Consider the following 287595-nt stretch of genomic DNA (forward strand, 5'->3'; position numbering starts at 1 on the left):
CCTTTAATTAATTCCAAGCCTTTGTCTCTGATTACTGAGTACATCTGCCTGATGTTTATTATTATAGATCATAAAGTGTTCGAAGTATTTTGCATCTGTTATCCCAATATTACTTGTAGCAAGTCTTGTAAAGTTGGGAAATACTTTGCAGCGGTCGTAAATTGCATGCAGCACAAGACAAAGGCAAGCCCAGGCTGGGCTGGTCTTGTCAGATCACAGAAGTTAAGCAGGGTCAGCCCTGACTGTTATTTAGATGGGAGACCATCAAGGGACACCAGAGGCAGGCAATGGCAAAGCACCTCTGAATGTCTCTTGCATTGAAAACCCTACAGGATCGCCACAAGTCAGCTGTGACTTGACAGCAAAATAAACTAACAGCAGGACACTTTGTGGAAACCCAGCACTGAAGTCACGTTCAGCCCAAAAGGAGTCAAAAGCAGCCCCAACTATGGCTGTAGGTGAATTTCTTCCTGTGTCACTATGTGTTTCTTTCTATAACCATATCCTCTTGTTGTCTTTGTTAAAATATGCAAGTTCTGTAGTACAGTGGTCCCCAACCTGCGGGCCGCGGCCCGGGACTGGGCCGCGAATGGCCATGGCGCCTGGCCGCGGCACCCTCTCCCCGCCCCCCCCCCGCAGTAAAAAAACTTCCCAGGCCGCAAGCTTGCGGCCAGGGAAGCTTCTTACTGCGGGAGGGCAAGGAGAGGGAATCAGGGCCGGGCCGCGCATCGCGCATGCGTGGCCCGTGTGGGTGCGGCCCGCGGGTGCAGCCTGATGTGAGGGCGCGGCCCGATGTGCGGGCATGGCCCGCGCAGGCGTGGCCTGATGCCCTGCCGGTCCCCAGCCTCAGAAAGGTTGGGGACCACTGCTGTAGTACATGCTTCAAAGGCATATGAAGAATATCCTACAGGGGGCATCAGAGGAGAAATATATTTAACATAGTTGGATGAGCTTTCTGCTGTTTTTCAAATACTCTCCTCCAGTGTCCTGATTGGCTCAGCAGGAGACTTCCTACTCCTTTGAACACACTTCCTCCCTGCTTGCCTCCAGAACAGACAGAATGGATGCAGAACAGAACAGTTAGACAGTCAGGACTCTCTCTCCTCTCTTTCTATACAAAGTTGTTTCTCTTTTAAATAAAGCTGTTTTATTCTTTTAAATCAGTGGTTCTCAACCTGGGAGTCAGGACCCCTTTGGGGGTCGAATGACAGGGGTCACGGCAGGGCAAGCAGCTTGGCTGGGGGGGGGGGTGCACCCTGCAGGGTAGATCAAGATAGAGCATTCATCTGTCTGGAGCAGTGGAAAACAGCGAGATCCTGAGAAACCCCAGGGAAAGAGCCAATTTATATATAATCATGAACAATGAATCTTCACGCCAATAGCTTCAATGTAATTTCTGTGAAAGAACACTTGCATCATTTTATGGTTGGGGGTCACCACAACATGAACTCTATTAAAGGGTTGCAGCATTTGGAAGGTTGAGAACCACTGTTTTAAACAGTTTGGTGCCCTGGTCCTCTTTTCATATTTAAACGCTTCCAATAGTCTTCAGGCAACGCTAGCCATGCCAACACAGGCTTTTTGCAGGGATCACAATGTCATGCCTTTTAGAGATATTAGTTAGGTTGAGACTTAGTATTCACGATGGCCCTGGAAAGGGATTCCTCTTGAGAGTGGGGCCAGGGAGCGGCTTTTGCTATTTTTGCAGTTATGCAACTGGCCATTAATGCTATCTAAAACCTTGCAGGACCTAAAGCTGTTTAAAGGGTGACTTTAGAGATGTTCTATTGCTTGAAATGAACTCTCATTTCCTAATTACTGGAGAGGCTCCAGCAACGCCTCCTGGACCCCTCCGCTCTGTGCCAACTAGTCTGCCCAGCAGGAAGGTGGAGTTGCCACTGATTAATTTTCTGAATAACAGAACACCCTTCAATCTACTCAAGCCCACCCAGTGTGCTAAAGAAGGTGTTCTAAACCTCACCCTCTACATCTGTCCTCTGGATCACACCCAATTTGCCTTGTGCTCCTTCCTAAACTGGAGTCAAGTCTCCTTTAGAAGGAGTTGAGTCATGAAGGTGAGAAGGGCAGAAAGCGTTCAAACCCTTTGGAACAGAATGTTCAAACCCCTAAACAAAACACTGCCATTATCCTCATTTGTGTTGCACTTCATTTTTCAAGGGGCTTTTAGGTTAGGGTGGTCTGCCTCCAGGTGGTAGCGTGGGGGCTCCAGGGATTATGACTGGTTTCCAGGCAACAGGAGAAAATGGCCGCTTTGGAAGGTGGACTGTAGGGCATTCTGCCCCACTGAAGTCTCTCCCCTCCCCAAACCCCACCCTCCTCAGAATCTACCACCAAAATCTCCAGGGATTTCCCAGTCTAGGGTCAGCATCCCTATTTATTGAGAGCCCACATAGTGTCATGGTTAAGAGTGGCAGACTCTAATCTGGAGATGTGGGTTTGATTCCCCGCTCCTCCTCTTGAAGCCATCTGGGTAACCTAGGGCCAGTCACAGTTCTCCTACTGCTATTCACACAGAGCAGTTCTCTTAGAGCTTTGTCAGTCCCACCTACCTCATGGGGTGTCTGTTGTGGAGGGAGCAAGGGAATGGTGTTTGTAAACCACTTTGGATCTCCTTCAGATATTGAAAAGCAGGGTATAAAAAACAGGTGCAGGCTCAGGAAGTTCAGTAATGTATAAATAGATCTCGTGCAAGCTAAAGTATAGTGACCAGAGCAAGGGAGAGAGGGCAGGGGCGCTGCCACGATGGTGGTGCCAGCGGCATGTCCCGCCTTCCCTCCCTCCAAATCTTGTCACTTTAAGCTAGACACCAAACTAACCGTGGATCTCTAGATGAATCTCCTCTATTTGCCCTCCAAGTTTGGTAAGGATTGGGTTTATGAGGTCTGAGTTACAGCCCCCCAAGGAAGGTGTTTCCAGGAAAATGTTTTCTGGAGAAATGTCTGGTGTGTCAATCAGAGATCCCCTGCAAGTCTGCTGTCTCTGGCTTGCACAGGATCCATTCCATGGAGACACAAACCTCATAAAATGATCTGGTTCATTTAGCCCCTAAAAGTTCATGACTGTGAGTGCGGTCTGTGAAATGGGCACATCACAAACCAAACTCATTTTCCTGGTTTGTGCCCAACCCCAGCTTCCTAGGAACAAAATTTGGGGGCTCAATAATCTGCAGTAGGAATGAGGAATCAGCAGAAAAAATGCCACCTCCTTTCAGTACAACTTTAAGTGCCCTTAAGTTTTCTGAACTGCATGACTGCATACAGCCAAGGTTTGAGGCAGGTGTTTGGGTCATTCTTTTTCATGTAATGGATGTTTTACTCCAGAACGGCTATGCCATCCTTTCCGCCTGTTCTATGCAGGCCAAATATTTTCTGCATAGAGAAAAAGGGAAAGCAGCTTTGGGCACTCTCTGCTTTGCCTGGACAAACTTCGTGCTCTTCTTAACTTCCTTGTTTTAATCTCCTGAAGGAGTGCTCTAGAATGGAGGTTGTTGCACAGGAAAAAGCAACTGCTGGCAAATGGTTTTTTAAAAACATGAAGCACACCTAAGACACACAGTGCATGCAGGGAAGGCGGCAGAAGTCTTGTTGCTTTTCGCTTCATAATGTTGCAGAAACAATCCAGTAGGGGCCAGCAATACTTGCATAATGCTTGCTTAGAGAGTGTGTCCTGCCATATGTGTATGATGTTCTCTGTGTATGGGGAGAGGGGGGATTACACTTTTCAAAAATGTGAACTCTGAGCTATTACCAACATGTGGCATCCTGAATAGATTTATAACCTCCAGCAGAGCTGTGGGGCTTCTGCACAGCAATTGTGCTCTTACTGGGCAAAAAGCCTGTCAATTACGTGGTTTGGGAACCTCTGGGAAGTCCTCAGAGACAACTGAAAACACATTTGAATTCCTTTCTGGATGCTAGCATAGAGTAACTTGTAGGGAAAGAGAGAGATGGTTCATTAATAGGTAGCAAATCTCAGCGAGTCCGCAAAGTACCTGTTTGTTAGAATGCCTTACAGCAGGGGTAGTCAACCTAAGGTAAAGGTAAAGGTATCCCCTGTGCAAGCACCGAGTCATGTCTGACCCTTGGGGTGATACCCTCTAGCGTTTTCATGGCAGACTCAATACAGGGTGGTTTGCCAGTGCCTTCCCCAGTCATGACCGTTTACCCCCCAGCAAGCTGGGTACTCATTTTACCGACCTCGGAAGGATGGAAGGCTGAGTCAACCTTGAGCCGGCTGCTGGGATTGAACTCCCAGCCTTATGGGCAAAGCTTTCAGACGGCTGCCTTACCACTCTGCGCCACAAGAGGCTCAACCTACCCCTCGGAATAACTCCACGGACAACACACCTGGAAGAGTATCATTGCAAGCAAGCACATGGCCAGAGCAACAAGCACTTTATCAGCCATCCAGAGACTAGTGATCAGTTCAATGGTTGGGACAAGGGAAACTAGGCAACTGAGAGCCAGTTTGGTGTAGCGGTTAGGAGTGAAGACTTCTAATCTGGAGAGCCGGGTTTGATTCCCCACTCCCCCACATGCAGCTAGCTGGCTTGCCACAGCACTGATAAAGCTGTTCTGACCGAGAAATAATATCAGGGCTCTCTCAGCCTCACCCACTTCACAGGGTGGCTGTTGTGGGGAGAGGAAAGGGAAGGTGATTGTAAGCCACTTTGAGACTCCTTCGGGTAGAGAAAAGCAGCATAAAAGAACCGCTCTTCTTCTTCTTCATTGTGACCTCCGCACAACCACATGGTTGGGATGGTATGTGAGCCAGCATCAAGGTGGAAGGTTTTGAAAGGCACTCACATTCCCTTCTCTTGGCTGATGCACTTCATTCCATTCAGAAAGAGTGCTTTGGTCTACTTTCCTAAGTGTTCTTTCTACTTGGTTCTTCTCTTTTGCACTGTAGCAGGCAATATGAGAGATCTTGCGATATCCCTTTTAAAGAGAGAGAAGCTGAGCTCCCATACCCTCAGGACCAGCTTTGCCTTTCTTATCTATCCACCAATTTTCCTTTTCCACCATCACTCCCCAGGGTTGTCAGGGACCATAGAAACTTGCTTTAGATGGGCTGGCAGAATGCAGCACTTGCTGATACTAACAAGGCTCTAGGGGAGTATATGAAGCTCTGCAGGCCTTGAGTTTAAAGATTACATGGTGCAGCAGAAAGCAAGGAGAGTTATTTCACGACAGACTGTGGATGTGAGTAGCATCTCAGGTAAGAGAATGCAATAAATGGACCAAGGGAATGCTTCTGTGAGTTCTTGTATCTATGATTTAGGACAGGACAGGGACTGTTGGCATTCTTTGTTTTTTGTAATCTCTTCTGACTTAGCGTTTCCTTTCATGGTGTTTACTATCTCTGTTAAAGATCCTGGTAGGCAAAAATAATAATGATGCCAGAGGCATTGCCCTTGTTCAGTAATATTTATTATAGGAGGGAAGGTAGCCTAGGTCTCACTCAGGCTGTTTTTCAATCCATGGATCATGTTGTCTGTGGTAAATTGGGTCATTCACTTTTTCAAGAGGCAAGGAAGTAACAAATGTGTAGCAATCTGTGAGAATGGATGGGGTGTTGGGATGGCACATTAATGTGTTTGCTTCTTCAGCACAGTCATTTAGCATGTTACCTGATGGCCCTCAGTGGAACCTGAAGGGCGGAAGGGTGAAGTGGGAGGGGACATGTGGAAAATTGCCTCCTCAACACATCTTCTTCCGGCAGAACTGCATCTCACAAATGGAAAAGGAGGCTAGGATCCAAGCCAATACAGTTGGCTGCAAGGCTCTGATGTGTCTAAGAGAGATTTGATTAGCTGGTCAAGTAAACACGTTCTTGTCAATGGCTCCAAAGGATCCTAATTATCTTAGAAGAGCCTGACCCCATGTTGGCGTTTCAGTCACCACAGAATAGTTTCCGTTGCACCATTTCTGGATACCAGCTTCAGCGTAGCACATCTCCTGAGGGAAGCAAATTCGACATTTATAGAACATCCAATGAGGGCTGTTTCTATCATTCAGCAGTTCCTTCCTACAAGGAAAGTACTTCTGTGTTTCAAAAGAGCATGTGGCTCACAAATCTTTCTCTGGTAACAAGTACATACATTCTGGAAGGCTTCCGTATTTTGCTTTTTACATGAGCTATACATGTAGGAAATGCATAATGTTTGAAGTGGCACTGAGAAATGCTTCTTGCTATACCTGCTCCATTAATACTTGAAATATAATGATATAATTCCTGGCAGGGTTTCCCAGCCTCAGTACCATGTTACTGAATGTGGTACCGCGAAGGATCCCCAATGGCACCTCAGTGCAGGGGTTTTCAAAGTGGCACCTGCCATTTCTGACTCTGAGTAAAGGGGGGAGGGGTTTTAATTTTTAAAAAACAATGTCAATCCTTATTTGGGCAGGTTGACCTGCCCCATCCCAAAGTGGCCAATGATGGGCCTAGAGGGGTGAGGAGGGGCTCATCCAAGGTGCTGCTAACTTTCGGGAGGCATGTCTAGCTGACCATTTCTTGATACCTCTGTGGTCAAAAGGTTGAAAACAGCTGCTATAGAGAGAGAGAGAGAAAATTCTCTGAAATATGAAGGGCATACTTTGAGGCTTTATAGGCAGTATATATAGGTTCATATTGTAGAAGTAATGACCGATTTTATTTTCCTGGGCTCCAAGATCACTGCAGATGTGGACTGCAACAAAGAAATTAAAAGACACTTGCTCCTGGGGAGGAAAGCTATGGCAAATCTAGACAGCATCCTAAAAAGCAGAGACATCACCCTGCCAACAAAAGTGCGTTTAGTCAGGGCTATGGTCTTCCCAGTTGCAAGTAATGGCTGTGAAAGCTGGACCATAAGGAAGGCCGAGCGTCAAAGAATTGAGGCTTTTGAACTTTGGTGCTGGAGAAGACTCTTGCGAGTCCCTTGGACTGCAAGGCGAACAAACTGTTCTGTCCTAGAGGAGATCAGCCCTGACTGCTCCTTAGAAGGCCAGATCCTGAAGATAAAACTCAAATACTTTGGTCACCACATGAGAAGGAAGGACTCCCTGGAGAAGAGCCTAATGCTGGGAGCGATCGAGGGCAAAAGAAGAAGGGGACGACAGAGAATGAGGTGGCTGGAGGGAACACTGAAGCAGTCGGTGCAAATGGTCAAGGACATGAAGGCCTGAAGGATCATTGTCCATGGGGTTGTGATCAGTCGGACACGACTTCGCACCTAACAATAACACTGTAGAAGTGGGTTCAAAGGGCAAAGAAAGTTAGATATTGGTATCATCTGCATATTGATATGATATTTAAAATCGCTACACACTCACATCCAGCTAGGGTTGCCAACCTTCAGATGGAGACTGGAGATCTCCTGGGGTTAGGACTGATTTCCAGACAATACAGATCAATTGTCTTGGAGAAAAGAACAACTTTGGAGGGTGGACTCCATGCTTCTGTATTCTGCTGATGTCTGTCCCCTCTCCAGACCCTGCGATCTCCAAGCTCTACCCCTAAATCTCCAAGTATTTTCCAAATTGGAATTGGCAACCCCGATTTATCCCCAATCTATCCACCTCATGTGCATGTTGACTAAGTGAGGGAAATGTCAGGGGAGAGATCTGAAGTGAGTATTTAATGATCACTACCTTATGAGATGCTTTACCAAAGCACAAAGGGACCCACTAGACAAATATCTGCTGGTTTTGCAGTTATCATCAGTAGATCTAACAAGATTTGTCCCTTCTCTCCAGCTACAGACTATCAATGAGGACTTCTGGTGCAATTTAATTGACGCACTCAGACTGAAAGCCAGATAATCAGCAATCCAAACAAACCACTATTACTGTTCTGATATATTATGTCTAAAATTGTTTATACAGGTGCCTCAAAGTGTCTCATTCTATACTTGAATTTACAATTTAAGCTACATTTCTTTATGTTTGCTTTAGGTTCTCATTAACCACTCACATTATCTATTGCTGTATGTGTTTTTTCTTGCTTTTTCTGTGTCTGATTTGGCTTCATTTGATTGGACCAGGCTTTCTCAACTAGGATTTCATGAAATTCTGGTGTTTCTTGATGGCCCTGGAAGGGTTTCCCAAATGAGTGGGAGTTAATTCTTTTAAAATATTTTTTAATTGTTAAACATTTATCGGGTGATACGAGCATATATGGTCATGTCAGCCCACCCTCCCCCTCTCACAATGACCAACGATGGTCCTGGAGGGGGTGGAAAGGAGAGGGGACCAAGGTGGGCATGTACACACCTATGCTTCCTAGCCATATTCTGCATGATTGTGCCAATTCTGGGGTTCTCAAAGCCTGTAGAATTTTTCAAGGGGTTCTCAATGGTAAAAAGTTGAGAAAGATTGGGTTGGACAGTCACTTGTTTTGTTGGACTTGTTGATAAAGTAAGTTCATGGCAATATAGGATGAACACAGATCACTAAAGTTCCCAGCATTGTGTTTAGCGATAATGCCTCATAGGAGATTGCATCTAGGTTTATATCTCCTTATTAGCTCAACATCTGTCATGAAGAGTATCTTGGATGTTTTCTATTTTAAATTGTTTGCTCTCATTTTATCTTGATCTCTTACCCACTCAAACTGGTCATAGGATTTTTTTAAAATTCCTAATTCAGCAAGAAAGATCCCTCTGTGCATCTGATGCAATTATGCATCTTCATCTGAATCACAAAGCATATCTGCATCCTGTTGAACTTGTGAGTTACAAATGGGAATGTGCACATTCAACCAAAGCAACCGACCGCATGTGGCTGTGTTCCAGTAGGACTGCAACTGTCAACCTATGTGTTAATTAGGAAATTGTAGAGAAAAGCAATATGGCAAATATGACCTTGGGGCAATTCCTCCCAGTCTCCTAGTAGGGTTGTCAAAGTGGGAATGTGCATCACTAAAAAAATGGAAATTGACCTAATCACAGGGACAGGGAAGAAGGTCCCTTCTCAGACATTAGAACAGCCATCTATTTGAAGCTGCCAGTTGAAGATTTCAAATGCATAGAATAGTAAAGAGTTCATTCCCACTCTGTGGATAGGTAGCCCTATATTCTGGCATAATGGTTTATACCCCTAAAAACAAATTTTGCTCTTCTGCTGCAAACTGATACAGCTATCCAAGAGAGACTCCCTCTACAAATGGAACACATACAGCTGGCAGGCTCAGGGGTTCCCAGTCTTGTTCATCTTGTAGGCACTTTTGGACTTTTGAGACCAGAGAATGGGCACCACCACAATATGGCTGACAGAGGATGCTGGGGCTAGTCACAAAATGTTGGGAGGCTGCCAGGCATCTTGCTTTCAGAAGCAGATTGCTCCTTAAATGGATGCTCCCTGCTGACCCAAAGGTGATGCCTCCTGGGTTCATCCAAAGCCTTTCCTGCTCCAGTAGTATAGAGAAAAGCCAGGGTTGGTTCTTCTTGTTCTGAGGAAGGGATGCTTTGTCTTAAAGGCCTATGGACATAGGAAAACCCTTTGATGGGCACTATAGTGCCCATGGATTTCTTAAGGATCACTGATCCAAGGAATGGTCAACTTTCTCAGCTCAACTCTGGCTGTGGCTGGAAGACTGGCATTGGAAAGGACAGGAAAGAGAAGAATTAGTAACATGTCCAAGAGAGTAGTAGTTTTGTGTTGGCTTGTCTGGCTATTGGGAAGAGGGCTTGGTGTACTGGTTAGGAGCCATAGCCTCTAATCTGGAGAACTGGGTGTGATTCCTGACTCCTCCTCCGTTAGCAGCCAAGCTGGATGAGCTTGGGCCAGTCATAGTTCTCCCAGAGCTTTCTAAGCCTCACCTAACTCACAGGGAATGTGTTTGTAAGCCATTTTTAGACTCTCTTGAGTAGTGAAAAGCAGGGTATAAAAACCAACTCTTCTACTTACACTGCTCAATTATGTTTGTCTTCCAGATCCCAGGCCATCATTGTAGGGCACCACAACATCACCAACAAAGTGGAGACATGTCCACCAAGGTAGGCAGTCAAGGGCTGTGAGACTTGAGGTGGAGATATTCTGATATTCTGAGGAAATATTGAAAACTGTTCTCACTGTCTCGAAGAAGAGCAGAAAGCAGGACCCTTGAAAAGTCTGTTGCTGGCAGGCTCCTTGTGACAGCCCCAGATAACTTCACTGGAAAATCCAAATGATTAACTAGGGAGAGGAGCAAATGGGGAAGGAAGTGGCAAGTACACTGTACAGGAAGGGGTATTGTGTGAGATAGAGCTGAGATAAGTTTGTCCCCAATTTACCCATCATCCAACAGAGCCCCTGATTTTGACATTTTTCTCAGGTGCTGAAGAAGAGGAATCTTGGAAGTACTAAGCATCCACGGAGGTTGTTCCTGTGTTCACTCAGAGCCCTGTCCATGCCTGGCCGCCAATATCAAGCTCTGCCTAGTGCCTTCCTTGGTGATTATGATACCAGCACCCGCTACACCAGTACTAGGACTGCCAAGATGCCTCTTTCAGTGAGTGAATGATATGACAGCCCAAGATTCTCCTGTGTCCCTCTATCATGCTACTGTGTTTAGCAAACATCATTACAGGTTAACCCCACTCCCCTTCATTAGAGGTTTCCCACAAAGGTTGATTCCTCTTCCCTGGCCAGATGTTTTTGGGAACCTGCTCTCACAGCCTGTTATTGAAATGTAGTCCTTCCTTAATCCTGAGCCAAGAGTTGGTGCCACAGTTGAGCTTGCAAAGCTCCATTAATCCCATGGTATCCTTGTGCCCTGGAGGATTTGCGTGCCACCTGTTGGCCCAACAGCCAGCCAACTGCACCAGCTGGGCCAGGCTGACTGTTGACATTCAGCTGTTCTTCCTCACACCTAGCAGCAAAAATCTGAGGCTCAATGGTCTACTGTAATTTCAAAGTGCCTGCTCACCTACCTTTCCTCTAATCCAATTTGTATCTTTGAAAGGTTTTCTGGTAACACCTCCTTTTGTTTCCACAACCTTGATGCCTTCCAACTACCAATGACATTTAAAGGTTGCTGGGGATAGTCCTTTCCAGCTTTAACTGCTGCACAATAAATACTTTCCCACCATATAAAAACTAGATGCTGTGTGCATCATGCAGTACATAGAGACCATATTCTTTATCCCTCCGGCATGAGATATGAGGTATGCAATAGTACCTACAAAAGGAATCCTAGTTATTTTCCCTAATCCTTTTTTCCCTAATGGGACATGGGCAGAAAGAAGATTATCAGAGCGGTTTCCTCATCTCTGAGATTAGGGGCTTATTAGAAAGATAGTAACCCTCGGAAGGAAGAATTTTACAGTTAATACTAAGAGCTCTTAATTGGGTCAGTTAATTTGCTCCCTCCTGGCTAGTCCAAGCCAACATCTTGTTGATGTTGTTATAATAGCATTTATTCGCATAGGAATCAGTAATGGCCAGGTCTTTTACACCTATGGGAAAGGTGGTAACTATATGCCAATGCAGAACAGGTAAGCATTGTATCCAAACTGCTGCCCAGCACTGAAGTTCATAACTGGCCAATTCAAATGAGAGGGGTAATATCAGGCATGAAGTGGAGCCTGATGCTGTCCTAGAAGTCTGGCCACTGCTGAATTAGGACAATGAAGTAGACTCTGTCAACAGCCTGGATGACACCAGATCCTAACAAGATTTCTAGTGGAAGGGAGGCAAGGAGGAAGCTTGAATTGCCTTGCAGCATAACACATGTGTATGCACACATACACAAATACATAGGTATAACATGTACACACACACGTTCACTAATGAAGTATGTGTTGGCTCTTTTGATACAATTATCCAGGATAATCTTTATGCAGATTATGGGGATCCAATGGACAGACCAGATTGGATGCCTGTGTTTATTAAAATATGGATTTTGATCCCCGTGTAGAGAATGAGGCTGTGCGGGGGAGGGGTGGCCTGGAGCTGCAGAAGGGGGTGCTTAGTGCGGCAGGTCTGTATAAATCACTAAGAGCAGCAGGCATCAGGGCTGTCACAGTGGGCACAGGGCAAGCCAAGTGCACAGTGCTGAGAGGTCCTACATAAGCAGCCCCGGGACCATTAACAGCTGTGTCTCTGGAGAAAGGAACCTCTTCCAGTGGTGCAACAGGAGACGACAGACGCGTCTCACAATGACAACAGTAGAAGCCAAAGCTGAAGAAGAGGAGAAAAAGGAAGCGGGTTCAGAGCCAGCATCAGAACCAGCACCAGATTCCAATTCATCCAGTGGGGTAAGGTTCACCCAGGGCATTTTGTGATGGAATATTGACTGAGGAGTCCAACCAAAGGGTCCAGTTTCCCCATGGCTGTGGGATTTGAAGTTGGGGCTGGTCTGTGCCAATCACTGAATTCTGGCCTCAGAAGAAAAAAGTGATGTATCTTTAGATAGGGTTTGGTGACAGAATTTTAAAAGGCAGAAGTAGCACGGAGACAAGACAGATGCAGAACATTTTATCTGAGAGATTTTTTATAAAATGACATCACCCACACTGTGGGACCCTGTCTTCTAGCAGTGGTGTCAGGCATCCTATGCTGTGTGTCTGAATACCTTACCAATATCTATTGCTGTATAACCTAGTGCTTTTGTTTCAATTATGTCCCTGCTTCCTTGGGCAATGGTTGTTTCATGTAGGTTTGTAGATCTCTCAGTGCCTCTCCACTCTGTGACATCATTTGATGACTTGCAGCAGAAGGTATGAATTGCCTCCACTGAAAAATGTTATGCTTGATGGGAGGGGATATGGTAATACTCTATCTCTGTGTTAAGCAACTGAGTCTTTAGCTGGTTTTGGAGCACAAGGCAGAAAGTTGTTTCGAAGTGGGACTTCTGCTTCCACTCACAGAGCAACGGAACAACCTTGCCTTTCAAAAGCAATTTTCTCCATTACTAAGCAAACAAAAGAGGGTTTTCTCTGTGTCTGCTTTGATTCTCCCGTGCTTGTGAAAAGAGCTTTATTATTCAGATACTAGGGGCAGATAGTTGGCAAGTTAGTCATTGTATAAACAAAATTAGACTAATTGGACTAATCCAATTTAACCTAAAAATATCAAATTGTTTGAGGATTCTTCTCTATGCAACAGAAGTACTGGAAGATATTTGTAATGATGACCAGTGCTAATTTGTGTTTATTTATATCCTATCTTTTGTTATCATGGAACTCAAAGAAAGGTATAAATAGAGTTCTTCTGCAGGCCTCCCCTCCAGACATTAACCAGGATGCAACTTAGTTTCTGCATGCTTGTGCTGTCATGCACCTACCAACTATACCTTGGAACCACTTCTTATGGACTCCCATTGCCTTATTCATATACCTATACCTGTTTTTCTGGACATATGCATTAATAAAAACTCCAAAAGATTAATACCTTCTTAATTCACCGGCTGGAAAAACATAAATTAGCTATTGTGTTGTAAGAATGTTTTCAACTTAGGGGTCCCAGTGTTTAATATTTCCCCCTATTCTCTTTAACAGGGTTCTAACTGAGCCCCGTCATTTGTTTGAAAACATCAAAGTTAGCTTTAGCCCCTCCCCTCAAAGGAGGACAGTGAACGCGCAACTCCACAAAACACCAACCTAGACTGCAGGAAAAGACACAGGGCAGGAAGTGGGGAGAATGTTTGTGTTTTGTTTTTGTTTTTTTAAAAATCTTGGGCAATGTAATAATCCTCACAGAGCATAGAAGCCCCCCCCCCCCGTATAGAATGACCAAGTCTAATTTAGAAGCAGACATTATATAAATACTAGGGGGATAAAAATAAAATGGGCGCTAGGCTCCCTCCCTGGCGAAGCCTTTGCCGGGTGAAGGCTTCCCGGGGCGTAGCAGTCCCGTGGCTGGAGGTCAGGCGCAGCCTCCATGACCACAGGCCGCAGTGCATGGGCAAGAAAGGAGTAGGACCGCCGCGTCTGCGATGCGGCGGCCCTGCTCCTCTCCCGTGGCCCCCCTCCCCGCCCAAGCTAGCTGCGTGGGCAGCGGGAAAGGAGCAGGGCTGCCGCGTCTTCGACGCAGCATCCCTGCTCCTTTCCCGAGGGCAAAGGGACCCCAGGCGGGAAAGGAACAGGGACTCTGCGTCTTTGATGTGGCATCCCTGCTCCTTTCCAGAGGGTGAGGCTAAGCCGGCCAGAGGACTTACCAGCGGGGAAGGCAGCTTCCTCGGTGCGGCAACTCCCCATCCGGCCCAGCCGAGGACGGGCCAACCAGCCAATGGGGAGCCGCATGAAGCGCGGCTCCGAACTGGCCGCTTGGCCCTCGAGTGACACTTGGAGGGGCCAATCGGGAGCCGCTTTGTGGCTCCTGATTGGCCCCTCCGAGTTTTTATCATGGACCCGGGCCGCCTTCTCTCCTCCCTTTTACCCCTTAGCGCTTTATTTATACCACTCCACAGGAACATTTTACAGATAATAAATTTTTTAAAAAATGGGGATTCAGACAAAATGACCACTTAGCACAACGCTCTGTCTCTTGTTTGGTGAGCTGATGGAAGTCCACAGCATCATCCATTCCCCACTATTTGTCTCAGTATATGAGATACTGTTGTGCCAGTTAGGAATTCACATGCCAACAGCCATGAGAGAAAGCAAAAGAGACCCTCTCCCTCCTTACTCATCTAGAATTTTTGATATGGTCACTTTTTAGGGAGTACTGAAGACAATTATGCTTTCAATCTCTCTTTGATTCAGAGAATACGGATCTCTTTCTGAAGCTACAAATTCAAGGGGCCACATTCAAGGAGCAGGACACAAGAGTGCATGGACCCTGAGTATATTTTGTGGGCATCCCGGCTGAGACACAAAACTGTGCTAAATTATGAGTAAAAATGAAAAGTAAAAGTTAAGAGTCAGTGTGGTATAGTGGCTAGATCAATGTGTCTTAACTTTTAATTCACTGCCATCCATCCAGATTTGCAGTTTTATCACTGAATGCCCCTCCAGCTGTAAGTAAAGCATAAAGATATAAAAACAGCGAGACAACTTTATTTATATAGGTATATGTATATATTATGCGGATCTCCAGTACATGTTAAATGAGACCCTGTGCCTGATAGCCATCAGCCAAATCCCTAACGTTAGGTTTGATTCCCTTTTGCTGTGTGCTGCTTTTTAAAAGTACCTGTGAGAGAAATCTGGGATTTTTACCTCAGGGTAAAGCAACCCTCCTCAGTTAGGTTTCAGAAGCCATCACAAGATGGGAGAAGAGGCTGCCTAAAATTGCAAAGGACCCCATTTGCTCCCCAGGTTCTGACGATGCTTTCTTCTGATTGTAAGGCTACCATCATCATCATCATCACTTATTATATTTTTTACCCACCACTCACAGCACGTTGGCTTGTGGTGGGTTACAACATAAAAACCTCACTACAATAAAACCCTATTAAACAAAACGGAATAATACAAAAACCCAACGGTGGAAAAACAACCATCCCCATAATGGAATGCCTGCCACTGGGTGGTAGAGGGCCATACCAAACAATCAACACCCAAGATGTTCAAAGGGTGGCATACTTCCTTGGGGGGGCAACCAGATCTTCCTCCTACACCAGCCTCAACCATAGACCTGGTGGAAGAGCTCCATCTTACAGGCCCTGCAAAAAGGCAACAGCTCCCACGGGACCTGCAACTCTCCCGGGAGCTCATTCCCCCAGGTAGGGCTAAGACCAAAAAGGCCCTGGCTCTGGTTGCGGCCAAGCAAACTTCCCTGGGGCCAGAAATGACCAACAAGTTGGTACCCACAGAGTGCAAAGCCCTGGAGGGGGGGCATAGGGTGACAAACAGCCCCTCAAATATGTGGGTCCCAGACCATGAAGGGCCTTAAAGGTCAAAAACAAAACCTTGAACTGGATCCGGGCCACAACAGGCAACCAATGCAGCTGCCTCTGCACAGCCTGGATATGGACTTTCCAAGATGTTCTTGTGAAGATCCTAGCAGCTGCAATTTCCAGGTCAGGGACAAGGGCAGGCCCGTGTAGAGCTAGTTACAGAAGTCTATTCTGGAGGTGACCGTTGTATGGGTAAAGACTGGGCTATGAATTTAGGCTCAAAAAGAGTGACTGGTTCAATCAACCCCAGTTTGATAAGAAATTAGAGTGAAAGAAAGGAGAATCCTGAGCTGAAGAAAGAGACAGATGAAATGTGACTGACAGGGACAGAGTGAACACACTGGACAGAAACACACACCAGATGTGTCTGTCTGGGATAAAAATTTGTATCACTAGGGTGTAGTCTGCATGGGGCTTTTTACCCTGTCCCAGTTCGAATGAATCCCTCCTGTCTACACTAAATTCTTTTTGCATTTTGACTTTGGGCACTTTAAATTTTCCCTCTGCAACAAGCATGATTAATTCGTGGTGACCCTACCTTTCCCCTGCAATATCCTGGAGTGGATATAAGCCTCAATATTTCAAAAACAACTATGAGTAAATGTACAGATCTTTGCTCTTTGCGAAATAACTCTGCCTCGTGCCTCCAATGCTGTAACAAAGAAGTCTTTCCTGAATGGCCAGGGAGTCATTTCAAAGTCTTCCTGATTCTCGGTTGCAAGGCTTCCCTTAAAGTGTGCTCCAGAAGCCCTAATTTCTCTCAGCAGAAATTTGCCTCTTGGTTTTTTCCCCCCTCCTCTGCTGTCTCTAATCCTCTCCACCTCCCAACCCAATCAAGAAAAGAAAGAAAGAGACTCATACTGTGCTTGGCACCACTCCCAGTTCTGAGCTTTCCCAATTGAGTGCAGAACACTTTCTGTTTCAGTTGGGGGAGGGGGGGAATAGGTGAAGACCTGAGTTCAAATCGATCTGAATTCAGCAGGATCCACAACGGAATAAACCAAGTAAGTGCAGAATCAGCCTCGGTCTCATTTCTTCTAAAATGGGAATGAGACCTGAAATTGGAAACAAGTTTTTGATGGATACCCAGGATATAGTAAACCTTCAATTTGAGCAAGTAGGGATGTGTTCAGATAAAATGTAGAGAGGTTGATTACTGGTCACCTGGAATCTTTCCATCCACATATGAGAAAATAGCAGTCAATTTGCAGTGGCATTTTTATTGTATCAAAAATTAATTTGAGAATTAGAAATTATCCAGTCCATGAGTTCTGGAGTATTCTTCAGAGCTTTGTTACAGCCTATCCACCCTCGAGTACATCAGATCCCTCTTAGTTGTCTCCAATCTGGGTCCTTTCTGACTACAATAAATCAAGGAATAAAAAACACAGCACCATACATGAGGCTGTCATATAGCAGGCAGGGTTTCTGCAAAGCATTCAAGAGCCACAGTAAGGTGACATTCCATTCTGCCTTTGAGTATCCTGGCAAACTTAGTGGCACAGATGTTTGTCTGAAGAAGTAGAACAAAGTTTGAGTCCAGTGGCACCTTTACAGCCAACAAAGTTTGATTCAAGGTACTAGCTTCAAAGCCCATTCCTAAGAATGGGCCTTGAAAGGGTCTCCCCCCTGGCCCCTGGCCAGGCAGCTTAAGGTGGCCTTGGGCAGCAGCTCACAGCCAAATTAAGTGGGGCGGGCGGGGGCTGGGCAGCTCATTAGCATGCCAAGAGGCCCTCGTTAGCAGGCCCTCCACCACAATCCTTTGCCCAGGGCCTCTCCTCTTACCTGCTGCTGGCTTCAGGCACTGAGGCGTCTGAGAGCAAAGAGGCTAGAGTTCAGGGACGGAGGGCGGGAGCTGCAGGGGCAAGGCCAATCAGAGCAAAACTCACTGCACCCTGATTGGCCCTATTACAATTTGGAAAGCCAGACACGTCCCACCCCCTAAACTGTTTCATAAATATATAGAAGAACAATGGATAAGGATAAGCTTTTGTCGCACGTATCTGACAAAGTGTGCATTCACACAAAACCTTGTACTTTGAATAAAACACACAAAGAAGTAAATAAGTTGCCCAGCAACTGTTCACACATTCCACACTTTGGCATCCCTTCTCACTGTTGTCCTCCTGAAGATGCCAGCCACAGTTACTGATGAAGTGTCAGGGACTAAAATTATTAGTCTGGAAAACTCAGAACAGCCAGTATCAAATCTTCTGTTGAAAAATCAGTTCAGTATTTGCTACTACTGAACAGGATGTGAATCAAAGAGGTGGGTGTTCATCAGGCATCCCTCGTAAGGAACAAGCAAAGCAAGTTTTTGTTAAGAATAGTTAAGCCATGGGACAGGCTCCCGAGATATGAGAAATCAGACAACCTTTAGTGGTCACTTTAATACTCAAAGTCTGTGGTTGTAAAAGTGTCACAGCAGAGCCAAATCTATTATCCTACTGCCAGACATAGTGCATACCCTTGTATACATGCAAGCTATCTAATCACGGTGCATTTCCTTTCTTTCTGCAGCAGGATGACCAGAGTACACTGTTAGAAAGGCCAACCCAGATGAGATTAATGCCTTAATTCCTAACACTTGCTGGCTTTGCTCCAGTGCTGGTATTCCCCCCTCCCCTTCCCCCTGTAGTCCTGCCACTTCCTCTGCAGTTTAGCCTCAATCCTTTCTGCATCAGCTTAAGCCTGCCAGTTCTTGATTGCTGATTTCCAGCAGGCTGCTTTGCTCTTTGCCCTTTCTGTCTTCTAATGGTACCCTCCGTTTCCTATGCAACCCAAACATGCCTTGAGGTTTCTATTATGTTTGCAGGAGGGAAGGCCTACTTGGAACATGCAATATCCAGGCATAGTGCTGTACATTCACGGTGATTATGTGTGCCATTTGCCACGTAGGCCTGAAAAATGATCATTGTTTTACTCCTTGTTTTCACCTTTCTCCATTTCCCATGATATCTATAATGGAGTTTGGTCTTATATATTTCCCAAGACCCAAATTTGCTTCAGGATCTCCTCATACTTTGAAACACCTCTGTTAGTAGCTCCTCCATATTTCACCCTTTACTCAGTCAGGGCAGGAAACATTTCAGAGGAAGCAGGTAACAGGGACTACAGAGATCCCATATTTCCTGAACTTTGGTGTTAGGCCTACTTCTTAAGCACCAATCTGCAGAGTTGGCTAGCATGGTTGTAGTGGTTAAAGAGCAGTGGCCTCTAATTTGGAGAACCAGGGCTGATGCTGCACTTACTTTGTTTATTCCGTTGTGTATCCTGCTGAATCCAAAACAATTTGAACTCGGGTCTTCCTCTATCCCCCCTCCCCCCCATGGAAACAGAAAAGTGTTCTGCACATGATTAGGGAAGCTCAGAAGGGGGATCCAAGCACAGGAGGAGCCTATTTCTTTCTTTTCTTGAAGGGGGGGGAGAGGATTGGAGACCGCAGAGGAGGGAGAAAAAAAACCAAGAGGCAAATCTCTACCAAGAGAAGTTAGGGCTTCTGGAGCTTCTGCCAAGAGAAGTTAGGGCTTCTGGAGCTTCTGCCAAGAGAAGTTAGGGCTTCTGGAGCTTCTGTCAAGAGAAGTTAGGGCTTCAGGAGCTTCTGCCAAGAGAAGTTAGGGCTTCCCCTTTAAAGCAAGTTTGCAGCCTGGGAATGAGGAAGCCTTTGAACTGAAGCCTTGGCCAATCAGGGCTTCTCCTCCAGCAAGTTCGGAACAAGAAGAGAGTTCTGCATGCTTTCTCATGCCGATTTTTCAAATATTGAGGGAAAAGGCAGGGTCATTCCAGACCAATGATGCTTGTTGCAGAGGGAAAATTTAAATTGGACAAAATCAAAATGGAAATCGCATTCAGTGGAGACAGCAGGGACTGAATTGATCTGGGATTGGAATAAAAGCTCCGTGCAGATTCAGCCCAGGTTTGATTCCCCACTCCTTCTCCACATGCAGCCAGCTGGGTGATCTTGGGCCAGTCACAGTTCTCTCGAGAGATCTTTCTGCCCCACCTACCTCATAGGGGACATCTGCTGTGAGGAGAGAAAGGGAAAGGTATTTGGATAGTAAGTTTCTTTAGGACTCGTTTTAATAATGAAAAGCAAGGTATAAAAACAACTTATTATTTTATTTATTGGATTTATTCCCCATCACTCCCATCGTGCCGGCTCATAGTGGGTTACAAAAAGATTTAAAAGCCCACAATAAGCTACTATTAAACCCAATAAAAATTAACATTAACAAGTACAACAAAAATGGTGGTAAAAACAAGCCCTCCCCCACTGCAAAATGGCTCCCCCCACCAGGGCAACAAGGCAACACCTGCTGGCCACCACTGATAGAACAAGCATGGTGGGGTGTCTTCCCAGGGGCCTCAGCCATAGACATTCTGCACACATAGGATAATGCACTTTCAATGTGCTTTGGCAGCTGGATTTTCCTGCGCAGAACAGGAAAATCTACTTCTAACGTGCATTGAAAGTGCATTATCTATCGTGTGCAGAATAGATCTTGGTGGAAGAGCTCTGTCTTGCAGGCCCTGTGAAACGCCAAAAGCTCCTGCAGGGCCCCGTAGCTCTTCCAGGAGCTCATTCCACCAGGTAGGGGCCAGGACCGAAAAGGCCCTGGCCTGCGTTGATGCCAGGCAAGCTTCTTTGGGGCCAGGAACAACCAATAAGTTGGGACCCTCAGAGCTATTGGAGTTTTTCATGCTTCTGACTTTGCTATTGATTACGAAATTACAGCCAGAGGTCCCAGTCATTCTGTAAAGTCATTCTGTAAAGAAAGTCAGGACAAGCCTCAACTGCTTTCCTTTTTCCACCTCTTTCCTCTGTGCATCAGAGGCCTTTATAGTGAGAGAAGTGAAGATAAGGGCTGCAGCCTCAAACTGCAAGTTAATTCTTTGTAAACACTGATGCTAAAATCAGGTGGACATAGTTGTCAAGTCTTTTGTCCATTCATTTTAGATACCCAAAGAACAATTGTAATATTGACCTGCCAATTCTTCTGTTTTGGCCTGGCACGCCATGTCTGGCATTCACACAGACAGCTTTATATTTGCCATATGGATTTTATTTCCTGGCACACTTAACTGTGAAGTACTACAGAGACCCCCTCAAATTGTTTCAGAGAATCAGGAAAGAATGGTGAATTCAATTGTCCCTTTTCTTTGGAGTGTGAAAAGTTAAGCTGAGTGTATTAAGATAAGAGAGGGTTGGTTTCTCAAATCAATTCTTCAGGGCTAAGAAGGTAGGCTTAAAGAGATTACACAGCTACTACAGTGTTTTGGGGAATGACAACAGAAGTTATCTTCCACAAACCTGTACATATAGCAGGGATCTCCCCACTACCTGTGTAGGCAATGCAGTGAAGACATTACAGTACATTATGAGAGAACAAGATAAAATTGAACCAGGTGGCAATAAACTTTCAAACATTAGACCTAAAAAAAATTCAAGACAAGGAAAGGTAAATGTATTGTAATCAATCCTAGATCTAAGGAGTCAGCCCCCAAACCCAGCACTTCAGACTTTCAAACATTACCAGATTGTGTAAAGCCATAGCAGCTCTCCAATAAGTAACACCAATTCTTGCACATATTGCCTTTCAAAATATCTTTAACACTTTGCTCTACTATATAATTTTGAAAAGCCCTCCTGGGCGGAGACTATCCTGGCCCTGTCTGGGTCCTGCAAGCATCTGGATTGGGCTGGCCCCACTGGCACCTGCCCCCCAACAGCCCAACCAGCCCAATTAGGCTGTGTCTCCCACCCCTAACTGTCACATCCAACAACTCTGTGCACTTTGCCTCAGATCACTGACAGAGCTGGCAGGTGCTTGATGAGTATTCTCCCTCCCCCTCCCCCCCTTCAGGCCTGCTGTGAAGGAAGCCTCTAACAGCCCCTGACTGAGGCCAGGAAGGCGTTTCCAAGAGCAACATAGGGGAATCTGTGGGCATGGGTGTGCTTTCCTTTTGAGAGGGGGGGAAGCTTTCCACTTCTGCCAAACAGTTGGCTGACAGGAAGGCCACAGAAAAGCCTTTTCTTACTTAAAATACTGCTCTGGCCAGCCTCACTGTTGGAGGGAAGAGGCAGCCAAGCAACTCCCTGTAGATTTTATGCCTACAGGGTTGTTGTGCAGGTGAAACTGGAAGCTGTTGCAGAGGTTCTTTTGCCTCCTGTTTCATCTGCACAACAACCCTGTGCAGTAGGCCTCAAGTGATTCAACTCCACAACAACCTGTGTGGGAGACCTTAAATGTTTCTTCTCCTCAACCATATCCAAACTCCGTAGGAGCCCTTTCTGTCTGGACAGCTGATCTTTATACTCTGCAGATGAGCTGTAATTCCAAGAGCTCTCCAGGCCCACCTCAAGGTTGGCTACCCTTGAGTTGGAAATATTCCTGGAGGTTTGGAGATGGGACTTCAAAATCATACAATGCCTCAGAGTCCAGCCTCCAAAGTAGCCATTTTTGCCTGCAGAACTGAACATTATAATTATAATCTAGAGATGACCAGGCATCTAGAGACAATGGTAGAGGCTTGCAGACTGAGGTGGAGTGGTGCAGGTGTGTCCCTCCAGCCCTTACCAGCAGCTGTTTGTATTTTGGGGCACAGATAGACAGACAGAGCAGCATCCATCCTGCAAGTCTGGAAAGTGCAGGAAGATCTAAATAAAGAATATTTACAGCCTGAAACTGTAAATAGTGAACAGGTAAATGGCTGGAGAAACATGGAAACTGAAGTGGCTTTTCTGAATCTTGACGTGGTAAATAAAAAACAATATTCGCCAGGAAGGTCCTATGCCATCAAAGGCATAAATGGCCCAGAATTTCAAGTGGAGTTATCTTTAAAGCTTTAAAGACAGTGATCCACTTTTATTAGGCAACAATTTGGCCTTGCAGACAACAACAGGGACTGCAGTTGCCAGCAGTAGGCTTCAGACTTCAGAAGGGCAGACATCACCAGCCAAGCAACAGACTGTGCTAGCCAAGGGGTGCTTGGGGTCATGTGCATTCCTTTTGAAGGGATGCATGTGAGGGGGGAGAGCTTTCCCATCAGCCAAACTGCCTGGAGATGAGCTGTACTTTCAGGGGATTCTCAGACCCCACCTGGAAGCTGGCATCCCTAAACCTCAGTGGGATACAATGCTACACAGTCACCCCTCCAAAGCAGCCACTTTTGCCTGAGGAGCTGACCTTTATAGTCTGGAGATAAGCAGCAATTCCAGGAGATCTCCAGGACCCACCTGGAGGTTGGCTGTCCCTGGTCTGAACATATTCCTTGAGGTCTGGAAGTGGGGCCTCAAAAGTGTCTAATGCCCCTGCAGCCACCTAGCACCCCCTGACCTATTTCAGGTCAAGAAAACATTGCAGAGAGGAGGTAAGGTTGCCAGATTGGTGTAGGTTTATGTTCTGAAATTCCACACTACCTAGGTATGCATAAACCTGACTAGGGTCAACACTGCTATGCACAGAAAGACCTCTTCTTAGGGTTGCCAGCTTCAAAGTGAGGCACTTAAGCTTCACCAAATGATGAGCTAGCACTCTCTTGGCCCTACCTCCCTCATGGGGAGTCTGTTATGGGGAGAGGAAGGGAAGGTAAACTGCTTTGAGACACCTGAGGCCTGATGGGTGACTGGGACACTCCCAGTTCTCTCAGACCTCTCACAGCCCCACATCCCTCACAGGCCGTCTATTGTGGGGAGAGGAAGGGAAAAGGTTTTTGTAAACCATTTTGAGACTCCTTTGGGTAGTAAACAGCAGGGTACAAAAATCCAGCTCTTCTTCTTCTAAGGAGCAACCGTGAAAGAGGGATGTGGGCGCATAACATTTTATCAACAGTAAAAAAATGGAGACAGAAGGAGCAGGGTGAACACCTGTGTACTGTGACTACCCCATGTGCATCAGGGCAGGGGGACATTTTGGTGTCTGTGGCCTAATTCACACAAGAAGGGAAATGAAGTTGAACGCAGAACTGGGAGGAATTGGTTGCTATGTAATCTCCCCCTAAGAAGAGTCTCCAGTCTGTTTTTCCCTTCACATATCTGAAGACATGGCTCTGGTAAGCTCATCTGTAACCACTATGCCACTATTCCCAAAGGTCAGTCCTCTCCCACACTCAATGAACATTCCAAACCACAAGTTCCTGACACCCCTCTCTCCACACCCATGCCCTCATTTGTCACCACACCTCCACCTCCACAACCATACCCACAACACAAACATTCAACCCCATGCCCTTACAGACTGGACAACTCCTCCCCTTCCTCTTCCTACCACCAAGCTCTGTCTATCTTAATCACTCTCTTCCTTTCTACCTCCCTCTCTCTTTGCTATTTCCCCCCTCCTCCCCTGCTAGTGCCTATTGTATCAGCTACAACAGGATTTAATTCTAGTTATAATTGGCTGAACTGGTGTTACAGTACAGAATGGTAGTAAAAACTTGCTCAGGGGACAAAGCTATCAGGATATTTCTCTAAAGGAAAAGCATTGTTTTTATTATGGAACCTTACCTGGGACCTAGGAACAGGAATCCCCTTCTGGGCAGACAAAGGAATAGGAAAAAGCTAAGTCCTAGAAGGGAGAGAAACTGGGGCAGCGTTTCCTGGGAGAAGACAGCATGGCCAATGTAGAAAAATAAAACTTGAAAAGAATAGATGATAAAATATTTGAAACCCTTTCACATGGTCACTCAGACTGCTCAGTTTTGAATTGTTCTTGATTGTTATTTGTTGTAATGCAGAATTTTTAAAAGGTGTGTGTCTAGTTGATACAAGAGTGTATATACACACATGCATGTGAATATGTTCACAAATGTGTTTAATGGTATGATGTAAGATCATTTTCTGGAGAATGACCTTTTGCATCTGGTTTGTATATATGTGTTTGCATGTATGAAAGACATTTTAATGCTATCCTTTTCCAAAAGTGTTCCTTAAACGTCTAGGGCAGGAAGGGCAAGATTATTCTACATATGACATCTCACCCTAGGCTGTATTTTTGACCCCTCATTTTTATTTTAGACTTTTAATTTCTAGGCTTCCCCTCCCTGTAAGCAGGCTTAGGGCAGCTCACAACATATAACATCACATTTAAAACATAATACAATTTAAAATTGACATCTCCGTTTCCTTCCATAACCCCCACTGTCTCATCCAATGCTCTTTTTAATCCTGGTGAAATTCACAGGTGTGGGGGGATATCAGTCTGTGGATGGAGCTAAGAAAGAGGACACATGCAATGGGCAAGGCAGGGGGAAGCCCATTTTGCACTTAACAGTAATAGTTCAAGCTCACAGAGCTTACTCATAAGGTAGTGTGGGATGCATTTAGGTAGGGAATACTCATTTTGAATAAATTTAAAAAAAATCTAAACCAGGTTTGATATACTTAAAGCTCAGGAGAATCCTTTCCTTCTGTGAGTCACAAAGCAGAGAACAAGTACATGGCCAGTTTTTAGGGGGAAACCAACAGCAGTAAATTAGCTGGTTAACCAGATTAAAGTCCACTGCTCTTAATCACCACACTGCCTTGAATGCAACTGGGGATAAGGATTTGGGAATCTTATGGCTTCAACCTTCATGAAAGCACTTGTTAAGAAAGAAGGTAGAGAAGTATACAAAACATCCTGGCCTAGGTTGGTCTTTCAAGACCAGAGGTGTATCCCTGGTATGGCAGTTATGGCACTTGCCCTGGGCACTGTATGATGGAGGCTCTGCTGAGTCACCTGCCTGGCCCATTGAGAGGCTCTTCCAGCACTGCCTGCCAGCCCTTTAGTCCTGTGTGTATACGTGAAGCTGTCTGTCTGCCTGGAGTGACATATGCTGACTTTCCTCATATCTGGGCAGGCTATGCTCCCTCCTTGCAACCTGCCTTGGCTTCCCCAGCCTGCCAGGTTCTAGAGAGGACAGCATAGGAATATCCAGTGATGTCCTGGCCTGGATTCCACCATACCCTCATCTCACCATACCCTCACCTCCCCTTCCTTGCTCATCACAAGCCATTGATTCATCCAGGCTTGCCTAAGTACCTACCACAATCAATTCAGTAAGCTATGCCATGCCACCACCACCCCACTCACCCTCCCTTTAGTGGCCCGCCGAGGCTTCAGCAGGCCGCTCCAGGCAGCCCCCCTTCCTACCCTCCCCCCTTGGCCACAAAGGCCTGGTACGGCATGCCCAAGTCTCAGGGGCTGCTTTTGCAGCCCACTGAGACTTGAGCAGGCTGCACCAGGCCTTTGCAGCCCGGGGAGGGGCAGGTGGGAACTCCCCCCCCCCAAGAGCCCCAAGAGGGAAAAATGTTTCCATACAACACATATTCAACAGTCTACAGCATTAAAATGAGATACAAGTTGTCACAGATTTTACTGGATTAAATTTTTTTATGTGTGAAACAACAAGTCTCAAGATGTACCAAAGGCTACTCAGATAAGAGCTGTCACACATATCTGTTTCCACAATGCCACCATTTTGTTATTTTTCTCTTTTCCCCTCCATCACGTAAACACAAGTCCAGCTTCTTTCTGCAAGCATGTTTGCCTGGTGCTGAGGTGGAATTGAGGGGGAGAATTCACCAGGTTATGTGACACCATAGAGTCACCCTCCAAAGTTGCCATTTTGTCATGTGGAACTGATCTCTATAGACTAAAGAGAACTACAAGCCTTACATGGAGGATGATAAACCTATCTGCTAGTCATATGTGGCCAAGGAACAGAAGTCAGACATTCTTAAGTCGGGTTTAGAACCAAACCAGTTGCTCCTTTAGGGCAGGAGCAGTTGGCACTAGAAGGAAGGTAGCCTCCTTAAACTCAGATTATCATAATCTGAATTTGGCCTTGGATTGGAAAATGGACTCTGTTCACACAGACACACACATATAGGAAAACATGTCCTCCTAAACACTCATGGCAACAAGTCTACAACCAAATTATACCCTAGTCAAAACGAAGGCAGGTAATGAACTCAAATGGAATTTCCCCAAGCCTTGTCACAGATTTCGAAAATGTCTGTTTGGCTCTAGGCAGAAACAATAAACCGTATTTTCTATATACACTTTTCTCATATTTAGAAAAATTAAGTTGAAGCTGTCATATCATGACCAAATGTACACGTTTGCTACTGGCACTAAATTTACCCAGCACTGTTACCTAGCTCCTTAATCAAGATGCGTTTTGGGGGGAAGGGAGCTGTGCTGAGCCACTTTAGCTTTGCACCAGGGCTGAGCCTTCCAAAGACTATGGGGGACAAGTCCAAAACAAGACCCTGTGCCATTGCTCCAGGAGCTTGTCTGGAACCTGGCCACCAGGTGTCTACAAGACAGTGCCCATTGTCTACTGTACAACCAGTGACTGGAATCAAGCCTTCAGTTAGTTGGTGTCCACTTACTGGCCTCACTAAGGTGGCTTGGCTAGAGAACAAACTCAGCCCTGCACAAACAAGGTACAAATATATGTGTGAGTAGAAACTATGCCAGCTGCTCTTGAGTTTCATTCCATTGGTCAGAATTTGAACACTGGGGTTTACAGCCTTACATCCAGATGCCACAAAATGGGTATACCTTGGATATACAACCTATACCCTTAAAAAAAAGAGTATAAATTACATTGTTGTAGTCACATATTAGCCCCAAGTATGGCTTCTAGTAATTTATTTTATGTATTTGTTCAATTTATTACCCACTGTTCTAGAAAAATCATCTTGTAGCGGGTTACAGCATAAAAGTAAACCTCAACAAGATAAACTCAAACTTTGGAGTCCAGTGGCACCTTTAAGACCAACAAAGTTTTATTCAAAGTATAAGCTTTTGTCACATGTATCTGACAAAGTGCGCATGCACACAAAGCCTTGTACTTTGATTTAAATACACCAAGAAGTAAATAAGATGCCCAGCAACTGTTCACACATTCCACACTTTGGCATGGAGAGATTCCCATCTTGCTGTTGTTCTCCTTCTGAAGATGCCAGCCACAGTTACTGATGAAGTGTCAGAGACTAAAATTATTAGATGCGGCCCCACAGCCTGGAAAACTCAGAACAGCCAGTATCAAACCTTCTGTTGAAAAGTCAGTTCAGTATTTGCTTCTACTGAACAGGATGTGAATCAAAGAGGTGGGTGTTCATCAGGCATCCCTCGTAAGGAACAAGCAAGTTCTTGTTAAGAATAGTTAAGCCATGGGACAGGCTCCCATGAGAAAATCAGACAACCTTTGTTGGTCTTAAACATGCCACTGGACTCAAATTTTGTTCTTCAAGTAAGTATGTGGAGACAGGGCTCATCCATGTGCTTGCTCTTATACTCACTTGCTTCATGCACTAAAACCATCTTATAGTTCCTTTAATATCTTGAAGCTGAATACCATCTTATCATTTTAATCCAAAATCCAAAGTGATCTGAGAACAGAGAGACAGGCTTTGCAGGATTGAAGGAGTTTTTCATTTGACTATATAGTCTTTAAAAAAAAGACCATTAAAATGATTGTGAATAAGAACTTGCAATAAGAGAAAATAGGGCTTTCAAATCTGATATGGGAAGACCTACACTAAGCAGGAGTATCTAAAATTCAGAGATGGGGATGAGTTGCTCTCTGTGTGTACTAACAAATTTTAGGGTCTCCTTTTTTCGTTTGAGCATTTTTGTTGCAGAGGCAGCTTCCCACATAAATTTCCTGTCCAGATATCATTTCTGCGTGGAATATTGGTGAACCCCACATTTGTGTCATAACATATGATGGAACACACACGCCTGTTTCCCCCTGCTGACATGCATCGGAAAGCCCCAATTAGATGTGGGTTTCCATTATAGGTACACATGATGAAAGATATCCATGTGCATTTAATGCTCAAGTCAGTAAACATGCAATGTTCTATACTGAAGATATAGCCATGCAAGAAATTTGCCTCAATATGGAAAGGATTCCTTGGATAGTAGTATGATAAGAATTGAGGGACACAGCCCTTTACAGAAGCCTTTTGAGGAGGCACTGTTGATCTAGTTATGATGTTAACATCTGAACCAAATTTTCAGTTCCAGTTATATATGTCCGCTTCCATTAGGCAAGCTGAGGTAGCCCACTTCCGAAGATTGATTTCGGCTCATTATTAAAGTATCAACAATATTGTTTTGTTTATTACTTTATTTTTCTTGTCAAAGGGGGCACTAATAGTATTTTCTGCCTCACAATCTGTGTGAGTCATGCCTGAGTACCAAATCAGCTATACTTTAGTGCTACAGAAATTATACTAATTCCAAAGGAATGCTGTGCATTTCCATAATAAAGACAGTCCACCCCCCCTGCTCCAGCTGTTTTTAGATTTTCTGTCCCATTAGCTCTCCAAAACCAGCTTCTACAATATGTCTCTTCATCCTTATTTCTCCGTAACTCATCACTTAAGAGAACGAGAGTCTGATTGGATTTTCTTCCCATTTGTTTCATTCTGGCATGCCCAGCAGTCAGCGAACAAAGCCAAAACATCCTCAGATCCATGGAAGCCTCTCAACCCCATCTACTGTAGCTCAAAATCACAGGTGTAGATGCCAGATATTTTCTTAGCATTTCCTTCTTTTCCTGAGAACATAAAATCAAAGCTCCAAAAGATAACTAGCAAAAAAGCTTTGAGTTTTTAAAAAACATTATTGAGTTATTGTTCTCTGCTAGAACTGGTCTAGTGATTTATGTGTGTGAACCATGGGCTAGGAAGTCCCTAGTTAAAATACTATATCAGGCACAAGGTCACTAGATAACTAGGCAAATCACTAGTCCTTTTCATACACCCGAAGTGTATAAATGGAATACAGATGGAGGTTCTGCTCCTGACCGATGCATGCTTGCTATATGGTCTGAATAGAGCCATTATCTATGATCAGGAAGCCCTGAGTTTCCATCCACCCTGACATTTGTTTGTTTGTTTTGGATTTTTATACCACCCTTCCATACAGCTCTGGGCGGTTTACATATAACATCATGGGGTAATTACATAGAACACTGCAACACATAACAATCGTAACATGTCAACCAGAATAATATTTAAACAGGAACATTGAGACAGCTTTGGGTTGGTCAGATTATTCGGTCATGGGAGGGGGTGTCTGGGGGGGGGTAGTAGGTGTTTTTGGGCTGGTCAGCCTCAAGTAGATGCCTGGTGGAAGAGCTCCATTTTGCAGGCCCTGCGAAATTGTGAGAGTTTGGACAGGGCCCTGATCTCTTCAGGGAGCTCGTTCCACCAGGTGGGGAACAGGATTGAGAAGGCTCTGGCCCTTGGGAGCCAGCTGAGTTGTTGGAGTATAGGCCGGATGTGGGATCTCCATGGTTTATTTATGAGAATCCTGGCCGTGGCGTTCTGCACCAGTTGTAGCTTCCGAATCAAGGATAAGGCCAGAAACCTGACTGGGATGGGTCAAGGACTAAAGTTTCATCCAGGAATGCTGATATTTGGCTCACAGCAGCCCTTTCAAGAAACTTCCCCAGAAACGCTAGATGTGAGACAGGGTGGTAGTTGTCAAACTCCTGTGGAGCCAAGGATGGTTTTTTGAGCAACAGGTATACCACTGCCTCTTTTAATCCCTCCGGGAATTCTCCCGTTGAGAGGGAGAATCGTTCTACATATGGTAAACAAATGTAGATAATTTTTAAAAATGGTAAGAAACTCAAGAGAATTTAAAGTGTGTTAAATAAGAATAAAAGATTTTAAAAACAAAAAAAAGACTACTTGTAACTAAAGTGTACAGTACGATAGCGAAAATAGATAAAACAACATGAATGAGTCCAAACCAGTTATCGAAATCTATTTTCTGGATGCAGGACAACCAAACTGAATATAGTACATTTAGGCATTTGCCTTTTAAGAGATAATTTAATTAAGAAATAAAAGTGTGGACCTGCTGTACTTGCCGGGGGAGGGGGGAATCCCACAGAACCTTTCTCACCAGGAGCATCACAAGTCCTGGGCTGCACCAGTGGAGGCAGTAGGCCCAGCATGGTTCTCAGACTGCACCACTGGTGACAGCATGTCCAGTGGGGCCCTTGGACAGTGCTGCCACCACTGTTGGACTCAGTGCACCTCCCTGTCCCCCAGCCTAGGCCCAGCACAGCGCCTGAGCTCTGGCAATCAATGACAGAGGTATTTTACATTGGGGGAAATTTAAACACACACACCCATGCACTTTTTAAAGATTTCAGATTTTTCTGCTAACTTGGGCAGGGTCACTCAAGTTTACAGAAAAATCTGCTTAGTAGGACTTCAGTCTGTGGATTGTATCCACAGATAGGGGGCACATTTGATAAATAGTATCTAGATGTTTCTTTTTCCCAGTTCTCTCCTGGTTATCTGGAGACATTAACGTTTTTCAGAATCTAGTATTAAAAATTCCAGTTATAATAATTATATGTAGTGTAATGTCCTGGAATTTTTTAATGGAAGTTCTTCAGAAGCGAGACGTGTGTACACCCCTATGTCGAATTGCCATTTTTCAACAATAATTCTCCAGAGTTTAACGTTTTGGCATAGCCATAAGAATGCTACTAGTGCCCTACCTGGCCCCAGAACACCTAGCCACTGTGATCCATGCAACAGTTACCTCCAGACTCGATTACTGCAAGTCACTCTACATGGGCCTACCCTCGTCCCTGCTGTTTGGTGTAGTGGTTAGGAATGCGGACTTCTAATCTGGCATGCCAGGTTCGATTCTGCGCTCCCCCACATGCAGCCAGCTGGGTGACCTTGAGCTCGCCACGGCACTGATAAAATTGTTCTGACCGGGCAGTGATATCAGGGCTCTCTCAGCCTCACCCACCCCACAGGGTGTCTGTTGTGGGGAGAGGAATAGGAAGGCCATTGTAAGCCACTTTGAGCCTCCTTCGGGTAGGGAAAAGTGGCATATAAGAACCAACTCTTCTTCTTCTTCTTCTCCAGAAATTACAGCTGGTCCAAAACGCAGCTGCCTGGGTTCTCACACGATCTTGTAACACCAACCAGTTGAGCATCCCTGTTTGGCCTTGACCTCCTGCCTGGTGAAATGAGCACCCCAGAGAGATCAGGGCCCTGATGGAACTAGCTACTGTTCACAGAGCCTGCAAGATGGAGCTCTTCTGCTGGGCCCATGGATGAGGCCAATTGGGACCTATATCTTCTCCCCTGTCCCTCTAACCCTTCGACCCCTCTTATTTCATTGTTGTATTGCAATGCTGTAAATACTGTGTATCACTGACTCTGATAGCTTTTTAAAGTGTAATTTTAAATTTTAAACTAATCTATTTTATATTGTGATGGAATGTAACGTGACTATGATGTTTGCTGCCCTGAAATGATGAATCCGAGAGAGGCCAGTATATAAATCAAATAAATAAATATATAGAAATGGAGGCTCTAGTCACATCTCACAACAGTTGTAGATCATGAATAGGGCTTTCCACCCAGTCTTACTCTCCTTTGTCCACATATTCATTTTACACACTTAAACTTGTCTCCAATTTTTATTTTTCCATTTCAGACTGGCTCCCCAGAACAGGAAGGATTCTTTGATCTGCTTACCCATGTACAGAGCGGGCGTATGGATGAGCAACGATGTGACATTCAGATCGTACACAGCAAGAACAGCCCAGACCCTGAGAATAGTGAGTGACCTTGAGAACAGTGAGTTCAACGGGGGGGGGGGGGGAGTTCAAGAACTGCTTGTTTGGAGACTGCATGGCCGGCAAGAGCTAGCAAAGCTTTTGACTCTGCCTACCTCCTCCCACCTTCCCCACTAGCAGAGGTCCACCTAGATTATTTGCCAGCTCTGAATATAATCTGTAGGATTCTCAGCTAAACATAGAATTTTGACATTGCTTGCTCGGTAAGAATCACAAGCTTGATTCTTAACAAAAACAACTTCCTGTGTCAGAATCCACAGAGCAATCTTATGCAAATAAAAGAATTACTTGAGATCATATACTAATGGAATATTATCCAATTTTGTGAAATTTTAATTATAGAAAGCTAATAGCTCATGAGAAAGGCGGGGTTAGAGGAGTCACAAATTGGGATCAAGATTGCAGGGAGAAATATCAACAACCTCAGATATGCAGATGATACCACTCTAATGGCAGAAAGCGAAGAGGAACTAAAGAGCCTCTTGATGCGGGTGAAGGAGGAGAGTGCAAAAGTTGGCTTGAAGCTCAACATCAAGAAAATTAAGATCATGGCATCCGACCCTCTCCATTCCTGGCGAATGGATGGGGAAGAAATGGAGATAGTGACAGAATTTATTTTCCTGGGCTCCAAGATCACTGCAGATGGGGACTGCAGCAAAGAAATTAAAAGACGCTTGCTCCTGGGGAGGAAAGCTATGGCAAATCTAGACAATATCCTAAAAAGTAGAGACATCACCCTGCCAACAAAAGTGCATTTAGTCAAGGCTATGGTATTCCCAGTTGCAATGTATGGCTGTGAAAGTTGGACCATAAGGAAGGCCGAGCGTCAAAGAATTGAGGCTTTTGAACTCTGGTGCTGGAGAAGACTCTTGCAAGTCCCTTGGACTGCAAGGCGAACAAACTGATCAGTCCTAGAGGAGGTCAGCCCTGCCTGCTCCTCAGAAGGCCAGATCCTGAAGATGAAACTCAAATACTTTGGCCACCTCATGAGAAGGAAGAACTCCCTGGAGAAGAGCCTAATGCTGGGAGCGATCGAGAGCAAAAGAAGAAGCGAACGACAGAGAATGAGGGGGCTGGATGGAGTCACTGAAGCAGTAGGTGCAAACTTAAATGGACTCCGGGGAATGGTAGAGGACAGGAAGGCCCGGAGGATCATTGTCACGATGGGTCGGACACGACTTCGCACCTAACAACAACAAATAGCGCTAAATGGGGCACAGGAACATTTGGAGCTACATAGGGATGCCAATCCTGAAGTGGGACCTAGGGATCCCCTGGAATTATAATTCCTTTCTAGACTACAGGGATCAGTTCCCCCAGACAAAAAGGCTGCTTTGGAGGGTGGAGTCCACAGCATTATACTTCACTTAGGTCCCTCCCCGCCCCAAATCCTGCCCACCCCCAGCTCCACCACCTAAGTCTCCAGGCATCTCCCAACTCAGAGACTGGGACATATACAAATTCTGATGCCAAGAAAAGGAATGGCAACATTATTGCTGAATTACCCCTGTGTATTTTCCTCTCCTGACCTATGTTCCTTGGACAGGTGACAGCCCCAGCACACCACCAGAGATGGACCATTTAATGGAAATGCTGGTAAACACACAGAGCCGGCGGATGGACGATCAACGTGCCACCTTTAACTACCTCCCAGGCTTCCAGAATGTTGAAAACAATGCCAGCAGCAAACCAACTTCTGGAGACATCAAGGTGAGAGCAATTGAGAGAATGTCTGGGTGAGGGAGACATTAGTTTACCTATGTAGTTCAATGAGATGTCTAGTGTACCACACATCAGGGTGTGATATAGACCCAGCCTGTTTCCATACATCCATGCCACCACAACTGAAAACAGAAGCTTAAGGGGTGAACACCCAGGCCTTGTAATTTACATACTAATGTCATTTTTCCTCATGGCATGCTTTTTAAAAGGTGGTTGAAGCATTACAAAAATATAAAAAGCCTCTCATTGGCAAGTTGCTCAAAGATCACTAAGGCTGGGCACATACATTTAAAACAAATTAAACAGACTGATTTACCAAGGACAATAGCAAGGTAAGTGTGCACAATCAAGGGCAATGATGCCTATGTATAATCTTCAGTGTTCTACAAACAACAACAAAACCTGTCTGCTTAAAAAAGCAGAATTATTTCATCTGGGCAGCCACCATTTTGTTGACACAGCATGCCAAAGAATCCTAAACTGTCTCCTGCAGCCCCAGCCTCTCAGCAGACCTTTGTGCCTACATGCTATGATTGCATACATACTATCATTTACTCTGGAACCACCATGATTTATTCATGCAAGCCAGACAACAGTGTAATCAGCTTATTGTATTGCAGTGTTTTCTGTGTTGCTTTCATGTCTCTTTCCACCGTCCCACCCCCCTCCTGGCCCAATTTTGGGGCAATTTCCCCCCACTGGCTATCTATACGTAACATGTCAAAGCTCCGTTGAGGCATTTCTTCTGTACATTCTTCTTGCCTGTGCCTGACATGACATTCTTTAACAGATCATTTTTTTCATTTTTGCAGCAAAAGTGGATTATTCAGTATTTGGTTTTCATAGTTGCACAAGCCCAAAACTGGAATAATACATAATAAAAACAGGTACACCTTGTAGGCAAAGGGAAATTAGAGAAAAAAACAGGTACACCTTGTAGGCAAAGTCTTTCTTGTCTTGTTTTAAATTTATTTTACATTATATTTATAATCTATCCTCCTGACATGGATTACAATTATGCTTACTTAACTATATCCTCTTCACTTGTGGTGCCCACAATACCCCATTTAGGAATGGATTTTTACCACATTCTATTTTGTGCATTTTATTTACATTGTAAGCTGCCTTGAGTTCTGTAAGGTCGACAGACAGCTAATTAATATCTTTAACAAATAATCAGTTCATTTATGCAGCAGAGAGAGATTTAATAACTGCATGTCTCTTTGGATACAAAGTGTATTATTTTTTTTCATCATCTAATTGTATGTTACTTAGTTAATTAACCACTTCTGCTGCAAAGTAGAAAGGAGTAATTAAAGTCCTCTTCATTTCTGGCAAAGGAACTGATAAAAGATCTATTCGTAAATATAAGGGCACTAAGACTGAAAGGAAGTAATTAGTTAGGCAATTAACATTGAGCTGTTGAAGCAGTAGAGGAGTTATTCTCTTAACAAGACTTAAACCCTGCCAGCACTGCAAGAGCTGCTAAGCTCATGAGCTTCAGCAGCAGCCAGGATGGGTGTCAGTTCACCAGTTTGCCTTCTTGCTGCTAGCTGGCAATTGTGCAGGGGGAGACAGTGGTGAACTGCTGCTGTATTATGTACTGCATAGCCAGGGGATCCTAGGATTATCTGGCAGCCAGGCAAGAGATGGTTGGAGGTGGTTTGCCACTGCCTGCCTCTGCATCATGACCCTCATATTCCTGGAGGTCTCCCATCCAAGTACTAACCAGGGTCGCCCCAGCTTAGTTTCCAGTTTCTGATGAAATCAGGTTTGCCTGGGCTATCCAGGTCAGGACTACCAATACTGGGCAAGATCTCCATTCCTGACTAGTAGCTGCTGCAAGGATACTACAGGTAGTAGAGGAGGGGAGCTTGGAAGAAGAGGAAGAGGGTGGTCACTAACTCCCTTTTCTCTGGAAGTGAAGGGTATTGGTCTGAGGATATGGGGGTCAAGCCTGGTGGATGGGCAGGACTCTAACTCCCCCCAACACCTATCAGCAGCAGTACTGGCCAGATCTAAATTAAGTCCCCTTGCAACATCACTGTACAGGTTGGGTTGCGGGGTTTTTTTTAATGTTTCCTGTGTGGAAAATCACTTTTCAGCAGCACAAAATCATAATGAGGAATCTCTTTTTGCTATTTCCTGAAGCACTAAGAAGGGCTTCAGCTGGTTCACAAGCATCTCCAAGTGGTTTCTCAGAGATTACAATTCCCTAAACGGTTATCATGTCATTAATTTATTAATTCTATGTGCAAAAAAAAATGGCTTCTTGTTCTCCTCGTTCATCCACATCACGAAAAAACAGGAGGTTCTGAATAAATATCCTAAAAGAAAAACAGAGAATTTGTCCCAGGCCATCAAAATCAGTTAATATATTTATACAATCTCTATTTTAATGATAAATGAAACAACCTAACGAACTCTTGATTTTGTTCCATTTTCAAAGTAGACCTTTAATCAGTGGTTGTTTCCTCCTATGATTTTGAAACTTATCCTAGAATTTTTCAATATTTCAACCAACTCAAAGTTGTAATCAAAATTCTATGCATATAATACTGGCCTTCAGCTTGCAGGTACAGGAGAGCTTTGTCCAGATGCTACTGCCCTCAGACCAGGAAATGAAGGCTGATGGCCAACTGGTTTGCCTACAACTGAACTGAATTTGAAACCTAAACTCTCAGATGCACCTAAACACTACATGTACATAGTTTCCTGAAAATTGCCACATAATTTATTTTAAAGGGAAACGTCTAACTTCCATGAAAACACCTTTAAAAGGAGAAGGCAGTGCCTACTACTAGGCATGGTTTGGGGATCCTGAGCTGATTTCTCATGTCTGTCACAAGCCCATTAATTCCCTCCTTTTCCTGTTTCTACACCTTTTCGCATGTGTCATGAGTACCACTGCCTTACTTCAAGGTAGTACAGTGATGCTGAAGTCTCGTTTCTAATATTCATGGGTCGGGATAAGCGTCAGAAACTACAGTTCATGATGAATTTTGGCCAGTTTGTGCTTTGCAAATTGAGTTTGTGGCCACACTAAATTTTCAAGCCATTTGGGGAGGTTCATGCCAGTTCCTGAACTGAGACATTTCCAGACAGGCTGTCTCTAGTGCTCAATCAAAATATTTATAGGACTTCAAACCAGCAACTTGGAGAGCATGTAGAAAAGGCATCCCCTGCAACTTTGCAATCTGTAGCTTGCACAGGATCCTTTCTATACATTCCTGAACCTACATTATTTTGACAGGTGCAGGTTCAGGAGATTCAAGGGGGCATAGAATGGATTCTGTGCAAACTAGAGACACCAAACTCACAGGGATTCTTCAGTTAACTGTCTTCTACCTGCCCTATGAGTTTGGTGAGGAATATCCAAGTTACCACCCACCAAAGGAGGTGCCCCGAGGAAAATGCTTTAGGGAAACTGACAGACAGACACCTTCTTTGGCAGACCAATCCACACCAAACACGGAGGGCAGGTAGAATAGGGCCAGCTGGAGATCCCTGGCACATTTGGTTTCTCTAGGAAACCTCGGGGTCATTCAACCATCTTACCTCACTTCAACCATTTAATGAGGTAGCTAAAAATCTATCGCAGTTCATGTCATGAAACGAACCATGTTTTCCCAAGTTTGTGCCCATTCCTACTCATGGGACATTTTCATATGCAAGACATGCTGCTTATCTACTTTCCCTCCCAGATTAATTGCTGCCTAGGTGGGGGGTGGTTTCAATCAGCAAAGTGGCACAGAGATTAAAAGCTGATGCACATGCACATACACATATGTCGATCACGTATCTCCATCATAATGTGTAGGTCAAGACCTCAAGTCAGCTTCTTTTTAAATTGACACCTAAAATCAATGTAGAATCTGCACTGGCAGTGATGGACATTTCATCTAAATGCAAATTCTCTCTTACCTCAAGGCCACTGTGTGAGGTACAATCAGTGCAAGAGAAACGTTCATGAGTTCCAGTTAGTGTGATCTCTAAAAAAGGCCTCACTCACATATTCATGCCTTCTTCGAACAGCTCCCATTCTATTTATATCCGTACAATTGTAAAATGAACCCACATTTCCACCTGCCTGTATCCTACATATAGATAACAGAAGAAAGCTGAGAATGGCCACTGGCAGCCACCAGGGGCAAGCGGCTGAGATGTGTTACATCTGTCTTGACTACGCTTTGTATGCTAACCAATCCCTCAGGACTTCTACTCATTAAATGCTTAGGGTACCCTCATCTATTCTCTGTGATATTGTTCAACTCTTTCTGAGCAAAGATCACACATTGCAACTTCCTTCCATGATAGAGGAAAGAACTGAGACTTTTGGCCAGACCAGGGGGCTTTTCGCACGCCTTCAAAATCGCACAATGGTTGCCAATTGAAAACGCTATTGATTTGCCGTTATGCACAATGTCGTTGACAATCTGCCACACACCTGAAACCGATCCGCAAAAAGCGCTTCCTTGTAGCGCTTTCAGGGAAATCCCCAAAAGTGGATTCACCCTCCGGAAAGCGATACATTCCTGCAACCAATCTGCAACACTAGCGAAAAAGACCTGTGCGTTAACATTGTTGCGGTTTCTACAAAGTCCCTCCCCCTGGCTCTCTCCTCTGATCTTCCGGCGAAGTGATCGCCATTTTTTTTCCCTCCGAGCGAGCGGGGATAAACGCACCAGCGAGCCTCTTTCTGTTTAGAGGCTTCCCCGGCTTCAGTCCCTCCCCAGAGTCACTAAGCACAAACAACAGAGAAGCCCGTTTGCTGATGTATTTTCCCTTTATTTTTTAAACTGTTTTCGGCTGAAAATCGGGCCCGTGAGAGGGGGGGGGGATTTTTTTTTTTCACTCGGAGGGAGCGTGGCAACGATCAAACGACAGCTCAAACACACCGGGCAGCTGGATGGGTCTCTCCGTTGCAACGAATCAACACAGATTCGTTGCAATGGGTGTGTTTTTTTTTTTTTTAACTTTCTTAAAGGGAAAGGGGCTGTTTGGGAGCATGCTAATGGCTGCCCATTGGCTGCTTGACGGCCAGGGGCGGGACGAGCTTGGCAATAGCGCTTCCTTTCTAGCGATTTTTGCCGAGACTGGAAGCCTGTGGGAAACGCTACAAAACGCAACTGGATTCCACTACAAAGGCAGGTATGCATAATGACAAATTCCACTATTTTAAATGGCGATTTTTCATTCAGCAACCAATTTGCTACAAAGATCCCGGTGCGGAAAGCCCCCAGGTCTCTTTGCACATATGCACTGTGTCTGTTTCCTGTGGCCTTGTTAACACCCCTGATGTAAATACTAACTTTGCCTGTTGGCTTGCTTTGGACAGACTGTCACTAACCTTGCTCTGTTATAGATGTTCTTGTAATACTGTCCTCTTTACTCAACTGACTAACTCTCTGTTTCTCTCTTTGTGTTTTCTGGCTGGATCTACGTGAGGCCATGTCTGTGCTGTGTCCTGTCATGTCCACAAGAGGCTGCTCCTGGCTGGCATTTTCTGCATGCCTTTAAAAGAAAACTTGAGACTAGTAGACTTTATGATAGGGTGCAAAGAGAAGGGAAAAACCATTCCCAGGTGCCATAAAGTTTTTGCAAACCTAGGGACATTTCCTGGAGTTAACAGAGCAGAACAGAAATATTAGCGCCTGTACCGAACAGGGGTTTGGAGTCAACTCTGGAGAACTGAGGCACAGAGCTAAAAGGCAAGCCCAGCCCTTCCCTTGCATCTCAACTAGTGTGGGACAGGCACCAGGCAGCAGGCCTGGAAATGCCCGTCCCCGGGTGGGACCTGGATATCCCCCAGTTTTACAGTTCACCTCAAGGTGACAGAGATATGTTTCCCTGGAGAAAATGGCTGCTTTAGAAGATGGACTCCATAGCATTCTACTCCACCAAGGTCCCTCCCTGCCCCAAATCCCGCCCCCTCCCAGCTCCACCCCAAAGTCTCCAGTAATTTCCCAATGCAGAGCTGGAGACCCAAGCAGCAGCAGCCTGGGTGGCAATGCTTTCAGTGCTGCAGATGAGCCCAGCCTCTAGAAAAGGAAATACTAGAAAAAGTAATAATTTAACTCTGCTAGGGAAAGCGATCCTATTTGCAAGTCTCAGGAAGCACCCAGCCAACTTCTTGTGCTCAGTGCAAACTGCAAGGTACAAAGTATAAGTCACTAGTCGACCCTGTCTCCTTAAGCCAGGGTTTCTCAATCAGGTTTTCGTGAAACCCGGTGGTTTCTTGATGGCCCTGGAAGGGTTTCTTGAATGGGTAGGAGTTAATTAATTTTTTATATATTTTTAAAATTTGCTAAACATTTATTAGGTGATATGATCATATAATGAGCCTCTTGTGGCGCAGAGTGGTAAGGCAGCGATATGCTGTCTGGAGCTGTCTGCCCATGAGGTTGGGAGTTCGATCCCAGCAGCCGGCTCAAGGTTGACTCAGCCTTCCATCCTTCCGAGGTCGGTAAAATGAGTACCCAGCTTGCTGGGGGGTAAACGGTAATGACTGGGGAAGGCACTGGCAAACCACCCCGTATTGAGTCTGCCATGAAAACGCTAGAGGGCGTCACCCCAAGGGTCAGACATGACTCGGTGCTTGCACAGGGGATACCTTTACCTTTACCTTTATGATCATATATGGTCATGTTGACCCATCCACCCCTTCCAAAATGGCCAATGATGGGCCTGGAGGGGGTGGGAGGGGAGAGGCCCCAAGTAGGCATTTACAGAGCTGGGCTTCCCAACCATATTGGGCACAATTGCACCATTTCTGGGGTTTCTCGATGGTAAAAAGGTTGAGAAAGGCTGCCTTAAGCAGAAAGCAGTCACATTCTGCTGTGCCTGCTTCTGCTACAGAGCTTTCTCTTCCCCCTTCCCCAGTAACACAGTTAAGGAAGAGAATGCATCACAATAACAGACAGAAGAAACCTATGTTTAGAAACCACATCAGCAGAATGTAGTGCTCTTCATACTCTCTCTGGCCCCCTGCAGAGGATGCAGGCAGCCCTGGTGTTTCGGTCAGGCTCAGGCGACAACATTCAGATTCTCAACTTTAACCATGGCAGGCAGTTTCAAGGGAGGCAGCATGCACTGAAGTTGGGCCTGTTGCTACCTTCTTTGCAGAACCATCTTGGTCCATTCCAAGGGCTTCAGTGGCAGTTCAGCATGTTGGACTGGGAACTACTTGCATGTAGAGTGCAGCAGATTTCCCTAAAACAGCAGTCTTCACTGGCTGCAGACTTGGAACCCAGCTGAATTGCCAGAACAGGAGAGGGAGACACATACATCAGAATCATGAGACAGGAAGGAGGAACACAGAATTATGACCCCACTGAGGTTTAGGCCATGGCCACAAGCAGCACACCAAGATTAGTGGGGACAGGAAACTGAAGCCAAGTGCCAGGAGGCATACCACAGTTAAGGAAAAGTCACAGAGCCATTAAGAAATCGCCTCTTCCTCTAGGTGTCCTTCCGTCATTCTGCTGGTCCTCTGAGGGTGTATGCAAAGGCTGGCAGAAAGTGTGGCACTCTTGATCTTTATGCATGTGCATTAGCCCCACATACCTTCCAAAATGCAACACAAAAAAGAACCTCTGTAGGAGTTGTGGTGGAGGCTCCATGATGTACCTACCTGAGGGTCCCAGCCCACGTGGTAGCTGGGGAGAGGGGGAAACAGCCTAACATAATTAACTACCAAGGATTATATTCTAGTCCAACATTGGCAGCCAGATTTTCAAACAGCAGGTGTGATACACACTGAGAGGTTCTAGATAGGTAAGTTAATCATTGGGAGGAACAGGGCAGTGACAGATGACTTTGACAAGGGCAGAGTTATGTTGGCAAATTCCCTCAATAAAATGCTTAGGACAGACAACCCATCACTGACATGGAACAAAAAAAGCAACATTACAGCAGACAAAAATAGCCAAGGAACAAACTGAACCCTCCCAACCTCTTAGAAGCTTTATTCAAACTGTGTTCAATCCATATGTGTCTGTACTTGTATCTTTGTGTTTATTCTGGAAACTCCAAGGAAAGCAGTGAGGGAAGTTCCCCACCTTCACTATGCTACCACTGTGGTATCTTCTTCTTTGCAGAAATGAGTACCTCCCCAACCCTGGTCAGGGAAAACAGGAGACAAACAGAAAGACACCAGCTGATGCCGCCACCACCAAGCATAACACACCTCCACTGGCTCCCAGGCACCCCTTCCTTCAGTACCTGCCCCACTCATTCTTTGTACACCTCCTGCCATCCAATAAAAGCAAAGTTGGTTTCTTCCTTGTCAGTTTCCTTAGCAAACGATCCTTAGTGCCAGTGGGGGAAAGGGGAGCTATGCCACAGGAGTTAGGAACCCAAAGGTTGAGCTGCAAAAATAATTTTTAAAAATTTGCAGATATTCATTACATAAAGTGCACTAGTTCAAAAATTTAAAAACATCTATGAATTACATAGTCATCAGAATTTAAAAGCATCAAATTTCTAACTACACATGGAATAGGCTGGCATAGAATGGACCAAATGCACTTCAACCCCAAGGGGTCTTCCTCAGTGGTCAAATTATTATGAGAAATTCACTCCTGCATAAAATCAAAGGGCTTGCTGAGTGGCAAAGAAAAGTCTGTTTGGTGCTGCTCCAACTAGTCTTTCTACGATAAAGGTATCTGATTTGGAACCCACTGTTTAAAATATGTACTTCCAGAGGCCGCCACACTCTGCTTCTGCCCAGCTCTCGGCCACCAGTGCATTCCCACGTGTGTGTCAGAAAAAGCTTAGGTCGTTCTATGTTGATCTATTCCACATATAGTTCGAAATGTGATGTTTTTAAATTATGTAATTCATAGATGTTTTTAAATTTTTGAACTAATGGACTTCATGCAATAAATATTTGCATATTTTTAAAAGTTATTTTTGCAGCTCAACCTTTGGGTTCCTAACTTTTCTGGTTAGGTTGGATTTTGGTTTCCCTTTTTGGTTTTGCATTGTGAGCTATGCCACAAGCACATGAAACCACTACAACTGCTAGTATAGTATGAGGTTGTACTAGGGAGGGATATACTGTGGGGTTTGCCATACACATGGAGCGGGGGGGGGGGGAGCTTGTTGATAAATCAAATTTTAAGAACGTGATAGAATGCTCTTAGAATCCCGGCTTCATCTTCAATACACTTAGTACTGACAAACTCATACTATGTTTCAGCACTTAAAAGATAATATGTTTCTGATGCAAGCATCCAATGGCCATCGTTAGTTCTGTTCACACATAACCTCCCCACTCCCAGCCCAGATTCATGTGCCAACTCCTTATACGCCATGTGTATTCTTAACGTAAGAAAGGCGTGGAGAAGTAAAAGGTGAAAGAACACACGTGTATTCTCTAGTTTTAGAAGTTTTATAATGTTCTTTACTTTTCTCAAGCTGTCCTTGAGAAAGGCATGGCACACGCTCTGGGCACATTATGTCTAGACTAGTATTCAAGCCCGCTGTATTCTGAATACAGCGGGCGCTAGGCAAGGGAGCCCCCGGCAGCCGGGTGCAGGGCGGCTGGCGTGGGCTCGTTGGGCTGCGGCCTGACGCGCCGAGCTACACGCGACTGGCAGATGCTCCCTTGCCGGTGGCCTGATGCGTCGGGAGGTGCTTCGCGCCTCCCGACGCGTCAGGCCGACGGCAAAGGAGCAACTGCGAGCCGCGCTGTGCGCGGCTTGCAGTTGCTCCGGGGCAGAAATCAGAGGGACCAATCTGCAGCTTTGCGCCTGCCGATTGGTCCCTCTGATGGTCTGTCCGTAGGAAGGGTCCAATCCGGACCCTTCCTCATCCCGGACACATCCCACCCCTAAAGGGCTTACTGCTTTATTTAGTCCGCGGCAGATGGCACACACTCTGGGCACATTATGTCTAGATGGCAGGATACAGAGGACCTAACAGAAAATATTATGGAGAAAGAGAGGTATCTATATTCTCAGGAAATTTCCCTACACTTGCAAGTGGAAGTCGGGCATACATAACAAAGGAACCATCCAAGTCCAGCGCTGGTCTGCGTCAGCCAAAAAGCAACATGAGGTGTAGTAATTCACACATCAAACTATGATGCCACAAATGCTGGAACAGTCTGCACCCAATGAGCAAACATGAAGAAACCCTCTAGTGATACAGACCATGAGCCTATCAATATCAGTGCATCCAACTCTTCAAGGTCTCAGGTGAAGATCTGGAACATCACTTACTTCCAGTTCTTTTTAGAAGGAGAGGGCAGGGATTGGACCTTGGACCTTCAGCTTACAAAGCAGATGCTCTGCCACTGAGCCATGGCCACCCTCTAAAATATACCTGAAATGTCAGCTGCTTGTAGAACTGAATTTCTCCGTATCTTTATTTGTATTTTTTTAAACTACTGCATGAGTTCCAACTTTTATTGCAACAGTAGTAATGGGTAAGAAAGTATCTAACTTTAATGGGTAAGAAAGTGTCTAACCTTTCCCCCTGCTGGCTTCCTAGTTTGTCAGTGTGATCGTGAACAGAGTTACACCCTTCTAAAGCCACTGAAAGCTTCGAAGGATGTAATTCTGCTTAGGTTGCAATATAAATCACACAACCACAAAGTTGCTCTTAGTTCTGATCAGAAAAATATATAGATTAACCATATCCACTGTGGCTGGTGGTGCTTCTACTGGATAGAAGCTTTTCACATCATCTGCTACCTGATACTTTAACAGAAGCCAAGATTGATCCTACAGCATGCCAAGCAAGTGCTCTGTTATTGACCTACAGCTACCGATCCATCTTAGTTCAGTCCTGAATATTTTGGCTAGCTGGACCTCTCCTGAGACTGTGTCTGACAGAAGAATTGTAGATGAAGATAGGAGGAATCAGGGCAGGAATTAGGAAGCTTGTTACTTTATCATATCACTGACTTTTTCAGGAAAAGATAATATCATAGTTGATGCATGCTGGAGTAAAATGGCAGGAATGTGGAATGAACTACACTGGAGGTAAACCATGTTAAACACAAATGCATAGTAATGGGTTTCTCTTCATATATCCGTGTAAGTCCTGTTCAGTATTAGGAGTGGGTACAGCCTCTTGTGGTGCAGAGTGGTAAGCGGCAGAAATGCTGTCTGAAGCTCTGCCCATGAGGTTGGGAGTTCGATCCCAGCAGCCGGCTCAAGGTTGACTCAGCCTTCCATCCTTCCGAGGTCGGTAAAATGAGTACCCAGCTTGCTGGGGGGTAAACGGTAATGACTGGGGAAGGCACTGGCAAACCACCCTGTGTTGAGTCTGCCAAGAAAACGCTAGAGGGCATCACCCCAAGGGTCAGACATGACTCGGTGCTTGCACAGGGGATACCCTTTACCTTTACAACCTATAAAGGGGGCCAAATTTCAAACTGAACAGGCTTGGCACAAACTGAACCAATCTTCAAAGTTCATTCCCTGCTTTCTCTTGGCTGGGTGGGGAAACACCCTTCCTTCTTTGTCCCTCCTTTGGCTTATCGCAGTTAGCAGTAAAGGGGAAAAATCACTTGGAAAAGGACTTCTTTTCCTCCTTTCTCCCAGCCACAGAAAGGGGTGCTTCCTTTAACCCTTTGTTTTTCCTCTCCCCACCTTTGAAAAGGAAGCAAAAACAAAGGGTTAAATGGTTGCCAGCTGTTTTAAACCTAATAGCTGAGTAGCAGATCCTGCACTGCTCAGCTGGTTAAGTTTAAATGGTTGGCCCTAAAGAGCCGAAGCAAACCAGCCCAGTCTGGTCAAGGTTCTGGACATATGCCTTCCCCAAACATCAGTTCCTGAGCTGTAAACTGGTCCAAGTTCAGCCCAAATTTTGGCTTGTGAGCCAGTTCATGCCTATTCAGTATCTCTCATTCTGGGACCAGCACCTGTACCACACACAGGAAAGCATAAGAAATCACACATTTTCTTCACACACTTCTTATTTGGCTATTCGCCTCCTACGCCTTTCCCCCAGCTCTCACTCTTTATCCACATGCAAGCAATGAAGATGTTTAAGGAATTGCCCAGCCTGTGTGTGGAGCAAAAGTTCTATTGGAAAGCAGCTTTAGAAGGGGAACAGTTATGGGATGTGTTCAGAATCCCTTTTGTTCTTAAGCAGCCCCCAAATCGCTTTCTTCCTGGATTGTATTGTGTACGATATACACATGTATGAAACATAGCAAATATAAAATTCTTTTGAAGGGCAGAACATGGGCTCAGATTCTCTACTGAAGTTTGAATGGAATGGAAGCTCCTAGAATAGGCAAACACCAGAACACCAAAGACACAAATAATACCCTGAAAAACTAACTAATTGTTCTAATCCAGCAAATTTCCATGTCCATAGAGACCCAAATTCATATATGAAGAACCATGGTGTTCCCCAAAAGGGTTGCATCACAAACATGTCCCCTGCAAAGAAGTCACTAGGGCAGTCAGTACATACTGGACTTCCTTGTGCCGACCTATCAGACCGTGCAAGGGTGTTGCGGACGTTTAGCAGTTTGTTCCACAAACTTCCCATTAATCAAATCTACCAAGTTTCCTGCATCGGTACAATTCTGGGAGACCTGAAGTCACCATCAAATGAGCACCTGGTAATTCCAATGTTTTTCAACCTTTTAAATTTAGATAGAGAATGCAAAATTAGCTTTTCAACCATGGCAACCATCAGTTTCTAAGACGCAGTTAGCTTTCCTCATCTGGCAAATGTCACAAGCACTGGCAAAACAGCGAAGAAGAACAACATCAAAAGGGTTAAATGCTGTTACAGACACTTCCCAGATTACAATAACTCTTCCTAGAAACAAAATATGACAACCTGTTACAAGAGAAGTAAAGCCTGCCAATACATTTCACATTGTGATCTAGGTGACCGGGTTAATCTTTCATATATGTCACTTCAACTGACTGGAAGAACTTTGGGCCTCCTCCAGTTCTACAAACAATAATTTGTGATCAGTTTTCTCCCTTCTTGGAAACTGGAATCTATTCCCTATGAGAAGGATTTGGCACATTCTTTGTAAAATAATTTCATAAACCAAATCTCCTGATTCCTACTCTAGAAAACAGTTCATCACACAAAAAATCTGGCAAAATACCTCCATATTACTTTCTTCACATTCACAATGAATTGCTTCCCTCCCGCATGTACAGAAACCACACCACAGAAGTAATTTCACAAAAGTAATTTCAATGGCAGACTAGTCGAAAAAGCCACCAGCTGAGAACGATGGAGCCACCATGCCTGGATCATACAGCTAGGCTGCTTGTTTGATTGGAGTGCAACACATTCACACTCAACACAGCTGAACCGGAAGCATGGTTGGAAAACGCTGATGCAAAATTCCTGCAAAAGCTAAGCAGGTTAAAGGCTCGGGGCCTGAATGAGAGATCTCTTTGGAACCTCCTGTCTGCTACTTTGTATTTTGGAAAGGGAGGTGGTGCCATCTCTACAGGCGGTATATATAATTGTAATACATATATGCATGCCCACCTTTCCCTGTTGCTCAAAGCAATTCACACATACAGAGCTTGTGAACCACCGTGAGACCTTTTGGCCAACGTCGGTATACAAATCCAACTATAAATAAATAAATCACACCAAATGCAGTCCCTGCTATAAATGCCAGCCCCCCCTTAAAAGACCAAGCAAAAAAAAAATGGCCTTGTGGCACCTCCTAGACACCTCCAAAGATGTCACCCCCTCCCTCTTCCAGCAATTCATCCTATAGTACAATGAAAAATGCGTGGGCTGAATTGACACCATTTTAGCAACTGTGAGGATAAACAGTATTTGCTGCCATACACACAGAATAGTCCTGGCCTGCATTATAGACAGACTTGCCAGAAGAGGAGGTAATTTCTGTAAAATAATTTTCTGTCAGTGTATTTGCTGGCATAGCTCATGATTGGCATCAGAATACTGTACCTGTGAACAAATATAAATGGAGGATTATTGAACATGTCCATGTAGCAACCACTCTGATATGCTTCTAGCTTGAGCTGTGAGGGGAAGCACATAGAAGGGAGGAAACTGAAAGACGACTGCATACCTGCACATGTAGAAGAATGCTCATATCTGGAGGTAAAGAAAAAAGGAACTGACCGATATATAATGTAGCAAAGATAATCCAATGACTGTACATGCACACATAAATCGTGTAGCAAGACAAGGAAACCATGTGCATTTGGATAAGTGAACTGCTTAGGAAGGGTTGTATGATACAGAAGAAAATGCAACGGGAGTACATGCAGGCAAACATATATGAAGCCAGTTAGGATAAGTATAGTCGTATATGGCAGCAAGGAATCATAAAGCTCACCATGTAGGGATTACACAAAAACAAGTCCTGATTTATCTCTTCACACTTAAGGTGGCTAGCAGTGGAACAGCCACAACATGAAGAAACAAACATATACAGTCAGATCTGCTAAAACAATTTCCCATCCACCAAACATTCTCAGAAATAAAACTATTTTACAAGCCTACCTACATGAAGGAAGCAAAGGTGCCCTCTGCACCCACCCTGAGAGTTCATTCTAAAGGGTCCACCACAGACAAAGCCCACAACTTAGCTGTAACCATATAAACTGTTCTGAAGGAGGTCATTTCAGAAGGATGTCTGGTGCATGGAAGAAATGATTTGATAAGAATGAGACCCTAGGCCATGAAGAGCTTTAAAAGTTATAACCAGCACTTTTAATCTGACCTGGAAGCAAATAGGTAGCCAGTACAGTTGTTACAGTGCTCAAGTCATTTGCTCCAAGTGACTGATCCCAGACAGGAGCCCTGCTGTCATGTGTTATAGCACCTGAAGTTTTCAAGACATCTTCAAAGGCAGCCCCACCATAGTTCAATATGGAGGTTGTGATAGTATGAATCAACATAGCTAGATCAGCAAAATTTAAATAAGGGAACAGTTTATGAGTTAGGTGTAACTGAAAGAAGGCACTTCTAGCAACATCACCAACCTGTTTATTTGTTGACATGGCTGGGTCCAGAAGCACCCTCAAGCTATTGAACTGATCTGCCAAGGAAAGCTTAACCCCACCAGTAACTTTACCTATATGTATGGGCTGGTAACTGCCATTTCACTGTCTCTGAGAGAGAGTGCGTGCACATGAAAGCTCATGAAACCTTGAATAAAATGTGGTCTTAAAGGTGCCCCTGGACTCAAACTTTGTTCTGCTGCTTCAGACCAACACAGCTACTCACTTAATGGTTTTTTGTAAAGGTTTTTTGCTTGCCTCCAGTGGGATCCTCTCACTGGCACACTGGCCCACTTGGAAGTCATGTAAGAAAGTGACCTTTATGCACTCTCTAATTCACCCATTCGTTGAGGTTTGGAATTCTTCTTAAGTAGCCCAACCACCTCTGGTTTTCATCACTTTAATTGTCCCAGGGCCTGGTACCACCAGTGGTACAGCACCCAAGGTTTAGAGTGACGTCTGACCAGCAGTCTAGGATGTAGGTGAGGAATCCAGACAATGCTTCTTAACTATGGTTTAGGATTTGAGGAAGGTAAAACAATACAAATTAAAATAAAGCTGCAAAATCACAGGAATAAAAATGATTAAACATTAAAGCAAGCAAGGGGGAAAAAAGGTAACACACCAATTTGAAAACACACTATACGCAGGAAGATTTTGCCCAGTCAAACTGCTCCCTAGAATAATTCTGTTTTGCAGTCTCACTGAAAAGGTAGCAGGATAGAAGCCTCTATGACCTTTCCTAGAAGGCTGTTCAATAAATATGGGGCACTGACAATGAGCAATGTGCTTTAGACCAGGGGGCACTGACAATAAGCTGCTCCAGGAAGACTGAAGTGGCTGCATGAAAATATGCAGAGAGTATGTGGGCTGCATGATATGAAGGGCTTTTAAAGGAAGCACAAGCACATTGGACAAAGAAATGAACAGATCGCTAGAGAAGAGACCTAAGAACATAAGGGAAGCCATGTTGGATCAGGCCAATGGCCCATTCAGCCCAACACTCTGTGTCACACAGTGGCCAAAATCCAGATGCTCTCAGGAGGTCCACCAACAGGACTTCAAAACAGGAGTAGCCTGGGGGGCTCTCTCTCGCACACACATCAGTGATAACACAAGGGCTGCATTTTGTAACTGCTTCTAGAAGTTTCTAGATTTTTTCAAGGACAATCCCATATGAAGTGACTGAAGTGCCGATCAGCAGGGTCAGACCAGCCTCTGTAAACAGGAAAACAGTTGTCAGTTAACGTTCCATAAACCACTAAGGGTAGGAAAAACAATCCCATTAAAACCAGCAGCCTTTCTAGCCACTGTCACCTTTGCCTTATCTGGATTCAGCTTCAGGTCTAATAGGATCCACCTTGGGGACTCTATTTGGGTGGAAAGCAGCATAGAAACCAGACAATAATGATCCAAACAGCAACTAGATGGTACTACAAATAACTCTATAACCTGGGTACAGATTAAATCAACATCGAAGTCAGAGCAGGTCTGAGAAATGTTATCAGCAAAGAACCATGTAGCAACATCACAGCTAAATTGCTAACATTTGTGGACTTCCTCCTGGAAGCTGTCAATTGCCAAATGAGTCTAAATAACAGTGCTGGGTACCATTCAAGCAATGCAATCATGTAGATTTCTTCTTTGCCATCACTCCCAACACATTAGGTACACATGAAGCTGCCTACTAAATCAGGCTGTTGGTGCATCAAAGTAACTATGGTCTACTCAGACTGGCAGTGACTGTCCAGGGTCTCAAGTGGAGATCTTTTATATCACGTACTGCCTGGTCCTTTTAACTGGAGATGCTGAGGACTGAATCTGTAATTTGCATGCTTCTGCATGCAAAGCAGATGCTTACTACAGTTCCTTCCCCATTTTCTTTCCAATTGGCTTCTGTTGATTTTTGGCCTATTTTTCTATCCCTGAGGCTCAGTCTAGATGTCGACCAGTTATTTTTAATACATTCAGCTCCCCTGCAAACCAGATGGCCAGAATTCCATACAGAGGCAGCAGAAGACCCCGGGGAAGAAGCTTGTCTATTATCTGGCAGAAGTTGTCACTCCAGGCTCTCATCACTTTTCACAGGTACTGGCTCATAACTGTACCAAGAAACAGAGTACAACTCCAGGTCACAGTACTGTATGGCTGTAATAAAGTTTATCACTTTCTTGCCTTGTGAGAGCACCTGATCCCTGCATCATCAGCCTCAGGATTTACAAATCATGAATCACTCTTTCAAACATAAATGTATAAATGATCCAAGTCTTCAATGTGTAATCCTGTATCCTTTATCTTTCTTCTTTCAAAATGCCATGAGTCATTGAAATACAAATGACTCTAGGGCTTGGAGTCTTGAAGGAGAAGGGAGAGGCTGAAGCTCACTGGCACTATTTGGCATGTAGAATCTCCCAGGTTAAATCCCCAGCATCTCCATTTAAAATGACCTGGCAGTATGCGATGTGAAAGGCTGATCCTACATTGAGCTGAGGGTTGGATAATTATATTTATCAGAATCACTGTGAACCTAACTATTGAGGCTAGAAAAGGACAGGACAAGAATTAGATAAAAACCTGACATTTGTGTTTGCTTCCACAGGAGAATACCGGCTTGGCATTACCAGAAGCTGCTACTCCAGATCTCCCTGTTGTCTCCATCTTACCCATGGATGACTACTTCACTTTCATCAACCGCATTCATAACATGCAGCTGGAAGTAGCTACAGGAAAAATAAAAACCCCAACTCCAAAATCTGACAGTGCCCAGGATCCTAGCACCTCCTCCTAAAACACCTCCAGCTTCCTCTCCATATCTGAAGTTTCATCAAGATATAACATGCTTCCTGTTCATCTAATTTTTCCATCTCTTCAGACCCAGGGACATAATCTCCAAACACTTCTGATAACCAACTTTTCTCCCCAGATATACTTAAATTTCTTGACTTCATCAAAGCCAAACCCTTCTCAAAATACCAGGGGTGGCCAGACTGTAGCTCTCCAGATGTCCATGGACTACAGTTCCCATGAGCACCCTGTCCCATGGGAATTGTAGTCCAAAGACATCTGGAGACCCATAGTCTGACCACCCCTGCATAAGGCGAACTACCCTTAAAAGTGTGCATATATCTTATTTACTCTGCTTCTCAGCAGAACCTAAACAGCCTGTCATGTACACCCCACAAACTCATGTTTCTTTCCCTTAGTGATGTTCCCTCTGCTTTTGCAAGATCCACTTCAGCATACAATCACAATAAAGGAAGGTTTTTTAGTACTTCCTGTATAATGGGTGGCTAATTATGGGCCCAGACTGTGCCTTGAGTCAGCAGAACTTCCTATGAATACTTCCTAAAGTGTAGATCGAAAAGTGTTGACTTTGGCTTTCAATGTGTTTGAATCCTGTAAAAGTAAAACAGACACTGGAAAACTGGGCAGCAAGACAGCTAGAGTCACAGTTCTGAAAATAAATGTTTTCAGAATTTTCAGGAATCATACAGGGTGAATGTAAAAAAAATGGAAAAGGATAAATCACAGGAAGTTATTCACCCACAATGTGAATTCTGCCTCTTTCTGGCTTCAAGACAAAAAAAGCCAGACGATCATGTTCTGTCCTGCCCCTCCTTTCTAAATTGCAAGTAGGAAGGCCCACCCTCACCCTCATTAAAAATATTTTCATATTGCCACATGTGGATTTATCCTTTAATCAGCATTATTTTTCTTTTAACAACTTGCAATATTTGAAAGAGTGTCAAAACTGTTCCAGGGAATTGTAGGGGAAAGTGGTTTCACAATCACACAAGAGCAGCCAAGAGCACTCCATGGGCAACTCCTCCCCATTCGATGTCAGAATCATTGTGCACACCTTGGGGAAGGAGAGCTTCAACAGAACAGGGATGAAGACACACATCCCCCCCCCCCCCCCGGGACAAGTTCTTTTCCCTCCTGTGCTCAATCATGACAACATGAACTCCAATTTTTCTCTGATTTGTTGGAAGCAAAAAGAACTGGTTGCTCCTGGAAGCACTTCAGTTTGAAAGTTTTTATATGTCTCCAAAAATGGAATATGCACAAATCTCTGCATTTTCACTGCTTTGTAGAAAACTGGCTGCCACCACTCTTAAATAGTACATTTATGAGCAACCCAATAAAAATGTTTGTCTTTCCTAGAGTCAAACCACAGCTATGTCCAGAGATACAGTCCTAGCCTATAGCTTTAATTGGAAGAAGAAATAATCTCAACAGCACTTACAGATACAGGCTTGGGTACTTTGCAAAACAGCCTGAAGTCCATCCCAATACAGGCAAGTCTAGAGACATCAGATGCTTCTACAGAATGCTAATTAAAGATCCCATATATAGGATCTTTGTGTGTACACTTTTAACCTTTCCTCCCTCCCCCCCTCCAAGCTCAGGGCCAGTATACACAGCTTTCCAGCGCCCCAATTTTATCCTCGCAACCCTAAAAGGTAGGTTAGGCTGAGAAAGATTGTCTAGTGCAAGGACACCCAGAGAGCTTTGTGGCTAAGACAGGATTTGAACACAAGTCTCTCTCTCCTGTGTAAGTCTGACACACTAGCCAGGACACCATGCTGGGATGTATATCAGATTGGCTTTATTAGAGGAGATTTAAATGTGCCAGTTTTCTTCAGCTGAATCAAGGACTTTAAACAGTTGCCAAAGGCAGAAGAGCAGCCATGAAAAGAACGAGCTTACAGCCCTTCCTTGCCTGAGAAAGGCTACAGGGCCCTGGCAGGCAAAATGGAACTGCATTGCAATCATTTTCACCTCACTTTCTACAGTCTTTTGGAGGAACATCTGGAAACTGTAAGGCAGAAGGAGGACAATGGGGCAACTTTGAGGGAGCGTATCCTCTGCCCCACAAGAGCACAGCAGAAAGAAGGGGATGTCACATTCTTAGTCCTGAGCCCCCTGTAGCAGCAGCCGCTCCTCCCGCTTCTTCCTTATTTGCTCTTTGAAGGCTTCCATCTCTATCCTCTGAAGAAGACAAAAGCAAATCAGCTCGCAGTATCACAAATGCATCTCCAAACCAGCACAAGGTTGATCATAGTGGAATCCTAAACAAATGTACATTGATTGCAACATTCTGCTTTGGATTGACATGTCAGATTGTATCTAGTAGCTAAGCTCTAAGGCAAGAATAGATGTACTTGTACTCATCCTCCCATAGACAGTAAAGTAAATACACAGGACAGACGTGCTTGGCAGCACTTACTATTTTATCCTAAGCCCAGGGAGTAACAATCACAACCAATGAGAGAAGGCCTAAGAATGAACATGAACATACAGCATTCTTGAGAACCTCTGCAGAAAGCAACAGCCAGTGACAAAAAGGTTACCAAAAATATAAGGGTTGCTCCCTTGATGCCCACCTCTCTCAACACTAAGCATCCATTATTTTATGTGCATGCATGTATTGGGAGAGTATATACTTTGGCTCCTTGTATCATGAGACTATAAAGATACAAACACAGAAAAAGAGGGGAAAGGAGCACACCTCCCCCCCCACAGCTGATAGCACCACTTTAAGAAGCCCACCTTATGAAATCTCTTTGAGTTTCAAGAGAGAGTGATCTCTCATGCTGCATTTTATAAACCAGAGGTACTGAAAGAATAGTATGACTTGAATGCACTACAAGAGTTTGCATCCCACCATCTGCTCCAGCAATATTCTCCTTCAGAGCTTATGTCGGAGAATTTAGCCACATGCAACCCATGACAGGCCTTATCCAATGTTTTGAATTCTGAGAGCAAAGCTTCTGCCTTCCTCTACCACCTTAAAAGATGCCCCCCTCCTAAGCAGCGAAAGTCAACCTTGTGTCATCCGAAGACAGTCATGAAAACCAAAGTACATGTAATGTGTAGTTTTGTGTCATTACATTCCACCTGGGCTTTAAGAACAAAATGCAGGTGCTGGAAGCCTGAATGTTAAAAACAGGCAAGTAAAAGAAAGGTGTTTAATGCTTTTCTTAGATCATTTTAATGCTCAAAATAGTTCCTACATGATTTTGGGACTGGGTTTTTTTCTCCCTTAAAAAAACCACTTCAAGCAAAGTTATACACAGCAATGCATCATCTATAATTTGTAATTTGGTTCTGAATATCTAACAAAAAAGCAACTGAAATGCTGTGTCAGTTTCATTGTTTGCAAAAAACGACACATGTTACTAGGACACATCTTCTCAACAACACTCTTAGAAAGACACTGTTATCTTAGGCAGAACTGCACCCTTCTAAGACCATTTATTGCTTAGGGAGGCAATAACCATGTTTATAACGGAAGCATATTACCTGGAATTCATTTTCAGGAAAGATCTCTCTCTGCAGGAAAAAGATCACAAAGCATCATATACTTGTAAGGATTAGTAGAATGTTAAAAAGTCATGCTATTTAGCCAAAGAGATTGGTCCTGATCTCAATTATATTGTAACATATAAGCAGACAGCAAGTCATCTGCCAAAAACACCAGCAAGGTAAGAAAAGTAAAACTAACAGACACAACCAAACAAACCATGCCACAAGCATGCTACAATAATTCTTTAAAAAAATCTAGCAAACCAGCCGATCTCACTTGAGATTTTTTCTTCTAATCTTTAATGCAGTAGAAAGAGTATACCAATCACAACATCCTGAGCAGAAAGTTTCTTAGCCTCTAGGATAACACTAGGTTTCCTAATTTCAACAAACTGCCAGTGGACCTCTATCCAGGCAAAGCATCACAGGACCAAAAATATAGAAAGAAAAGGGGGAGCATTAACTTGTCCCTGTGAGAGAACCCAAGAGTTCTGACTTCTATTACTATATTACAAAACCCTGCTTAATCTATCACAACAGAATTTTACCAAATGGCAAAATAGAGCCAATCAGGTCAAAGATTAATTGTAGGCAATGTAAGCTGTGGTAGCCTAATTGAGAGAACCAGGAAACAATACAAAGAAAAACTGCCAAGGGTTTTTCAATCCAATGTCAAAGCTGAAATCAACATCACAATATCACAATCATAATAAAGAAAAATACCCCCCCTGAAAAAAATGGGTTAGTCCGCATACACTCTCCAGTTACTGGGGTGGGGTGACTGACCTTTCGTTTGATTACATATTCTTTAAAAAACTCTGATTGATTTGAAACCCAGAATATGCCAACAGGAAAAGACAGATATAGCACCATCTGGAAGAGAAAAAGGAAAACATACGAAATGCTAATATAAATGCATTCGTTAAGTCCAATTGAGGCCACTATATAAATGATATTAGATTGAGACTTAACAAAATCAGAGTCTAGTGACACCTTTAAGACCAACAAATATTTGTTCAAGGTGTGAACTTTTGACACCTTGAATAAATCTCTATTGGACTTAAAGGTGCCACTGGACTCTGATTTTGTTGTGCTACTTCAGACCTAGATTGACACTTGTCAGACACACATATACACCACTGCTCTCAGATCACAGACTTGCCCCAGGGAGAAATGAAGCAGGAACCAGTCACTGATAATATCCCAGGTTGTGCTGCCCTAGGGGGAACCATGTCTTCTTTCCTGCAGGGAGGTGACCACAGATATCAGCCTAAGAATTATTGGGATGCTGGACTCGCCAGGGATGTGGATGGCATTTCTGAATACACACCCAATTAATTTATTATTATTATTTAAATTTATTAACCACCCTATGCCATGAGATTCAGGGCTTTTTACAGTAGAATAAAAATATAAAATTAGTATACATTTGAATATACACTAAATTATAACATTAAAACAAATATTAAACAGCTGTTTGCTCTCTTATCATGGGAGAGAAAGGGGGCTTACAAACATGGCCTGTTGCAGTTTGCCTGGTCGGTTCTGACAGGGAGGCCAATATATCAGATGGTTATGTTTTATAACATTTTAGAGATGAAGGCGGTACTTATTAGAAAAACGAGGTAACAACAGCCAACTCAGTCTACTGGTCAGCTCTTCCAAGACAAGCACTCCAGGCAAAGCACCGCAGGAGTCCTAGTCCTGGTGCGGGTTGTCCTTCGGCTGTCTGCCTCCACGGTGAGCGCAGCAAGTGCCTGAGGAGGGGAAGCTCCATTTCCGGGCACAGGGTTGGAAGGCCCGCGAGGGCAGCCACCGTGGCGAATCCAAGCGGGTCCGGGACTAGCCAGGAGCTGCCTTCGGATCCACCAAACAAAAACGGGACACGCGTGTGTGAAAGACATTCATTCCGCCACGGGGGAAGCCGCTCGAGAGCCCCACGCCCGAGCTACACTGGACCCCACACACTGGACGAGCGGCTGAAGCTTGCTGCGGGCAGGCATCGGTCTCCGCGGGGGAACTACTGGGGGGCTTCTCCAGGGGGCCTGAGCTCCGTCACGCGGAGATCCCACCTGGGGCCGGCCTCCCGACTCGGGTCTGCAAACATCTCGCTGCTCCCACCCCTCAAGGGCCCCGCGATGAAGACAAGACAGACCCGAGAGATTTCGAGCTTCACCCCCATCGCGGCGCTGCGACGGGCCTGAGCGACACCCCGCCCTGCTGTGCCCGCCCCCCAGTCGCCCCGCCCCGCGGCCTTGCCCCGGAACCAAGATGGCGTCGGGGAAGGGGCGGAGAGCGCTGGCTTCCCCCCCCCCGCCGCCGCCTTCGAGGATGACGCAGGCGGGGACGGCGAGCGGAATGGTCAGCCGGAGTGGCGTCATTGGCGAGCGCCAGTGCCTGGACGAGGCGGCGATGCCGGAGCTGGAAACGGTGCTGGGGAAGCGGGAGCTCCTCTTTGTGAGTAGGGCGCGCGGGGCGACGCTGTCAGTGGGGACCCCGCGCAGTTAAGCGAGGTGGAGTCGCTGGGGCTTTGGACAGGGGTGGAAAAGCAAAAGTGGCGGTGTCCTTAAGCATGTGCAGAGTACCTTTGCCTGAGCCCTGTATGGCCATAACTGTCTTCCACACGTGCCATAAGACAGGGCTGCCAGTTTAGGCAATATGACTCGATAGTTTCTTACACTTCTCATTCTAGCAAATCAGCAGCAATTTCTGCCAGCCAATGACACAGTCAGGGAGGCTGTGAGAATCATGATAGTGTGCCCACATTGTTTTCATCAGATGTTACCAGAAAGAAAGAATAATGTGACCTGGAGGTAGTTCTGTGTCTCTTTTAAAAATTAGCTTGGTTGTCATTAACTTTTACAACTCCCTTATGAAATGGGCCAGGATTATTCTCTTTTTGCAAATTTGAGGTTTGGGGGGAATGAAATATGACACTGAGTTGCTTGCTTAGGGGTCACCCTATGAGTTTGTGATCAGAGTATTTACTTCCCAGTTCATTCTTTGTAGCCTTGTTTTCTGAAATTCTAGATTACAACCAAAAACTGTTCAATATAAATAGGATAATACACATAACCAACATCAAAATACAGTTGTGTAGATAATAAAGCAGGATTACAAGGCAGGAGAACAACATAGTAAATCATTATATAAAATAAATAAAGCTGGATTATTCTGTTAAATAATAATGCAATAAAACCTGCCTTGTAAACACAATGAAAACTGTCTTAAATTCCACATACGTTAAATACAACTTTATTCACTTAATCAAAAATGCCCCCCTGAACAATTAGAATATACTGTCCATGAAGTTATGAAACCTTACCCTTTCAGTAGCCAGAAAGTTGATTATCCCATTCTCTTCGCAACACAGGAGGAGGAAGATCTGCAGTATGAGGAAGAGATCTTGCGGAATCCCTTCTCGGTCAAGTGCTGGATCCGTTACATTGAATTCAAGCAGAATTCTCCCAAACAAGTCCTAAATCTGATCTATGAGAGAGCTCTTAAAGAGTTGCCAGGCAGGTATGCATCTCTCTCTCTCTCTCTCTCTCTCTCTCTCTCTCTCTCTCTCTCTCTCTCTCTCTCTCTCTCTCTCTCTCTCTCTCTCTGATGTAGAGTGCTTCAGAAAACTCTGCATAGATAAAGATAGTAAGAGAAACTGAGGCTTTTTCAATGCAGTTTTAAAATATATTCCTATTAAATATTAAAGATCTGTTTGATGAACTTGCTGCAAACTCATTTCCCAGAATGAGACAAATGTGTGCTGGGCAGATGGAGTCCTTGTCAGCCTTTCCATAGAGTCTGTTTTAGCCAAAAGAGGGCAAGATTCCCTGACTCCTTCTGTGTGAGAAGAACAGAGTGTTTTTACTTTCTGTGTGTGCATCTAGTGCATCTTTATTCCACCTTTACTTCAACAAACTTAGAGCACCATAGATGGGTCTGGTCTTTTTCTTTGCCTTCACCTTGTGAAGTAGGATAGACTGAGAGAGAGGTCACCCGGTGACTTCATGGCAGAGTGGGGATTTGAATTCAGGTCTCCTAGATCCTTGTCCAACACTCTAGCCCAGCCTTTCTCAACTGTTGAGAAACCCCTGAAGCATTTTTCAGGCTTCGAGGAACCCTAGCAGTGGTGTGATTGTGCAGAATATGGTTGGGAAGGATAATTGTGTACACGCCCATCCGGGGCCCCTTCCCTTCGCAAACCCTCCAAGCCCATCATTCACTATTGGGGGTGTGTGAGTTAACATGATTATATCACCCAGTAAATATTTAATAAATTATAAAAAATAAATACAAAATTAACTCCCACGCACTTGGGAAACCCTCCCAGGGCCACTAAGAAGCCTCAGAGTTTCATGAAACCCTGGTTGAGAAATCCTGCTCTAGCCACTGTATAGCACTGGCTCTCAGTTACTATGATACTAACAGCTTCCTCCATTACGTTTTGCAGCTACAAGTTATGGTATAACTATCTTAAGCAGCGGCGGAAACAGGTGAAAAGCAGATGTGTGACGGACACCAGCTATGAAGAGGTGAACAACTGCCATGAGCGGGCTCTGGTCTTCATGCATAAGGTATAGTAGTAGTAACAGTATATTACAGTTATAGACCAGAAGTATAAAACTTCCAATAGCAAAAAATATTTACACATTACATTAAGCACTTACCACCAAAATAAAAACTCAAGAAGGTGCCAAAGAGCCAACTAAGAAAAATGCACAAGAATCAGGTTGTCGCAGATTATGTGGGAACAATCTGATTCCTGCCCCAGTGGTGCCTCTGCCAGCCATCTTCCACATCCAGGGTTGTCCCCAGCCCTGGTTCCTCCTTCCTGGCATGAAGCCAGGAGGAGACCAGGGCCCTTGGCTGTGGTAGCAGGAGGAATGGGCTTGGGGGTAGCTGGAGGGAGCTGGGACTGAGGGCTGGTCTCCATGCTGCCGCTGCTGTTGGCACCACTTCTGCCGCCGCCGCCACCACTCTTTGTGCTGGCATCGCCATCCCTGCCCCAACCTTGCCTCAGTTGTGCATGTGGCAGACAGGACTGCCATTGGCGCCACTTCTGCCTCTGGTGCTTCTGTTGCTAACACTTCTGCCACTACCACTGCTGTCGCTGCCACTGCTGCTGCTGCATCTACTGGTGCATTCCCTGGGACGGGACAACGGACATCACCTTCATGCCCATTTCCACCCCAGGGGGCAAACCAGTACATGTGTTCCCACATCAATAATCACAGGGGTGGTACAACTTGTTTACAAAGAAAGACTGAAGGAGTTATGGGTCTGTCTGTTTGTTTATTAATCCCAGGGAGATAACCATAAAGAAAGAACACAACAGAAGTTTATAAATGTATGATCCATTTGGAAAGAATTAGTGGAGATATTATTTTATTTATCATATATGTATGCGTAGCCAGGAGATCTGAGGATTGGCTGGCTGCTAGGCAAAGGATGTTTGGAGGTAGTTTGCCATTTCCTGCCTCCACGTTATGTTCCTTAGCTGTTGAGTTTTGATGGGATCAGGCTCACCTAGGGTATCCAGTCATGACTAGTAGATAAATGAATCTCTTTGAAAAACTAAAGAGGAGGTTATCCAATGAAATTGAATGGCCCCAGACTAACTCACAAAAGTACCTCATACTGTATGAAGGCATTAGCCTATTAAGGTCAGTGTTGTGTATTCCAATTTGTAGCTGCTGTGCAGGCTTCCAGGTGGAAATCTTTCAGGTAACCTACAGTCTGATCCTTTTATCCTGAGATAGGAGAAATTAAACTTGGGATCTCTGCGTGCAAACCACTGAACTACATCCCCTCCTCAAAAGCAAAAGGAAATATTTCATGTAATGCATGATAAGTAATTATTGCAAAATATGTTGATGGTAACTCAGCAAGCCAGCTTTTTAAATACAGATCTAGATTTATTGATGGAGGATTTGTTTTGGCAAAATAACTAAACATGGAATCTCTATGAACCAAGGTGATGAAGTGGTTAAAATCTTGGATTAGTGAGCAAATTTCAGGTCCCCACTGAACCTTGAAGCTTATGGGATGGTCTTGGGCCAGTTGTAATATCTTGGCCTAACCTATCAGAAAGTTTTTTGAGGATAAAATGGGGAAGGAAGAACCATTTGTACCAATCATTGAAGCCCAGGGCAACCCTATTCCATCTGATCTAAGCTAAACAGGGTTGACCCTGGCTAGTATTGGGATAGAAGACCTCCAAGGATTTGGATGCAGTTCTTCCAAGGAAACTAGGGGTCATATGGGAGGGCCAATGCTGAGTCAGCTGCATTGGTTGCCAGTTGTGTCCCTGATCAAGTTTAAGGTTTTGTAACCCTTAAGGCCATTTACGATCTGGGTCCGTCATATCTGTTGGACTGCCTATTGCCTTATGCCTTCTGCAGGGCTCTACACTCTGCGAGTGCAAATCTGTTGGTGGTCCCTGGCCCGTGGGTGAGGTAGAACTAGATAGATTGATATGTTGAAATGCCATCTCCAACTTGATTACATATCATATTCTGAGCAAAACAGCCATCTCTGTCACAGCCTGATTGTGAAACTGTTCACAGAGGAATCCAAAGTCCGAGCTTCTTCATATACTTATTATCCAAATTAGCTCATGATAAAGCTGCATTATTAATTAAGCAGCAGATACAGCTGGACCTGAGTAAAGCTCCAACTTTTTTGGCCCCAGTTAAAACAAGATATGTTCTGGCCCCTGACACTTATCTGTCTCAGCTGGTAATAAGTAAACAAAGAAACGGCATTTACCCTTACAAGATGCTCCGTCTTGCCTTCAGCTCTTGTAGAGGGTCGCTATAAGAACATTCCCCTTACACTGAGACAATGTTTTTGCGGGAGTGGCGAAATTGATACAAGAGAGCATATATTGTTCCACTGCCCTGCTTATGTAGACATTCATAGCAACTTGATTGAACCACTCCTTAAAAAGTTGTCAGAACATCATGATGTAGATCAAGCAAAGAGGCTGCTAAGTGATGTATCCCCCCAGGTGACAACTCAGCTGGCTAAGTTTTGTGCCGCTGCCATACAAATCCGATGCTCTAAAGTAGCATAATTTTAAGTTCTATTTTATGATCTGTTTTAAATTGTATTATATTAAATGACCATATTCTTTTGGTCTTTTATGTATTAACTTTATATAACTTGGTCTGAACGACTGTAATAAAGTTTGAACTGAACTGAACTGTCAGTGGCATCTGGATGATCCAGAGTACTGGATAGGTCCCACAAGATGATTATTAACATTCTTATTGTCCCATGTACTTTCAGATGCCTCGGATATGGCTAGATTATTGCCAGTTTCTCATGGACCAGTGTCGAATCACCCGCACACGCAGGACCTTTGACCGAGCACTCCGGGCTCTGCCCATTACACAACACCATCGCATCTGGCCACTGTACCTGAAGTTTGTGCGTCTGTACCCATTACCTGAGACAGCTGTACGGGTCTACCGCAGATACCTGAAGGTGAGTGGGTCACCTGGTTCCTAACTAATGTGTCTCTTGCTTAGGAACTGTGTAGGTGCCCACTTTAAAGCAGGTCTTGTACTCTAAGCAAATGGCCACATTCCTGTTCTGTTAAGCTTCATTAGTGGCATCAAGTGGGAGAGAGGAAACAGCTTACTTTTGTGTATAGAACTAGTTAAAGGGTTAGAAAAGAGCAAGAGTCCAGTTGGCTCTAATGGGCAAGAACTGAGGCTGTTGGCCCCTGCCCAACCAAGCTGCAGCAGGAGAACAAGGATTTTTCCTGCCCAGCTACCCAGCCACATAGCTGCAAAGTGGACACCAGTGACATCTAGTGATGTCAGCAGCCACCTGAACTTTCGGGACGCACTTCATCACTCCAGGGGAAACTCTCACAGCACCCCAAGGTGCTGTGGCATTTCAGTTGGGAATCTTTGAGTTAGACTGTTATGCAAATACTACATTTTGTGTGTTTTTTTGTTTTTTTGTTTTTTTGTTCTGAAACGTGTTCCAAAGCTGGAGAAAGTTAAAAGAGAAAAAATTAAGCTCAATCAGAAGACCATGGATCAATGATCAATGATGAACTGGGAATAATTGGGAGCCACAACTTTCCCTCATGGTCTTTGATCTGTTATGGGCTGTTGCCTAAGTACAATTTTTATGTCCTTCAGTTTTCCATCCCACAGAGCAGACAGCATCAGTTGAGCAGCTTGTGTATATAGAGGAATGGCCGTTGTATTTACCATTGGGTAGAGCTGAATTGCCATTTCTAGGAATGTGGGAATTACTATGTGGTCCTCCAGTTGCCATTGTTTTGGAATTCTCAAATATGTTAATGTTGCAGTTGAGCCCAGAGAATGCTGAGGAATATATTGAGTATCTACGCTCCATTGACCGGCTGGATGAGGCTGCCGTTCGCCTGGCTGCTGTGGTTAATGATGAACGCTTTGTGTCTAAGGAGGGGAAATCCAACTATCAGGTAAGGCTCCTAGAGAATCCACTCAGTTCTTCACCACAAAATAGCACAGAGGCTCCTTTTCATACTCTTCACGTAAACATGACTTCTAAAAGATCTATGTACTTGTCAGTTCTCTTACTTCCCAGAGGTTTCAAGATCTCCCTGATACTTTTCACTCTCTGTTGCAGCTGTGGCACGAACTATGTGACCTCATCTCACAGAATCCAGACAAGGTCAAGTCTCTTAATGTGGGGGCCATTATCCGGGGTGGCCTGACCCGTTTCACAGACCAGCTGGGCAAGCTGTGGTGTTCCCTGGCAGACTATTACATTCGCAGTGGGCATTTTGAGAAGGTAGGTACATGGGTCACATACAATTATATTCCAGGGCTCAGTTGAAGCTAGGTCCTAGTGACAAATTCACACAAGCCCAGGTGGTAACAGGGGCAGAGTTTAAGTCCTTGAATGGTCTCCTTTAACCAGAGTTGGTGTATTCTAGTAGCAAATCTAGCATGTGGTACGGGCCCCACAGTTACAGGGGCCCCATAGTGCTGTCCGGTTGGGGTGCCTTCACACTGTGATTTTTAGGGGATCTTCAGATTGTTTTTATTTATTTATTTGTATGCCACCCTCCCCTAGAAGTTTGGAACAGCTCACACAGTTTAAAACACAACACCATCATATTAAATCTAAAAATTTTAAATCATATTTATCACATCATCCGTCTATAAGACAATAAATAGTATCAAGCTGCTTGATCCATCTCATTACTCTGGGATAATAGCAATGGGGGGGGGGATTTAAAGTGCACTTCAGTGCATTTTTTTTCACTTGTGAACTACAAGAATGGACAAAAGAAGCTCTCAGTTGCTTCCAAAGTTCTAACTATCTCTGGGAAGGGTGCCCTGCTGATACAGCACAAGTAACAGGGTCAGCTGTGTTCTGCTAAGGCCCTGCAAATCCTTAAACTGAGGCTGCCTTTAACTCCTGAGATATCTGCTCTAATCAGAAGTTTATGAAGAGGAATTGCAGATAGGCAACTACCTTCAGCCCTCTGATAAAAAAATTGGAAACTGGATGTGTTGCTTATGATGTGTACATCCCATTTACTGGGCCATCCAGTAAGTAGGTTTTCAGGAGGTTGTACTAATACATCCAAATTAAAACCAGTTTGACTAAAGGTCTGTCTTTCTCTGCATGCGTGTGCATTACAGGAAGTGAAGCTTTGCTCAAACGACTTTGATTCCTCTTTGTTTCCATTCTTGATATTCTTCTGCTCACCTGCACTTTTAAAACGGCTTGATTGATTTTCATAGATATCAAGGAAGAAACAGGCAAAAGAGCTCCCAGAATCCACTCCAACCCATAAAATCAAAAGGAAATAAAGAAGTGAAGGAGGTTGCCAAAGAGAGGCACCCAGATATAAAGAGAATTAAAAGTTAGTGAGCTAAGAGGAGACAGAGGAAAGGCATTGTCAAGATTGGAACTCTCTATTGCATAGGAGATAACAGTATTTTGCTACTCAGAGATATCTATTGTGTCCATGTGGATGTCCGAGTCTCAGAGCATTTCTCTTGCTGTATGTCATCATTTCCCTTTAGCACAGAGATCAAACATGGAATACTGTAAATTAATCACTGGAGTACTTGCACTTTTCTGAGCCTGCATAATTTTTCAGATTAAAACCATCAGTTGAAAAAACTCTATTTAGCATCCTGCTATGCATACACAAGGGCTTCCCAATTATGGGCTCCTTAGCCAGGATACTGCCGCAGAGAAGCAAAACAGCATCTCTTTGTGCTGCATTCAGGCACCGCTCAAGGGGCAGAAGAGTCACTCTCCCGCTTTTTTGTGCTGCTTGGTCAGAGTTCATCTTCCCTGCTGATTTTTTATAAACATCTTAGTGCTTTCTTGGTATGATGGTGTGGGTAACGACGTCCACTATACTCTCTGGGCCAGCACACTTAAAAAAAATAATCCCAGTTCTGTTTTCTTGAATGGTGCTGAAGTCAGAAGGAGAGATAGGAAAGATGACATATGGACATACAGGACTCTACAGGCTATACTTTTTGTTTAGTCTTGATTTTAATTGCCCCTCATGTTGATACTCAATACTGTTTTAGCAAACATGCTTTGGATTTGGTCAGAGGCGTTAGTGGATGGCTTTTAAACGTATAGTCAGGCTCCCGGCCAGTTCAATGCAGTGATCACTTCAGGCTGAGTTATAGGCTGCTATTTAACAGCTGCTGTTTCTTAGTGCAGAAAATTCATTTCTTGTCCCAACTCTTTCTCTTATGTTGCTGTCCCAGTGGTGGCTACCTGTTGGCATCTCACATAATGTCTTGAAAGTCGAGCTCCTTTGAAAGATTGTCATGCATACAGGGGCTTATGGGTTGCTGGCGGTTAGGAGAAAGGCCACCTTGCCTCCCTTTGTGCTCTTGGAGCAGTGACCAGTGATCCCTGTGTCTCTGTCTGTCTTAGGCTCGAGATGTGTATGAAGAAGCAATACAGACGGTGATGACGGTGCGAGACTTCACCCAGGTGTTTGACAGCTACGCCCAGTTTGAAGAGAGCATGATTGCTGCCAAGATGGAGACCCAGTCTGAGATGGGCCGTGAGGAGGAAGGTGAGAGCTGCACAGCTGGTGGGAAGCAAGCTCTGCTTCTGCCATGAGGAGGCGGCCTTGACAGACCATTTCGGGGGAAGCATCTTGCAGGGTTTTCCTGAAGCCCTTAAGGCATGGCAGATTTTGCTCACTGCAGTTTTGACTCCAACCTTATGCTACCAGGGAATTTCTGTTCTGCTGTTCTTTGCCTTTTCTGCTGGTTGTGGGAACCCTGAGCCCTAATTCCCTTCCTCTTATTTGAGTGCTTGGGAGCTTGGCTTACATTATCACTAGAACATTCAGATAAGAAGATAGAGAAGAACTCTGGGTTAATCGCTGATGGCCTTCCTGCACTGCCTCTTGCCCTTCTTGAGAGCCAGTGTGGTGTAGTGATTAAGAGCAATGGCATCTAATCTGGAGTTTGATTCCCCCTCTTACCACATGCAGCCAGCTGGGTGACCTTGGGCCAGTCACGGTTCTCTTGGAGCTCTCTCAGCCTCACCTGCCTAACAGGATGTTTGTTGTGGAGGGAGGGAGGGAAGGTGATTGTAAGACACTACTTTGGATAGTGAAAAGCAGGCTATAAAAAACCAACTCTTCTTCTTCTTGATGGGGGCGTAGATGACGTGGACCTGGAACTGCGCCTGGCTCGTTTTGAGCAGCTGATCACACGCCGGCCCCTGCTTCTCAACAGTGTCTTGCTGCGCCAGAACCCTCACAACGTCCACGAGTGGCACAAGCGGGTGAAGCTGTACGAAGGCAAACCCCGAGAGGTAGGGAAGCAGTGTGTCAGCAGAACCACTGCTGGCTTGAGAGGCCAGCCAAGGCAGCAGGTTATACACACAGTTCGCTTGTAATAAAGGCTGGATTTATGGCATGAAATGTGGAAGGTCCATGTCTGGAGCTCTCTCCTTAGGAGTTGCTGCCTCCCCACCATTTCCAGGTTGGTGGAGATAGTTCTTTCTTTACTGTGTGCTTGAAAAACATCATCCAGCTACACCGGGATCCCTCTCCTTCACAATTCTGTGCCTGAGAAGCTGAATTGCCTCTGTCTATTAACGGGAACCCAGGCAGTACACTTTATTTTAGAGTCTGCCATGCTAGACTCAGGGGTGTTTATGGATTACTGTTCTTATTAGTCCAGTTAACCTGCTAGCCTGAAGGCTGGCCGGGGGGCGGGGCAAAGACAGAACTACAACTGCGATGTGAAGTGGCTAGCTGAAGGGTGCAGAGACCACCCGGCTTTGTGTGGAGAAAGGCAAGAGCCTCCTGGCATCATCTCTAATTCTTCTGATTATCCTTTCCAGATCATTAACACTTACACAGAAGCGGTGCAGACTGTCGATCCTTTTAAGGCCACTGGGAAGACACAGACCCTGTGGGTTGCTTTTGCCAAGTTCTACGAAATTAATGGACAGATAGAAGATGTAAGTGACACACCAGAGTGGGAAGCCAATGCTGCCCCTTGTATCCTTTTAAAGGTTTACACCTTCGCTTTGCTGCTGCTGTGATTGAGAGTGAGCAGGACTTTGACTGGGAGGGCACCCACTGATGTGAAGTAGAGCGAAGGGTTTCTGATGCTCCTCAGCCAATTCTGCTTGGTTGGCTAGGCATGGGGGAGATGCCTGCACCAATTTCATTCTCTTTCCCATCTGTTCTTGAGTCTGCTTCCCTGACACACCATCCTCTTTGCTCCCCTGCTTCCTTCCCCCAGCCTTTCCCTCTTGCTAGGACTTCACAACTGTGGGGTCTCTCTCTACTTGGGGAGAAAAGTTCCCCATCAACCAGTTTTCACTTTTCTCTAGTCATTGCTGTCAGGAGCAGAGAAACTGTTCAGTTGCAACAAGGCAGCTAGCCAAACTTTCTGTCCTTTGAGTAAACCAGAATTGAAGGCGGGAGCTGTTTTGGGTTTTGATTTTAATATGCTGGATTGTAAAGTTAAGATTATAATATTTTATTGTTTTAATAGTGTTGTTTTAATATGTTGCAAGCCACCTTGAGCCCTCAGGGAGGGGTGGCATAAAAATCTGGAGTGGAAGCATTGTGGGGCTGTGGTTAGATACAAAAAGAGTTCTGCTTGGTGGCAGGGGAGAGAAAGAATAGTGGGAGGGGGAATGTATTTTTATGAAACCTTTCTGGATGAGTGTGGGGAAAATGAGTGTGGGATTCAGTGGAATTGTACTAGCTCACTCATCTGAACGGCTGCCCCTTGAAGGTACTTTGGAGACTTCAGTTTGTCCAAAATGCAGCTTCTGCCAGACCTCTGACCGGAACATCTTGGTCTTCACATATACAGCCTCTCATAAAACAGCTGCATTGGCTGCTTATTGGTTTCCAGGTCAAACTCAGGGCGCTGTTTGTGACCTTTAAATCAGTGGTCCCCAACCTTTCTGAGGCTGGGGACCGGCAGGGCATCGGACCACGCCCGCACATTGGGCCGCGCCCGAAGCGCGGCCCGGTCCTAATTCCCTCTCCCCGCCCTCCCGCAGTAAGAAGCTTCCCGGGCCGCAAGCTTGCGGCCTGGGAAGTTTTTTACTGCGGGGGGGGGGGCGGGGAGAGGGAGCCGCGGCCCGCCCGCAGGTTGGGGACCATTGCTTTAAATCACTAAATGGTCTGGAACCATCATATCTGAGGGATTGTGTCTACACACAGACACCCCCCCCCCAACACACACACACTGGTGGCTGTAGTCCTCATGTCACGGACTACTGGTAGTACCAGGTCACAATTTGACTCCATCAGGGCAGAACCCCATCCAGGTGGAGTGCCCTCTCAGCTGAGACCCTAGCCCTGTCTAGGTTCCTCAGGCCCTGTAAGGCTGATTTTTTCCCTCAGGCCTTTCCTAGTTGATTCTGTTTTGAGGGATTAATGCTGGATTTACTGTTATCAGATGTACCTTTGTTCACGTTTTTATACTCTGTATTTTATACCATTTTACCTCTGCTTTTATACTACTGTAAATGGCTCTGAGTCACACTTTGTGGGGAGAAACAGTATATAGATTGAAATAATAAAATAAAATTTCTCACTGGGGATACTTGGGGTGGGTAGTACAGTTTGTTCTTTTTGCTTTTTGTCAATTCTAGTTGACCAGTCTGGCTGCTTTGTAGAGTTGGCCAAAGAAATTTGTAGACAAATAAAAACTTGTCCACCTTTTACTTGATCTTGAAAAAAAAATCCCTTGTAATTTCCAACAACGTAACAGGCTGATGTGTGGAACTCACAGCAGTATCTAGTCCTTAACTGCCAGCCTCACAGTCACTCTCCTGAGCTTTCTGTGCCTACCAGTCCTTCGGAATAAAACCTGCTGAGTTAACTTAGCCAGTTTCTAAGTAAAATTATAAAGGGTCAGACTGTTAGTTTGGTTTTCTTACTAAGGTAGAAGGGCTATGGACATGCTTATATATTGTCTGCATACTTCTTGTTGGACACATGGGCAACAGAGCTGTAAAATGGAATTTAGCTGTAAAACAATTTAGATGTAAAATGGAATTTTTATGATTTAAACTGTTGTACCAGTTGGTGTTTCTTAAATGTTTCAAATTTTTAAAAATGCCATGGATTCAACAGCAGGCCTTGAACAAATCTTTAACCGCTCCTGCGGAGCGGATTAAATAAAGCCCTAAGGGCTATTGGAGAGGAGTTAGGGCGAGCTCTGTCCATGATAAAAACTCAGAGGGGCGAATCAGGATTTGCCCCTCCAAATGCCACTCAAGGGCCAGGCGGCCACTGGGGAGGCGTGCAAAGCGCCCCTCCCCTGTGGCCGCTTGCCCCGGCCTTGCTGCGCCGAAGGACACGCTGCCTTCGCCCATGGTGAGTCCTCCTGCCTTCCCATCGCCCTGGGGAAAGGAGCCAGGATGCCGCGTTGAAGATGTGGCATCCCTGCTCCTTTCCCTCCCCCCCGAAACACACTACGTCCCCGCACGACACCAACTACCCCCCCTCCATCCCCACACCCCTTCCCATCCCACCACCGCTCCCCTCCCTTAAAACACCCTCCCACCCACACACTCACACAACCGACTGCTAACCCCCCCAACCTCCCCACGCCCCGCCCCGCCGCCGCTTCCCACATTTCGAACACACACACTCACCGCGCGCACACCATCTGATCACCCTCCCCAGACCCCGCTGCTTCACATGCTTCCAGCGCCCCCAACCACACAATCACCTGTCCGCCCGCCGACCGATCACCCTCCCCAGACCCCTTCCCGCCCCGACACGAAGCACCAAGAACCAGCCGCCACCTGTCCTCCAGCCACCATCCCCGTCCCCGCCCTTGCCCTTCCAGCCTCACTGACACAATGCTAACCTTACCCCGGTCCTCCGCAGCCCTTGCCCTTCCTTTACATTTCACCTGCACCGGCCGCTCTGCCTGGCTGCTCCCACGGCCCTTTAATGAACCAGGCATGCACGGAGTCACACGCAGGCCTGGTTGCAAGGCCCAACGTGCAGCTGCGGGCCCCACCACCCCGCCCCCCCCCCGATGCTCCACGCTTGCCCGGAATCCCGAGCATGCGTCCTTCCCCTCCCCGTCACTCGCCCCGCCCCCCAGCCCACGCTGTGCCGCTTTCCTGCCTTCCCCTCACAGCTGCCGCTGAACACTACACCGCCTCCTCCCTACAACACCCTGCAAGAACACTTCTCCCAACGCCCAAGCTATGCCCATTTTTATAAATGGGCTTTATCCCTAGTCATGTATAAAAATCTGTATTAATTGGTTGCTTGTAACAATCACCCACTTGCCCCTTTTTTGGGTGGAGGCTGGTATTCTGATGGATATATTGAAGGACTGCAATCTGGATTTTCAGATAGTTAGGTGGATAGGGAATTGGCTAGAGAACCGCACTCAAAGAGTCAATGGTGTTTCATCAGACTGGAGGGAGGTGAGTAGCGGGGTACCTCTACCTCTAAATTTTTAACGTATTTATTAATAATCTAGATGAGGGGGTGGAGGGACTACTTATCAAGTTTGCAGATGACACCAAATTGGGAGGACTGGCAAATACTCCGGAAGATAGAGACAGAGTTCAATGAGATCTGAACACAATGGAAAAATGGGCAAATGAGAACAAGATGCAATTTAATAAAGATAAATGTAAAGTTCTGCATCTGGGTCAGAAAAATGAAAAGCATGCCTACTGGATGGGGGATACGCTTCTAGGTAACACTGTGTGTGAACCAGACCTTGGGGTACTTGTGGATTGTAAACTATACATGAGCAGGCAGTGTGATGCAGCGGTAAAAAAGGCAAATGCCATTTTGGGCTGTATCAACAGGGGCATCACATCAAAATCACAAGATGTCATAGTCCCATTGTATACGGCACTGGTCAGACCACACCTGGAGTACTGTGTGCAGTTCTGGAGGCCTCACTTCAAGAAGGATGTAGATAAAATTGAAAGGGTACAGAGGAGAGCGCCAAGGATGATCTGGGGCCAAGGAACCAAGCCCTATGAAGATAGGTTGAAGGACATGGGAATATTCAGCCTGGAGAAAAGGAGGTTGAGAGGGGACATGATAGCCCTCTTTAAGTATTTGAAATGTTGTCACTTGGAGGAGGGCAGGATGCTGTTCCCATTGGCTGCAGAGGAAAGGACACGCAGTAATGTACAACAATATAGGGTAGATATCAGGAAAAAGATTTTCACAGTCAGAGTAGTTCAGCAGTGGAATAGGCTGCCTAAGGAGGTGGTGAGCTCCCCCTCACTGGCAGTCTTCAAGCAAAGGTTGGATACACACTTTTCTTGGATGCTTTAGGAAGCTTTGGGCTGATCCTGCGTTGAGCAGGGGGTTGGACAAGATGGCCTGTATGGCCCCTTCCAACTCTGTGATTCTGTGATTCTATTAGTTGCTGTGATAGCTCAGATGTCAATTCTCTCTGCTGTTCATGTATGACTGGGATGGTGAATAGCCCCACCTGGTGACTAGTACCATCCACCCTTGAATTACCATTTCCTTTTTGGCTTCTGTTGATGATCCTAGGGGGCCCCAGTAAAAAGAAAGCCAAACTAGATCACTGAATGCTGGAGTCTGCCTGCATTTACAGAAGAGAGGATTAAATTCTGCATTCATAGATGGTAAACTCCCTGGAGGTCATAGAACTGAGGAGTTCTGGTGACTTAGCATGACCCAGAAAACTGAAGGCATAATAACCTGCCATTCTGAAATTGGTGGCCCGGACGGAGCTGGATTGACTTTGCTTTCCTTACTTCAGGCTAGGACCATTTTTGAAAAAGCCAGCAAGGTGAATTTCAAGCAAGTGGATGAGCTGGCCAGTGTGTGGTGTGAGTATGGCGAGATGGAGCTACGGCACGAGAACTACGACCAGGCTCTGCGCATCCTGCGGGTGAGGAAAGAGGGGTGGGTGGGGGGGGGTTTCTAGGGAGCAGTGGCTGGGAAGCAGGGAAACCAGTGCTCCTCCTCAAGGTGATAGATGGATGGCCTTGTGGTCAAAACACAGGAATCATTTTTTCCCGTCTGCATATTTAGAGTGGGGTCTGCTGGCTGGCAGGGGCTCCCTTTTAGTCTACAACCAGAATAACTCATCATCATAGTTATAAATGGGATGCTAGAAGCCAACACTTGGAGCTTCTGTACCTCAGAAGGTTAAGGAAGGCCACCTTCCTCTGTGGCGCTCTGCAGATTACAGGTGGCTGCTTGTTTCTGTGGGCACGCGGGCACAGGGATTGCATTGCAACACACACACACCCCTTTGGGTCTCTGTCCTCTTCCCAAACTGCAGCTATGCTGTTGCTTTAGTCCCATTGAGAACAGCAAGTCTCAAAGAAGCAAGAAAGAGGCACTGTGGTGTCGTTGTTAAGAGTATCAGGCTAGTACCTGGAAGACCCAGGCTCAAATCCTCATTTGTGCCACAGAAGCTTGCTGGCTGACCTTGGGTCAGTCTCATACACTCAGTCTAACCCATCTCACAGGGTTGTTGTGAAGAGGAGGAAGAGAATGGTGTAGGCCACTTTGGGTGCCCATTGAGAAGAATGGCAAGGTATAAATTAAATAAATAAATGCAATGTAGAGCCTGTGAGATCTTTGGGAGCCGTGCTGCAAAGCAAAGTAAGCTTACATTCTAGCTTTGCCAGCCTAATGCATGGCATTTGCCTGGAAGCAGGTATTTACAAATGAGCCCAGTTTTTAGTCTCCGGGGCTCCTCAGCAGTCTGTCATCTCAGCACTGCTGCGGATCTGTCTCCTGTGCATTCATCAGTTCTATCATCTCTCGCCTCTGCAGAAGGCCACAGCTATACCGGCTAAGAAGGCAGAGTATTTTGATTCCTCAGAACCTGTGCAAAACCGTGTGTACAAGTCCCTCAAAGTGTGGTCCATGCTGGCTGATCTGGAGGAGAGTCTTGGCACCTTCAAGGTAAGTGGCCGTCTTTGTTCCTGCTCTCCCACACCAAGTGCCTGCCTTGCCTATAGAGAAGGGAAATGCCAGCATCCCTACTTGGAGTATCTGCAGTGGCTCACCTCACACAGTTGGTAAAAGGTCCCTTGTGGGGGGGGGGGGGCTCTCTTGTCATTATCTTTGTTACTATAGCCCCAAAGAGGAGTGCATTCTCCCTGGCTGGTCCTAATGATTAAAGCTGATTGAATAATCTCCTTCTACCCCTAAATGTCTGAAAAACCTTCTGAGGAAGTAAGCACTGGGCAATAAAGGTCTCCTTGAGCTAGCTGAGAGACAGAATAAGGGTCAACATCTGGGAATTAGACTAAAGACAAATTAGAAATCCAGCCCCAGTTTAGCAGGCAAAAGGATTAACCGCTGGGATTATCTGTTCTGGCAGGGAATGACTTTTACTGCTTAAGGCCTCCCAAGTGTCCTTTCAGCCAGGCGGAAGTGAGTTGGTTTTGAATTTAAAAAACATTTCTTGATTTTTGCGTGAAGCCAAATCTGGATGTTTGGTAGGACTCTGTGCTTCTTCTTGTTGGATTTTGGGCTCTTCTGGGTCATCCAAAACAAGAGACTTGTTTCTATTCTGCAGGCTGTGCCCCTCTAATCCACTTTGATATCTACAGCTATGAAATAGTCCCATGAAAAGGCACTAAGGCCACAGCAAGGCTGCTACAGCAGAGCCATTGGCTCCTGGTATCTGAAGTGCTGGAGAAGAATCTATCCCTTTGGGAGTTGGCTCCAAACAACTGGCCTCCATTTTATGGCAGTGGCATGCTTCTCTGCTGCCTGGGCCAGACTTCCACAACCTAGACATACCTTTGGCTCCCAGTCCCAGAACCTGAATCTCTGCTTACAGCATGCTAGCTTTTTCGGTGCTGATGCACATGTTGTCCCAAACAAACTTATTAGCTCTCTGGACTTCCTCTTCTGACTCCTAATGCTTTTGCTTTGCACGTTATTCATTTTGGTTACTCTCTGTGGAAGCCTCACCTGTCCCCAGTGCTTCCATTCTTCCTTTCTGCTCCCATGTCCTCTCCCAATCTGACTGGAGTCCATGGAGGGCTCTTTGGCTCCAGAGTGAAGCCTTGGTCATCTGTCTGGATTGACCAGCAGTGGACTATGCTGCAAGAGGCAGACTTCCGTGACAGTGGATGCGCAGGCATACATGTATGACATATTTCCTTCTTGCTGCTCTCCTTGCCCTCTGTCTGGTGGTGTTGTGGGGGAAGGAGTAGGGACTGAAGGATCCACCTGAGCTGCTGTTATTTTTAGTGGCTCAGCTTACAACTAACATTTCTCTGTCTTGCCACCCTCAGTCTACTAAAGCTGTGTATGACCGCATTCTGGACCTGCGCATCGCCACCCCTCAAATCATCATTAACTATGGTCTGTTTCTGGAAGAGCATAATTACTTTGAAGAGAGCTTCAAGGTGAGGAGGCCCTGCCAATACCTCTTTGTAGAGTCCATCTGTCCAGTCTGGGTGCCACTAGGTGCTGAAGGCCACTTCATCCAGGAGAAGGGGGGACCTTTGCTCCTGTGCCAAAACTCTGCCTCCTGATGCAGGAAGAGGGAGAACACTTGGCCTGAAGAATGAATAAGCTCAATTTGGTTTACAGTGGGCTATAGAGCCTCTTGTGGCGCAGAGTGGTAAGGCAGCGATATGCTGTCTGAATCTGTCTGCCCATGAGGTTGGGAGTTCAATCCCAGCAGCCGGCTCGAGGTTGACTCAGCCTTCCATCCTTCCGAGGTCGGTAAAATGAGTACCCAGCTTGCTGGGGGGTAAACGGTGATGACTGGGGAAGGCACTGGCAAACCACCCCATATTGAGTCTGCCAAGAAAACGCTAGAGGGCATCACCCCAAGGGTCAGACATGACTCGGTGCTTGCACAGGGGATACCTTTACCTTTACCTTTATACTATAGAACAAGATTTCTCAACCAGTTTTGTGAAACATGAGTTTTTTGACAGCCCTAGAGCAAGTTCCTGAATGAATGGGAGTTAATTAATTTTAAATACATTTTAAATGTGTTAAACATTTATTGAGTGATCTGATCATATATGGTCATGTTGGCCTGCCCCCCCCCCCACCAAAATGACCAATTATGGGACTGGAGGGGGTAGAAAGGTGAGGGAGCTTGAGTGGGCGTGTACACAGCTTTGCTTCCCAACCATATTCTGCACAGTCACACCCCTTCTGGGGTTTATTGAAGCCTGAAGAATGTTTCAGGGGGTTCTCAATGGTAAGAAAGTTGAGAAAGGCTGCTGTGAGCTGGCCTTGGCTGAGAGTGGCAGGTAACAACTTGAAAAGTAAAAAATAAATAGAAGCTAGGGACTGGGAAGGGTTGAGCAAACGAGGAAAAAGAATGTAGCTCATTAGCTGAAAAGATGTTCTGCATATAGAAGCTCCCAACTTTATTCATTGGCATCTTCAGTTCGAAGCTTGGTGTAAGGGTTAAGAGTGGCAGCCTCTAATCTGGAGAATTGGGTTTGATTCCCTACTCCTCAACATGCAGACAGCCCGGTGACCTTAGGCCAGTCACAGTTCTCTCAGCCTCGCCTACCGCCCAGGGTGTCTGTTGTGGGGAGAGGAAGGGAAGGTGATTGTAAGCAGCTTTGAGCCTCCTTCGGAAAGAATAAAGCCTGGTACAAAAAAACAGCTCTTCTCTCTTCTTCAGGATTATTGAGTTGCCAGACTGGGAAGATTTTTTACTACTGGAGAAGGGCTTATGGTTGGAATAGAGTACACTGGTGGCTTAATTCTTAGTTTGAGCAAGCAGACTGGGTTGGTTTATTTTCCTCTTGAAAAGTTCAAGAAAAATGTGAACATCTCATCTCCACCATCTGTTCCCTGTGGCAGGCATATGAGAGGGGCATCTCCTTGTTCAAGTGGCCGAATGTGTATGACATCTGGAACACCTACCTAACCAAGTTCATTGACCGCTATGGTGGCAAGAAGTTGGAGCGTGCTCGGGACCTTTTTGAACAGGCACTGGATGGCTGTCCCCAGAAATATGCTAAGAGTAGGTGGTATTACCATATCTTGCAATAGGCAGAGGTGCTAATCTGTTGCTCATATGAGTGCGAGTTGGCAAGAAAAATGAATTCCTCTAACCCAGGAATTTGGGTGATGAAAAATTCGAAGGCCCTAGAAGCAGGACCTACAATATTTCCTTTGTTGGTGGTCTAAATGCCAGTTGCTGGGGGTCTGGGTCCAATGGCATATCTTCCTTGAGGACTGTTCCATGGAGGACTCAAAAATCTTTTCCTCTGGCATGAGAAGCACCATCCAGAGGCAATCCTGGGGTCACTCTGGAGGGGGAAGAGTCCAGCTGTAACTTCCCATCTCTTCACAGCTATCTACCTGTTGTACGCCAAGCTGGAGGAAGAGTATGGGCTGGCACGTCACGCCATGGCAGTGTACGAAAGGGCCACTCAGGCCGTACTGCCCTCGGAGCAGTACGATATGTACAACATCTACATCAAGAGGGCAGCTGAAATCTATGGGGTCACACACACCCGTAGCATCTACGAGAAGGCTATCGAGGTCAGTTTCTTCTCCATCAGCGGTCCTGAGTGCAGGTCCAGGTTGACTGGCGTTGGTTTGCAAGGGACGGCATTTGCTATTGAGGGGCTGGATAGGCTTTAATCCCCTTGGCCTTCTCACAGTGTGTTTCTGGTGTCCCGTTGCAGGTTCTGTCGGATGAGCATGCCCGGGAAATGTGCCTCCGGTTTGCCGACATGGAGTGCAAGCTTGGGGAAATAGACCGAGCTCGTGCAATCTACTCCTACTGCTCGCAGATATGTGACCCCCGAGTAAGTCTCCTCCCCTCTCCGAACATGTTCAGATGAATCAGATACGTGGCTGGGAAGGCCTCCTGTTCTTCCCTGAGAAGAGTGCAAACTCTTCCTTTTGTGTGGGAGGGCTTGTAAATACTAGAGTCCCATTCAGCTCGAAGGCAGCTTCTTTCTTGGGAATGAGAATACACTTTGGGATGGCAGAGCACAATACAAAGACCCAGTGCCCAAAAGGAGAGGGTAACAGATCTAAAAGCACCCACTTCATTTTCAGTAGATCTGTGTCACTCCAGTATTGCAGAGTCACTAAGAAAATGTTTAATGCTCATGCTTCGATGGGCAAAGCTGCCAGAAATAAGCTGGGCAGTTTGGAGGCTTCAACGGTCAGAAGAAAAGAACACTGTCTCTGAGCAAAGCTAGGTGCAAACGGCTTCAGTCCTGATCCCATCAATGCTTGCCCAGGCCAGAGATGTGCATAGCAGAGGCTGCCACTAAGACAGGTTCGCCTTCCTTTAGCCACTGAAACCCCCCCAGACCTGGTGCTCTTAGCATCTGCTTTGACACTCTCTGCCTTGCAAGGAACTCTGGCCAGGGCAAGGATGGAAGACGGGAACCGACTCTGCTGGGCTTGGCACGTGGTCGGGAAATAGGCCATCTGTCATGCAATGCAACGAGGAAGGGTTGAGCACTTTCTCAACAAGGATGTTTGGGAAATTTGGACACCATGTCCTGCGTGATATTAGGCCATGTTTGTTAATGTTCCTGACACTATTGAATGCAATTCTCTTCCCGATAATGATAAGTGGCTGTAATCATTTCAAAGTGAAATACGTCACTCAGGATAGTAAGCAAATAGCTTATGAAACAATTACATACAAAGAGACTGTGAGCAGGCCACTTGGCATAGCTTAATTTGGAAAAATATAATCCCCCCCTTCTCCCATTTGCTGTCTGTAAGCTCCAGCCATCAAATGTTGTTTTAAGCATTTGGGGGGGGGGGTGAGGCTCCAGGTGACCCTCTATGAAGACTGAAATCACCATAGCCCTATTTTTCTTTAGACCACTGCCAACTTCTGGCAGACATGGAAGGAGTTCGAAATCCGGCATGGGAATGAAGACACGATACGAGAAATGCTGCGCATTAAACGAAGTGTGCAGGCCACCTACAATACCCAAGTCAACTTTATGGCTTCCCAGATGTTGAAGGTGTACAGCAACGCCACAGGCACAGGTGAGAGAGAAGTGCCAATTCCCCCTCCGGTCCAGCTCTGCCCCCTTCCTGTTTCTGCTCTCACTCCCATTTACGCATCTCTTCTGGTTCAGTGTCTGACTTGGCGCCTGGCCAGAGCGGTATGGATGACATGAAGCTGCTGGAGCAGCGAGCAGAGCAGCTTGCAGCTGAAGCCGAGAGAGACCAGCCTCGTGCGAAGGAGAAAATCCTGTTTGTCAGGTATGGGTGGCTAGAGCCCAGAATGATTTCAGGGCTAAGCCCTCTGTTGTAGGCTCGAGCCCGGAATTCCGTGTTGAGCAGCCTGGAAAGAAATAGGAGAGTGTGGAGATTGCTGCTACTGGTGCCTTCTTGAAAAGCTTGCTTGTTCACGTGGGATAGGCACTGAATCGTACATGTTTTTTCTGGCCACAGGCTTGAAAGAGGCAGTGGATGATGGCCGCATTGGGAGCGTCACTGAGGCCGTTTAGAAACCTTTCTTTGTATTTTGTGTGCAACACAGCCCTGAACATTTCCAAGCAGTATCTTTAAAGTTACATGAAAAACTTAGGAGACTTGTACTCGAATGCTGGATGGACTCACTGTAGCTCGAAAAGGTGGTGGGACTGAGCTGGTCCCAACAGGCTGTTCTGGCATTTAGCATCTTAAAGGAGACTGGAACAGCCCATGTGGACTGTCCGCTTGGGAGGGGAGCAGCAGGGACTTACAGAGACCCATGATGAAGCAACAGGACCTTGTAAATGCTGTTCTCTACTGGCCCCCAGAATGCCCTTTTTTATAATGTTTCTTACATCGGCCTTTTGGCCATGGTTACGGCCAGTGAGCTCCAGAGGTTTGGATACAGTGTAGGGGTCAGGTGGGGCTTTCAGTTGGCACTGCAGATTTTTAATAGAGATGCTTTTGACAACAGCTGCCACCATAACATGGCATGACTGCTATGCATGAGCAGCTAGATACTTTTAAACACTGTTTTCATTTTAAAAGGCATTCTGCCAAGCAGAGCTCCTGCCTGAAGTGTGAAGTGTTTACTACTAGTTTACACAACCTCCCTCCCTAACATTTTGTGGCTGTGCCCATGGGGTGGAGCAGAAGCAAGGTGGCTGCGGGAGAACAAGAAGTGCCTTTTGTAAGGGGTCAGCTTGATAACAGGCCATATAGTTGGGCTGGCTAGTACTTCAACACTCTCTCCTTGCTCATTCCCAGGAGCGATGCTTCCCGCAGTGAGTTGGCTGAACTCTCCCGGCAGGCCAACCCTGATGAGATCGATATAGACATGGATGAAGACGGGAATGAGAGCGAGGATAATGAACCTGATGGTAAGAGGGGGAAGGGAGGTTGGTGGTCACTCAATGATCCTCATGGCAGACTGAGAACTTAAACGCAGTGGTGGTGCCCTAGACTGCCCACCTTGGATAAGTTCAAACATGGCTTGTTTTGTACTTTGCGTTGACTGGCCCCCATCTTCCCTTTGGCAGAGGTTCAGCTGGAGCAGCAGAGCGTCCCTGCTGCTGTGTTTGGAGGCCTTAAGGATGACTGAACAGGGCTCTTCACAAGCAACTACTTCTCTCAGATCGCTTGTATTCATCCTTTACTTTCTTTCTTTCTTTTTGTCAGTCTGGCAAGTTACTATTTATAAAATAAATGGTCTAATAGCTGTTGCTGGTAGCTGTTGCAGGCTGATTCATGCACAAACCATCGTAGAATTTCGTTCCCAAACTGTATCTCATGCCTTTTACTGAAAAATGAGTTTAACTCTTCCTTCTAACATGTGATGGCTACAGCTCAGCTTCAGCAGTAAAGAAAATTGAACTTTTGAGCACACAAATCCCTATAAGTAATATGGGTTTCTTTTTCTTTACCATTCCTGAACTATAAAAAATAGAGCAAAAAGGAGTAGCAGTAGCTGCCAGATTTCATTAAACCTTCTCCGTTACATTCAGAACCAACAGGACAAAGGAATTTTTAACATGGGTGCAGGAGGTATGACTAAGCTGATATTTAAAGGCAATGGAGCATCCCTGAAAAGGCATCCTCAGCTCTAGAGGTTAACTTACAGTAATCTACTACAGCCCTGGTTTCCCCATAGCATCCATCTGGCTGAGTGGGTAAGATGGAAGAGCATCATCCATATCCTTGCTTGACACAAACAGGTAATTTGCAGTGCTTAGTACCCCATTACTATTAGACTCAGACTCCAAAGTAACCAGAAGAAGGAATTGCAGAAAGAGGGCATTTAAGCAGGGTTGTAACAAAGTCAATTAAAAAAAGAATACAGAGACACCCTAAGAGAGAAATGGCAGTTTTCCTGCTGTATTGAAAAGAAACAACAACCAGGTGAATTGCTACTACTGTATTCTGCAGCTTTTTCCAGAGGCTCGAGCTTATTTTGCCCTCCCCACGCAGTTCATCAGTGGACACGGTTGACGACAAGTGCATTCAGTGTTCACAATTAACTGTTTGTGAAGGTACACAACAGGCCTGCTATGCAGTAGTGCAGTTCCAGGCTTCTCTCAGCAGCCCAAACTCACCAGAGTAACAACCAGCAGAAGGCTCATTTAAGTTACTTTATTAAGCAGGCAGGGCAAAGTTCCCAGCTGCTTTTTACACTGACCCCTCCCCCACCTGGCACTAAACAAGACCCACCCAAAAACACCTACTTGACATTCAGTCAGCAACAGGCAACCACAGGAGACCGGGAATGGTTGCAAAAAGACAGAATTGGGCTTGTGGATTCTGAGCTGGACAGCAGCGTTCCTCTTTTTCCTCCACCTCGAGAGCAGCTAAGACTCCAGAAGAGCAAGGACAAACATGGGAAGGAGAAAGGTACCGAAGTGGGGAGGGGGAGGTGCTGTAGTGGCCCTAGGTACTCCACCTCCCTTGAAAAGGAACTGAAGAAGTGTATCCTACATTCGTTGCCTACTCATGCTCTTGAGTGACTCATGGGGGGGGGGAAGAGGAGGAGGAATACTCTACTCTCCACGGGCAGCTCAGTTCAGGATGCACAGAGGCTGGCTCCATGATCTCAGCCCCTGCCAGGTTCTTGGCACTTAACGGAAGTGACCGAGTGAAGCTTGGCTCTGTCTCAAATGGAAACTGGCTCCCTACTTGCATCCTGCTTCCCCGCTCCCCTCCTGCTAAAGGATTATTACATGTCAGTAGCCCTTTCCCCTTCACCAGAGCACCCTTGTGAACAAGGGAATCAACAAAAAAAAAGCTGGCAAGAAGAAAAACATGTAAACAAAAGACCCAAAGGGAGATGGGAAAACACACACACACACTCATTCCCTCACTCTGTGGTCTCCCCCCATCATGCCAACCACATATACAAATTCACCTTGCCCCACTGTTCCAAATGCAATTTGATCCTTTTTTATATACAAATAATTGGAAAAAATCATTAAATAGCTCCAATACATATGTATAAGTATGTATAATATAAACAGGGGCTGCCTAGGCAAAGAAAAACCCAGCACACAACCAGGAAAGGCCTGAGCACCACGCTCCAGCCTAGAAGGGATCAGGAATAAAGACCCCTTTCCGTGCCCCGGCTGTGGACTGACATTCAGAGGTGATGGTTGGAGGCAGATGGAGCATGCAGAGTCCAGACTCCATCCCCCCAGGACCCTAGATGTAGGGCAGTGTGACTATGGCAACTTTGAGCCTCTGGCTTATCTTGGGATTTGGCAGTTTCCAGAGCATCTTTCTTTGTACCCACCCCCAAAAGCCAGGATCAGTCCCCTCCTCAAGGCGGGCACCAGAGCTACCCTCATCCCCCCCCCCAGATCCCAGTGCGGCAGCCAGCTCTGATCCGGCCAGAGTGAGCACTAGAGAGGCGCTCTTGCCTGAGGACCCCACTACTCCAGCCACCTATTACGGAAAGCTGCCTGCAAAGTCCAGGCAGGGAGCCGACGTGGAGCTTTTCAAGTCCTGGTTATTTGGGTGTGCCGGGCTTCTTGGGCGTGCCGGGCTTCTTGGTCTGCCAGAGGTGGCCCTGGATGGTGAAAGCGTCAACGCTCATAGACATGGTCTTGCTGGGGATCTGGGTGAAGCGCTTGCGATCGGAGCTGTACTTGTAGATGCCCTCGATCATGGGCATAGTGATGGTGCGGGGCCCGTAGCCGGCCAGGCGCGTCAGCTCCTCCGTCTCCCCTGACAGCGTGTAGAGGGCTCGGAACTGGCAACTCGAATCACGGAAGAGGATGAGGAAATGGTTAGCTTTGCTCTTCTCAACTTCCTAAAAGGGAAAAAAAGAGAGGAAGATGGGAACGACTCAATGTCATGCCTTACTAGAGATGGCTCTTTAAAAGAGCACAAGCAGTTCTATCTTCTGGCCAGGGCTTGCCCCACTATCAAAAAGTGAAGCTGGAAGAGCAACAGCCTCACCTTTTCCCCCACAGAAGAAAGGGAGCCCCGTTGTGACCCAAGGGGACAATCGCTCACCCAGATCATCTAGCAGCAGCTACCTCCCACCTCTCACCCCCAGTGGCCTGCCGGAATTCCATGTGCTTCACCAGCAGCTCAGAAAGGAAGGGCTGAAGGAGCTCCAAATCAGCTCACAATGGCCTTCCCTTCCTCTCTCCACAACAGACACCCTGAAAGGTAGGTGCGGCTGAGGGCTCTGTAAATCCCCCCCCACACACACACACACACACACACAAAAGCCCAAACCTTTAGCACTTAGTACTACGATAAATCCCAGTGGCAGAGTGCAATGTGGTCTTCAAGTAAAAAACAAATCAGCACGGACATTTCCTTTGTTCTACTAAGCAAAAGCGTATGTCCACAACCCCAGATTCAGCCACAGATAAAGGAACTGCAGCCAGCATTTTGTACTTCCAAATTTACATGGGCAAGAGAAGAGGGAAATTCACATGACTAAGACACCAGTGCAGATTTCAAATAGTTAGGAGCCCAAATAATAAGTTGCAAAGCATTACATAAACTTTATAATGTTTCAGTGGGCTGAAATAGTCACAGCTAAGCAGAGAAACATGAAATCAAGGGAGAGAAACTATTCCCTTTTCTTGCTGAGCCATCATGAGAAAAAGATGACACATTTTCAACTAATTCTCGACAAGCACGAGGACTAGCACTTTTCCTTTGAAATAACCTGCTCTCCGTGGATATTAAGTTCTATCACTGGCTACATCCAGTCCCATAAACGTCCACCCAGTTCTTAGTCCCAGCATTGGTGCACGCCGCTATTTGTTATGGGGAAAGCTAGATGAGATGCGAGAACTGACTGTACCATGGCCCACAGCAGTCAATGAAGTCTCCCTGCCCAGTTCCAGTATCTTACCTCTAGGATGCGGTTTTTCTGAGGCTCATTGACTTTGCCAGCAAGGCAACAGTGTGATAGTGCATTATGGATGATGTACTTATTGGACTTGGCACTGGGCTCCTTGTACAGCTTGGGCCCTGTAAATGCAGAGGCGGGGGGGGGGGGGAAGAGATCAGCAGTCAAAGGGACGTCTTCTCCTGAAGGGGAACCACTCCCTGCCATGATAGGTTGAGGGGTTTGGAGTTCCCTCACTTAGCAAGGAAAGGGATTTGGAAATTCTTGAATACACCCACAGCCAGTTCAAGGAAACCAGCTCTGCCTATGCATTGGGGGGAATTCAGTGGAGCTACCCTCTGAAAAGACGGGGAAGGAAAGCAAAAGTACGTGAAAGCAACCACTGAGGCAGCAGGGGCTCACCAGTGTACTCTGGTATGGAAGCGGGTGAGGAAGCAGTTGACGCATTCTCCCAGTCACGCTCCCGGTTCTGGTTTGGCAAGAACCGGCTGGGGGACATTGGCCCAGAAGGAGATGCAGCTCTGGAAAAAAGAACAGAGAGAACATCATAGGCTTTGCAGAAGCCAACCCATATACTTGGCTACACTCCAGCCAGAATCTCCTGGCTGCAAACCAAGACCTGTTCACCCACCCAGAGATCACATGGACAGAGCAGCCTTTCTGCACTGGAAGAGAAACACAAGGACAAGCTACGGAGAAAACAAAACAACAGACACTCACCGAGAAGACCTCTTGATGGAAAGGGTATTGGCAGGGTCATTGGCCACCGTAGAGAGAGAGAGTGTTGACTGGGAGTACACCTTGCTCAGCTTGGAGCCTAGGAAGAAGGTACAACATTAAGAGCAGCCCCTTCTCCATGAACATGCCACTACTGCTGGAAGCCAAACCTCCAGAGCTAGCCCTGCTCCACATACACAGCATCCTGCCCTCTAGTCCCTCTTCACAGAGGGACTTCTTCCCTGCCTGCAGTGTACACCCAACTTGGTCTCCTGGCCACTCGGCAGCTCAGCTCTTACCGAGGAGCCCTTTCACAGGGCTGCGTGCAAGGGCAGAGTCATCGCAGAAGACCGTCTTGGGCCGCCCCTTTTTCAGGGCACGTACAGTGGTGGGCTTCTGCCGCAGCACCTTGTCCAGATCCTCCATCAGCTTCAGCTGTTGGCGTCTCAGGTACTCCTGGCGGGTGAAGTCCCCACGCCTTGGACCCACTTCCTCCTCCTGCCGGGGGCGCTCTTCCGACTGCAGCCTAGGGAAATACATACCCAGAAGACGGAGGGAGGGGGAGAATTCTGGAGATCAGAAGGTCCTACTAGGCCAGGACATTTTTTAATTAAACCCACTGCACATTCTGAGCAATTACTATGTGATTGCTACACTGTGCAATTAAGTTACAGCAGTGCTTTGCAAACTGCATTCCAAAGAACCTCAGAATCCCTCAGAAGTATGATAATTGTCAGTGATGGGAGAAAATAGTTGGATTATTCAGAACCTCTCTTCCGTAAAATGAGATATTGGCCAGGAGTTGGGTGCATTCCAAAAGGCCTAGGCAGTTCCCCACCTGAACTAAGGATCTGCTCTAGAATATTCCCTAGAATCCTCTCCAGTACACAAGGAGCCCACAACTGGCATAAACTGGCATTCCTCAGCAATCCCTGAGCAATCCCTTTCCGCTGGCCAGCAGACTATTGCAATGCGTTCCTATGAAAGCCCCTGGATGCAAATAAGGGACTCAGAGAATGGAAACAGCCCATTGCTTGGCCCATCGTTTTAACAGGGCAGGGCCTGGAAGACAGAGCTGTTCCACCAGGCAAAACATCAGGTGGAATACCAGATAAAACATCAAGAAGGGCTGGCCTCAATGCCAAAAAACATTAGGAATATCAACACCCTTCCCCCTAGAGCTGGAATACGCCAGGTTTTATTGAATGAGGTTGCATAAAATGTCTGAATACTTAATAGTCTTAATCATCTTCATACTGGTTTTAAGAAGGGATTATTTCACTGTACTGTAACCCACCCTGACCTATCAGGAAGGGTGGGAAATAAAGAATAAAGATGATGATGATGAATGTCCAAAGTTTTGCTTTAAAGGAAAGTGGTGCTCTCAAAATAAATAGCAGAGGCACACATAATTGACTGCCATTCTAACTTTTCAATTTCTCAGTCATTCAATATTTTATACCTTTGCTGCCCATGCAGTGACAATAACCATGCAAAGGTCAGAGACACAAGGCCAACTGGACATATCTTCCCCACCCACCTGTCACCAGCCTGCAGAGAACTGGGTGAGAAAGGCTGGTGTGCCCGCATGGCCCCAACTTTCCTGTGCATACAAGGCAAGATTGCCCCACAGCGAAGCAGCCTCCACACAGCAGGGTGTGCTCATGCTGGAGGCCAAAAACAGGAAAGCTTCTGTGGCCCACTCCTATTGCCTCCCCTCACCTGGCCTCCTCTTTCTTCTGCTCCTTCTCCGCCTCCTGCCACTGCTTCCTGCGCCGTGCCTCCTCGCTGCGCTTCTGCTGCCTCTCTAGAAGGCTGGCACGCTTCTGGGCCATTTCTTCCTCAGCCTTCTCTTCGTCCTACACAGACACAGCACAAGAGCATAGGAGAGGCTTTCCAAGGGATGCGGTGATGCTCCCAGCTTCCAAGATGAAATACGCACTTCACACACAGAGACAAAGCTTTCCTTCTCTTACTCTCCTTTAGACCAGCGCTAGCCTGCCATCTCCTCTGAAACCGCATCTGGCAAAGAGCACCGTCCCACTCCACTCTCTGCCTTGCAACTTCTCTACCTGTTCCTACATCCATTATGTCTGTTTCCTGCAGAATCTTGCCAGCAATCAGAATTGACCACAGTGGGGGCCAACTTCATCCCCATTGTAAGAGATAAACTTCCCACGTCTGTTATTGATGTCTGGGGACGAAGGATTAGAGCTCAAAATCAGGTCAAGAAAAACACTCAGGAATCTCCGCCTAGGATTCCTGCCCTGACTTCTAAGCTGCCTTGGCCGAGGTCAGCCTGCACATGCTCTGCATTCCTGGGGTCTCTAATCTGAGCCTGAACTACTGCTCCAGAGCTCATAGATGGACATTACTAGACTTGGTGTCAGCACAGTATATGGCAGAGACTTGCATCTCCACTAGAGATCTGCAGATTCTGACACAATACAGTCTCACCTGCAGCAAAGTACCTGAGGTCTCTAAAATATGACTCTTCTTGACATGAGCATCTTAAAACAGGATTGAAGTTTTAAGAGGCAAATATCCAAATGGTATTATATGGCCAATGGGCTCAAAGAGAAGAGAAAGAGGTATGCCCTTCATGGACACAGTTTAAAAAAAGTCTTTGACCCCCATAAAGGTACTACTTGGGCCTACTGAATTATGTGAAGGAGGCACACGTACAAAGCATTGGCTTAAAAAATATTCCATACCATCTGCAAGTTATTAGTACTTGTCGATCTAATCTGCTGATGGATTCCAAGGGGCTTCTCACACCATATACCCTAGTCCCAACATCTTCAGCTATCCAGCATGAACACAAGTAAACTTACAAGTCAGCCATGAGCCTGTTCCATTTTACAGCTGGCTGATTCAAAGGAAGGAAGTTCTCCAGCTCCTTCATCAAGAACCCTCCCCCCTTTTCTAGCTTCTACATAAAAATGAGAGACTCTAGGCCAGGGATTCCCAGACAGGATTCTGGGGAGCCCTGGGGTTATGTAGCCTTTCTCAGAAGTTTGGATGGCTGCTGATATCACTAGATGTGCCTGGAGTCCACTTCCCTTGTTGCTCTACAGGCCTCATCTCTTTCCCCACAATGGAAATGGTAAATGATCTATTGCTTGACTGGCAAGGCTCCTGCATCTTATTTCCACTTCCACTTCTCTGAAGGGGCCTGCCACCACTTCTAAGCCTGTAGAATATTTCAGGGGTTCCTCTATAGTCAAAAGGTTGATAAAGTCTGCTCTAGTAGGTCAACAGCCACCCAGGGGATTTTAAGTGCTCACCTTGAAAAAGAAGCCCAGGCCAGCACGGGGCTCTGTGTCCAGTGCCTCAGTGATAGACTCCTCCAGTGAATCATCACCATCCACATCTTCCTCCTCCCCTTTCAGGCTAGACAGAGGGATTTCAATCAGGCTACTGCGCCGGTCACTGGGCGAGGAGACATCACTGGTGCCATCCCCTGAGACACGGCCATTGCCCCCTTGGGGCGGGACAGAAGCCACAGGTCTCAAATTACCCTGGGCTTCCACTTCTGGCACTGGCGGGTCCTCATCCTCAGCAAAATGGATGGAGGAACGGGTCTGCACAGGCACCTGGCTGGGTGAGAACTTGCGGAGGTGTGGAAGGTTGTCTACATTATGAGGCGGCGTCAGGACACGTGTCAGGGGTGGCAGCTTCAGCTCAACCGGCCGCGTGTGCTTGGGGCTCTTTGGAGGGGCTGGAGCCGGAGTTTTCTTGGGGGTGGGCTGAGGCGACCGAGACTTGCGGGAAGGAGACGGTGAAGGTGAAGGCGAGGAGAGCTCCAGTGAAGAGCGTGGAGGAGCCCCATCTCGGCTGGTCCTCGGGGCGGGGATCACCCAGGCTTGTGCGCTGGGCTTCTTCTCCTGCATGAGACGCTGCTGCTGTTCACTGAGACGCTGCATATCCATCTGCAGTGAACTCAAAGCGGTGTTCAGCTTGGCCACTGCCCGATTGTAGTCGCCTAGGTTTTCATCCAGCGCTCCTTTGGTAATATCTGGGGAGAAGGTCACTTGCTTGTTATCCAGCCGAGTACGGGGGCTTCCAGCCTCTTCCTCGGAATCCAGGTGGGCAAGCCGTTCCTCCAAACCCAGCCGACCATCCTCCGACTGGGATTCAGGGCCTTTCTGTAGCTGCAGGAAGGCACTCTTGCCCAAGCGCTGCCGGTGCCGGGCAAAAATGGCCTCTATGCGCTTCTTCTGGGCCTCAATGGCGCGCCGCTTCTCCTCTAGCCTGGCCCCCAACTGGCTCATCTCTGAACTGAGGGCAGGACTCTGGGCAGGGCTTTCGTCTGCCGGCACCGGGCCAGCCTCCGAGCCCTCGGAGCTGATGCCACTGGATTTGCTGTCAGTGGCTGCCAACTTCTTCTTGCGCTCTGCAAAACTGGTCATGCGGACCCCAAAGGCAGAGGAAGCCGTACTGTCAGGCTGAGAACTCAGCGAGCTCACGCAGGAGGTGGAATCATCTGGGCCTCCAGCTGGCCGGGATGGCTCCTCAGCGTCGGAGTCCAGGCTACCATCCTGGGCGGGCTCTGCCCCGTTGGGAGGCCCGTTGTGGCAGCGGTAAACGGCAGCCAAGGGTACTTTTTCTGGGAGGGAGGCTTTGGGTGGCTCTGGGGAATGCAGGTAGAAGCCATCAGGGGCCCCCTCAGGGAGCAGCCGCTCACTGCTGTGAATGATCTGCAGCGCCTCCTCAATAGTGGGCAAGTCAGGGTAGCCATCGCTGAGCCCATTCTCTACCACCAGGCCCTCTGGGTCCTTGTGCCCTGCTCCATGAAGTGATGGTGTCATCAGCCCGTTGGGGGCTTCAGCCACATCCCCAGGCCGTGGGCGAGGGGAGCGGGGCAAAGAAGAATATAGGGCAGGGGCCAGGCTATCCGAACTAACAGAGCGGAGGATGCCCACGGGGTTGCCCATCACAATGTCCACATCGCTGTCCAGGCCAAAGGGGATGCTGAAGGAGACCGCTTGGGACAACGGGTGGCTGCATGAAAGGTAAAGAAGAACATATTAGGGAGGGTAAGAAAACCTTCTTCAACAACTGGAATATCCTAAGCCTACCTCCTACCCAAAGCCAACATGTGGCTTCTCATGACCTCTTCCCTAGAAATTAGATGGCCCAAGGGGGGACGGAACTGGGAAAATAAGTGAAAGGAAACTTTCCCCAAGGTCTTTTCCTCCATTTTTCTGACAGAAAAACATGGGGGGGGGGGGGCTTGTATGAAACAGTTTGCATTATCTATCATCTATCTATCTAGTCACAGAGCAGAACATAAAAATTAGGACAGTTTGTTTTAGAACGAGTAAAATGCTTCTCAGGACAAGGTTTTTCACATTCAAACCATCACACTTTTTCCAAAATATATTTCTTTGTGCTTACTACAAAATGTGTTTACCTTCCACTTTATTTTCTTAATTAAAGATACACATGGTATAGTAACACAGGGTGCAGAAGCAACTCACTCAAGTATTAGGTATATTTACAATTTTTCTCATAGAAAACAAAGAAGAGTTGGTTCTTATATGCCGCTTCTCTCTACCAGAAAGAGTCTCAAAGCGGCTTACAATTGCCTCCCCACAACAGACACCTTGTGAAGGAGGTGAGGCTGAAAGAGCCCTGATATTACCGCTCAGTCAGAACAGCTTTATCAGTGCTGTGGCAAGCCCAAGGTTACTAAGCTGGATGCATGTGGGGGAGCAGGGAATCAAACCCAAATCACCAGATTAGAAGTCCACACTCCTAACCACTACGCTGAACTGGTATTTAAACCATAGGTATGCCAAACAGTATAACGTTAGATGTGGACAGTTATAAATAATACATTTCATGTTGTTAAATCAGTAAAAAAGTAACTACTACATACATTTTAATTATTCCTCAAAATTAATTTTTTCCCTGTGGCTTAAAATTTCTGGAAATTTCACATTTCCTCCCTCAAAATTCTATACCTGAATCTGTAGCAACAGAGGAAAATGGAATAACACCCTCTCCACACACACACCCTGGCAGGTCTGTGATCTCAAGGTGCCTGCCCATCGCTCTCACCTGAGTGGCTTCTTGCTCCATGATTTACCAAAGCCTTCTACATGGGACATGGATGTGGAGTGGTGCAGGGAACCTGAGGAGTTGAAGAGAAAAGTTATTGACCGAGAAACGCAAGTGTTGCCTCTAAACATGGCATCCTAGGCCCTCGTCAAGCGGGTGGCAGGAGTCTGAGGAGACAGTAAAACTCATGACCAATCAGATTCAGGAGAATGCCTGAGAAAAATGAGCTGTCACTATACTTTGAAGGGCAACTTAGTAAAATTCCCCACCACACCCTCAACAAAGAAGGCATTTGGAAAAAAAAAACCACTCAGTATTTCTGCATGCGAGTACACAAGCATTACCAAAGCAAACTTGGATCCCTTTTAATCTCTCACATTGTTAACAATCCATCTCTTGAGGCTGGGTTTTGTTTAGGTCTAGATTCTCATACAGAATCTTTTCAGTGAGAGTAGTTCAATTATATTATATGCAGTAAACGTTGCATAGAAACCACCTTTGCCCGTGCAATTAGGCAAATGAAAACAAGCAAGGAAAACACAGACTTAAAGGCTTCTGACACAGACTTCACTATAGCCATATATAACCCCTGAAAAATGAACAACGCTTCCTCTGGGGCCAATGGAGAGCTATCTGGCATCAAGAGCTTTCCAGACCACAAAAGTCCTTAAGCTGCTCTGGCCACCAGGGTATTTGTAGTCATCGCAAGAATGGCCGCAAAGTATTCCCAAGAGGTTTATGGTCAGTTTAACCTTGTGACCCAACAGACTTAAGGGTCTTTCCACTTCCCCAGCATGGGATGGGCAGGGGACAGAAGGAGCGGCTTCTCACCTAAAGAACCACAGAGCGGGGACTGTGCCTGACCTCCAGGCAGTAGCGAATGGCGGAAATTGAACACTGGGGAGCTGCTGAAAGAAACAAAAGAGACAAGCCGAAATCAGGTCACAACAGGGACATTCTTCCAAAGTGGCAGCCAGACCCAGGGAAGGTGGCCAAGAAGAGCTGGGTTAGCTCTGGAGGCTCCCAGATTTCTTGCTTGGAGAGGCAGGTTTGGCAGAAACTCAGGGTGGAATATACACAGCCCTGGAATCATCGCATTACGCTATGTGCGCAACCTGCATATCGAGCAAAATGCCAGTCTGTCCGTTCATGTTTAGATTTCTGCAAACAGAGTGCACACGCACTCACAGACTTGCAGGAACAAGTTCCTGTAATTTGCCGCCTAAAGACATTCCCATAGCTTAAGAATGGGAGGAGATCTCTGCCTACCCAAAGATCACAGGCTTTCCCTATTCCCCAAGAAGAACTACAATTGTTGCTGGCTTGGAGCAATTTGAGGAGAGAGGCACCACTCACTCCGGATAAGCCAAAGGAGGCTCTCTCTTGCCCAGCTGCTACCAGCTGATTATGACAGGGAATCCTCTCTTCCCCCATGAGGCCAACCAGGCCTGTACTTTCTCCCTGGAGTGAGGGGAGCCCCTCCCCTACAGCCTGAAACTTAAAGCAGCAATGAGCCACTGTATGGTACAAGGCGTTCCCTCCCCCCCCCCCCCTAATTTCTGGAATTATTTCTCCTAGATCAAGTTTCTCCAAGTGACATCTAATATGTCAAGAGGCTCTGGGCAAGGAAGAGCAACAAAGTCAATCCTTGGAAACTCGGACTACCTCATGTGAAAAGACAGCAATCCAACAGAGGACCCCCAACCCCCCCCCCCAGGTTCTCTAAAAGTAGAAAGTCCCATGCACAACAATAACACAAGGCCCCAAGACTACTTCTATTTGTGGCCACATCCCACTCAGCCTTCCCCTTAAGGTGAGTGAATGCTGGCAGGGGCTCATGGGAATTGTAGTTTATGGACATCTGGAGGGCCGCAGTTTGACTACCCCTGATTTAGATGGTGTCCCCATCCAATCATCCCCTAGAGCGGTGGTTCCCAATCACCGGGCCGCGGCTCCCTCTCCCCGCCCACCCAAGGCCGCAAGCTTCTTTTTGCGGGAGGAAGGGGGAGAGGAAAGTGTGGCTGCATGCACAAATGTGCATGCGCGGCCAGGCCACACATGCGCGTTTACGCCATGTGCAGCCACATACGTGAATTTGCAGCCACGCATGCGTGAAACTGTCGCGCATGTGCGGCTGCTGGATCACCCTCCCACACCCACCAATCCGCAGCCTAAAAAAGGTTGCAGACCACTGCCCTAGAGGAAGTAGCAGGCCTGTTTTCAAAGCCTGAGGTGTGGCTTACCAGGCTGCCAGCTACTGATGCCACTGATGGGACATGTCAGGCTCAGGAAGTTTTACTTCATGAAAAGCAACTCGAGTCTACAAAGACAGTTCTGCTAGGGTGTTCCCTTGATGGGAGGGTCAGGTGATAGAAGAGGACACCACTCGCGAGCCATCATTCCTCCTCTGTAGCTCCACGAGCTCCAGCACAACATTGGGGTGAGAGTCTGCTGTTTCAAAAGACACCCCCACCTTGCTTGCTGAAACACAGGACCCACGCCTCAGCCACAGGAACCGGCACTTGAGGGAGAGTCTGAAGGGGGCCAGAGTACACCGAGGAGCTGACTTACCTATTGTTGTTGTTCCCGCTATTGGACGTCAAAGAGTCATTCATTCCGGGGGAATCTGGAAGAAAGGCAGTGACTTTTACCAACAAGCAGGGAGGGGAAGGAGCAGGGTGAGAGATTAAGTCAACAGAAGGTCAGGAGAGGGTGGGAATGCCAACCACGTGTACTGAGGTGCAAGACAGAAACCTGCTCAGATCTCAGCTCACACAGCAGGCCTTTGTTCCAAGACTGAGGCATGCCAGGTCCCGGCTGGCTCTGCTGCAGCTCTACTTACTCAGAGGGGCTCCAGTTTGGGGGAGGGCAGAAGCACACTGACTTGCAAGGAACGACAAAGCACAAAACCCTAAAGCCGTGGCAGGCGGATGGGTGTGTGCTGCACACAGGGCAACTGTATAGCACAGACTGTTTGAGCCCAACTGTCTAGACATGGAACTTGACTTCCATTTGGTGTACAGAATATGTTGAAATAATAACCTATTTGTGAAACATCCACTGAATATACTTGGAGGGGCAGTGCAATTTGCAGACAAAGCATGCAAGGTAAGGAAAAGGCTGTAAGACAGACATTTATATCCTATGCACAGACAGATTCCACAGTCATGAGGGAAAAGGAACTACAAGCTGGTTTGCTCATTTAATGGGCTGAAAGGGCCCATTGTTAGGAGCAAAGGAAAAACAGATCACTTGTGTTTAGTTTAGGCTTCCTACATTCTGTGGCCTCTGCCACCAATGCACCTGCTGTGGAAGGAAGGGGCTCCTAGATGGTAATCATGAAGGCCAGAACCTGGAGGCCGCTCCTTGTTCTGAGAACCAGCTTTTAGCTTTAAGGTGGAAAAGCATAGATCTCATTCTTGCAAAGACCTGGGGAAATGGCGCTGCGCGTCATAATGACTCCAAGGTTCTATATGTGAGCGTAATCTAGGCGTTTCTGGACACCTCCCTTTCTCTGTGGCACTCTGCCTTCATTCCCCCAGGAATCCAAGGCCTGTAAAAATCCAGTCCTCCCCTCAGAAGTACTCTAAAGTGAGCACCTTCGGTACATTATCAGAGGGTGCTTCTTCTAAGGGCATTTAGAATTCCTGGAGGATGATATGCCCAACCCTCCTCCCATTAAGAGCTATGCAAATATGGTTGCTGCATGGCAAGACTTACTACAGGATAGTAAGTGCAGGGCAGCCATCCACAGGTAGGCATTCATCTCACTAGTTGCTTGCCACGTTCACAGCAAGCTACCCAACACAGACAGCACAGACTACCTTCTTACCTTGGAGACTGGACAGCTCCTTGGGGCACACAAATTCTGGTTTAAGCACCTCAAAGCACAGGAAAAGCTCTGCCAGGAATACTCCAATATTCACCTGGGGAAACAGAGCAAGAAAGCCAGTGAAACTCTCTGCACATTGAAGCTCTCTGCTTTCTGTCCCCTAAAACACTCAGAACCAAGACCTGAAAGTTTCTACTCCTTGGGATGGAGGACGCCAGCAGGGTCTTTTGCTCTATCCTCTGTATAACCCAAATCAGACTCCTCGCGGACTGCAAGGTGGAGTCCAGGAGGAGAAAGCCTTCCTAGTGCCTGAACTTCTTCCCTCACCCCCTGCCAGGAGTTCTCTGCCACCCATCACAGAAGAGCCCCCCTTTGTCCCTGCAAGACCTCACTCTAATTAGTGCGGCTGGAGGCCCCAGCCAAGGCTCATTAAGGCCAAGGCAAGTGGTGCTGTCCAATTGGCTGTGAATGGCCCACTAGTTCCACATGAGCAGCCAAAAGAAACATGGAGCCAGACCTTCCCCCTCTGCCCTAAGGCTGCAGTCCACTCTCTCCTAGTGGCCGTTCTCCTCCCTTGCAACCACAGCCAGGCTACAACCCCCCTCCACCCCCCAGCAGGACAGCTTCCCTGACTAAACATGTTCCTGGCTGCTCTGCAGGTCCTGACTTCACTCACCTTCAGTGCGGGTGGCATGTACAGCAGGTCCTCCAAGGAGAGGAAGCAATAGCCACCCAGGTAGTCCGAAGAGAACCCCTGGATCAGCTGCAGGTTATACAGGCTGTCTGCCACCGACATGGTCTCCTTCAGGCACACATCTGCCAAGCAGGGGAAGCACACAACGGTACATTAGTGGAGAGGGTCACCGTTCACAGACCCACAACTTCAAATGGCTGCCCTACTCCATACACCAGGGGTCCCCAACACATCCCCCATGGAAGCCGTGGCACCTGTCAATGTCTTACTTGACACCCACCCACTCTTTTTAGAATGTGAGTGGGGTCATGTGGGACTCTTACCCAGGACAGAATCTATCTGCCACTGAAGATCTAGAGATTAAAGTAACCTTGTTTCAGAGGCAGCTGGCACTACAGTGTTGGTTCTCTTACCTCTCTTTCCCAGCATATTTTTAATCACGCCTCTTCTCCCCTGTACCTGCGCTTCCTCTGTGTGTGGCTCCTCCCCCTGCAGCAGCCATTTTGTATCAGAATTCCAAATGTGGCCACAGTCTCTGAGAGCTCACCGGCCGCAGCAAGCCCTAAAGCTGCATTTGCCCCCATATTAGCCCCCTCCAAGAACAAACTCACCCTCTAGCCGAAGAAGCTGGGGGCAGTAGTAGTGGATAGTGGCAGCAATGGCACCCCCGTTGGCCAGATCCTTCAGGCCTGTGATGGCAGGGAAGCAGGGAGTCTGCTTGGGCAGTGCCTTATCCTTCCGATAGCGGATCTGGGAAGAAAAAAGATGAAGGAAGAATTTACTATATAGACAGGAGCTCTAGAAGCCACAATGGTGCCCTCATTACCCATGGCTTCTCCCACCCTAAACTCCCCTGCCCAACACCATGCTGCTCCCACCTGACCATGCAGCAGCCTTCACACTCTCCTCAGGTTTAGACACCCAAGGAGTTAGTTAAGGGACCCAGTGGCCTCAGGCTCACTGGCCCAACCAGAAAGAGCGCATGCGCAATAGGCGACCTCCCCCCCAGCCCAGATGCCAAGACCAGAGTGCATGCTGGGAGGGACAAGGGCATGAAGCGGGGGGAAGGGACAAGCTAGGAGTGGCAAGAATCCTTCAAAAGCAGCTGAGGAGAGAAGCAGAGGGAAGGAGGGAAGGGACGCAGCCATTAGAGAGGAATGGACAGGAGACACGCTCCCTTCCACAAAAGCTCTGCATCACCCCAAATAATCACTCTTCACCATTTCCCCTAGGGAGGCTCTGGCCCCACGTCCAGACCAGTGAGCTAGATCACCACTAGAGTTGTGAGGTTGGGGGTGCTAACTGGGACACTGTGCACTACAGGGGAGAGGAGCAGTCTGTCGATTTCCCCCTCTATTAAACTACCACAGGTTATTATCACTTCCCACTCCAACATGCTTGTCCTCACCCCAGGACACAGCAGACAAGACAACAAAGGCAGCCCCCCCCACACACACACACACACACACGCCAGAGACATACACAGAGCAGGGCAGGCTGTGCGTCAACAGGGCACAGAGAGGAAAGGAAGTGGTGCACAGACAGACACAGATACCCAGCAGGCCAACAAGAAGAAGAAAAAGAGGGAGACAAATAATTAAGTGCTGCAATCCCCCCATTCCTGCTGCAATGAGCTGGAGGGGGGAAGGGTTACATCTTGGTATGATGGGAGAGAGCTGGCCACGTATGGCAAATGCTGACCTACCTCTTACTCCACTTCCTAGCAGACCCCAGAAGCCAAGAAGACTAGCAGAGATCATCTTCTCAGCCACCACTTAGTATTACCTTTGGGAGGGGGTGACGAGACCCCAAATAAACAGCAGCTGGGAAGGGAGTCACCGGAATGTGAGGACTGGAGCAGCAGGTCAGCAACCCGGCTAGCAGTCCCATCAGACCTTGGAAGCTAAGCGGGGTCGGCCCTGGGTAGCACTCGGAAGGGTGACTTCCAAGGAATGCCAGAGTTGTTATGTGGGGGCCGGCAAGGGCAAACCCTTCTGACCGTCTCTCTCCTGGCAATCAGACAAGCTTAGGATCTCCTGGCTACATAACACACGTGCCATACGATAAATGAAATAAATATTGCCTTTTATGATGATGACTCCCTCCCTCATCCACTCAGTTTCCCTTCCCACCCTGTCCCTGGTAATTCTGAAGGGAAAGGAGGATTGATGCCTAAGCCACAGGGTGCTTAATAATAATAATAATAATAATAATAATAATAATAATAATAATAATAATAATAATAATAATAATAATAATAATAATAATAATAATAATAATAATAATAATAATAATAATGGACAAATCTCTATCAGGTCTGGAGAAAGCACTCTGCGGATCATATACGTGTAGAGACCCTTCAGCAATACAAGACTGAGAGGTAACTAACTTCTCAGCAACACTGGGGGCAAGCAGCAGATCTCTTGCCTCGGTGATATAGAATCAGGGCAGTGTGGTCCTTAAAAACATTCGACAAGGATCTGGGAGGCGGAGGTATGACTCTGCCACACCGCCATGGAAGCTTTGCCCAGTCACATGCTCTGCCTAACCTACCTCACCAAGGTTGTTTGGATGCTAAAATGGAGGAGGGGAGAACTATCTATGCTGCTCTGGGCCCCCCACTGGGGACAGAAGGTGGGGTAAACAACAAAGCAAATCAATAAACTGAAAGCAGCTGATGGTTGCTGTGAATGTGGGGGGAGCCCCCTGTAAAGAATCTATGAGGGTCCCCTCCTGAAGCCATAATCAAGCCGGCAGCACATGGGAAAGGGCGAGGGGGCCCATTGCAGCAGGAACATCCAGAAAGTTCAAGAACAGCAACCCAAGGAGATGGCAAGGCAGTGCAGGCGAGCGGGCAAGCACGCGCCGACGGATACGTTACCACAGGAGGCTTATTCCCCGACTCCTTCAAACAAAAAGCGATGGCATGCTGGATGCAATAGCAAAGAAAAGAGAGAGCCTGATCAATGCACCCGCCCGGAGGAACGTAGGGAGGGAGGAGGGAAGGGCCGCTGCCTTGCAGGACTGGGGGTGGGGCACGCAGAAAGGGGAGATTGGGACAGCTGAGGTCTCACACTGTTGCTTCGACTGCCTTCCAGCATGCACTTGGGATCTCAAGACACCCCCCCCCACACACACACACACACACACACTTCCAAGAGCATCCCGACACCCTTAGGCACTCAGTGGCCTACCCAGACCTTCTTGGACAAAGCATTCATTGGTCCCAGCCTAGGCTGCGCCAAGGACAAAAGGGCAGCAAGCAAAAAGGGAAGAGGGCGGAAGGTAACAACACAGAGAGGGGAGGAGGGGGAAGGCATGTCATGTACCTAGCATGCTTTTCCTACTTGGCAGCTCCAGGCATGAGCTGCCCTGCTCTGGCTGTCTCTTATCCCTTTCCACACAAGGACAAGTGGGCTTTTCGTTGACCTCTGAGGTGCCACAGGCTCTGTTGCCATTCCATTCGGCCCCAAGGAGGCTGTGTTATTTGGGTATGGAGGAGACAGGCATGGTCCCATACACACAAACACACACGTGCAGCTAAATGATCCCCCCACAGACACACACACTCACAGGAATGGGGATACAGAGCTAAGAGAGACCAAAGCAGGCACGTATTTTAGAGGGAAGGGAGATGAGAACAAAGGATGCTGGGAAATACCAGCATCCCAGCAGCTGGCGTCTCACACAAAACACCCCTAAATCCACAAGACCAGGGTCCCCCCTGCCCTCAGAGTTTCCCACTCTGGTCACAAAGCCCATTCCACACAGAGCAGAGCAGATAACAAGCTCAACCCTATGCAAGGACTTACCCCCAATCTAAGAAGGGGGTAACTCCACCAAGGGTTGTACTGAAAATCCCTCCAAATCTTTATCCAAGCGAAGTCCTCATGACAGACACAAGCACCCCTGACTCCAAGGTCCTAAACCCCCAGCATCCTTTGCTCTAGGTCCCTCCCCCCGGCATGCAGCACAGGAGCTGGGGCAGCGGGGAGGTAATAAGTAAAGCCACCCACTTACAGGAACCAGTTTCCAGTACCACCTTGTGGGACACTGAAGCAGAGGAAGGAGAGAGGCCATGGGAAGGAGAAGAGGAAAAAGATGCAGAAAAAGACAGCTCCGTCATATACCACACTTTGACTCTATTGCACCCTCAGCGCTGGAAGCCAGGCAGGCAGCTTTGCTGGGATGAGGTTACCCTGCCCGTTGGAGAGGGCACGCCCACCCCCTCGCCATGACTTTGAGGGAAAGTATCTAGGAAGACCATGGGCTCCTGGAGGGCAAAGCATGGCTAAAGCACATGGAGTCCACCTCACATCACGAAGATGAAGCAACAGATTTTCGAGTGGGAGGGGAACAGTCCTTAACTCTGAGGAGGGGAAATTGGGAGGGAGGAAGCAGGCTCTGCCTCTATGGCAAGGAAAAACAAGGGTGCTGCTGCTCATACCCAGAACAAAGCCAGCATAGACACAGCCACCCTTCTGTCTTTGCCTGCTACTTCTGGACCAAAGGGCAGGGCCCATTCCCTGCCTAACACCCCATGGCTTTGCCTCACATTTCAGCCACCAATCCCCACACCTTCCACCCCTGCACTCAGAAGGAAGCTGCAACAGCCAGGCACACGCACCTTGGGGCCACTCAGGGAGGCCTGGCTCTGGCCATCTGTACCGGGAGCAGACCGCTGCGAGCTCTCCTGCTCAGTGCTTTGCTGCATCTTGTGGATGACCTGCAAGGAGAAGGCAGGAATTAAACGCATGGATGAACAACACACTTCGTTATTCATAATCCCACTACTGCTGAAGCTCCCTTTCCCATAGGTCACAGTATCCATTGCTCCAAGGCTCACCTGGATAGCCCAGACAAATCCAATCCCATCAGATCTTGGAAGCTAAGCAGGGCTGAAAATGGCTAGTATTTGGATGGGAGACCTCCAAGGGTTTGGATGGAGTCCCCCCCTAGGAACACTACTGATCATAACATGGAGGCAGGAAATGGCAAACCGCCTCCAAACAGCCCATACAATAATCCATGTTTCCAAAGACACAGGTGTCTTCCTGATCTCAATCTAAGGCAGCAGCTGAGGAATAACCCTTATCACACCAAGCCAGCCCCCTCATTTTATGAGTCGGAGACAGGGTGGTATAGTGGGTATCTCACAGGGTTTTTTGCATAGATCAAGCGATAGAACCCCACACAGGCTGCCCTGGGTTGCTTGGAGAAGTTGGCAATAAACCAGTGACATCATCAGGAAAGATAAAGTACCATGTCTATCCAGCGTAGCAGCTTCTGGTCCCAGGAGCTGGCAGCTGGATCAGTGCCTGTCACAACCTTTAAAGAGCTGGTGGCTTCCACAGCAAATGCTGTCATCAGTGAGTCGATCAAGGCCAGGTGCACACCCTGCAAGCATGGCAGGAAAGGAAAAAGAGATGAGACAGGTTAGGGGACCTGTGCTGGGGTTAGGGCACACACCCAACACCCCTGTCGAGGCAAGAAATGCCAAGGGACGGGGGAGCTATCTGACGCCCACTAATGTTCCTTCAGGTCAAAAGAATCTCAATCTGCATCAAATTTCGTTTGTGTTCTTTCTATCAGTTCACAGAAGCACAGATCAGCCTAGGAGGGCTCTACCACCAGGGAGCAATCGCTTTCCCCACTGGTACAGGTGGAATGGTTTTGTTCCCACAGAAATGGCAAAGCAGAAAAATAGGACATGGGCACATGCTGGAGCAGCATACTACATTGGGCACTGTCACAAAGAGGGGGAGGGAAAAGCATCTGCCATAGGTTTGGGTTGGGAAAGAAGCAAACCAAAGGACTGAAAACCCAGGCAAAGCCATGGTGACATCAGATCCCTCCTTTTGACCAAACAGGCTCAGTCCTGTTCTAACCCAGGTCTTACACCACAGGGGAGCATGGATGATTTATTTTAAGCACTTAATGCAGTTAAGATGAACCTGGATGAGGTAAGAGTGGGGGCAAAGGCAGATATGGGGCAATCTTCATTATCAAAGTCATTATCATTAAGCAGTCTGCCTGCCCCTAACCTGAAATCTGCAAGCAGCGCTTCTTCACACCAGCCACAAATGCCTGGGCTTGGAACATTGTTAGCGTAGAAGCAAAAGGCTCTTGGTTCCTGAGCAGTTCCAACAGTAGTGCTCACAAGCAAGCTATCTCTGGGCAGGTATCTGGCACAGCCTCTGCAAACACCTTCTGGTATCACAAAGGAAGAAAACAAATGCAAGTGTTCATCTTGAAATGGAACTCCCACTCCTCATCTGATGTCGACTCTCAATTGACTCTCAATGGGTTCGTGCTGTCATCGGAGTACAAGGCATGAAGGGAGGGTGAGAAGCACTGCTTCAGTGTCCTGCCCTGAATATTGAAAACAGACAGGGCTATTTGACTGAAGAAGAGGGATGAAAGTCTGCCCATGCCATTTAACTGTGAGCAGGGATCTATCTTTTCCATTAGAAGCAGGCCAAACTTGAGCCATTTCACATCTTCCTGCCATGGGCCTTTTAGGGCACTTCTCACTGAGACAGGAAACTCTCCTCAGAACAGCAGAAGGGTTAGCACAAGAAGGCTTCATCTCCATCAATCTTGAGGCTTCCTGGCAACCTGATCTGTCTGAAAGCTCTGCTCATGAGGCTGGGAGTTCAATCCCAGCAGCCGGCTCAAGGTTGACTCAGCCTTCCATCCTTCCGAGGTCGGTAAAATGAGTACCCAGCTTGCTGGGGGATAAACGGTAATGACTGGGGAAGGCACTGGCAAACCACCCCGTATTGAGTCTGCCATGAAAACGCTGGAGGGCGTCACCCCAAGGGTCAGACATGACTTGGTGCTTGCACAGGGGATACCTTAACCGTTTTAGTGTAAAAGAACTGGTGGAATCATATCATTCCCACATTGCATAATATGTCAGAATGCTAACCTGCTCTAAGAAAACGGGGAAGGGCACGAACTACCAGTAAGCACATGACACCAATCCTGCAGAAGAACTACAGAGAATGGTTCCCCAACATCCAGTAGGTCCTGAAAGCAGAGGCATCAAGACAAACCAGAAGGCCATATATAAGCCTACATTTCTATCACCACCCAAAGCTCTCTGGGCAGCCTGACCTTCTCTGTCATGGCACAAAGAATTGCAGCAGTGGAAAAGGTGATAAACTAGGCAGGGAATAAGAAATATGAGTGTGTTAATGTGAGACTCATTCTCAGACACAGAGTCTGTCTCTGTCTCTGTCTCTCATACACGCACACTTCAGAGCTTGGGCAAGCAAAGAGGCATAACCCTATCTCAAGCCACACTGCACAGATGTAAATAAGAGCTGTGCTGGATAAAAAACAGAGCCTGTACCAAACAAGGACACCTGCTTTCCAATATCATTACTGGCAGTATGCCAGCCTGGCTGCTGCAGCCATTGGTTCCCTCCACACACCATCTAATCCTTTGGGGGGGGGGGGGGGAGTAATCCAACTCCCAGAGAGAGAGAGCTCTATGCTACCAAGTCATTATGTCCCAGGGGCACCCTTAGGCATTCTATGGGAATTTCCAGAAATTACATTAGAATCAAGCATCATCATTTCTCTGCCTTCCAAGGTAAAATCTTCCCTTTTCAACTTTCTCAACAGGCAACATTTTTCTAGTAGCAAAAGAGAGAGGATATCCCTTGCCTTCAGCTAACTGGAGCTCCCATCCCTCTTTCCAGCCTCCAAAGACTCAAAGCAAATTTAATAACCATCAGTGACCCCATTCAATTCAGAGCAATCCCATCAGGTTCCTGCCAGCAGGGCAGAGATACATCAGCAGCTGGGATTCCCCTCTCCCCACCACACACACTCACAGACGAGGATTATGCTTGCTGGGAGCAGAAAGCAGACGTCTCAAGCCCCCAGGCCTGAACAATTCAACCATCCTTCTTCACACCAGCTAGAGAATGCCAGAGAGAAGCAACCATTTCAGCCTCACACAAGTGCACAGGCCAAGGAGACCCTCCTCCTGAAACCAACCAAATCCTACAGCAGAAGGGAGTTTTGGCCATCTGCAGGGCAGCCAGATTATCAGCTGGAATCCCCATCTAAAGCAGGGATGCAGCATCCAACTCTCCACCCCCCCTCAAGTACAGCAGAGGGGAGAAAGCCTTCAGCCTTCTCCATTCCCTGTGAGCCACGATCAACAAACAAGCCAAGAAAGAAGACTAAACTCCTGTTTCTATACTATAGTGCTATAGGTACTGCATTTGGTATGGGCAATCATAAGAATAAGAAACAGGGATATCGACCCACAAACAGCCTTTGCTCCTGGGCTGAGGCAGCAACAGTGGTTAAACACCAACAAAGGCTTCTCTCTAGCACATCCTTGTATTTCTACTCTTCTAGGAGACTTGCTGGCAACGCTAGGAACTGTTCCTGTGCAGCCTGCACTGAGTAGCCATGACACTTGTAGGAGCTCTTTGCAGATTCCAGGGCTCCCTGCAGTTGACTGGCTGCTTGAACAGTGAGTTAGGCCAAAAACGACCTAAACTACAAGTGAAATAACTACACTCGGCATTCTTTGCCATATATATATGTAAGACAGATTTCTAGAACCATTTCTAGAAGCATGTGTATTTCTTTTTTTTCTTCTGAATGCATGAATTCAAGCTCAAAGGAATGGATTACATTATTTCTTTTTTTCTTTGCCTTGACGAAAGTCAAACTCTCTAGTAATTAATGTCGACCTGCATGACAAAAAGGGGATTTCATTGATTCAGTTACCAGGGGGCCTCATGAACCCTTTGAGCTCACATTTTTCATTCTGTGGGCCCCTTCTAAAGTGCCATCTCCACCCAGGAGGCCAAAGGGCCCGTTGAGAATGGCTGTGCACCTGGTACAGAGGCCTCTGCTTCTTGTATGCGTTTGGGAATTCAGGCATACCTGGCAACAGCAGCCACCTGCTGCACAGTATTACCTATCTTAGCTCCCTGGTCTACCAAGCTACAAAAATATTGATGCTTCAGGCTGCTAGAACGGGTTCCTCTCCCGACAGGTAATGTAAACCCTGGGAAAAACTATTCCTGGGGTGGCTTCAGCCACACCCCAGCCTTCCCCACCCACAGGGAGATGAGGAAAGGGGTTCCCACGGGTGGCTAGGATCTAACCTTGTAAAGGCCCCACCCTTATGCTGCGGCGCCACAGAGGACACTCCTACGGCGAAGACAGCAAAGGAAGAGCAGATTGGGGATTTGCCTGTCGCCTCAGGGCCTTTGACAAGCCCCTCACACAGGACAGTCCTGGAAATCATTGTTTTCATACAAAGCCATAAACTACAGCTGCTCTCTCCTTTTTTGACCTATTCCCAGTCTATAGCAGGCCTTGCTGGATTCTTTCAGGAGCGGGGGTCTTTTCAGAAAAACTAAAAAAAAAAAGAAAAACCCTCTAGTCACCTTGAATGACCAAGACACACATACACCACCCCTTACAGAAGCATCAGTCACTAAGTCAACCTAGATTGCTACCAAGTACAGTAGCTCACATTGAAAACACATACATACTTGCTCACAAAAAGTTGCACAATTTAAGGTATGAGTTCTGCAGACCAACATCCTTAAAAAAAAAAAAAAGCATTCCCACATGTGCAGATTTCCCCATCGCAGAGCTGCTGCAGGGGGAAACAGTAGCTGCAGAGTTCTAAAAAAAGGACAAACATTTCCAAAAACGGTATACGCCCTCCTCCTGCTACCAGAGCCACCATCAGGAACACCAGATCGAGATGACACCTTGAGAACTGCCTGCAGACTTACCAGCCGGATTGGCTTGTGGTGCAAGTCTGCCTCCTTGATAGACTTGTCCTGGAAGGTGGGCACCAGACCACGGCAGGCCAGGAGCTGTAGCAAGGCAGTATTATCCTTGGGGGTTGAGGCACCATCGGGGCCTGGAGGGATGGCCTGACGCCAGGCACGGCAGTAAATGTCGGACGATAGCAGCAGGCGGATAAGAGGAGGCTTCATGTGTTCCTGTTCATACTGGTCGGTGTAGAAGGGCTCACGTAGCTCAGCGGGGACATGCTCTGTGAGAGGAAGAAAAAGAGTCATGCTACTGGTGCCCATTCAACCCCACTCAAAACACAACACCTGTCTACGCTTATCTTCTGCACTCCAAGTCCTAAAGCCTCCTTGGTAACCCTTAGCTTTTTGTCACCCTGTTTATCTCTCATCAGTAAAATACCATTGCTAGAATACTGGATTAAGGAACTCTGGTTCAAATCCCCATTCAAGCATGAAGCTCAGTAGGCAGCCTTAAACATGGAACTGTCTGCTGTAAGAATAAAAGGAGACATCCCACGTGCATTTGCCCAGGACTCGAACAAGGGTGGAGTACAAATTCAGTGAGTTTTCCCCAGGGCCCTTCCCTGTCCCTTTCCTTCATCTTCCCTCATTTCCATGGACTTGTCTCAGGGGTTACAAAGAAAAAGGAAGAGTCAGGAAGAGGCTGGCTCCAGTCCAACTCCACAAGATGAAAGAGAGTCAGAATCATCTTCAAACTTGTCAAAGACTTCAAGGATCCTTGATGCTAGAGGTTCCCTTTTCATTCCCTTCTGCCTGAGTACACAACGGATCAGGAAAGCAGCACGGACATCAGTCAAGGTGTAAGCATATATCGGGGGAAATCCCTCAGTCAGCAATCTCTAGAGAGACTCAGCTCAGTGCTAGAAAATATCTTATATTGGACACTCACCCACGCAGTTTGAGACGCTGGGAGTCATGCCTTCAGGATGAGACTAAGGTGTATGTCCCTGGGCCAGGCTCACAAGTGCAGCAACACCTCACCCTGTACACTTTTTGATGTACACATTACTCTCTAAAGGGGGATGCATATGTCCATTTACTCATGAGTCTAAAATTACCTGACCCCATCACTGCCCCCATGCACATGCCTCAGTATTCACAGATATGCAAGGTTAGTTCAATGTACACTCCTAACAAAATTTGCAGGTAGCTGAACGAATGTTGTCAATGCTACCTCCCTTCCTATACCCTGAAATACATGTTAAATCTTAGAGAAAATAAGGTTTTTCCTGCATACAACGCAACCCTCTCACGCTGCCCACTAGTAAATACATACTGCATGAACTAATTGTTCATTTGGATGCTTTTTCTACCCCAGCTGAAGCTCCTCTGAGAGCCCAACTTCTAGTTAAAAAGATAACAGGGCCCTATGAACACAGATACTCTCTTCCAAAGACAGCTATCTGGAGGAGTCCGTGCCACTCAAGGGATGCTTCTTAACTAGGTGGATGAGGCAAGAGACACCCTAACTGAAGAAGCCACTAAAGGTTACCAATACTACCTAAAGCATGGGCACAAGGCTTAGCACAGCGTCTTCAGTGAAGAGCTGTTTTTTTTGTAGCCCGCTTTTTACTACCCAAAGGAATCTCAAAGTGGCTTACAACCACCTTCCCTTCTCCCAACAACACACATCCAGTGAGGTAGGTGAGGCTGAGGGAGCTCTGAGCAAACTGTGATTGGCCCAACGTCACCCAGCTGGCAGCACGTGGAGGAGGAGTGGGGAATCAAATCCAGTTCTCCTGATTAAAGGCCACCTCTCTTGACAACTACACCAAGCTGGCTCTCTACCAAGAGAGGCACAATGGCACTCAGTAACATTTGTGACTGGAGATTAGATGTTTCCACTACCTTTCATTCCACTGCACAAGCCTCATTTTCATTCATTTCTCCCTAAATCAGGAGGAAAGGGAGAACGAGTAATATGGATGAGAAATTACGCTTAGGAATCAGACTAGAAGAGTACCCCAATTGTAGTGCACCCAATGCACCACCGGATGCCCTGCCAGCCCTGGTAGAGGCGGCAGCAGCCTGAGTACCACAGTTACCCAGACTGCTAATCCTGGGGGACTTCAATGTCCACGTGGAGCTGCCGTCCTCTGGAAATGGACTGGACTTGCATCGGCCATGGTGACACTATGGCTCTCACAATTTATCACTGGCCCCACCCATCAAACTGGCCATATCCAGGATTTGATCTTCGGCATGGGCCTAAAAGTGGAACTGATAGCGGCCAACCCTGTTCCATTATCAGATCACTATGCACTAAAGGCCCAACTAAAAATACCACCTCCTCAGTTGGGTGCCAACCATATTTTAGCTTGCCCAAAGAGATTTATGGATCCAAATAGATTCCTGAATGCTCTACAGCAGCAACCGTCAAACTTTTTAAGGCTGGGGACAACTAGCAGGGGTGGAAGGGAGAGGGCGGCCCAGTAGCGCCGTGCATACGCAGCAGCTCCATGCAAAAGTGCATGCGTAGTTTTCACGCATGTGTGTTTGCACCCACCAGGGGCGCAAACATGTATGTGTAACAGCTCTACGTAAACGCGCATGCACAAAGTGGTTGTGCAAGCACATTTGCGCCCACCAGCATGCCAGCGGCCACGCCTCCCTCCACGCAGCGCGGCGCTTGCCAGGCCTTGAGCAAAGGCCCGGCAAGTGCCGTGCTGCGGGGGGGGGGGCACCTCACTCTTCCCCGCCGCGGCCCGGTGACAAGGCTTTTGTGGCCTGGTCCAGGGGTTGACGACCACTGCTCTACAGTAGCGATCCCCAACCTGTGTGCTGCGGACCACTTGTGGTCCTTCTACTAATTGGAGGTGGGCCCTGAAGGACGCCTTCTCCCCCCCCCCCGGCCCTTTACAACACACTTCGGGTGTCATTGTCTCCCATCACTCCCAGATGGGACTATCTCGTCACAGAGAAACAAGCTCAGGGTTCCCATTGATTTGTCATTCTCATGAGTTAAAATTTCCATGAAAATCAAAAGGGCAGAGGCAAGAATTGGGCCCCCCCTCCAGGAGATAATCAAACCTCTCCTTTTCAACAAGAGAGTTCCTGGAGGAGCTGAAGGGGGTAGTGGTCTGGCCTCTGCTGAAGAAACCATCCCTGGATCCACGGGAGCTTGCCAACTAACACCCTGTCTTGCACTTAGCATTTCTTCACCTATGCCCCCCAAAGAGCTTTGCGCTCCTCCAACACCAATAAACTTGGTGATCCCTAGCCCCAGGGAAGCTTTTCTGTTAACCACTAGACCCTAGGCTTTCTCAGGCTTGGCCCCCACCTGGTGGAACGAGCTCCCAGAGGACATCAGGGCCCTGCTGGAGTTAAAACAATTCTGCAGGGCCTGCAAAAAGGAGCTCTTCCACCAGGCATTTGGCCCAGATGAGTGAACAAGCCGCTAATCATCAACCAGAAGCCCCATAATCTGCACAAACAGAAAACCAGACCACAGTGCAGATAGACCAAACTGTTGTTTGTTACTGAACTGTTATATCACATTGTTTGTTGTTATTATTATTTACTGTTGTTATATTACACTTTGATACAAGTTCACTGTTAAATAAGATTTATATTGAACTAGTAATCAAGCCCGCTGTATGACTAATACAGCGGGCGCTAGGTACTTAGTGTCTTGCGGGTGCTCTGTGGCAGCGGGCTGTCAGCGGGGGCTCCCTCGGGCTGCGGGGCCTCCCCCGGGTGGCGGTCTTTCGGTGGCGGCTCCTTCGGGCGGCGGCCTGACGCGGCGAGAGGCGCTTTGCAAGGAGCAACTGCGAGCCGCGCACAGCGCGGCTCGCAGTTGCTGGGGCTGGGAATCAGAGGGACCAATCGGCAGGTGCGAAGCGCCTGCCGATTGGTCCCTCCGATTGTCTGTCCGGAGGAAGGGTCCAATCCGGACCCATCCCGCCCCAGAACCCCTTGCTGAATTATTTAGTCTGCTGCGCCCGCGGCGCCACGGGCGGTGTTGTGATGTTCTTTGTACTGTACTGCATATGAGAGTTATAATGTAAACTGCCCTAAGCCAAAGGGGAAGGTGGAATATAAATATAATAAAAATAAAATAAGCCAGAATCCAGGGGAGAGGAAGCAATTATAGTTACTGCAAATGCTTGTGGTTTGGTAGACTAAGAATGATCACTCATTGTATTTTCATTCTGTTCCAAGATTGGAAAGGGAAGAAGTCTGCCAAATCAGGGGGGCCCAAGCCCTCTCATTCCTAACTTTTGTCTATCCAAATACCATGTAGGTATTCTCGCAACAGCCCTAATAGCCCAGCTCGACCTGATCTCATGATAGGAGCTAAGCAGGGCCAGCTTAGTATTTGGATGTAAGACTACCAAAGAAGACTGGGGTTGCCTTGTAGAGTAAGGCAAGGATAAGCCATCTCTGCTCACCTCTGACCTTGACCAGTGGTCTTATAACATCAAATGCCCCCCCCCCCTAAAATGAAACACATACTCCCACAAGAATATCCAAATCTGAATGGGAGTGTGCTAGAAATAATAATTTATTACGCTGCTTCTAGTTACAGATGTGGTTTTTAAATGTTACTAATTTAACTTATATTAGTGCTGTTTAATGTTGTACACGACCCTGGGCTGGCTCACCGGAATGGCAGTATATAAATAGAATAAATAAATTAAATAAATAAAAAGATTTTGAAGGACAAAGATATTTCACTGGCAACAAAGATTAGAATTGTCAAAGTAGTAATCTTTCCTGTGGTAATGTATGGATGTGAAAGTTGGACCCTAAGGAAGTGTGAGAGAAAGATAGATGCCTTTGGATTATAGAGCTGGAGTCGATTACTGAAAATGCCATGGAGTGCAAAAACCAATCGATCTGTTCTAGACAAAATTAAACTTAACTCCTCTCGAGGCAATGAGGCAACTCTCATACTTTAGCCACATAATATGTGAAATAATGCAAATAAAGGGATTAGGCAAAAGAACAGGTATACAAAGAACAAGGTGGATGGACAGAATCAAAGACATAAGTGGATTGACCTTACAAAAACTTAAAGAAAGAACTGCAGACAGAGTTGGATGCCAAGCCTTTGTTCATAATGTCACTGTGAATCAGAAACAACTTGATGGAACCTAACAAAAATACACATACCCACAGACAACTTTAATTATTGGTTTTGTATGTACAAAACATCAAAAATATGCTTCCTAAGGAGTACCAAAACAATGAGCAAAAGTCTTTTAATTAATTAACTCAGTAAAGGATGCATAGAGATGCTACTCCAAGACAATACAAACTGTGGTGAGCTCAGATACTTCCTCAAAGGAAAGTTGCCTTCAAAGTTCAGGGCAGCCAAAGGCCACAAGCCTCAGGTCAAAACCCATTTGGCTTTTCCCCTTTAAGCTCACACCAGTGCTTTGGGCAAGCCTTGCTTGAAATTATACCTGGAAAAGGGAGAGGCAGATACTTCAAGGGGTTGCTGGCAACCAGCTGGGTCAGGTGATTTTAATTCCCCTCTCCATACCTCAGGCAAGCTTGCTTGAAATTATAACATTGTTTTGCCAGAACCCATATTTCTTGTACCTCCTCTGCTTCAAGAAAATAATGGGGGTATAGTGGATGCCAGAGACAAAGCTTCCAACAAGCTCAAGAATGAATGGAAGCAGGAGAGGCCTCCCTTTCCTCACTTGAGAGTCAGAACTACAAACTCAGCTCAGGGCCTTCAACACTCTATGTTGTGACTAGCAGGTGTAGCGAAAGCAAGAAATTCACCCTGGCCTCCTGTGTTCCCTCTGCCAGCAAGATAACGCCAGACCTAAGATGTGCACACTCCATAGGCTGTTTCCTCAAGAGGCAAAGCCACGAGACTTGAGACTTAAGCTCTACGTGTCAGCTCCTGCCAGTGAGTAGGCTGGGAGGGCCAGGACATTCCTGAGAAAGCAAGCATACATGGAGGAACAGGTGGAACAGCTTTACCAGCTGATTCAGCATCACCTGATCTCACAACCACATCTGCACGAGATCTGACTTGTGGCTTCAACCCCAGCCTCTGCCCACCCCGTGGCTTTGAGCCCAAATAAACAAACCCCTCTATCCATCCTGGCAGAGAGCCCATCACGCCCACCTCCAAGGACTCCAGGCATCCAACACTGGGAACAGTTTGCTTAGGAGGGAGAGGCAGGAAGCCTTGCTCAGAAGTGCTTAGGTTGTGAATGTAGGAGCCCTTTCTGCCCCCTGCCTTCAGTCAGAAAGGGCAGCAAGTTACAAATGGGGAAGAGCTGGCAATAAACCAGTTGTGGGAAACAGGGCCACAAGTGAAGACGAAGCGTCAGGCCTCTCCGCATTAAAGATGCCTCACGCAGCAAGAACATAGCAGAGCTTGCCCCAACCAACACAGAACTTAAAAGAACACAAACAGGCCAATGTGGGGAAACATGCAACAAATCTGGCTTCCTGTCCCCAGGACAGTGCCTGCACCAATACTTCCCAAAGCTACTCCCTGTGCATACTCAACAGCAGCCGAGATGGGCAGTTTGCCCCATAGAGAGGCATGCCTAGTCTAGCAAACAAGCAACACAGATCCAAAGACTACCAAGACAACCTCTTCTACACCTCCTCACACTTGCATCACTTTTGTTTAGGGAAGCAGCCACTCACGGTACGCCAGGATTAGAGCAGCCATTAAGAGGAGTAGGCAGACAGTCCAAACAGACACTAGCCTGAGAAACACCTACACTTTTATTCCTCCACCTACCCCTTTTCCAGAAGTCAATAGAGGAAAGGTGCCCAATGTAGGCTGGCTCAGGGAGCTAATCCTGCTGACACACAGAGTTCTCCATCTAGGCAGGAACAAGAGGAAAGTGCTTGCTACTCTTAGGGAGCTTCCAAGGCCTTGCCTGTAACTTCACTTAGCTTTGCCATAGGAGAGTATCTCAGCATACACTCATTGCTCAGTTTGGCCTCCACTGTCCTCAAGAGATGTTGGGTTGTCTTCAGGAGGGTTTCTTAGGAGCAAGCATAGACAAGCCCCTTCCCCATGAAGGGTTTGTATGGGCCCACAACAGGAAGGGGGTATTTCCGGTGACTTGTATCCAAATCCAAAATGCATGCGTTAACACAAGAATTTAGTTCAAAGAACCTTCACAGAATCATGGAGTTGGAAGGGACCCTCCACTGTACGAAAAAGAGTAAAGGAGATCCCCATGCAAATGTTAGGTAATTACAGTGACAAAATGTTACAATAAAACCATCTTGGCATGGGAAAACTGCCCGTTGGGCCTTTCTCCTTTAGCCTGCTGGATTATCCATAACACCAAATGGTTTACAAAGCAAAACTACATAGATGACATATATGCTGTGAACAAATTTGTTGTGCTTCCTTCAAGAAACTTTAAATGACAACAGCCTAATTCTGTCATGCAGAATCTTTCTGCTATGGGACTTTTCACTTGTGGGACAGAGAAAATATCCTGCCCAAGTGCAAATCAAGGAACCATGTCAGCTACAGAAGAGTGGGCTCAGCATCTGGGACTATTTCCTCATTAGAATACTTAGTTTTAGTCTCAGTTTGGATTAGGGTTGGGTGCTTTGGCTGCCAAAGCAGCCGTTCGCACCTGAAGCAGCCAGCACCGCAGTGCGCGGGGAAGGGGCGGTGCACACCAGTTGGTGCACACACAGCCGCTTTGGCAGCCAATGCACCCAACCCTACTTTGGATTTCCTTTGGATGCTGCAAGTTGCCTCTAGCCTGTCCATATTTGGGCTTTCCTCTCCTCAGTTCCCAGGCTGAAATTCACAACATACTTTCTGCACTGAGTCTGATGGAAGCAGCATCCCATCATGCTTTGCTCCTTTCCCATTTTCAAAAAATTATTTTTTTGCAAAATGGTTCCTGCTTACATCTTTATTTTCATTGTGCTGCTTAATTCTACCATTCTGCGCCCTTGATCACCTCCCTCCTTCCCCCCCCCAAAGGATCCTGAATGTAATTTTAAAAAACAGGTTATAATCTTATAGGGCTACTGTGTAGGACTGCTTTTTTTCTAACTTCAAAACAGTTTCTAACTTCAAAACAATGTCACCCTTTTTTTTTAAAGGCAGATTTTTCAGAACAGAGGGAGGGAGGGAGAATGGTGACAAGGAAAAGTGCGTGCCCAAATGACTCAAAATGGCGGGCATGGCAAGTAAACCATGCATTTCTGCACTGAATAGCCCCAAATTAGATCCTGTCAGACCCTACTTGAAAAGATGAAATTGAGTTTTCTGCAAATTCCTTTGCTGCAAGGCCAGTTAAGGGGCAATATGGGTCTGTGCCTGAAGAAGCAGATTTCAGTGTAGAAATGGATGAAAAAGCCAACCCTTTATAAATGCTAATCCAAATGATATCGCTAGAGCAGAAACAGTCAAAGTTTATATGAGCTTCTATCCATACCAAAATATGTAGAGTGGGCAGGGAGAAGGCCCAAGAATGCAGGCTACACTGAGACTTACAGGGGTGGCATCTGAACATTCAGGTGTAATTCAGGTCTATCCTGTCTGACAGTTCAAGTCTGCAATACTTCAGGTCTACCCAATCTAACTCAAGAGAACCATGGCTTTATACTTCAGAAGATGCAGAACTACAAGGTCTCACCAGCCACACATGCAGTCCCTACTAGGATATAATTTAGTTGTTTGATTTCTACACTGCTCCTCCCCACAAGTGGGCTCAGGGCAATTCACAATCCTTATCCATGGTTCCTCTATATATTTGTGAAATAGCCTGGGGGGTGGAACGTGACCGGCTGTCCAAGTTGAAATAGGGCCAATCAGGGTGCAGCCAGCAAAGCTGGACTCTAGCCTCTGCTCTCAGATGCGCCTCAGTGCCTGGAGCCAGCAGCAGGTAAGGGAAGAGGGCCCTGGGCAAAGGGTTGTGGTGGAGGGCTAAGGAGGGCCTCTGGGCCTGCTAAGGAGGGCCTCACGGCCTGCTAGGAGGGCTTGCTAATGAGGGCCGCTTGGCCTGTTAGGCTGGGCCTGCTAACAAGGGCCTCTTGGCCTGCTGACTGCCTGCTAAGGAGCTCTGTCCCAGGCCTGCTAACACTTGACCAGGCTGCGAGCTGCGGCCCAAAGCCACCTTAAGCTGCCTGGCTGGGGGCCAGGGGAGGGGACCCTTTCAAGACCCGTTCTTAGGAATGGCCCTTAAAGCTAGCAAATAATAACATAAATAAAACCTACATCCATCCCTCGCACCCTCCTCCTTGGTTAACCAAGGATTGGGAGAATCTTAAACAAAGGGGAGAGCCAATGGGAAAGAGGAAGGCCCATATCATGCCCACTAACCATGGTCTCAGCCATAATCCTGGTGGAAGAGTGCCATTTTGCAGTCCCTGTGGAATTTTGACAGCTCTGTCAGGGCCTTGATTTCAGCAGGCATCTCGTTCCACCAGGTTGGAGCCAGGTCTGAAAAGGCCTGGCTCTTGTCGAGATCAGGCAAACATCTCTGGAGCCAGGAATTACCTATAAGTTGGTTTGAGCAGAGCACAAAGCCCTCTGGGGAACATACTGAAAGAGGCAGTCCCTCAGGTACGCAGGGCTTAGACCGCACAAGGCCTTAAAGGTCAGCACCCAGACCCTGATCTGGAACACCACTGGTAGCCAGTGCAGCTGCTGGACCGCCCGTTCCTCTATTAGACCAAGACTCAAATAGGAGGCAAATAGGTGTGCCCTGCTCCCATAGCAGGAAGTCACTTCACCACAAAGGCCTTAACAGAAAAAAGTAAATAAATACAAGAGGGCAAGTAATATAAATCAAGCTTCCCCAACAATAATCTTCCCATGCTCCCAGCCAGCAGGCAAGGGCCTTAACACATTTAATGAGCTACAATATGGCACCAGACAGCATCCTAATTAAACATGTAACTTGATTTTACATATTAGACAGTGACCACAAAGTGACCAGACTTATATTTTATCCTGCCCTTCCTCCAAGGAACTCAAGGCACCATTTTATGCTCACAACAACCCTGTAGGTAGTTGAGGTTGAGAGTGAGAAACGATTACACTACTCACTACACTATACTGGCTCTCTCACTACACTATCCCTGAGCGAATGACACTGCCAGACTCAAAGGCAGAGAATTTTATGATTGTAAATAGTTTTGGGCCCACGGATTGAAGCGAAAATGAAAGTTAACAGGCTGATTGGTGGTATCTGGCCAATACCTTCAGAACATCCCATGACCACAGTGAAAGAGGAAGCCGGTTCAAAAAACCAACTCAGCATGTTTTAAGAGAAGACAATAATCCCTGGAATGGAAAAAAACAGTTTGGAATCTGTTCCTAGCCCCAACCCATTTAATAACTCTCCAGATGTTGCTTTCATCCCAGAACTGCAAGCTACGTTCAGAGACATTTCAACACTCAAAAACCTTAGATGAGTTAAGATAACTCACAACAGTTTTGTTTAAAAACAGGTCCAGATGGGAAGTTTCCCACCATTCTGAGGAATGTTTAGTGTGGAGCTCTCCTAATCTACATGTGCTATCTTGGGGAGAAGGGAAAAGCATGAATGAAGATAGACTGCTGAGGACATGCAAGCAGTGGAATGTCACACACATTTTACTTAGGCTCAAAACTACCCGTTATCTTCAAACGTGTAACAGTCTTCTAACAGCCCAGTCATAAGGAAAGGAAAAATGGCCACTTCTCAGGAAGGCAATCAGGAACAGAGAAACAGTACATGCAATCTGTTCCCTCCCAGTATTTCCCTGCTCCAAACTGGTTTACCTGTGACTCTGAAGACAGTTTTGTCCTCACAAAGGTGAATTCACTTTGGGGTTTTAAGCAGGGAAAGAGCATTTGGGGAGAGACTGGGGCTTCCTTCCCCATCCTATTCACACCCCTCCCTCATGAAAATCCTCTATTCATTTTTTGGGGGGGATAAAAGGAATACCAACCTCCAGATGGAAGCTGGAGACCTTCCACCATTATAATTAATTTCCAGACTACAGAGTTCAGTTCCTCTGGAGAAAGTGGCTGCTTTGGAGGGTGGACTTTATGGCATCATACCCAGCTGATGTCCCCCCCCTCCCTAGCCCCACCATCCCAGGCTCTACTCCCTCCACATATTTCCCAATTCAGAGCCCGCAACTCTAGTTGGTACTCTGAGTTACCATTTCTCAGAATTGGGGAAACAGGCAAGTTTAATTATACTGTGATGAAAGGTGTTTAGAATACCTTTTAAAATTCCATCAGTCTTATCTTAAAGGGTCACAAGAATATGCCAAAGTGTAGGGTGGTCATTCTGACAAGAGTTAATGATTATAGAAACACAGGAAGAATTTGTTAGAGGTAACAAATACATCCTAGCACTGTGCTCCACCCACTCCCACCCCCAGAAAGTATCACTAAAAAGAGAAAGTCAAGGAACACTTCCCCTGACCCCCAGCCACCCAAAGGCAACAATTAGTGTGCTACAGGACACCCAAAAGCCTAAGAAAGCTTATTCTACTGCACCATGAAAGCACAGAGTTTTGCACAAGTACATGCAAGGTGCATCCCCAGAGATTATGCAGGAGCCAGAGGGACTAAGGCAAAACCTGTCTCGGACACAAGGGGACACCCTCGGAAACAACAGGCCCCAGCATGTTGCAAAGGTCCCAGGATGTACCACAGAGTGACCTAAAATGACATTAGCCAGTTTTCTTCTTACTGTCCCTTTAGTCTGCAACCCGGATTCTAGTTCCCATCTTTACTCTACCTCTTCTAATGCAAACCAAAACTCAGCCGAAAGATGTACTGATGTTAAGTAATCCTGAACTACAGTGACTTGCTATATCTCATGGGGATTCTTTTTTTTCTTTTTTTTTGGGGGGGGGCTGTCAGGTTGCAGGGTTTTCAAGGCAAGAGATATTCAGAAGTGGCTTGCCATTGCTTGCTTTTGGGTAGCAACCCTTAACTTCCTACATAATCTCCTGTGCAAATACTAACCAGCATTGACCCTAGTCAGCTTCAGAGATCTGAAGATAAGATCAGGTCATAAGGTAAGATCAGGTCATTCTGGGCTATCCAGATCGGAGGAAACAAACTTTAAAACCACAGAAAGGCAAACCACAGCATCAAAAGCCATAAAAATGCATCAGGGAAGACAGGAAAACTGCCTTCACAAGAAAGCAAACAAACTTTGTTTTCTCTCCAAAACAGATAGGGAAAGGCTATGTGTGGCTATCCTCATTCTAATACACCAGATGATGTGGCCTGGTGAACAATAAAGGTATGGCAGCCTAAGAAGACCAATGGAAAGGGTTTTCACTGACCCACTAATAACAACCCACAAGATTCTGTTGTAGGGCAATAAAAATAAGGTATAGAGATTGAACCTATGCATGCAGCAGAGTCCTGAGTTGATAAAATGGAGTGCATTGTTTCTAACTGCATGCAAAAGCCCAGGTGTTTAATGCTCACCTGTAATTTAAAACATATGCCCTTCTTTGCAAGCAGAAAACCACCACAGAAATAGCAGGGATAGAACCTCCCTCCATGATACACTTTCTAACTGCATTCAAAAAGCTGCATCCCTTCATATCCGCAGCCTGAAGTTGTATGGTCTCCTCTACCTCAGCCTTCTGCTGTATGTGTAGACAAGGCCTAAATGACGACAGAGGAGCAAGGAATGCTCAGCTTAAGAAGACCGGCAGATGTATTTGGGCCAGCAAGAAACACTACCAATGTGGACAAGGGATAGGGTTTCCCTGCTTGAGGACCCATTGTAGGGATCAAGAGCTGTCTGCCAGTTTCCAATATTGTTGCTGTTCTACAGGTGCCATGCCTCATGGGACTCAGATCAAGCTATGCTCTTGGATAATTGGAACAGGCAACATGAGAAAGTAACATAGGTAACTGCACTACAAGGGATTGGACTCAAGATGGGAGGCAGTTTTGGGGAAAAAGTCACATGGGAGACTTAGCCAAGCAGCTGGATTAAAGAGAAAACAAACAGGCAGGGCAGCATTTATTTCCCCACTTCCCTGAACACCCAGGTCAAAGCCAGGCTACAAAGGAGAAGCAGAGGATCAGAGTCCTTAATACAAAGGTAAGAAAACAGTGTGTGGGTGCCCAGAGAAGAAATTCCAAGATGTGCCAGTTTCAGGCAAATGTAGCATGAAGCGTAACATAGACACTGAAAACCTCTTATTCCACAGAGCCTGACAGGAAGGATTTCCCACAGAATTGCTAGGGATGCAGGTGGCATGGGGGGGGGGGAGTGACTGTTACACCTATGGTGTAGGCCCTTGACAAAAGCTCCTGTGCCACCTCAGTACTGCAGCATGATTTCCAGTCCACACAGGAAAAAAGCAAACTCAGGCATTGCCAGTTCAAGAAACCAGCTCACCAAATGTGTAGAGTCTGCCTGTATGGGAATGGCCAGGTGACAGTGGGTTAAACTACACAGAACCCAAGTGATAAAGAGAAATGGCAACAATCTCCCTGTTCACCTCCAGCTGGCCCTGTCATAGCTCAGAATTCACATCTCCTCCCATCTACATGGGAATTCTCCACTGCAGCAGCCACTTCAGAATCCCGTGGCTATCAATGGCCTCTAGCCCTTTCCCAATTATACACCAGACAGAATCATGGCATGGTGTGCTTGGGTGCCTACTCTGAATCAAGACAGGGGAGTAAGCAAGCAGTATCAAGGCCCAAGTAATGAAGCAATCATTAACAGGCTCATAAAGACAGGTGCTCACAGGGGCCATTATATGCCAGATTCAGGCTAGCTGGTTTTTTGTACCCAGCTTTAAGGAGACTTAAAGCAGTTTATAATCACCTTCACTTCTTCTCCCAACAAACCTGGTTCTCCTGATTAGAGTCCACTTCTCTTAATTACTGCACCAAGCCCGACAGTGGCCACTATGACCAAAGCGATCAGGCAAGCAGGCCAGGCTTCTAGAGTCTATTGTAGTTAGAATGAGACAACATTATTCATGGTGGTTCATCAGCACTAACACTCTAACTGTGCACTGTACAAGGGCACTTGTAAAGGCTGAAAGAGTCAGAGAGACCCAATCTGACATATAACCACTGAGAAAGGTTGAAAATCATTGCCTTTAAGGCAGGGGCGACCAAACTGTGGTTCTCCAGGTGTCCATGGACTACAATCACCATGAACTCCTGCCAATTGGCCATGCTGGCAGGGGCTCCTTGTAATTGCAGTCCACGAACACCTGGAGAGCTACAGTTTGGCCAATCCTGCATTATGGCAACAAATGCTGTAACTTCAAGGCTGACCAGATTGTATGATATCCTACTATCAATCCGAACAACAGTGGCCAGGCCCTGTGCTGATGGTGAAAAAAGCACAATGTGATCTCTGTCTACTCAGGAGCCTCCCCAGGTATTCAGGAAAATATTGTCTTGTAAATTAATCAGAAGAAAAACAGGACAGCTTGAGGAGGTCTGAAAATGCTCCAGCAACTGTCAGTTAGGGGGGAGAGAATCAGCCTGATCCGGTTCCTGAGAAGTAAGAAAATACTAGGGGGAAATTAGAGAGGTGGGATTTCTCAACTGCGACCCCTCTCACAATTCCTTATGGATCCCCAGTTTAGTTGGTTATTTTTACTTAATCCAGGCACTGATGGTGTATATATAGCAATGCATGGGCACCTACAGTCATGGTAACTCGACCAGACAGAACTTGGACTAATTTTCAAAGTCTATTTCAGCTTGCCAAACCAGGCTAGTAAACTAAGTGCCAGCCTTTTCTAATCCAATATGGGTTCATTCTCTCCACCAAAGTTAATGAACATGAGCAGGTAAATATTCAGGAGATATTCAGGACAAATTTCAGCTCTTGTGTGTACAAAGTAGCCAGAGGTCCTGTACTGTTCTTACAGTGCAATTCTACACACACTTACCTGAGAGACACCCTGTAAGAGAGATGGGGTTCAGAGAGCTCTGAGAGAACTGCTCTAAAAGAAATGCAGCTAATTTAACATCATCCAGCTGGCTGCATGTGGAGGAATGGTGAATCAAACCCAGTTTTCTAGATTGAGTCCCCTGCTTTGAACACTGCACCAGACTGGCTCATTGTGTCCATATATAACTGAGCAAAGAGGAATTCAATAAATTACAGGTCTACTTTCTAGCTTGTAAGACATTATTAGAATAAATCAGCTGTCAGGAAAAATCTGTAAATGCTTAAAAGAAAATAAGATGATTATTAGCAACCAATATGAGTTAACTTATTCGTGTTCTTTGACTGGCTTGTTTGAAGCCACTTAAAACTTCTGACACAGTTCTATATGACATACATCTGAGAGGAAGAAAAACAAATCAGAAAGCACTATCATGAGGTGACTAACTACTACTCTTCAGAAATCCACACCCAGACAGTATATCAAAAGGGCTTTCAATTTTTTAAATAATTGAAGGTAGTTATGTCAGTGTTCTCTCTCAGGTCCTATGCACCTTTGTTAGTCACTGAGATTTAAAAAAGTAAATATGTTCAGCTGTAGGTGATGCAATTCTTCATGACAGAACAGAGGGTAAGATGCTGGGACCTTGACAAAGCATAACTCTGAGGTGCAAGCAATAAAATAAATCTCAACTACATATTATACATTAAGAAAATTGTTTGCAATGTGGACTAACATAGACATCTACTTCTCAGTCTTCACCAGAGCCCCACTGACTTATAGGGGTAGTGTCTTTGAAAGACAACAAAGATGTACACTCTTGTTCATGGCCTCTAGCCAGTGTGAGAGTCAACATGGTCTAGTGTTTAAGAGCAGTGGACTCCAATCAGAAAACATATTTAATTTACACTAACTCCTCCACATGAATCCTGCTGGAGGACTTTCAGAACTCTCTCAATCCCACCTGCCTCACAAGGTGCCTATCATGGGGGGAGGAAGGGAAGGAGACTGTAAGCTACTTGGAGACTCTTTAAGATAACGAAAAGCGGGGTTTAAAACCAAAATCCTCTTCTTCTTAACTGTGCCTGAGCTAGCTCTGGATCAGCACCAGTATATAATCACTAATCTCATCAATGAAGACCTCAGCTTCAAAACTCTAAGCAGGGAGTTAGCAGTTTGAGGCTACCATTAAAGAAGTATTCCCTAATGGAAGCAAACCACCTATACAATGAGCAAGTGCTCGACTTAGCACCAGGTAGTATTTAATATTGTCTTCTAGGAGTTCTAGTAAGGAAAGAGAAACATGATGGAAGATTATGAAAGTGGGAAATACAGAAAGGCAGAAAGAAGAAGTATCCACTTGTAGAAAACATAGGAGAAACATGCAGAAAACGTTGAAGAGAAGCAGATAGTGATTCCATTTCAGTCATGCCCTTCTTCAGAGCTATACAAATGGTGGTGTTGTGCTTTACCTTCATAACTAAAAAGCAAGCCAGGATAAACTGAAAGGTAGCTGAGAGGCTGCTCCATGGTTGCCACTGCTGAGCAAGGCTTTGAATCCAGTGCTCCCAAGTTCCTGCATTAGCACTTTCTGCTAGGAAGCAGGGACAAAAAATCCCCTCAAAGAAGAGACCAGTATAATAGTAACCCACCAGGAACAGGAAGGTCCAGCCCACCACAGATCCCAATTAAAGCAGAATGGATATAAAATTGGGACATCAAACAGAAGACTATGGAACCATTTGATTAAATTGGCCTTATCACTCCCACTCTCCCACTTTCATTTCCTGGTTGCTGTTTGAGGGCAGTGGTTGCTCCACCATGAACCAGCACATGGGAAATCCAAATTCAAAGGAATCAACTCTAGGGTGCTATGATGTAACACATAAATACAAGCAATTGCCTTGAATTGACAGCCATGTTGGACAGGAAGTCCTGTTAAGAGTCAGCCAGTTCATGACCCAGTTATGGGGAAGTCAGCAGAGAATGGGTGGCTAAAGCCAGGTGGGTCCAACCTACACTATATAGCACTGGTGCTCACAGTCAGGTGTTGGCTCTCATCCCTGGGGATGTTCCAGGTCCCTTTGTGGAATGTTGTAAACCACTGTGAGTTCCTATACTGTAGAAAGGAGGCTAATAAATGTTTTAAATAAATAACATTTAAAGGTAAAAGGTATCCCCTGTGCAAGCACCGAGTCATGTCTGACCCTTGGGGTGACGCCCTCCAGCGTTTTCATAGCAGACTCAATACGGGGTGGTTTGCCAGTGCCTTCCCCAGTCATTACCGTTTTGCCCCCCAGCGAGCTGGGTACTCATTTTACCGACCTCGGAAGGATGGAAGGCTGAGTCAACCTTGAGCCGGCTGCTGGGATTGAGCTCCCAGCCTCATGGGCAGAGCTTTCAGACAACATTTCTGCTGCCTTACCACTCTGCACCACAAGAGGCTCATAAATAACATTTAGCACTATTTAAATAAAAGCGTATCTCATGACGGAACAGCATTCCATCCAATTGTTCAGTAACACTTAACTACACTTTCATTTCATCATCATCATCATCATCATCACTATATATAATTCTGAAGTGCTGGCTTCTCTGCCATAATGAAATCCAGCAAAGCACAAAGAGGATTCTCCATTCTTGGAGAAAACCCAGTATGAAGAAAAATGCAACATTCCCATTCACTGCTAAGCTGGATGGCCTTCGCCTTGCACCAAAGGAAGTCAGAGATGCATCACATGCAGTTAAGATAGTAAAGAAAATCAAGATAGTACCTTGTGAGATTTCACGTTCCTAAGGCAACTCAAAAGGATACCTGACCAAACATCAAGGCCTTCAGTACAATTCTCTGAGTCATAAACTAGGCATCAGATGGAACATGAACCACTGCATGATAGAAGCAGCATACCTTTGCATCTGGCAGGTTGCTACAGGAGCCTAAAATGGCAACTGAAGTATCACAAGGCCAACTTGTAGACCTCAGGTGCCAGAACAACCTGACCAGATAACAAGGTAGAAAGAAGCAAGCATGAAGGGGGACCCTCTTGATTGCTCATGAGTCATCCTCTTGTACATTAAGTAACCAGATACATATTAAACAATTTATATATTCTAGCTGATGCTATTTCAACTAGTCTTACAATGCCTATCCTTTTAGGTCACCATGAATTGTACAAGTTCCTGGCCAAGGACTTACTGATCACTGACATCATCACCTTAGCTTATTTTGTGAGCTGCTAACAACTTCAGGGGTGGAGCAGCAGGTGTCATGTAGAAAAACTGCTTGACTTGCAGACTGAAGGTCCTTACGGCTCTAAACCTGAAGCTTCTGCAAGTCCCAGAAAAAGAGTACGAATCCTCCCAGGTTTGCTGGCCACACTTTCCTGGACTTTGAACCCAGAACTGGCTCAGCAAGGGTTAGATCTGGCCTACATCCAAGTAAAATGACAAGTCTTTCTCCCTTCACTGCAATGCACTGTTTTGTGTGTTGCTAATATGACAAGGAAGGGCAGGGACAAGGGGAACCTGTTCCTGCATGGGGTTTGACCAGATCACATATTTACACTAACTCCAAGCTTAAGAGATAGTCATCCAATTACACTCATGTGACTGCGCACAGGAAACAGACACACAGCGATTCAACATCAATCAACTATAGCAATTCACTCTTCCCCCTTCATGTTGGTCCATAGAACAGGTCGTACCTTACTCTTGGGGGCGGGGGGCACATTTCATAAGTTAAAGTTAACAGGTTCTGGACAGCAATGGCCTTAAGGCCAAACATGAGAGGGGGAAGAAACACTTAATCATTTTGCCACATCCTCAAAAAGTCTTTCCCCTGCTCCACACTCAGGCTGGCTTGTGTCCCAGTGGGCTTCAAAACCTACTTCATTACTTCCAGGTCAGCAGCCTCAGAGGAATACCCACCCACCCACAGCCCCCAGGGATGCAGGCCTCTCATCTCTAAATTGACAAACTCAGCTTCCCGGTCACAAGCATGCTGACAACATGATCTCCAGGCTGAAGGTCCAGGGTAGACCCACAACTATGAAGAAGTCACCGCTAAGCTGATCATAGGCAACAGTGAGCTTCTACATATATGCTAGAGACATAACTCATATAAATGTGGAGGATTTTCAGGGAGCCATGACATTTAAGAACACAAAGGACGCAGGCTGTTGACCTTTCAGCAACAGGAAGAATTGAAAAAGATCACCACCAGAACCTCTGTTTTGGGAGGGAGAAACAAGATCTGGTGAGCAAGGGCAACTGAACAGTGATAAAATCACTTTATAGCTTCGGTATAGAAAGGAGATCCATCCCTATCAAGGACTTTCTAGGTCCTATTTTTCAACTCCTCTGTCTCCCCCCCCCCATACATGGAAGCAAGGCCCATCTATAAATCCTGACAGGACACAATTTCAGGCCTGTAAGAGACAAAGAACAATAACTAGAGTCCAAGACCATCCAGGTACAAAGTGCTGGGCCCAGCACTGCAGGGAGTTGGACAGAATTGTGCTAAAAATATCCAACAACCGCTGCTTAGAACCTACCTAGACACCTTTGTGCTAAGGCAAGTCCAGAAGATCAAGCACATGATACCCCCAAGGCAGCATTAAATACTTTTTCCCTCTCCTTCCAGCCTTAAAGCAACCACAGCCTGACCTAGGAATAAAAGAGGCAGGCTCTGCAGCTAGAGACCTGCTCTTGCCTGACGGCCCTGCATCCCCCTCAAGGAATTTAACACCAGCAACGGTGGTGACACTGAACAAAAGGTAAACACACCAACAGGGCCACCGCAGGGGCCACCAAACAGGGTGCTGCATCAACAAGGCTACCCTCAGCCCTCACACACCAGCTGGACACTAGACTGCTCAGCAAGGTGTGTCTCAAGCCTCTGATCTCACCTAACAGAACACCAGTCATGCAAGCAGATGCTGACGGCATAACAAAGGCGAGAGAGAGAGATGGAGGACTGGAGTGCTTTGGCGAAGGGGAGGATGGCACAAGATTTACATAGGGGAGCATTATGGAAGCAGTACTCCACCCCCTGTGCAAACCTAATAGCCACCCCACCCCCCAACTGAAAAGGTACCTTCCCGTCTGCCTGCTTGGTAACAACAATTATTAGGGGGCTACCATCTGGCAGAAAGGTACCAAGACGAGCCACGGTTTGGCCCTGCCAGCCCCACCCGGACTCTCTGACCCAGATGCTGGCGACCAAAACCAGCCACCCATTGTTAGCGCCGAGGATGGGTTGGGGAAACCGCGGGGGGGGGGGAGGCGGTGTACCGCGGAAGCCCCCTTTGCCTCCTTTCTCGTTGACTGCCAGTAGGCAGGGCAGCCCTTACAGTCGACTGCGATGGGGGGCAGGGAATATATTATGCCAGTCTTCCCCAGAGAGGCGGGGAGGGAAAGCAAAGAATGCCGCTCAGAAGCAAAGCCCGGGGAGCTCCCAACCCACCCGCAACAGCGCCCCAATGGGGGGGGGGATCACCGCCACTCTCCTCGCGCCCCTCCTATAACAGATCAGGAAGAGAAATCAGTAAGGCTCTGCCCACAGCCCAGCGTGCCAGCCGAGCCCCCCCCCCCCGCGCCCGCATCAGCTCCATTGGTACCTGCACCTCCGTAGCCCTTGGCGAGCACCCAAGCCAGGCTGGCAGCGCTGCGCGCCCGGGAGAAATCATACTGATCCAAGGGCTTGATTTCGGGCACCAGGAAGCTCTTCCTCATGGCCGCGGCTGCAGCGGGAGCAGCGGCCACCATGGCCCCCGCACCAGGGTCTGGAACTGGCTTCGGCCTGGCGCGGCGGCGGCGGCTGCGAAGACCCGAGTGGCGCTAGCGGCGACTGCCCCAGCCGAGCGCATCCCCGTCCAGCCGCCCCTCCAGCTCCAGGTGCAAGCGTCCGCCCTGACGTCCTCCTCTTCCCCCTGCCCACGTGATCCCGACCGTCAATCAATGCGGAGGCGGGGCTTGCAGACAGGTAATTGCCCCGGGAAAGAGGGAGGCGGCGGCGCTGAACAGAGAGCTGCAACCCGGGGTGGGTGGGGCGCGTGCGCGCCTTGCAGCAAGCAGGCCCGGCGCTTGTGGGGGGAGCCTGAAAGGGTTCCTCTCCGCTCATTCCGCCCGCACCGCCGGGGAGACCCGCGCGGCGGCGACGAGGGTGGGATTCCCCTCTCCTTATGGTCCCGGCTGGCAGCGGAGGGAGACACAAAGGAACCGCAGATCAGGCTGGAGCAGGCGCGCGCTCTCTCGCTGGCTCTTTCGCATACACACCTCCACCATGTTGGTGGGCAGGAGCCTCGCGGCGGGAGAGGAGAGGATGAGGCATCCGCTTGGCCCCCGCCTAAGTCTTACTCATTATTTTCCTCCAGGATGCGCGTGGAGGGCTTTGCGCTCGTCCTGCCCCGCTTCCAGAACTAGATCTGAGGAAGCTCTAGAGCAGGATTGTGTGCTTCCCTTCCCGACAAGCATCGCCCCAGAGCTAGAAAAGAACCTTTGCGGTACTCCAGTCGCTGAGGCGCCTTCCTTCAGAGAGGCAGCTGAAGGTCCGCAGTTTTTCTTTTTCGGGGGGGGGGGGGATGAGATATGTAGTGAAATGATAGGAGAGTGAATAGAAATGCTTCTCCTCCCCCCTCCCCCTTATGAGATCTCTGGGCTACCCAATGAAAGGGATGGCAGCAGATTTGGACAGACAAAAGAAAATAGTGCACACGATGCAGAATTAGCAGATGCTCCTTCCAGATGGGTGGGCATGATGGCTCCTTACACTGGGTGTGCTGAGACATGCATGACTCTCATTGGTCCTTCTGATTCCTGTAAAGCTGCCTGTGTGTGTGCAAGTCACACATGACTTCTTATGGTGACCCCAGCAAGGTGCTTCCAAGGCAAGTGAGAAGCAGAGGAGGTGGTTTGCCAATGCCTTCAAGTCTTCCTTGGTAGTCTCTCATCCATCTAGCTGGGCTTCTGAGATCAGGCTATACTACACCATTTCACATCCTACCTAGCCTAGTGGCTTTTATTTTGCTTCTGGGCTCCTGCCTTCCTTCATTCTCTGCTAGTGGGACCCCCAAGACCAATGGGCAGACCATTGCTGGAAAGGGAATGCTGACCTACACAGCTCCTTGGTTTGACCCGTTCTTATAATTGTAATAGCTTAACAAATTGGGAGTTGATGGAATGCATATTCCAAAACATCATCCCAAAATGAAATTGGAAGACAAATTTCAATTGCTTTCATGAATGGAAGTTCTGAATATGCACAGTCTATTGTGTGCATTCTGTGTTATTGTTTTTGGAAAGGTAGCCCTGGGCTTAGCCCTGGGTGTTGTTTAACAAGAAGTGCTTACCATCCACTAATATACTAGGATTTTGCTTTTAAATAATCATTAACTCAAATCAGATGTTTTGCTTTTGCGTGTGAGAACTCTTAACAAGGTAGATGCATACTGAGAGCAAGTTGTTGGAATGCCAGGTGTGTGTTTAGTTGCATTTCAGCTGTGTAACTCCATAACTGACAAGGAAAGAGAACTCTCAACCCTTCTTATGCTGGGTGTGGGGAGTTTAGGAAAGATGAAGGCATAAAGTTCTTGTAGCCCAGTCCTGTAATTTTTTGCTCACAAGTAACTCCTACAGCATCCAGTGTGGTTAACTCCCCAAAAAGTGAATGTAGAATATCTGTCATCCATTGCAATGGATGATGATGATGTCATCCATTCAGTCGTGTCCAACTCTCTGCGATTCTATAGGAAAGACCTACCACATTTCCATTGGGTGGGTTTGTTTCTCATTTGATACTAGAGGCATGCTTTCCAGATGTCTTCATTTTATAGGATATTCCATATGGCAAAAGGCAGAATCCAGTAGGCCGTTAGAAATTACCATGGAAATTAAACCTCATACTTCTATAAACCCATCTCTAAATTATCTTTCCCCCCCAGATTTGGCCCCTTGGAGTCCTCACCAATAATATCTGGCCCATATCTAGCCACAAGCCAAGAGTACTTAACTTGTCTTTAAAAGGAGTAGTAATTTTTGCTGATTCCCTCTTCCCATTAAAGATCCTCACTATTCTGTACCTGAAAGTCCATTGACCCCTCACCAGAACAAAATGGGACTCGATGGACTGCAGCAACAAGGGGGGGATGTGCCACCCTGCCGGGTGGCACATAAATACAGTACACTTCCGATCAGTAAGCTGAGACTGAATTGTGAACCAGAATCAGAGTCCCAGAATTATGTCCAACAGTTCTAGTCAAGGGGGGCAGGCCACAGAGAACGGGCAAGGTAGCAGTTGAGGACAAAGGTGGAGTTACAGGCCCCACTTACTGAAGAGTAGTTCATGGTCGAGCCATAAGAACTGGAAGAGAGTCCAATGCCAAGCTGAAGTCAGGAAACAGAGTATTATTATTGTTGTTAATTTGATTTATTATCTGCCACTCCCAGACAGCTCGTGGCAGGTTACGTATGTTTGAATAAAACCGCCATAAAACCCCTATTAAAACTCCAGACATAAAAACAACAAATTCATTAATTAGAAAAAGAAGAAACAGCAGAAAAAACTCACTAATCTCATTCCCCCAATAACATCTCCTAGAGGAGTGGGTGGGAAGAGAGGCTCAGATGGAACACACAAACTGCCACTCATGCTGCTCTGTCCTGGACGGGGGGCCATTCAGATCTTCCTAGCCTCACTGGCCTCAACCATAGACCTGGTGGAAGAGCTCCGTTTTGCAGGCCCTGCAGAATGCCAAAAGCTCCCGCAGGGCCCACAGCTCCCCTGTGAGCTCATTAGACCAGGTAGGGGCCAGGCCCGAGAAGGCCCTGGCCCTTGTTGAGGCCAGGCATGCTTCTCTGGGGCCGGGAATGATCAACAAATTAGTATCCACAGAGCGTAAAGTCCTGCAGGGGGCATAGGGTGACAGGCAGTCCCTCAGATATGAGGATCCCAGACCACAAAGGGCGTAAAGGTTAAAACCAAAACGAGATCCTGGCAGCAACCAGCAGCCAATGCAGCTGCCTCAGCACAGGCTGGATGTGGGCCCTCCAAGACCTTCCTGTGAGGACCCTGGCAGCTGCATTTTGCAATTTCCAGATCAAGCCCAAGCTGCAATTTCTGCAATTTCCAGATCAAGCCCAAGGGCAAGAGTAGATCTACAAAGTTTCGCTGGGAAGCAAGGAGCCAAATGTCCAGGCAGACAGGCAGGGAATGCATGCATTGTGCCCACAGAGAAACCTGGCTAAGGCTTCTTAAATATTCCTCTGAAAGAGCCCTGTAGCTACACCACAATGTCCAAAACAATTAAAATATATACAGTACCAATATTTGGTTTAAAAACCCAAGGCTTATAGCATAACCTCAATAAAATCAATGCATATTAATACCTCCACTGGCCAAAGTGCCTACAGCTGGCCTTAGTCTTTATCCAGTGGAGAGCCTGCAGCTGCGCACCATTTAGGTTGACAACATGCTAACAGCCTCTCAGTTTGCTGGAAACTGTCAAACTGACTTGCCTGTGCTGTGTCAGCCACTCGGGTAAGCCTTCAGGACTGGCTGGGACCTCTGGCCATGGGCACAGTGTAACCGGCATGAAGAGCTGGGTTGGCTCTTGGCTAGACCCAGCTGCCTGATTGTCCTTAGGGTCCACCTGACCCCGATTCTCAGCTGGGACAACTGCCAGCCCTGGAATATCTTCTTTCGGGTGCCAGAAAGAGTCAGGATCCCCATTCAGCCTGGGGTCAGACCCAAGCTCAACTGCACTCTCTGGCAACAGGTCTGGAGCCTAAGAACAGCCCTGTTGCAACTGACCAAAGATCCAGTGTGTCCAGCGTACTAACTCAGTGCATGGAGATTCCAATGAGCCATCATGGATAACAGCCATTAATGAATTTCTCCTCTATGAATTTGTTTACTATCACCCTATCTAACAGTACAGTCCTAATCAGAGCTAATCCTAAATAAAGTTAACACCCTTCTAAATCCATTGCCTTCAGTTAGAAGGGAGTAACTCCGTTTCGGATTAGCTGGCCTCTGCTTGAATGACGAAAGCAGCCAAAAGGCCTTTACATAACTGGCAGAATGCTCATGTATGCAGAAAAGCATGACTTTGTAAATTTACCCAAGGGGGGGGGATAAAAGCCTATATTATGAGAACTGAAAGTGGAAGAAATGAAATGTTGATAATGGCAGAGCATCTGTTAGGAAGAGAAGCAAACAACATCCTTCATCCCCTGAGGGATCATAAAAGGGACTTGAAGGAGAGATTTCTACGCTTTTCTTGCCTGCTTTGGGTTTCAGGGACCCCCCAACTTGTGCCCTTTTAAAAGCCATTTAATCAGTGACCATCTTGTGGTTATGAAGGTAGCATGTTGATCATGTACCATAGAAAGAAATGTTTTGTGGGTTCTAAACAGTCAAAAATTAAAGGTGGCTATGCTGGCCTACTAGGAAAAAAATCAGCTTTTCCCCGCATTGGGTTAGCTGAACATTACCAAGCTCTTGAGTGTCCCTGAACTCTTTTACAAGAGGGAATGAAGAGAAAGGAGTTCCAAGGCACAATGGAATAGTTCCATGGTCTGCAGTTTTTCACACAAGAATTATGCACTTTATGAGATGATCATTTTTATAGAAGTGTGTATGAAGTACAATGGTAAAAACCAATGTTGTATTTTTTTTAATTAATAATTTAAAAATAAGATAAAAAGTGGTCAAGGAGGAGTTATTTAGGCTTAACACTTCAGTGGTACCAAGGGCTTTTAGGACAGAGGAGCAGACAGTGGCTTTCTTCAAAGACATATTGCAAGCAATAATTTACTGCCAAACAATTTCACTGTTTTAACTGAAGGCTGGTATCAGAGGGAGCTCAGTTAGGAAAAAATCTGGTTCAACGAAGATACAGATGTAGAGCCAGATATCAAATCTTGGATTTGCTTCAACCGGTTAGAGTCTATTCCCTTTCAGGAGTATATGGGAGGACTTTTACTTCCTTTTACTTTTTTTTAAATTCCTAGTTTTTAGGTTTTCTAGTGAAAATGGAACTTCATCACTTTTTGAGGGAACTGAGTCCATCCACCTATTACCACAACCACCATAAGGAATCTATATATCTGTTTTATAGGTTTAATCTTATAGACATATGTACTTGGTCTCCATTCTTCCTGGCTGAATCAGGAAAGTAAAGATCTGCCTGTCACGGGGCAAAGTCTAATATTGGCACAGTGGTGGAATGTAGTGCAAACCTCCTGTAAATCATTAATAGATCTGTGAAATAGTTAGATAAAATGAGCCCCAAGAGCCTTTGGTTTCCTTCAAAGCAACTAACAAGTAAGTTTATCATCTGGAACATTTTAGCAGGTGCCTTTACAAAACCCTTCAGCTAGACTAGAGCATGTGGAGGAGAATGTATTTCTTATGATTCCCACACTCTGGATGTCCTTTAGCAAAGAGGTTGATAGCTTGCTTGCTGTAATGTATAAGTTTATGCCTCTTTGTGTCAGAATGGTTTCAGTGCTCCTGAGTGAGTCGTTTGTCTCAGCTTGGTGTAGTGGCTAGGAGCAGTGGCTTCTAATCTGGCGAGCTGGGTTTGATTCTCCACTCCTCCACATGCAGCCAGCTGGGTGACCTTGGGACAGCCTTTTTCAACCTTTTGACCATGGAGGAACCCCTGAAATAATTGTTCAGGCTTTGAGGAACCCCAGAAGTGATGTCAGCTTGGCCACACACCCTGCCACACCCCCAGAAGTGGCATCACTCCCTGCCCCCTTAGCCCTAATTTTGTTCCCTTCTCCCACCGTTACTAGTACTATGGTGGCTCTGCCTCATGTAGGCTGGAAAGAAGAGTGGGAGCTGAGAAGACAGCCTGGACCCATCCATACCATGCCACTTTAGAGCTCCCACGGACCCTCAGAGGCCCATGGACCCCTGGTTGGGAATCCCTGCCTTGGACTCATCAGAGCCCTGATAGTGCTCTTCTCATCAGGGCTCTCTCAGCCCCATCGATCTCACAGGGAGCCTGTTGTAGGGAGAGGCAGGGTAGATGTAAACTGCTTTGAGACTCCTGGTAGAGAAAAGCAGGGTATAAAAAATCAACTCTTCTTTAATGAGGCTTCCTCTGAATTAAAAAAAAGGCTCAGGGATTGTGTTGACAGGCGGATTTTTCACTGTGGATGTGGCTTACAACCTGCCTATTTCAGAAGTAGCTGTATTGCAAGGGCCAGTTTTGTATATCACTTGCCATAAACCAGGCAGTACCACTGATCTTCAGTGTATCAATGACTTTTCCTCAGCAGAGCCAAAAACAGTGGAAAGGGGTGATTTTTCAGAGAGGAAAGGTAGTTAGTAGAAGGGATTACATTGCTTCCCACAGTTGTCTTCCCCTGTAAAATCATAGCCTCAGCCGCTATGATGTATTAAGGTGTTAAAATTGTAATGGGACTGCACAAAACATGTAGTTCCTCCCTTAGAGCAGCTGTACTGAAGTCCAAGAGCAGCTAAGTCTCCACTTATCTTTGGACAAGGACACAAATCCAGGTGCTGTAGACCGCAGCCTACACTTAAAACTGTTAACAAAGAATTGCTTTCTTGGGATTGCATTTAAGGTCTGAGTTCTTGTAGGATTCATATTTAACAAGAACCTTACTGAGAAGGCATCAGTATGCCAGTATGACCATAATTTAAGCTGTGCTAGTGTACAGACCCATCTGTTTATTACATTATCTCCCAGTTTCTCTGAGACGTCAAGCATAGAGTCCATGGTTTTTCCTGCCCCGATAACAACCATGTAAGGTTGACAAAACTTAAGAAAAGGATTAGGCCAAAGTCACTCAGTGAGCTTTATGGCTGAGTGGGAATTTAAACTCCGGCCTCCTGCATCCTCACTGTGTACTACAGCTTACATCATGCAATCTGGTCAGCAAAGGCTGGAAAAGAGAAGAGAGTTCCCCATTTCCCCATATAATTGAGGAGTTGGAGTATGTTTGTCATAGAGAAGAGTGCCCCCTGCTGACTGAGTTCTCTTGCAGTCTTTCATGCATTTGCCCTCTGCCAGTTCAGACCAGACATTCAGCTCTTTATCCTGGGATCTGCTGTGAAACAAACTCATGGAAGATTGCCAGCTGTTTTGCAGAGGCAGGTACAACATGCCGAAGTATGCCTGTCTCATATTATTACGTTATAGCTGAGCAGTGGTGCAGTTATACTTGAAAGAAGGGAGGAAATGCTTAGATTAGGGATAATAGGAGAGAGCCAAAGAGAGGAATGCTTGCTCTGTCATTAACAACGTTGTCCCAGCCTTTTTTCTTTTCTTTTTTTAATGTTGGGCATGTCTGTTGCAGGTTTACTGCTGTTTAAGCTCCAATCCTGAAAACACTTTCCTGGAAGTAAACCCTGTTCAACAAAATGGAACATAATTCTGAACTGGGAAAGTTCCCTAAGTTACCCACACAATGACCCCTATCAATGTTTTAGCCACACTTTCCCAGATATAATTATTCCTCTCAAGGGAGTTTGCTAAAGCTACATTATCTTGGGTTAATGGTTCATATCCCAAGACTCACTCCACAACAAGGACAACACCAGAAATTACTTACCTCCTTGACAAAGAACAGGGCTAAGGCAGTGGGCTACAATAGTTTAAGAATGAAGATCAGCTTTTAACCCAGAGAACTGTTAAGGCACAAGATGCAGTTCTACTGCTGAAGAGATGCAGATCAGCCTGCCTAGGAACCATGTGGGCCATTCCACACAATGGGCAATGTTGTTAAATCTGAGCGCTATTGAAAAGCGCTGCAATCAAAACCGGCAGGTCTCTGTAACGCACACAGCCATTTCTATCGAAAAAAAGGCTCTCCCACTCACAGACTCACCGAAATTGCAACAAAGGAGGCAATATATTTCCGCTCTTCCTCCCGCCCCTGGCCGTCAATCAAACAGAACAGCCAAGTAACTCTTGCGTTCGTGCTTCCCTTTAAAAACTGTTTTTTAAAAACCCGAAAACACCAGTAGCAACGCATATTTGTTCATTCGATGTATCAGAACGACCTTTTTCACTGGCGTAGGAGCTGGCACTTAATCGTTTACATGCTATTAAAGTAAAAAAAAAAATCCCCCCCCCATGCTATTTCTGGCTGAAATTATGGGCAGTGTCGAACGGGGGGCTGTATTGCAGTGGTCCCTAACGCCTGGTCGGCGGACCGGGACCAGTCCGTATTTCAGTCAGTATCAGGCCGCGGCTCCTCCTCGTCCTCCTTCCCAGCTGCTGCCTTGGGGGCTGCCCTGCCACTCTGCCGCCAGCTCACCTTTGGTACTGTCCAGCGGCTGCCATGGTTGGGGCTCCCCCTCAGTGTGGCACTGCGTGGCACTGCACAGCTGCTGCTGGCAGTGCCCCCCAACGGGTGGCAAGAAGTCAGGGGCACCGGCAGGAAAGCAAGAGGAGCAGTGGCTCAGGTGGCAGCAATGTCCCTCTGCAAAAGACTACACACACACACCCGGGCCTCAGGAAAATTGTCGAGCATTGACCAGTCCCCGGTGATAAAAAGGTATTGTGCTTGGAAACTTTACAGACAATTGCTTGTGGAGGGATTTCAGCCAAAGAAGCATCGCTTATTCGTTGCTTTTGCTGGTTTAAGGGGTGGGGAATGGTGATCGCGACGCCAGAAGCTCGGGTGCGAGAGCTTAGGGAGGGACATGCTTGCTACCACTATACTGAGAACGCACATGTCATTTTTGGATGTGTTGCAGGTTGTTCTCAAGTGTCTAGCGGTTTTTTTAGGGGCAATCCACTTTTGTGGATTCCCTGAAAAGCACTACAACGAAGCGATTTTTGCGAGAGTGTTGCAGGAGTGTTGTAGATTGTGTACGATATCATGAATAATGAAAAATAAGTAGCGTTACACAATGGTAAGAATTCAGCAACATTAGCAAGTGTGGAATGGCCCTGTGTGAGCTGCTATTTGAAGGAAAAGTTTGCACATGAGGATATATAATCAATAAATTGTGACATGGAACCAGCAGTTGGCTTTATTAGTTCTACCTTAAGTTACCTAATCCTTCTCCTTGTCGTTTTTCTTTCCCCACCAACCTTTTCTTCTTCCCCTCCCCCCTTTCTTCTTTTTCTCCTTTTTCTTCTATATGACCAGATTCTTCAGTTGCAGAAACAAGAATCTCAGCCAGTAGCAAGAGGGATAGAGGTCTTGGTGCTAGGAGGGAGGAGAATTGAAACACCATTCAGCTGCTGTAAAAGCTGAGCCTCTGTCTATGGTTCTTTTACAGATAATCTTTTAATTGATTCTTAGCCTGGGCATCATAACCTAGAGCTGTGAGAAAGAACTGCTGGCAGAAAGGAAAATGCCCATCCTCTAACTCAGAGACATTTTTCTTCCTGCTGTTTGTTTACATGGTGTTATTTTATTGTAAACTGCTTTTAGTCCTCATCTGAGGAGAAAAGTGGCATATGAATATTTAAATAAAACAGCAATTACATTGTCCATTCCTGGCAGCTCTGTAGGGAAGGAACCCAACTTCTTCAATCCTCCTTCACTCTGCCTGTGTTGCCTAAGCAAGGAACTGTAGGGGAGACATTAGCACACACGGATTACAAGAGCAAACCAAGGAATGATTATTAGGAGATCTTTCTAGCAGCAATGTAGCAAAGGATTATCAATTCCTGGGTTAAACTCTGGAGGAAACTACACATAATACTGGAGATCCGTGACTGAAATTCCAGATGTATATTTGGCCCCAGTTTCAAGGGGGGGGGGCGCAATATGAATCCAGGGCACAGCACTGGAGAGTGGGATTAACTCTTCTTACTGTGCTAGTTCACCTGAAACTCATTCATGGAGCCTGGGCCTCACTTGATTTATTCTCAGTTAGTCACTTGGTCTCCTTTCAGTCACAGGACTGTAGTGTTAGATGGATGTTCGTCACCTCTTTTCCTCTCTGTGTCTTCCACTAGAGTTTGGGGAAGTTTGCTCACAAATGATTAAATCCAGGCTGTTTTGGCATTATTCTGTAAACCATGAAACCCAAAGATATACTTCCCACAAAAACTGAAATGCTGTTATTGCTTCCAGTAGTTCAGCAAAATGAGCAGCCAATAAAATTCAACTTGAGCGTCTCACAGTTCAGTACATCCATCAGCTATCATTCAACTCAAGCTATATCACATCACTTCTATGAAGCCTATCTTCTGCCTGCTATATGTGTGCATAGTTAATGCAACTGAACAAGAAACACACCGGAATTGTACCTCTGTGGAAGTAGTTGCCTGTCCAGGAGGCTTGGAGGATAGGAAACAAATGTGCTTAGTGCAGCTGGTTAAAAGGAATGGCAGGAAGAAGAGAGGGTGGGTAGGAGAGAAGTCCTTGGCTATGCTTTTTACAGGCCATGTGGAAACTATTCTTGCTCTTGCTGTGATCTAGACTCAGAAATGAGGAAACTGTATACAGCTTAATGATTCCTGATTGGGTTTCAGAAGTCCAATTTCTAAGGCTGATGAATAGTGACCAAACATATCATTTGGGGTGAGCAGTTCCCTTTGATCAGATCCTGAACATTTGAATTTTAAAAACAGGGACAGAGAGGCAATGATGTCTTATTAATTTATATACCACTCCCCCACCACCACCCAAAGAGGCCTTTTTGGTTTGTTCTCCCTTCCTCCAACTTATTCTCACAGCACACTGCGAGGTAGTTAGACTGAGAGACTGTGAAAGGCCCAGGGGCGCACAATGAGCTCCACAGTGGAGAGGAGGCTTGAGCCTGGTTATCCAAGGGCTTAATCCAGCACTAACGTCTACACCACACTGGGAACAAGGTTGTGTTGTTTCCTTGGTGGTGCTATGGCTGTTGAGACAACACAGCAGCAGCAGAGCTCCCCCATGGCACACGTCCCCACATTTTCAGTACTTTAATCCCCCTGCAGCAGCTATTTCCCCTACACCACCTATGCTTGAACATCATATCTTTACAATAATCTGCATATTAGGTTGCTTAAATTCCCAGCTTTCATTTTTAAAGTAAATCTGTAGTCTCTCAATCATTGCCCTTACCCTCATATCTCTGCAATGAGATACAGACTTACTATGAATTCCCAGCATTCAGATAATTTTAAAGACATTCAATTGCTGATAATAAAAACCAAAGCCCCTTTTGAGATGAGGAGGTAAAATGGCTGGCCTGTGAGTGGGATTGGAAAATCTGAGTTTCTCACCTGCATGGCAGCCAACTAGGCTTTGCTTCAATTTTTCACAGCGAAGCAGGTATAGGAGAGATCAGAGAAAAGCTGAGGAGACCCCAGTGATGCACAAATTCACCACCGTGACAGGAAACATTACTCCTTGCCAGTAAGTCAAAATCCTCTGTAAGCTCAGCACAGGGCTTTTACTCCCACCTGCATATGCAGGTGGGAGAGGGGTATGTATGTATGTATGTATGTATATTGGAATGCTAAAGTAGGAAGCCAAAAGATAACCGGGATAACAGGCAAGTTTGGCCTTGGAGTACAAAATGAAGCAGGGCACAGGCTGGTAGAATTTTGTCAAGATAATACAATGGTCATAGCAAGCACTCTTTTCCAACAACCCAAGACACATGGACATCACCAGATGGTCAACACAGAAATCAGATTGACTATGTGCTCTGCAGCCAAAGATGGAGAAGTTCTATACAGTCAATAAAAACAAGACAAGGAGCTGATTGTGGTTCAGATCATCAGCTTCTTGTTGCAAAATTTAGGCTTAAATTGAAGAAAGTAGGGAACTCAATCATATCCCTGATGAATATACAGTAGAGGTGACAAATAGATTTAAGGAATTAGATCTGATAGACAGAGTGCCTGAAGAACTATGGACGGAGGTTCGCAACATTGTACAAGAGGTAGCAACTAAAACCATCCCAAAGAAAAAGAAATGCAAGAAATCAAAATGGCTGTCTGAGGAAGCTTTACAAATAGCTAAGGAGAGAAGGGAAGTGTAAGGCAAGGGAGAAAGAGAAAGATACACCCAATTGAATGCATAATTCTAGAGAAAAGCTAGAAGAGATAAGAATGCTTTCTTAAATGAACAGTGCAAACAAATAGAAGAAAACAATAGAATGGGGAGGACCAGAGATCTTTTCAAGAAAATTGGAAATATGAAGAGAACGTTTCATGCAAAGGTGGTTACGATAAGGGACCAAAATGGTAGGGACCTCACAGAAGCAGAAGAGATTAAACAAAGGTGGCAAAATTATACAGAAGATCTATACAAGAGCGAGCTTAACCCCTGATGACCACAGTGGGGTAGTTACTGACCTGGAGCCAGACATCCTGGAATGTGAAGTCAAATGGGCCTTAGGAAGTCTGAGCAACAATAAAGCTAGTGGTGGTGACAGCATTCCAGTTGAATTATTCAAAATCTTAAAGGACGATGCAGTAAAAGTGCTACACTCAATATGCCAGCAAATTTGGAAAACTCAACAGTGGCCACAGGATTAGAAAAGGTCAGTTTACATTCCAATCCCAATGAAGGGCAATGCCAAAGAATGTTCAAACTACCGCACCATTGCACTAATTTCTCATGCTAGCAAAGTTATGCTCAAGATCCTACAAGCTAGGATCCAGCAATATGTGGACCGAGAACTTCCAGAAGTACAGGCAGGATTTCGAAGAGGCAGAGGAACTAGAGATCAAATTGCCAACATACGCTGGATCATGGAGAAAGCTAGGGAGTTCCAGAAGAACATCTACTTCTGCTTCATTGACTATGCTAAAGCCTTTGATTGTGTGGAGCACAACAAATTGTGGCAAGTTCTTAAAGAGATGGGAATACCAGAGGATCTTATTTGTCTCTTGAGAAATTTATATGCAGGTCAAGAAGCAACAGTGAGAACCGAACATGGAATCACTGATTGGTTCAAAATTGAGAAAGGAGTTTGGCAAGGCTGTATACTGTCGCCTTGCCTATTTAACTTGTATGCGGAGCACATCATGAGAAAGGCGGGATTAGAGGAGTCACAAATTGGGATCAAGATTGCAGGGAGAAATATCAACAACCTTAGATATGCAGATGATACCACTCTAATGGCAGAAAGTGAAGAGGAACTTAAGAGCCTGTTGATGCGGGTGAAGGAGGAGAGTGCAAAAGTTGGCTTGAAACTCAACATCAAGAAAACAAAGATCATGGCATCTGGCCCTCTCAATTCCTGGCAAATAGATGGGGAAGAAATGGAGATAGTGACAGATTTTATTTTCCTGGGCTCAAAGATCACTGCAGATGGGGACTGCAGCAAAGAAATTTAAAGACGCTTGTTCCTGGGGAGGAAAGCTATGGCAAATCTAGACAGCATCCTAAAAAGCAGAGACATCACCCTGCCAACAAAAGTGCGTTTAGTCAGGGCTATGGTCTTCCCAGTTGCAATGTATGGCTGCGAAAGTTGGACCATAAGGAAGGCCGAGCGTCAAAGAATTGAGGCTTTTGAACTCTGGTGCTGGAGAAGACTCTTGCGAGTCCCTTGGACTGCAAGGTGAACAAACCGGTCAGTCCTAGAGGAGATCAGCCCTGACTGCTCTTTAGAAGGCCAGATCCTGAAGATGAAACTCAAATACTTTGGCCACCTCATGAGAAGGAAGGACTCCCTGGAGAAGAACCTAATGCTGGGAGCGATCAAGGGCAAAAGAAGAGGGGGACGACAGAAAATGAGGTGGCTGGATGGAGTCACTGAAGCAGTAGGTGCAAACTTAAATGGACTCCGGGGAATGGTAGAGGACAGGAAGGCCTGGAGGATCATTGTCCATGGGGTCGCGATGGGTCGGACACGACTTCGCACCTAACAACAACAACAACAAATTTATATTGCACTTATATACCACCCTCCCCTGCCCTCCCCTAAGACTCAGGGTGGTTTGTTCAACGAGGTCCCCCCAAAAGTGTAAACATGGCCTCCCTAGCTGTTCTAAAACAGCGGTCCCCAACGTTCATCTGGTCAGGGACCGCCTCCGGGGGTGTGGGAGAGCCAGCGGCCAGGCTGCTGCAGTTGCTCATAAACGCGCATGCCCAATTGCTGCGCATGCGCATTTTGGCCACCAGGTGGCGCTAACATGCACATGCGGCAGTTCCGCGTGTGCGCGTTAGCGTCGCTGGCGTGCCGGCTGCCACGCCGGCTGCCATGCCGGCCTCTTCCCCCCCCCCTCGCTCATATGCTGGCGGCCCGATATGATGGCCTTTGCGGCCTGATACCGGGCCGCGGAGCAGGGGTTGGGGACCCCTGTTCTATAAGACAGTGGTCCCCAACCTTTATTAGGCTGGGGACCGGCAGGGCATCGGGCCGTGCCCGCGGGGACCGCGCCCGCGCGGGGCACGCCCACGCTTCTGGTCGCGCCCGCGGGCCGCGCCCGCGCATCGAGCCGCACCCGCGAGCCGCGCCCGCGGATCGGGCCGCGCCCGGAAGCCACGCCCGCGGATCGGGCCGCGCCCGCCCGCGGATCGGGCCGTGCGGGCACGGCCCGCACGGGCGCGGCCCGGCCATGATTCCCTCTCCCCGCCCTCCCGCAGTAAGTAGCTTCCCGGGCCGCAAGCTTGCGGCCTGGGAAGTTTTTTACTGCGGGGGGGGGCGGGGAGAGGGAGCTGCGGCCCGGCGCCATGGCCTTCGCGGCCCGGCGCCGGGCCGTGGCCCGCAGGTTGGGGACCACTGCTACAAGACATCAGCTGGGTAGTTCTTCCCACATGAACACCTGAAGCTGCCTTACACTGAATCAGACCATCCATCCAGCAAGGCCAATATTGTCTTTTGGCAACTGAGAAACCCTTAACAAAACGGACCATGTAGTGCTCCAGGGGGCCCCAGCCCACAGTCTGGGGACAGTCTTTGGAGAGGTGTGGATTGCTGTGTAATGGTCTCTGAGAAAATGGAGAGACTATGCCAGTGTCATTTTTTTGTCCTGTTACAGAATAGTCGGTGAGTATTTGAAAGTAATTTAAAGTCTGATCAGTTTTCTAATAACTGTACTTTCTATTGCGGGACTGGTGTGAAGATTGGGTGAGAAAGTCAGCCCAGGAAGCAAGGATTTACTGCAGAGCTTTTGCTGCTATTGGTACCAGGCTCCTGAAGGTTATCATTTTGGCTTCCTCACTCTATAATGTTCCTGTTGTGAAGGCAAAGGCTGGATGTCGCTGAGCAAAGAGTTCTTTCATTGCCTATTTGACAGACACTGAGTAAGTATTACATTTGGTTGGAGGCAAATCCTGAAAATGGTGAACAAATAAAGGCTCTATTGATGGAAGTTGGGGCAGCTTACAAATAGTACTGATACCAGGAACATCTGTAACAAGTCAGGAAGGGGCTCTTGGGAGATATGGACAGGTGCAATTGACACCTTTCCTTTGTCCAGTTCTGCCTCTTCCCCTCCCCCTCCTCTTCCCAGGTGGTTCTGTACCATCCTTTCTTGTTGGCATGCTTACCCTTCAAGGACCCACAAGCACCTTCCAGCTCCATCTTTCAGCTGCTAAACACTGCAGTGTCCTTCTGTTATTTTATATATCAAAAAGTACTAGGGTGGATAATATCCTTAGGGAAACCTCAGTTCAGACATTGATTACTGCAATTAATACCAATACCAAATGGCTTTGGTGTACTATACCCTTTCTTGTTAAAGGATACCATGCTGCCCATTTGTGAAAAAAGAGGAAGTTCCTTGTATCATTTTGCAGGCAACTCTAACCACTCATTCAAATTCAGCACAGCACACAGTTCCTTTTTTCCTTCTACGTTTTTTTTTTCCTTGAGCAATTAATCCATCAAGCCTTTTAATATCAGATCTCCAAAAAAGATTTGGAGGGTGGGGTAATCAGGTCCTGACTGCCTTCAGGATATTCTAGACCTGGGCCCTGAGTTTTCAAAACAGAAAGCTAAGGGGCCATTCTACCCAGTTATTCAAATTTAAAATCCTTAAATTAAATAAGCAATTAGAATTAATTAGATCCCCCTTCCCAAAAAAATTCCAGCTTTCATCCTGACTCAGAATTGGAACATATGCAAAATAATGTGCATCTTTCTGTATACAGAATACTGCATGGCCACCTGGGTAGAGGTATCGAGGGCAAAGAACTACCAAGGAATCCTAATGACTCTCAACATTACCAACAGTGGCTGGATAAAGATATTTGCCACATAGTGTAGATTCACAGAATGGTAATTATAACCATACAGTTGCAGAGTCTGATCTCTGAAATCTCCCCATCTAATCAGAAATATAGGCTGGTCATAAAGGTCACTTCACTATAGCCCATTATGCACGGAGTGGAAGGTCCACATTCGGGGTGGAATGGCGGCAGCTAAAATCACCAATTATGCACGCTGCAGGCGGCAAACAGGCGCAGAGTCAACGTATGCCGCCGAAAAAGCCACATTAGCAAGATGCGGAAGATGGGCCTATTATGCATGGCTGCTGAAATGGCGGCATGGAGAACGAGGAGGAGGAAGAAGTGAAGCAAACCGATTACGCACGGGACGGAACACAACAGCGGAAAAACCCAGAGTATCCGATTATGCATGCGGATACTCTGGAGCCACTTCTGGTTGCGCCCTGGTCCCAGGAAGCTCCACTTTCTTCCACATCTCGCTAACGTGGCTTTTTCGGCGGCATACATGACTCTGCGCCCGGTTGCCGCCCACAGTGTGCATAATTGGTGATTTTAGCCGCCTCCATTCTACCCCGAATGTGGACTTTCCACTCCGTGCATAATGGGCCAAAGTGGAGCTTCCCGGGACCAGGGCGCAACCAGAAGCGGCTCCCAAGTAGCTGCATGTATAATCAGATACTCTGGGTTTGGCCGCCGTTGCATTCCGTCCCATGCGTAAACGGTTTGTTTCGCTTCTTCCTCCTCCGCATTCTCCATACCGCCGTTTCAGCGGCCGTGCACAATAGGCCTATCTGGCTAGGTAGTACAAATGACCAGTTCCCTACACCACCATGGTTACTCTCTAGCAAGTTGCAAGCAGGAACACTACAACTAGCCATTTGCAGCCAGCCACTATTACAGCCCCTCCCTCTTGGAAAACAACACTATCACCAAGCACCTTCTTGGGAACTCTAGCTTGTCCTTACAAGCCTGTAATTGCAAGAGTTGTTTGTGTTTATCTAGCTGCATATGCAAACATCCCCAAAGGCCAAAGGGGGTGGTGGAGGCAAAGTAAAAGATGGCTTCTGAGAGTAGACACTCCTGACAATTGTGGTAAGTAATAGGCCATTGAAGATTGGCGGAAAGCAGTGGGAATTCTTAAGCCATGACACTGGCTCTGCCAGTAAATCCCTCCCCCTTGCAGCTACTTCAGAGACAAAGTAAAGTTGCCTTTTCCCCTTCTTATCACTTCACATCTGAATCACAGTGGCTGGAGGGGGAATTAGAGGAAGCTATCAGAGCCCCTTCTACAGCTCTGCTTGTGACAGAGGTGAGAAAGGGGGACAAACGGTTTGGGTCCTCCTTTCCTCTTCGGTTCCTTCTGGTTCCTACTTGTACAAATGGATTACCTAAAAGAGTCACATGGGCAGCCATGTTGGTCTGAAACAGCAGAACAAAATTTGAGTCCCACAAAGTTTTATTCAAAGGTTGAGCTTTTGTGTGCATGCACACCATCTGGTATCTCCAACTTGTTCTACTCCTGCAAGAGAAACTGCAGACTTGCACGAGTCCCCTCCTCCTCTGACTCTCTTAAAAGCTCGTGTAATTAGGCCACTCATTTAGAGAGATTCTTTTGCTCAGTAGAAAGAAATTGTCTAAGGCTGACCGCTTAAAACACACTGGTAAGGTAAACACGGCTGAAATTTACTGACAAGTCTGAAGAAAAATGTGTTCCAGTAAAGACCAGATATGCTATCATGATCCCCCCACTACTGCAATCTTGAGGAATTCTGGTTCCAGTCTTTCCTTTCCAGAAGAGCTGCAGAGGATTCAGACAGGCCCATCTCTTGGTCTATTTCCTAGGTGGGGTGGGCAGCTTTATGCTTCTTCACAGCCTCTTGCATTTCTGTTCAGTGAGCTCAACAGTGATTTTGAAAGAATGTTCTCTTAAAACGAGGATAGCTGGCAAAACTACTGAGATCAGGATTATTTTACCCTGTGACATGTTTGCTAAAACGTGTAGCCCCACCCCAGTACACACACACAGGCACATCTACTGTGCAGGTGCCAGGGTTGTACAGGCCTGAGCAGGCCCTGGCAGTCAGCATCTCTCCCACCCCTGAACACACATGTTGGCACACCCTTGGCTTGTTTCCCAAAGTCTGTCCCCCAGGGGCTGCTGCCTGCTCCTCCACACAACAGACAGGCTCCTCAGGTGTGCCACTGTTGTCCAACAGGATGCTACTGCAGAGGCACGGCCCATTGGATGCCTAGTGCAGGCTAGCATCCTCAGCCGACTGAAAGAGGAGCATCCAGAAAGAAACGCCCCTTCCCTGAATTCTGGCAGCAGCGTTGACTTGACCTGGATAGTCCAGGCAAGTCTAAGCCCGTCAGATCTCAGAAACTAAGCAGGGCTGACCCTGACTAGCACTTGAGTGGGAGACCTGCATGGATTTGGATCGGGTTCCTCCAAGGAACACTAGGGGCCATAACATGGAGCCAGGAAATGGCAAAACACCTCTGAACATCCCTTGCCTGGCTGCCAGACAATCCTCAGATCTCTTGGCTGCATTACACCAATGTCAAATTATAGATAAATAGCAGCATTGCTGTTTTGCCTATCAAACTGTCATGCTGGCATTATATAGCTGCAAAGATGTCACAGATGATCCAGCATCTTTCCCCCCTTATCCTAAATCGAGTTTTGCATAAGCCTGTCCTGTGTTCACTTAAGAACCCTTGTAGGCATGCAATCCGTTTTAATCAGACTGCAGGGGGCAGAGGAACTTAATCCCTTGGCATGGGGTCCACATTCCCCAAAGGCTCTGTACCAGCCATGTGATGTACACAACACGCCTGTCTAAAAGGTAAGAGGATTAAATGGCCCAGACTTGTCCAATTAAAGAACTAGGAGAAAACATCATGATAGGAAAGGTCCCCCCCTCCCTGAAAGTTGCAATCTGGATAGTTCCTTCAGGGATAAGAAAACTCTGCAACCTCACAGGTAAATACCCAGATTCTGACTCAACCCCCTCCCCCTCCCCACACACACACTTCTTCCCTTCAATCTATTTTTTTTTTCAGAGCACTTAAAACAACAGTAGAGGATAGTGTTAGATCTCTCTCCCTGGTTGCCTGCCTTGCCATCTGCAGGTTTGATGAAAAAGTTCCCTTTTCAAGTCATTGACTCTGACATTAATGAAGTGTTTTAGGCACACATACCTTGCCCCTTCTTTCCCACCCCCCTAAGTAGTCTGGTTTATATTTTCCACATTGTGAACACTAACTCTTGCTGGAACTGGCTAACAAACGTGTACAACTTGCGAGGGTGGACAGACACTGTACAAATAGCATAGTGTATGAGCTTAAGAGATTTTATAGATATGATTTGCCTTTTTTCAGTGACCTTTCCATCCCTTTGGGGAGAGGGAATTATGAAATGTTTGCATCCAGTTGTAGGCATGAATGGGCCACTTCTCACATATTGTCATTTGTATAATGGCACAAAAGTAAAGGTATCCCCTGTGCAAGCACCGAGTCATGTCTGACCCTTGGGGTGACGCCCTCTAGCGTTTTCATGGCAGACTCAATACGGGGTGGTTTGCCAGTGCCTTCCCCAGTCATGACCGTTTACCCCCCAGCAAGCTGGGTACTCATTTTACTCATTTTACCGACCTCGGAAGGATGGAAGGCTGAGTCAACCTTGAGCCGGCTGCTGGGATTGAACTCCCAGCCTTATGGGCAAAGCTTTCAGACAGCTGCCTTACCACTCTGCGCCACAAGAGGCACAAAAGTAGGAAGGCACAAATTCCTGATTCCTTGATCTATAGGAGCTCACTGCTGAATGTCAACCCACTCTCTAGGGTGAACCTGAAGCGAAGCTGAAGGTCAACTTATCCCAGCTGAGACAAAAGCTGCCCTATGAGATGTTTCAGAGGTCCCGAAATTAGAATTCAATGTGTTAGAGAGGAAGGAGGACAATGGAGGACCATCATGTGAAGGCCTCTTCGTATCCGTTCACCTGTCTGTGCTTACCATACAAAGAGCCATTATACAGTTTTAATTTTTTAACAATAGGACAGATCTAAAAGTACATTTGTATACTCCTTGTTTACTTGTATCTTGCTAATGTCCAAAGCTAAAATCAGTTCCTTTATGCACATCAGTCTCCTTTATGTGTTTCTCACCCCAAAAAATGTATCTGGCTGGATTTATTTATTTAAAATATTTATCTGACTACGTAAATTTATCATTCCATCATGCACATTAACAAAATGGGTGGGGGGGAGGGAGATCAGAGAAAAACCAAAATGACAAATATGTCAAATAAAAATAAAAATAATTTAAAATGGAAACAAGGAAACAATTTTAAATGTTTACAGTTGTTATTATACAAGTGGGAGACCTGCAAGGAACTGCAGGGGGTATCTCATTTTCTCTATCACCCCCACTTTTTCCTCTTTTCCTTCCCTGCCAGTCTTCCATAGCTTCTCCCTTTTTTCTGCTTTCTTCTCCTTCCCACCCACCAGGCAACCTATATTTATTTGCCCCTCCCCCATCTTCAGGGTAGGTTGTGTGAGTAGTGAATCTCTGGTGGTCACTGTTGGCCCTCTTCTTGTTGAGTCTTCCTCCATCAGGGAATGGAACAGAGAAGGCCACCCCTGCCCCACCTAAACTTTGCTTTATAGAAACCGTTTGGAATATTGTTGTGTTTAGCTAGCAAATCCCCAAATAGCCCTAAAATTTCAAAACATAGTTTCAGAGGGCATGGCTTCTTAAAGCTATGGGGGATTTTTAATCCCCCAATGTTTTTTTTTTTAATGTCATGTTTTTCTGGAAACTAGATAAATTTCCCCGTTTGTCCCTGGCTCCATTTGTGGATTTTTAATCCACACAGTGGATCAGTTCAGGATTAGATATATAATCACTTGCTTTATAGTTTTGCAGCTTTAGCAGCTATATATACAGTACTTCTTGTATCACATCTTCCCATACCTTCCTAGTGCTAAGTGGAAGATGACAAGTGGTTGAATTTAGAACATCAAGGAGCCAGCTTGGTGTAGTAGTTAGGAGCGTGGTGGATTTCTAATCTGGCGAGCCAGGTTTGATTTCATGCTTCCCCACATGCAGCCATCTGGGTGACCTCGGGCTTGCCATGGCACTGATAAAGCTGTTCTGACCGAGCAGGAATATCAGGGCTCTCTAAGCCTCACTTACCACAAAGGGTGTCTGTTGTGGGGAGAGGAAAGAGAAGGCGAATGTGAGCTGCTTTGAGCCTCCTTCTGGTAGAGAAAAGCAACATATAAGAACCAACTGTTCTTCTTCTTCATATAGGTGGGTTCCAAACAGCATGGAAATGCATCTGCACCACTTTATTTAGATACTTGTTCCACAACTCTGTTAGGAATCAGGTTGGGTAACAACATAAAATCAGAACAATAGATCAAAATTAATACTTAAAGCCATCTACCAGAAAGAAACTGTCAGATAACCTACAAGTTAGGACTCTTTGAGGATTCTGGCTCTTCAAACACCTTTCTTATGTATGAAGCCTCTTAGGGCATGCTGCATTGTTCCTTAGGAAATAGATAACAGGTGATAACAGTCTTCATAAATGGGCTTGAAGCATTTCTGTTTCAAACTGAAAGACCTTTATTTGCTGCAGTTTTAGGGAGCAGCAGGACTGAACCCAACAGGCCACCAAAACAGTCTGTAAATTGAGCCCTGGAAGGTTTATACTGCTCAGGTGGGGATTTCTCACATGGATAATTATAACTCTCCCTGTTAGGAACCTGAAGAGCAGTTTACACAGGAGAGCTAATGGAGGAAGTCACATTGAACTGCTGCCCCCAACAGTGAGTACTCATTGGGGCATAGTGTATATGTACAACTATCATACTTGTTCTTCTCTAAATAAGTTTTCCTTTTCAGAAATACAGCCACTCTGGTTGCAAGTTTTTTTGGCTAGTGGTTTGCTTCTTTGTTTTTTCAGGTTGCTTACAGAACTTGTTCTATATCTCTGTGTCTTTAGATTGTGAAAAAAAAGGTATCCCAGTGGTAAAAATCTGCAGATTTCAGATTTCTTTTTTTTACCCCAAGTACATTTCTGTTTACTGGAAGACTGTAAATCTTCGGGGACACTGTATATTAGGACTGCAGACTTCTAATCTGGCATGCCGGGTTCGATTCTGCGCTCCCCCATATGCAGCCAGCTGGGTGACCTTGGGCTCGACACGGCACTGATAAAACTGTTCTGACTGGGCAGTGATATCAGGGCTCTCTCAGCCTCACCCACCCCACAGGGTGTCTGTTGTGGGGAGAGGAATGGGAAGGCGACTGTAAGCCACTTTGAGCTGCCTTCAGGTAGGGAAAAGCGGCATATAAGAACCAACTCTTCTTCTTCTATTAATGCAGATGTGACAATGTCCTAAAATGACACAGTTGTTGAACCACTTAAGTATTTTGCACCCCCCAAAAAAACCAACCTCCAAACAAACAAAAGAAAGCCACCCCCACCATGCAACCATGCAGGATATAATTTTACCCTGGATTATTTTCAAAGGGATTTAAAAATTTTTTAGCTCCTGCACAACCTGTTGGGTAGGCTATTTTACATTTGGCACATTTTTTCTGGTTACTATTCATTATTGTGGCTTGTTTTTTTGAGCATGATTACGTTCCTTGGGTTACACACCTCCATCCCCCTGGAATAAATGGCAGCAGTCTAAAGGCTGCCCACTTCATTATGTCTTCATTAAGCTTGTGCAGCCTAGAGGCAACAATTAGACAAGAGATAAACCCAGCAAAGATTATGGCATGACTTTCTCCTGCCACTGAGGTTTTTTTTTTAATTTAAAAAAACTTTTCTTCTATGCCCTGAAATCATGATTTATTTACCTACTTGATTCATTGGGTTCAAGGCCATGAAAATGTAGAATTCATTCAATGTTAAAAAGGAAATTGTACCCCTGTGCATCTGGAATTCAGACATGGCCCATACAGGAGAGGTACAGTGGATCCCTTCTACCCTAGCTTGATTTCACTAACGCAAACCATGTTTTCCCTATGAGATTATCATTCCAAAGAGAACAATTTTAAAAGGGCACATCTTTTTCTCCTTTTAAAACTACTTAAAACAGTGAGGGGAGCTCAGTTTAGGTTTGTGAGCCAAGCAGGGGTTGGAGGTTAAACCCCTTCTTGTCTGCATGTACTTCCTCACTCCAAACTGTGCACAAATCATTTTTTTCAGACAAATGTAGATCAGACTTGCACAATGTCTGTTTTGGTACTTAGATGCCCCCCTCCCACACACACACACACTTTCCCCAAAGTAAATTCTGTCCAGCAAAACTTCATGCCACAATAAATTGATTAGCCTTTAAGGTGCCACAAGACTAACTTATTGAACAATAATGTTACTTTATTCATGTACTTAAGAAAATAATAGTAAACTCAGAAGCTCAGAACATTCTTGAGTTGGAGACTTTATTATCTCTGCTGCCACACAGTGGTGAACAACTGCTGTAGGCAGCACTGGGGGGAAAGAAATCACAAACCAGAAGGAACTACGATTCTGGTGGTTGCTGCGTGGGTCTGAATTAGCAGAACAAAGTTTGAGTCCAGTGGCGCTTTTATGACCAGCAAAGTCCTACTCTGAGTGTAAGCTTTTGTGTGCATGCACACACAAGTTTATTCCCAAAATAAAATTTTAAGGTACTGGAGTCAAACTTATTTCAGGAGGAATTTGAAAGGTGCCACTGGACTCAAATGTTGTTTAGGGGGAACCAAGAAGATCAGGCATTGATTGACAGAAGTGGATTGTTGGCAAGCCTAAAAGAAAAGCAGATTTTTGCTGGCCTACTGGAGCCTGATCATGCTCTGACCATAAAGAACATCTTTAAAAATGGACATCATATACCTTTCCCAGAGGAGGTGCCATGTAGCCTCTAAAACATGTTTGAGGGCACAAATGAACAAACTATACTGTTGCATTCGCACTTGATGGGAACAACAGAACTGTGTTATTTGTGTGGGGATTGTCTGCAAAGGATTTTATGCAGAGAACCATCAGGAGCCATGGAAGGAGTGCCAACTTAAACAACTGCTTTGAAGTTCTCTTACCATATTATTATTTCGATAGATTATTCCACTTCTTTCCAAAGTGCAGTCCATTCATAGAAAAAGGACCCAATCTCATGGAGAGCCTTTGATCCTTGAATCCTCCATAATCATCAGGTTCACTCTCAGCATCTTCTCCAGAACTGTCCAAAAGGTTTTTGGTGGCTTATGGAAAATGTATACCAATGCCCACAGCCAAATGCTTGGCCTGTAATGTTCCAGGGTAAAGAGTTCAAATAATGAAGCCCTGGCCTTGACTGCCTGGCCAGGACCACAGGACCCCCCCCCCCCCATACCACCTATTGAATAGGAAAACCTCAAATAGCAACAACAAAAAGGCCTCTGTCCAAAGAGTGGTTATGCCACTTCCCACATCTACAGGATTGGGGTTGGGTCTTGATGCAAGTTGTATAAATTTACAAACCTTTCCAAAATTGCTAATGAAGTCGGGAGCTGGAAACAATCAAATAAAGCCAGCTAGTATGTATTCTTGTTACCAAGTAGGGTTTGCTGTTATAGGCTTTCCAGAGAGCCAGTTTGGTGCAGTGGTTAGGAGTGTGGACTTCTAATCTGGCATGCCAGGTTCGATTGTGCGCTCCCCCACATGCAACCAGCTGGGTGACCTTGGGCTTGCCACGGCACTGATAAAACTGTTCTGACCGGGCAGAGATATCAGGGCTCTCTCAGCCTCACCCACCTCACAGGGTGTCTGTTGTGGGGAGAGGAATGGGAAGGCGACTGTAAGCCGCTTTGAGCCTCCTTTGAGCCTCCTTCGGGTAGGGAAAAGCGGCATATAAGAACCAACTCTTCTTCTTCTTCTTCATATTAAACCCTGTGTTACCCAATCAGCTTACAAAAATTAGCAGCCTGTACGAAATAGCTACTTTATTCTTTATGTTACAGGCACACCATATCCAGATAAGCCATTGGTTGGTACATCCAGCAATGAGGATACAGTGGGCTCCTTGTCTGCAGCAAATTGTGCAGTTTTTAAAATATGTACACATGCAAAGGACATACAGGGGATTTTCAGTAACATGCTATGACTTAAGTTTCTGAAAGAGAAACTGCTCTTAGTCCCACCTAGGGAACAGAATTCCTTAGATGAAGCTGTTTAGATGGTTCCTCCTTTAAAGCAAGGATAAAACCCCCATTTCAACATGGTCACTGGAACCATGTATCCCTCCTGTGCTGCTTCTGAATTCTGAGTTCCAGGAAAAGTCGCCATGCTGAGACACAACAACCTTATTTCCTTGTTGCCTTCCTTGCTGTCGCCTACTTTGCAATTATGGTGATAAGGTGAAATATGCTGAACATTATTAAGTGTCATATTAATTTTATTATTGTTTTGCTTTTGTTCTAATATCTAAGGCATATTTCCCCCATACACACTGCATTAATGCAGGTTAATTAAACTGTCATGTTAAGTAATGGATGATTGAATAGCATTTGGTTTTTCATTATGTTCTTAAAGTAACTCTTTAAAAAATGCTTGCCACAGGACAATTTTGCAAACCTGAATATTTGGAAAGTCAGACTGGCATCTTGATCGTGATTTCAGGGCTATTCCAGTTCCCAGGTGCTCATCTGATGGGACCACACAAGACCACCAGACATTCATGTGATTCAGGTTAACCCCAGTAAATTGCAAGTGTAGAAAAGCTTGTTTTGGAGGTACTGGAATTGTTTCTACAACTAAAAAAAAATCTTTGGAGTCCAATGCGAGACTACTGATGGATAAAATGAGACAAAAAGGAACAATTGATTTATAGGGTGATATATGTAAATGATGTAAATATGAAATCAGAGGGGAAAAACAGGTATTCTGGAAAAATATATAAAAGAAATTGACATGTCAGCTTATTATACATAGTTCTGTAAATTAAACTTGTTAATGTAATATTTTTTTGAATAAATAAAAATTATATTTTTAAAATAAAGTCTTCTGGTTTATATTTAACAAATCACCAGCAGATTCACGTGGGTAGCCATGTTGGTCTGAAGCAGCACAACAAAACAGTGCCACCTTTAAGACCAACAAAAATGTATTCAAGTCTGAGGAAGAGTGCTTGCACTTGAAAGTTCACACCTTGAATAAATCTTTGTTGGTCTTAAAGGTGACACTGGACTCTGATTTTGTTTAAATCACCAGTAGAACTGCATATTTTCTCCATCCCCCCCCCCCCCAGCCCATCAGCAGTCCCTTTTGACCTCAGGATTTTAGATTGCAGGACCCACTAGGACAGGGAGGCTATTGTGAGAAAAGGGATAAAAGTGCTCCCCTTTCTCTTTTGTCAGAAGGAAGAGCAAAACTGATGAGCAGTGGGGAAGAAGAGAAACATGGAGCAAATCCATGCATCATGTGTCCTGTCGTTCACTGAATACAAGCTTCTGTTCATTTGAAAATCAAGTTTAAATTTCTGCAGTCTCGTTAGTTTGAGGATTCTGATACAGATGTTTGTGGGGGATATCTAAGGTTGCTTTCACACAAGTCATTGTTTTGTGGAATTGACAGCATTTGTTTATTCAGTTTCTATGGAGAATCTAGACAGCTCTGCCAACAAAACATTGCACTCCAGTGTCTTCCTATGGTTGTCCTGGTTTCAGAACTGATTTGTGTCAGATTTTACACACATTATAGGTCCAGGCTAGAGTGAACAAAGTACTACTGAGGGTTCTCAGAGCTACTGTACATTTATATTTTTCTTCTGCTTCCAGATTGATTCATTGTTTCTCTCCAGTCTTGGTATCCATGGTTAATTGTCTCTGAACAGTAGGGGAAATCTAAATCCAGTTTTGTTTTAACTTCATTTGCACCCTGCCTTTCTCCCTAATAGGGACCCAAAGCAGCTTACACCATCTACCTCTCATTAGTTCACTTCACAACAACCCTGTGAGGTAGGTTAGACTGAGAGTATGATACCATTCCAAAAGCTACCCAAAGCAAGCTTCCATGGCAGAGTGGAGATTCAGACCTGGGTCTCTCAGATCTATTACTCTGAGCACTTTGAATATATAACACAATATTGTGCCACTCTGTTTGGAAATGAATGCAGGAAAGGAGTAATTAAGCAGCCAAAGTGTCTCTAGGGAGAAAGCTGTGCAGTATTAGGCAGTCACACCACTCTCAGTCCATCAGGGTCAATGGACTTAGCCTGGAGTAATTTTGTACAAGGTTGTGCTGAAAGTACAGCTTTCATCTCTCGCAGCTGAGACAGCAAGGCACTTTCTCATGACTACGTGCACTTTAGGCAGAGGATGTATCTGGACTGTTCCAAAGCGTGGCTGGCGTGGGGACAACAGTAAAAACAGGAAGGCCTAGCCAGCAAAGTTCTCATGACAGAGATGTTGCTGAAAGGACCGTCTGAAGGAAAGTAGTGACAGGTCCCCAGTGCAAATCAAGTGGACCTACCCGTCTGTCTGAGCAAATCTGCTTTTGTTCCAGGGCCATGATCTTCTTCTGAATTCCAGTTGTGTCTAGTAGAACAGTTTGTCTACATTTTCCCCCAGAACAGCTCCCGTGTTTGAATAAACCAATCCAATAAAACAAAGGACACATGGAGGAAGCGGAGGCCGTTTCCTTATTAGCTATGTTTATTATGCCGCGGCTCAAGCCGCTCTGTACACGAAGCACCCAGCTGCTTTAAAGCTACTTGGTATACACTGGATTTTTTTTTTAAAAAAAGAAGTTTAAAATGAGCTAGAAATGGTCCTTCTATGGCGGAGGGGTGAGTGACCCAGGGCCATTCCCCCACTACGCTAAACAGCATGAGAAGGGAGGAGGGAGTAGCAGGTCGAACTGGAACAAGGTCCTATCTAGCCACTGCTCCCAACGGCAGTATTTACAGCCAGGAATAGCTGGAATGTACAGGGCATGGGATGCGGGAGGCAGGAAGTGAGGAATATAGGTAGTTGGCTGCTGGGCCAGAAGTCTCAGCGGGGAATTATTTTGTATTCTCTCAGTACCTTTCAAAACACTTGGTGCTAGTGGCCGCCCCCAAGAACCCATAGTACCACGGGGCAAAGAATTTGCCATACAGGAAACATCTAACTTAGGCTGAAGGCAGACTTGGACTGGGGGGGGAGGAGTATAAAGTAGGGGCAGGCATAATACAGAGTGGCTCAGAACACCTTGGAAACTAGAAGATCCCCACAACCGTGGCTAGCATTAGCTGAAGCAACTCGTCAAATGGAGGACTTCAAGGGTGGGCTGGGCGAAGAAGGAATGCTGCAGAACTTAAAATGAATAAATTAACCTGGAATGTGATGAAGTACCAAGTATGGAAGAGGAGGTGGGGCTCAGGGGGGCAAGTTTGGGGCTCTGCCCTCTGCACGGCAGTGTCAGTCTGGGCTAAGGCTGTGTACCCAGTACACAAATACAGTGAGCAGAATCCCACCCCCAACATGGTGAGGAGGAAGCAGGGGCTCGACCCAAGAGGCAGTACCGTGCAGGGGGGAGCAAGGGATGCCTTTCTCTCTTCAGTCTTCACTACTCAAGACCCACCGAGAGAGGGGAGTAGCACAACAAGACATGACAGTGAATACATTGTAAAAAATAAAGCGTTTGGAGTAAATGCAGAGTTTATACAAAAGGGGTTTACTTTCATTTTATTTTTTTTAAAAAGAACTCCCCAGAGTCCCTAGTTGCCATGGCACTAGGGGATGGGGCAGAGAATCAGCCTGGACTCTGTGGCAGTGAGGGAATGGGGAGGCCATGCCTCTCCCCTCCAGAGCGGGCCAAATTTTTTTTAAAAAAAATCTTTTTACACTTGAGTTTTTTTCTTATAAAAAAACACAAATTGGGGAACAACAGATCCCCTGAGGCAGGCACAGGCCCCAATGGGGGCCACAGAGGGACACAGGCATCTGGGATCTGCTCCACCATCCAGCTCCTCATGCATACACCTGCATCTTAGTGGATGGCTCAGCCGCAGCAAGCTGTGTGTGGCTGGGCCCCAGGACTGAAGGGCTGGGTGTCGATTCAGACCAATCAGACAAGGAGTGAGGGGAGGGGCTGCTCCACTGCTCTGGAGACTCCGGCGAGGGAGTCAGGTAGGGGTGCTCACTTGGCGGGTGGAGGAAGTGCTTGGGCGTTGCATCCTGTCCCTGTGTGTAACTGTGTTGAGAAGGCGGAGTGGGGTAATCCTCCACCCCAGCTGCCTTTAAGTACTGTGGGGGACCTCCACGTGGTGCCCCCTGGCCCTGGCCCTGGCCCTCCTGGGGTGACACAGGTTGGTTGGTGCGTATAGCAGTTGCTGGTGGGGGCATGGGCTGGGTCGGCTCCTTGGTAGATGCAGGAGGTGGGTTTGGCAACCCCTGGGAGCTGTGCCCCATGGCCATATGATTAGGCAGCAGAAGGCCTGGTGGGAAGGCCTGGCCTGGCTGGTGCAGGTTAGGATGAGAGGCAGCAGGGTGTACTACTCCAATGATGGGCTGGCACTGGGAAGTGGGCACACGGGCATGCCAGTCAAATGGCATTGCCACGGGGCTTACCATCCCCAGGCTGAGCCCCATACGGCCAGGTGGTACTGAGAGGCGGTTCATGGAGAGAAGCGTGCCATCTCCTAGATCGCTGAGGCGTGCCAAACTGACAGCAAAGGGTGCCTCCATCATTCCATGGACCATGGGGGTGGAGGGCACTGATAAGGAGGCACTGGCCGTGTGAAAGACCCCAGGCGAGGCAGGATTGGGCACATACGGGGAGTCCAGTGAGTCAACGGGGGACAGGGTGACAGAGCTCTCCAGGAGAGCTCCTTGGCACTCCAGGTTGAGCTTCTTGCCACGTGCCTTGGCCTCCTTGCTCTCTCTTGCTAGGCTGGCACTGCTGCCTGCTGTTGTGTTCTTGGCACTAGGCCGTCGGCTCTTCTTGCCCTGGGGAGTGGGCTTGAGACTGGGTAGGAAGCTATTGGGAGGGCACATGAGAGGGGAGAGGGTGTGGCCAGAGGGGAGTGCCCCCTGTGGGCTGCGCACAGTGTTGTAGTCATCCAGAAGCCGGACAATGTCATGGTGCAGGCGCTCCTGAGCCACGTCGCGTGGCAGCCGATCCATGTGGTCAGTGATCTCACGATTGGCAAAGTGATCCAGCAAGATTTTGGCTGCTTCGTAGCTGCCTTCCCGAGCCGCCAGGAACAGTGGTGTTTCCTCCTATCATAAAGAGGAGGGATTGATGGGTACATACAGCAAGAGCTCAAGAGCAGGGGCAGTGACAGAGCTTGTCCAGCTTTTCCCTTCTCCCCTAAACCTTATCTATTAAGGCTAGCAAGGATGCATTTACAACCATGAAAAGAACCTGTCTTGCTGAGGGCAGGAATAAGCAGAGCCCTCTTGTATATAGGTGGGAAAGAAATTGAGTGCAACAAAAACTTACTTTGCTGTCCTGCATATCCTTGTTGGCCCCATTCTTCAACAGTGCAATTGTGGCCTCTACATTGTTGACTGCAGCTGCCCAGTGCAGAGCTGATTTACCTGAGACAGAGAGAACACCGTAATTTCTCCCTTGCTGATGACTCTCAGACCCCACTAGAGAAGCCCTATAACCTCCTAATGCTCCTCAGCCTCAAGTTATAGCCTCCCTCCCCACTGTCATGCCTGTCTCTTCCATGCTTCCCATCAACCTTATACCTCCTCCAGACTAAAATCACCTTCCTAGTGAAACAAACTACCCTTTTATGAGACAGATATCCAAACAAACTTCAAGCAGTTATTACATTTCTAGCAGTGCTCTGTACCCTATAGCCTCCTAATCCAGAATAATATCCAATTCACTGAAGACCAGATACCCAGGCATTTTTGTAGCAGGAGGAACTGTCATGGCGCCCTCCCTCCCATCTGGGTGCATACAGTTCCCAGTGGCTGTGAATAAGCAGGGCCTCATCAGCATCAAAGTACATCAAAGTAAGAGCAGAAAAACAAAACGAGGTTGTACTTACCTGTAACTGTTGTTCACTAAGCATTTTCTGTGCAGGTACACATGGGAATTGTGCATGGGCAGGCCTGCCATCAAATAGGTCTTTACAGATAAAGGCCTCTAGGGGGCACTGTGTTCCAGAAGCTTTGATCCTGCCTGAGGACATGTATTCCTGTGCAACAACACCCCCTATGCCTTCAGTTCCTCTAGTGCTGCCAAAGCAGAGCATACAGTGGGGCAGGAGGGAGGATATGTGTGCCTGCACAGAAGATGCTTGATGACCAACTGTTACAGGTAAGTGCAACCTTGTTTTCATCATCAATCTTCTGTGCAGTCTCACATGGGGATTCTAGCAAGCCACTCACCAGGCAGGCTCTCCTCACTTGAACAGTGAATGAAGAACTGCCTTGCCTGCTTGTGTCTGACATCTCACCTGGATGTCCAACACGTAGTGACGTACAAGCGTGTCTGCTGATGACCAGGTAGCTGTTCTGCATATATCAATGGAACACCATCAAGAAAAGCTGCAGAAGAAGCCATTTCCCTAGCAGAATGCGTATAGATATTCAATGGGCATGTCTGGCCCTCTCATAACATCCCCTAATAGTCTTGGTAGTCCATCTGGACACTATCTGAGCTGATGCTTTTCTACTCTTCTTTGGTCCACCAAAGCAAATAAACAGCACTTTATCCCTACAAAATTCAAAGGTTCTTAGATAAAACAATAGTGCCCTCCTCATATCTGAAGAGTGTAATGAGCATTCATCCTCAAAGCTCGGTGAGTGGAAAAATACAGGCAAAACAGTATCTTGGGACAAATCAAGCTTTGAAACTACTCAAGTAGAAACTCAATATCAGGGTAAAAGGCTACCTTCTCAGGAATTTTTTTTCAAAAACAGAGGATCTAGCTGGAGGGCTGATAGCTCACTCATCTTTAGCATCGAAGTAACATCCACTAAAAAGAACAAGTAGCAACGGGTTCAAAGGGCTTAAGCATTAATTGTCCTAACATAATAGATAGAGATCACTGGGATATCAAGAAGTTTCAGGGTAGACAGAGATTAACCAACTCCTTAAGAAATCTCTTAACCACATGATAGGGGAAAATTGATTCTCCCTCTATGATAACCCGAGATGGCAGCCAGGTGAACCTTTAGTGAAGAAAACACCAAGCCTTTTGCCTTCATGTGTAACAATCAAAGATACCATGCAAACAAGCCCTTCCAAGTGACACCTTCCAACCACATCAGAGCAAAAATGGCCTCTGCTTATACATATAGGATCTCTTGGTAATAGGTCTGCATGATTGCAGGAGGACCTCATTAACCTCATTGGGAAAAAATTAAGTTTCTGTCTGGCACCTCCAAGCCATTAGCTGAGGTGAGTCAGATTGTGATGAAACATCTGGTTGATTCTAATCAAGTTTGGCTGATGTGGAAGAAGGAAAAACTGGCCCCTGGACAATTTCATGAGGACTGGAAACCATATCTATCCAGTCCAAAAGGATGTTAAATAAAGTCATGTTTGATTCTTCCCTGATGGCCTTCTCTATTAGCCTTATTATGAGTAAGAATGGAGGGAAAGAGTAAAAGAGAGCCCTCTGCCAATGCAGCTGAAACAAATCTCCCAGGGAACCAGCTCCCAGTCCTGTGCAGGAGCAGAACCTAACTGCCTTCTTGTTCTACTGTGTCGCAAGAAGACTGACATTTGGAACTCTCCATAGGGCAACAGCAGTTCTGGGTAAGTAGCCTTTATAGACCACTTGTAGGAAAGCAAGCTAATCCTGTTTAACTTGTTGGCTTCTGTAGTTAAACTTCCCAGAATAGCCTGAATTGAAGTCTTGAGCTTCATGAATGTGTCCCATGGAAGGGCAACCTCATGACTTTTGCCCCCTTGTTTGTTTAAATAAAACATTGTAATCATGTTGCCTGCATGTTTGAAAAACAAGGATATAATCAACAGCACGTATTTCAATCTATTAATGTACAGTAGACCAGTGTTCCCCAACCCCCGGGTTGTGGCCCAGTACCAGGATGTGGAGCCCTCAGGACCGGGCCATGGTGGGGGGGGGAGGTGGGGGTGCCCCCCCCCATGGCGCAGCACTTGCTGAGCTGGGAGCGATCGGCCGCTTCGATGGCCAAATCGCTCAAGCCGGGGGAAGGCGCAGGCGTGGCAGCTCCATGCCTGCGTCTTTGTGCCCGCCAGCGAGTGCTGTACTTTGGGGGGAGGCGCGGGCACAAGCGAGCAGGAGCGGCAGCTCCACACCTGCTGGCGAGTGCCGCTCTGCGAGGGGGACGTATGGGTGCAAACGCGCGGGCGCGGCAGCTTTGCACCCGACAGTAAGCGCTGTTCCCTCTCCCCCCCCCCCCGGTCCCCGGCCTGAAAATGGTTGAGGACCCCTGCAGTAGACAATCCTGGATAGTGAGTACTCCACTCCAAAACTGATGCATCCTGCATAGACATTCCAAAGGAGATCCCCTGGAATAAATTATTTCTAGAAAACCAACATAACAAGGAATGGATGATAGGGTTAGGAATAGAGAACCTATGCCATAAGGCATGAATCTCAATCCTGTAGCAACATAAAAACTGATTGGAATCACTGTGATTGGAACTGCTTCACCAAGATAAAAATAGCCTGTACCTTTCCCAAAGGTTAAAATCCCTTCTCCTTCAGGAAGTCTAGCACAGCTATAATAAATTGTACTTTCTATGATAGAACAAATTGTGTTTTCCCCCAAAGAACTGAAAGTCCCAATCTTTGACAGGTCTTCAGGATGAGAGAACACTGACTCAACAAGTGGTCTTCCGAACCTGCCACTAATAGCCAGTCATCAAAATAAGGAAATATATGGCAACCTCGATGATGGAAATAAGCAAGGCCTTACATGTGGCTACACTATGTCTTCCACCCAGGCAGAACAGACTAAGGTTGTGTTCATCAGTTTGGATCATCTTTGCTCCACAATGGGAATACTTCTTGAAGAGGGCTTTTTGAGTTATAGGAGACATTCAAAAACTAATGTCATTTCCATGAAAACAAACTATCTTTAAAAAAAAAGCCAGGGACTCTAAAATATGATCTACTCCTTTAACAACAAAAGAGGAACTTTGGGGGCTGTGGTGTAGGCACACGTGCCCCTGGACAGGAACAAAGCTTCTGGCTCCAGCACAAAGTGCCCCCTAGAGGCGTTTAGCTGTAAAGATCTATCCACTGTGTTCATGCACAGTCCCCATGCATGCCTGCACAGAAGCTCAACAATGAACTTCCTCCTGGTATACTGGGGATGTAGGGTGGGATCCAGATTAAATTTTCTGCTGCTAGAAAAACAGGGCAATTTCCATCAATTCTCTCTTCTGGCTACAGGCCCCCAATTTGCCTGTCATGCTGTTCCCGAGAGTCCCTACTCCCCACCTCCCAGAAGCAGAATTTTGGGGAGATCAATGAGCCACAGCAGGAAGGGGAAGGAAGGAACTTTGTCTTCAAGTGCCAAAAGTGCCTTGCATGCACACATTTTTTTGTCTGGATACAACCCCTAGGAAAGAATCTTGTGTGCATGAGTTTGTGTGACAAAAGCTTGCTGTGGCAAATGTAGTAAAGAGGAAGTCTCCTGAAAACTTACAGTGGAAGATGTTAATAGAGAATAGCCAAGCAAAGGTCTGAGTCTGACAGCCCCCCCAGGCTCTGGAATAAACCAGTTTACGTACCCAGCTCATCCACAGCATTGACATCAGCATGGCAGGCAATCAGTTCCTCCACCATGCCCTCTACAGCCAGTCTGGCTGCCAGGATCAGCGCAGTTGAACCATCCCCCATTCGGGCATCCAAGTCTGTTGATCGATTCCGGATCAAGATCTGGCAACAGTAGTGAGGCATTAGATAAGAGAGGTGATCAAACATGCACACACACGCCCCATTACAATTCAGGTCTTCTCAGCTACAGTCTCAGTGGGAAGAATAGCCACTACTTTTCTGTGGGGCCCACAGTAAAATAAGAGATGGTTGACACAGACAACAACTCTTGAGTTTCTAGCAAAGAAAGGTAAAATAAAATAAAATAAATAAAAGTGGTGAAAGGGCTATAAATCCTGAATTTAAGACTGATCCCGATCCACAGAATGAGGAAAGGATACAGAGCAAGGGCAGCTTACCTGGAAAACTCCCTGGGCATCAGCAGTCACAGCAGCATGCAGTGGTGTACGCCCTGTGTTGTCTTGTGCATTGGTATCAGCACCAGCGTCAAGCAAACGCTTGGCAGCATCTGCTCGTGCATATCTGGCAGCCAAGTGCAGAGCAGTCTCGCCTGTTCGGTCAGTCTGGGCACTCAGGTTAGCCCCCTGGCAGATTAGGTCAGAGATTATATTGGCAGAAGAGTCATCTGTTTCTTCTTCCTCAGCCACATCATTCTCCATGCCGCCACCACAAAAGGAGGCCAACATAAGAGGGGTGAAGCCATCTAAAAAAAAAAAGAGGAGATATCAATAAGGGATTGGGAGGAGGGAAAAGAGACTCACCCTCCTCCTCTCAAAATATTTACAGGCAGGGCCTGTAACACGGAGCTCTTCCACCAAGCTTTTGGTTGAGGTCAGTGAACTGAGAACAGTTTGGGTGAGAACTGGGCAACCAATCAGAAATGCCCCAAAGAAGGAAATCTCTGGAGATGTAGCCAATTTATGACCAGACAACTGCAACTAGACATGAGTTTAAATGATTGTAACATCTGTCTCAGAATTTATATGTTTAAAGTTTTAATCAGAGTATTTATTTATGCATTTCATACTTGGTCTATACTACTGTGAGCTGACTTTGGGAGGGTGGTATACAAATCTAATCTAATAAATAATAATAATAGAATATATATATCTAGTCTGGAGCAATTCATGCTGGACTTCTTCAATGAGAAAGGAAGTCAAACCTATTAGATGTCATCCACTAAGACTACATTCCCCAGTATGCACTGACCGCACTACAGCCTGGAGCTTGTGGCTTCTGTACAATACCCTCCATCCTCATTTACCTGGCCCACGGACATTGACATCCATACAGTCTGTATCAAACTCGCCCTGGGGTGGTGTCAGGGCCATAGAAGGTGGCATGCGGATGTCTGCAGCCACCAAGTGATGTTGTGTCCACTGACGACAATCCACTGGGTCTTCGCAGTCTATGGCTGGTTCCTCCACCTGGCAGGAAAGAATACAGGCACACAGTTGTCACAAAAAGGCCTTTTTTCACCTATTGCATTGAACTACTTGCCCTCAATTTACTGGGGGTCGGGTCCAAGACAGTATGGGTGGGGAATAGGAAAAGAACCAGTGCATGGACTTGCGTATACATGAATAAAGAAGTGGGCCAGCACCAAAGATGAATTGGAATCCTTTCGTGATTCATGTTTTCAGTCCAGGTAAAAACAGGCAGTACCTTCAGTCGCTTGGCCTCTGGACACTCTGCTTCTAGCCAGTCTTCTGAGTTGTCCCCTATTAGGTTCTCTTCTTTGCTGATATTTCTACAGAGGAAAGAAAATACAGAATGAAGGCTGAGCAGTTGAGAACACACACTGAGGAATTTTGATTTACAGCCCTTGCCCCACTCTATTCAGGGAAACAGCTCTCTGCTACCTAAATGAAGCGCTGCTACCCAAAATACAATAGAAGAACTCTGTGGATGCCTGTTCTCTGAACATTGGGTGCTACCTTATACTGCGTCAGATTCTTGGTGCTAAAATATTGTCAGTACTCACAGTACATCACTGACATCCACATCAACTGCTACCTCATCCTTCTAACTAAAGACCTTATGGGATTGAACTTGGGACCTCCGGTATGCAAAGCAGATGCTTTACCACTGTGCCACAGTCCTTCCTCAAAGTAGCTGTAAACTGACAGAGTGACTGAAGATAGATTTTGGGCAGCACCTCAGTGTATAAGAGTTCCTTACTTCATGCCCAAGGCATCCTGGCCCACAGGTTCACGCCGGTTCTTGTTGCTACTCTCTTTCTTCAGGCCGAAACCCTCAGGAAACCAAAGGGTGCTGTGCTCTCTTTTGCGCCGTGCCACCAACACGCCCAGAACCAGGATCACCAGGAGGATCAGAGCTGCTACAACCAGCAATGGCACTAGCTTGACAGGACCAGGTGGCAGCTTTTCACCTGTAGTAACAATTCAAGAATGTCAACTACTTGCTATTAAATGTCACTAAGCATCCCACATTCAATTCAGGATGGTAGAATCCAACACTGGATTTACCATGAAGGATTCTTATCATCTGTGAACTGAATTGGAAGGTATTATTGAATGGGTTATGCCTCCTATTCATTCGACACACAGACAGGGTATACTTCACTGTAATTATCAAGATATCTGGAGGCAGACCCCCAGTTCACGGCCTGCCAAGCTATTAAGGTATAATCACCGAAGGAAGGAAACAGTGAAAAAGTGAACAGGACACTGTAAGAACTGTTATTTTATTTATTATTATTATGTTTATATACCATTTTCCCCAAAGGCTCAGGGCGGTTTATATGAAACAGAGAACAGTGATAATGGCAAGCAACATAATAGAACAATAGAATAATATGGAGAACATTAAATCAACGCATACTGATAGCCCAGTGGGTTGGGCGGAACTGCAGTGGGTGCCATAGGAGGGAGGCTCAGGGGGAGGGCCGTGGGAAGTGGTGGTTCTTGTCGACCTCAACCAAATACTTGGTGGAGGCCCTTTTGCAGGCCCTGCAGAACTGTTCAAGTTACGTCAGGGCCCTGATGTCCTCTGGGAGCTCATTCCACCTGGTGGAGAAAGCTCTGGCCCTCGAGCCAAGGAGCACCAGGAAGTTGGAAGTGGTGGAGCAAAAGGCTCTTTGGGGGGTATAAGCAGAGGCGAACCCTCAGGTATACTGGACCCAGACCACGTATGGCCTTAAAGGTGATAACCAGAAGCTTAAGTCTGATCCAGAATTCAACTGGAAACCAGAGCAGCTGTTGGAGGATGGGGTGGATGTGGGACCTCCGTGGTGTTGCTGTGAGAACCCTGGCAGCTGCATTCTGGACCAGTTGCAGTTTCAGGATCAAAGTTAAGGGCAGGCCTGCATGGAGCAAGTTGCAGGAGTCCAACTATAAAGATATAGAAAACAAGGAGTGTTAAGTGAAAGGCAGATAAAGAAGTTTTAAATAACTGCTTATTGGAACACCCAATAATCTCAGACAGCTAAAAAATAGGAAGAAGATACTTCCCAATCCATTGATGAGAAGAAAGCCTGGTGGAATAGCCATCAGCATAGGAAGGTATCCTTGAATCCACTGGGAAAAACTGTGTCCCACTACAATTCAGATCCCCTATTGGAGGACATGTCTGCCGAAGATTTAGCAGAAGCACAGGAATCTAACTTGAAATGTCTCATGAAAGCTGAGGAAGGTGGCCAGGGAGATGCCCTACAGATCTCCACCAGAGGAGCATCTGTGGAAAAAGAAGCCAAGGGAGCAACTCCCCTAGCAGAACATGAAGTAATTTTCAAAGGAGACTGAAGACTGGCAATGGTCGATTTTTGAACCTCCCCCCCCCCCGGCATTCCAGTAGTTTTAGAGAAGATGAAGATAGTGTTTGAACTTCTGAAAATAACTATAAGCCTGAGGTAGATTTTGAAGACCCTAGTGATCCATTTGTGCCACTCCCTTCTTCATAGGATTTCCTGGCTTCTGCGGGACCAACTGAGTCCTTTTAGAAGATGCAGAGCTCTTTCCCTCCTAACAGGTCACCACAGTTGAGTAGATCCTACTCCTATTCTATCACTCTACTGAGCAACGTTTATTCATTTATTAAAATATTTATATCCCACTTTTTTTCTGGTTCAAGTTTGAAGCCATCCTCCAATAACAGGTGCCTTCCTCCAAATAAATTCTTCCAATAGAGAAAGCTGCATAAGCTGGAGGAAGACCCTTAGACTGGATGAAGGATACATGGAGGATAGCTGGATCCAGCCCACTGATGGTCATTAAGAAAACCATCTTGATGGACAGAGTTCTTTTATTTTCTTCCGTTTCTCCCAGTCAGTGTCTAGAACAGACTTTTTCAAACTTTTGACTGTGGAGGAGCCCCTGAAATAAATGTTCAGGCTTCAAGGACCCCTGGAAGTGATGTCAGCTGGTGATACCTCCCTGCCACACCCCCTGCAAGTGGCATGCCGCCAAAAGTGAAATCACCACCCACACCCTTCGCCTTCCTTTCACTCCCTCCTCCCACCTTTACTACTACTATGGCAGCTCCACCTCATGTAGGTTGGAAAGGAGGGCCGAAGCTAAGATAGTCCGCCCCACCCCGCCCCGCCCCCATACCATACCACAACCAACTTCACCTTCCTTAATTTTTACACCCACAGCCTACCCACTGTGCCTTCTGAGTAGTGGCAGCCAGTTCTTTAGCTTGTGGCCAAGTACATGAAGATAGGAAAGGCCGTAGACCCTCTCCCGAGCTCCCACAGTCTATGGACCCCTGGCTGGAAATCCCTGGTGTAGAACTTTGATCAAGATTCAGAGACTAAATCCCTCTCCTGCCCACTAGGGGCAGGATAGAGTGCTACAGGAGAAACAGTCACAGCAGTATGGAGAGACCTGGAACCTTGGCTTAGGGGCGGAGCTGGCACAATAGAAACGGGAGGATATGAGCATCTTCTGGATCCCCTACTATACGGCAGCAATGTGGATTTTCTGGAAAAATCTGATTTGGGGGGAAAAAAACCCAAGGTGCCCTAGATAGTTTTTTGGTTTGCTTTTGGTTACTATTCACACAATTTTCCAATCTGATAATCCCAGTTAAGGATGGGCTTGAACTGGTCCAGAACCTAAAGTTTGTGACAAGTTCTGGCTGGTTAATGAAGTCTGTGACAGGTCATCTAGCATGAGCTTTCCACAAACTTTCAAGCAGCTTATGACAGCTTGTGAATGGCTACATTTCTGGACAGACGGATTCACCTCACTAAAAATGTTTACCAAGCTTGTAAGGCATGTAGAGGAGCATCCGAGGGATGTCCACTGCCATTTTGATGTCTCTAGCTTGCACAGGATCTGTTCTATACACACCTGAACTTACACTTGTCAAAATGACATCCTATCCTTTTCCCAGAATGCACTTTCCGGGGGGCATGTTCTTTAAGGGGCCGGAACTCGGACCCGATTAATCCTCAGGCAGAGGAGAGTCAGGCGGAGATCTTCTGAGAGTTTGGTGTCTCTAGCACACCAGGGGGCATTCTAACACATCACAAACCTCACCAGCTCCTTTGGCAATTAATACTTTGCGATGGTTCGTGAACTGGAGAAACCAGAAACCAAATCACATTTTCCTGGTTCATGCCCATCCCTAGTTCTAGTCCTACGCCATTGTTTATTGAAGGTCCTTGCTATCTGACTTGATTTTGTTTTTTTATTGTGATTTGCCTTGAGTCTCAGGAAGTAAATGAATCTCATCTGACCATGGCTTTCAGTGACACATGCAGGCCTTTCACACAGCCAAACCTTGGTGCTGAGGGGGCAGTAGATTCACTGGTTACTGCCACTGAGAAACACAATAAGTCCTCAGTGCAGAAAAAGATCTCTGCCAGCATCTTCATCATCTCTGCCACATGCTTCACAAGTGTCCTCAGAGACCATCTTAGAACAGCATTTTAGGGTGTTTCAGCATCTTAGAAGCAGACGAGACTAGAGGAGACTAGAGGAGAAAAAGAGCCAACAGAACTGTAGGCCTAACAACAAGTTCTGGAAGAAAGTCTGGCCCGGCACGGACTCCACCTCCAGCAGGACATGGAAATCTCTGTGATTAGATTTGCAGTGTACCATCTATGGAAAGCATAGGCAGCATAACCCAGAGATATAAAGATATTACTTTCTCCAGCTGCCCCACCCACTCAAAAAGGGAGGAATTTCACCTTTTACAGACTTGAGGGGATATGGGAACTCCAGGCGCTCGACGGCTGAAAGCGCAGCAAGATAGTCAGCAGCACTGACTGCGTCAGGGAAGCACTTGTCCGATGCCTGGTAGCAGAGGCGATTATCAATCTCCAAAGTAACCACAGACCTGGGGGGGGGGGAGGCAAATGTTATATAGCACTAAATCTCCCCTCTGGCCTTCACACAGGGCAAGGCAGGGGTGGTTAGCCAACCCTACAAAATTTCCCTTTTCCTTTCAGCTCCCACTTTCTAGAGGCTGGCTTTTCACATTGATACTCAGTAGACATTATGAAAGACTGTCAAGGGCATCTTTTTAGAAGCACATCATAATGAAGATTACTTATCCCAGATTCATCAATAACTTTAAGAATTCCATTGTAGTTATGAGGCATGATTTCCCTTTACAAGAACAATGCTAAGGCTTCCTGAATTTATTACAGGTATCCCGTTTATGCAAACTGTGTCTTGGCTTTGATTTCAGGCTTTTCAGCCTCTACTGATCGCTGATCATCTCAGGAATTTGTTTTTCTTCTTCTTTTAAAATGGAGCACTTTTCACTGCCTTCCGGTATTCTGTGTATGGAGGCCATTGCACACTAGGATCAGTATCTAGTTCTCTGAGAATCTTAACAAGGCTCTCTTAAGTATTTGTCCCACTACAGCAATTTCTCTCTCTATAACCTCCTAATTAATTCTAAAACATATTCTGTGGTCTCTTCTGATCTACACTCAGTTCTACACTTTCATAGTTCTCTCCTTTTGTGAAGGCAACTGAAGTCACTATAGCTCAACTTCCAAGCCGAGCTGCCTCCTCACCTGGCCCCCGGGACCCCCCTGCACAAGCCCTCCTCGGTGCTCTTTGAGCCCAGAGAAGACATCGCAGCCGCTTCTTTGGTCACCTCTCAAACGCATGTCCTTAACCTTTGGCTCAACGATTTTACTCACCCAATAATCTCTCGCTCCAGTTCCCGGCGATGCCGGCCACCTGACCCATAATATGGCTTGATCATGTAGTTGCCATTCTCGTCGAGGCGGAAGCGCAAGGAGGTTCTCAGTATAGCACTGAGCTTCTGCAGGAAGATGGTGCTTGTGCGTAGCAGCTGATCAGGGTGCAGCAGCACAGTGATGATCAACACACCGTTGGCCAAATTCTCAGGCACTTCCTTGGCACAGTCCAACCCATCCCAGCCGCACTCTTCATTATTACAGCCTTGGTCACAACGGCCATCAGCAAAGTGGTCCGAACAGTATTTCTCATAAACAGGGCTGTGGAAGAAGAGGATGGAAATGTATCACTCCTGCCATCCCACCACCCAGTCCACTTGTGCACAGTCTGTGAGGCAGTACAACAAGACAAAGTAGATCTGCAAAGGATTCTTTCTATAAAAATCCCACATAACTAACATGCGAGACGCAACCATTTTCTGGCTGGGGGCTGGGGCTGAAGAAACCACACTGGTCTCGGTTTTTCCCCAGTAGGACATAAAGCACTACAGGGTTGGAGCATGGCGCCTGTCTAGTCCACAGAGCCCTCATTTTGTTAGCTAACAGCGAATGCTGGTAGGGGCCCATGGCAACTGTATTCCATGGACATCTGGAGGGCCACCGTTTGCCCACCCCTGTTCTTTGGCAATGTTTTACTTAAGATACATCAGGTACCACTAGAGCCCTCCCCATCTCAAGATACAGGGCAGCGTCTTACTTGCAGGTGCGGTAACGGGTCTTGCAGTCAAAGTTGTCATACAGGCACTCGACGCTGTTGCAAAGCTCATCGCACTGGCTGTTGTTGAAGAACTGCCAACACTGGCGGATCTTGCACTGCTTCCAGGGGTCGTCAACCAACAAAGAACAGTCACCTCCGTCCCAGTGACAGGCTGGGGTGTTGCACATTTTGTCGCAGTAGGAATCCCCAGCTCTTGCCGCACACTCCTCCAGGGGACAGTGGGGTTCAGGGGGCGTGCGTGGAGAGTGGCAACGGGAGCCAGTGAAGTCACCGATGCAAATGCACTGGAAGTAAGGGGGCCTAGAAATCTCATGGCAGACAGCTCCATTGTGGCAGGGAAAGCTCGCACAGCTACTGTTGGCACGGAGGCGGCAGTCAGGGCCAGCCCACCCAGGCGGGCAGAAGCAGCGAGCACCCAGCTGTGTGGTCCGGCAGCTACCGCCATTGAAGCAGAAGAGTTCCCGGCAGGAGAGCACACTGCGCTCACAGTTGATACCTGTATAGCTCTGGGGAGGGACAATAAAGAGGGTTGGAACAAGAAGACAGCCAAGTTCAAAGACTTCTTCCTTCACTGGCCTAGCAACAGACAGCCCTTCTCTCTCCAACAAGGCCTAGTTCCCCAGTCTTGCCCTCAGAAAGGAGAATCGATATATTCTGAGTACTTTTTAACAGGACTCTTCTTCTAGGCTCACCGGCATTCTTACAGAACTACCATTTTCTCCTGCCCTTTTGTAGAGCGAATTCATCCATGGCTCTGAGCCTAGGTTTGATCCTCCTAGTACTGTGCTTCTGTATCCTGTCACCAGGTCTCCCGATTGCTGCCCATGCTCCGAGCCTTGAGACTGGTGAGGTTATGACCCTTCCTATAACTTCCTCTTACTGTCACATGACATCCTGATATATGGTTGCTGCTCAATGGTTCCCATGCTCAGTGAATCTCAGATCCTAATCGGCTGAAGACCACTGTCATAGATGCTGCATCCAAAATCTGATTCTCAGAATGGCTTCCAAGTAGGCATTGAAAATAATTAACATTGCCACAAGGGCTATGGGAAGCCCCCACCAACCATCTCAATCACTGCCATCAACACCTTTTTCTAGCCTCATGTAAATGCTGTGATGAATCTCTTGTTCTGCATACCTGTGTCCCATGACACTTACCGGGGGACAGTGACAGGTGTATCCTAGAGGCAGATTGACTGCCAGTTTACACTGCCCACCGTTCTGGCAAGGTTGAGACTCACACACATTCACAATGTTCTTGCAGTGGCGGCCTGAGGAGAAGAAACAAAGTGCATCAAAGATAGAGACTTGTCAATATATCCTCCCTCCCTTCATATACACTACAGAAAGGACATGGGAAAGCACTCCTTCCCCCATACACACCATATTGTATCTTAAAAGAAGAAGAGCTGTTTTTTATGCCCTGCAATTCATTACCCAAAAGAGTCCATAAGTGGCTTACAAACACCTTTCCCTTGCTTACTCCACAACAGACACCTGGTGAGGTGGAGCTAAGAGAGCTCTGACAGGACTGTTCTGCGAGAACAGATCTAACAGCACTGTGACTAGCCTAAGGTCATTCAGCTGGTTGCATGTGGAGGAGTAGGGAATCAAACCCGGCTCCTCCAGATTAGAGGCCACCATTCTTAACCACTACATCATGCTGGCTCAGTTCCAACTCCAGTAGCTTGTAGTTTCTCCCTTCAGATAATGGCCAAAGCCCCACTCCTGCATTCATTACCTTCTTGCACATTCTTCTCACATGAAGCCCAACTTAGTTTACACATTCATGGCAAAGGGCACAAATCCTCCGTTCTTTGTCTGGCTTGCACAAACATAGTTGTACAACCACATTCTTTTCCCTGATCTACATATTTCAACAGAAGTTGGTTATATGCAGCATCACTTCCCCTAACATGCAATTGTAAATTTACATGTGTGACCTTAAGAATATTATAAACAGCTGTAGAACATACTAAGCAGGATTCTACAGAACAACAGGTGGTAAATGGAGCTGTGAATAATGTTGTAATAATTATGTCCTTTTCAAAATATGTAACAAAAAAATTGCAAAAAAGTCAGAAACCCCAGCCAGGACAAAGAACACAATGCAGCCAGTGCAAGTTGATCAACAGGATGTCAAGCAATATAATTTTGGTGGCATTGATCAGTATTATGACAAGAGACGGACTTAGCAGAAAAGCAAAATGAGCTACACAGTATTTGCAAAAGATCAAAGAAACTATGGTTTACAATACAGCTTCACACATGTTAGCAGCAGTGTGTGAAGAACATGAGAGGCCGTGGAACCATTCAAATAGCATCTAGAAAGCAGAAAGGTTATGTTCATCTCCTTCTGTTATACTGGGACAAACAGGTCAAACTCAAAGTTGCCACTTTGGGGTTTGGCTGAATAAGCAACCAAGTCATAGCTGGCATAGTGGCACGATTCACAGTAGGTTGCTGCAAAAGTTCAGCTCTAGAGAAACAAGAGCCTAACTCTATCATAGCTCCCTTAACAAAAGACCAGTAAACTCCTGTTCAACTTCTGAAGTTAAAGAGCCTGTTCAGGGGGGTATAACTAAATCCTGGGTATGAGATGTAACATTTTGGAGCTTCTTGCTAACCCAGATCTGTTTTAAGATATACAGAGAGTAATACGTATGCCCACAGACCAAGAGGAATCCCTATACAGTCTTCATATACCTGATTTCATATACTGATTTTGCCTGTCATACACACTTCCTCCTACCACACCCACCACTGTGGTCCACTTTGTGGTCCATCTTCCCTGCATCCTGCACATAACACATTCAAGGCTGCCTTACACTCTCACTCACCCGTGTAGCCTGGCTTGCAAATGCACTGGTAATCGCTGGCTTCCTGTACGCAGTCAAGTGTGTTGCGGGGGTGGCAGTGGTTTGCCTGGCACTCATTGATGTCCCCTTCACAGCGCTCGCCCGTAAAGCCTGGAAGGCAGCTGCATCCATAGCCACCCACTCTGTCAATGCATGTCCCGTTGTTGAGGCATTTAGGGACCCGGCTGCCAGGATTCATGGCACAATCGTCCTCATTTATTTCACACAGGACGCCTAGGAAGGCAACAAAGCTATCAGCACCAACTTCCAGGCAGCCCACCCACCCTGCCCTGCCCTGCCCTGGAGAGCCCATGCAAACCTGATTCCGTCAGACCTCAGAAGTTAAGCAGGGCCAACCCAGGCTAGAATCTGGATGAGAGACCTTCAAGGACCACTCATGGCCATGACATGGAGGCTGGTGATGGCAAATCACCTCTGAATGTCCCTTCCCTGGCTGCTAGGTAATCTTTGGATGTGGATACCCACACCATATGATAAATAAATCTAAGAAGCTCAAGACACATCCTCCCCCCCCCTGCCCATCCAGTGAACTGCTACCCCCGGGTGAGACCAAACAAATCAACTCCCCATCCTGTATGCAAGGATTACAGACACTACCTACCTTTACAGGAACTCATTACTGAGACTTCCTGCAGAAGCTGCTCTGGGAAAGCTCATTTTTCTCTAACCTGGGCCTTAGGAGAGAACCCAGAATTGCTCCCCATACTAACTCAAGACGAAAGCCAACTCAAAATCTAACTAGAAGACAAAGTAGGAAATCTGTCACTAGAACCTTCCTAGAGTATTTTTTCTTAAGTCAGACAGTAGCAGTGCAGGGCGCCCATTCAGACTGGAGCAGCAGCTGGTGGCTTTCATTCTCGCAGTTTTGCAGGTCAAAACCAACAACCATCCCCATCTACTCCCACAAAGATTATCTGCCCTGCCAGGGAAGAAAGACAAGCAGAGAGATGATGCCTGGAATTCTTCTTCCCTTCCAAGGGAAACAACTGCAGAAGGAGAGGTTGTTGTGACTGACAAAACTGGGGTTAACCCTTCTCAGTCTGTGCCATACTTCCCGTCCAAATCAGGAGCCCTGGGAGGTGCTACTGGACTTGAAAATTGTTTTTATTTATTTAGAAATCTATACCCTTTCTCAAAGGAGCTTCTGACCCTGTAAACAGTACAGCAGGCCAGCTCTCTACTCTAGGAACATCTGAACAAAGATCTCCCATCCAGTGCTTAAGAATGCCTTAATTCAACACTGCATCAGTCTAACCCCTCTTTCTGGCACCATCCTAAAATGGGAAACATAAAATACACACTTCCCATTAGCAGAGATCTCCTAGTCTAGATGCCACCTAGCACTTACCAAGCGTCCCTGGAGGGCAAGAACAAATGTAGCGGCCAGTGAGGTCAATGCAAGTTCCTCCATTTTGGCAGGGGTGTGACTGGCACTCATCAATATCATATTCACAGTTTTTCCCTTCAAAGCCCAGTGGGCACTAGAGTAAAAGAGACAGAGACAGAGCCTGATGTTAGGTGGAAAGCACAAGTAAAGCTCTGAACTCTTTGGAAGGAATCCATTAAAATGCAGGATTTGTCCAAGAAACAAACAGGTAAAAATAACACTAACTCATAAGGTAAAGAAGGACCCTTCATGTCTTGCCAGTCTTTTCTTTTTAATAAGTCAAAACTGATTATTCATATTAAAATTGAATCATACTAAAATACTCCCATGTAAGTCAGTCTAACTTCATAACTTTATAATGACAATAGAAGTATCAGATTCCATAGAGAAAGCATTAAAATATTTTGAATGGTGGGAATGATTTCTTTAATCTTAGGAAAGACTTTCAAAATGAATATTTCTCTTTGGTAAGAAGTGAGAAGTTGATTAAAATAGGAAGAATTTCTTATGACTGCAAAATGGAGCTGCTGCAGTAATATAATTTCTTGTGAGATTAAGAAGACCGTTTTTGAGTAAAAAAAGATTCGGATGTAGAAAAATATCAAAACAATCCATTCCATAGATGACATCATGGTTTTTATCATCAGACTGTTAAAATCTACAGAAAGATAACGTCCTCTAATCACAGCTCATTGTATGATTTCAGGCTATAAAGTAGAAAAAGTAAATTAGGATTATTAAGAAAGGCTGTATGCAGACCTCACAACAACCTTCTGTCTGTTCACAACTGGCACAAACCAAGGTTTCCCCCTTCCCCCTTTATCATGATGTTGAATGTAGTAGAAAAAATCCTTTTAAGATTACAAGATGTTGTGCAATTACATAGATAAGAATGGACTAATTAGATTAATAATTCCAATAAAATCAAAGGAACATAATTATGGAATGCTATAAAAGCAAGGCTGGCCAACTATGGGAGACATCAGAACTGTTGCAAATAGCTAATAAGTATGAGTGTCATGCTTTTGTTTTGTACTTGTTTAATAATCCACTTACTTAAGATCTGGGCACAGAATTCAAGAAAGACAGAATTTGTTTTTTAAAAGTATTTGGATTAGTGAAAATCTAAAAAAAAACATGCACGTACACTACAAAAGAATAAAAATCCAACATTTTTGTTGCTGGTAAAAGTTGAATACAAGTCCCACTGGATAAGAAGGGAAGAGTATAAAAAGGCCATTTAAAAAGTAATATTGGATCCTTAGAGAATCCCTAGGAGAATCCCTCGTCACTCTCTTCTGAACCCTCTCTATTTTGTCCACATCCCTTTTGAAGTGCGGCCGCCAGAACTGCACAGTACTTCAGGTGCAGTCTGACCAAAATGGCATACAGTGGGACTATGAGATCTTGGGATATTTGTGCACTGTAAACTAAATATGAGCAGACAGTATGATGCAGCAGTAAAAAATGTCTTTCTGTTTTTAGCCTTCTTTACTGCTGCATCACACTGTCTGCTTATATTTAGCTTACAGTGCACAAATATCCCAAGATCTCATTCACATACACTTCTACCCAGAGGTGTATCTCCCATCCAGTATGCAGGCTCCTCATTTTTGTGACAGATGTAGAACTCTGCTCTTATCCTTAATAAATTGCATCTTGTTCTCCTTTGCCCACTTTTCCAGCATGTTCAGATCTCATTGATCTTCTGGGGTGTTTGTTACTCCTCTCAATTTGCGCTCTTCTGCATATTTAATGAAGAATTCCTCCAACCCCTCATCTAGATAACTGATAAAAATGTTCAAAAGTACCAGACCCAGTACTGAGCCCTGTGGCATCCCACGGTTTACCTCCAACTGATCTGATGAAATACCATTGATAACCACTCTTTAAAGTCCCTACCACCTAACCATCAAACATGATATAGAGTTATTTTTGTCTTAATTCATTGTTCTTTTTTAAGATTAAAAAAATCTTTTAACAATCCAAAAGAGGATGACAGAGTAATAGAAAACATTGGAAACTGCTGAGAAAGAGGATGGTCAACAATCCCCATTTTATTAATACGTACAGTGAGAACCATTTTCAAGTCATAAATTAAGGCGTAATTGAGAAACGTATCACAATTTGAACATTTTCTAGGATTGGACCACGAAAAGTTCAATCGGCTGTATATATAATCTATTTTAAGGGATGGTACCTTTATTGTACAATGTTATGAGTTTTAATATTGGTGTGCAAAGTTAAGTCAGTACTGGATTTTGATACTGAGTTGCCAGAGATACAAAGTTATGGAAGGGTCTACCCAGAGAAACCCAGCTAGCAAGTGTGTGTCTTTAACCTCAGTTTCAGTGCTTCTTATCTCTTTCTCTTACATTCTTCTGTTTGCTTATCATGTTAATGAGAAATATCAAAAGCATATTGGCTCAATCCAGATTGCTGCAGGAACAGAACACTTGAGGGGTGTGGGGAAAATAAAGGTGACACGATGTGGTAAAAATAGATTGACATTCACAGATTTCAAAATGTGTGGTAAATTTAAAATATCAAGAAAAAATTAAGGCAAACATTCAGGAATTGAAAACCAAACTATAATCCATAGTCGAAATAATAGACTCAAGAAAAGAAGTGCAGCTAAATACCTATATTATTTGGGGAGGGGGAACCAGAGAAATGAAATTCTGCCCATTTCAGACTCACCCCCCCACCCCATTGTAACACCAACCAGCCTGCGCTGGAACAATTCTAACAGCAAAATAGGGCCACTGCACCTCACTAACTCTTCCCAGCATTTTGATAAAAAGCCAGGCCCCCCAGCCTGCTACAATCCCATGAGGCCTTCCTTACCTCACAAACATAGCCTCCAACAAAACTGCGACAGGTGCCCCCATTCCGACATAGACTGTGCTGGCAGTGGTTGACTTCACTCTCACAGTAGCTTCCTGTGTAGCTTTTCTTGCAGATGCAGTAGTGAGTATTACCAGCATCCACACAACGGCCACCATAATGACACACCTGCTCCTTGGTCACACCTATCCCACAAAAAAGAGAATTATACAGGCATCTCCAGCCACACTTTTCTTCCACAGAAGGAATGGAATATGTCACTAAGAACAGGATGGGAAGAAAGAAATGAATCAGTGAACCGAAGGGAAAGATACCCAGTTTCTTGCTTCAAGTCTTTTGTTCCCACAACTACATTTAATTCCAGGCATGGACACAAACCGATTCACAACCCAAAATTCAGCACAATCATTGCCCAGTTAGAACATTTACCGGACTTTTGTCCAGTTTACCTGTTCAGACCATTTAAACCTAAGAGCTGAGCAGGGCAAGCCCATCCATCAGCTGTTAGGTTTAAATGGCTGTGACTCACAGACCCCTGCAATTGCCATTCCACTTCCTAACCCTTGCCATGGGTGGGTTGGGGGGAGGAGGCTTTTTTTTAAAGGCAACTGACAGACAGCTACAGTACAATAACATTATGGAAAAAAATGTGCAGGCTGCCCCATTACCCTTATAACTCTTCAAGGAAAAGGGCTTTGTTTTTAAATAAAAGCTAGGAACTAGAGCATTGTCGCAACAGATCCTTTTAATGTTATTGCACTATACTGAACTATCCAATTACTGTTGCGTGAAGGGATAGGCATGGCAGCTTTAGTGCAAGAGTAAGAGCAATGGTGCTGATGTGAGCTGGGTAAGCAAAAATGCATACCTTCCCAACTTGGCTGCAAACAAAGGTGCTTTGACCATGATGGTTCCAAAAAGATCACCTGAAACTAAATCGGGGAGAGACTGCAGCAAAAGCAGGGGAGGGGGGACTGGACACAGAAGGACAATGTCATGTGGATAGTCTCAAAACTACCACTGCGGAAATAACAGCCTGAAGTATAACTAAAGCACCCAAGACCCAAGAACACTGTCCTAGCACCACTGAAGGCACAATCAGTGTTGCTTTCTATCTTAGTTCTACGAGAGAGTGCAAATGGACGATGGTAGTGGGGAAAGTGGGAGACTCTGGATATATTAGCTTGCTGCACACAGGCAAACCAAGGAAAGGCGGCTTCTTCGCGTGAGAAGGAGGACTTCGATTTTACTAGTGCAGAAGCAGAAGGCATTCCTTACCTCTGTTTCTGGCCACCACTTCGCATGAAACATTGGGGATGTCACAGTAACGACCAGTCCAGCCTCCTGGGCAGTCGCAAGACACGGTGGTGCCTCTCTGCAGACAGCGTCCTCCATTCTGACAGGGGGAGTGACTGCACAAATCGAGCAGAGTCTGGGGAGGCCAGGAGAAGACAAGAGAGTCAGGGGCAGAACCCACAGTAAAAGAAGCACCCTGTTCCTGCCAAGGAGGAGACTCAAGCCCCCTTCCCCGCCCCCATCCCCACTGTAGCCTTCTGCACTATGCTTCCCCACCCCCCAAGAGTGGGACCACAGCCCACCCATCCCAAAGAGATCAGGGTCAGTTTCAACGTAAACATTTCCAACTAGCCCGCCCCGCCTTCCAATGAAGCCTGGCACACTTACCTGGCACTGAGGGCCTGTGTAACCTTGAGGGCAGACACAGCGATAGGACTGCACGCCATCCTGGCACACGCCACCATTGAGGCAAGGCTGAGACTGGCATTCATTGATCTCATGCTGGCAGTGGGAGCCCATAAAGCCAGCATGGCAGTGGCAAGTGTATGAATTCACTCCATCCTTGCATGTGCCACCATTGAAGCAAGAGCTGCCGGGACATGAGGCAAGAGAGTCAGAAGCCAAGCAAACAAGTAAGCGATCCAGGCTTGGCCTTCATTCAGCACAAGTTACGACAGGGGTGGCCAAACTGTGGCTCTCCAGATGTCCACAGACTACAGTTACCGTGAGTCCGTGCCAGCTGGCAGGGCTCATGGTAATTGTAATCCATGGGCATCTGGAGAGTCACGTTTTGATCGCCCCTAGGTTAGGACATCCTCTCTTGCTAGTATTTGGCGAAACATGACATGTAGCAGCGTTTCAGTAAGAACTACCTTAGGGAAGTCTTGATCCGAAAGCAGCAACGGTTGGAAGATCCCCTTAACAACCCCCCCCCCACACACACACACATGCACAAACTTCCTAAAATTCCACAGATTGTCTTAGTGATCACTTACCCCCTGGGTTAATCCCCCTCCTTACTCAACATTGGGAACATTATTTCCCACTAGCTGAAAGCAACAAGCCAGTGGAACTTTTGATCTGTCCATGTTTAATTCAATACAGCTATCTTGTGCTGTTGTCACTAAGAGAGGTATTACAAAAGAGGAAATGACAGAAGTGCAGTTTTTTGAAAGAGGCCTCTATATGCTCCAGAATGTGCACATTATGCTCTAGTCATGTGTATATTCCTAGAATGGGGCCTACTCTTGCCACAGTTTCTACTTTCTTTTCTCTGTCTTCACGTTATTTCATTAAACCCTGTATGCCTTAAAAGAGAGAGTGGGGTATGCGCACGAATAACCAGAGCATGAGAACAGTGCAACATAACCCCTACGTTACACTTTGGGACTTTGTCCATATGAGTGGCAAGTCTCCAAGTTGGGCCTGCTAACCAACCTGGTAGATACAGAACCGGTCACTTTCCCACACTATGCTTGCAATGTGCCTCCTCCCAAATGAACCTACTTGACAGTTCTGGTCATCTTCAAAGGCCCTGCTTCAGTTGCCCCTGCTACCTGAGGCTAGGTGGGTGGCATCGTGAGAAAGGGCCTTCTCTGTCATGGCACTGAAACTTTGGAACTCCCTCTACAGAGAGATTCATCGGTGTCCCTCTAGCATTGTCTTCTGCTAGCAGGGGAAGACTTTTTTGTTTTGTTCGGCATTCTCTTACTCGCCCTCCTCCATTTGGGTGTCTATGTGTTTACTTTTCATTTTGTTATATATGTTTTTATTTTAAATGCTTCTTAAATTCTAAAACGTTTTAGTGCTCGCCACCTTGGGGGCCCTGGATTGAATGAGAAAGAAATGTTTGGAAGGCACAAAAATGCTTTTTAAAAATCTGCCAACTCACCTGTCGGTGCAGTCCTGTACATTGTGCTCACAGTGTAAGCCAGCCCAGCCCGGTGCACAAGTACAAGTGTAGCTGTTGACATAGTCTGTGCAGGTGCCCTCATTGTGGCAGGGGTTGCTGAGGCACTCGTTGATCTCTGTGGCACAGTGTAGGCCTGTAAAGCCTGGCAGGCAGGTGCACTTGAAGGAGCTGATGCCATCCTGGCAGGAGCCACCATTCAAACAAGGATCTGTTGGCAGAGAAGGGCACCGTTAAAAAAAAGGGTCTGAATAAGCCGTCTACCCACAATTCCTAATACAAACAAGACAAGTTCTTTGTCTTTGGCAACACTACCTATGCAAAATCACACACATAATCAAAGAGACTCTGGCAGTCAAGAGTGGAGACAAACTACCGAAATCACATCAGTAATGGGTACAGAACAGAAAAGGTAAGGCATTTCTACATTTCTCTGGAATTAACATGATGTAACATTTAAATATTTGCCCCAATGACAACTGCCTAACTAATTGCATGCTTTCTTGGCAAATCCGACAACCACACCAGTCTTATTCAAAATAAAAATCCAAATATACTTACAAAAAAAATCACATTTGTCCAAAATCTTACTGGTTTCTAGCCATTTAATTTTTATTAGGATCTGAACAAGTATGAGCAATCAATTTATAGACCAGAAGGAAATATAACCTTTTGTGTGATTAATATTCTTGGAACTCCGCTTGGAAAGTCATGCAAATGGTAACCTTCCTAAACTTCTTGCCTAGCTCTTTAATTTTGGCATAATACTCCCTACTGACACAGTTTTCCTTGCATTACGGTCTCAGCAAAACGACAATGGCTTAGTTGGTCCCTCTGGTTCCCTGATAAACTTACTAGGTGCGCAGTCATCGATATCTGTCTCACAGTTGGTGCCAGTGTAGCCAGGTCGGCATGCACACCTGTAGCTGCCAAGCATGTTGGTGCACGTGCCCCGGTTTCGACAGGGGTTCTGGTCGCACTCATTAATATCTTTGTGGCATCGCTGCCCTATAGATGTTAAAAAAAAATTACAGTTTTTGATTTTCGTTCTGCAATTTCTGTGCCACAATTCTATCCAATGCCAGTCCAGACAGCATGAGGTTTTATTGCTATAAAGGGTGCACAAAAACTAGCGCCATTCTAACAATACTAAAACACCCAAGAAGGGTTGAACTTCATGATATGGAAGAGGGAAAGAGGAAAGGGATGTGTGGTTTACAGCCCACCTTGCCAGCCTGGTGCACAACCACAGGTAAAGCCCTCGTAGTCAGGCGTGTGGTCACAGACGCCATTGTTCTCACAAGGATTGGGGAAACAAGGGGCCAACACGTTCTCGCAGTTCCGGCCTGTAGAGAGAGAGACAGGCCTGCTATGTGATGCGGGTTTCCACTTGCTCAGCAGCCAGAACCAAATATAAATACACATCTTGGACTCAAACATAAATGCATAAGAAGCTCAACAGCACAAAACCATGTCACGTGCTGGGTATCACTTTAACACAATTCAAGGTCCCTTCCAAACAGCCAGCGTACAGAGCAGGAAATGCTCAGCTGTTAATCATCTGTTTGTACAAGATCTTTTCCTCAATTAAGCACTTCCATTTCTGCCACATTTCTTCAGCACACAAACAATAATAGACTCTGTTTGCAAAATGCAGCTTTTTCTTGGCCAGTAGATGCCACTGCAATTTGCAATGCAACGTAGTTGCCAAATGACATAGGAACTTATTAAACAGTCCATGACCTCACTGGGGAAAGTGGAGGATTCAGCTACCTGCCCCTGTCCCTCTTGAGATCGGCCCTCCCTCAGCCTGACCCAGAGGAGTGACATTGATTCAACTAGAGGAAGAAGCATGGTCCTTGAGCACTCAAGGACTCTCACACATGTTTCTTCGGACTCTGCGTTGATGCTACTTAGTTTCAGCTTGACAAATCTGTCAAGGTTAAGAAAGTCAACTGACCTAACGTGGCAACACAATGCTGTAAATGGAATAAAATCTATGCACAGGCATAGAAAGTAGTAGTAATGACACCGATAGAAAGTAGTAGGTGTCATTACAACTTCACAACAAATACAGTTACCAACCTCCAGGTAGTGGCTGGAGATCACTTGGGAGAGGAGGAGGAGGAGGAGAAGGAAGAAGAGGAGGAGGAGGAGGAGGAGGAAGAAGAAGAGGAGGAAGAAGAGGAAGAGGAGGAAGAGAAAGAAGAAGAAGAGGAAGAAGAAGAATAGTTGGTTCTTATATGCCGCTTTTCTCTACCCGAAGGAGGCTCAAAGCGGCTTACATTCGCCTTCCCTTTCTTCTCCCCACAACAGACACACTGTGAGGTGGGTGAGGCTGAGGGAGCCCTGATATTCCTGCTCGGTCAGTTTTCTCAGTGCTGTGGCGGGCCCAAGGTCACCCAACTGGCTGCATGTGGGGGAGTGCAGAATCGAACCCGGCTGGCCAGATTAGAAGTCCGCACTCCTAACCACTACACCAAACTGGCTCTCAGTTTGACAACTGATCTCCAGCTCACCTGGAGAAAATGGCCACTTTGGAATGTCATAAAGTCCCCATCATAAAATACCCCATCAAAATCCTTCCCCTACCCAAACCATGCCCTTCTCAAGCTCCACCCTCAAAATCTCCAGGCAGTTCCCAACCTGGAGCTACAACCCTAATAATGGAGTGTAACAGCAAAGATAGAAAACCATGGTTTTGCATGCATTATTTTGAAACTGCAATTGGCTTGAATTTGCTTTTGATTAAATCAACTTTTAAATAACATTTGAGCAAAAAAGGAGCCACTATCGACACAGGTTTTTTTTTTTAATTGATGTCAATATACTGGAATTGTTGGAACACATGTTATTCCTCACTTGGGACTTGAGTGGGTCAGAAATATTCATTAACATGACGTCACTCTGTCCTACTGCTCCCAAGTGCAGCATAACAGGCCTTGCTTGCTCCACTGCAGTCGTGTGCGGAAGACAGGCGGTGGAGGTGGCGGTGGCAGAGGCTGCAGTGGAGCCCACAGTGGAGGCAGTGGTCATGGCAGAGGAGGAGGCGGAGCCAGCAGGGCTCAGTGCCAAGCCTGGTCAGCCACTGCCCATTTTCCAAGACCACAGGAGGAATGGGTATGGTGGCAGGGCCCAGCACTGAGCCCCGCTGATTCTTGGATTTTTTTCATTAAATCTCAGGCACATCCCACCTGTCCACCACAGGAAATTTTCACTCACCAGTATAAGGCAAATCACAGAGGCAGGCATAGTTGGCAATACCATCAATGCAGGTGCCCATGTTGAGACAGGGGTTGGAGGCACAATCGTTTATGTTTGTTTGGCAGTAAGTCCCTGCAAAAGAGAGGCAGAAAATCTTAGGGTCCCAGTAAGCACAGAAACTGAAAGTTAGGGATCTTTATCCCAGCTCTGATATGCCATTTTGCCATTATTTAATTCTCAACATGGCCACATTTGTAGATACTAAAATCTAGAAATTGGGGCCATGGACACATGGATTTTAGGCGACTGAGAAAACCCCAGGTTTACAGAAAAAAACAAAAATATTTTTTCAAAAATCATTGTGGGGGGGGGTTAAAACTTGTAGCTTTAAGAAACACAATGGTATTGCTAGCCTTCAACCTTTGGTTTCTGTCAATAAAAAGCAGGGGGAGGGGGAGGTCTTTTCCAGGAGTGGACACACTAGGACCATATTAACAGCAATCAACCTCCCACTTGATCTCATGTGATCTGCATGATTCAACCATGCCTGGTAACTTGCTGTTCAAGACCAGTCACCCCATTATAGTCAGGCTGTTTGTATTGTATAATAATAATAATAATAATAATAATAATAATAATAATAATAATAATAATAATAATAATAATAATAATAATAATAGTAGTAGTAGTAGTAGTAGTAGTAGTAATAGTAGTAATAGTAGTAATAGTAGTAATAGTAGTAGTAATAATAAAAGTAATAGTAATAGTAATAGTAATAGCAATAGTAATAATAATAATAATAATAATAATAATAATAATTATTATTATTATTATTATTATTATTATTATTATTATTATTATTATTATTATTATTATTATTATTATTATTATAGGCCACCACTCTTGGCCTGGCTGGCTCATGGTGGTTTACATAAAAACATTAAAACCACATAAAACCCCAGTATATAACCAATATTGGTGGCGAAAAATCTACCATAACAGCCTACAGCGTCCCCCATGCCATCTCTTCAATCCTTCCACAGCAGTCACCATTGCCCCAGAGTATGTTCACTGGCGGTGTCTGGCCTAGGGGGCTATAGAGGGAGAGCCACGATTTTTCTAGTCTGACGTCAACCAAACGCCTGGCAGAGGAGCTCTGTCTTATAGGCCCTGCAGAACCCTGATAGCTCCGTCAGGGACCTCAGTTCTTCCAGGAGCTCATTACACAAAGTCAGGGTCAGGACCGAGAAGGCCCTGGCCCTGGTTGAGGCCAGACGTGCCTCCTGGGGGCCAGGGATGACCAACAGATTTATACCTGCAGAGCAAAGAGTCCTGCAGGGGGCATAGGGAAATAAGCAGTCCCTCAGATAAATGGGACTCGGGCCACGTATAGCCTTAAAGGTTAAAACCAAAACCTTGACCCTGATCCGGAAGCTAACTGGTAACCAATGCAACTGCCTCAGCATAGGCTGGACAAGGGCCCTCCAAGATCACCTCGTTTGTACCCAGCTGCTTTTGTACCCAACTTACCCTACATGTTCTTGTGAAAATAAAATGGAAGAGGGCAAAATAATGCAAGCTTCTTGAGGTCCTACTGAGGCGAACGCTGGGGTATAAGCTAAATAAATAATAAAGCTGAAGATGCCGGCAGATAAAACAAAGGGTGGTTCTAAACTGGAAAGGACAGAAGGAAGCAGGAAAGAGGACAGGATGTGGGAGTTGCAGGAGAAACAAAAAGTGTGAGGAAGGAGATAGAGAGGGAAATGAAGCACCCTCTGGAAGACCTTGCTTTTTTACTATTGTACAACCTGACCCAACGGTCAGCAATATGATACTGAGCCCAGCCTGGATGCCAGCACTATACAATTCAGCCAGAATTTTCCTGGGCCGAGGCTGCCAGGGGGCAGGAAGCAGGAAAAGCTGAATACAGGGGTGCGGATAAAAGTAGGTTGGCTAGGTTGGGAAGGAGAGAAGAAAGCAGGAAAAGGGGAGAGCCTATGAGGGTTTTTCATGGGATGGAAACAGGAAGTAGTGCTTGTTCATCCCTAATCCCATGTAATTACGTGAACACAAAATTCAAGGCGCAATTGCCTGTCATTCATCATATAACTAAAGAATGACCAAGCACATTCAAGTTAAAGAGAAGGCATATCTATAAACAAATCAGGTATGATCCAGAAGACGGGTAGCATAAGTATTTTGGAATAGAAGAAGACAAGATGGACACAAGTTTCAGGTCTCTGCATGAAAGAGAAGGCAAATGTACCCTGGAAGCCCTCCTTGCACTTGCAACGATAGCCATTGACATGGTCAGTGCAAGTGCCTCCATGCTGACATGGATTTGATTCACACTCATTGCGGTTCACATCACAGTTGGTGCCTGCCCAGCCTGGCTCACACTCGCATCTGTACCTATAAGGAAAGGAGGGAGAAGAAATAAGGTTGAGTTTGTTTATATCTTCCCAAACTACCTAGGCTTAACCCAAGCCCATTTGACTAGCCTATAAGGACTAGTTTAACCAACTTCTGTCTTCACAGTTATTCCAAGACAACCACAGGAGACCATCCAGCAACCCATCTGGAAGTCATCTCACTATGAGATGCACTCTGGGGATCAGTCTCACCCGTTGATGTCATCGTGGCATGTGCCATGCACGCAGGGGCTGCTGCTGCACTCGTCCACCTCTGAATAGCAGTGCGGATCATGGAAGCCCTCAGGGCAGACACAAGAAAAGCCATCTTCACCATCCACACAGGTGCCACCATTCTTGCAGGGATTGGATGCGCATTCATTGATCTCTACATTGCACAAGGGACCTAAAAGGACAGAAGGAACTGCTAAGCCATGGAATAGAAAAGGGCAGTGGTCCCCAACCTTTTTGAGGTTGGGGACCGGCAGGGCAAATGCCCGCCCGTGCATGCCGTGCATGTGCGTCTGCACATGCGCGGCCAGGCCGCAGATGCACCATGCGCGGCCGAAATCGCGCATACACGGCACTTTTTCGGCTGTATATGTGTGATTCAACCGCGCATGGCGCATGCACCTATGCGTGGCTCGGCCGCGCATTTGCAATGCGCGGGCGCAGCCCTGATTCCCTCTCCCCCCCTCCCGCAGTAAGAAGCTTCTGGGGCCACAAGCTTGCGGCCTGGGAAATTTTTTACTGCGGGGGAGGCGGGAAGAGGGAGCCGCAGCCCGGCGCCATGGCCTTCGCGGCCCGCGGGTTGGGGACCACTGGATAAGGGCACCTTTCTCAGCTATTATATCAGATTGCCTTAACTTTGCCTCTCATGCCAGCCCCAGGCTTAGCCAACACTTGAGCAGTACCACTTTCAAACTCTGCCTGGGAAGATGCAAGTCCAAGTATGACATTACTTCTTGATCCTGTGCTGCATACTTTGGAGTCAGACTCTCCTCGCCCCACCCCCTTGCAAGCAACTCTCCCCAGCCATCACCTGTGAAGCCTGGTTTGCAGATGCAGTCATAACGGTTGATGCCATCCCGGCAGATGCCATAATCACAGGGGTTGCTGGCACAGTCATCAAAGTTCATCTCACAGTTCACACCTTAGGGAGAAAGACTAATCAGAGGACTGGGCAACACTACAAGCACACCAGGAGAACTCACAGCAAACAAAGGAATTCCTTCCTTTCAGCTGGCTGACAATGTGGCACATGATGCAATGCTCCGGAAAGGCACGGAGCACAAGCAAAATAGAAGGGTATTCACAGTGGATGAAAGGACAGTGTCCTACCTGAGGTGCCAGGCTGGCAGTGGCACAAGTATTTATTGACCAAGTCGATGCACTTGCCACCATGCTGACATGGATTGCTGTGGCATTCATTGATCTGATTCTCACAACGGTAGCCAGTATAGCCAGCAGCACACGTGCAGGTGAAGCTGGCAATGCCATCCACACATGTGCCGTGGTGACATGGATCTGGGGAACAGTCATCAATGTTCTTCTCACACAGAGGCCCTTCAAAACCTGCACAGGGAAAGCAGCATAAACATGGTTCAAAGTTATTTGCACCTAAAGCATCCAGAGAAAGGCCTCCCTCCTCATTTTGCCAAAGGTTAGGATCCATAGGTCAACAATTTACCAGAGCCTGAGAGTTCAGATCTAGAAGCTGCTGCCTCTCTGAAAAGATGCTTCCAAACACCTAAACCAAGTTGGCCAAGTTTCAGTCTTCTTTGTAATGACTGTTCCGAACCACAACCTTTGTGAACAGTCCTGGAGTCTCCAGAGACTGGTAGCCATTGCCTGACAAAAAACTAAATCAGACACTGAACTGCTTCACAAAATATTTCCCTCCTTTGCAGGTAGTCAGATGAGAGAAACACTTTGCTCTCATGAAATAACTCAGGAAGAATAATTAAGAAACTTTATATTGTCCACAGATATCTTTGCCTCCCTCCACTCCCAGCCAGATATAAACTGGGTCCTGTGGACCCAGACTCTCATCTTTTGGGGCAAACTTACAATCTTCTTCAGAGGTTGGAAATCCAAAGCAACCATTCTTCCTGCATCTAGCAGAAACCAGCTAAGTAAACGGCTGGTTGGCTGACCTTGTGACAGCCCCCTCCTCCACTTCTGTACATACCCCTAAAAAGTGGTTCTGGGTAGAGGGTTTTACATTCAGTTCAACAGTCATAGTATCTGCAGAACTCTGCCTCGTATCCTTAAACTGAACTTGGATATGGAAAAGAAAACAGAAAACAGAAACTCTTCAAGTACTAACTTGCTCTTGGGATCAGGAAGGCAGAAACCTTACACAGTGCCGAAACCAAAAAAGAAGTATGAATGGTCCATGAATCAGACCCTTTGACTTTTCCTCATGCTCCATGTATCCCTCCCTGAAAAGTGCTCAAATGATATTTGGGAAAGGATCATGCTCCACAAAGCCTTAACGTCTCATGGCTAGAGCATGCATGGCTGTTTAAGGAAAGCAGCTATAAAAGAGGCTTTAGTAGTCTTTCATTGTTGCATCAAAGCCTTATAGTTCTTGAACAAATATCAGCACAGCATTTTCTCCTAGCCAGAGTCAGCTCCATTCCATCAATGGAAGAGCAAAACGCCAAACACATGTTTTGAGATGTAGAGCTGCCCTACATAAAGTCAGACCACTGAGCCCTATAGCTCAAATCTTGTTTGCTCTGAATGTTATAGGTTCTCCAGGGCCTCCAACGGAGAAGGGTCTTTCCAAGTGCCTGTTTCCTGAGATTCTTTAGCAGAGGAGGCCAGGGAACCTTCTGGATGCAAAGTACGTGTTTTACCACTGGACTATGGCACCATTCCTAAACAACAGTCCTGTCTTCGTGTATCACAGGCAATTGATTAAGGCAGGCAGGCAGGCAGGCAGGCAGGCAGGCAGGCAGGCAGGCAGGCAGGCAGGCAGGCAGGCAGGCAGGCAGGCAGGCAGGCAGGCAGGCAGGCAGGCAGGCAGGCAGGCAGGCAGGCAGGCAGGCAGGCAGGCAGGCAGGCAGGCAGGGAGGGAGGGAGGGAGGGAGGGAGGGAGGGAGGGAGGGAGGGAGGAAGGAAGGAAGGAAGGAAGGAAGGAAGGAAGGAAGGAAGGAAGGAAGGAAGGAAGGAAGGAAGGAAGGAAGGAAGGAAGGAAGGAAGGAAGGAAGGAAGGAAGGATCACCTTCTGTACAACGGCACTCATAGGCATTGGGTCGATCCACACACTTGGCACCATTCTGGCAGGGTGTACTGGCACACTCATCAATGTCGATCTGGCACATAGAACCGGAGAAACCTACATTTACAGAGAGAAAAGAGGGTTAGACATATCAGTTGAACCAGTGAGGCACCAATCTTTATTTATTTACATACATAGCCCCACATAGCCCAACTACAGGAAGAAAACAGTCTGCTGTTGAGTATGGAACCTGTGCTACTACATTTTGATACACACAATCCTGAATCATCGTTACCATCTGTGCAAAGGAGCTGTTCAGTGGGTCAGTACTGCTCTGGAAATCCTGCCTCTACAGCTATCCCAGCTGAGTTCCACACAGGACTATGTGAGAAAAACCAATGAACTCAGAAGCCCCCAGCTGTTAGCAAGAGACAAAAGCAGTCTGAAGATAGAGAAGCACTGTCTGAAGGAAAAGTAAAAAAGAACTAACTAGGCTGGCAGAAGGGTCAGTGGAGAGTGGCCAAAATTGGTATGTGGCTAGATCAAGCATGGTATAAAACTGACATTTTGGACTGGAATTTCGAAATAGCAGGAGGAAAAGTAGGCTCACACTTGTAAGGGAAAATTCTGTGGGACAGATACCTCCTTCAGCTCCAGCCGGCTTGCACAGTTCAGCCCTACCACCAGAGGCCCATAACAAGGGTTCGCAGTGCCCCCCCCTCTCCACAGGGGGCTTCGCAGTGTCTGCCCCACATGTAAATTGGGTTCAGGGGCCTGTGCAACAGCCTGGGGGAACAAAGATACCATTGTCCCTGCTCCCACACAGCAAGCTATAGGCCTGTCTGTCAATCAACCCTAGACGCAACTGAATGGAGGACAGGGCCCCCCACCCGCTCGGTAGCAGAGAGGATGGGCAGGCCTGGCGAATGAGCCAAAAGCACTTCCTGAGGGCTGCGGCTGTATCCCAAGTACCAACAACAAACTCCTCAAACCAACTTCCTAAGTCAGCCAAAGGCTCTTTAGCAAACTTCCCCACAATGTGAGAGATTAGAGAAAGCACAAGCGGCACCGAGAGCCTAGGAAAACTACATCACAAGTCTGCTATGAGACTCAAATGCAGCACACCCAGCTGAGTTCCTGCCAGAGGCAGATGCACCCTGACTTCAAGAGAGGGGGAAAATAGTGGGTGGAAGGATCAGAAACCAGGCTCCCTACAAAACAACAGATCTTTCCTGGCCTTAGGAAAGTAGATTGGACTAACTTCCAATGCATACACAGATATTCTCCTCTCCCTCCCTCCCTCCCTCACACACAGAGAGAGAGAAATGCCACATTTTCAGACATGTAGGATTCAAGTTCCTCCAAGGGGCAGAACAATTCTCTCTAGTGCTATGGGTCCAGGTTCATTCTATCCCTGGCCACAAGAAGAGTGTCCTGTTGGCAAAATGCCCAGGCTTACCTGAGGGACAGGTACAACTGAATCCGTTGACAATATCCTTGCAGACACCCCCATTGACACAGGGGTTACTCTCACACTCGTTGATGTTGATTTCACAGAAGGTGCCACTGAAACCTGCAAACCAGAGAAACTGTGTTACAAAGCCCAGCCTCATCCCGACAGGGAATTTTACCTCCCATACTACACATGTGGCACATATACTGCACCAGAGCAATAATCCTACAAGGGCCCACGTATCCAGGCAGAGTCATTCCCAGGGACACTAATATGCTACAAGTGTGCCCCAAACTGTGACATTTTATTTCCAGTGCAAAACCTCAGGCACTCATTAAATCCTCAAAACTCTAAGCCTCCTCCACAAGAAGCAGTTGCTAACCCTCATGATTGCCAAGATTACATTTTAAAAAGTGAAGGTAGTTTTCACCATTAGGAAGTTACAATTCTAAATGGGCACCAACACTTTTTCCCCATTTCATTTCACTCCATCCTTTCCACAACACCCACTAAATGGCCCGTGTGCTCTAAATGCCCTCTCTCCTCTAGGGTTTTACTGCATCTCAATGCTGCTACCAAGACAGGCTATCTGACATAGCAGAACTGTGTCAAGTAAGCTGTTGCTACATCTACTGTCCATGAATGGACCCTCGCTATTCATATTTGAGACATAATTTTTAAAAAGTTTACACAACCTGTGTAACTGCTGAGGTCATCCTGGATTTTAGTTTCAGACACGAAGTAAAACAAAGGTCCTTTTCATGCTGCAACCAAGCCAAGAACAAAAGGCACAACCTTTCCCACTAATTACAGACAGTGACAGAAAAGGAAACTAGCAGTGACATCCTTAAACAGAATTATACCCTTTAAAGCCCATTGGTATCAATGGACTTAGAAGGGCATAACTACATTCAGGACACCACAGTAAGACAGTGTATTCTTTCTCACACACTCACAAAATTATCCGTTTCACGTGACTTATAGTGAGGAAGACAATTCATCTCCCTAGTTCAGCACTGTCTATTCTGATTAGCTACAGCTGCCTAAGTACATCTTCCCTGTCCTCCTGCCCCCACAACCGATTTTTCACTAGGGATCCTGAGGACTTAAACATGCAAGCAAAACATGTACTCTGTTAATGACCTACAGGCAAGCTTCCTGCTGTAGAGGTGATGGGATGCTATGGAGATGGCAAAGGCAAGTGTAATCCAACAAAAGGGGCAAATCACAGGAAGAACACACTAGATGCCCCATACATCTCAGCTTCTAAGCAGGGCACGAGCATGCCTCTGCACACTTCTTTCCATATGTTTATGGTAGTCAAGGTAAAGGGACAAAACCTTCTCACTTGGAAAATGGGCAAAGATTGCACTGAAATGGGCAAAGCCTGCTAAAAAAAATCACAGCCATTAAAATACTGTAATCTTCTGCTGTCTTCTCAGAGGCTAAGTTACAGCCTGGTTCTTTGGAGCCACTTTATAGGTTATCTTTTTCTTTTACATTATATATGCTGCCATGCAAGAAAGAAACAAACACACCAACTCCATATCCAAGGTTATCTTCGAAATTAAAGCTTTTGCTACAGTTACATGTGTCTAGCAACTAATGTGCAGAACAGAGTCCAAGCATGGGATTAAGGCAGAATGTCCAGCCATAATTTCCTTCCTACTTCAATTTAGTGAGTTCAAAATAGCAGATAGAAAGCTGTTCTGTTCCACCTCTTCTGCCCTATCAGAGACATGTTGAGCATGTCTTGGAGAAAACACACAAAAAACTAAAAATGATGGCAATGTGACATGATCTGTACTCTCCCAGCACAGAATCTTCTCAATGCAGATGTCGACACGGCATATAGGTACTCCTTGCACTTTCTGGAGGCATTTAGAACAACTTTTTTCAAACTTTTGATCATGGAGGAGCCCCAGACTTCAGGGAGCCTTGAAATCAGGCTGGAAGTGATATCAGTTGGCCACACCTCCCTGCCACCCCTTAGGCGGACCAGGGGGGGGGGGGAGAGAAGGAGGCAGTTTGAGGCAAGAGTAGTTGTACAGGCTCCACCCCTTTCCCACATGAGAATGCCACCTCCAGGTCAGCTGGTTCCCTGCTTTAATGGCAGTGCTGGGAATAGCTTGTGGCCAAGTCCAAAAAGGACGTGGACAAAATGGAGAGGGTTCAGAGGAGAGTGACGAGAATGATCTGGGGCTTGCAGACCAAGCCCTATAAGGAAAGGCTGAGGGACCTGGGAATGTTCAGCCTGGAGAAGAAGAGGTTGAGAGAGAATGTGATTTCTGTCTTTAAGTATTTGAAAGGTGGTCACTTAGAGGAAGGCAGGGAAAGATTCCTGTTGGCAGCAGAAGGCAGGACCCACAGTGATGGGTTTAAACTATGTGGAGAACGATATCGGCTAGATATCAGGAAAACAATTTTCACAGTAAGAACAGGTCATCAGTGGAATCGACTGGACAGATACTTATCCTGGATGCTTAAGGTTGATCCTGCATTGAGCAGGGGGTTGGACTAGATGGCCTGTATGGCCCCTCCCAACTCTATGATTCTGTTAAGGCAGGATACAGGAGAAAGGCCAAGGAGCCCCTGGAGAGCTCTCATGGAGCCCAAACTGAGGATGGCTGAGAGAGAAAGGGAAGCCCCTGGGCAACTACTCAGATACTTCTCCCATTGAGAAACTAACCAGAGCTGGGAACTGTGTCAGAGGTTGCAGTGACCACAGGAGGGAGGCAGGAGGTGAGTCCTGAAAGGTCATGCAGGCCTAGAGTTTGCATCAGTGAAAACAGGGGAGATGGGGCCACACGGAGGAGCTCGGGACAGGCTGCTGACATTTTTTATTTGTCTTGGTGCAGAGGTTTGAGAAAGAAGAGAGGACAGCCAGAACTGTGGGGACCTATGGACCGTGAGGACCGCAGTTCACAGCACAGGCAAAGGAGAATCAAAGACAAGGCACTAATGCATGGATTTGCATGGCTAATGGCCCAGTCAAAAACATCTTGGCTTGCAATTGAAGGAAAGGACTAGCTAGGAGGGAACATTGCCATGTCACTGCATGTCGCCTCCTAATTTCTTAAGCCACTTATCACGGCTCTAGACTGAGTGCTCCCCATCTCTCCCTGCATCCTAATCAGAATGGTTTCAGGATGTTGCAGTGCTGACTCCGAGCAGAAAGGCAACATGGAAACCTAATTTCCTAATCACTAGTCCAAAGTCATTCCCAGCTAGTCAGACCCACCCCTCCCCCAGGTTTTCACAAAACAGCCAGCATCAGCCTATGAGTGAGCAAGCAAGGAGAATGTCCCTCCCCATATGGGGTAACAGAAGCACAAAGCACAGCCCATTCACAGAGCCTGCCAGGCCAGCCCCACCATTAATATTCCAGGCACAATGCTGCACTCCCACTGTCTGTATGTATGAACACTGCACCGATTTGCCCAGCACCCCTGTCCTCTTGCATAGCCACCACAGGGACAGCCACACAGCCATCCCACACATTCCCGATAGATCTCAGATCCCCATAACTGTACTTGAGGACCTCTTCAAGGCTGTGAGCCTAAAGTAAGGACAAACAGTGCAACGCCCAATAAGATGGCAGGAAAGAAAATGCCAGCATGATATATGTATGTTTCATGAACAGCTCAGCATTCAGTGCTAGTTTTCTAAACAGCACAGCCCCTCTGCTTGGACTCTTCTGGACTGCACTTCCCATCTAAGCCAGAAGAGCTAGCCACCTAACCTGCCTAGCAGGGGAGACTCAGGTTAGACCACTTCCAACACCAGGGCCATCACCATGACAGCTACTCTGTTTCATCTACACTCTGTGACTCAAAAGTGCCAGTTCCCACAAACATACTTGCTCCATACACTTTTCTCTTATTTATTTTATTTACAAATTCTATTTATGAGCTGCCCCTTCCACAGTGGACTCAGAGCGGCTAACAGTGATGAACAAGAATAAATATTAAGGTAAAATTGTTAAAAACGAATCCCATCTTAATTTTAAAAGATGAACCCGACAGTCTGTAGGTAAATCACTTGAGGTGGGTAAGTGGGTAGACCAGGAAGCCAACAATGGAAGGCACCTGGTGGAACAACTCAAGTTTAGAAGAGAAGTCGGTTTTTATATCCCGCTTTTCACTACCCAAAGGAGTCTCAAAGCAACTTACAATCGCCTTCCCTTCCTCTCCCCACAAGAGACACCCTGTATGGTAGGTGGGGCTGAGTGAGCTCTGACAGCTCTATAAGAACAGCTCTAACAGACTGCAACTAGCACATGGTCATCCCTGGCTGCATGTAGAGTAGTGGGAAATCAAACCCAACTCTCCAGATTAGAGGCCATCGCACTTAACCACCACACCAAGCTGACACTCAGGCCCTCCAGAACTTGTTTCAGGCAAGGGATCAGCAGGAGGTTCGCTCTAATAAAGTGTAAAGCTCTAGCGGGGGTATAGAGGGAGAGGTGGTCTCACAGCTTGACAAGCATCCCTGGAATAGGCTACTGACAGTGAACCGGAGCAAGGAAATAACTGCCTTAGCTCACTCAGTAAGTCCACCCGCAGCAGAGATTTGATCCCAGGACTTCGAAATCCACATTCAGCTGCATGTCTGCCAATCCCTTCCCACTCATTTCATCTCCCCCTTCCTCCCACCTTGCCTCCAACAACCACTAAACCAGATACTGCACCTCAGATACTCTGCTCCAGGGGCAGATGCTTAGGGAACCCACCTGACATGCAGATGCAGGTAAACTCGCCAATGCGGTCAAGGCATGTAGCATCGTTCTGGCAAGGCATGGAGAGGCACTCATTGATATCAGTTTCACACCGTGGGCCTGTGTAGCCACGCCCACACTGGCACTGGAAGGATCCATCTGTGTTCACACATCTGCCAAAGTGCTCGCATGGATTGGCTCCTGGAGATGGTAAAAGCTCCCAAAGTAAACATGGTTGGGCCAGAAATGATGTCCCCTCCATGTTCAATTCAAGGATAAACCCAGCCAAGGAATGAGAAAGGAATTCCAGCTAAGCTAAACTGTTTTACTAGCTAAGATGCCAACCCACAGAGCCAGCCAGGGCCCAATTCAATTACCCCTTGACCATCAAATGGGAGGGTAGTGGGCCTCCTGCCTTTCTTTCCCCTCTAATTTTGCAGAAAGGAGAGAGGTGCATTATTCTCACCAATGTTGCATTCATTTACATCCTGGTCACAGGCCCCTCCCGAGAAGCCTGGTGGACAGGTGCAGATGGCACGGCCATTCATTGGATTGGTGTCACAGATGGCATCTTCATGGCAAGGGTTACTGACACAAGCATCTTCCAAGTGGCAGAGGAGGCCTTGATGAAAGTAAAACCATGAGAGGCAATCACATAACAGCAGCAAACACACATGGGAAGGAATTCCATGGGAGAAGCAATATAGACTTTGGCACTTTGGCATCAAAATCTCCTTCTATTTTAGAAAGAAATTCTCATTCACATCACCCAATATCCTATCTATCCATTGTCTTCTTTTCACCCCACAGCCCAAACCTTCTAAACTCTGCCACGCATCCTCTGAACAAACACACAAAGGTGTTCCATTATGCAAGACAGAAACCAGCTACCTGTCTTGCCCATAGGGCATGCGCAGTAGAAGGAAGCCACACGATCATGGCAGGTAGCACCATTGAAGCAGACCGCTATCTGACAGTCATCGATGTTCTCACTGCAGCTCTCTCCCGTCCAGCCATTGACACAGACGCACGAGTGGCCTCCATCTGTATTGAAGCAAGTGCCCCCGTTGTGGCACGCGTTGGGCTGTAGTTGGCACTCATCCACATCTTCAGTGCAAAACTGGCCTAGGGGACCAAACAGAGGCTAAGTCTGTCTGTGTTAAAAACCTTACCAACCTGGGCCGTGCCTCCTTCTTTCTCTCCCTCCCTCATCCTCCCAGCTCCCTTTGATCTTCATTGCCTTAAAATACCCTGAGGTTAGTGCAGGTACAAATAGTTTCCACTTCATCAAATGACTGTAGCTGCTCTGCTACAGTCTACAAAGGACATTAGCTCCCAATTCACAGGTAGGACAAAGTCAATTTCAAAACTGCAGGGAGGAGATTTTAATTACCTGTTTTTGTTACCTGTGCTCCAACCAGACCTCATGACTTGGAGGCTGAAATTTTGTCAGCATACCATGGCCAAGGAAAGGAAATGACGCACCCACCTAAACCATTAACACCCTTTCCCCCATTTCACCCTAGATGGTTTTAACCCAGTTCAGGCTCTCAGACTGATATGTCCGTACCTGTCCACTCTGGAGGGCATTGGCAGTTGTAGGTGTTGACACCATCCACGCATGTGCCTCCATTCATGCACATGTGGTCTGGGCAGTCATCAATGTTGATCTCACAGTTGTGGCCCTCAAAGCCTGAGGACAGAGAATTTAACCAGGTTGGTAACCATGAAAAGGCAAATTCCAGAAACTCCCAATAACCCATCTATAATATTCCAAGGTTTTGAAATTACATGTTCAAGCTTTTCCAGCAGCTGAACCACAGGGGCAGCAATGAACAAATCCAATTTGGAACAGAGCTAGTGAGCTCTCCTTCCCTCTTTCTGGGACCCATTTATCTCTTCAGATCTCCAGTCAGAAAAGCAGAAAGAAATAGCCCGGTATTCCAATGCATTCTGGATCACACAGGCAAAGCTGCAGCTTCAGAAACTACAACTGGTGTCTGCCAATTCTTCCCACCTCCCCCGGATTGCTTCCTTCCTGCCCCACCAAAGCACTCAACAGCTTCCTATGAGCTTCCTGCCAGGACAACAGAAAAACAAAACACACAACAAGGTCCCAAGTGAAATAAGCCAGGCGTGTGTTCCAACGATCATTCACCATCACCCAACCATCCGGAGGGATCTTCATGCACAGGATCTGCCTGCCCAGCACTCCTTCCCACTCCCACACAAATCCCACAAGCTGTTCACTCACCAGGCAGGCACGCACACTCATAGCTGAGTTCTCCTGTCTGGCGGCAGGTGCCCCCATTGAGACACTGAGAAGGGGCGCAGGGTGTAGAGACGCTCTCACAGAGCTGCCCTGTGTAGCCAGCCTGGCACTGGCAGCGGAAGGAGCCCGGTGTGTTGAGACAAGTGCCCCCATGCTGGCACAGGCCAGGCACCCGACATTCATCCACATCACTCCGGCAGTTGCGGCCCTGATAGCCAGGCGGACACGTACAGTTGTAACGGCCATTCCAGTTAGTACAGCGGCCACCATTGAGGCATGGCTTGCTGGCACAGGCATCCAGCATGGAGCAGTCCTGACCTGAAGAAGGGAGACAGAAGATCCAATGAACCTTGGGCCTGGAAGGATGGTAGGTCTTCCGTGGAAAGCCCAAGTATCACCAGCATTTTGTACTGATCCACCCTGGAGACCTCCCCCACGGGATCAGATTTCCACCAGGAGAAAAAAAAAAACTTCCACAACTTCTGTGAGTCCTTACCTCGAAAGCCTTTGGGACAGGTACACTGGTAATGCACAGTACCATCACGCAGGGTGCTCTCACATGATCCCCCATTGGCACAGGTTGACAGGTGGCAAGGATCCTGAAACTGACAGTGGTCTCCAATCAGACCAGGCTGGCAGCTGACAAGAAAAGAGACAGAAGAGGAGAATTTATAGATGGCACCAAGTATTCATCCTAGGATCTCAGTAAGCTGATGGCACTCTGGAACCTGAAGGGCCAAGCCCTGCAACCTTCAAGGAGAGTGCGTGGGGGGAATAGCAGGGAGCAAGTTACCACAAGAGGAGAAAACACATCTCTAGAGAAGTTATGTGGAGGACTGTAGTTAGCATTGGAAACCTCTGAAAGGAACATGCCCAGGCAACAGCCTAATACTTTCAGACTGCATTCAGATTTCCCTTGCTGAACATTGCCTACATTTACCTCTCTAGCAGACAGCAGGCAGTGGAATTAAAGTTTCAAAAGCTCTTATGTGATGCTGGAGCATAGGCCAAATAATCTGAGACAGAACGCCGGGAAAGAAGAGGATTACGCATGGATACATTTCCCATGGGCTCTGATCTAAAACTACACCAGCACTAGCAATTGTAAAAAAAAACAGTGTCATGAGAACACACATTGGCCCCAGGAAAGAGACAATTTGATACAGGGACTGCCACACCTAGGTGATGAACTAATTCAAAGAGTAGTTAGCTTGAACTTTCACCTGGCTCCATGCTCCCCTTTCTAATAGATCACTCAGCCTTGTAGGACTGAAGAACCCCACCCAAGCAAGGACTCTACACAGTGACCCACTTTTTCCTCTGTTGAGAAACTATTCCCTAAAGACAGCTCTCTCACTAATGTATTCCACTTGTGTGTGTCATCTGCCAATGTATCTGCCCACAGTCACCCCTTGCCAAGCTGAAAATAGGTATCTTAAATACTGGCTTTCTGTCAGGTTCCTACCCAGCCATTTCCTCTTACCAGCAAATTCTAGGCAGATCTAAGAAAAGACTACTTCCAACCCATATGAAATTTCATCAGCAAAACATTGGGTGAAGGCAGGAATTGAGTGTGGCTGAAAGAAGGACCAGATGTTTATACATATAACAAGCTACGGAGTTCTGCTGCACCAATGGACATTTGCCAACACACTGAGAATGCATATATGCCTTGATGTAGGACCAAAAATTAGTTTGGATTTAGACAGTCATTGTGGCCAGTTTATCTATCATTGCCATGGAATGGCTTAAGTATCTTCTTTTATTGTGTACTAGTAGTAAAGCCCGTTGCGTTCAGTGATGCAACAGGCTTTAGCTCATGGTATGGAAGCTGGCAACCCTAAGCGAAGGTCCTCTGTGCACAGCAAACTTGACCTCAGTCAGGTTTATGCGCACCTAGGTAGTTTGGGATTCCAGCACATGAACCTACACCAATCTGGCAACCTTACCTTCACCTAAAATAGGTCAGGGGGTGCTATATGGCTGGTTAGGTGGCCGTGGAGGCATTACACACTTTTGAGGCCCCACTTCCAAACCTCAAGGAATATTTCCAGAGCAGGGACAGCCAACCTCCAGGATCTCCTGGGATTGCTACTCATCTCCAGACTACAAAGATCAGTTCCCCAGGCAAAAATGGCTGCTTTGAAGGGGTGACTCTGTAGCATTGTATCCCACTGAGGTTTAGGGATGCCAGCCTCCAGGTAGGGTCTGAAAATCCCCTGAAAGTAAAGCTCATCTCCAGGCAGTTAGGCTGAAGGGAAAGCTCTCCCCCCTCATATGTGCCCCTTCAAAAGGAATGCACATGGCCACAGAAACCCCTTGGCTAGAACAGTCTGTTGCTCAGCTGGTGATGTCTGCCATTCTGAAGCCTGAGGCCTACTGCTGGCAACTGCAGTTCCTGTTGTTGTCCACAAGGCCAAGTCACCTGTTATTGTTAGGTGCAATGTCGTGTCCGACCCATCCCAAGTCACCTAGTTCACTTCAAAGTCTCACTGTCTACTTTCCTGTAAAGCTAACTCTGGGCCAGTTATGCCTTTGATTTCATGGGACCTTCCTGGCAAATACTGATTTTTATTTACCAGGCAAAGCTTGAGAAAAATCACTTCCTATGTCTCTCCAGCCATTTACTTGTTCACCATTTACAGTTTCAGGCTGTAAATATTATTTATTTAGATCTTCCCACACTTTCTGGACTCACAGGACCCATGTTGGTCTGTCTGTCTGTCTGTCTGTACCCCAGAATACAAACAGTTGCTGGTAAGGGCTGGCCAACACCCATAGCCCAGGCAGGACACACCTGCACCACTCCATCCCAACCTCAGCTTGCAAGCCTCTACCATCATCTCTACTATTGTTGCTCATCTCTAGATTATAATGATCAGCTGTGAAGGCAAAAATTGCTACTTTGGATGCTGGACTCTGAAGCAATGCACAATTTTGAAGTCCCACCTCCGAACCTCCAGGAATATGTCCAACCCAGGGGTAGGCAACCTCCAGGTGGGGCCTGGAGAGCTCCTGGAATTACAGCTCATCTTTAGATTGTAAAAATTAACTTCCCAGGCGAAAATGGCTGCTTTGATGGGGGTACTCTGAGGCATAGTACCAGTCCCACCTCCAAACCACACAGAATATTTCCAACTCAGGGTTGCCAACCCCCAGATGGGGTCTGGAGAGGGCCTGGAATTACAGCTCATGCCCAGACTATAAAGATCAGATCTCCAGACAGAAATGGCTACTTTGGAGGGTGGATAGAGTTGTTGTGCAGAAGAAATATTTAAGGCCTCCCATACAGGAGATGAAACACTTGAGGCCTACTGCACAGAGTTAATCTGCAGGTGAAACAGGAGACAAAAGAACCTCCACAACAGCATCCAGTTTCATCTGCACAACAACCTTGCATGGTAGGCCTCAAATGTTCAGAGAGTTGTGGAGAAGAGAAATGCAGGGCTTGGCTGCATCTGCTTCCAAAAAGTGAGGCTGGCCACGGAGGTATTTTAAGTGAGAAGGGGCTTTTCTGGGGGCTCCCTGTCAGCCAGCCATTAGGCAGAAGGGGAAACCTTTCCCCCCTCAAAAGGAAAGCACGCCCATGCCCACAGACTCCCCTGTGTTGCTCTCAGAAACGCCTCCCTCCCCACAGTTAGGGGCTTCTTCCACAGTAGGCCTGGAGGAGGGGTGTGTGGAATCCTGAGCAAGCACAGCAATTGGCCCCGGGGAGGGGAGATTCCACCAATAAGAGTCTTTGGAACCTTCAGCATATTGTCAGAAATATGAATTACTCTATGTATATAGATGATAATAGTAATGTTAAAGAACAGAACAATGTATGTTGGAGCCTACGTAATTCTTATATCCAAAAGTTCAGTATGTCTAAATACGGAATACAGTAGCAGTTGCAGAATCCTGTTAAACAAATGCCTAACCCTAAAAGTTTAAAGCAATCTACAAAATATTATTTTCCAGAGAACGAGAGTAGAGATTCCAGTAGCCTGGGGATGAATTCCTAGTTCAGAGGTCCCCAACACTGTGGTCACCAATATCCTTCCTGGAGTTCACCAAGTATATTTAGAAAGTGGGTAGGGTCAGAGGGGGGTTTTAATCAGCAAAACGTCTGATTGGCCACTGGAGATTTGATCAGCTAAGCAAACTTTTAAAAAATGTTCCTTTGGCAGCAGCTGCCACCACAGCACAAGAATCTTCACTGGGTAACTAAAGCTAAGCTTTGGCAGCAATTTTGAGTCTGCCACTTCCTGTAGCAGCCATTTTGTGGCTTCACCCATCATGTCATGTCAGAATTCGAAAAATGCCCACAGTCTCAAGAAAGCTGGGGATCCCTGTCCTAGTTGTTTCTCATAACTCCTGGTTCCCACAATGAACTACCCCTACCCATCCCCTCAGAATCCCTTCAATGCCAACTTCCTTTCTAAGAGCAAGCCCTGTTCCCTCACCCTACAAAACCCAGCTCAAGAACCCAGGCAAGCTGCATGAGCAGAATTATGAACAAGAATTCTGTCAGTTCTTCCTGGAAGTGACTAGTGGGAACTTGGGGACATCTCCTTTGGTCTCTGGAAAGGAACAGCTGCTTCAGCTGCTTTTCATCCACTAGAATATTTTCACAGTACATAGAAGCAGCTGGATTTTTTGTACCCCATTTTTTACTTCCCAAAAGTATCTCAAAGTGGCTTACAATTCTTTCCCTTCCTCTCCCCACAACAAACACTCTGTGAGGTAGGTGAGGCTGAGAGAGCCCTGAGAGAACTGTAACAGGCCCAAGGTCACCCAGCTGGCTCCATGTGGAAGAGGGGGGAATCAAACAGGTTCTCCAGATTAGAGGTCTTAATCACAACACCAAGTTTGTAGGTGGAAAGAACTTCCCATTGGCCCACACATTAAAAAATACAGTCAGGGAAAATGCTGCCTGAGTCTGGAAAGGCAACCCAATACTACTTAAGAATATCCAATACAGGTGTACTTTTTTCTATAAAACTCAAATACACTCTGGGAGGATCTGGCAACCGGCTGCCAACAGGCTCATCTTGCCACTCCACTAACTTGGTTCCAGGAGTGATGGGTGGCACAAGGAGGACTTGTGTGGGGATTACACAGCTCCCCTCCATAATCCCTGGCCATCTAGGACTCTTTCAAAGCATCTCCTGATCCAGACTCGGCAGGCGGCCCCTGTAAATGCGGTCTCCCCAGACCCCTCTCTGCCCACAGCTTGCCATTGCCATGGCAACATAAAAAGCCTGTTTGTTCTTCAGCCCAGGCCTGAACAACTAGTCCTGGGCACTGGCGGAGACAGCAGCCAAGGCCTTGCAGTCCAAAGAGGGATCAGACAAGGAACAGGAATGTCCAACATGACACCTCTCTGCTGTCACATGAAATAGACAGCTTACTGGGCAAAAAATCCAGCCATGCTGTGGGGATTTGTCAACTGACCAAAGTTTCTCAGCAGCCAAAATCTAAAGAATGTGTTGTGAATTTTGTGTGAGAAGTAGCCAACTAAAAGTTAACCCAGAGTAAAAAGCAGGCTGCTGAGTAGACTCAGTTGCCATGGGAACCAGAGAAAGAAAAAGCGAAAACCTGGGACAATTGAAAACTGTTAAGAGGTGGAGAGTTCTGCCTGAAACCAGAGAGATCCTTCCTGAAAGTCCAGAGGGAGGCATGGAAAGACATCTCCACCTTCAGCCTGTAGGAGGAGCCCAGAGAAAGGGCCCAGCATCAACATGGTGGTTGAGAAGAGAAGACACACCCCAGAATCCAGAAACTGTAAGACTATCATATGAGACCCAGAACCAGCCACAGCAATTCTGTGCGTGCCCTAAACAGTAAGATAGAAAAGTCTGCTGTTCAAATTTATTTCATATATATATATTTGTTAGGATTGGCCATCATATGTAATTGATCCATTCTTTAGCAACTGCATCACTATACTCGAGCTTACTTACCCAAACGCTGAATTCTGTCTCAAAATAAATCTAGCCCCTGTTGTGTGAGCTACCAGAAGTGTGCTCTTTTCTAGATGGAATCCATATGGTATTTTTAAAAAGGAAAAATGACAGAAATTCATATAAATGGAAGTTTGAATACTTTACCTGAGGAACTAGTACCAACAAAAATAACACACATATTTTTCCCAGCAAACCTTGCACCCACTTATACAATGGAACTATTTTTCAAAACAGTTCGGCTCCTCCATATAGTTAAACCACAGCAGCTCCTTCAGTCAGCCTCCCCAAAGTCTACCCAAATTCCTACATCATATTCAAATTCCTTCCCTTATAGATACCCTCAGTCCCAAACAAAATGTAGCAGGCATGCCTGCTTTCCTCTTCCAGCTGGGTTGCATTTATAGGACTTAAAAATAAAGCTTTGTGGATAGAGGATGTTTTTAAGACAACCAGTTGCTATGATGTAAGAACCCAGACCAGAGACTGTTGGCACAACTCCTTGTAGTCCTAGCAGATAATTGGGAAGACTGAATACAGTGCATTTCCCCAGGACCGAATGGCCAGGGAAGAAGTATCTTCCACTTGACTAAGGAGAGAGGGGGCTTTCTGGGAGACAGATAGAGCAAACCATGATTTTAGTACCGGATATATTGACCCCAAGAAAAAAACAGATAGCCCTTGGGAAGCATTAGGTTGAGCAAAATTAATACACTTGTTCATGTTTGTCTGTCAGTCCATATCTGGGTGGTGACTGATGGGGCGTCTTTGCATCCTACTGAAGGAAAATGTTAATGGTACAGAGGAAGTGCATAGATATTCAGCCAAACATCACACTGTGCTAATGAGTAAGGCCTTGTTTGTCTATTAAACACTCCCTCTGAACCTTGGGCAGTATGAGGACAATCTCACTTACGACCCCAGGGGCAGCTAGGTGTCCCAAAGAAGAAAGCCTCTGCTTTCAGCAGTGGGAGCCAAGCCTCGGCATCGTGTCCCTGCGTGCTTACATCCGGGGAGGAAAACTCAAGTTTCTATACCTCTCCCCTGAGGCAGTGAATCACCAACTTTGTCTGCGCATGTCACTCAATACCTTGTGACTCAGCCCTTGCCCCAGGCCTGTGCAGGCAGCACTAGCAGGCCTAAAACTTGTATGCCAGAATCCAATGTCTGAAGTCTATTGGGGGCACTACAGACAGAAGACATTCACAAACCCATCCAATCCAAGAAGAAAGCAATTTTTCCCACCATAGTTCACCAAAGAGAATTTGAATAAAGTCATCAGCATAGAACACCCACAGGGCAGAGGAGAATCTTCCAGCTTCCCAGATTCTTTCCTTGGACTCCCGGGTTTATTCCTAGTACTGATGGGCTCACATGTCCTCGTCTCAGGTACCACCTTCACAATTTCTAGAACCTTGCTTTTCTCCATGTGCCATGGAAGACACTGGGCTCTATCCTGTCAAGCCAGGAGCTGGAAACATTTACTGAAATTTTGTAAGCAAAGTGAGACCAGTACTTGGAACACATGCTAGGACCACACTAATACCATTTCCAGATGGATGATTTGACCCAAATGCAATGCCACTGGGATGGGGGCCCGGTTTCCTGCTTTCCAATAGCATCATGATGCTTCCATTCACCACGGGGTCTTCCTTGACTTTGCAATCTTTTCCAAACTTGCTTTGCTGCATTGTTTAAGGAAAGATCACAGCAAAGCTGGGCTGGCTGCCAAGTAGTGGGAAATAGGTTGCAAGCCCCGGGCGCCAGGGGATACTCTACTCCTAGGTCCTGTTGCTCACTGCTGCAGTAAGCAGCAATGGAAGAAAAATTGCAATGAAAAATAAGGCCATGTCTGCTAACTGGAAGTTCTTACCATAGAGTTCGAGGTGATTCCTATAACTACTTGAAAGTGATAAACATTAGTTCAAGGAATAGTCAGAAGCTTTACAGTTAAGAATTTCTTGTAAGGAGAAAAGGCTTTATTTTTCTTTCTATTCTCCCCCAACCCTCCTCCAGGATAGTGCTCCTGCCCGCACAATCCTTCTGCTGTAGGAAAGACTGGATCTTTCTGGTCCTTCCCACAGAATAACCATCCAGCCCCCATAAGCCACCAGGGGGATTTTTTGAGTGATTAAAACATTATTGGCAAGAAACATGTTGCTAAAATCAAAGTAGTAGTACGTACATTCCAGATTTAAAACACGCCTCAGAAAAATTCCTCCCTCAGTGTGTGGATGGAAATGGCCACCACAGGGACTGGGTCACACAAAATGAAGGGAGCAGGGCCTTTTGTTAAACTTTGTGTAACTGCCCACTGACTGTATCTGGTAATTGTTGACTGGATTACTTTTTAGGAATTTGTTCTTAGACTTATTGATTTATAGATCTTGATTGCAATTGTATTTTTAGCCAGTGTTTAAATGCATATTTAAGGTATGTTCTTGTCAAATGTTTTATTGTAAACAAATCAAAGACCACTCAAGAGAGGATGCAGTATAAAAATGTAATGATAAAAGACATCGGCAGTAACAGCAATGCTGGTAACCCCACAGGGAAGTGTTGCTGTGTGGAAAAGACCTTAATAATCAAACAGAACACGTGTACCCCCCTCTCAACCAAAACACACATCCATATAGGTAAAGGTTACTTGCTATGCATCCCCAAACAAAAACAGGTAACCAACATTAATAGAAAGCCAATGGCCAGTAGTAACAATCCCTCATAGGAGTAGACAAATGTTGCCTCCATGACACTTTGTGTGGAAGGTCTGCAGTGTTCCCTTCTTTTGCTCATTTCAAAGCCAGCTGCAGCAATTCCAAGTGTCAGAACTGCAAATATCACTTGAACAGCAAGAATGATTACCCAGCATTGCTTGTTGCCATTATACCAGAGAAAGGGGGAAAAAAGAGAGAAATCTCTGAGTTTGGGATCTCCTGCTTCTAGGAACAAATCTATGTGCAACTTCTAACAGTTTTTTTTTTTCAAACAAGATCCTGCCATCTTGCCCAGATCCCCAATAAATGGAGCAAGAAAGAAAACTAGGTGTTATTTCAGATGCAGCAGGAAAAGGAGTAACTTCACAGTAATGGAGTAACTCTTAAGCAGTTATACTCTTCAAAGTTGAGTGAAGACAGTGAGTTCAGAAGGCTTAGAATGGCACTGTCTCTCTCTTCTCGTGCTTCCTGCATTCACAGCCAAAGGGGAAACTTGTATCCCTCTTTATACTGTCTGAGCTCCACATGGATAATTCATGATTTTCATCACAGGAGTGATGCACAATTTCCCTTCTGCATCTTAAACAGGAAGTATGGATAAGAGGAGAACAAGTGACTCACTCGCCCTCTGTCTGCGTTATGCCTAAAACTGTACTGAACCTCCACATTCAACTTCTCAGCTCTCCTGCAATCCATCATTTGTTATAATGGCAACAAGCAATGCCAGGTAATCCATAACCCCTACAGGACTAAACAGCAAGGAAGTACCAACAATTATTCTAACAAAAAAAGCCCTAGCATGTGAAACTTGGGTCTAGAATTCCAATCTGACACAAAGTCCCCTTCTGCAGCTGAGTATTTCTCAGTTACAGCGGGTTTTAGGGTGAGGAAGCATGAATATATGCTTAATTTCTTTTTGTACTCTAGCAATTTTTTAAATTAAGAAAATGACAAGTGTCAACTGTTTTAAAAGTGAAGAGTCTGCACTGCAGGACATGTAATGCCAATGCAAGGTTAAATCCCATATATCAGAATAGAGGGAGAGGGGAGTGTAGAATTTAGCCCACTGCTTCATCTACTAAGCAGCTAAACCTAGGAAATTTTAATCTTTCTAAAAGGGCTCCATAGATGAAGAAACTGTAATAGTGGCAACATAACCAGGAAATGCTGGATAAGCAATGCAGAAAGGGCTAACTAAAAGTTAGCTATAATTCACCAAGTGCACCACAGGGTATTCCTCCACACTAAATTAGTCAAGTGCACTTTGATGGGTCTACACATGAAAACCTGTCACTGCAATCGTATTGAAAGTCAAAAATCAAGCCACAAGTTTCAAGCCTGTCACAAATTAGGCCTTTAGAAAGATGGGAGGGAACTCACCCAAAGTATGCAACGAGGTCACAAGAGTCCTTCAAAAAACTTGACTATTTCAGCCCTAGAGAAAATGACTAGCATGGCTGCTAATGTTTCACAGACTGACAAGTCAGAACTCCAAGAAATACAGTTCCATATGACAAGTTCCATATGACAAGAGAGGTGCATAGATAGCTGGCCCTCTTGTGCTCAAATACAAACAGGAATTCTGTGTTTTGAAGCATTAAGGGCTACAAAATCCTTCTTTTTCTTCGCACACGGACTCTCATTAAATTTATTCTTGAGGGAAACTCAAGACAGGCTCTTACGTGAATGATGTCTGCAGTCAGTTCCTCTCAATGGGCATTGGTTTTAATGTCAAACTAGGGGGACTGTTTTTCTGCCATTTTATCACTGTCTGCTGTTTTTTTCCTGCCTTATTCTTCAAGTGATTTTATAAGGGTTCAATTTTAATCTTAATGCTCTTGCTAATGCTTTTTTGCTTTGTGTCATTATGTGTTTTTAACTGTATTTCTGTAGATATCTTGTAACAAAATCTGTAGAGAATCCCAAGCAACAGAAGAAGGGTGAATTATGAATATGGCAAATAAATTAATCTTTACCTTTCAACAGAACATGGAAGCTAAGAAACAGAAAGCAAACTATGAGCACAAATACTGGAGCTTGATTACAGAGACCCTTCATGATCACCTATGGAACGCAAGTACAAAAAATCTACTTTCCCCAAAACTACCAGATATTAAAAATGACAACAAAACTGTACCTGATCTTGGAGTCTACAGCACTGGCATCAATGCAACCATATAATGAATCCATTGTTACAGCAAATAGACGGAGAGATTCAAAAGTCAATCTTGGAATATTGATTTAAGTTTTCACTATATTTATAAGCCTGTGTCATTGACTCAAAGCTGATTAATGCTCAATATGAAGAGGCATCCAACAAGCAATGTACTAGGATTACAGAAATCTGAATAAGCCCAGTATATTAGACATGATAGAGAGTGCAAATAATAATGTAGAAACATAGCATTACATCAATAGAAAACAATGCAGCAACCACAATCCAATACATGCAGCAAAAAAAAAAAATAACACAGTGGTACAGCCCACAATCCCTAGACCATGCAGGGTTTTGTATGTGATAGTAAAGGAGGCAATAGGCCCACTGTTGGGTGCGGATGGACAAACTCTAACGGAGGATGCAGAGAAAACAAAAAGGCTCAGCGCCTATTTTAAATCTGTTTTTTCCCACAAGTCAAAGGGTTTAGGCACATCTAGAGATGGCAGTAGCCAAGAGATAGAGTCTGGGTGGCAGGTTGACATGGACAGAGAGGTTGTTGAGAGGCATTTAGCTGCACTGGATGAGTTCAAATCCCTGGGCCGAATGAAATGCACCCAAGAGTGCTTAAGCAACTTTTCGGAGAACTTGCAGAACCCTTGTCCATCATCTTCAGGACCTCTTTAAGGACTGGAGATGTCCCGGAGGACTGGAAGAGAGCAAACCTTATTCCGAACTTCAAAAAAGGAAGGAAGGATGACCTGGAAAACTGCAGGCCAGTGAGTGTGACCTCTGTTGCGGGGAAGATAATAGAGCAGATATTAAAGGGAGCGATCTGCAAACATCTGGAGGACAATTTGGTGATCATGGACTTGTCTCCAAAAGGTCCTGTCAGACCAACCTGGTTTCCTTTTTTGACCAAGTAACAGGTTTGCTGGATCATGGAAATTGGGTTGATGTCGTTTACTTGGATTTTAGTAAAGCTTTTGATAAGGTTCCCCATGATGTTCTGATGGATAAGTTGAAGGACTGCAATCTGGATTTTCAGATAGTCAGGTGGATAGGGAATTGGTTAGAGAACCGCACTCAAAGAGTTGTTGTCAATGGTGTTTCATCAGACTGGAGGGAGGTGAGTAGCGGGGTACCTCAGGGCTCAATGCTCGGTCCGGTACTTTTTAACATATTTATTAATGATCTAGATTGGTGGTCCCCAACCACCAGGCCGCTGCCCGGTGCCAGGCCGCGAAGGCCCTGGCACCGGGCTGCGGCTCCCTCTCCCCCCCCCCGCAGTAAGAAACTTCCCAGGCCGCAAGCTTGTGGCCCATCAAGCTTCTTTCTGTGGGAGGGGGGGGAGAGGGAAGCAGGGCCGCACATGCGCACATGCGCCACGCGCAGCCAAAAACGTGCATGCGCTGCACTTCCATGCATGCGCGTTTTCGGCTGCGCATGGCGCATGTGCGGCCCTGCTTCCCTCTCTCCCTCTCCCACCTGGAGTACTGTGTGCAGTTCTGGAGGCCTCACTTCAAGAAGGACGTGGATAAAATTGAAAGGGTACAGAGAGTGACAAGGATGATCTGGGGCCAAGGGACCAAGCCCTATGAAGATAGGTTGAGGGACTTGGGAATGTTCAGCCTAGAGAAAAGGAGGTTGAGAGGGGACATGATAGCCCTCTTTAAATATTTGAAAGGTTGTCATTTAGAGGAGGGCAGGATGCTGTTTCTGTTGGCTGCAGAGGAAAGGATGTGCAGTGATGGGTTTAAACTACAAGTACAACGATATAGGCTAGATATCAGGAAAAAAATTTTCACAGTCAGAGTAGTTCAGCAGTGGAATAGGCTGCCTAAGGAGGTGGTGAGCTCCCCCTCACTGGCAGTCTTCAAACAAAGGTTGGATACACACTTTTCTTGGATGCTTTAGGAAGCTTTGGGTTGATCCTGTGTTGAGCAGGGGGTTGGACTAGATGGCCTGTGTGGCCCTTCCAATTCTATGATTCTATGATAATATAATGGTGGAAGTCCAAAATCTTAAAGCCCTGGTCTTTGAAAGGTCCACTCAGAAGAAAGTTCTTGCTTGAAGAATGTTTAATCTTGAAGGAGAAGCACAGGATTGCAGTCTAAAGCAGCCTAAAATGTTTCATGCTTAGCCAAACTCTTGTATAATGACGTAAGTTTACCAAGTTTAAAGCACCCCATCAAAAACATCTATTGTACGGGGTACAGAGCTATTAAATAAATTGGGGGAGGGAACCACTCAGTTCTTCAGTTATCATAATATCCATATATATGTATATGAAACTGGAATGTTAGTTTTGTCTATGAGTCTGAAAGCATGCACCCTCCCCCCTCCCAAAAAGTGTGTTTGCTTTTACTGATTGGAACTATTATAGAAAGATTGCATAACAAACAGGAAAGAGGAAACAAAGGGTGAAATTTGTGTATAAATCCACTCCAGCTTCTATGCTTTTAGTAGAAATGGTGCACACATTTCTAGTGAGATTTATTTCTCTGTAGAGAAGAGATGTTAAAGCCCAAAAGAAGCCAGGGGAGGAGAAAGGGTTTTTCAATGAGACATTTTCTCTTTTAAAGGAAATATTTTCAAGATTAGGTTTTAATAGTTTGTGTTAGCTTATCTTTATTCTCTAAAAATGTTTTCTATTTACAGTATGAGGCAACTTCAGCATGTGAAGGAAACTGGTTTGAGCTTGGAAATATATACACCAAATCTGCATTCAAACATCACATTAGGCTGACACTACACCAGAATTTACACAAACGTTGATGGTTGTCATGTTCACACAATGCAGAGCATGATGGATGAATACTGATCTAAAACTAACATTGCTTTAATCCCAGCTTCAGAGTGGAGAAAAATTAACTTCTGTTCACTAGGATACTGATACCAGGATTCCTTCACTCTGCCTAAGAAGGGAGTGGGAGCACACACAACAGCCCAGCAAGAAAACAGTTCTTAACATTCAGGCTTAATGTTACCTTGACAGAGGAAGTGAATGCAGTCCAAATCTGTTCCACATAATATTTTTCTGGTAAGGCCCTGGAGGAGGAGCATGTCTTCTGGCTTAAGCACCACTCAGCGCTTAACACCCACTCAGGGCGGCTGCCCCACCCCTAAGTGCCTCCTCCTCCAACCCGCTTGCCTGTCTGTCCAGCAGCCAGCCAATCGCCTTCCATCCCGCACTCCTGACCACCCCCTCCTCCTTCCAAGGCTCAGAGGCTGCAGATTCCTGCTGCATGAGAGCTGGCCCTGCCGGTGAGTTCCCTGCCCAGGGGCCTCTAGCCTTCAGCCTTTCCAGGTCCTATGGGGAGGAAGAGGCCATCCACAGAGTTCTTTCAACCCACCCCACCCCAATCTAGCGCCCATTGTATTCCTGAATGCAACGGGCTTGGCCCCTAGTCAAACAATAAAGCTTGTTCTAATATGCCATATGATTTTAAATTGATTTTATATTAGCGGTTACCATGGACAGAGTCTAGAGAGTATGGGGTATGATACTTTTTAATAAATCAAAAAGAAACAAGTGAATGTGTGAAAGAGTAGAGAAGTTTGTTTCATTCCAGAACACGGAATATGGAAGCTTAGAATCAGACATTATTCCTTTTCAGAAGAAACTGGCTCTAATTGGACAAACAAAAGTGTGAGATAGTATTGTTTTGAAGAATATAGAGGGTAATTTTATTTACAGCTACTATGGCTGGGAAGAAGAGGAAGAAGAAGGAGAAGAGGAAGAAGAGGAAGGAAGAGGAAGAAGAAGAGCCTCTACGCGAAGGAGGCTCAAAGCAGCTTACAGTCGTCTTCCCTTTCCTCTCCCCACAACAGACACCCTGTGAGGTGGGAGAGAGCCCTGATATCACTGCTTGGTCAGAACAGTTTTATCAGTGCTGTGGCGAGCCCAAGGTCACCCAGCTGGCTGCATGTGGGGGAGTGCAGAATCGAACCTGGCATGCCAGATTATACTACTGGCCCAAAGAAATCATGTAATAAAAGCAAACTGGAGACAAACATTTTCTAAGAGCAAGAAGCAGATTGAAAGTGGGGCTGCTCCTCGTGACAGGTAAACTAATCTCAAAATTGTCCTAGGAAAGTAAACAGGTGGTGAAGGTTGTTGCTTTGTGTTTACTGGTTAAATTGCAGTGTATAAAACAATCCAGATTAGTAGAACTTTTGCTTAATACAAGATTGATAATTTTAGTTTTCAACTCTTATTTTCTTCAGTTTTTTTGGCTGGTAAACTTAAGGTTGTTCCTTTATTTCCAAAGTGCTCTGTGTGTGTGTGTGTGTGTGTGTTCATGTACAAAAAAAAAATCAGTAATATATATTACTATGTACCACCCGGTCCGACAGACAGACAGACAGACAGACAGACAGACAGACATCTTCCCAGCTTGTTATCAGCTTACCAGATTGATTTTGTCTTAAATGTTTTCGTTGACTTCTCAAAGTTATATTCTTTGCTTGAGCGGCTTTGCATTTTTACGGTGGATTCTTAGGTTTGACATTGTTGTAGATTCTCAAGTTGTACATTGGCTCATTTCTCTGATTTTACATTTGCTAGGCTTGCAACAAAGTTCCCTTTCGGTTTGTTTTGAATGATTCTTGAGTTACAGATTGGAATTGATTCTTGGGTTTTACATTTCTTTTTTCTACCTTTTTTCCCTATAGGAATTAATGAAGGATGGCTGAAAGCTCCTTGCTCAGGGGTCCATAGAATTTAATCTCTTGAAAACTGGCAGTTATTTAAAGGACAGGCAAAAGCAGCCCTGCAGCAATTGTGGTGCTGGTAGCTTTAAAAACAGTCCCACCAACTCCCCTGGAAAGATTTCCCACAGAGAATAATGGAGCCAAAAAACCTCAGAATCCTAAAAAAAAAAAAAAAAAACATCAGATCCAAAAGCCAACATGATATTTGGAATCCGGGGAAACAAATATTTTTGGTTCCCTCATATCTGGATCCAAAAATATATTTTTTATTAGTACATCTCTAAATGTTATATATGATGATTTATATGTTTTAAGTACTAAACGTATCTCAAATTTTCCAAAAATAGCCCCACATCCATTTCCCCTCAGTTTCAAGGTATCCAGGAATTGTAAAGCTCTGTTCCTCTGCTCTCTGAGAATCAGAAGGAAATCAGACACGGGGGGGGGGGGATTTATCAAGTGCAAATGATGTAACTCCTGCATAACCCTAGTTACAGCTGTCCCATCCTCCTTTGCATCTGTCCGCCTTACAAACAAGCACACACTTAAAAAAACATGTAAGTCAAGAGGCACAAATTGATATTGTAAATGTCAAATTAGAAGCTGTATTCTGTTTCATGACCATTAAGGTTTTTGGTTGCCTGCCCTCTCCCACACACACACACTTCATTTCAGTTTTATTCAGACAATACACACACACACTTATCAAGTCTTATTCTGGTCTCTACCCAAGTCCCCGCCCCCCCACCGCCTCCCTGCATAAAGTTCCTGCTCTTTGTGGTAGCTACACCTCCTGTTTCTCAAGCAGGCCTATTCACATCCCTCTGGAACCAGTGAAGCAAGCCATAATCCAAGCCCCACCTTCTTCACCAAGACAGGTCACAAGAGGGGGGGGGGGATGGAAGGGAAAGAGAGGCAAAAACCAAAACGGGAACCACCCACTGTCCACCTCTTGGCATCATCAAGACCACAGAAGCCAAAAAGTGACTGCCCCTGTAAGAGGCCTCCTTGCAGGTGTTTGGGGGGGGGGGAGAAGGGTGTTTTTTTTCCCTTCAGCTCTGGGCACTCCCAGGTCTCCCCATCCAACCTGTCCAACAGGTTTCAGACCATGCTGCCAGAAGCTCCCTTCCCTTCCCTTTTCTTCCTCTTTCCTAAATCCCTCGCAGAACACATTCTAAATTCCTCAGAAACCCTACTAGCATCGCTGAGCCTCGGGAGGCTTGGCTCCGTGCCCATCTCTGGGCCGGACAATGGCGCTTTGGCTGTGGACTCTGGAACAGGGCTCACAGCTGGCTGGTAACATTTCTGTGTTCTATCCCATCCCATCCAGGGATCCAGGCCAGGCATCAGGCCTCCCAGTGATTCACCTGTTCTGGGTGTGTCAGCTGCAGGCAGATCCACCTGTCCTGGATTCCAGCACAGGCAGCTAGGAACTTGCTGCATTGGTTCTTACACCTGCTAGCTGGAAAGGCAACTTAAGGAAGTCAGGGCAGGAGCCCGATTCCAAATAACCCCATCCACCTCTGATGAGGCAGAACTAGAAAACTTTCAGGCTATGTGACTCAACTCTCAACACCTTGGGCACAAATGCAACCTACTGCTGCAATCATGGTTTTGTCCTGGGCATCTGCCAGACAGGCTCCCCACTGCAAACTCTGCCAGTGCAGCATGTTACTCAAACATGAAAGAAGCAGAAAGAACGCTGCCAGAATCAGCTCTAAACCCTACCTAGCAGTAGCATCAACATGCCTGTTCTCCCCACCCTTTAGGAGGGTGCCAGGTCAAATAAATACTACTTACAGGAAGTGGAAAACAGACCTAAGGGATTTCAGATCTATGGAGGTGACAAGCCTCCCTGTGGACTGATCCTTTTTACAACTTTCCAACAAAGGAAACAAGTTCTCTCTCAGACAATGTTTATCATATCCCAATGAACTTGTATTAATACAGTCAAAGTGAGCAAGAAGTAGGTTCCCCCCCCATCTCCATTCCACAGAGCTGTTTGTTATACCTCTCCCTCATCCTTCCCCCGAGACATGCAGGGGCATCTTTCATGGCAGTTCTTCAGCCTCACAACCACCTTACAAGGTAGTTTAAGGCCAAGAGATACTGGCTGGCTAACAGATTCAAACCCATGATCCCACAGTCAAAGTCCAGAACTCTACCCAGTCCACCACATTGGATGCATTTAGATGGTGTGATCAAATTGCTCAGAGCGCCCATAGCAAAGAGCGTCACAGACCTCAGAAGTACACAGAGGGAGCCAAATTTGCACCTGTCAGCAGAAAGAGCTCCCAATCCCCACAGGCCCAGACAGGCAGCCGTTGGGAAGGGTTCTTCGGTCCTTGCTCACTCCCCGACACAGCCTCTTGACCTCGGCTAAATGAGGACAGCGCACATCCCTTTCCTAAAGTGCTATTAGTACTCACCTCACACTAAAACCTATAAAGAGCTCCCAGCCCCCTCCCCCCGCACACACCATTATCCTAGTGCCTATGAATATTCCACAAGGAAAGGTTGCTGCTCCCCGCTGCAAAGTTTTCTCAAGCAACTACAGCCCTCCCCAGCGCCAGGCAGATTCAAAGCACCAGGTGTTATTGAGGCACCACTTACATGCATCCAGCGATCCCATTGGAGTACACAACACAGGTCCCACCATTCTCACAGGGCTTGTCACCGTCCAGGCACTGTACAGCTGCAGGGAAAGGAGGAGAAGCTCAGTTAGTGCATGTACAGCAGTGGAAATGGCAAAAGTAACACTCAGACCACTGACAGCAGCTAGGAGTCATGACTGCTCAATAAACCTCTGTTTGTTCCAGATGTTGGGAACAGACAAACTGTTAACTTCATGCTATGAGCTGTGAAAGGCTGGCCACTCTTGGGAACAGCATAGCAGAAGAAGAGCTGGTTTTTTGTACCCTGCTTTTCACTATTTGAAGGAATCTCAAAGCAGCTTACAATCACCTTCCCTTCTTCGCCCCATGACAGACACACTGATGGTTTCCGCACGAGGGATTTGCCGGCACCAGTCCGGGGCCATTCCAGGCCTGACTCAGAGCCTCATTTGTCCAGCGGCAACAGGGCCTGTGTTGGGCCAGGCACCTGTGTCTGTGGGAAATCTGGGCCACCCCCAGATGGAACATTGCTCCTACCTCCCCCCCCCCCAGCAGACATTTCCATCATTTACCCTTGCAAGAGACAAATTCACATTCACCCTTTTGCCAGTGGAATGTTCTCTCTTTTCCTTCATGTCAAAGGCTGTATGCATTTTGTTCAAAAATTAACAAGTGAGACTACCCAGCAATATCAAAAAAAAACCCCACTGTCCCACCATAAAAGGTATTCCTTATTAACAATCAGGTGTGGCACAGTTAATAGTCATTAGTGTCAGGGTTCACAATGCATACCACAAACATGCTCATCAGAGATGGAAAGGGGGAAAAGAGGAGAGGATGGAGTTCCTGCACAGAGCTGTATGACACAAACCTGAAAAGGGTACATTTCATTCAGCAAAAATGCCTTTGACAGAAGGATGAGCCAGATGAGAATTCTCACAAGACCTCAATTGGCTGGCATGGGCTTAGTTGACACAACCTGGAACCACAACCCCTGTATCAGTTTTACAGGCTGCTAATCTAAAAATACTCTTCTCAGACAAGGAATTTCAAAAGGAGAATCCAAAGCTCTGATAACACTGAATTAGAATTCATTAACAAATTCAAGACTATTTACACCTTTCACCTGGGATTCCTCTCTTAATAGTCTCTCACTGTACCTCTTGCATTTCACTCTGTACCTTTCTATTGTACCTAGATATGTGCATTAGATCAATGCTAATCCTATTTTGCCTATCTAACAGCAATTAGAGGTGGCCCTCGCCCACTCTGACAGAACTAATTACTCTTCTGATTGGATTTTATTTCAAACCAGACTCTCATTTGTGCTCCTCCCTGCCTTTCTGTTGTGAATAAAAAAGCAACAAGCTAATGGATATGCATAAACTTGAATGCATCTGATGAACTGAGCTCTGACTCACAAGAGATCGTGCCCTTCAGGTTCCAGTGGACCTCTTTGATATCTTGAGACTAACTTTATCGATAAAGATCAAATGGCATGCCGACCTAAGTGAAACATCATGTGGAGAGAAGATAGACTTGAGAAAACTACTTCTTCTCTTAGCCAATCGCATTATTCTTGTGTAGGAGAAACAACACAGATCTCACAAGGAGGCAGGCAGGCCCAGGAATCAGGATCTATGGTTCATAGAAGGAATAGGCAGCTGTCTTTGTTTCTTCACAAAAGCTCAATCAGGTGTGAAAGTTTTCAGAAAACCATTTTGATCCTGCCACTTTCCCAAGCTCTGCCCATGAGGCTGGGAGTTCAATTCCAACAGCCGGCTCAAGGTTGACTCAGCCTTCCATCCTCCCAAGGTTGGTAAAATGAGTACCCAGCTTGCGGGGGGGTAAACAGTAATGACTGGGGAAGGCACTGGCAAACCACCCCGTATTGAGTCTGCCATGAAAACGCTAGAGGGCGTCACCCCAAGGGTCAGACATATATATATATCAACAGACTCCCAACCTCCTCTCATTTCACACTGTTAGGGGCACTGACCAGGTTATTCAGCATCTGGGAATGCACCCTTCCTCTCTAAGTCCTTAAAAAGGACTCCAGACACTCAGCAGGGTGGATCCCAGTGGATCACTAATGCCCAATGAAAGGAGCTTTGACTCTCAAAAGCACATACCCTGAGTCTCTGGTTGGCCTCTGAGGCACAACTGAACTCCACAGTCATTCCCTTTGCGTGGAGTTCCACATCACCAACCTACAAGTGTGCCTGCAATTTATGCCAGCCCTTACTAGAATTACAGGCAGAAGCTTATGTGAATCCCCAGCACCCCAACCTAATACCAAACAAGCACAAGGAATTCACCCCACATGCAGCCAGAAGGGGGGGGCAGCGCTTCCCAGAAGCAGCCTCAGACAGTTCAGTGCAGCCCTGAAGGATGCGAGGACTCTGAACAATTCTCGCTCTGAAGCAGTGGTCCCAGGATCCAGAAGCCAGAGAAATGTTATCAGTGGCATCACCAGCTTGTCCCAGAGCTTCACTACCTCTATCAAATGGCATCAGCAAAAGCCTGCAATGTGGGCCAGCTTGCCACAGATCAGGGCAGGCATGCTCACCTGTGGCAAAGGGAAGCTATTCTTTTAAGACAAGCCTCAAAGCCTGATCGTACCCCGCATCTACTAATGAGAGTCTAACAGCCCAGCGAAGAGGGACGACTCTGCCGTCTGTAACTACGCACCCCCCTCCCCCGGCAGTGTGTCGGCATGAGTGGGTGGGAGGAGCTGAACAGTAAATTACTCAAACTAAGCCAAGCCAAGCCAAGCACGTTTCTTGAGGGGGCCCAGGCTAGGGGAAGGGAAATGCAGGGACCCATCTCTGCCAGCCGCAGAAACAAGGTGCCCGAGCACACAAAGACCTCCATTCCCAAAGAGATGCTCCTGGCTCAAGAGATGCTCCTGGGCCTTCTCAAGGAGGGGAATGACGCCGCCGGGGCTCCCGGAGCAGGCTGAAACCCCTCCCCTCTCGGAGCAGAGAGAAGATGGAAAGAGCTGGGGGCCAGGCATTTCACGCACCCTCGGCCATTTTCCAGAGACCCACTTGTAGCAGAGTGCGTGCCCAGCACACAGATCAGTCCCAGACAATGCCTTTCTCCCCTCCCCTCGGCCACCCCTTACTCTGTCAGCACGCAGAGGCAGGCAGGGCTGCAGCCAAAGGCAGTCTCAGTAACCCCCTGCATGCACATGGTATTAATATCCACACACATCCTAAGTAGACCTGTGGTGCCATAGTAGTTCACACCATCCCCACAACTTTGACAAGATAACCAAAGGCCACTCAAGAATGGGTTCTTCTGGCATTCCTGAGCATGCATGTACATGTGCGCGTGTGCACACACACACACAAACACCTTACCAAAATACAGACTACAGTTGCATGCACATAGTTTACAAATGATACTGGAAACACACTAGCCAATGCATGCATGGACACACACTGCACCACGGTCCCATCAAGATAGATACCCCCACCTGGAGCCCAAGGTCACAAGATGAACTCCCAAAATGTTCATCAGACTTGCAACTTCCAGTATGCTGAGAGACAGACGCTGTATATATTAATACGTGTACACCTATTTTTATACCCTGCTTTTCACTACCTGAAGGAGTCTGAATTCTGCTTACAAAAACCTTTCCATTGCTCTCCCCACAACAGACACCCTGGGAGGTAGGTGGGTCTGAGTGAGCTCCGAGAGAAGTGTTCCATGAGAACAGGTCCTAGAGAACCCGGGTGAGCTGCGGGCGCTGCAGGAGCTTCCAGCATTCCGCAGAGCCTGCAAAACTGAGCTCTTCCACCAGGTCTACGGTTGAGGCAGGGATCAGCGAGGAAGATCGTTGCCCCCCCCCCCGGGGTATGAGCAGTCCATTTACTTTTTTGACTTCCTTCCTTACCCCTCCAGTAGTGGGGATGGGGGGGGTCCACCATGTTTGTGAATTTTATGTCTTTAAATTGGGGTTTTAATTGGACTTTGTAACTCACCACGAGCCAGCTTTGGAAGTGGCGGGAAATAAATCGAATAATAATAAAAATAATAATAACAGTGAGTAGCCCAAGATCTCCCAGCTGGCTGCATGGGAAGGGATGAGTTCTCCAGATCAGTGTCTGGACAGAAGACACATGCATAAAACCAGAAAAGACTCCAGCAAATACATTCCTGACACACTCAACAAAAATCCCACAATTTCCTCTTTTCCAGTGTGCAGAGCCAAGTCTGAGCCAGTGGAATGCACTCCCATATCCCTTTGCACTCACAAAATCTGCAAACCGTATCCCTGCACACTCAAACATCTCTGCAGCCAACATTCCACCACATATAAGCCTTCCAGCATCCATGCAGAGTCGCCCGAAGAGAGTGGCCTTGCTTCCACAGGGTGGTGCTCAGCTCCAGCTCTCTTCTTCCAACCTGGACAGAGGCAGACCCCTCTCGAACTAGACAGCCAAAGGAGGGCAGAAAGCCAAGGAAAGTTGCTTTCGGACCTCCATTTCATATATAGGTCAGACAGACGTGCAACATGAGTCAATGCAAAGAAATATTCCCAATCAGACTTGTGTACTCAGGGTTGTCAACTCCATCTCGGGAAATTCCTGGAGATTTTAGGGTAATGGCTACAGAGGGCAGAGTTTGCGGATGGAGTTTAGCAAGAGTATAATGCCCATAGAGTCTGTCTTCAGAAGCTCCTGCAAGGGAACTCATCTTTGGAGATCAGCTGAAATTTCACCGGGAAGCTGGAAACCCTAGTTTACACTTCTCCTATTGCACAACATGGCAGAAGACCCCCTCAAGCTTATGATTTTCTGCCTTGCTAAAAGAAGGGCAAAACCTCACACAAAATTTCCTTCATCGATCAGCATTAGCAATTAGCAATTTGGTTGTCCCAAATTTTGTTTTAATATGTTAAATGTTGTTATGTTTTGGCATGTGTTGCTTTAATGCATTTTAAATTGTAATCAGGATTTGTTTAAAGTTGCCATCAAGTCACAACCAACATATAGCAAACCCATGTGTTTTTGAAGGCAACAGACATTCAGAGGTTGTTTGCCACTGCCTGCTTCTGCATAGCAACCTTGACTTTCTTGATGGTCTTTCATCCAAATACTAACCAGGGCCAATCCTGCTTAGCATTGGATATCTGAAGGGTTAGCCTAGCCACCCAGATCAAGGCAACCAGGAATAAGAAGTAGCAAGAGTCACATATCAAGGCACTGGCAATAGGGGACCCCTGGCCCTCATTGCTTTGGCCACTTAATTCCCATATTCTTTGCAAGGATAGGCCAGACATCAAATGACCAGCTTCTGATTCCACCACCACTATCTTAATCTATCCCTTATCAACCACAAGTACTGATCTGCCCCATTCAAGTAGCCTTAACCTCCTCAAAGACATTGTTTAAAGCAGAAAACATCTCACTTTTAGGCCTGGAAGTGCCTACTGAAGTCTTAACCACTGGGAGGAAGGGCGGAGTAGCGTTTATAGTGGTCAGTGGCCGGAGGACAAGAATTCATAGTTATCTGCTATCATGTGACGGGAAGATCACTCTACTAAAGATAAAGATATCAGATGCTGCAATGAAGACCTGACTTTCTGCATTCACTGGATCATTTGTAACATATTGGTTCACTGTGTAATACTTTATCTTAAAGGGGGGGGGAGTAAATCAAATATTGTTTCTCTCTCTTTAAAAATCAAGACATCTACTAAATGCAAACTTGTAGTCTGAAGCATTGTAAGCACTTCTTTGGCAGTTGAGAAAGCTTTTCCCTGACTCAATGACTTATTTATTGATTTGTAGACCATTCCTCTCCGTGAGCAGGCTGGGGAGTGGGGTTTAGCAACATATAAAATCCAATACAAGCATAGTTAAAACCATCAATTCGTTACAATTCTGTTTCCTTAACTATAGTGTCACTCTTCTTTAATTTAGAGCTGCCTCATATGAATTCCCAGTTTGTATTCACACAACATTTGGAAAGAATTCAGTTTCACTCTGAATATTGTATTTTGACAAAAACTACAAGATCAAAAGCAACGCAACTTCTTTTTTTAGTTCATTGTGCTCTTGCCAATTGCTTACAGCTTTGTTGGCTAGTCACTGGTATCTGAACTGCTTCTGAAAATTCATTCTACTAGTTGGGTATTTGTAGTCCTAGAAACAAGTCTGCAGCAATACATTGTATAAAGTGGGTTCAGGATTAGCTCTCCAGAGAAAGATGGATTGGCACTTCCAGTGTTGGCAATACCAATGGCAAAGCGGATTACTTTTCTTTTTCTTACTCCCACTGCCATTATACCAGAACGCTCACAGTACAATCCCAAACAGTTATGCCCTTCTAAACCCATTGACATCAGTCAGGATTTACAGTTTCCCAGTTTGATGCAGTGGGTACATGTAATGCCAGTAGCAGCTAGTACAGTTTCATTGTAGCCATCATGATCATAGTACTTGCATCCAAACTTCACTTTCAAAAAGTAATCTGTAGCAATCTCTAGTCATTAAAAGATCCTCTGGCAGACACCGATAATTCTGTCATTCAGACCATGCAGCTCTGAACATTGTAAGTAGTTTCTAAATAGAACAAGCAGGTTAGCAGTTCTTTATGCGTACATTTTTGTACAGCAAAATCGTTAGCAGACAGATTTAAATCTAAGCAATTTCACACGAATCCTTGTCTGCTGAACAAATGTGTGTCCCACTTACCCATATTTGAACAATTTCTTACATATGTATCAAGACGCCACACATTTTTCCATGCTTTTATGTGGCAGGCGTTTCCTGGGTTTACACTCAAGAGTAGAACTGCACATGTAGTTTGGGGGTCCTCTCCCCCCCCCAATTAAATACACACACAATGCAGGGGCTGTGGTTCAAAGGGCAAAAATAGCACAGAGAAAGGATGGCGCAGTTTAGCTTGCCTCTCATGTGCCATTTTTTCTCCCAAAAATGAGAACCTTAAGCTCCTTTTATCCATAATAAGAAAAAACTCATAGATGTCCATAAGTTTCTCCAGTCAGGAGTGGAAGCAAATTGTGGAATTTGGGCAGCAAACAATGTGCAGGGGGGGGAAACTCTTAATAGCCCTGTACTAGTCTAGGCCACTTGCATTGTAAAAAAATATTAATAAAAGCTTTGGGGAAAAGAATCAGAATTACAGACAGCATGAACTTCTACCCTCAGGGAACACCATAACAGTTGAAGGAGACTCATATGCCTTTGAAGACACATGGCAAACACATACTCAAGAGATACAACCAATCACAACTCCTCAGTGCCTATGTCAGCCTTTCTCAACCTTGTTACCATTGAGAAACCCCTGAAACAGTCTTCAGGCTTTGAGAAAGCAAAAAAGTGATGTCACACCTCCCTGCCACAGACCTGGAAGTCACATCACCAGAAGAGACATCATCCAGACACTCCCACCAGTTGTGACATCACCAGGACATCCCCACAGCACATGAAGTGACAACACATAAAAATTTTCAGAAGATTTGGGAACAGAAACTTAGCTGCACTCTGGGTTGGCTACCAGTTTGTTCTTCTTCACCAAAGGGAGCCTGCAGAAACAGGGCCAGGGCAGGCCTAGGCTACTCCATAGCCCCCATGCCCAGGCCAGAAACAGGACCAGAGCAGACCTATGCCACTGTCTCACTCCCCCTCCTCTGCAATTAAGTTAAAATGAGAGTATTTACTTCTCTGGACTACCCTGTGCAAGAAGCCTCAGCCAGCAAGGATTTGTACAGTCAGAGCCCCTCCCCTTCCCACCCCCACCAGGCCCATCATTGGCTATTTTGTGAAGGGATATGACCAAATATGGCCATATCCAATAACTCTGTCACGAAGCCCCAGGATTTCACAAAACCCTGGCCTAAACAATGCATGTCCCTGTGCTTATGAACAGGAACCTTGACAACACACTGCAATATCTGCCATGCCAAACTCTTGCCCAACTTAGAGTAAAGCTGCCCTTATGACCTGGAGGCCAGCAGCTGCAGAGAAGGGCCACTCTGTATGCTTACTGACTGGGTGAACACCTCTCAATCTAGTAGGTCAACACAATGCTTGACTGATCAAAACACAAGTAAAAAACAGGACAGGATGGATGAAGCAAGAGTCTTTCTCCTAAGCAGAACCCAATTACATTGGTCCAGCACTGTCATGTCCAGCATAGTGTCCATGTCAATGTCAACAGATTGGAGTATTTAAAACAAATTATTAGACTAACAAGAAAAAAAATCTGACAATACCAACGCAATTACTTTTGAAAAATAATCATCACAATATAATAGTTGTGTTGGTATTGTTATATTTTTTCTTTTATTTGTCTATGAAAAATATAAAAAATGTAGAAAGCAGATTAGAGTATTTGAGATAACACTAAATATATAGGCTACATCTACACGTCATTGTGGATACAGTCATTGTGTGAAATGCGTTCCTTTTAAGATGTTCCTGGTGAAGCTCGTGAGTTATTCAACAATATTCTTGACATACTTCAGGGTTTGGCACGTTCTTTTTTTTTGCAACTTAAGATGCCAGCCAAATGGCTCAGTTTCCAGATTTGTGTCAACACATTTTCATCTGCAACCTAACCTGGCTCTGGAGTTCTTCCTGTTCAATACCATCAATTTTGGTCAATTTTTGTAAACTGCAGAGCCATGCTGTTACAGACACTAGCTGGAAGCTGGAATAATCCATCAAAGATGGAAAGCCTCTACAATGATTAAGGGTTAAGGGATTCACAGACATGAAGAACATGCTAAGGAACATGGTATTTCCTGCAAAAGGCGCACGGGCAGCAATCCATTTTTTGTACTGATATCAATACAACAATACTTCTGTGACATATGCAGTCCTATGCTTTTTTCCCCCAAAAAAGACTTGAGCAAAGTCTGCTAAAATACATTTAATAGGTGGAAAGGTAGCAGCGAAAGCTAAAACAGCTTTGGGGGTTGGATCTGTTTCTCAGGCCTTTGCTTGGCTGTCCATGAACCAGAACTCTCAGATTTGTGTTCACCTCCAGGTGTGGCCAGTAGATGGATCCAGGCTTCTTACATTACAACCCTACACTTGGCCCACCTCTTCTGAAGAAAGAATACTCCCCTCTACCACAGATATCCAATTTGAGAAAGTTCATGAACAGCTATTGAGAGATTCCATTTCAAGCCAGTACCCTCACCTCAGCAAGAGGAAGAACTGTCATCTATCTATCCAACCTCTTCCTACAAGTAGTTCAGAGCAGTATAAAATGGTTCTCTTGGGCTCCATTTTACATTCACAAAAACCTTCTGAGGTAGCTTTGACAGAGAGAGTGTAGCTGGCTCAAGGTCACCCAGTGAAGGTCAGTGGATGTGTGACCTTCTCTTTCCAGCACAGTGTACTTGGTTAGATATTAGTCTTCAGGCAAATAAAGGTGACATGAAAGATTGGACAATAAAATCAGAGTCCAGTAGCACCTTTAAGACCAACAAAGATGAAGAGGAAATAAAAACAAAATTCTGTCTTCTGAAGGGTTCATGTTCACATAACTTGCTGGTGATTCCGGGTCCCAGGGAAGTTTGGTTGGCCTCGAGCAGGGCCAGGGCTTTTTCGGTCCTGGCCCCAACCTGGTGGAATGAGCTCCCGGATGAGCTGAGGGCCCTGCGGGAGCTTCCATCATTCTGTAGGGCCTGTAAGATGGAGCTCTTCTGCCGGGTCTACAGTTGAGGCCAGACCAGAAAGATCTGACACCCCCCTGGGCAGATGAGGAAAAGAAGAACTAGAAACTGGTAGAGTCCCCACCAGCAGAACATAGCTGTGGGTGATGAGCCAGCACTTGGGGGCCCCCCTGATACCAGAGGATAGCTAGCGCTATGGGATTTTTGAATTGTTGCCACCACAGGGGTGTTTTAATAGGATAATTTTGTTTGTTTTTTTATTGGGGGGTTATTTGTGACCTGCCGGGAGTGGTAGGATATAAATTGAAAAATAAATAAACTTAAACTTCTTTACCCTAAGGGACACAACCTATAACCACATCCTGGCCAAGAAACTAGAATGGAGAGTCACAATTACTCTAAATTCTTATAAAGAGTTAATGCCAATAGGAGGAGAGACAACTTCCCCAGGAACAACAAATCCCTGGGCCCATAAAGCCACTGAAAATTTCAGCCCCACAAATTTGTAAACCTATCTTTGTAACTCTAATCACTGTTGTTTTAAAGTTTTTAAAGAATCAAAGGGTATTAATTCAGTAACCAGTATCCATTTTATGTTTCTACAGTACATTCATAGCCTTGACTTGGATAGCCCAGGCTAGCCTCATCTCATCAGATCTCAGAAGGCCCCAGTTAGTATTTGAATAGAAGACCACCAATGAAAATTGGCAGTGAGGTGATCAGTAATGGTGCATAACACATATAAACTTTCATAAAAGACAGCTTGCACACCTCCAAAGGCACATGGCAGCTGAGTAATGGGTTCTCAGTAGCAATGAAACTCAACAGGTCTTGGGTGAACAAAGCATACATCCTTCAGAACACACTGCAGAATTATTTGTGGCTTGCCCTGGTTCCCAAATGGATGGGGGAGGGGGTTTTCCTATGCAAGTAAGACAATATAGAATGATGACCTTCAAGGTAGAACCGTTTGAAAACTGTTTTGCCCTACAGCAATAATATCTGCACTGAATGTTCACCAGCACCTTGCCAAAAGACGCCAAGACCTACAGGATCATTCCTCCAAAACAACCACCCCAACATGAGAGTCTCATGGGAAAACCTTCCACAATTCCCACCTTCCTTTAACACAGACCACACAGGACATGTGTGCCACCCACATATCTTGGCTACCTCAAAGGGTGTGGCTGAGGTCCTTCCAGCAGGCTGCATATACTTTTAAAAAAATCAAAGCTCTATGCCAGCATATATTAAATTTTAAACTCGGAAAATTAAAAAAACCTGTGCAACTTATGCAAATTATGCAGATTTACATACATTTGTTATCATTACAGTACACTCCTAAGCAGAGTTACACCCTTCTAAATCAATTAAAGTCAATGGGCTTAGAAGGGTGGAACTCTGTCTAGGACTATCCTTTGCTAGTAATGGGAAGGGGTAAGCAATAATACAAAGATAAACCCTGCAATCCCTGACCAGTGGAAGTTCTGTTAACTCTTAATTGGCTTTTGACATTTCATTAGGCTTTGTCCAGCCTTACAAAATGTTTAGACCTGTCTTTGCAGCTCTAATGACTTGTCTTAAAGTTAAAAAAAGAGAATCAAAAGGTACTGAGTAAGCAATATTGGACTTGGAAGATGCTTGGAGAACATGTCACCCAAACGAAACAGAGTATACCTTCTTCTTAGAAACCAATTATATTCTAGAATTGACATGTGTTGGATATCTAAAAATCTCATGTCAAAAGTCATCAAGAAGTATGGTAGATTGTAACCCCAACAGAAATTTCACTGAGAGGAAAAAACAAGGAAGGAAGGAAGGCGTGGGAGATTGAAGAATACATTATTGTTGCAAGAAGATGCAGTCCAGAAATGTAAACAAGTTGACAGCAAATACACACATATCCATACATATTCCCTGACCTGGGTGACCCAGACTAACTCAATCTCATCAGATCTCAGAAGCTAAGCAAGGTCAGCCCTGGCTACTATCTGGAAGGGTGCAATGGCAAACCACCTCTGAATATCCCTTGTCTTGAAAATTGTGCAGGGTTGCCATGTCTCCTGTGACATGCTGGTGCTTTTCACTACCACCACCAACACACACACACACACACCAGACATTCATGGGATTTACAGAGTCTGATTAGAAAGCACTGGAGGGGACTGTAGTGCCAACCTTCAGCTAAAGGTGCTACCCTTCTATAGTGCAAGTACGATTCAGGCTAGGAAAGGGAGCCAGTGATGCAAGTCTCAAGGGTGACTGCCCAAGCGTTGAGGACAACAAGATGCCCTTCTCAGCAACTTTATGAACATTCCCAAAGATATCTGCCATCTTTTAGGCCAATGCAAGGGTGAGGGCTTACTGTAGTTCGAAGTCCATGACCAATGTTTAACTTATTATTAGTCCATTCTGACTTGATTACCATGCCTGAACATGCAAGTGAAGCTCCATAGCACATGTCATTCCTGATTTCACCACGCCTCTTGCTCATGCTTTCAAAAAAATTGTTTGCGTTTGTTTGTAGGGATCTTTAATGGGACCACCAGCCTGCTTTTTGTCACAAGTATATTCAATCCAGGATGATAAAAAATGTGGATATATAGGGGGGGGGGCAGGGATAGGCTCTCAAAGTGGCTGCTTGCAATAAGACCGTGAAGAGGCTCTGAGCTCTCTCCAGCTGCCTTTGCAGTGCCTTTGTTAACTGGCTAGCAATGTGGGCAGAAGAAAGGGGTAGAGAATTGAATGGCCAGCCGGCTGGCCCGCTATTGCATCTGGAGGAGTTGCAAGCAGGGAGGCAGCTGCTGTATCTCAACAACTCTCAGCTCTGAGAACAGGCTGCTGCAGCTAACAGAATCTGTAAGGTGGAGAGGGAAACTTCACTAGGTCCAGGAAAAAGCAGCAAGGAGATGAGGAGGATCAGACTTATTCCACTACTGCTTGGTCAGAAACGGGCTCAGCATCTATGAAGAATCACAAGTCCTCCCTTCACAAGGCTGAAAGGAACACAAAGCGAAACCTCCAACGCTAGCACCAAGCACCAAGCCCTACTTTATGAGTCGGGTTGACATTTTATTGGTTCCAGGAGGAACAAAATTCTCAGATTTTTACTCTTGGATGTCATCCCAAGAGCCAACGGATCAAGGGGAAAATTTCATATGGAAGGTATAGAAGACAATTCCTTTCCCAGCCCCAGATTTGAATGGAGCCAAGTTGGATCTGGTTTGTCTCAATGAGCAAATTAAATTCAAAGAATCAGTTTCACCAATGCAATCCTATATGCTGCTGTAACTCAATTAGTCAACTGCATAGCCAGGGAATATATTTTTCACATCAAAGCCACACATTTTTAAATGCTAAAATTAGAGTTCTTGCTCCCTCCAAACAAACAACAGAATATTGACTGATTATTTTTAAGCACTGGATTTGAAGTTCTTTATGGAAAAATTGCACCTATTTTTGAGGGAAAAGACAATGACATAACTGAGGACATTTTGCATAGTACAACATTCCTATGCATTTATACACAGGACCTTACATCAAACATGCATATCGTAACTGAGCACGCATGCGTGGCATAAGCGTGCAATGCACATTGCCAAATAGTCAAGGCCAACTGTAACTGGGGGGGGGGGGCAGAATCTGATATATCTGATCATGTAAACCAGCCCTCAGAGGGAAGACTTTACTCCAGGTCATCACATTTTTATCAGTGCAGCCAGGCAGAAAAGAATGAACAGCCCTCAAAGAGACAAAATGTCTGGTTTGCAGACATTAATCTGGATGAGGGTTACCCAGTCTAGCCCCAAAGCTTCATAGGACCCTCCTGTGCAGTGCCCTTCCTACTAAAGAGGCTTCCAACCTTTGTATGACCCCACACACACACACACACTCATGCCAACCAGAACCTCATCCTGCCACCTCAAGCTCAAGAAACAGAGCTAGACACAGCCTCCTTTCCCTCGCTCCCTAAATCCTCAAGGCTCTCAAAGCTGCTGTTCCAGAATGTTTAAGGAACATGTCGCTAATCATTTAGCACTATTCCTGAATACTTTGGTTGTGCTCAAAGTGCCCCGTGTAGCTAAACGCCACAGCTTCAAGCCCATCTAGTGCAAGACCGCCAAGGCTTCAACAGGACTGTGGTGGAATTACTCAACCAAGAACAATGCCCTGTCTATGTCCAGCCAAGCTGCAAGCTGGTGGGGAGGGGAGGAGGGGATTCATATTCTCCGGGCATCCAATTCACAGCATCCCAGCCTCACGCATGGGGACTAGCTGCACATTCCCATGTACTACAGCAGGGGCAGTCAACCTGTGGTCCTCCAGATGTCCATGGACTACAATCCCCATAAGCCCCTGCCAACAAATGCTGGCAGGGGCTCATGGGCATTGTAGTCCATGGACATCTGGAGGACCACAGGTTGACTACCCCTGTACTACAGAACCAACTGCATGGGAATGGCATAAGAAGCAAGGCCAGCTTCATTAAACCAGTCAGGTGGCTTCATGGGAGAGTGAAACCCATGCCGAATAATAGCTCTACGTTCTATTTACCTTTTGTGGCAATTATCTCATCCCTGGCACACTGCTGCACGTTTTATTGGGCCAAGCAAGTCGCTGCATGACACCCAATTAAATCATCTTATCTCCTGCTTGCATCTAACTTAATTCCCAGCGCACAAATGGGGAGAGCCAGCTGTGTGGGGGAAGCATGTTTCATAGTAGACTGAGCCACTCTGACTCTCCAGAGCCTGGGAACCGGCTGGCCCAGTTGCTAAGCGGTGCACTCCCTAGCAGAGCTTCAAGATGCTTTTCTTGTTTCACAGGCAAGGATCGGCAACTCAGAGTTAAGCTACTGCCTTTGCGTCTGAATTGGGCAGGCCTGGTTTAGAAACCCCAGTGCTGGAGCCTCGGCTTGAATGGCACTTGGACAGCTTCATGGGAGCCGCTTTTGGTAACAATACAAGTTTGTCCACCTAGCAGAATGTGAAGGAGGGGGGGAGAGGGCCAACAGCTGCTGCTACATCTGTCCAAATCATCCACCCCTCTCTGTTCACACAATGCCCAACAAAAGCACTATCAAATTCAATGTCAATGCAAGCAGGGATGGCATTTCATAGCGGTCCGTGGGGGAAAACCTAAACTACTATGTGCCCCCTCTCACGCAGACACAGACCAGCACACCTGACATAGTTACACATTTGAGGAGTGCCTGGCCTGTACAGCACACACCATGCACAGGGTGCACAATCCAACACGTTTTTAAACACGCCAAATGCTTATAGATCAGCACAACTGGCACTGCAGTACAACCACACCGCACAGTCTGCAAAGGACAACAAGGTCTTACAGAAAGCCGTGCTTCTTTTTTTCCTCTCCCCCTAGCGAGACCGAGTGAAAAGATTTCATTTAGCTTCCAAGGAGCAAAGACAGAGAAGAAAGGCAAAAGCGAAGCCAGATCCTTCCGAAATCCACTCGCCGGGTTTTCCGACGGCGCCGGGCTGGGAAGCTGGAACTGGTTGGCGAAGAAAGTTTGCTCCAAGTAAATAAAAAGTGTTAAGATTGTTTCTCCCGAAGCTCAAATCAGTGCCGGTGATTTACTATCCCCCCACCCCACCCCACCCCACCCTCGCCGCCGCAGCCCGATCGCTGCCTCCTCCCCCCAATCCGGAATTAAACAATGATCATTTATTTTCTTTGTGGTCGGACTCTGGCTTCGCAAGCCTTTTCCCTCCCCTCCTTCTCAAGGGCGGGGGAGGGGGGAGAACAAGGGCAGGGAAGGAGCCGACACGACCCAAGGAAAAAGACCCTCCGAGTCGCCACTGCCCCGGCGGGGGGGGGGGGAGGGCTCAAAGCACCGCCGAGAGCCTCGGCGCGGGACAGCAGCGCCTCCGCGAAGTTTGCCAAAGTTTGTAAAGAGGAAATGGAGAGGCCACGGCCCGTCTCCGAGCCGCCCGGGCCGGGGAGGACTCTCGCCGGGCCCTCCCCCGAAATCCTGGGGGTCCCACCCCACCCCGGCGGCATTCCCCAAGCGCCCTACCTGCTCCGAGCGCCAGCCGCGCCAGCAGCGCCATGCCCACAAGGCTGCAGCCCAGCCATGCCCGCCACGGGCCCCCGAGCCGGGACGCCAAGCCCATGCCCCCCAGTCCGCCGGCCACCCTATAGATCCATGGAAGGGGCCGAGCGCGAGCGCCAGCCAGACACCCGAAAGCGCGCCGGCGCCTCCTCCTGCTGCTCGCTCCCGGACCCTGGGAAACTTCTCCGAGTGAGAGCGGGGCGGGGCGACCCCGCTGCCCGGGGGCGGGGTCCGCACCCAGCCCGCCCGGCCCGGCTCGCCTCGGCTCCCACGCTCCCTCCCTCCCTCCCTCCCTCGCCGAGCAGCTCCCGCGCTTTCTCTCCCCCCTCCCTCCCCTGCCCACACCCCACTTTTCACCCCTCGGCCCCCGCAGAGACGGGCCGCGGGCGGAGTGTGCGAAGGGACGAGAGGAGCGCCGCGGCGCCGAATTCCGCAGCCTTCCCCTCCCGCCGTGGCATTTCGGGGGGGGGGGAGTCCCCCGAAACGGATCCCCTCCCTTTGCACGCGCGCCCACACACACTCCCCCCCCCCCCGTTTGCGAGCCAGCTGGGGGAAGTTGCGTCCTGAAGGTTTGCCGCTGGGGCCAAAGGGAGCGGGGATTCTTTGGGGGCCCATCAAGGAAGGTTTTCTTTTTGGGGGGGGGCGGGACAACAGTGGGAGTGGGGGGGGGAAGAGCCTCGGCCAGGGAAGTGGCGGGACAGGTTGCCTCGCTTAATCACTCGAGCCCCCGAGCCGCCTCGCTCTTTCCCACACACGATCCAGCAAACCTCCCCAAACGCGACCAAAAAAGTTGCTGTTTTCATGAGCATCCCAATTCCCCAAGGAGAGGAAAAGTTTCCATCCGTCCCCCAGATGAGGGGCGGAGGCAGCAACCCAGAGCAGTCTCTACTGTTTCCAGTGGCACAAACCCAAGAGCTTGTAGCTGAAGACTGGCTCAAGCCCCTTCCAGAAATTTAGTATTTCTTAATTTAAAAAATCTCTGGATAACTGAATATTTTTACAGTGATCTAACCTGAAAATAAAATCCATTGTACAAATCAATTAACAGCATAATCAGTTTGAGATTTATTGGCTACTGAAGCAGGGAACTCCAATATGGTGCCTACGACCACCATAACACCCACCAGCACATTTCCTGATGCCTGCAAAGGGTTTTTAGAAATTGGGCAGGGTTATATGAGGCACTGGCTTTATGTAAAGGCCTTCACTTGTACAGAGTCATGTTGTAAAAACCACAGGACTGGATCTTGACTAAAGATCCTTGGGGTGCTAGGTTAAAATGCTGAATACACTTACCAGACCTTCTACAGAAGTCATAAGACCTCAGTATTTTTTATAATTGAGGTAGAGGTTGGTAGAGGAAACTTCGGCCCTTGGCCCATACCAGTCTGGCTTCCAACCTGGCCACGGGGTGGAGACCGCGCTGGTCGCCCTGACAGATGATATCCGGCGCCAGCTGGACTGAGGTGGTTCCACCATACTTGTGCTCTTAGATCTGTCAGCCGCATTTGATGTGGTTGACCAAGAGATATTAGCACACCGCCTCGCCGGAACAGGAATAAGAGGGACTACAATGGCTGGTCTCCTTTCTCCGGAACCGAATGCAGAGGGTTGCAGTGGGGGATGAATTATCGGAACCCTGCAAGCTCCCATGTGGGGTTCCGCAGGGGACGATACTCTCCCCCACACCTTTCGACATCTATATGGGCCCTCTAGCCCAGCTGGTCCGGGGCTATGGGCTGGGATGTCACCAATATGCGGATGACACCCAGCTCTACTTCCTAATGGATGGCCGGCTGGACTCCGCCCCCCCCCCCGAATACATTTGCCAGCTGTTTGGAAGCAGTGGCTGGATGGCTCAGGCAGAGTCACCTGCAACTCAACCCCTCCAAGATGGAGGTCCTGTGGCTGGGTAGAAGAGAGCCGGATCAGGAAGCGTGTGTCCCATGCCTGGACGGAGTGCAATTAACACCCGCACCGCCAGGAATTTGGGCATGACCTTTGATACGTCCCTTTCCATGGAGGCTCAGGTAACGAAAGTAGCCCGGACGGCATTTTTCCATCTTTGCCAAGCCAAACTACTAGCGCCTTAACCGTCCCCAGATCACTTAGCCACAGTGATCCATGCAATGGTCACCTCCAGACTAGACTACTGTAACTCGCTCTATGAGGGCCTGCCCTTGTCTTTGACCTGGATGTTACAATTGGTACAGAATGCGGCTGCTAGGGTCCTCACTAGAACACCGTGGAGGGCCCACATTCAGCCGGTACTCCAACATCTGCACTGGTTGGCAATTTGTTTCTGGATCAAGTTCAAGGTTTTGGTTTTAACCTTTAAAGCTACATGCGGCCTGGGTCCTGCCTACCTAAGGGGCCGCTTGGTTGCTTATGCCCCCCACAGGGCCCTTTGCTCTGTGGGTGCAAACCTACTGGTGGTTCCAGGCCCTCGGGATGTTCGCCTGGCCTCGACCCGGGCCCTAAGCTAAGGGCCCTGCCGGAGTTAACAGTTTTCCGCAGGGCCTGCAAGACGGAGCTCTTCCGCCAGGCATATGGTTGAGGCCAGTGCGGGTGGTCCCGACATTAGATCTGGGCTCCCTGGGTTCATCTGAGTGATCTGATTGCCTCACTCCCATATTAGCAACCTAATGTCCCTTGGCTAACGTGGGGCGGTTGGGGGGGGGGGTTAGTGGGGTTAGTTAGTGCTCGCCTGTTGCCTAACATTGATAACGTTGATAGTGTGGATTGGTTTTAATGGCTTTAACTATGGGTTTTATTGCAATTTTTATCTTGTAAGCAGCCGTGAGTGGTATAAAAGTTAAATAAATAAATAAATAACATCACTATGACAAATTTTGTTCACTTTTCAAAAATTATTTATGTTCCCTGTTGCAGTCCAGCCAGAATCTCTCTTATTGCGTCTATATGTAGTCACCAGCTCTCAAGCACCATCATTGTTACAAGGGAGAGTACAGGTTAAAGTGCCTGGGCTTGTATAAAGGGAATAGCCAGGAGAAAAAGCATCCCCTCCTTTCTGTACAAATGCATTACATTTCTGCAAAATTATGGCAGCTACTATCAGTTGAGGTTTTCTTACAACTCAATGTCTGTATGCTTTCATGTGTATACAAACAAATTTTTAAATACTCTCCTTGAAGAAATAGATCTGTAGTCTAGGCTGTTTTTGGACACGGGCCTACTGCTGGATAAGTGGGTGGCAGCTGTGGCCACAAGTGCCTTTTACTGGCTTTGACTGGTTAGCCAGCTGTGGGCTTTTCTGGGCAGAAAAGACTTGGCCACTGTGCATACCCAGTTACATCTAGTTTGTGCTCTGTGTGGGGCTGCCTCTGAGAAGTGTTCAGAAATCAATTGGTACAGAACAAAACAGTCACAGGGACCATATCACTCCAGGCTTGGCACATCTACACTGGCTCCCAGATCGTTTCTGGGCACAATTCAAGGTGCTGCTTTTGACCTTTAAAGTCCTGTCCAGTCTGGGACCAATGTACCTGCAGGACAGCCTACTCCCTTATGAGCCTGCTGGATCATCTGCAGATGCCCTGCTTCAGACGCCTCTACCTTCTGAGATTGAGCAGGTAGAAACCCAGGAGAAGGCCTTCTTGGCCGTGGCACCAAAGCTCTAGTACTCTCTCCCTAGAAAGATTTGTCTGTTCCCTTCTGTTGCCATCTACGCAAAGCCAAGCTACTAGCGCCCTACTTGGCACCAGAGCACCTAGCCAAAGTGATCCATACAATGGTCACCTCTAGATTGGACTTCTGCAACTCTACACAGGCCTACCTTTATCCTTGATCCGGAAACTGCAATTGGTGCGGAACACAGCAGCCAGGATTCCCACCAATACACCGTGGAGATCTCACATCCGGCCTATAATTCAACAACTCAACTGGCTCCCAATTGAATTCTGGATCAGGCTTAAGGTTTTGGTTCTTACCTTCAAGGCCATACGCAGTCTGGTCCCAGTGTACCTGAGAGACTGTCTCTCCGCCTATACCCCTCAAAGAGCTTTACACTCCACCACTTCCAAGTGGATGAGCCTCTTGTGGCGCAGAGTGGTAAGGCAGCCGTCTGACAGCTTTGCCCATAAGGCTGGGAGTTCAATCCCAGCAGCCAGCTCAAGGTTGACTCAGCCTTCCATCCTTCCGAGGTCGGTAAAATGAGTACCCAGCTTGCTGGGGGGTAAACGGTAATGACTGGGGAAGGCACTGGCAAACCACCCCGTATTGAGTCTGCCAAGAAAACGCTAGAGGGCGTCACCCCAAGGGTCAGACATGACTCGGTGCTTGCACAGGGGATACCTTTACCTTTACCTTACTTCCAAGTGGCTGCGGATCCCTGGCCCCAAAGAGGGCTAGAGCTTTTTCTGTCCTGGCCCCCACCTGGTGGAAGGAGCTCCCTGAAGATATCACGGCCCTGCCCAAACTCCCACAATTCCACAGGGACTGCAAAAGGGAGCTCCTCCACCAGGCATTTGCCTGAGACTGACCTCAAGTCCCCTTCAGACATCCCCTCCATGGCCTGAACCAATCTGACCTCTCTAAGGGCCTTAGCTAAGTTCTTGTTTCTGTTATATTGTTGTTTATAAGATCACTGAAATTGTGCTATTTAGATTGTTGTTGTATTTGTTTATGTTATATATTAATTTGTTCCATGTTGTTGTATGTGAACTGCTCTGAGCCATATGGAAGGGTGGTATAGAAATCAAATAAATAAATAAATAAATCTTCTGCCAGAGGGTGCAGACTTTTTTGTTTCATTTAGCATTCCTTCAGTTCTCCCTCCTGTGTTTTTAAAACATTGCATGCATCTTAACTCTGTTTTTAATTTGTTTTAATGATATGGAAGGTTGGTTTTCATGATTTTATAATGTGATTTTTTTAATGTATGTTGTCTTGGTGGCCCTTGTAAAGGCAGAAATTCAGGATATAAATGATATAAATTAATAAATAAAACATGCTAATCTTAAAAAGCATCCTTTTTAACATAGCTTCTCTCTGAAATGTTGAATAGCTGTCAGGATTATATATATATATACTCATTTCCTGATATTTTGTTTTTGTTGCAATTTTGTGGCTGCCCCTACCAGCCTATGTCAGAATTCCATGGGTGCCCAGAGGGTAAAAAAGGCTGCAGATCTCTGTTCTAAAACATTCCAGAAATGAAGCTGCAGGTCATTGCTGATACTTCCCTGAAAACTTCAGTACCATGTAGCCATAGCTCAGTCCATTTAGGAATAGATATACTGGGAAGGGATGCAGGCTACATTAATGGTGTGCCATAACCACACCACCCAACTGATCACAAGAACAGAATGTGGGTTAGGAGCAGACCATTTAAAGGACTGGGTGAATCAGGGGGACAACACAGCAATAGCCATCCATTTTAAAAAATGGCATGGTTAATCTTTAGTGGGAGAGGCAACCCAGCCCATTCAACCCCTTGTCTAATGGGCATCATTTAACTATGATTGATAGCTCTGGGGACTCAAGAGGAATCTTAGGGGCCTGGTTCTCTGTTCCACCACTTACTTACTATTGGCCCTCATATCAAGCATCTGGTTTCTCTTGCCCTTGTCCATGAAGATAATGGCCTGGCCTAGACTCACAACAGCTTGAGGGGAAAGTACACCCAGACAGAGGTGCTAAGACACTCAAGTACCTTAATGACAAGTTAGCTCTGCACCAGAGGAGATCCCTTCTGGCATTCCCTCCATAGCCACAGGCAAAAACAGCTGCCATAAACTATTGACTGTTAACAAGAGGTCTCCAAGATTTTCCCAGAGGGTAGATAATTGAGTATACTGTAGTATTTGCAGCATGTTCCCCACCTTCTTCCCATTTGGTTGCCTTTTTAAAGGCAAATAACTGTTCAGGGACCCCTGTTCAGATTGGAGCTATGGGTGAGTGGGGAGCTGAAAGAGTTAAACCCTTCCAAAATGACCTCCACAGTTTTGTCAGTCAAAAGCACCACCACCATCAGCACTGTATAAGTCTCTAATTCACAGGTTGGTAACATGTTGGGTGTTCCCACTGCTTTATGTTCATTAGTAATACTTGGGCCTAAACCCTATTATTCTACCTTAGTTAATTTTTGCTCTGAGTCATAAGCCTAAAAAAGAACATAATATTTCAAAGGCAGGGTAGCGATTCAGTGCTTTGGGGAAGGGGCTCCAACCATTGGTAAAAGTAGCCACACACACACACACACACACACACACAAAGATCCAACCAAGATTCACAATAAAATGTGCAAGCTTTTGAGCTTTATAGAACTATTGCTTGGTCAATATGTTAGTTAAATATCATGCTTGAGAATGCAACCTGGATAGCTTGATCACATCAGATCTTTAGAGCCCTGGCTAGTATTTGTATGGGAGACCTCCAAGGCAATAGAAAAACCACTTCCAAATGTCTCTTGCCTGGTTGCCAGACAATCTTAGGATCTCTTAGCTACATTATAATTGTGTCAAACAATAAATAAGCCTGAGGAAGGGACACTTGAAACCTCATACACGTTATGTATCTTGGGTGATCTTGACAAAGGTTTTGTGACTGCTCATAAAGTCTAGGCACTTGCAGTTCTACCTCCTTCAAGTTCTACCTCCTTGAAGCTTCACCTTCCCTGACATGTCTATCAGCAGAAGGCCCTGAGCCAACAAGGGGAGAAGGGATGGTGCTCAAGTTTCAGTGGTGGGACCAGTCTCAGACAATCCTATTCCCTGCTACAAGCAAGTTTCCTTACATCTGGCTACCTGGCTAACTTCCACCCAAATTAACAGAGAATGTTCAGGTTGTCACTTTGCATGCAAGGTTCCCACTCATGCTTTGCCAAGGCTTTCAAAGGAGAAGAGAAGCAGATGACGCTGCCTACCCCTGGAGCTGGAACTCTTGACCCACCAGACCCGTAGTCCTTCCCCGCCCTAGTGGGTGACAAGCCTGCTCCTACATCCCAATAGTTCTTGGTCTGATCCTCAAGACCCGAGGAGATGTAGGCATCTTTATTATATGTAAATAATTTGAATCCCATGTCTATCCATTTGAGGAGGCTAGCAGCCAAGCAAATCACACAGAAATAAACACAGTATGGAAATGTAATGAAACAATAGGATGTGGTGACAGGTGAGCAGATCATTTGATCCCTGCAGTAAGATCCCATCGTGTGTGGAATGTCAGAATGAGTGCAACAAAATCCAACATGTAAAAGTAACTTTTTAGAGAAGGAAAGTCACATGTTCACCACTTGTGAAATCACTGAGGTTAGGTTTGGGGGTGGGGGAATCAAGAAGCAAGACTCCTCTCTGATACAGCTTGTGTAGTTGGCCTCATCACAATAATACTTCCTACTCCAAAAACTTGTAATTGAACACTAGAGAGCAAAAATTAAGGAAAGATAAAAACGTGGAAAGAGATTGTGCTGGATTAGTTAGCAGCCTTTGAATGTCCTGAAAATCCAAAAGGACGTGATGCCCATTTTAAAACAAAGGACAGATTGAAACTACCGAGTGTAAGTTGTTTTATAAATACATCAGAAGTAAAAGAAAACAAGACCACAAATATGGACCTGTAGCCATGTTAGCTTATAGCAGTGAAACAAAACAGGAATCCCATGACACATGGAAGACAAACATTTATCCCAGCATGAGCTTTTGTGGGACAGAGCTCACTCGAATGCATCCAACGAAGTGAGCTCTGATTCATGGAAGTTTATTCTGGGATGAATTATGTTCGTCTTTAAGGTGCCTCTTGGCTCCTGTTGATAAGACAGATCTCCAGAATGTCTGCTTTGAGGCTTTGTTTTTATGTTCTTTATTTTAAAAACTAATGGAAAATCCCATTGTACTGGAAAATACAACAGGCGCTAGGAACAGAGAACAATGTTATTACGGACATTGTAAATGATGAAACAAAAAAGTCTTCACTCACTGTTGGAAGACACCAATAGAGGGAGACAGACAAATCTCTCAGGAGTTCCAAAGTTTTGGTGTCACAACCAAGAAAGCATTTTTTGGTATCACCACTAGGGTTGCCAACCTCCAGGTGGGTCCTGGAGATCTTTTGTTATTACAACTGATCTCCGGACAGCTCCCCTGAAGAAAACAGCTGCTTTGGAGGCTGGACTGTATGGCATTGGACCCTGCTAAGGTCCCTTCACTTTCCAAAGCCCTCCCTCCCTCCCCAGGCTGCACCCCAGAATCTCCAAGTATTTCCTGCCCTACTCACCACCCATCTAGCCACAGGTGGCAACTGAAGCAGGGCCTCCAAAGATAACTGGAGTGGGCATGTAGGTTCATGTGTTTCATAATAACAATGGCAGTGGAAGTGGGGATGTGTTGATGGATTTCCAGATATCATGAAGCTGAGAACTTGAAATGCTGAGATCAAGAATTAGTATGAAAACTATAAAGTCATGCAGAACTAATTTAATAGCCCAAGGGTCTCACGAACAGAAATCGGATTATACTCGGCAGCCTCCAGACCAACATTTATTTAACTTCACTTCTGTTTTGTCCTCATCACCCTAAACCAGCCTTTCTCAACTTTTCTACCATTGAGAAACCTCTGAAACATTCTTTAGGCTTCAAGAAATCCCAGAAGTGGTGCAATTGCACAGAATAAGATTGGGAAGCATAGCTCACCCTGGGCCCCTCTCCTTCCCACCCCCTCCAGGCTCATCATTGGCCATTTTGGGAAACCTTCCCAGGGCACCAAGAAACCCCAGGGTGAGAAAGTCTGCCCTAGACTAGCCCTTTAGCCAGTTTCCAAACATGCACACATCCTTGGATTTCTTAAATTTTACATTTTTCTGAATACTGAGTTGCATCACTGCACATATATAGCTATGCACCCAGTGTACTTAGGGTGGTCAGGTTCTCCCTGACCACCAGGGGGGAGAGGGGAGCAAGTCCAGATCCAGGTTGGGAATTTGAGGATGGAGTCTGAGGAGGATAGGACCTCAGTGGGGTGCAATGTCACAGAGTCCTCCCTCCAAAGCAACCATTTTCTCCAGTGCAAATTATAACTGAAATTTGGAGATGACCTGTTATTCTGAGAGAACCCAAGTCCCACTCTGGCATCCCTAAATATATTGCATGAAGTATCCTGGGAAAAGGAGAAGAAACCATAGCTGATATATAAGCAACTAGGTTCAGAGCTCAAATAGCAACCAGGCTTTAACTTCTATCTATCTATTGAAATAAATTGTTAAGAGCCATTTTGTATTTTCTGCAGCAGCGGAGTTTCCCATTCATCTGCTAGGTCTTCCCCAGCAACAACCTATACATTGGAAGGGCACAGATATGTTTGCCATGTTTTCTCCCTGTGTTTACAGATGTGTTTCCTGTTTATTCAGGACACTGGACAAGCAGCTGTGCATTGTGCTCATTGGACCTGAATTGAATGGATGAAAGAATGCAAATTCAACAAAAAGAAAATTAAAAAGTTTCCAACAATGAAGGAAGAAGGGTAGGGTAATAACCAGGAAGAGGAATGCAAGAATTTTCTTCATGTTAATTGCTGGGAAGTTTTAACAAATGTAGAGTCCAATGGCACCTTTAAGACCAACAATTTTTTATTCGAGGCGTAAGTTTTCGTATGCACACATACTTCTCACATGCAATGTCATGGAGTGAAAGTAATAAGTTCATACTTATAGGCAAAGTGTGAGAGTAAATTAACATAGAGCATAATGAAAATGGTTAAAAGATTCCAGAGATAAATAGGAAAAAACAGCAATTTGGATTTGTTTGTATTCACTTGAGATTGAATAGCATGGGAAACATTTTGGGTACAATAAATATGTCCACATTAAGAGATTAATGGGCAGCTAGATAATCAATAGCTGACAGCAGTTAGCTGAGACCTTGTCCTTCTGCCCCCTGCCTGTCCTCTCAAGCATGGAAGCATCTTGGGGCATCAGCTTCTTTGAAGTAGAGCATTTGGCAATCTCTATTAGCTGACCAGAGAAAAGTATATATATATACATTCCATTATATTATAGTTGTATTACAATCTACTTGACCTAATCAGTTATTCCAATATGATATTAATCAAGATACAGAGAACATTAGACCTTTCTGAGGAATTGTTAAGAATGTAGTGAGAAGAAATCAATGTCCTTGTTGAGTCCTGGTCATTCCATTGTTCTAAGTGTTATAATAACATGCATTCCAGCAATTTCCCTTTCCATTCTGTTCTTGGAGTTCCTTTGTAATAAAATGGCTATTTTGAGGTCACCAATTGAATGTTCTGGAAAGTTGAAGCACTCCCCCACAGGTTTATCAGTCTTGTGGTTCCTGATGTTTGTTTGTTTATTTATTTAGATTTTTATACCACCCTTCCCTACGGCTCTGGGCAGTTGAGATGTCAGATTTGTGGTCCATTTATCCTTTGATATAGAGTTTGCCCTGTTTGTTCTATGTAAATAACAGAAGTGCATTGTTTACATTTGATAGCACATACAGTGTTAGAAGATGAGCATGTGAATAAGCCTTTGATGGTATACTTGATGTTGTTGGGTCCAGTAATTGTGTTGTCTGGATGTATGTGACAGCAAAGTTGACATCTGGGTTTGTTACAAGCCCTTGTACTAGTGTCCATGTTCAAATCAGATGTTGAATTATTGTGGGCGAGACGTTGTTTGAGAACTGGAAAGTCTGCTTCTCTTTTGGGACTAAAAGCTTTCACACAAACCAGGAAGTCCAGCACAGACAGTATCTAGCTCACAGAACCAAGCTGCAGACTGGAGACTCTTGATGTTCATTTTTCTATAGTAGATTTTCTCTTTCTTTCTCTCAAAACACACACATATAAACAGTCTCTTCTAGTAGAAAATGAAAGGTCATGTGTTCAGTGACTAATAATAAATAATCTGAAAAGTCAAACAAAGAGAAAGCATTTCAGGTATGGGTCAATCACAGGACTGTTGTAGCTGCAGCTCTGACAGATGACATTTTTGATGTTGCATTTCAAGCAGGAACCATTAAATATGAACACTGTTATTCAATGCCTTGTAAAAGAACAGTGATGAGTGAAACAGCAGAATTTGCAAATAGGAAATATTTAGGGCAAAGTGGCATGAATCAGAATGTGACCATTCATTCCTTGGGAAGCACTAGGCGAGTGGTTCTCAGATCCCAAAGTTGGTGTTCCTGGAAAGGAGCATGCAGTTTTCGGGTTCTTAAATGACAACCCTTCAAACTAAAATCGCTGTCTTGATTTATGGGGCTTTCTCCTGTACTTGTAATAGCAGCCCAGCACAGAGAAGCCTATTAGGTGAAGTTTTTCCTAGCACTTATTTTAATGCTAAGAAAAATACTACTATTAAACTACTTTAATCCCAATATTGACTGGGGAAGGCACTGGCAAACCACCCCGTATTGAGTCTGCCATGAAAACGCTAGAGGGCGTCACCCCAAGGGTCAGACATGACTCGGTGCTTGCACAGGGGATACCTTTACCTTTACCTTTACCTTTAATCCCAATATAGACAGAGAGACTGTCACACTCCACTACTGGTCCACCATGAACAGTACAATGCAGGATGTTGTGCATTCATTACTAGGTATTAAGGATACTTGTGACAACTCTCTCTATTTTTGCTCAGTTGCTTTGTTGCTTTGCAGGTTTTCCTTCCCGCAAGCCCAAATAGAGACCTGCTCCCTCCTTTTTTTTTTTTTTTTTTTTGCTTTGATCCACTTGCCCCAAGGCCAGGGCAAGAATGAACACTGTCAACAGAACAGCTCTTTGTTTTGTCTTGCATCCCGATTCTAAACTGACTTACGTGAAAGTTTCACTGAAATCAGTAGAGATTCCTTCCATGAAACTGGTCCAAAAGCATCTTCAGGGACTCCCCTTTAATTTATCCTATTTTGGAGAGGTGGAGGACAATGTGCACCATGTCCTCACACAACAGCAGCTCAGCATCCATGGAAGGATCTCCATGGGGCATAATGTCTACCCATGAGCAGAGTACATAGAAACACAGTGCTCCTCACCTGAAGGTTATTCTTTACCTTTACCTTGTCTACGTTCCCCCACCCCATCATTTCAGGCATTTTGCCAGCAGAAAATACTGAGCAGAATACCAAGTTATCTGATGAAGTGTGCATGCACACAAAACGTTGTTGGTCTTAAATGTGCCACTGGACTCAAACTTTGTTCTGCTGCTTCAGACCAACATAGCTACCAACCTGACTCCATGTTGCCCTCTGGTCTGGTAGTATAAGTCCTAATGGGATCCACTGTTTCCTTAAATGAGTTCAAATGAGCTCCCACTGATATTTCCTGGGTGTCAGTACTCTAAAGAGCTGGTTTGGTGTAATGGTTAGGAGTGTGGACTTCTAATCTGGCGAGCTGGGTTTGAATCTGCGCTCCCCCACATGCAGCCAGCTGGGTGACCTTGGGCTCGCCACAGCACTGATAAAGCTGTTCTGACCGGGCAGTGATATCAGGGCTCTCTCAGCCTCACCCACCTCACAGGATGTCTGTTGTGGGGAGAGGAAAGGGAAGGTGACTGTAAGCCCCCTTGAGACTCCTTTGGGTAGAGAAAAGCGGCATATAAGAACCAACTCTTCTTCTTCCTCTTCTTCTATTTCCTTGTCCTACAGTCACATCTGGCATTTGTATGTTTTGATCCTCCATGCTGTTTGGATGGTGCTCTCTATCACAGGCTGTATCTATAGCCCATTCCAACTGAGAAGGCCTGTCAATCCCAGAGGTATAACAAACGAGTTACACCTGTAATTGTAACAATCTGCACATGCTAAGAGATGCTCTTGATCATTTTGTCCCATGATTCAGAACTGAAAACAATTTTTCCTACAATGCATGCAGGAATTCTGGGCACATAGCTGTACAAAACACAAAATGGGTTTGCTAGCCTTCTGGTTTTGACAGTACAAGTCTTAGGTTGTTCAGCTCACAGGGTTTATCTGGAAAAGCTTAGAAATGAGACAGGATAGCTGAAGATGTTGTGGCAGGACATAAGTGGAGAGCTTGACTGGAACACTATCAAAACAATTATTTATTCTGAGATTTTTTAATCCTCATGGATGGTCACCTTGGGGCAGTTCACAACAACTCATAAATATACATCCCTTCAATAATTAATAAAAATTAAAACATTAAAAACAATTCTTAAAATTCTAGTTACTGTCTAAAGCTGCTGGCCCCATGGGACAAGAAGAAAAGGAAGGGGGAAAGAAGAAGGGGGAGGTACAGGGAGGTCTGTCTGGATGTTCAGTGAGTTTTCCCCCTGGCTTCAACCATATGCTTGGTGGAAGAGCTCCATCTTGCAGGCCCTGCAGAACTCTGAGAGTTCCGAGAGTTTGTCCTGAGAGTTTGTTCCACCAAGCAGGAGCCAGAGCCAAAAAAGTCCTAGCCCTGGTCAAAGCCAGGCGTACTTCTTTGGGGCCAGGGATTTCAACAGCTGGCATTTACTGATCGTAGAGCTCTCTGAGGGATATATACAGATAGCCCGTCCCTCAAATATGCAGATTATAATCTCAGATTATAATATAAACGTGTGCCTATAAACCCACATTCTAAACCAATGGCATTAACATTCTGTGTTTGTTATAATGTATACGCACCATTATTTACTTATTTTTTGTATAGCGGGCATGTAATTTAGCCAGGAGAACCTAGGACTGCCTAGCAGCCAGGCAAGAGATGTTCAGAAGTGGTTTGCCATCGCCCACCTCCACATCATGAGCCTCGTGTTCCTTGGAGGTCTCCCATCCAAATACTAGCCAGGGCCAGTCCTGTTTGGCTTCCAAGTTCTGATGAAATCGGGCATGCCTGGGCTATTTTGCACAGTTACTTTATTCACATAATTGTTTATTTTGTTTGCAAAATTTTGATTGCTGCAGAATTTAGATTTCCCCTGCAGCAATTTAAGGAGAAAAGGGAAGGCTTGAGGTAGCAAACGCACGAGGTAGAGGAGAGACAGAGAGACAGAGACAGAGACAGAGAGTCACTAGATCAGCCTCCCTTCTGTGTGAACCTTTAGATTCCTCCTCTACCACCCAATCATCCCTCAGCATGTTTTCAAGCTCGCCTTCACAATCATGAAGGTTAGAAACTTATGTTTAAAGGAAAGCTGATTCTCAGGAATCCTGGTTCTGTGCCAGAAGCCAGATTCAGAGTTTCACTGAGCACATACAAAAGCAAAGACACAAACAATCAATGCTCAAGGCCACAGGTTTCTGCCTTTCATTATGCCAGGTGTTCCCTAATGGGCAGCAATGCCAGTCTTTGTCCTTTGCCAGGGAGGCCCTGTTGCTCTTGCAGGAGCTGGATACAGCAACCACCCTAAGGCTTACCCTAAGATCTCAGAGCAGTGGCCCACGTCATCCCCAGCTTTCCCAACCATGAGCCACCCATCCCAGAATCCCTTCTCCTGCTACTGGTAACAGGCAGCAGAAACAGAGACAGAACACCAGCCAAATGTCATGGAGTCCTTACAGGATATTCTCTCCATGGTTGTCCTCAGTGAATTCAGACCATCAGTACAGTATTATGGGAGTTCTGGGGCGGAGGGGAAAAATCCTAATATAAACCACTCTCATCATTCCATTCAGCTCTCAGGTTCGTCCAGGCTCTGCCCTCTGCTCCTCCGGGCACCCTGCCCAGTTCTGTCTGTTTGTTTTTCTTTGTCATTTGCACCAAGAAGGGAACCAGCTTATAGTGGGGAAGGGGAGAGAGAGACGGCACCTACCCTGCCCAGCAGTGGAAATCAAGAAGAAATTAGAAAGAGGGACGCAGAGAATGCTTGTGCCTCCAAAGAACAGTTGTGGGTCTAAGGGTCTGGTCTCAGCAGCGACCAACAGAGGTAAGCTTTGGTATGAGTGGGGCAGGATATGGGCATTGGAGGCAGAAAGGAGACAGACAATGACCATATACAGGCTCTGCAAAATATTTTAGAATGAGTCAGGCAGCACTGAGTTGTTCATGTTTTTTTTTGCCTGAACCTCCTGTTATATCAGGAAGAAGAAGGAGGAGGAGGAGGAGTTGGTTCTTATATGCCACTTTTCTCTACCCAGGAGGAGGCTTACAATCCCCTTCCATTTCCTCTCCCCACAACAGACACCTTGTAAGGGGGGTGAGGCTGAGAGAGCCCTGATATTACTCCTTGGTCAGAACAGCTTTATCAGTGCTGTGGCAAACCCAAGGTCACCCAGCTGGCTGCATGTGGAGGAGCGGGGAATCAAACCCAGCTGGCCAGATTAGAGGTCAGCACTCCTAGCTGCTAGTCCAAGCTGGCTCACCGAGCTGGCTCTCCCAAAGATCCAATTTACCTGGAAATTATGCTCTAACATGGAAGTCCTGCCCACTAATCAGAAAGTATTCAAGTGTTCTGTGGTGAAGAAAAGGCACTTTGCCCGTTCTTTTCCTTTTTAAATTATTTCTTATCTTCCCCAACTGAGCTGTGACACTCTAAAAAGAGAGAAGAACTGGTTTAAAATACCACTGAAACAGTTTACAAATACCTTTCCCTTCCTCTCCCCACAACAGACACTCTGTGAAGTAGGTGTGTCTGAGAAAGCTCTAAGAGAACTGCTCTTTGAGAACAGCCCTAAGACAGCTGAGACTGGCCCAAGGTCACCCAGTTGGCTGCCTGTGGAGGAGTGGGGAATCAAACCCAGTTCTCCAGATTAGAGTCCATACTCTTAACTACTACACCACGATGGCTCTCTGGGATTAAGCACCTCTGGGGCTAAACTACATTGACCTTTATAATGTAGAGAAAATCCCAGTGGTCGAGGGAAGGTCAGCCAGTTGCTAGGCACACTAAGGGCAACCTTTGCTTGGTGCCAGTCCAGGTAGAGTCGACAGAGGCATGAAAGCTTTTGAGGCCCCAGTCAAGGTCTCTACATGCCTGCTTTTATGTTTAACACCCCCTCCCCACACACTGGTCCAGCTCAGCAGGGCTTTGGCTGGAGCTGCTGCAGCTGTTTCCCATTTAGGCATGGACGAAAAAGATGCATCTTTCAACTTTAAACACACTCCCCTCCCCGCAGGCCTGGCTTCTGGCCCATCCAAAGTCTAAATTCCCCCCACCCCCCACTCCCAAACCTGCATTGCTGTGAGACCAATTCAACTCTCTCCAACTGAATGGCAGTTTGGTGGCACAGTGATTTTTGGGATTTGCCAGAATATACAGAGACGCAGCCCTTTGGTTGTGGTCAAAGGAAGTCGGCACTGTCACCCCCAAATATTGCTGTTGGCATTCTTCTGTCAGATTGTCCTTCCTTGCCCGGGAGTTATATTATCATTTGCCACTGAGCGAAGAGCTGGCTGTTATCCTGACAATTAGTGCCTGTCCCCAACCCCTTGTTTACCAAGATAACACAAATGGAGAAGTGGTAGGAGCACATGCTGGGAGAAGGGGGGGCAGGGGCACTTAACCATTTCCCCACCCACACATTTAACCCTCACATGCCATTTCTCTCCTGTGCAGCTTCCACAAAGGAAGCAGCAAGCCTAACTGGGAGGGAAAAAATGTTTTAAAGTAGCTGGAGGGCTGGCTTTAGGGAAGAACTGGTAGGTGAGAAGAAAGGAAGCCCCCTTCTCCTGCCCCCAGTTCTCTCTGACAAATGTTCCCCCTTATCCCTGCATTAGAGAACTTTGGGGTGAGAAGTCCAAGGTTTTCTTTATAAGATGTTATAAGATATTCTTCTTTTCTAAAGCTGGAGCAACTAGGTGCAGTTCGTTTACAGAGAGAAGGAGGTGCTTGCCACATGGGGGCAAACGTGTGTGGTTTCCCTGTGGTTGCTGTGGCAAGCACAGTTAAGCACCTGTGTGGCAGGTTTTATTTTTTATTTTATCTATTTTTCAGTGTATACCCTGCCCCTTCCCTGCAGCTATTCCACACCCTTAAATCTCTATGATGAAATGGGCTAGATTCTAGAACAACCTTTTCCAAGCTTTTGACCGCGGAAGAGCCCATGAAATATTTTTCAGGCTTTACAGAGCCCCAGAGCCGGCCTGGAAGCAATGTCATCTGGCCAAGCTTCCCTGCCACCACCACACCCCGAGGAGGCCTGGGAGAGAGAAAGCAGATGGTCTGAGACAGGAGTAGGTGTCCAGGCTCTGCCCCCCTTCCCAGGTGCAGTAACCACCCAGGAACACCACCCCCAGGTCAAGGGAAGCAGCCAGTTCCCTGCTTTCATGGCAATGCCTATTAAGCAGAATAGGAGAAAGGCTGGGGAGCTCCTGAAGAGCTCTCACAGAGTCCAGGGAGCCCTGGTTGGAAATCCCTGGGCTAGACGCTTACTTAATTACAAAAGAAAACACTGAAAGCTGGAAATTCAGGCTCAAATGAGACTTTAGGACTTCTAGTGAGTCCTGTTCAGGTTCCTCAGACCCAACTCATATTCCCTGCAGTCCTCTCATAGCAGCTGCCAACCTCCAGTTGATGGATGGAGATCTCTTGGTATTACAGAGATGACAGAGATCAGTTCCCCTGGAGATACAGAGGTGACAGAGATCAGTTCCCCTGGAGAAAATACCCCAACTGAAGTCCCTCCCCTTCACAAATCTTGCCCTCCTCAGGCTCCACCCTCCAAATTTCCAGGTATTTCCCAGGCCAGAGCTGGTAACCCCTAGGGCAGGGGTAGTCAAACTGCGGCCCTCCAGATGTCCATGGACTACAATTCCCAGGAACCCCTGCCAGCAAATGCTGGCAGGGGCTCCTGGGAATTGTAGTCCATGGACATCTGGAGGGCTGCAGTTTGACTACCCCTGCCCTAGGGTTTGGGGAGTGGAGGAACCACATCAGGGTATAAGTTTAAATATGCAAGAGAGGAGTAAAGCACCAGGTTGCTTAAAAGAATAAAATCTTTTTATTGCGAAACCAGGAGTTTCTCTCCTCTCTTTGTATAGACAGAGAGGATAAAGACAGTCTTACTAATCCTAACTGTTCTGTTTTGCATTCATTCTATCTGTTCTGTTGTATTATTTTATTTTTTATTTTTTATTTTTTTGATTTATAGACTGCCATTCCCCAATTTGGTCTCATGGCGGTTCACAACACAGCATTAAAATACAATAAAATTCCCAATAAAACATCCCCCAATTTACATCATACAACATGTATCACACATACTAGTGCCAATTCACAATTCCCATCCAGACTCCTCCCTGTGGAGGCAAGCAGGGAGGAAGTGCGCTCAAAAGAGCCAATAAGAACACTGAAGGACATTCTTGAAAATCATCAGGAAGTTCCCAGTCTGACTATGCTAAAACACACATCTCCTCTGACGTCCCCTGCAGGACATTCTTCATGTTCGACTCAGTCATGCTCACTGCAGATCCTGGATATTCCAACAGAAAAAAGAGAGAGCGTGTCCCAGGCTATCAAAATCTATATACAGTATAATATTTACACAATACACATTAATAAGCTATTGAATCAAACATTAAAATGTGCCTCATCTCTATTTTAATTATTAATGAAGCAACCAAAACGTACTGTAGATTTGTGCCGTTTTCAATGTTGAATTTTCATCAGTGGTTGTTTCCTCCTATGATTGTGAAAATTATCAAAATTATCCTTACAAGTTTCCAATATTCCAATATTTTTCCTGTTCTATATTGCTGACAATCACGTCTTTTTACTATATATCCAATTCAAAGTTGTAGCATGAACTCTGTTCATAGAACACCGGCATGGGGGGGGGGGGTATTTGCTACACGTACTTATAGCTCACAAATGGGGCAACTAATGCCCCCAGGGATGTTCTAGCTTGGGAAATTAGTGAAGGGTGAAGGCAGTAGCCTTTTCTCCCCTGCAGTCCAGCGTATAACTGGGCCTGAGGCAATTCCCTGTCCCTGCTGTGTGACTGTGAGGATCATAAAGTTGGTGTAGTTTGAGCCTCACAGTGCCTAGTACAAAGCAACCTTGCAATTAAAGTAACAAGGAAGCCCCTTAGTGGCAGGGGTAGGGAATAGCTACTGGAGATTCAGGGACAGGGGAAATGGCTGCTCTGCGGGGACCAGGAAAATCTAAACTTCCCCATCCAATACCATCTAGGCTTTGCTGTGATCTACATGGGCCTTCCTTTGTCCTTGATCCAGAAACTCCAGCTGTTGCAAAATGCAGCTTCTAGGAGGGTCCTCACAGGAACACCATAGAGGACCCACATCCAGCCAGTGCTGAGGCAGCTGCATTGGCTACTTGGTTACCAGTTGAATACCGGATCAAGTTCAAGGTTCTGGTTTTGACCTTTAAGGCCATCTACAGTCTGGGCCCAATGTATTTGAGGGCCTGTTTAACTCCCCTATGCCATCCCACAGGACCTTGTGCTCTGTGGGTGCAAGCAGGTTGGAGGTCCCCGGCCTTCATAAAATTCACCTGGCCTCAACCAGGGTCAGGGCCTTTGGGTGCCTTTCCTTTCTTGAATAAAATGTCTTGGAGGGGTGTTTTGGAGCTACGGTTTCCCACCTCCAGGTGGTGAAGACCAAAAAAAGGAACAGCAAATCAGCTGTAAAATAAAGTTCTTCAAGTCCAATTTCTCAGATTTTAAAAGTTCTTTATTCAAATGGGAGCTTAGCTAGAACGGTGTATACAGTTACACTCATTTTCAAAACATAAAATTGTATCAGTTGCCTTGGTCCTAGATATTTAACGAAAAATTAATCATCAGTAACAATGCAAATAGTCATATATAATAAACTAGAGAATCCCACCGCAACTAAAAACATATTTCTTATTTACCATGAAGTATTTTCCTACATATACAGCATATCTCTAAATTCTGTAATAAAAAGAGCATGAAAACCTATGTTGGCACATGGCTCAATAAAAATAGTATTTATACAGTACAAAATCAAAGCAATGCTGGTACATCAAAATCAAGGCAGTACTAGTACATACTTTTGAAGTATCAAAGTGGCAATAAGCTCAAAAGTAAAGGGGAGATTCCAAATAATGTCAAAAGGGTTTCAAAGGACTGACAAAGTGACCCAGTTTTAATAGATTGCACAAAGCAACAGGTATAAAACAGATGCACACATCTTAAAGGGGAAGCATCCCTTATACTAAATTCAGAAAAAAAACAGGAAAAATTCTAAACAGCATTCAAGCCATTGAGAATTCTGGTGTCTAATTCAAAAATGTAAAAACATTCTCTTTGTATAAATTTCTGAGAAATGTCAACTCTCTGGCCCATTCTGCACAAGAATCAATGTGGTCAATTGCTTACACTAAGCAATTCCGGAATTTAAACCAGTGGAATTCGGCATTATGCATACCTGCCTTTGTAGTTGAATTCAGTAGCGTTGCAATCGTTTCCCACAGGTTTCCAGTCTCGCCAAAAATCGCTTGAAAGGAAGCGATTTTTTCTGTGCTTTGTCCCGCCCCTGGCCGTCACTCAAACGAACAGCCAATGGGTGGCCGTTATCATGCTCCCAAAAAGCCCCTTTCCCTTTAAGACAGTTTTTAAAAAAAACACACACACACACGTTGCAACGAATCTGCGTTGATTCGTTGCAACGGAGAGACCCATCTAGCTGGCAGGTGGTGTATGAGCTGGCGATTCATCGTTGCCATGCTCCCCCGAGTGAAAAAAAAATCCCCCCTGTGCATGGGCGCGATTTTCGGCCTAAAATAAAGGGAACTTGCAAATGGGACTGTGTTGTGCTTGGTGACTTGAGGCGAGCTTTAAAGCAGCTCTGTGAGGGACTACAGCTGGAGAAGCCTCGCTGGGTGAATGAAGGCTTGCTGGTTCATTGCTCTCCGCTCGCTCCGAGGAAAAAAAATGGCGATCGCTTCGCCGGAAGTTCAGAGGAGAGAGCCAGGGGGAGGGACTTTGCCGAAACCGCAACAATGGGAACGCACAGGTCTTTTTCGGAACTGTTGCAGATTGCTTGCAAGAGTGTAGCGCTTTTTGGAGGGTGAATCCAATTTTCTGGATTTCCCTTTAAGCGCTACAACGAAGCGCTTTTTGCTGATCATTTTCAGGAGTGTGGCAGATTGTGTGCGACGTCGTGCATAACTGCAAATTAGTAGCGTTTACAATTTGCCACACTCCTGCTACATTTTACTTGTGCGGAATGGGCCTCTGATGAGGAGTAGCACAAATCTGTTCCAGGCCAAAAAATGATAAATCATCCAAAGAATGATTGAACTTTTCCTAGAGTTCAGAGAGCACACACTCCCCATTTAGATTTTTAATGCGGGAAAGGTGTTCCATGATTCTTATTTTAATGGGTCTAGAAGAAATTCCTATGTATAAATCACATGGGGATCTTATATAGTAAATGACATGCCTGGTCATACACTTTATAAAAGAAGAGATGATCACTTTAAAACCATTCCAAGAGTTATTAGTCTACAAACAGAGACTACCTTTGGACAAAGTAGTGTGTTCCTTTGAGTTCTCACAATATGTGAACCAAATTAAGAGCATCATCTGCCGCCACTGGAATTTGGTTTCTGATATTCATGGATGCAAGGATGAGACCAATTTGGCTTAGTGTAGGACATAATATTGGCAAATTAATCACTCCCAGAATTTTTGGTGACACTAATGCTTTAAGATCTTTGCCCAAAGGTCATTATCGGGGTAGTAACTGTGCAGTTTGTAAACTTCTATGTGAAATTTTCACTAACCCTAGAAATAGTTTTAAAGTGATCGTCATTTGAATAAAGAACCTTTGAATAAAGAACCTTTGAAATCTGAGAAATTAGACTTGAACTTAATTTCACAGCCTTTTTGCCATTGCTTTCTTTTGTCTCACTTTGTGGGTTCAGCTGATAGTGGTGGGAGATTTCTTGGGATTACAGTTGGTTGAGAGGCAACCGTGATTAGTTCACCTGGAAAAACTGGCCACTCATAGCCTCTATGGCATCATACTGCATTGAAGCCTCTCCCCTCCCGGAACCCCATTCTACTCAGGCTCCACCCTCAAAATCTCTGGATCTTTTCCAACCCAGAGTTGAAGACCCTATTTGAAACCCAAACATATCAAACATATGTGCTGGGTAGTTTTCTTAGGAGGAGGAAGTTATTTCACCTCAGAGATTTTGTTCTGGAGGGGAGGGGTCAGCAAACCTTCAGGAACAGCATAATGGGGGTCTGGAGTGGGGAATCAGCAGAAATTGCTCATCCCCTGGTGCCCTTACATTTTCAGAATTTGGTTGGATACAGGATCATGACACCAGCTGGAGAGGGATTACAGTTTTTGGCAGGAAAATGGCACAAAAAGGGGAAAAATAGCACCTTTAAATCCTAGTCTATATGCAGATATTTGTTAACAATAAGTAATTGGTCACCTTTTATGTACACACCCTCCAAATATGCTACATTATTAGCACCAGGACCTAATAGGCTTCTTTTTAGAAGTTTAGAAATTTATGCCATGAGCAGGCTAGTAGTAGGGAGAGTCCTTGGCATTCCAGGGGCTGTTGCTGGAGCTGATGAAACATAGGTCCCATTGTATCATTTTATTTATTAAAACTGTTTATATTCTCCGTGCTTTATAAGAAAAAAAGCCAGCATCCAAGAGCAAACAAGAGCAAACAATCAACAAAGACAAAATCATACAGTGCTATCAAAAGGACTAGTCAACAACTCCAGAATAAGAAGTGCAGCAGAAACTATGCTTGCCAGTTATAACATGAAGTCTTGTGGAAAAGTTCCATCTTGCATACCTTTCTCAAACTTAAAGGGAGATTCCCCTCTGCTTCTTCTGGCAAGCTTTTCCATTATATTGGGCTGAAGACAGAAAGTGCTCACGTTCAAGCAATTGCACAGCAAATCATTTGAGAAAGTAATCCAAAAGATGTAACTATCAGTGAGTTCTAGGTCCAGTTCAGCCACTACCCAGGACATTTCCACACATCAGAAAAAACAGCGATACGCCAGCTGAACAGCATAGCACATTGTTGTGCCTCCAAGCCCCTCCTCACCTTTTTGCTGTGTTGCTTTTGTCTGCCACCTTTTTGCACTTCTCACCCTCCACAAGTGCTGCTGGAAATGGTGGAAGAGAGCAACGTGCTTTACATGCGACTCTATTCCGCCTGTCAATCAATCCAGCCAACCAATCCCCTTTCCCCATGTTTTAAAGGTCCCGCGATACCCGCTAATTTTTTTAATTCATAGTTCTCCATTTAAATGCCTATATACATATAACTTTAAAAAAATTAATCTTGTTCCTGATTTGGGAGGGACTTTAGAGAGGCATGCTTTGTCTTGCAACTTTGGGAGGGGGGGATTTATTTCTGGCATTGTCTGCATGCTTGTCTGCCTATTTGTTGCTCCAGGATGTTAGACCTTTTTAGAAAGGAATTCCCATCCCCGCAAACAAGGGAGAGGGAGACAGTGGTGAGGGCTGGATGAGGTAGGCACCTTTAGCACATTTGAGCCTCCATACTTTTGCCTGCTGATTGCTCTCCTGTAATTCACGCTGAATAGGTTGGTGAATCCACTTTATGGGATTCCCCAACTAGCACTTTAAAATGGAGGATGTAGCCAGCCGGTTACTGCCCAGACGCTGGATGTTAGCGATATCATACGGAGGGGCCGGAATATAATGACTATGTAAGGTAAACATTTCACTACATTTAAAAGGTGTAGAAATGCCCCCCAGTTTCCTGACTTGATCACCTATGTGGTAAACATTCTTCCTCATATACTCTATGCATTAATTTTGGTTTCTCTTTTGACCAAATGCCCAAGTCACACCTTGCAGCCTACCAAGCTGTGCTTTTACACAATTAATTTACATTAGTACAATTTAGCTTCTTTATCCATTGTATTTTGCTGTTAAGTACAGGTACACCCTGTGCACACTTCCCTCATTAATGCTATGAGGGTAATTGTACTTCTTCTTGCCCATAATGAGTCTAACTGGGTATTTTGAACTTCTAAAATCATATGGAGGAGGATCTATCAATAAATATGTATCTACAACAGTTAACTAGAAGTTCCATGTTCAGGCTCAGGAAATTTCTGAAATATCAGTTGCTAAGGAACAACAGTGAGGAGGGGTTGTTGCCATCATGACCCACTTGCTGGCGTCCCAGAGGCATCTGGTTTGCCAGTTTAAGATAGGAAACAGAATCACAGATGAATGCTTGGTCTTCTCCACAAGGGCTGTTCTTGTGTTCACTAGGTTAACATGATTTCATGAGAGATTCTCAGTCCCAGAATCCATTATGGGATTATGCCTTTGGTTTGGGAATCCAAGGATCAAAACATTGTGAAACAGGCTTATTTTGCTCTCTAGGCAAAAAATGGGGGACAAAGGCCCAGAGCTAACCCTTAGAATTTCACTATCTGCTGTTTATCTGTTCCAGTGATCAACATGGAAGCAAGCACATCAGCATAGTTGTGGGTACACCTGCAAGATGTTGTGTCTTTGGCCCATCTCTGGCACATGTATTATCAGTCTGGGAAAAGCCAACAGGCTGCTTCTATTCATTGCAGCTCCTCTTTGATCACCTCGGAGTGTCTGAGTTTGTATCTATTAACATAGGCACATATCAAGGCCTGGCCCACTCTCTAAACAACATCAATATTAACTCAGGGAGTCCAAGAGATAAGGATGCCAGTCCCCATATGGGACCTGGGAATTCCCTGGAATTATAGCTCACCTCCCGACTGAAGAGAGCAGTTTCCCTGGATAAAGTGGCTAATTTGGAGAGTGGACTCCATAGCATTATATTCCACTGAGGTCCCTTCCCACCCCAAATCCCACCCACCCCTGACTCCAGCCCCAAAGTCTCCAGATATTTCCCAACCCAGAGCTGGGAACCTTGCCAAGAGACCCCCACCATCTCAGTCATAGCTGGAATTTTCAGTGCCCCCAAATAATTCCCTAGAGTCTTCACAGGATCTCTGAGCTAGGTCTCCCTGCTGTGCCTCAGTGCTGGCTGCTACTGCCTTCTCATTTTCCCTGGCCATCAAATTCTCATGCCCTTTGGAGGCCTCTGATATCAACAGCCCTTTTTTCCCCTCTGACAGAAGTCCTATGCACTTCCTGCCATGGCATTCTTTTCTTTACAGAAACAACCTTACTATGAGACAATGTACAGTCAGTGGCTTCCTTGGGTGGCAGATTTGTAATGCCATTAGAAGAGAAACAGACATCTGCTGCATGTAACAACAAGATCCAAAAAGCTTCTGGGAGGACAACAACGTATACATGTGTGAGCACAGGCAACAGGGAAGCAGCTCAAACATGATGGCAGACACACACTGTGAGCACAAGTTTGCTAGAGTGTTTAGGCCGAATCCTTTTGTCCTGTTCTAGGACACTGCTGTGCATAATGGACATGCTGGGCGACATTTTGATAGGTACACCTGCATTACGGAAGAAGAAGGAAGATCCTGACAAGGTGTGTGGGAGGAGAGCAAAAGGCATTACACCCTTCTGAGCTCCCTCCTCTTCCCAAACCCCACCTTTGCTGAATTCCACCCCCAAATATCCCATGATTTCCCAACCCAGACGGGCAACCCTACTCTGAGGTCAGCTAGATTGAGTCAGAGTGACTGTTTGAACCCAGGTTTCCCAGCTCATAGTCCAACAGCCTATCCATCACACCAGTTCTAAACAGAAAGCATAAAATATCTACTAAGAAAATTATCTCAACCTCCTTTCTTCAAGGAATACTTGGGGCCATTTCGCACGGCTTCAAAATAGCACAATGGTTGCTAATTGAAAACGCTACTAATTTGCCTTAACGCACGACGTCGCAGACAATCTGCAACACTCCTGAAACCAATCAGCAAAAAGCGCTTCGTTGTAGCGCTTTCAGGGGAATCCAGAAAAGTGGATTCACCCTCCGGATAGCAATACACTCCTGCAACCAATCTGCAACACTAGCGCTAAAGACCTGTGCGTTACCATTGTTGCGGGTTCTTCAAAGTCCCTCCCCCTGGCTCTCTCCTCCGATCTTCCGGCGAAGCGATCGCCATTTTTTTTTCTCCGAGCGAGCGGGGATAAACGCACCAGCGAGCCTCTTTCTGTTTAGAGGCTTCCCTGGCTTCAGTCCTTCACCTTTAGTCACTAAGCACAAACCACATAAAAGCCCGTTTGCTGAAATAAAGTCCCTTTATTTTTTACACATTAATTCAGCCGAAAATCGGGCCCGTGAGAGGGGGGGGGGGGGGATTTTTTTTTTATCACTCGAGGCAGCGTGCCAACGATCATACAATTAAACGACAGCTCACATTAGGCAGCTGGATGGGTCTCTCAGTTGCAACGAATCTACCTAGATTCGTTGCTATGGGTCTGTTTTTTTTTTTAAAAAAAACCTTTCTTAAAGGGAAAGGGGCTGTTTGGGAGCATGCTAACGGCTGCCTATTGGCTGCTTGACGGCCAGGGGCGGGACGAGCTTGGCAATAGCGCTTCCTTTCTAGCGATTTCTGCCGAGACCGGAAGCCTGTGGGAAACACTAAAAAACGCAACTGATTCCACTACAAAGGCAGGTATGCATAACGACGAATTCCACTATTTTAAATGGCGATTTTTCATTCCGCAAACAATTTGCAACAAAGATCCCCGTGCGAAAAGGCCCTTGAAAAACTACACATTGGAGAAAGCAGCTTGAAAGAGAGTTACCTGACTATGATTTTTAAATACCAGTAGGAGGGATGCCTTTTGGTTTTGTTTGACCCTCTGATGCTGCCTATCTCCATGCTGCCCGTTCTCTCTGTGTTTGTGTGTGTGTGTGTGTGTGTGTGTGTGTGTGTGTGAGAGAGAGAGAGAGAGAGAGAGAGAGAGAGAAGGCGATGGAGACTGATGACTGAGTTTAGCCTTTTCCCCTCAGGCAGTGAAAGCAATGACGGCCAGACTTCTCTGGGGCAAGGAAGTGCCATCAGGTTAGACAGAGCCACTGTAGAAAACCCTTCCAGGACGCTGGCTTCAGGTTCCTGCTCAATCTCCTGCCAACCCAGGCACTGTGAACAAGGAAGCTTATGTGCCCTCAGCTATGCAGACATCTTCACACTCTGTTCCCTTCCTTGGCTTCAACCCTCTCTAGCCACACATGAGGAAGTTGAACAATACTAGTGATAACTTACTTCATAGCAGCCAGGGCTGTTGAATAATGCCTCCAGAGGGACCATGTGTTAATGAGGATATGACTTCAGACACTGAGTTGGATCTGGCTTACAACTGCCAGAGCAGTGCCATGTTAAAAATATGACGCATTCCAGAGCTGCAGTGCTCACCCAGAGAGCAGCAATGTTCTAAAACAAATGAGTTCAAGGGGCTAACAATTTTTGGTACCATCCTTTAAAATAAGAAATTTAGCAACCCTACTCTCTACTGATCCATTCACCTTTTTGAAATGTTGCTGAGGTTGCTTTGACTGTTGAATTTGGTTGTATTATTGTTATTGTCATTGTTATTTCTAGTACAATTATCTGAATGTTTTACAAATCTCGAAATGCTCCAAGTGTTTCCCATGCATTGTCTTAGTAAAGCAAGAGGCCAGTGTTTGGAATCCTTATCAGAGAGCCTCCAGCGGGAACACTGTGGCTTTCCATTTTCCTGTTCTGATCAACTCTGTCAAAAAGGAAAGCAGCAAGCAGAGATTTCTGGTAGACTTGCTTTCCACTCCTAGAAAACTCTCCCATCTCCACTAGTCTTGTACTTAGAACAAAGTTTGACTCCAGTGACACCTTTAAGACCAACAAAGTTTTATTCAAGGTGTAAGCTTTCTTATACAGACTAAGTGTGGTGTGCACACAAAAGCTTACATCTTGAAAAAAACTTTGTTGGCCTTAAAGGTGTCACTGGACTCAAACTTCGTTCTGCAACTGCACACCAACACAGCTATCTATTCATTTGAGTCCTATTCTTAGATACTTTATTGACATGACAGGTAGCCATGTTGGTCTGTAAGAAGAAAATAAGGCAGGAGTCCGATGGCACCTTGAATGAACAAACTTGAATCCAGTATAAGATTTCGCAAGTCAGAACTTACTTTGGCAGATGCAGACAGCAGAAAGATGGGAGTGGGAGAGATGTTACAAAGAAAGGCTCCTTTAAAACAATGTCCAATCAAAAGTGCAATCAGTCCATTTTGCATGAATAAGGACTACTCCCAACTGTTATCAGATAGGAAGATTGGTCTGTTGAACCAAGCAACCTCCCCAAGACATGCCCAAAGGGATAAAACCAGCAGGATCCCCAAGCTCCAACCAGTCTCTCACTCCAATCTTGAGGGACAGGCCTTTTATCACATCAGAAAGCCTCCTAACCTAAAACAATGTACCACGTAACAAAGACACAGGTTCATGAACCAGCCTAGGGTGTAAACTGCACGGAGCTTTTATTCCAACCCCAGATCGATTCAGTCCCTGCCCTCTACACAGAATGCGTTTTTCATTTGGATTTGGGGCGATTTAAAATTTCCTTCTGCAGCAAGAAGGATTGATTCGGAGTGACCCTACCTTTATTGTGCAATATCTTGGGCAGCGTCTGCACTCTGTTGAATTCAGATCGCTTTCAACTCAGATCTTCCTCTTCCCCCCCCCCTCCCCATTGAAACAGGAAAGTCTTCTGCATGCGGTTAGGGTAGTCCAGAAGGGGGGGAGCCAAGCCTCTTTCTTGGTCATGTGACACGCTTGCCTTAAAGGAGAAGCACCTAATTTCTCTCAACTTCTATCGATCCTGGATTTTTCTTTCCTCTTCTGCCTTTTTCGATCTTCTCCCCCATCCCCTCCAGGAAAAGAAAGAGGCTCCCTGCCTGGCTCCTCTCCCCCCCCCCTTCAATAAAAGAAAGAAAGAGGCTCATAGAATCATAGAATCACAGAGTTGGAAGAGGCCATACAGGCCATCTAGTCCAACCCCCTGCTCTATGTAGGATCAGCCCAAAGCTTCCTAAAGCATCCAAGAAAAGCAGCCTTTGCTTGAAGACTACCAGTGAGGGGGAGCTCACCACCTCCTTAGGCAGCCTATTCCACTGCTGAACTACTCTGACTGTGAAAAATTTTTTCCTGGTATCTAGCCTATATCGTTGTACTTGTAGTTTAAACCCATTACTGCGTGTCCTTTCCTCTGCAGCCAATGGGAACAGCATCCTGCCCTCCTCCAAATGACAACCTTTCAAATACTTAAAGAGGGCTATCATGTCCCCTCTCAACCTCCTTTTCTCCAGGCTGAACATTCCCAAGTTCCTCAACCTATCTTCATAGGGCTTGATCCCTTGGCCCCAGATCATCCTCGTCGCTCTCCTCTGTACCCTTTCAATTATATCTACGTCCTTGAAGTGAGGCCTCCAGAACTTCACACAGTACTCCAGGTGTGGTTTGACCAGTGCCGTATACCAGTGATCCCCAACCTTTTTATCACCGGGGACCGGTCAACGCTTGACAATTTTACTGAGGCCCTGGGGGAGGGGGAGTCTTTCGCCGAGGGATGTCACCACTGCCTGAGACACTGCTCCACTTGCTTTCCCACCGGTGCCCCTGACTTCCTGTTGCCTGCTGGTTGGCGCTGCCAGCAGCAGCTGCGCAGTGCCATGCTGAGCATCAAAGGTGAGCCAGCGGCAGAGTGGCAAGGCAGCTCCCAAGGCAGCAGCCGGGGAGGAGGATGAGTAGGTGTTGTGGCCCGGTACCGACTGATCTACGGACCGGGACAATGGGACTATGACATCTTGTGATTTTGATGTGATGCCCCTGTTGATACAGCCCAAAATGGCATTTGCCTTTTTTACCGCTGCTTCACACTGCCTGCTCATTTTTAGTCTACAATCCACAAGTACCCCAAGGTCTCATTCACACACAGTGTTACCTAGAAGCGTATCCCCCATCCAGTAGGCATACTTTTTTCATTTTTCTGGCCCAGATGCAGAACTTTACACTTATCTTTATTAAATTGCATCTTGTTCTCATTTGCCCATTTTTCCATTGTGTTCAGATCTCATTGAACTCTGTCTCTATCTTCTGGAGTATTTGCCAGTCCTCCCAGATTGGTGTCATTTGCAAACTTGATGAGTAGTCCCTCCACCCCCTCATCTAGATCATTAATAAATATGTTAAAAAGTATCGGACCAAGAGAGCCAGTTTGGTGTAGTGGTTAGGAGTGCGGACTTCTAATCTGGCATGCCAGGTTCGATTCTGCGCTCCCCCACATGCAACCAGCTGGGTGACCTTGGGCTCTCCATGGCACTGATAAAACTGTTCTGACCGGGCAGTAATATCAGGGCTCTCTCAGCCTCACCCATCCCACAGGGTGTCTGTTGTGGGGAGAGGAATGGGAAGGCGACTGTAAGCCGCTTTGAGCCTCCTTCGGGTAGGGAAAAGTGGCATATAAGAATCAACTCTTCTTCTTCTTCAAGCACCGAGCCCTGAGGTACCCCGCTACTCCAGTCTGATGAAACACCATTGACAACAACTTTTTGAGTGCAGTTCTCTAACCAATTCCCTATCCACCTAACCATCTGAAAATCCAGATTGCAAAGGGCCAAACCAATCCAACCCCAGCAGACATGTGTGTGGTCCAGCTACCTGAACTCTTGGAAGTGCACCGGGAAGGTTCCACAGTCCAGCACTAGCACCCTGAAAGTTGCTCTGAAAGTCAGTGAGGGAGCCTTGGAATTCGGTGACCACCGGCTCACCAGCTTTCCAGGTCTGGTGGTAGACAGGCTCGGAAGTGATGGAAAACACCAATCCCGAATTGATTTTCATCCAGCAACATGACTTGTGTATCAGGATATCCATGGCTGTCTTCTTTCCTGGGTGACCCTGAACATTCTGGACCATCAGCACCTCATCGTCCTCCTCTGTGGCCATTACCTCATTGGCACTGTGTACCTCCAATCGGTGATTCCCCTGCTTTGCGTGATTCCTGGTGGGTCTTTTTCACTCAGCAGACATGCTTGATGTGGCCCCAGTGGCTACATGCTCAACACTGGATGTCACAAGAATGGCCTGATCACGTTGGCCCCCACAGCTAGCACAAGATGCTCTCACTGATGGTTGCGATCTGTCACTGGTCATCTTGTAAGACAATGTGCCGGCCGAACAGAGTCTGTGGACCAAATCACCTTACTGGGCAGGGGCCTCAAATGCTGTGCCCTCAGGGAGCCACAGCTGCCACACTGCCCACCTACTGGCTTCCACAACCTCCGCTGCCAGCCCTGTGTTGAGTGCTGACTGAAAGGTAAGGTCCTGGAATGCAATCAGCTTCTGCCAGGATGCCACAGATGAGCCTGTCTCTCAACATATCTTTGAGATCTGGGAAATTACATTGTTGCGCTATCTGTCTCAGTTCGGCTATGAAGGATGCAACATCTCGCCGGGCTTTTGCTTCTGGATATAAAATGCATGTCCACGGATAATCTCTGAGGGTTGTGGTGCAAAATGGTTGGTTAGGGCAATGAGAATGTCCATGGTCAGTGCAGCAGTGAGCTGTGTGGGCACTGGTCCAGGCCCCACACACGCTCAAGAATACTGCCTTCTTCTAGGCCGGGTCAGCAATGTTATTTGCAGTCACATAAAACTCAAATCTGGCTGCACAGCTTTCCCATTTCCCAAGATCTGAGGGGCCAAATTCTTTAATGGGTCCCTACCATCCCATCCTCCTCGCCAGTGAAATAAATGCAGATGCAGAAGGCAATTAAATACAATGATCTTAACACCAACTCATAACAACCAACAACACAGTCAACCCCCGGTCCCCTTGTACATAACATTTTTCCTGCCTAAACTTCCTGTATGCAGGAACTATTAATTGGTAACTGTTCCTCTCACATGTAAGAAGCATATGCAAATACACTACAAGAGACACACCCCTTTCCACTGTGGGGGTCCCCTCAGCCCCCAGTCTAGCTACACCCACTACAACTTTACTCTGCTAGGGCCCCATGAATCCTGAAATTGGCTCTGGTTCTACAGGCCCTACAAATCCTCAAACCACTCATACACTTATTCACACACTCATGCTCCAATGAAATATATGTCCTGAAGGAACACAGAAAAGGTTCAGTTCCTATCCCTTTCAAAAGCTTTTTGAAACAAAAGTATTTGAATCTGTTTCCTGACACAGAAGAGGAAAGTACAAGGTGGATTTCTGGAGATCACCACTGATTTACCAAGTGTTTGATCCTCCACACAGAGAGCTGGAATGCACAGCAACTTCATATGACATTAGTAGGCCTCCCATAAAGGAGCTTGGGGTGGCATACATGAGTGTTATCCCGTTTTATCCTCACACCAATCCTGTTAAATAAGTGAGGTTAAGAAAGATCAGCTGGCTCAAGGTCACGAAACAAGCTTTACGAAAGGCCAAGTCTTATAGTCACTTCACTGCCTCACACTTCCTCTGATTCCACTAGCGAACCTTGAGAATAGGTGGCAAAGGATAAGCAACATTTGAAAAGAGAAGGAAGAGGCAATTGCATGGCCAAAACAGAAACAAACATCGGGCCTTGGATGCTAGAATGAGGGGTCAAGAAAGCAAAGAGGCCAATTGTTGGCAAGACCGTCACAGCCAAGTGCTTCTGCAGTTCTCTAGGCCTGCAGTTTCCAGACCCTTTATACCCCAGAACAAGGCCAGAAGAGATCTCAGTTGGGTCAATGCTCCCCGATTCTCCCTGAAACACAGTGAGGGAGGCTCAGAGTTCTTCATACCCTGCCGAGGGCCCCCAGCATGAAGCCAAAGACCCCTCCACACTCCCTTTCTATGCAACCAGCTGTTCCCATCCAGCTGCCAGCTGTGTAAGACGACTCAAAACAGCAGTCCATTGTAATGTGGGACTGGAGGATTGCCAAGGCAAGGAGGTGGTGTGTGTGCCTGCATCTGTGTATATGTGAGTGTATGAGTGAGTGAGTGAGTGAGTGAGAGAGAGAGAGAGAGAGAGAGAGTAGTATTCAGAGTCCCAAAGTCTAGCAAATTAGGGTCCTTTTCTCTCCCCATTTCTTATTGAACAACATTCCAGCTCCTCCTTATCCAAAGGAAAAGTACGGAAAGATCAGGTTTTGCTTTGTCTTAGCAAAGCCCATTCTGCCCCCAACTTCCATTCCATACAGATAATCCCATTCTCCTTCCCATTTTCTGAAAATGTAACCAAATAGCCTCATTAAAGGTGATAGCAACTCAGAATTTTATCAGTCCTTCCTCGTGTTTCTGTCAGCCATCATCTCTCCAATCTGTCCTGCCCAGCCCCTTCCTGATATAAGCATGATGGTTTGACACAGCTCCTCCTGGGCATTCACTCTGCTCCTTGAGATCCAGAATTATCCCTGGTGAAGACATCAAACACTCAGGCGGACTGCCACTCCCTCTGCCCTGTCCTATGCAGAGTTGGGAGTAGGTATCTAAACACATCAAAAATCAGTCAGTCGGTTACCATGCACTCAGATACTAAAGTCTTCTATTCAACTACAGCATTTCCCCCCCCCCCATTTCAAGTGCAAACACTTGCTAGAGTAAGGTGACCAAGATTGTCCCACTTTTGGAGGGACATCTGGGGGTACCTGGCAAATTGTACTTATGTTGAAATTAAAAAATATATATGTTACAATAATATTTTTGTGTTCTATGTGTTCTATGAAACTTTTTGTTGCTCCATATAGACCAAATTTTTAAACAAGAACCCCCCTTGGTCAATGGTTTCCCGCTTTACCAATGTTAAAATCTGGTCACCTTATGCTAGAGTGCTTGAAAACATTCCCCCACTTCTCCTCCTGAGCCTGTCCTGCAGTGCTGTTTAAACTCTTTAACTTGTTGATGCTGCCCCAGGCACCTCCAGAAATACATTCACGCTCCCCACGGCCACTTACCTGGGAGCACGGACAGTGTTGCTGGGGGCTCCGAAGCGCAGCTGGGAGGCCATGTGGATGTGCTGGCTGGCCATGTGGATCACCAGGCATGGTCTCCAGCAGGGCGTCCAGTTAAGAGGATGACCCAGCACCAGACAGCACTTCCTTTCCTTGGATGATGGGCCTTTCGTGCTCCCACCCACCCTCCCTGTTTCTGTTGTGTTTGTTATATTGTCACAGTTGGTGGTTTGCTGGGGGCCGGATCCTTAGGGGCAGAGCACACAGAAGTTGCGGGGTCCACCTTGTCTCAGGAGACTCCCTATGAGTCTGCCCACATGCCTGAACAGCAGCGTCTGCCCAAACGAGGTGACGGCCATGGCACACTGCAGGGTGGCTAAGAGGGACCTCAGTAGAAGCTGACGTCCGTGGGCTTCCTCTAAGCAGCACCTTCCTGACAGTTCAGCAGGCCTGATGGAGAGGGGGAGCTTGACAGGCATGTTGCTCGGACCCCACAAGCCAGCCTGCCGGTGGGTTTTCCCCTCCCAAGAAGCGTGATTGGCATGACCACTGGCGGGGAGGGTACTGGGGCCATTGGATCTGCCCCCTGCGCGGGCTTATGCCTACGCTCATTGGTACTTAATAAATGCTGTGGCCTCATTTATTCCAAACGCCACGCAGTGTTTGTGATCCTTCACGCACCGGAACTGTCCCTTCTCTTACACAGCAATACATTTACAGCAAAGGACTGTGTTCTCCAGCCACGCACCCATGCACACACACAAGCTCAGTTTCTGGATGTTCACCTGCTCATGAAAAATAAAGACTTGTACAAATGGTTGCCTTGAAGTGACCTTCTTCGAGGTCTACAGCTGGTTTACATCCTATCACCACAACTGAGATTGGTATCCGTTGTCTGGCCTCCTGGTCGCATTTGGGCTTTCATTTCAAATCTGGTTTCTGTGACATTCAGGCCCAGCATGCAATGGAATCTTTCCCTGATATTCTCTCCTCCCCCCCCCCCCCCAGCATATTAGTCAAGAAAGCCATGTAGAGATACTTAAAAATAAAATAAATGAATGCAATTTTCATTAATACAGTTACCATATAGGTTGGGGGAGGGGCCTTTCTTCATTTATGCATCTATCTACTTTCCCTCTCCAATCTCTGTTTAAGGTTCTGTTGATCAATTACTTTTCATCATTGTTCTAAAAAACCACTAGGAATGCCAGCCTCCACCTGGGGACCCTCCAGAATTACATCTCCAGACTACAGAGATCAGTTCCCCTAGAGAAAATAGATATTTTTGAGGGTGGACTCTGTGACATTACACCTCCCTAAAGTCCCTGTCCTCTCCAGGCTCCACCCCCAAACCGCCAGTAGTTCCCATCCTGGATCTGGCAACCCTCCCCTCCCCACCCCACCAGGGGAGACCTGGCAACCGTAGGACATATACAGATAAACCTTGGCAGATTACCATGCTCTTCTTTGGAAGAGTTAATTTTTTGCACCCTGCTTTTTACTGAAGGAGTCTCAAAGCAGCTTACAATCACCTTCCCTTCCTCTCCTCACAACAGACATCCTGTGAGGTAGGTGAGGCTGAAAGTGCTCTGAGAGAACTGTGCCTGGCCCAAGGTCGCCCAGCTGGCTGCATGCGGAGGAGCAGGGAAACCAACCCAGTTGTCCCAGTTAAAGGCCCTCCTCTCTTAACCACTACACCATGCTGGCTCCAATGATATGCATCCAGTGATGCCGGGGAGAATAATATAAGGAATTAAAAGGAAAATATAAGGGAAATTTATAAGCAGAATGATTCATTTTCTCCCTGCTGAAAGCACTTTTCTGCTTTTTAACTGATACTTTATCCATCATGAAGGCAGTGATATTGGCCACACTCCTGCCTGGCACAAACTTTTTTTTAAAGCCAAGAAGCTCTGCCTGGAAAAAACATTGGCATCCCTGCTTCTAGGTTAGTGTGTGGGTCCTCAGTACAACATACAGTAGATAGGTCCCCTCAGAGAACCGTTCCAATCTATGCTGCTAATGCATGGGGAATTCCTCTTGTTAGCAGCTGCCTTTGCACCCAGCAATCTTGGAGGTGATTCTGGGAAGCTGCTAATAGTTGAAGAGAGACTGGTTGAGGGCCAGTGCACTGTCATTCTGTTCATTCACTCCCCCTAAGCCCCATGGATGGAGAAAGGCCTTTCCCCTCCCACTAGACTGTGCCGCTAGAGACTGCAATGTAACCATTGATGAAGCAGAAAACAGATTCTAAGAGCCTATTACAGTGTCCAGTGCAGGGATGACATTTGGCCTGGGAGTGGGGGGTGGGGGAATGGCATTCACCACAAGGTTGAGAGATCAGAGGTTGCATATACTGTAGATGAAACTGTAAAAGTGGAAACAAGTTATGAGAGCATTTGTTGTGCGTCAAACGTCTAGTCAGAGATACGGGGAATTGTCAAACGTGGTTTGAAATGCAGAATGGCCTGCTGCGTCTTCCCTTCCCTAAATGGTACTCCGGCAAAAGTCTTGGACTTCACTGCCTCGTAGCCATCCCCTTGCAACACACAGGAATGTGAGCTGTCCTCACACAGAGTCCTCACTGGTCTCGGTTCCCGCTCTATCCTATTTCTTCACCCAAGCCACCACGCTGTAAAAAAATGATTATGTTAAAAATAAAGGAGAATGGAAGAAAAGGTCAGAAAGGAGCAATGCCCCAAGTCGTGGGACACAAATAGCTAAGAGGGCCAGGAAAGGAACAACTAATGCTGGTATAAATAGCTCTGAAATGCAGACTTTTCCCAGCATTTGGGGCCTTTTGTGAACCCAACTACTGGAAGCTTCCTGTGAAGCTCATACTAGCACACCCCATGGCACAGCCCCAATAATGGCATTCCTTTAGCCTCTGGTAGAGGGATCTGGCCTATGATGTCGAAGGCCTCAGATTTTGCAGTGGAAAGGGATGTAAACAAAGCTGAAACCTAAGAGGCAACTGTGGACGTTTGAAAGTTTCTTGACCAACTTTGTGCTCAACTAAACTGGGGAGATATATTTCTACACAATAGACAATGTTGCATGTTTTTTTGCACTCTCTCAGCTCAGATCTCCTACAAATGTCACTGCACATTTTTCTATTGCCATGCACAATCTTTGTTGGGGTGGCCTTTCTACAGGATCTGGGCTAACTCCAGTATCTTAAAAGAACAGAGAAACTTAAAGGGCACAATTTACAAAGCAAAACTCCTCCCTTGAGTTAATTTACAATAATAATGTCCCCGACTCTTTTGCTGAGTTGATTCTTAGGGGCAAGGTAGATCTAACGTGGCATATTTGCCGCATTAGGCCGAACCACTCTTAGATGGTAGAAAAGCAACATGCTGCTCTGCTGTCATATTGGCATGCAATTTTTCTAAGAATGGAGCATTCAAAAATTTCATTACTGGGATTTTAGATCAGGCAAAGAAGGAACCTAATTGAAAGAATGAAAATGTATAGTAGATTTAAATTACAAACTAACCCAGTAAAACAGATAATTTCACTTATTCTGCACCTGGAACACACATCTACAATCACACTCCACCCCACCAGATTTCCAGTTGACAATTAGCAGACCCTGGGATTAGTGCTCCCCCTGCTGGACTCAGAATGCCATTGTCAAGCAGGCCACCATCATGTGGAAACGGGCAAAAAACTGCAAACTGGATTGGCAGTTAAACTCAAACTAATTTGCGCCAAACCAAAGCAACAGTACACCACAATCCCTATCCCCCACTATGTTCCCACTAGTTTCTTAAACCACATTAATTGGGCAGGTCCTGATGCTCATTCTCCAGTGGCTGGATTAAGATTGTTTTTTCTGTTTTCCTGCCAAATCTCGTCGTGACTGAACCAATTTTCTATCCCACGCAACTAGAAGGGGCCAATGTACGTATCAGGTTCTAGAAGAGGAAAAGAAAGCCAAATTAGTATGGGAAGAGAGTTCAGATGATAGTTCAGGAGAGATGATTGACACATAAAAAGCTGAAAGGGAGAGGGATGAGGAAATTTGTGGATGAACTGCAAAATCCTGATCTCTCGCTAGAAAGGCAGAAACTTTGGAGGCTGCCTTAGGATAGAGCTAAACATAGAGAAGAATGAGATGGTGGCAGGGGGCCGAGAGGATAGGGTTGTTGGTGCCACTTCCAATTGCAGGTGAGATAGAATATATCTCCCAAAAAAAAAACCCCACCCTACATTAATAATTCACTGTAAATAGGAAAAATAAACATGTGCAAGGTTATGTAGAACATTTTCCTTTGATGTGCTCCATTTTTATTTGTAGGGAGCTTGTACCTGGAGGAGCATTAAGAATGTGATCCTTCCAATGGCAGCGTGAAATATTACGGTTCATTAACTCCATCCTCTTCGAGCTCCATCCTCAAATCTCCAGGAATACCCCACATGCACTAGGCCTGTTATTCAAAGTACTTTGGCTAATGAATATCTTGTCTACATTTGATAAGAACTCTTCGGCAGCTTGTTGCCAGAGGACATAGAATCCCACCAGAGTTTCTGAGGGCATTCCCTGGGTGAATTTTTCCCTCAGGAAAAGTGTAGAATTCAAATTAGGTCCAGATTGTCCTTCTGTTACTGTCAGCCACTCTAGGTTCTAGCCAAGCTGCCAATGCCTCCACCTTTTCCATTGGTGGGGGGGGTAGGCAACATAACTTCAGCTCACTGTTTTTCTTTCATACAGCCCACAATAGGGCAGAGTCTGCATTTACTTTGTTTATTCCATTGTGGATCCTGTTGAATTCAGATCAATTTGAACTCTTCCTCTCCCCCCCCCCATTGAAACAGGAAAGTGTTCTGCATGTGGTTAGGGAGGCTCAGACGAGGGGGGGAGGCAAATGGAGACTCTTTCTTTGTTTTCTTGAAGGGGGGGGAGAGGATCTAAGGTCAGAGGAGGGAGGAAAAAAATCCTTTCTTTTCTTGAAGGGGGGGAGGAGAAGATCGAAGAAGGCAGAAAAAAAAATCCAAGACAGAAGTTGAGAGAAATTAGGGGCTTCTCCTTTAAGGCAAGTTTGCCACATGACCGCCTGTGGCCAATCATGGGTTTTCTACCAGGAGCAGAGCCCAGATTCAAAACAATGCAATTTTATAATATATTGAGGATTAAAAGCACTCTAAGATATCGCACAATAAAGGTAGGGTCACTCTGGATCAATCCTTCTTGCTGCAGAAGGAAAATTTAAATCACCCCAAATCCAAACGGAAATCGCATTCTATGTAGAGGGCAGGGACTTAATCGACCTGGGATAGGAATAAAAGCTCCGTGCAGTTTACACCTAGGTAAAGGGAGATCCCATTTCACTTTTGTTTAAAACCAAGGCTTTTCCTACCCTGTGGATTTAGAGTGGGAAGGGCCATATAATGCCATACCTACCCTCCAAAGCGGCCATTTTGCCCGGTGGATCAGATTTTTGTCATCTGGAGATCAGCTGCAATTCTGGGAGAGCTTCAGGCCCCATACGCAGGCTGGCAAACATACTAGCATTTACCATCCCTTGTGTTATTAGAGTTGCCAACCTCTAGGTGGTGACTGGAGATTCTAGAGTCACAACTGATCTGCAAGTCACAGAGGTAATTTTCTCTGGAGAAAATGGCTGCTTTGGAAGGTGGACTCTGTGGCTTTATAGCCTATGGAAGACCTTTCCCTATCCAAACCACACCCTCCTCAGGTCATCCCCAAAATCTCCAGGAATTTCCCAACTCAGAACTGCCAACCCCATATGTTATTCATTTCGGTAAAGAATCAGATTCCTACTTTCTTATTTAGAGTTATTGCTAAGGTCTTTTTCCTCCCAAACCCTATCCTCCCCAGGCTCCACCCCCAAAATCTGCAATCCGGAACTGGCAGCCCCAGACTTACCCAACAAGGCTGTGTGGTTGAGCGGGGATCCAAATCTAGGTTTCCCATGTCCTTGACTGACACTGCAACCACTACACCATGGTGGCTGGCTGGCTGGCTGTGTAAGAAATCTTAAGGGCTTTCTAAGCAGGCTAAGGGCCATTCCACACCAGGATCTATGTAGCAAATTGGCTGCGGAACGAAAAAAACACCATTTTAAATAGTGGAATTCGTCATTATGCATACCTGCCTTTGTAGTGGAATCCAGTGGCGTTTCTATCGTTTCCCACAGGTTTTCCGGTCTCGGCAAAAATCGCTAGCCAGGAAGCGATATTGCCGAGCTTTGTCCCGCCCCTGGCCGTCAATCAAACGAACAGCCAATGGGCGGCCGTTATCACGCTCCCCAAAAGCCCCTTTCCCTTTAAGGAAGGTTTAAAAAAAACACAGACACACATTGCAACGAATCTGTGTTGATTCATTGCAAGGAGAGACCCATCTAGCTAGCAGGTGGTGTTTGAGCTGCTGTTTCATCGTTGCCACGCTCCCCGAGTGGGGGAAAAAAAACCCACCCCTGCACGGGTGTGATTATCGGCCGAAAATAGAGTGAAAAGTAAAGAGAAAATAAACCAGCAAACCGGGCTGTGTGTTGCTTGGTGCTTGGTGACTTTAAACAGCTCTAGGGAGGGACTGCAGCTGGGGAAGCCTCGCTGAGTAAACGAAGGCTCGCTGGTGCGTTGATCTCCGCTCGCTCCGAGAAAAAAAAATGGCGATCGCTTCGCCGGAAGATCAGAGGAGAGAGCCAGGGGGAGGGGCTTTGCAGAAACCACAACAATGGTAACACAGAGAACTTTCCCGCTAGTGTTGCAGATTGGTTGCAAGAGTGTAGCGCTTTCCGGAGGGTGAATCCACTTTTTGGGATTTCCCTGAAAGCGCTACAACGAAGCGCTTTTTGCAGATCGGTTTCAGGAGTGTTGCAGATTGTCAACGACATTGTGCATAACAGCAAATCAGTAGCAATTTCAATTTGCAACCATTGTGCAATTTTGAACGAGTGCGGAATCGCCCTAAGTCTTTCCAGAGCTTGGTCCAGTGGCATCAGGCTCTGTCCAAAAACAGAAACTCTTACTTTAGAAACAGGCCTGTTTCTCTGCCTGCCAAGCAAGGCATTCTTATGTAAATGGTAGCCATGTTAGAGAGAGAGCTGTTTCTAGATTCTCCTGAACAGTCACCCCACAAGCAGTTGCATCTGAATGTTGCAGAAGGGTTTTTCCATATCCAAAACTGCTCCAATACAGAAGCATCCCAAGTGCAGCATAAGCCACTTTCTGTAGCCACAGGAACAGGATCCCTTGCTTGGCACGTCCGTGCCCTTGACGACTAAAGGACAAACCAGCAGGTTTTCTTTGGGGGTGGGGTAGAGGAAACAACAACAGATTTATTTTCCCTCCAAGAAGCCCTGGATTGAAAGGCCTTATTAATTTCTACTCTAGTGTACTTTTGCCCTTTTAAGATGACAGCGCAACCTGTGTCCAGCCCCCAATGATGCAGTGAGCCTTGTTTTACAGGAAAAGGAGGCAGCGTTCCCATATCGTAGTAGAGGGGAGGGGGAGATGTGACGTGAGCAGCCCACAGGGCCTAAGTGGAACATTCCCAGGGCCAGGCCCGCCCACCATGTGCTAGCTATTAGGCCAAGCAAAGTATTTCTTGTGCTCGAGTAAGAATGTTCCCACAGCAAAAGAGCACGGGGGGGGGGGGGGACAGAGTACTGGCGGAGAGCCAGACGTGTAGAGATAAGTCGCAGGCTGGCTTGACTCCAGGCGTTTCAGAGCTTCATTCACAGCAACCTCTGGCCTAGCTCCTTACCCTCTCTGGCCAGAGGTCTCCACTTCCTTCCAAGACAGACATTTTATTCCCTCCCAAGGTCACAACTGCCCATGGTGTTTGAGGAACAGATCTAGACAGCTGTGCTTAGTGGTAAAAGGGCACAAAACAGATCTGCAACAGCCTGCTTGGGTTTGTCCTGGCAGCAAGTAACCTTTGGCTAATAGGATTGCCACTGATCTAAGGAAATCAGCAGCCCCAGCCCAAAGTGGAATGGCTTTAGAATGCCACAGGATGTTTTTGCTGCTCTTCTCTCACCAGTTCAGATGCCAGCCATACCTCATGCTTTTGAATTTGCGGTGGTGGAAGGCTGATTGGGACACCTTCTCCTAAAGTGACAACCAGCTCTAAAGAGAAGGATTCAGACCCCAGAACATTTATACTTTGGAAAACTCACATGGGCTGTGAAATCCTCCATGGACACTGGAAGCAACTAGCAAGTTTATGCACCAACTTTTTTGAGATGCAGTGACCAGAACAATATACAGTGTTTCAAGGGGAGCGGGGGGGGGGGGGGGGACAAGGCTGCCAGATCCAGGTTGGGAAACTTCTGGAGATTTAGGGGTGAAGTTTGGGGAGGACAGGGATCTCAGGGCAATGCCATACAGTTCAGCCTTCAACGCATCCATTTTCTCTGTGGGAACTGATCTCTGTAGTCTGGAGAGAAGCTGTAATTCCAAGGGATTTTCAGGTCAGACCTGGAGGCTGGCATCTCTAGTGGTCTCCCATTGAGGCCCTGATAATAAGAATATAAGAGAAGCCATGTTGGATCAGGCCAATGTTCCATCCAGTCCAACACTCTGGATTACAAAGTGGCTAAAAACCAGGGGCCATCAGGAAGTCCATGAGTGGGTCCAGAACTCCAGAAGCACTTCCACTGCTGCCCCTCAAGCACAGAGTATACACAGCATCAATGCACCAGACATAGAGTTCCATCTATACAGCCACTGATGTATCTTCACTCTAGATCAGTAGTTCTCAATCTGGAGGTCGGGTCCCCTTTGGGGGTCGAACGACCCTTTCACTGGGGTCGTAGCAGGGCAAGCAGCTCGCCAGGGGGGGTACCATCCATGCAACAGCCTTGCAGGGCAGATCAAGATAGAGCGTTTGTCTGTCTGGAGCAGCTGAAAAGAGCAAGATTGGCATGTTGGGACAAGAGGCAGAACTGAACGGAGAAACTCTGGGGGGAAATAAACATATATACAATCATGAACAATGGATCTTCATGCCATTGGTCCATTTTGGTTTAATTTCTGTGAAAGAACACGCATAATTTTATGGTTGGGGGTCGCCACAACATGAGGAACTGTATTAAATAGGTGTGGCATTAGGAAGGTTGAGAACCACTGCTCTAGATGTTAATCCAGTCCCCTCCTGAAGCTGACTATAATTGTAGCTGCCTCCACTTCCTGTAGCAGTGAATTTCACTTGTTAACTACTCTTTGGGTCAAGAAATACTTCCATTTATCTATTCTAAGCATCTGCTCAGTAATTTCATATAGTGCCCACAAATAGGCATGGGTGATTTAGTTTGGATAAGCTGAAAGATATCCAAATCAGTGCTGATTTGTGTACTTTTTGGCTTATCTCAGCTAGATCACCCATGCCTTGCATTTAAATGGTCTGAATCAGTGGTGGCCTGTTTAAATGCATCCCCCCCACCTGCACTTTCTCAGACAGCACCTGAGAGAAGCAGTTTCAAGGGAAGCAGTGCCTGCCAAACAGCTGATAATGACAAGCATGCCACTCCCTTTAAAAGGGAGTGTGTGGCATGCCCGTCATTATCACTTGTTAGGCACTGTGTTCATTCCCTTTAAATGTTCCTCCTTTAGCTTCACAAAGCTGCCTGCAAATGTAGGAGGGGAGCATGTAACTTTAAAGACTCCCCAACATTTGCAAGCAGCCTTTCCTGCAAAAGTGAGGGGGGAGTATTTAAAGGGAGCAGACAATAGCTGGTAATGACAGGCCAAAGATAGAGAAGTTCTATACAGTCAGCAAAAACAAGACCAGGAGCTGATTGTGGTTCAGATCATCAGCTTCTTGTTGCAAAATTTAGGCTTAAATTGAAGAAAGTAGGGAAAAGCACTAGGCCACTCAGGTATGAACTAAATCATATCCCTGACGAATAAACAGTAGAGGTGACAAATAGATTTAAGGAATTAGATCTGATAAACAGAGTGCCTGAAGAACTATGGACGGAGGTTTGCAACATTGTACAAGAGGTAGCAACTAAAACCATCCCAAAGAAAAAGAAATGCAAGAAATCAAAATGGCTGTCTGAGGAAGCTTTACAAATAGCTAAGGAGAGAAGGGAAGTGAAAGACAAGGGAGAAAGAGAAAGATACACCCAATTGAATGCAGAATTTCAGAGAAAAGCTAAAAGAGATAAGAATGCCTTCTTAAATTAACAGTGCAAACAAATAGAAGAAAACAATAGAATGGGGAGGACCAGAGATCTTTTCAAGAAAATTGGAGATATGAAGAGAACATTTCATGCAAAGATGGATATGATAAAGGACTAAAATGGTAGGGACCTCACAGAAGCAGAAGAAATTATACAGAGGAACTATACAAGAGTGAGCTTAACATCCCTGATAACCACGATGGGGTAGTTACTGACCTGGAGCCAGACATCCTGGAATGTGAAGTCAAATGGGCCTTAGGAAGCCTGAGCAACAATAACGCTAGTGGTGGTGACAGCATTCCAGTTGAACTATTCAAAATCTGAAAAGACGATGCAGTAAAAGTGCTACACTCAATATGGCAGCAAATTTGGAAAACTCAACAATGGCCACAGGATTGGAAAAGGTCAGTTTACATTCCAGTCCCAAAGAAGGGCAATGCCAAAGAATGTTCAAACTACCGCACCATTGCACTCATTTCTCATGCTAGCAAAGTTATGCTCAAAATCCTACAAGCTAGACTCCAGCAATATGTGGACCAAGAACTTCCAGAAGTACAGGCAGGATTTTGAAGAGGCAGAGAAACTAGAGATCAAATTGCCAATTAACCTTTCTTCATAGAATGCCTTTAATCATTTAAGTTGCGCTTTGCTGCATGTTTTCCAATGCTTTTTTGAAGTGTGGTGCCCACAACTGTATACAATATTCCAAATGTGGCCACTGGAGGCAGAGAGAGGTAGTCAAAATCCCATTCCAAAGTTCAGATACCAGTTAAAACACACTCACAGCTTCCTGTCCAAAAGGGAAATTCAAAAACAGAGTTCTAGAGCATAGGCCAGAGTCAGGGTCAGAGTCCAGGATGTCAGTCAGGAATACAAGCTGTAAGGTGAGGAACTAACAGTCACATTGCTCCCACGCAGTCACTCCCTTGTTTGCTGCTTTTATGATGATGATGATATCCGTTCAGTCGTGACCAACCCTCGGCGATTCTATAGGAAAGTCTTTGCCATGCGCCCGTCTCTGACTACTTCTTTTAGCTGGTTCATGGTCATCCCTGTATCAGCTTTCATTGTGTCAAGCCAGCGGATCCTTTGGCAACCACGTTTCCTTTTGCCGCTGACCATGCCGAGCATTAATGATTTTTCCAGCGCGTTTGATCACATGATGTGTCCAAAGTGAGCCTTAGCCACAATATCTTCCCTTCTAATGACATAGTTGGTTTGCTCCTCTCTAAAACTATCTTGTTGGTAACTTTGGCTGTCCATGGTATTTGCAGCATTCGTCTCCATCACCATAATTCGAAAGCATCTATTCTCCTCCTGTCCTCCTTCAGGGTCCAGCTTTTGTATCCATAGGTTGTTATGGAGAAGACAATGGCATTGACTAGCCAGCACTTTGTATTAAGGCTGATATCCTTACTCTTCCATATTCGATTTATGCCCAACATTACATTCTGGCCCAGTGCTATACATATATAGCAAAGGTAAAGGTATTCCCTGTGCAAGCACCGGGTCATGTCTGACCCTTGGGGTGACGCCCTGTAGCGTTTTCATGGCAGACTCAATACTTTTGCCAGTGCCTTCCCCAGTCATGACCGTTTACCCTCCAGCAAGCTGGGTACTCATTTTACCGACCTCGGAAGGATGGAAGGCTGAGTCAACCTTGAGCCGGCTGGTGGGATTGAATTCCCAACCTCATGGGCAAACAGCATGTTGCTGCCTTACCACTCTGCGCCACAAGAGGCTCTTGCTATACGTATATACATCCAGCTAAACACCTGCCAGCCACTTCAGCCCTACTTCTGCAAGCACCCATTCTCATGGCTAATGTGAAGTCTGTACTGTGCTGCCAATCTGGCCCTGCGCTTCCCTCCATGCTATTCTTCTTTCTATGCTGCTCCTGAGGTTCTCGAGACAGGGGAGATGAACTGGCCAGCAGCTGGCTCTGTTGCCAACTCAGGGCTGAGGGGCCTCTGTACTGATACTTGGCTGTGTATCTATGTCTTGCTCCTCAGAGACTGCCTCCTCCTGCAGTGTTTCTGTTGCGGGCTGTGAGTTTGGGTCAGACCTGCTGGCTGCCTCTTCTTCAGAGGACGATTCCCACCCTGCTGACAAGGAAGCAATTGCGAGCCGCGCAGAGCGCTGCTCGCAGTTGCTCCCTTGATGGTGGCCTGACGCGGCGAGAGGCGCAAAGCGCCTCTCTCCGCATCAGGCCGCCCACAAAGGGAACCCCCGGCAGCCGTGCTCCGCGCGACTGCCGGGGGCTCCCTGCTCTAGCGCCCGCTGTATTTAGGTTATACAGCGGGCTTGATTACTAGTATAAACATAATCATTACAATGTAAAACACAATGCACTTAAAACATGTCATTATTTGAAAAAGAATAAATTTGAAAATTATTTTACTAAAGAACTATGCATTTTAATGGCAGCAGCAACAAATTGGCAACCTGTATTGTTACATGAGCACTCTCATCACTTAACTTGGGGTACTTGTGAACTGCAAGCTAAATATAAGCAGTGTAATGTGGTAATAAAAAAGGTGAATGCAGTCTTGGGCTGTACCAACACAGGCATCACATCAAAATCACCAGATGTTATAGTCCTTTCTGGGCTGTCAAGGGACCCTGACTGAGAAAGCCTGTTCTACATGGATAACTCTCTGGCATTCTGCACATGTGCAGTTGTGTCCTCTCCTGCAACCATGCTCTATGCAGGCAGCAACTCACACAGGGAGGTAAGCATAGCCATTCTAACCACAGGTAGTACCATTCAATGGGGCAATGCCAAGACCTTTCCGCCAAAGGTCTGGTACAACGTATGGGAAACGGGTGCCCCAGCCTTATCAGACAAGGGGAATGTAGTCAGGAGGGCAGCAAGAAAGGAACACATAATTCCACCACAGAGGGCTGAATTGCATCACGGCTTAGAAGGGATGGATACTTTGAAGGTTGAAATGGACATACATGCATTTTGGCAACATTTGTTTACTGCAGCAGAGCAAGGGGCAAGTCAGTTCTCTATGGGTTCTTACAGCTCAAAGTAAGTATGGCAGTCCTCACCCAGGCCCCTGTTGAAAAGATCGCATTCTTGGAAGCCAGACTGGTCAAGAAATCTCGATCAAGGGCCCCCAGCTTTTTTAAAAAGTGGTCAAGGCCTGGTGGGGCTTTTGCCCAGCAAAATTTCTGACAGGCCACAGGAAACTTGATAGGCTGATTTTAAAGACTGGCGGCCACCACCGCACAAAGATCTCCACTTTGTGACACAAGGTAATGTGTCCCTGCTGATATCCAGCCCCCCCCCCTCCCCGCAGCCTGCTTTCTAGTGCTTCAAGTACTTTATGCTGTAATACTGGAGGTCTTCTTCCAAACAGTCATCATTACATCCTTCCACCTTCACAGAACTTTAGGGATGAGCAAGGCCAGTACTGAAAGTCATCCTTGTCACAAAGGTAGTCTAATAAACACACTGACAGGTTTTGTGTGCAAATGATACACATCACTCTGCCTGACAGAGCAGCCCCTTTATTTCTTCATCCAACCATACATATGACACACAGTCTTAAAGCAGTTACCAAATTCTTCTTTAATCACAGGAAACAGTTTTTTAATCTCCTCAATGCAACCTATTATCTTCCTGCAGCAATAGCTGTCACCACCATGTTCACAGTTACAATGCGTGACTCAATCAGACAATTTTTTCATGTTAGCAGGTGGCTTCCCCCCGAGGGAGGGATTAGTTCTACCTTCTCTGGTTAGTATAAGACAGTGGTTCTCAACCTGGGGGGTCGGGACGCCTTTGGAGGTCGAATGACCCTTTCACCAGGGTTGGGGAAGGGCAGCTTGGCTGGGAGGGGGGCGCCACCCACACAACACCCTTGCAGGGTAGATCGAAACAGAATGCTTGTCTGTCTGGAGCAGCAGAAAAGAGCAAGATTTCATGGTGGGATAAGAGGCAGAACTGAACTGAGAAACCCAGAGAAAAAGACAATGTATATGCAATCATGAACAATGGATCTTCATGCCATTGGTTAGTTTCGGTTTAATTTCTGTGAAGGAATGCTTGCATAATTTCATGGTTGGGGTCACCACAACATGAGGAACTGTATTAAAGGGTCACGGCATTAGGAAGGTTGAGAGTCACTAGTATAAGATACATATAGCATATAGCAAAGCTTGAATTCACAGAGGAAAAAAGCTACTGCTGTCCACACAATGCAAGACAAGAGCCTCTCCCCTTTTAGCTAGGGTTCTCCAACTCATAAGGTGCAGGGATTACAACTGAGCTCCATGCAACAGGTGGTTGGTTCTTTTTAAACACGTTCAGCACTGAACGGCACTGGAACAAGCAGTCATCCTTGTTAGGAGCAGCAACACCATCACAGGCAAACGGAGACTTGTTGTTTCTGCAAATATCTAACAAGATTAACCAAGGAGTGGTCTGGTGGCCACTTGTCACCAAGCACATCCTGGAAAAGGGAGGGGGGTGTCTAAATGCAACCGAAGGGATGGCCATGGTGAGACATTTTGCTGCAGCTACAGCTAGGCAACAGCACACCAGCCAATGTATGACACCCCTCCTTGTCTGGAGTTGGCTCCACTGGACTTCAATCCTTCTCCTTGGTGGTTCACCCTGGCACCATCAGCACAGAGGGAAGGAGAGAAACTGAAGGAAGCAGGAGGCACGCACTGATACCACCTTCATGGCTTGGACCTCTCAGGTCCTCGGCTAGGCCAAGCCATATGCATCAAAGAAGCCAGGGGCAGGGCTTACCAGTAGCGGCACCTCAGCCTGACAGAGGTGGACCATTCTCCCACTCCTGCGCCACTTGTGGGGAGGCAAGCAGGGGCTGCAATGACTTTTGGTAGTGACACATTTTCTCCATATGGAGCTCCTGCTAGTCTCTTCCAGCTTGAATGGGAAACACAGGCTGGGGCAGGGAAGAGGTTTCCAGGCTCTCATTTCCTTCTTCCCATGAAGTGTTGACATCAGGAAAGGGCAGCAGAACATCATCAGGTGCAAAGGCAAAAAGCGAAGCCACTCCAAGGGGAAAGAGGAATCCAGAGCTCCTTTAAGTGCAATCATCTCCTTGAAGCTGCTGCAGCGTATCTGCAACAACCCCCCACACCTGCCCCTAAAAACTCTAGAAAACAAACCCAGAAATGTGAATCTGAAGGGATGGAAGGGAAAAAATCTGAAGAAAAAATGTCAGTGTGAACTGATCACACTGATCACTCACATAATCACTGGACTTGCCCCCATCGTGACAGAAGCATGAAAGGGGGCTGCAATGTGGAAAATGCCTGTGCCAAGGCATACAGTACCAGAGAAATATGAAAGGAAGGTCTTCGTATTGCACAAGTATGAGAGGCTCACAGCACAGGGCTAGAGCATCTGTTGTGGCTCTGCCACCAGGTCACCCATAGCAGAAATCCTAAAGGAATTATCTTTAGTTCCATTGGATTCAGGCTCCAGTGTGGTGCAGAAACATTTCAAAGAACATGAGCAAAGAAGTAGGGATCTTTCTGTGTACCAAGCAGATAACTCATCATTCTCTCTCATGGAGGAAATCCCACATGTACTGATTGACTTTTTCAGGTTGATCCTCATTAACCCAGTGGCCAGCTTCAGGGATGTGATGCACCTGCTTCCTTTTCCGTGCGTACTGCTGGGCAAGTGAGAGAAGTCCTTTCTCCAAGAATACATCTTTGTCTCCCCAGATCAGCAGAGTGGGCACCAGTATATCCTTGCAATCTGTAGGATGCCAGCTACATGGACAGATACAAATAAACATAAATATTTATATGGGTCCTCAAAAGTCACCGGTTCACCACTTTCTTAACATATGCAAGCCAGGACTGACCCTATCAGTTCCCCATGGAGCTTCCAGACACAGGAAGAGCCTGTAGAAATCTGGCAGCAAGTTAGCATTTTTCTCCCCACTGTAGGTCACCTCCTGGAATGCAATGTCCTAGTCTAGCAGAAAATGCAATTTCTGAAGACCACAGAATTCCCTCATCGCTTTCATGCAGAAATACATGTTTAAAGAAGGAGAAACAGGAAGAAGAGTACTTTACTTTGGGATTATGTAGTCTAGTGGGATTTTGTTGTCCCTCCCCCCCAGCTTTGGGGTCATATTACTGCAACCAACTACTTTTTCCCACCCAAAGAAAAACCTTAAGTGTATTGTAACCCCAACCCTGCAGAGATAGCCAGCAAGCAGAGACGTGCTTCCTCTACATACAAACCAAACCAGAGAGGGCTGGGTTCTCTCACCTGGACTTGCCCCTGTAGTAATTAATGGGTGGAGTTAAACCTCCACGCTTCGAGAGCCCATAGATATATGCCTCCATCTCCTCCTCTGTCAGATGATGATCTGGATTCTGAATTCCTTCCCTCTTGCTAGTCATCATCTTCTTTAGAATCTGGGGTGTGAAAGGGGGGGTTGGATACACCACCAAAACACCCAGTTATTTTCATGAGTATTCTAGGCATCGAAGTATGCTAATAAGCACTCTCAATAAATGCACGTGCCTTTAAGGAGTTCTTTTCCACATTTACTGGGCATGTCCTATCCTAGCTTTCCTTGTTGATTCCTAATTACTGGTTAGTTAGATTGGCTGGATTTTTTTGTGAGGTGGGTGGAGAGTGGGCAGGGACGGTCGGGAGGAGGGGCCAGTGGGAAGGCGCTTTGCACGTTCCAATTGGGCCCTCACCAGCACAAGCCAGAGCTCTGCCCAGAAGCCATGCTGACCCGAGCACCGTGAGTACACGGCCATTCCGGCCGGTGGGCTTACCACTGGGGATGGCTTCCCCGCGGCTGCCCAGCACACCCGCAGCCTCGCTGGGCCATCGGGTGTGCTGGGCTGCCACAGAGGGGCCTTTCAAAGCCCGTTCTAATGAATGGGCTTTGAATCTGGTAAATACATATTTTGTGGGTCCACTGAAGCCAATAGCATTAAGAAACCGAGCTCATGCCTGAGTATTCAAAGACGGTTGTATTAATTCACTGGGACTTGATCTGAGCTAGCAGTGTCATCCGGGGCAGGGTTGCACACCTTTCTAAGACCACTGTCTTCTATGGGCTTGGGAGGCTACTTTTCTATTGGGGTGGCAAGCTGCAGTCTTTAACAATTCCTATGGAAAACAAAGCAGACTTCCTTTTGAAACTGAGACATACAAATCTTAATGCAGAAAGCACATGGCCAGAATGATAACTGAACCTAAAGATGATTGACTGATCAGAGGAAGGAAGGAAATCTTGGGAACATGCCTGCCAGCTATACAAGATTAAAGCAGAGCTTCTATTTCAGACAGTAAAAACCAGGTGTGGTCAGAGGCGTGAGATCAAGGATCGGGGCTCTTGAGCCAGCAGACCCAGCTTGATCTTGGAGCTGCACTGAATTTCCTTTTTGTTGCTAGTGGTTAACTTATTTGGGTAATTATGAGATTCAGATTTATTGGCAATTATGAGAGCAAGATGCTTTGAGTCTACAGTGGGAAGAAGAGTGAGCTATAAATATAAATATTGAAAGACATAAATTGGGGATCTAAACTAACATCAAGTCTTCCTCCATGAGATTAACAACAAAAGTGATAAGAAGCCACCCAATGACTCCAGAATTATTAACAGGTTTCAAATCCACCAGATGCTTGGGAAGACAACTCATGTCTGCATTTCTTGCTATTAAAACACTTTTAAAAGCCAGCAATGCATTAAGTTGACCGCACCTTGGCTGCCATGCCTACATCTCACCATCTGACTTAGAACTGATTTTTTTTAAGACAAATGTATTAAATCTTTCTTTATGGAACCAACCCTTGAAAAGAAGTGATAGGTAAAACTTATTTCCTATTCTGTCACTTTATTAAAATCCTTGTCAGAAACTGAATATTGGACTGCAAGGACCATGTTATTGATATCAACATCTCATAAGTGGTTTATCTTTGCACTGTAGTGTACTAGTAGACTCATACAGATTAAATTGTTAATATGGTATGCCTATAGTCATACATATAGAAAATAGGCTTCTATTGTCTTGCAAAGTAGTAAGTAGGTTTTTACCCACATTTTATTTAAAATGTTTGTATCCTCCCTACAAACTCAGGGTTCTCGAGGCAGCAGGTGTTGTCTGTATCCACCTATTTATTATGTCTAATGTGCACATTTCTTATATATTATGACATAATTCTGGCTCAGTTAAAATCAAATGTCTGTCCAAGGCATAATCCTATGGTGACAAACCAGCTTGGCAGAAAGGTTTAAGATGAACTCATAAAACATAGTTATGACTGGCAGCTCACAACTGTGAGCAGAAAAGGAATGATCACCAAATGCAGAAAGAAATATCTGATCTAAGGAATGATCACCAAATGCAGAAAGAAATATCTGATCTAAGCTGTCACTGAGGAAGGATCCATTCATCTGAGCTGGAATTCCTAGCACTGAGAATCCAAGGAAGCCAGGCCCAGGCCCCACTTACATGAAAATCATCAAAGGACCAGAGGACTTCTGGAATTTTGGGAAACTGAAACAGGAAAATGTAGTGGGACCGCAGCATCTGGCTGGGATGTTTTGCAAGATATTCTGCAAAGTTGAAGGATAAATGAACAAAGTGAAGTGGTGTTTATTGAGTGAATCTTGGTGCCACCTATACACCCATGCAGTAGAGCCAGGGGTAGCCAAATTCTGGCCCTCCATGGCCAATTGGCAGGAGCTCATGTTAATTATAGTCCATGGGCATCTGGAGAGCCACAGTTTGGCCATCCCTGCCTGAGGAGACCAATGCCAAGGCACTGCTCATCTGGAAGGCACAGAGCACTAGAACAGACCCTCCCCTTTTCTCCAAGGAGGGGGGTCAATACTGCAACTGCAATGGCCCAGCTGTCTAGGGGGCCAAGATATTGTTGCGGCTATAAATTGTAGAGCAGGAGACCCCCAGCTGAGCAAAGCTCCTCTCTCCCTGGCCCAGAATAGGGGTTTCCCACAGCTGCAAGCAATACGTGTGAACCTCTAACCTCACAACAGCACTGGCCTCACCTGACAAGACGTGAAACTGAACACCATTCAGGACAATCAGCTTCTCCACCATACTGGGGAAATGGGCAGCAAACTCCCAAGCAATGACTGCACCCCAGTCGTGCCCTACCAAGATACACTTACGAAATGCTAAAGAACAAAAACAAGAGAGATGCAAGGGAATAAACAGCAGACAAGTATTTGCATGTTGGATGCTACAGACTTGTTAAGCCCATTCCCAACCCTCATATTCACTGCTGTCCTGGGAAAAGCCAATTAGGCTATATGCAGGCCCCCTGAAAGGGTGTCCTCCCATCCCCAGCAGCCAAGCTCCACTGTGACCACCACGATCAGGGCTGACCACAACCTCCTGCCGACACCCCATTTCCCACTCACCATTCTTCTCATTCGTGCTTAGTGCTTCGATGATCCCTTGTACATCCTCCAATAACAGATCTCTTTTATAGTTCTCAGAACCAGCCGGTGCCTCAGACAATCCATAGCCTCGCATATCGACTGCTACCACCTTGAATGTCTGCCTAAATTCCTTCAGCTGATGGCGCCAGGCAAACCTGTTGCGATACATCTAAGTCTTAAAAGGATGATCTTCCCCACCTCCTAAGACACATCACTCATCATTACTTATTTGTCTCACTTTCCCTCCCATGCAATATCAAGAGTCCTTCGTAAGTACTGCCTTTAGCTTAACCTGTTCTCTTTCATATTGGCCTGTTATTTTTTACCCTGCAGCTCTAATTGCCAGTACTTATCTTGCATTCTGTTTAGTATGGGCAATATTAAAAACATTTCACATTTCAATTATACAAAAATGAATATGTGTGAATCATTCACTGTGGGGCACAAAGACTGTAAGCTTTGAGCAACATCACCACATGTAGAATGCTTCTTTAGGGAATTTTTTGCCCAGAATTTTTGTCCTTTCAATTTCTAGCAGTATGTACACACGCATAAAGGTAAGGATATCCCCTATGCAAGTACCAGGTCATGTCTGACCCTTGGGGTGACGCCATCTAGTGTTTTCATGGCAGACTCAATACCGGGTGGTTTGCCAGTGCCTTCCCCAGTCATTACCGTTTACCCCCCAGCAAGCTGGGTACTCATTTTACCGACCTCGGAAGGATGGAAAGCTGAGTCAACCTTGACCCAGCTGCTGGGATTGAACTCCCAGCCTTATGGGCAGAGCTTTCAGACTGCATGTCTGCTGCCTTACTACTCTGCACCACAAGAGGCTATAATGAGGTATACACACGCATACCCCATTGTCAAATGCCATTCTATATAACAGAACTGCAGTCTATCACTGAAAATGAAAATGAACAGGATTACTAATAGGAAGACAAATAATCTATACTCACCAGCACAATACTTACCAATTCTGAGGAAATCCATGCAAGAAAAGCATCAACTGTGCCCCTTCCTGGCCGGCTACAACATAGTGGATCTTCACTCCTGAGTTCTTCAGCCCACAAGGGACAAAGAAACAGGGCAGTTATGGGCAGGCACCACAAGTTACCCCTCTCATCCTTCCAAATGAACCAACAGCGTGTACTTCCCTTACCCACAACTAATTCACACACCCACCCCTAGAATCTTGCCCTAATCTCTTATCTCAGTGGCTGCCCTTGAAGCCCCTGCCACTCTGTAGAATTATCCCTTAATTTTCCATGTACTCACCTTAAGGATCAAATATCGGTGCTCCCCACAAGATATATTGTGTAGGCAGTCTGGTGGCACATTATGCCTCTGTTTCCCGAAGAACACACGGGGCCCCTTCTTCAGTACCAAATACAGCACCCACAAAGAGTAATAGACTGCAGCAAGGCAACCAACACTATACACACTCAGCAAGTAAAGGACTGTGGAGACTTTAAGAGTCAGGCGAGTGGGGATCAGCAAAAAGCGATAGAGGTGCACCATCTTCTCCCACCATCCAAGACTGCAAGGAAAGGATTCTCCTTTTAGGCATTTTGGACCGGGCAAAACCAGGCCTTCCCCAAATCCACCCACATACACACTTCACCCAGCTATCACTTCAGAAGCTCTCTGACAAAAGTGTGAAGTACACAGAGCAAAAGGCAGAAATCCGCATCCAAGGTGTAAAGAACAGAAATCCAAGGTTCTGCCACTAGAGCAGAAAAATGGAAAAGCTTTCACTGGATGTCACAGCAGGCCCCTGTTTTTGTGGATCAGGAGAGAATGTTGCACAAAGGCCACAGAAATCAAAAGGGGGGGGGGGAGTAACATCTACCAGAGCAGAGGAGTAACATCAAATGAATGGAAGAATTCTCTTCTCAGTGAGCAACCTGACAGAAATTGGGAGCCAAGCAAAGATGCTAACCTCCAGGTGAAACCTCCTCTCTAGACTACAGGGATCAGTTCCCCTGAAAGAAATGCTTGCTTCGGAGGAGTGGTCTCTGTGGCCTTGTACCCCACTGATGCCCCTGTGATCGCCCACTGCCAAATCCCCAGGAGTTTCCCAGCCTGGATCTACATCCCGAGATGAAAGGGCAAAAGCTCCCACATTCTCTCTTGTCCCTCTGGGGGGAAGCGTCCCGAACTTTGCAAGACTAGACCTAGGAAGCGGGGTGGGGGGAGCTCTCTAAAAAGCTCCCGCAGCCCGACTCCACCGGCAGCGTAAAGGAGCGAAGTGAGGCTCGCGTACTTTGCAAGAGACGGAGAAGTCAAGCGAGGCCACCTGCAGGCATCCTCCGAAGCGCTCCCGGCTTCCAGCCCGCCTCTTACCTTAGCGGCTCCTGCGAATTCGATGCAAGCCGATCCGTTTCTGCCTTAATTTCTCCTCCTTTGAAGTCCCCTCCCTCTGCGGCCCCGCCCACCAGATGCGCGCGACGCCCACGGATAGCGGCGGGGAGGCAAAAGCAGAGGGGCCGGCGGGGCGCTCAGCTCCCTTCCCCCGCGCCCAGTTTCGGACACAGCCGGACGCCAGTCGGTGACGTGGTCAGGACCCGCGTGGAGCCGGGCACAGGCGAGGAGGACGAGGCGCGCACCCCGCCCCCGCCTGGCCAAGGGAAGCCGGACCCGGACCCACCGCTTCCGCCTGGGGTGAACTTCGCCCCGCCGCCAGAGAGCTGCTGCTGGGGTCAGACCTGGGACAGGCCGGAACGGGCATTGAGCGAGCAATCGCACCGCCCACAAACAGCGGGAACGCATTTCAGACACGAGAAGCGAAAAGGCGGAACTCTCGCGCTTTTAAAAACCCTGTTCGGGCCAGAATCCCTGGGCAACGGGCATTGCGCAGACCGTTCTACCGCCCAAAACAGCGGGATGGCATGACAAATGCTCCGGAACGGTATTTTAGAAGAGCAAACACGCTCTTATGAACCTTTTCCAGGTCAAAATGATGCCGGAAAGTTGTTAGGGAGGCAGTTCTTTTCTTAAGGGGGACAGTTTAACATCGAGGGCCCATTATGTGTCTGCACAAAACTGTTGTATGTGTACTTCTAAATAACTGTCAAGAGTAATAGCATGCAAATATGTTCCAGGTTAATTACAAAGATGCTTACATGTAGAACATATTAAGTAACAGATGGTGCTATTCTTATCCTGTTCAAGAAGACATGGTATCAAAGGCAAGATGCAGGCTATTATAATGCAACTAGGAAAATAGCCCGTTGCATCCAGGAATGCAACAGGAGTTCGCCAGGAGTTTCCCAACCTGGACCTGGCAGACCCTAACCCCCACCCCCAGCTGGTGGTCAGCCCTAACCAGAAGAATTCAAAGTCAGGACTAAATATGTTTCTTCCTCAAAACTGTGTCCATCAAGTGATCTCTAGATAAAGGACACAGTCTGGGAAATTGAAATCCATCTGAAAATGTGACATTTTCATATGTAAATGTATCAACCCTTGAAATTTGATTCATTATTCAGTGTAGCACACCCAGACAGTCCTGATAATTCCATGGCACCTTGGCATACTTGAACTAGTCTTTAAGAGATTTTTCGTAGCAGCCAGAATAACTGTTTCTGCATACATTTATGGCATCTGTAATATATAGGATTATATAGACAGAAATCTATAATGCATGTGGGTGTTAAACTCCAACCCATTGTGTTCCTTTTATAAAAGTGGCCAACATTTCAGTACAGAGGAAGGTAACTGCACAATTCACACTGATCAGTCAGGATCAGATGGGAGGCGTGGTATGGGGGGAC

General features: G+C 46.2%; 6 protein-coding genes and 3 long non-coding RNA genes across 17 annotated transcripts; 5 read left to right on the top strand and 4 right to left on the bottom strand.

Moving 5' to 3' along the window:
- The first annotated feature begins 4951 nt into the window (after positions 1 to 4951).
- On the top strand, positions 4952 to 10574 carry LOC143832663 (uncharacterized). Its single transcript, XR_013229342.1, has 3 exons — positions 4952 to 5238; positions 9935 to 9997; positions 10315 to 10574. It is a non-coding gene; the product is annotated as an uncharacterized LOC143832663 (long non-coding RNA).
- A 1529-nt stretch (positions 10575 to 12103) lies between these two features.
- On the top strand, positions 12104 to 42441 carry PCP2 (Purkinje cell protein 2). The gene is made up of 4 exons (XM_077327407.1): positions 12104 to 12238; positions 32298 to 32421; positions 33986 to 34149; positions 42261 to 42441. The coding sequence occupies exons 1-4, from the start codon at positions 12140 to 12142 to the stop codon at positions 42264 to 42266; spliced, it is 393 nt and encodes a 130-aa protein (XP_077183522.1). The 5' UTR covers positions 12104 to 12139; the 3' UTR covers positions 42267 to 42441.
- Positions 42442 to 53729: 11288 nt separating this feature from the next.
- On the bottom strand, positions 53730 to 57751 carry PET100 (PET100 cytochrome c oxidase chaperone). The gene is made up of 4 exons (XM_077327408.1): positions 57607 to 57751; positions 56238 to 56324; positions 55449 to 55478; positions 53730 to 54134 (listed from the first exon to the last, which is right to left on the bottom strand). The coding sequence occupies exons 1-4, from the start codon at positions 57631 to 57633 to the stop codon at positions 54054 to 54056; spliced, it is 225 nt and encodes a 74-aa protein (XP_077183523.1). The 5' UTR covers positions 57634 to 57751; the 3' UTR covers positions 53730 to 54053.
- Positions 57752 to 57762: 11 nt separating this feature from the next.
- Positions 57763 to 80588, top strand: XAB2 (XPA binding protein 2). The gene is made up of 19 exons (XM_077327406.1): positions 57763 to 57908; positions 58825 to 58973; positions 59902 to 60025; positions 62742 to 62939; positions 63781 to 63915; positions 64083 to 64247; positions 66375 to 66519; positions 67120 to 67271; positions 67806 to 67925; positions 72716 to 72847; positions 73744 to 73875; positions 75222 to 75335; positions 76765 to 76927; positions 77261 to 77451; positions 77598 to 77720; positions 78762 to 78933; positions 79026 to 79152; positions 80134 to 80246; positions 80406 to 80588. Exons 1-19 carry the CDS (start codon positions 57783 to 57785, stop codon positions 80465 to 80467), a joined length of 2643 nt encoding a protein of 880 aa, XP_077183521.1. The 5' UTR covers positions 57763 to 57782; the 3' UTR covers positions 80468 to 80588.
- Positions 80589 to 81213: 625 nt separating this feature from the next.
- CAMSAP3 (calmodulin regulated spectrin associated protein family member 3) lies at positions 81214 to 126187 on the bottom strand. Of its 6 annotated transcripts, none has more exons than XM_077327400.1 (19): positions 125834 to 126187; positions 105318 to 105583; positions 100798 to 100932; positions 100163 to 100261; positions 99556 to 99588; positions 98417 to 98464; positions 96147 to 96285; positions 95518 to 95657; positions 94842 to 94935; positions 93581 to 93635; positions 91841 to 91914; positions 91010 to 91082; positions 88231 to 89947; positions 86666 to 86802; positions 85243 to 85469; positions 84947 to 85043; positions 84629 to 84747; positions 84230 to 84348; positions 81214 to 83164 (listed from the first exon to the last, which is right to left on the bottom strand). In XM_077327400.1, the coding sequence occupies exons 1-19, from the start codon at positions 125979 to 125981 to the stop codon at positions 82862 to 82864; spliced, it is 4023 nt and encodes a 1340-aa protein (XP_077183515.1). In that variant the 5' UTR covers positions 125982 to 126187; the 3' UTR covers positions 81214 to 82861. The 6 variants fall into 6 exon arrangements, with proteins under 6 accessions (XP_077183515.1, XP_077183514.1, XP_077183516.1 ...); XM_077327399.1 differs by having other exon boundaries at positions 91841 to 91917; positions 125834 to 126186; XM_077327401.1 differs by lacking the exon at positions 99556 to 99588 and having other exon boundaries at positions 91841 to 91917; positions 125834 to 126186.
- Positions 126188 to 126238: 51 nt separating this feature from the next.
- LOC143832669 (uncharacterized) lies at positions 126239 to 152437 on the top strand. 4 transcript variants are annotated; one of them, XR_013229345.1, is made up of 4 exons: positions 131241 to 131538; positions 141224 to 141404; positions 148099 to 148165; positions 151332 to 152437. It is a non-coding gene; the product is annotated as an uncharacterized LOC143832669 (long non-coding RNA). The 4 variants fall into 4 exon arrangements; XR_013229344.1 differs by lacking the exon at positions 131241 to 131538 and adding an exon at positions 131586 to 137558; XR_013229346.1 differs by lacking the exons at positions 131241 to 131538; positions 141224 to 141404 and adding an exon at positions 126239 to 126763 and having other exon boundaries at positions 151332 to 152435.
- A 1567-nt stretch (positions 152438 to 154004) lies between these two features.
- NOTCH3 (notch receptor 3) lies at positions 154005 to 230677 on the bottom strand. Its single transcript, XM_077327410.1, has 34 exons — positions 230444 to 230677; positions 214741 to 214822; positions 197094 to 197236; positions 196580 to 196915; positions 195896 to 196018; positions 195217 to 195450; positions 194792 to 194947; positions 194341 to 194526; positions 189615 to 189728; positions 188159 to 188272; positions 186268 to 186501; positions 185969 to 186079; positions 185140 to 185332; positions 184782 to 184927; positions 182534 to 182647; positions 180538 to 180657; positions 180167 to 180319; positions 179294 to 179522; positions 177790 to 177991; positions 177385 to 177538; positions 176107 to 176291; positions 173221 to 173353; positions 171834 to 172085; positions 170152 to 170264; positions 168970 to 169496; positions 168213 to 168533; positions 167247 to 167395; positions 163271 to 163481; positions 162755 to 162839; positions 162354 to 162516; positions 161488 to 161792; positions 161044 to 161191; positions 156796 to 156893; positions 154005 to 156572 (listed from the first exon to the last, which is right to left on the bottom strand). Exons 1-34 carry the CDS (start codon positions 230538 to 230540, stop codon positions 155322 to 155324), a joined length of 7182 nt encoding a protein of 2393 aa, XP_077183525.1. The 5' UTR covers positions 230541 to 230677; the 3' UTR covers positions 154005 to 155321.
- Positions 201671 to 207392, top strand: LOC143832670 (uncharacterized). Its single transcript, XR_013229348.1, has 2 exons — positions 201671 to 202406; positions 207243 to 207392. It is a non-coding gene; the product is annotated as an uncharacterized LOC143832670 (long non-coding RNA).
- Positions 230678 to 277891: 47214 nt separating the features above from the next.
- Positions 277892 to 286697, bottom strand: EPHX3 (epoxide hydrolase 3). The gene is made up of 8 exons (XM_077327411.1): positions 286166 to 286697; positions 285098 to 285359; positions 284794 to 284879; positions 283799 to 283974; positions 283424 to 283552; positions 282867 to 282970; positions 280660 to 280808; positions 277892 to 280151 (listed from the first exon to the last, which is right to left on the bottom strand). The coding sequence occupies exons 2-8, from the start codon at positions 285338 to 285340 to the stop codon at positions 279932 to 279934; spliced, it is 1107 nt and encodes a 368-aa protein (XP_077183526.1). The 5' UTR covers positions 285341 to 285359; positions 286166 to 286697; the 3' UTR covers positions 277892 to 279931.
- Positions 286698 to 287595: the final 898 nt, after the last annotated feature.

This window comes from Paroedura picta, chromosome 3 (genome assembly GCF_049243985.1).
Source record: "Paroedura picta isolate Pp20150507F chromosome 3, Ppicta_v3.0, whole genome shotgun sequence".
In the NCBI taxonomy this organism is placed as follows: Eukaryota; Metazoa; Chordata; class Lepidosauria; order Squamata; family Gekkonidae; genus Paroedura; species Paroedura picta.

What these genes read in the sequence shown, in the direction of transcription:
- PCP2 (XM_077327407.1), top strand. Translation starts at nt 12,140, where the DNA reads ATGACAACAGTAGAAGCCAAAGCTGAAGAAGAGGAGAAAAAGGAAGCG. An exon ending in ATTCCAATTCATCCAGTGGG is followed by an intron (nt 12,239 to 32,297) that starts GTAAGGTTCACC and finishes TTTCCATTTCAG; the next exon opens with ACTGGCTCCCCAGAACAGGA. An exon ending in CAGCCCAGACCCTGAGAATA is followed by an intron (nt 32,422 to 33,985) that starts GTGAGTGACCTT and finishes TTCCTTGGACAG; the next exon opens with GTGACAGCCCCAGCACACCA.
- PET100 (XM_077327408.1), bottom strand. Translation starts at nt 57,633, where the DNA reads ATGGGGGTGAAGCTCGAAATCTCTCGG. An exon ending in TGAAGCTCGAAATCTCTCGG is followed by an intron (nt 56,325 to 57,606) that starts GTCTGTCTTGTC and finishes TTTCTCTTCCAG; the next exon opens with ATGGTGCTATATCTGTCTTT. An exon ending in AATATGTAATCAAACGAAAG is followed by an intron (nt 55,479 to 56,237) that starts GTCAGTCACCCC and finishes TTTTTCCTGCAG; the next exon opens with AGAGAGATCTTTCCTGAAAA.
- XAB2 (XM_077327406.1), top strand. Translation starts at nt 57,783, where the DNA reads ATGACGCAGGCGGGGACGGCGAGCGGAATGGTCAGCCGGAGTGGCGTC. An exon ending in AGGCTCTGCGCATCCTGCGG is followed by an intron (nt 72,848 to 73,743) that starts GTGAGGAAAGAG and finishes TCGCCTCTGCAG; the next exon opens with AAGGCCACAGCTATACCGGC. An exon ending in ACTTTGAAGAGAGCTTCAAG is followed by an intron (nt 75,336 to 76,764) that starts GTGAGGAGGCCC and finishes TCCCTGTGGCAG; the next exon opens with GCATATGAGAGGGGCATCTC.
- CAMSAP3 (XM_077327399.1), bottom strand. Translation starts at nt 125,981, where the DNA reads ATGGTGGCCGCTGCTCCCGCTGCAGCCGCGGCCATGAGGAAGAGCTTC. An exon ending in GGTACTGGAAACTGGTTCCT is followed by an intron (nt 98,465 to 99,555) that starts GTAAGTGGGTGG and finishes TATTGCATCCAG; the next exon opens with CATGCCATCGCTTTTTGTTT. An exon ending in GCCTGGGCTTCTTTTTCAAG is followed by an intron (nt 86,803 to 88,230) that starts GTGAGCACTTAA and finishes GTGTCTGTGTAG; the next exon opens with GACGAAGAGAAGGCTGAGGA.
- NOTCH3 (XM_077327410.1), bottom strand. Translation starts at nt 230,540, where the DNA reads ATGGGCTTGGCGTCCCGGCTCGGGGGCCCGTGGCGGGCATGGCTGGGC. An exon ending in TTGCAAGCCAGGCTACACGG is followed by an intron (nt 170,265 to 171,833) that starts GTGAGTGAGAGT and finishes TCTTCTCCTCAG; the next exon opens with GCCGCCACTGCAAGAACATT. An exon ending in ATGCCCAGGGAGTTTTCCAG is followed by an intron (nt 161,192 to 161,487) that starts GTAAGCTGCCCT and finishes TACTGTTGCCAG; the next exon opens with ATCTTGATCCGGAATCGATC.
- EPHX3 (XM_077327411.1), bottom strand. Translation starts at nt 285,340, where the DNA reads ATGGTGCACCTCTATCGCTTTTTGCTGATCCCCACTCGCCTGACTCTT. An exon ending in ACCGATATTTGATCCTTAAG is followed by an intron (nt 284,880 to 285,097) that starts GTGAGTACATGG and finishes TGTGGGCTGAAG; the next exon opens with AACTCAGGAGTGAAGATCCA. An exon ending in TACTACAGGGGCAAGTCCAG is followed by an intron (nt 280,152 to 280,659) that starts GTGAGAGAACCC and finishes CTGTCCATGTAG; the next exon opens with CTGGCATCCTACAGATTGCA.